Genomic DNA, 206,118 nt, shown 5'->3' with positions numbered 1-206,118 from the left:
CTCGCACACACATACCTAGCCGCCGACGGTTTACCGACGGCGCCGCCTCACCTTGGCGAGCGCGCGCCTCCGGGGGGGAGGGGAGTAGGGTATTCGTTATCGGTGTCGACGATGATTGAAAGTTCGGAAGAAAAGACAGACTACTCAGGGGCGGTTAAAATGCGTATGGAAAAAAAAAAAAAAGAACAAAAACCGTCACGACATGTGAATAACGCGTGCGGTCAGAGAGCGACCGCACGGCTGCGTCTCTTGTTAGTTTTATTCTCGAAATACGACAGTTCTGATCGAACGATTGGGCGTTGACGGGTAGATAGGGTAGATACCTGAGTGAAGTTTTTATTACCGTTATCCCGTACAGGGATGACGACAGTCGTGCGCTGTAGCATTGTGGGAGGTATACTTAATTCGACCGCGGCGTTTAAAAATACGTACAAAAAATGTATAAATTTTCATAACGGATTATCATAACATTACACAGACATGACATAAACGATTTGTTTGTTTATTATTACCAAACGCCGTACTAACGTAACGCGGCGTCGAACAGTGATATTTTATTTTCGTTTACATAAAACGTTGAACCAAACGTCTGTCTTTAAAATTATAAATGTTTTCGATAGTGTTTAAATAATTTTGTCACGAGTGATGGAAGGACGAAGCTGAATTTTTAACGAGCACTCTGGTTATTAAAAAAAATAATTAAAAAATATAAGATCAATTTAATAATTTAAAATATAAATTAAAAATATTGGGCAAAAAGATACCCGCTCTGCTATAGATGTCGGAGTTTAGCACGTCATCGAGGAAGTCACTGTAATGGATGTGTTGAATTTGAATTTAATGATAATTTATTATGTACGAAAAACCATTCGGTACATAGATATTAGATATTCTATCACTCCTTATAATTAAGTTTATCGTATCAAATATTTATATCGATTATAGTTATTTAATTTTCTAATAGCAATACGGTATGTATAGGAATTAGCATAAACATTATTCTAAGTGTTTTACGAATGTCATTGCGTAAAGAAAATAATAAAATATGTGTTAACATTTTAAGTCCCCATGAATGTTTTTGAACTAAAACAAAATATTTAAAATTGTTAAGTTTTAAATATTCCATTTTTCAAAAAATTAACATAGCATGTCTAAAAAAAGAAAATAATAGAAAAATTGTACTTTTATAATTTTAGATTTTTGAGTTTCAGTAAGAAATAAGATTTATTTATGAGAAACTTTGTGTTTTTCAACAAAAATAAATTACTTTATTTACATTTATAGAAAAAGATTTTAAAAAAGATTGAACATTTCAATAAATAGATCAAAAGAGTCAAGTATGTAGGTACGGTAATTTATTTTAGAATGACAACAAAATCGATTTTGTCAATGTTTCGCCTAAGAATTCTCATTTTTCTGTAATTTTCTTTCATATTATAGTCTCCCTTCCAAGTATCACCTAAATTCACTTTTCTAGCAGAAAATATAATAAAGCTGAACATATAAATATTTTACTGCTCCAAAAAGTAACAACCAACACAAAAATTAATTAATTAATTAAAAAAAAAACATATAATCAAAACATTTGCTTATAATATAAAAAGCAGTGCCGGATTAAAAGAATTGACGCCCTTAGGCTCGTATAAAGTAGCGCCTTTAAAAATAAATTTTTGCTTATTAACAAGTAACAAAGACATTTTTCCATAATATACTTATAAAAAACTTCATATATAACTTGTTCACACAATTTATTTTTTAAACATAATTTAGTTAAATTAAAAATGATATAAAATTCAGAAAAACAATTGTAATTAGATATTTAGTATTTTATTTAAAAAAAAAATTTCGTATTTTAGAACGATTTATATCTATTTATTTTATCTTTTCGCAAATAATTGAAGACAAAGAAAGCAAGAAAAAGTATGCAAATAAAAAAAAAACATTTTTAATATTCACACGTAAAGTTTGAAAATTAAGTATAGTTTTTTAAATAATTTTCTATTAAAAGTTATTAAAAATCTCATAACAATAATACATTTGTATAGAAAATGTTTTATTAAACCTATTGCTTAGTGACATTATTTAAGAATAAAATTAAAAATAACATTTTTTGTAAATCAGTTAATTCATTTCATTAACTTTTCTACATTTGAATATAACTAAAATATTAAATCAAAATATTTAAATGATTTATTAATAATATAATAATAATGTTAAAAAAGCATAAATATGTAAATAGTAAAATAACCACTTTGTGCAAATACCTAAAAGTATAAAATCTCTAACTAAGCTTAATTCAAACAAAATACTCAAAATTTTAAAGCAATAATTTTACAGCGTTTAACTTATTGATTGTTTAATCTTAATGCATTATTGTATTATACAATAATTGTTACGTAAATACTAAAAAATAGATATTTTTACTTTAAAAATGAAATATATATAAATATATATGTAAATAAATTTAGAAAACTGAAAACACATAGGTACACGTCAAATAGAATTCAAGCGCTAGAAAACGAAATTGCAGATTTGCTGAACAATAAACACCGTTTATTATCAACATAAATATAAATTAATAACAAAAATGTCTTCAATCAATTATTTCAGAACTATTGCAAGGGGAACATCAATTTCGTAATTTTACCACTTGTATAGGGTATCGTAGACAGCGCCTTTTATATTATGATTTAAAATTAAGGTGCCCCTAGGCCTGGGCCTACTTATATAATCCACCACTGTATAAAAGGTTACTTAGTATTAATAGCATTTATCATTAAATTATTAAATCTATTTTATTATCATGTGATAAAGCTAAAAAACAATATTTCAAAATAATTGAAAGTATATAGTTTTGTAAATCGCTTATATTAAAAATTGTGAATAATGTTATTAGTTAAATTATTATAAAAATAAAATTATCATTATTTAAATTATTTTTTACTTATAATAGGTTATATACATAAACATTATCATGAATATTAAAAATATAGTGTTATAAGAGGTTGTAAATTCTCTTCCTCGTTTGACTATTACTGACTAACGTTAATCATTGTTATTAATTATAATTAATAATCATTATCAATATACTTATAATATAAATATATAAATATAATTAATAATATAATTATAAAGTATATTGATAATGATTATGACTTTTTATTTACTATTAAAAATTGTAGAATAATTTAACGAGTTGCTATAAGAAGTATCAAAAATAATTTATTAGTGAATTTCATAAATTAATACCTAACTACTTTTTTTTGATATTAAGTAAAGACTATTAAATTTTTCAACAGTAGTTCAAACTTTTATTTTCGTTACATAATCTAATTTAAAAACCATTGGCTTCAAATAAAATAATTATTAAATAATTCAATAAGCAATATATATATTTTTTTTTTAATAATTGGTATGTCACGACAATAGATGTTGAAGGGCTAAGACTGAGCCTTGGGGGACTTCGGATTGTATATTTTAAGTTTGGGAGAAGTTGGTTTTTATTTTTGTCGAAGGCTTAATGAAATACAATATAAATAATATTAATAATAATATAAATTCGTATAAATCTATCATAATAAATTTATCGTTTTAGAAAATTGAAGTATTGAATTTATAGTTACAAGAACAATAAACACTATAAAACATATTTAAGAATAAAAATTCCTACAAAAAAAAAAAAATAAAAATAAATAAATAAATAAGAAAGAAAGTATAATCCAAATACATTTATGCCAATAAATTATTGTCTTAAAACCATATTGATGTATACGGTACCCGTTGTTTATAGATAGCTATCCACATGTTTTATTAAAGAACGAGTTCTATATTCAAACTCTTATAAAATAAAAAATTATAATGTATTTCCGATCATTATTAGTTGTTATAAGAAAAACTTGTGAGAAACATTATATTACATCTCCTATCGGAAAAAAGTACCTAGTTAATAATAAATTCTCATTTTTTTTTTTTAATATTTAAGATTCAATATTCAATATTTGATTTTACATTGATAAATGTTTTTTTTTTTGTGTATAATTACACGATATATAGTCGATAAAGATCTTAAATTTACAACTTTGAGGGTGGTTTTGGATAGAAAATTGGATTAAGTTTGTACTTAAAACTGGTTAGGTAGTTAGGTTATTTTCAATACCTTTTTTTTTTACTATTGGAAAAAATGAGAATTATACACAAATTTAATACTAGACAAAATCCATTTTGTGTTTTTAGTGTAACTCGAAAAAAAGATAAAATACTTGACATTTTCACCAGATTTTTATATTTACAAAAACATTTTAAAAACGTTTCAAATATTTTTGTTTTAAATTTTTATAAGAGTGATAAATTTTCGATTTCTTTTTTCTCGTAATTATTATCTATTAAAAATTTATCATCCAAATCACAAAAAATTGCAAACTGTTTTGTAGTTAGAAATTTTTAAAACAATTTTGTTTCATATCAACGTTTACGCTGTCGAGCTCTTTCTAACAGTTGACTCGACAACTCGCACTGTACAAAACAAGGTTTATATGTGACAAGAATCGATAAATATGGTAAAAATGTGGGATAAAGTAAATGTTTATCACAGAAATCGAAATTCACCATATATAAATATGTGGTGACTGACAAGACGTCTCTTAGACAGTACACACATGCATGTAATAATAACAAATAATAATATAATACAATAATAAAAATAACTTATCAGAAGTATCCGGTAGATTGATTATGTTGGCAACGGCAACTCGCACTATGACTTATCTGCTTTCAATGGCCGTTGATGATAATAAACCCGGCAGCTCAAACAAATGGGTAAGGACAAGTAAGGACAAACAAAAAAGGGTGACCTGTGTGCTCACTGGATATCATATAATATAATACGTGTGTATGTCGGCGGCGGCGGCGGTAACTTGATCGACGGCGGCATGATACTTGTTGTATAGTTATAGTATAGTTATATTGCGGTTGTAATGATGATTATATTATGGGATATAATAATTCCCAACATGACGTCGGCACTTCACAATATTTGAAGATAGATATAATTAAAGTCGGCAAGAGACAAGACCACGAAGCCTTGCCGCAGGTCGCATTAAAGCCAAAAGTTTATAAAAAACAACAAACACGACGCCCGATGATCACACGCTGACGGTGACAAACTAATGATTAGATGGTTGACGAACAAGCGTGGTATCGACAAAAGCCGTGATGATGGAAGCGGGGGTCGTCGAAAAGCTTATAACAGTTTAATATACTACGTGATTATGCGGACCGGTTTGAACCGTGAAAAGGCGGCGTACAGTAATCGAAATACAAAAAAAAGGTGGCCAAAATCGTTACTTTAAATATTTTAAAACTTCAATTTTCAAAATATTAAGTTATTGTACACATCTTATGGTATTTAAATTTATTTTTTTTTTTTGATAAAACACACATTTTAAGTACACCAACAGCTATGTATAATATAACTCTATTAAAGGTGAAACTTCGGTTTATAGTGAATAGTCGTACTATAATTTAGATAAGTTCACTGATAAATACGCTATTAAATTGAGTAATGATCGTCGCTTTTGGTACTTACGAAATGTGATTTATAAATACATCGATAAAGCCAATTAAATAAAGGTATATGTACACGAAATATTTTAGTTTAATTTCACAATATTATATTGGTAAAACTAAATTAAATTTAAACGTCTTAAAAAAAACGTAGATATTTTTTGTTTATTCATCATGTTACACTATAAAAATTATATCAGTTCGTTAAGCAAAGTCAAGTAAACAACACTAAATAAAAATTAGCTGGGCTTGTTTGCGCTATTTTTTTTTAACTGGTGATTGAATTTATGTTTACCATTGTTGGTATAATAGAGGTACAATGAGTTTTACAGTCGAAAGTCTTTCAGAATAAACATTAATTCTGACATTTTTTAAAGACTATTACTATCATCGGATCCTCATATAAACCGATGTTAAGAAGAACCAAAATTAATTTAAGAAAAACTAATAATTAATAAAATCAATTGTTAAATATTTATTATGAATAAAAATATATTTTAATGATAATTGTATATTTATAAATATCCTAGTTTCGACTATTTATTTTTGGCCACTTTTTTTTATTTTTCAAACACTGCGCGGTGGGTTGAACATCTATGTTTTAAAAATTTAATTAAAATATCCTTATAAGTAATTTGTATTAAAGCTATAAAATCAAAAAAATATATGGAAACAACTATTTGTTTAGTAGATATTTTTAATTCAAATTTTTACAAAATTACTTAAATAAATAAATACGATAATAATAATTAATAATAATAATAATAATAATTAATAATTACGATAAATAATGATGTTGATTATTTTGTTATAATTCAAAAACATTATTCGCGAAAACTTAAAACTTTACGTACTTATATTATAATGAATTTTGCTATTAGTAATGACATTTTTGATGCATTTTAAGATATTATCTATTTATACCATGAACCTATTTTTAGTATGTTTACAGAAAGATATTTTTAAATTTTGAGTTAAATAAGTTATATAATATTATTTATAATATATATATTTCCGGAAAAATGTATATAAACCAACTGTAATACTAAAAGTAAAATAAATAACTTTAAAAGCTATTTAAAAATATATATAAATATATTTATCATGAAATATACTTGGTAATATAGGTTGATGCACTGTTTCTAATCATAATCTTTTTTGTGTACAATAATGTATCATTTAATTCAAATTAGACACCTTCAAAATAATTATATACCTCTATACCTAATGCCCAGCAGATTGGTATTCACTTGTTTTCCTTTTTTTTCTTGGTTTTCTGATTATTTTTAAAAGTATTAGAAAGTTTTTTCTTTTAACCTTTCTAAACTGCTAACAAGATAAAATGTATTTCTAGAAACCAACCCTTAAGTTGAAAATTGAATTACTTTTTCTACTTTAAAAAGTGTACAGATACAATAAACACATATATTGTAAAACCAATGTATTCAGTGCTTTAATGCTCCACACAGAATCTTAACAAAAAATAATAGTAAGTAGATATTCTAAAATAAATCATTTTCAGGATTAACTTTTCTTTTATAGTGTTGTTATTCACGTGATAAATAATAACTATTATATTTAAAGAGAGAATTTAATTACATTGAAAACACACAAAAATTACGTATTAAAATTGTATAATTGCACCGAAAAATACGTAAAATTTGCATAATAAATTACAGTAAAAATAATATAAATATAATTAGAAATTAGATAAATATTACTTTTCTAAATTAAAATTGATAATGAAATACATTTCCAAATTATGTTTATTAAAATTAAATCTTCTATCACTTAAAATATGTTTGTACATAGAAAAACTACGTTCTATATATTATGTACTAATTATTGGTGCGAATTTAAAACAATTCAATAAGGTAGGCATTGTATCTAAATTAACATCTGCTTTACCTGACATGACTTCATAGAAAGATTTAATAGTTTTATACCTCTCATTTTTTTAATCATATACATAAATTTGTCTTTAATTTTTTTTCTGTTTGGACCAGGAATATTTGTTAAAATATCTTCAATTTTTCTAAACAATATGTTCATACTTTTAAGAAGTTTACAATTCGATTCGACCGGCGTTTAAAGCTGCGATAATCCAATTGCGGATTATACTAAAATTATTCATATCGGATAATATCGACGATAATATAATTTTATGTATATATTAAACAATAATGGATAAAAAGAAAATTCTTAATAATAGCTTTATGATACAATCACAGATTATCTGCTCATAAAGAAAACTGGATAAGTCATAGTCGCGTTTTTATAAAATAAAATTAGCTGAATTAAATATTTTGTTCATTTATAAACACAAACAATTGTAAAAATTGCAGTAACATGGAAAATCGCAAAAAAAAAAATCATTAGGTATTAAATTAAATAGGCAGAATACATAAAGTATACATCGATTATAATTTTGATCAAACTTGATTTATTTTAACAGCAAAAAAAGTTGCAATATCAATTAAATTTGGTCTTTAATTATAATAACACCTATAAAATTTGACAATAATTCTTGATATTTACCAATTTTATTATAAGCTCTTCTCCTACGAATCTATTCCAGCTATTATAATATGTCGGCATTGACTTGTAAATAATAATAACAATAATATATGATTCAATATTATAATAATAATTAAAGAAATTATGTGTTCGATAATTTTTGTGTTTTAGAATTAGATGTGCAGAATCACTGATTGAAAAATAAAAGTACTTCAAATAGCATTTGCCTAATTGTATCAATTGAAGATAGTCCAAACAATTTGTTAATTGGCTCCAAACTAGTGTTGACATTTTCAAAGTTAATTAAAAATAGTAGCAATTCGATTTCGTGATTTGGAAATTACTCATAAAACAAAATATTTACTGACGTAAATAAACTAAATAAATAAATAAAATTAATTAATTAACAAGTCCACATTATTTACAATTAACTATTATAAATTAAAATGTTTTTCACGAATTATTTTTAACTAAAATAATCATCCTTAATTTTACAAACAAAAATAAGTTTTCATCATAAATTTTATCTTATTAACTTCCTAGAATCTATCAATGCACCTGTATAAGAAATATAATGTCAAGAAACATATGCCACAGCTCCATATACGTAATTTTTTTTTCTAAATAATTCAATTCATTTTATTTTCACCAAGTCACAATTATTTTATAATAAAAAATAAATGAATCATATAATGGATTAATTATAAGAATAATTAAGATTTTGTGGATGATTACAGATGAAGTAATATTCAAGAAAATACACTGGCAGAACTTATTGATCCTAATATGTATTTATTTAGACCGTACGTGTCCAGAACGTATTAAGGACACGTATTGTCGAAACTCAATAGTTAAAAACTGTACTTTTTCTACATGGATATTTTCTAAATTCAAAACATCAAAAACAATATTTTCCAGGAATGTATTTATCTGCAAACTGTAATGTATTTAAATTGCCTATATTTAACTCCTTTAAAAATGCCAACGAAATAATTTAACTTTAACAACTTGACGTTATCTTTGTGCTTTAGTATTAAAATGTATAGTTTTAAAAATAAATTATACATTTTATTTATTGATTTATTGTTAATTTAGTATTGTGTCTATGAGTATAAAAATTGAAGATTGATAATATAAGTTATTGAATTATAAAAGTAAAAGAAAAGTGTTTATTTGCCAATAAATAAGTTCCTTTCTTAAACGATAGTTACGATGAAACTAGTAGAATAATAAATTTGTATAAGATTTATAAAAAAAAAAAATTGATAACTTTAAGCTTGGGTTATTATTATCAGATAGGTTATAAGAAAAAAATGTACTGGATTTGTAGCACCGTTGTATAAATAGACGTGCCTCTTGTAATCACATAAATAAGTTAAATATAAAATAGATTTAAGCCATTTTCTTAACTTATATATAACGATGTAAATGAAAAAATAAAATTAAAATATTGAATTGTGTGTACCTATTTAATCTTTATACCTTAAATAATAATATTGTTGTACCCATGCACGTAGAACTTTATATTTTTTAAATGCTTTGAATATACTTTTTAGAATTTATATATTTTCTACGTATATCTAATAAAAGGCTAAAAATATTTATAAAATATAATTATTATATCAATATGTCTCATTTAAAATGTACTATGAATATTCTAATAGAATCTATGAGCATATTCATTAGATATCTAAGGAAATATTTGGAAAATATTCATGGAATACGCCATTAGTATTTACAAAGATATTAATAAATTAAATATCTAAGGAGTTACCATTCGATTATCAAATTATATATGCAAGTATTCCATAAACTTTCATTGATCTAGTTTTATAAAAGTATAATAACTAACAATATATGTATTACATACATCAATAAATATTTTATATAGTGTAATATAAATAAGTTTCATAGGATGAAAATAAAATAACATAATCTTTATTAAATGACAATTAAAAAAAAAAACATACATCATTTATCGATAAAAAATGTAATTTTATATAATATTATAATTTATAAAAGGTTCAAATAATTATAAAAAAGTAATAATAACATGATTAATGTTGAGCCTTTAAGTAAATTAAATAACATTATTTTTATTAAGCAAAATGTTCCAGCAATAATTTATACGTCTATATCTGATTAATCTTTGTACTTTATTTTAACAGCGCCTTAAATTTAAATAATATTTATTCTACTTAATTTGAATGAAAGTATAAATCTGTGTATAGTGTATACATTTTGATGGAACGTATATGGTTTTTACAAAATGTGATTAAAAAAATACCAAATGTCCTAATCATAGAAATACCGAGTCATTTATAAAATTAAAAAATTAAATATAGTATATTTTCGATTTTTTAATTTAATTATTAATACATTTATAAAATGTCTAGAAAAATATGTTTTGCTTTTAAATCTCAATTGTTTTTCATCCAAATTTATAACAGTATTAATAAATTACTTTTTATCAAATCAACTGATCCAGAAGTTGCAAAACTAAATTTTTCAACAAAAAAATCGCTAAAAGCAACTAAATTCTTTTGGCATTTCATCAGTTATAATTTTCCTTTAGACGTTTCACACATAAGTGACATATTCTTCACGTAGAATAAGGCCGCTATTCGTCCTGGATTTTCCGGAACGTAATTGGTTTAGGAACTCATGTCCCGAGGTTCCTGAAAAGTTTTTTAGGACATTGATTTTTACCGGTTTTGGACTATTGCATAGTAACGACCGAAATTTAAAATTGTTTTATAATTATTATTCTTTTACTTAATCGGTTATCGGTTTTATTTTGAACAAAACCTAATCATAAAAATCAGTTATCAGTTATTATAACAATATTTGATAACGAACGCCGGAACGTATGGCACTCGACAGTAATAATCACTATTTAAATTTAGCTAACCTACTGCTTTTGGCTTCCGACTATATTTATTTACAATCGGGAAAACCATGTTATAATTTTTTTATAATTTCAAGAACTACGATTACAAAAGGAAATATTATTGAGTATTTAATATAATGTATAGTTTTCTGTGTATAGGTACTTAATACATCAGTAGACAGTACGTATTTATTTGCTGACAATACGAATCGTATGCGAGTGTAAAATCGACTGACAGTTTTACACGTATTTATACTTTATAGTATCGTAATTTTATTTATTTCATTTTCTTTTACGTAGTTACTATGCTGCCTAAAAGAGTGACGTTCTGATGAGAAGTTGCAAAATTATTTCCTGTTTATTAAAAAAACTTAAATCTACTGATAATTTTAACCTACTATGTAGGTACAGCTTGCCAATAACATTTTTATCATTAATTTATCTATAATAATAATTTATAATCATGGTGTCCCGAATTTCTTAAAATTGAATCTGATTACCTTAACGTAAAATAAACTGTATTATTTTTGTTTGATTTATAAATTTTAATTCATTATTTTTTTATTAAAACACTATTTATTCAGATATTAATAATTAGTAGCAATGCATTATTTAAATTATAAAATCAAATCGTACTTATTATTAAGTAGCTAAAAATACATAATATTGAATATTACTAGAAATTACTAAGCTATAAATAATTAATATTTATTTAATACCATAAAATGTGGCAAAAAAGAACTGTAACTCTAACAAGAAAAAATTCAGTAAAAATAATTATTAATAATAATTTAATAGTTTTTTTTTTTTTTTTTGCAGAAAAACCTTCAAAAGCGTTATTTATCCGAGATACGCTTCTCTAGTACCACCAAACAATTGCACACGTGTTGTTGCGACTGATCACATTGTCACGTAGTATGTACATAATATGTAATTAAATTTGAGTTTGAATTAAGATTTTTGGCCATTATGAAGATATTTAATAGAAATATTTCTGTCTGTGTCTGTAATTTGAAGAGTCTGTTATAGACAGGTCGAAATACGTATTAAAATATCTATCTTTTGCCGGGACTTCTAGTTTGTATAGGTAATTAGTTTATTTTATCAAGGTACATAAGATATACGTGTGAACTCAAAATAAATATGCCTATAATATATTATATATTTTATATATTAATTAGTAATTAGTTATTATTATGCGTTATTAAAAAAATTATTAGATTTTGAGCAAAGCGCTAAGCGATGAATGTATTGATTTTATAACCGTGTTTTTAAAATTTGTTTGCATACCTATCTATTGTCACTGTTTTGAGTATTGAAAATTCTTAAATTTTCGAATTTTCAACTTAGGCTTCTTAAATCTGGTTAGTACTTAAGCAATAAAAAAAAAAAAAATTAAGAAAAATTAATTTCTTTATTTTATTATTAGGTATAACTGAACCGAATATTTATAGACAATTTAAATTTTAATCCAGTGTTTATACTAGGTATTATTTTCTATACATGGTATTATTTTCAAAATATATTGATTGATTATAAACTATTGAAAATTTTAACTGTTTATTTTTAGTTTTTTTTTTTTAATGTTAATAAATAGCGTATGAATAGGTAAAATGTTTGAAAGTGTAATACAATATTCTTTTTAAGTTATTCATACTGAAATTAAAAAATTCTTTATTATATACAAATGCAATTATTATTTATAGACGTTTAAAGTTCAAATACTGACAAAATTACATAATAAACATTAAACAATGTTATGATTCAATAATTATATTTCATTAATTTGTGAAAATTAAAAGTTTTTACGTTTACTATGAAAATTTTTATATGCTATGATATTTTCAGGATTTTTAGATTAATTGTATAATATTATTTATTTTATATCTATATGCTATAAACCTATTCATCATAGGCATAATTAGACTAATAATTTTAAGACGCTCAAACAGTGAAGAGCTTACATACCGTGGGAGAACACCCACACTGTCTTAGTCTTTACATTAGACGTATACAAATAATAACGACTGATGTAGATATATATATATATATATACTTTGTTTTAATATTGATAATACAATTTAAAAGTTAAATAAATAATTTAAACTATCTATTTTAACATGATTTTTCTTGAATGCAAATTATATTTATTTAAAACTTATTCACTTTTCAAATTATTTGTTATATCTAGAGGTCGGATTTATATTCTCTTAAAATCCTTAAAATATGATGCTTTCATGTAGTTTTAAATAGGCAATATATTCTTTTAATATTAATAAAAAAAAGAAAAAAAGTTTTCAGCATTTTTGTATGTAATAATAAAAATAATAGTAATAATAATAATAATTAATATATTATAATAATAATTATAATATTATGATAGTAATGCAAGTGGAAACATAGCAATAATATATTATCACACTTAAATATCAACACACACCGTGACGAACGACTTAATACGTAGTCGAAATAGCTAACGAAATAATCAATGTATTATCACCATCGATAAAAAATATCAAGTGATAATTTTTATTAGAATCCAGAAGGATATAAAAATAATTCGTATAATGAATATTGTATTTATTGATCGATGTTATCAAAATTGAAAATACCGATATACGTGAAATATGTTTATTATGTCAATATTACGAAAATAAAAATATTCTCAAATATTCTCTAACATGTTAGAGTTAAGCTTTTTTATGCAAAATAAATTTTTCATATGAATTCTATGTTTTATTAACTGTAATGATATCTTACTCCAACTAAACTGTATACACTAGAAATAAATGTGTAAAATCATAAAAATCCAACCTCTAGTTATATCCCACCAAGTATTTAATATTGATAAATTGGTAAATCTTTGTTGTAGCATTCTTAGTAATTTTTTAATAATCTACATGTGACAAATTAATGACAAAATAAAAAATAAACATTTAATATTAGATTAAAAAAAAAAAAACAATAGTAATCATAATCATAATATTTATACACCACTCGCCACTATAATTTCTGTCAATTTAAATTATAATAAATATGTGTTAATGAGTAGATAATCTCTATAGCAAGAAATCATTTCAAATTTATATCATTAAATACACTACTAAGCATTTTATATTTTTCACAAAGAAAAAAAAACAGAGTGTCTGTTAAAAATAATAAAACGTTACAACTGAAATAAAGTATCTTATAGTGTTTACGACTAAATTTGTTATAAATAATTAAACGATTTATAGGTACTATAGCAATAAATTATGTTTATAGAAATAGATTCATTAATTTATTTTGTCATGTATGAAAGGTATTTTAACTTTGATTTTGTAGTATCTACATAATAAATGATATTAAAATTAAAACACATGAATGTATCAATGGTTTTTGTTTTTCTGTGTTCTATATTCGTTTTATTAATATCAATAACCGTCTGTCGTAAGTTTTAATATATGTTAAATTTAATTTATATAATTTGCATAAACGTTAAAATTACCAATATATAATTTCAGAGCAATCTGATCCAATCTCCGAACACTACAACAATCAATCCTTCAAAGAACATTGTGTTGAGTGTGTTGGTGATGCTCACACTGGAAATTATGATTGCGTTAATTTAGAGTTTCCTAAGAAACATGAACTACTTTATAAGGATCCCCAAAAAGTATTAGGTTTGTAAAATATAGTGTTTTTTTTTTTCGTTCAAATGATAAAATAGTGTTGTAGGGTTTAAATTGTTTAGAGTAAGTTCCATATAATTTAAGAGGATTTCTAGGCAAAGTAAAACTTATCAGCGCTTAACAGATAACGTTGCGTGCGTACTCAGTATCACTGAGACAGTGGCCGATCATTAACACGCTCATTGTCTTCGCGACATGGTTGTGCGCTGTAATCTTATGAAAGAGTGAGAGAGAGAGGTATTATTTTCATCGTGAAATCTTCTTGTCAGACGTCAATGCCGTTACGCATTAATGTCTTCAATATAATTTCGTAAATATTTATGCAATATAATATAATATACCCAATACTCATAGGTATATATATTTATATACATATGATGTATGTCTGAAAACCTACATTATTTACTTTAATATACTTATCGTATAATAGTAATTTCAGGCAGCGGTTAGAAGCTGTGCTCTAAGGGGGGGGGTCACATTATTACTCCAACAACCAATTATGATAAGATATGGTCACAACTTATAGTAGATCATAATATCGATGAAAATGATTAAAGTCTCAATGGTTGTTGATATTATATTATTATGCATATTAAAATGTAATGGCACGAATCTAAGACACTTTTATGTAGAGAAATCAGAAAATTTGAACTTATTTACTACCAAGTGAAGAACTACTCTTTATCTCGTGTATCGGGTATTTATTTTAATAATAAAAACATAAAATATGTTGAAACAATTAAATAAATCGATTTAATAAAGAGATTTATAACTAAAAAAAATCAACTAGTCAGACATTTTTTAAATTAAATAATCAGAATATTTTCAAACATTTTTATATCAAACAATTTAAGTGTAAATAAATAAATAATACTATATTATAATATATTAAAATCAAAATTAAGTATTTTTATATTAATTGTCCTTCTAATTTAAGTATTATAATATTCATGAGTAGACAAGAAATATTTAGTTTTAATTATATAATTATAATTTATAAGTTCGTCTTAAATGAATCTCTCATTGAATAATACTATTAACATTCAGCTGTAGTCTAATTTTGAGTCAAACTAAAAGATTAATATAAAGTAACGCATTTTATCGCCACTTAAATGTGTACTTAATGTAAATCAGACAGAAAATATTATCTTTTTCAATCAAATTTATCAGTTTCTTGATTTTCAAATAAAAAACACTTCGAATATTATAATTCAAATATATGAACACTATTTAATTTCTGATGAATAAGGATTGCAAATAATTTAATAAAAATATCTATTCGACATGCTTTAGCGATGTAATCAAGGTATTTCATTTACATTGTTACAAATATCGAGGACGCTAATGAAAGAGAATAGCAAAATCACCTTTTGACCTATGTTTGTTGGATTTGTTGAAATAGCTTTATGAAAATCGATATAATTTTCAGCCCCTAATATTTAATTTTCTCTGATTAAATTAAACTACTCAGTGATTAGATTTAGTTCTAATTTTTACCATATCTACTTAATTTTGATTCAGTTGTTGTTGTTGTTGTTTTGAAAATATTGTCTACCACTTTAAGTACGATGTATTTTTTTTAAATTTTTTCTTCCTTCAATTAGTTTAGCTACTTTATACGATTGTTGATAAAATGTTCGTATATTTTTTTCATAGTAGAATTATGCATAGAATTATATTTCCGTATATTACCGAGAAAAATTTCAGAATAATAATGAATGCCACCGTGAATACTTTTTAAGAATTCTGGTGGCTCAGCAACTTTTATCAACAAAACTTTTCCTTCTATATACCAAAAATTGAGTGCTTTATTAGACTTTATTTTCAGTAGAAATAAGAATTATTAACATAAATATCGTGCACAACTTGAATATTTCTTTAAAATGCATTACCAAAAATAGTGTGGACATTTTTGGGTTTCTCATCATACAATATTATTTTAATCGATAAATTATCTCCGTATGCTTCATTGTGAGATGGGCTTGACGTTTGCAAGTATTATGAGATTTTTTTTATATTTGAATAAATAATTTTTCGTATTTTACATGGATGAACTTATTTATTTAAATAACTTTGCTCTATGAAATAACATCAAATTGAACGTATAAAAGCACTAATCTAAATTATTAAAAATATTTAAGAACTGTGTGTCAAAATAAAAAATCTGGTCCATATTAATCAAATTAATATTAAAATCATAATCGAAAATTCATTTTTTGCTTGTTTGCCATTGATTACATTCAAATCTCATAAATAATTTGTAACTTTCAATTTTTTCGTGAAGCTAATGGTAACTAAAAATAAACTAATTTTCGATTGTTTTTAATATTATTTGTACCTAGATAATTTTATTCCAAGATAAAAGGAAGTCAAGAAATCTATTAATTATATTTTTATTTACATAATCGATTCCAACAGTACAAATATCTAGTTTTAAGACAATTTTTGATTCTATCATCTTCCAATTTTTACGTTTGTACGTGTTTGCACTCTGCAGATTACTCCTTAAGTTTTTTGATTAAAAATTATATTTTATTAAATATATTTTTAATAATTCTAATGGAATAATATTAATCATATGATTGAAATAAATTATATAATACTTTTTGATGTTTGTTTTTTATACAGTTATTCTAAATCCACGTTTATTGAAATGTCGTTTGAAATATTATTTATCTAAGTTATATATGTAATACTTACTATTTTTAAAATTTGGCCATTTGGTAATTGTAATCTGTGATAACACTGTAATATTGTTATTAATAGTATCTTGAAATTTTGGTACTAAATAAAATTTGGAAACTAAAATAATATAACTTACTATTTATTTATTACTTATTAATGGTTTAGATCATTTTAACATTGAATATAATTATTTAAGTAACAATGACGAAACAAATTAAGTGTCCGAAAAAAAAATTATTTTTTATTTATTGGTATATTATCTTTTGAATATTATTTTTTCCTTGGGTTTTTCACCGATTATCAGCTAGACCAGCGGTGCCTAATCTGCGAAGGTTTTTTATGTGACTGGTTAAAAATTTCTAAAATAAAATAAGAATATTTTACAATTTAATATCAACTCACTATTGCATTAAAAATGTATTGAATAATTTTAATAAGTATAAATTGTATAATTCTGTTAAAATATACCTAATTTATGATCATAAAGGTTTATAAAGTATTAGTAAAACACGTTCAATTTAATTTTTCGATGTACCTATAGGTAATTGTGATAGTTCGTATTTTTATAGTTGGTGACTTACTCGAAGATAATTATTAACTAAAGCTGAAGAAAAAATGTTGGAAACCACTGAGCTAGACGCTAAATGTGATACTTGACGGTGTAAATCACTTTTTTGTAAAAACCTTTTTCTACTACTTTTAATACAAAATAGCATACAATGATGCGTGTGTGTAACATCCTAAACTCTAAAGATTGAATTTGATATGGAGCTAGCGTTTTATAAATAAGTCAAACAAATACATAATATGATCCAATTTATAGTTGTTAGAATTTAAGATTTTTTAGATCTTTAAAATTTGTAAAAAATCGTTTAAACTAAAAGATCATTAAAAAACTAAAAAACATTTTTTAAAACCTTTTGAAGACGTTTTTATTGCATTTTAATATTTTAAACTAATATTATACTTATGTTATATTAATAGTAATTATACTACTATTACAGGTTACAGGTAATATTTAGTTAAAAGTTCTAAATTATAAAATTAGTATCTGAATAATGTAAATAAATAACAGAAAATAAATTTAATACAATTTAAAAAGTAGATAATGGCAGCATTAAATAAAAAATTATGAGATAAAACTGATTAAATTACTATATCTCACATAACATAATATCTTAATTAAAAGCAAATATTTCAAATACAAATTTATTCAAAAACAAAAATTATTTTGTAAGAAAGGTTATTGAAATAAAAATATTTTTGGCAACTTATTACATAAAAAAAAAAAAAAAATAGCTCAAAATATAATTATAAAATGTATAATATATTACTATAAAAGCTGAATTATTAAATTTGATTATAGTTATATAGTATAAAATATATAGTTAATATCAGACCAAAAGAATAAAAACAAACCTCCTACAAATCTAAACTCTATTTTATTGTGTATTTTTTTTTTTCAGGAAAATCGTTTAATAATACGATCACTAAGTCACTTTGTGCCAGTCATTTAACTGTGATGGGTTCAAGTCTTGTTTCAAACCATTTTACCAGACAAGGAATAGACATGTGTACAAAAGTATGCAAAACGCAACTTGAGAAGATCTTAAAAGTATATCCAACGACTGTTATTTTAAAAGATATGTATTGCTCCAGAAATGGAATTAGAATGGCGAGTTGTATATGCGAGTTTAAGATTTCATGTCAAGTTAATATTCATAATGTACTTATTCACTTCATTGTAAACCGTGATGGATATTTAGCTGTGTTTGATGAAGAAGTAGGAAAACCCTATTTATTTTGATTTTGTAAAATAGGTATTTATTGTATAAAATATATAAAATACTCTTATACCGTTACATCGTTGTTTATACTGATTATCATAATCACACAACTGAATTTCAAAAATAAATTAAACAGTATAGTCTGTTTAGATGAATAAGAAAAATGAAGATTATTGGAAATAATATTATTAAATCACTTTTGAATGCAAATTGGCTATGCAGTAGATATGGTTTTCAAAATTACATCATCATCATTATCGGAAAGCAACTTTTCCAAGTGTATAATATATTTAAGAGCTACGACTTTCTTTTCACTCGGCAACGGCAACAGGCATTATTAGGTCTACATGCATCATCAACGTTAATTTCTAATCGTGATATCAACTCAAATAATATAATCGGATAATGTTCAAATGCCCACCTCTCGAGATAATGGAAAAAAATACCATATTATACGATTTTTTAATTTTTTTTTGATTTAAAATAATTTAATTATCGTCAGCATTTACTTTCTTTTCTTACTTCACTGAAATGTTTAGATGTTGACTATATAGTACATAGTATTATTAGTTATTTAGTTATAAAGTTAATTAATTAGGTACCTATATATTTTATTATTAGTTGATAATAATAATTTATAATAGTAACGATTTGTACTTTTTGATAAATGTTTTCGAATATTGGAGTTCGAGTGTGTGCCAGTTGTAACTTGTAAACTCCTTTGTTCCTAAGATAGTTCACATAATTTACTTTTAACTCTGCCTCCAATAATAAATACATATAACTTTAAAATATTCGTTGTACAATGAAAATAGAAATAAAATAAAATTGTTCGTTTTAGATTCTAAACGGAGTGATTAATATATTGATTTTACAATGATGAGTGTTTTTTTTTTTTAACTTTGTGTTTATCATCACGTTTTGGATTGATAATAGTGCCTTGGTTTTATAATTCAATATCGTTTCTAAAAAGAAAGTGAATTTAGTTGGTATTTTGGAGAGTCAAAAGTAAAAAAATTTCAGTAGTTTTCAAAAGCGTCAAAAAAACCTTTGAAAATATATTGAAAGATTTCATAAAAGTTGATCTTATAGTTATTCAAAACTTATAAAAATATATAGGCACTGTTTTTTTTATTTATAATGTTTTGACAAAATTAATAAAAATCACAAATATTTGTTTATTATTTTGTAGTTAAAATGTATTAACAACTTTGTATACAAACTAAGAATTGAAAATGTAATACAAATTTGTCCATACATTTTTCCTACAGTTATTATTAAATAATTCGAGCATAATTAAAATTAAACATTTCTACAAGCGTCTAAAGTATTAATTTTCACGAAATCGAAAAGTCACGCGTAAAATAACAATATAGTATTTAAACGATTTTAAATTATTCTTGTTATTATTAAAAAATAACTACCTAGTCGTAAAAACTTGAAACTTCCGTCTTAAATTCTACTTGAAAAATAAATTACTTGTTTCAAAAAAAAAAAAAATATATATTACATTTTAAATGTAAGTAATATAATATATCCTAGACTGACAAATCATCTCCGTTAGAATCGTTTTTCGTATACAATGATAAGTATCATTGTATTTAAATTTAACACATACATTATAGTAACTTACTCTCTACTATCCAGCAGAGCGATACCCATTTTTCCACCCTTTTTAACGTTAAATCACATAACTCATGACTGAAATAACATTTAAAAATTGTTTTCGTAAAAAATTATAGGCTTTATTTAATTAATATTGACAATATTGTAAGACAACGGTTTCCAACCTAGGGTACATGAGATAATTTCAAGAAGTAGGTGAAAAAAAATTGGGTAATTGCGAAAAAATGTTGAATTTGTTTTATTTGATGTACAATGGTAGTTTTTTATTATATTATAGTATTGTTATTTATAATTTAAACATTTTAAAAGCAGTTATATGAAAACAATTTAAAAGTTATAATGAAAGGCACAATTTAGCAAAATATTAAACTTTAGGGGTATGTAGGAAAAAAATATCGGGAACCAATGTTGTAAAGTAACGGCAAATTTCTTTAACTCATTTGAAAATGCAAGTTTTTTCTCATTCAACTCGCTTTCAACAATTTGACAAAAACTTTCAGAACCCATAGACTAAAAACATCAGTATAATATAGTTGTATTAAGTAAGAAATATAACAAAAAAGTAATATAAATAAATACATCATATTTTACCAAAGACATTATATTAAGTAGTATTATTAGTATAAGTATAAAATATTTTTATTAGACATTAGTTCATTATACAGATAGTAAAGTAAGTAAGTATATTAGCGTTCATTTTGTATGTTAATGTAAATAGTCAGTTAATAAATTACTTAGTAAATAAAAATAATTATTATAATAGTATAATAAAAACATTAAATTATTCTACAAAAAAAAATAAATTAATTGAATATTTAATGTAATCATACTTGTAATAATATAGAAACATTTTCTGATATAAGATTTTTTTTTCTAAAACTTTTATCAAATTTTTTAATGTTTTCATTTTTTTAATAAGTAGTTTGTTTTTCTTTAGTAAATTTTGAATTTTCTTAAGTTTTTCGATATATTTTTTTTTAACAAATATTTTATTTCTTTCTGTTCTTCTAGATGTTAATAATTCATAACTAAAAAAAAAAAAAATCATTACAATTCCTTCGTTAACTTTATCTACGGGGAAATAAGCCAATCCATCTATTATTGCACAACATAAATTGAAGTTTTCGTCTTCTTTATATCATTTACATAAGCCTTGGTTATGTATTTTTCTGACAGTTTTTTGTGACAGATAGTGAAAAAGTAGTTACGAATATGTTCACCTAAAACGGTTTTGGCAGCTTTGTGAACTACGATTTCAAAGTCAATATTAAAGTACAATGGGTCTGGAAATTATTCCCAGTACCTACTCTTATTCAAAATTATGTTAAACATCTCTTTTTAAGTATTTAAGATTTTCGTTCAAATAAAAAAATACTGGCGTTATAAAAACACAAATACATTAATTTGAATGATTTTAATAAAAATCGCTCATTACCATAACGTGTTGAATCACCTAAAACTGCAGTAAAAATGATGCTAATATATTTTAAATAATTTTATATAACTATAAAAATAATTTATGTGGGTTTAAAACTTTTCACATATATTATTATTTATTAACACAATACAGTTTTTATAATATTTAATTTTGCTTAAAAAATGGTTAGGCAATATAATTGAGAACGTTAGATTTTTTTTCCGACAATGCCAAATTTAATAATTGTTATTGAACAATATTTATCAGGCTTTTATCGGATTTACCTAATATTATGAGTAAATTGAGTAGTTTGAATATTATTATCTAAGTGTCGAACTTAGAAAGAATAACGATTAAATAGTTGGGCGTTACATTCATATCAGATATATTTTTATTAGTTACATAATGGAAAATAACGAAATTAAAATTATATATTAAGCATGAGATGAAGACCTAATATTATTGAATTATAATAAATAGTGTTTAATTCAGAAACGCAGACACATAGATGAAATGAAAAGTGTTCAAATAAAAAATGTATTGCAAGCATTCAAATAGATTCGGATATAAAATCATTGATTAAAAGACTCTGTACACACAAACATGTCAATATCTCTACGTATACTATAAAATGTCAAGTTATATGTGAAAATTTAATCTAACTTAACGAAAAGCTGTGGATTTCAACTAGACCGAATAAAATAAAACGTAAAACTTTTAACAGACAATTAGTCGATGTTATGTCATAAAGACTTTAAAACGGTTAGAAAATTAAATAATGAACACTGAAAGAAGAAAATGTTATTCGCTGTTTCCTAAGTCACTTAATGAAGCAATTACTCAACTTACAGAAATTAAAAATTAAAATAATTTAATATGTGTGTAAATGTAATAAATGTATTTACGCACCCGAAATCGATTGTTTATAGTTTATATGTTTAACTACAATGTAAAATATTAAATTTATAATAATTTTTTTTAGTAACAGTAAATTTAAATATGCATTGAAATATTTTATTCAGATTTACAGAATTCATTGTTTTAAAAATGATCATTATGTATCCGTAAGCTACTTTTTTTTAATGACAAATTAAAACAAAGTTTATTAACATGAGGAAGCTTATAAGATACTGATTTATGTTTTAAAATTACAGATAGAGTACAAACCATTATTAATTTGCATTTGAATTTTAAACTTGGAACTCAAGAAACAGAGAAAGAAATGTTTCCCTGATATAGTGATATTAATATTATTAGTTGGAGGTTCCATCTAGATCAAATATGGTTGTGATGTAGCTTAAAAAATAAATTTTAATAGTAGCTTATAAATGTTGTACTTTTTTTTAATTTCAATGTAAGTTTAGATTTATTTATATTATTTATAAAAATATAAAACTTAAAAAATCATTAAAACATTTATTTTTTAGATAAACAATGAAAGTAAACTTTGAAATTCATACATGGTGTTTTATAATTACTCAGGCAAGTGGCTAAAGATATTTTTTGCTTTTCAATTTTTAAATCATGACAAAGTTGAAGATACATCATTCGTAGAGTTAATAACCATGTGTCCAGATTAAGAAATTGATCACATTTTAAAAAATTACATAACTTGGCTATCCGCGGTTTAATATGAATTTGTGAAGAATGAAACATACGAAAAATCTTAGGTAATTTCGCTAATAACTTAATAGGTAATAGGTTTTAATGCCTATAAAAATTAATTGTGTTGATATATTTTTTAAATATTTTAGTTCCAGCATGAAATAGTTGTATTGGAATATTATTACATTTTCAAACTTAGTTATAAAAATTAAATACTTTATAACTTTTTTACTTCAAAATATATGTAATTTGTAAATTTTGTAATTTTGAAACATTTTGTAATAATTTAAACTCCAATATACATTAATAAAATTGTGCATAAATATTTGCAGTAATCTTACACAAATATAAGAACAACAATGGGGTTGTGTATTAAAGTTTCAAGAATTCTGACATGTTAAATGCATGTTTTTGACATTTATAGAAAAAAAAATTAAAAAGTTCTTATCCTTATAAATAGCTCATAAGGTGCAATATATGTTTAAAATTATACAAGAAAATAATAAATATCTACATTTGACGAAACTTCTAAGTATCTATAATTATCCGTTATTGCGAATTATTGCTAAAAAAAAGAAAAATAATTTGAGGATAGACAGTTATTATACAGGTGAAAATTGAAAATTCTAACTTATAATAAAATATTGGGATAATACATTTTAGCAATTATTTTTGACTAATACACTTTTGATATATTTTGTACAGTTTAAGCAAAAATTTGTTTATTAAAAGTCTAAAGTTAACATTGTTGAATATTTTGTTTGATTTTCATACCTCTTTTGAACCCTCATTAGCAGCATGAAAATGTTTTTGTTCAATTCGTACAATTTTTCTATAATTTAAATTTTTAATTAATATTGTAGTGTGGATTTTTTTTGAACATTTCCATCAAATGATATCTTGACATTTTTTATGAATGCTTTAAGTTCAATTTCATTATTTCCTTTATTTTATTTTAGAATTTCTCTCGTTTAACACTTGTATACAACTCGAAACATCAACAGACATATAATGAGTAGGTATATATATATATATATATAAATGATTATTGTGTAATTAACTGTGAAATTCATATTGTGTGTCAATTTTCATCTATTATCTTTAGATAATATTTGTTAATCCAATTTATTTTATAGATAAAATAACAAAGAAAGTGGAAAATAACGATTTATTTAAAATGCAACTTTTTTTCCGGGGTATTTTTATTAAGAACTTTTGATATAGAGATTTTTTTACCGAAACTTCCTTTCTTAGTATCGGCAAAGTTAGTGTTAAATATTTGCAACATCGATCAAACCACTAGTGGTTGCCTATACAAAATTCCTTAAAATATAGCTTTTAGTCCGTAATATCATTGAAAACACTTTTTTTTTTATTTAATTAAGGCATTCCTAGCTAGAATAGCTATCTAAGCCTACTGATAGTATATACAATTTTTACAGTTTTATTTTTTTTTTCAATTTTTCTTTCTTACATAATTACGATATAATAATAATATTAAATATCAATAATTGGTTTAACTAGTAATTTTCTGGCATGATATATGCAATATGGCAATAATTAGTGGTAAATGTCATTTTCTGCAGTCGTGGGGTTTTCCTCTTTTGAGATGGTGAATTTTTGGAAGGCTTACGTTTAAGTTATAGTAAGCAGCACTATTTGAGTTTGTAAGTGAGTGAAAGAATCTGTTAGCTATGTGGTTTATGTGCTCATCGATAGTAGGGATTTTCATGTCATTATGCAGGGCTTTGTTGCGTACAACCAGGGAGCGTCTGTTATTATGCGGAGTATTTTATTTTGATAAATTTGAATTTTATTTAAGTGGCTTTTAGCACAACTGCCCCATATAGGACTAGCATATAAAATTAAAGGTCTCAGTACTTACTTATATATAATAAGTAAGCATTTTTTTTACTAATAGTTAATTTCCTATTTAATACTGGAAAGAGAACCCCTAGCCATTGGTATGCTTGCTGGAGTTTAGCAGATAGATGAGGTCACTAGTTAAGTTTCTTATTGGGGATAGTATTTAACCGACGATTTTCATCTTATTGGCTCGTTGTCGAACTTAACTGGTTGAGGTGTTTGTGTTCTACGCGGGGAAAAAATACTGCTTGGCTTTTTGACTGGTTTATGATTTTTCTCCATTTTTGACACCATAAAGAAATTTTATTGAGATGATTTTTGAGTGCGGTGGTAATTATTTGAGTATCCGAAGATTCGCTGTAAGATGGTGGCATCGTCAGCAAATAGGGCGATGATTGTGTCCGTAGTTTGTGAAATGTCTAAGATGTAAAAGTTAAACAGAATAGGTCCTAGTTTGGATCCCTGAAGAACTCCGGCTTGAATAGGTTTGCAAGATGACTGCGTTTCGTTTATTCTGACAACAAAACATCTGTCATTGAAAAAGGATTTTAGTATGTGCAGAATATATTTTGATATGTTTGCGCATTTTAGTTTATAGAAAAGGCCGTTGTGCCAGACACGATCAAACGCTTTTTCAATGTCCAAAAAAACTGCACCTATGTGTTTTTTTTTCTTCAAAACCGTTACTAATTGTTTCTGTGAGTCAAAGTAGTTGCTGAGTTGTAGTGTTGTGTGACTTAAACCCAAATTGGAATTTTGGTATCACTTCGATTGAATTAAGATATTCTAAAAGACAACTTTGCATAGATTTTTCGAAAAGTTTGGAGAATGCTGTCAATAAGCTTATCGGTCTATAGTTTTCTGGATTTAACTTGTCTTTACCCGGTTTGTTTAAAACAATTATTATTGCCTTTTTCCAGTATATCTGGAAGTATGTGTTTCGCTTGATTTCGATTTCGTATTCGTTGCTGAGACATACGATTTATTTGTATTAACATTACTTGTCGTAATATTATTAATGTTTACCTCGGTTTTTTCATTTATGTTGTAATTAATATTATTTACACGATTTGTGTAGCTTATTTTTGAATGGAGTTTTTTTCGATTTTTTGATATCATTGAAAAGACTAAATTATTTAAAGATAAATTCAGATACAAAATACTATAAATTTGATAGGTAATAAATAATTATTATAAATAACTTATTAACTAATAGTCTGAAATTTAATTTTTATGTGCCAAATACTCCAAAAAAATATTCCACAACAGAATTTGAAATAAAAAATGTTAGTTATAATTAAAAAATAACAGTAAATTATTTTAAAAATATAATTTTAATGACATTTAATTATAATAATACGAAAAAATATTTACAAAAAAGTAAATAGTTTAGTACTAAATTTGAATAGTGTTAATAAAAATATTAATTTTGTTGTATACAACTCGTATATAGGTATTATGCTAGAGCCCACGCAGGCGTTTAAATAAATAACACAATGTTATTTTCAAGACATTTAGATTAATATTGAGATATTGGCTAATACATATTTTACCATGAATCTATTTTCAATATTTTGCGATGAGACAGCGTTCAAAAATTAATAGCAATGATGAATTTTAAGAATAAATAAGTCCAATATTATTATGACCAGGGCTTATTCTAAGAACTTTTTCAACTACGTATTTTGTTTAAATACACCTATAATAATAGAACTATAATAATTTCGAAATATAATATTAAGTTATTGTTAAAATTTATATTTTTAGCTTTAAGGTGAAATCATTTAAAATTTAAGCTATTAAGAAGAAATAAATAAAATGTTTAAAATATTTTATTTTAATATTACGTCCTCTTTACTTTTTTATAGTATTAATATACATAATACAATATTAGAATGTTCTTTTTTTAAATTTTTTGTTTATTCAAAGTTTACTCTCCAGATTTTCTTTTCATTGTTTCCATAAATATTTCATTAAGCCATTCTTGTTTGACTCTAGGTGACGTATCTTAAATGCGGTGCTTATTTTATTTTAAGCATATTTATATTGCTGGTCTTGGCCTTTGGGCTCCAATTTTAAAATGTAGACATGTTAAAATGAATAAAAAGATATTCATTTTCCATTTCAACATGCAAACTTTGACGACTTATTAAATTGAGAATATTGCTTTTACTTATTAATCGTTCAATTTTAGTATTGTGAGGTGTTACAGCTATGACACAAGGAAATAAAATAGCAATATTTTTAAATTCGTTGGATTCAGATAAATATTGCACTAATTTAGGTAATAGCATTTATCGTATCTCTTCTAATCTTTTATGTACCATTAAATCTGTATACTCCATATTTAGGTAGGCTAAATCCTTACCCAAAACATCAAATACATTTCTAATGTTTAGTATTACAATTCATTCAATCTTCTTTACGATGTGTTTCTCATTTTAACCATTGATATTCTTGTTTTTCATTTATAAACAAGTCGAAAAAAAAAATTCAAAAATAAGCAAGTATACGTTTACATTTACTTGTGTTTTAAAATTTATATTAAAATTAATGTGGAACGTACTATTTAATATAATATAGTATTCTCTACGCGTTCTTATTATATTATTATTTAACAGTGAACTAATACTTGTCCGAGGACAACTTCGTCATAGGTACATAGGTGCTCATTTTAACCAACCATAAAAATTTTTAAGTGTGTTGTTATTAGTCGTGTAGCGAGCATATATACGTAAAATTATATACCTATATATAGACAATATACCACTCACACAACAGTGCAAGTACCTAAATACTCAGACACACACACACACACACACACACACGAACACACACTCATATGCGGAGACGAAACGGAACTGGTTTGGATCGAGATCGTCCCCTCCAGCTGTGTTTCGATCACTACTACCGAGCCACCACCTCCATCGACACCACTACCACCGTCATATCCACCTACCTATCTACCTACCGAAAACACTGAAACAGTGAAATGACTAGCGGACGAACCGTAATCGCTGTACGATCGCAGCACGAAACGGTCTTCCGAAGAAGTCGCACGTACGTTTAGCGGCGTCATTATACATCTATTCACAACGCGTGTCTCCCACCAACCGAAGTCTCGTCTGTTTTTCCCGCAGTTCATCATTGGATTTACACGGATATCTACTTACTACGTTCATCTCGTTCCGGACAGCTATGCACTATTGAGAAAGGCGATCGCAACAACTACTAACCGACCAGTCACGAGAAACTACCAGAGTAAGTCCTCTCATATACGTTTAGCTTGCTAGGTTTAGATAAGTAAGTAGGTGCGTGTATCAGTAATGCAAGCAGGGCATAAGGATGTTTTCTTAAAACAATTTAATAAAACGCCTCTTTTTCGAAATTATCTCTGTGTAACATGTATTCAGAAGGTACGCAGGGGTTTTACGACGAGCGGGCGGCAGCATCGAATCGGTGTCACAAGTCCACGAGAACGCCTGATCGTCACTTGTGGGAGAGGGGTTATAATATAAGATATATAAACGTCCGTTGACGTTAGTAGCAGTACCCCCCTCCCCCCCCTTATTCTCGGTCAACGCTTTCAGCCCCTCGGGAGATTCTGACAACTCGATTTTTCTTTCTTTCATTTTTTACGACTTTTAACGAGTGGGGAATCGCTAACTTTTCCCTCGACTGGCGAGCTTGGTAAAAATTTTTAACATTAAAATATATTTTTCTCTGAATTCATCGAAATTACGTAGTTTTATGACTCTAAGTATTAAAAATATTCACCACCAAAATTAGAATTAGATATGCATATAAAATAGTATGAATAAATGTGCCGTAATCTTAAAAAACTTACAAAACAACTCAACGAAAAATAAATCGAACTTGAGCATAAATCGTCAAGTTATTACTTATTGTTTAGTTTAATGAATCAAAAAATGTATTCAAACATTAGTTTTTTATGTACTGTGTCAACGACAAAATTATTATAATATAAAAACGTAACATTATAAGTCTTCTGTTAATCAGTAGATTTTATTTTTATAAAATATTTTTTATACAAATAGTAAAAATAAATTATTATTATTATTATTTAATAAAAAATATCAACTTATTTAATTTAATCGAAACATAAATTGATGAATTATATGTCCAACTTGAGTTCACCGTTATTATATACGATTCAAATAATATAATAATATTTTATATTGTTATCCGTATACATCGGATAAATATATATATATATATATATATATAATATATATTAATTATAATTTATAAATGATTTTTTTTAGAAGAAATTTAAACGCGATTGAAACTATGTATACAAAATATAAGTATCCTTATAATAATTATAACTATAGTTATTTGATTTTACTTAAGGTTCCGACGAAACTATATTGATAGCATTAGTATATAATAATAATTATAATTATATTTCTATCTTCTTCATAAATCACTGTAACATATTAACAAATGACAATAAATTATTATCTAGTTCAATAAAAATATTTTAATTTTGTAATTTATGAAAAAGGATGAGTTACAGTTTTTTGTAAAATAATAAGAATATTTTAATCTCTTTATTTTGAGTTGTCTAGTTTATGTGTAAACTGATTTATAAGTACATGGTTAACATTTAATTATTATTTTTGTATTACCAAGGCTATTGTTTAAATTCTGATTATTTTGATTTTTTAGATTCTAAACGAACTAGAGAATGTATTGATTTTACAGCTATGAGTTTTTATTTTTCGATGTCCCAAAATGTTTCTTTTATAAAAAATGAACTTTAAGTTTAATCTGTTTGTAGTAGAAATTTGATTTAGATTATGTTATAGACAGATATATTTAAGAATTCCTCACGTTTTCGTTGTACGTTATGAAAAATCACATATAAATTTAAATATATTTTCTAATAATAGATTAAGTATAAAATATTAAATTTTCATTTTTTTCTTTTAAAAATTGTTTTATTTTTAAATATATATTTTTAATTATTGTTTGTTTAAAAACAGTGACCTTTTTTTATCAATTACTATTGACTATCCAACTTTTCAACTTTCAATTTAAACTTTGAACTAGCTCACAATATTCCTGTTAATAGTCGTTTAGCCTAAGGCCAAATTAATGTCACTTGATTATTATCATTATATTATTGCGTATCATACTATCACGAGTATCGGAGTATTGAAGTATCATGCAATTATAAAACATGTCAAAATATCGAATCATAAAGTTCATCACACGAATATCGTATTTTATTATTAATAAATAATAAACGACAACAATAATATTTTCCTAGACGACACGCTCCTTTTCCGAAACAATGACTGACAATGACAAATTGATTTTGGAAAACTTCATGTTTGGAGACTTAGCACGTGAATATCTGTCGGGTCCTAGTGTGAATACGTCTATCTTCAGGCACCATTTTTAATTAATATTTTTGTTATTGTTTTTCTGATTGATGGATTCTTCAAATGTTTCAATTGGCCAATTAATCGATTTTATCTAGTCAGTATTTTGATGATAATTTTTAAATTTCATAAAATGTGACAAATAAATTACGGAAAAGCTATGAAATATTGATTAAATAAATGTTTTTACCTACTTTTTAGCCATGGAGAAGTATAATAAAGACTTGTTTTAATTTTCGTTAAATGCTGAATATTTATTATATCAAAAAGTTTGACCTGTTAAACATCATAACGAACTTTCTCGAAAATCATAATATAATGATTTAATTGATTAATACGTTTAGAAGTTTAAATAATTAACGATTTTTTTCACTGTTCATTATAATTGTTCGACATATTTTAAAAATATTTTTAAAAAATCGAGGCTGTAACTTTGTTGTGTAGTAGGTTTCGAATATAACTCGTCATTGAGTAAGTAATCGTAATAGATACGTTAAATTTGAATTCAATTATTACTCATTCCATAGGTATTACGAAAAAAATTTTATAGTTTATTTACATTTTATTTACATTACTATAAGTATTTTTTTTTATATATATATTAGTAGTTGAAAGTTGTATTATGTTTAGGAAAACTTGTATTAATATTCAGTAAAAAGTTCAATTTTTTATTATTTATTTTTGAATAACAATAAAATATAAACCCTATTTTATCGAATACTGAAGTTGCGTAATATTTTTTTATATATATATCATCAGTAACATAACAATAACTACAATAATATTTAGAAAAAAAAAATAAAGAAATATATTTAAGTATACAATATTTCTAAAATAGAGAGGAAAACAAAATAAAAATGAGTTATTCATTATGTATTTAGTTATATGTTATGTGTTTTTAAGATGTTTACTATAATAAAATTTAAAAATGTTCTAAAAAATCAATTTTTTTCACAGAATTACCTGTATATATTAAAATGTTAGCTGGTGAAATTTGTGTTAGAATGTTTTTTTAAACTAAATTAGAAGATCAGCAATTTATTACATTTACTTTAAACTTTATATTTTGCAATAATTGAAGACAATCAATCGTATTATTGAGTAACTTGTGTACAACTTTTAATTTTATTTGCGTGATTTCTACCGATTTTATATTATATTTTAATCAGAATGGATGTGTTCTATAAACTGTAATATCTTTTTCAAGCCTACTCATAATATGTTAGGCTATTGTAATTTTCTAAATATATTCATTTAATATCAGTAATTCATGTATCATTAAATTATATTAATGACATTATAAATAATAATGTTTACCAATGCATATTTACAAGCTTAATATGTCTTCGATGTATGATTGGAAATAAATATTTATTTCCAACAATAATTAAATGTAAATAGAACAGCTAGAGAAGGCATTTACCAAAGACTAAAATATTAAGGACCCTTAGGAATTATATTTATGAAAGAGGATTGTGAATGCTAGTCTTTCCTGGTTTTTAGTCAGATAATCCCCTCTCCCCTCCCCCAAGCTGTCATATTAATACCACCCTTGTTCTTACTGCTTGCTAACACCGATAAAAGGAATAATATGTAGTTATTTTATTGTAGTTTACAATAGTTACAAGAAATATATCCCGTTTGTAAAATGATTGTTTTTTTTTTTTTATCATTATATTACGTATTATAGTGATAAAGTCGAGTGGGAAACTATGTACCTACGTTATTTTAAACATAACGTAGGTATATGATATTAATATTGTTAAAAACCACTTATTATTATTATTGTGTACGTTACACTGTAGTATTTATACGGTTTGTTGTAAACTATTATTATCAAATATTTATTTTGAATTCAATTTACTTTAATATATGGTTATAAGAATATACACCTAATTCCAATATATTAGTAAATACAAAATATTATTAATTGAATCATCTTAATACTGATAAATTGTAATTGAAATAAATACACTTTTTACTTTTATATACTTGTTTGTTGAAAAAATATTGCTGGTAGTAGGTTACTGGAAATAACTAATTGCATTTTTTTTAGCAATAATTATGTTGATATTTTTCTGTTTACCTTGTTTTGTTGAACTATTAATATCATACGTCATCACTCATTGTTATTAGTATCATTAGGTAAATTTTTTATACTATTTATAGACATTATTATTATTTAGTTGACCATAAATAGTTTTATGGTATATAAAAAAAAAAAAAGTTGTTATTCATCCATCCCATGACTGTTGGTGAACATTAATACAAAATTATAAATTTGCACAAAAATTCAAATTGAAAAACAAACAAACGTTTTTATTAGTATAACATTTATTAGTGTTCTTGAATTTATTTGAGTTTTCTTTTAGTTTATACGCCTTACTACATATTCTTCATCTAAAATGTATGTAATTGGAATTTCGATAAAGTAAAAATATTGTAAAGTGCGCCTACTTATTTGTATTTGCTTATTATTTTAATTTCCTCACAAACGTGCAGTACGATAAGCAGGTACTACATACCGTCAACTTGTTATGGTTTGGCATAACATTATAATATTGTCGTTTAACCTTCAAGCTCAATTTATTTAGGCGTGTATTTAGGCGGCAAGGCTGGACAATTTTTTTCTTTACCAAATGGAGAAAAAATTATCAAGTTTCAACACTTTTAATATAAAAAATAATATGTTGACCAAATTTATACTTCTAAATAAAATTATTATAATTTCAGAAAATGTAAACTTACTCATTTCAAATGGTATCAACATTTTTTTTATAAACCAATAGCTAAATGGTGTTTGCTGTATAGCAATAATAAAGCAAATAAATTACTTTTAAATGATTAACAATTTTTTCATAACTATTCTTAGTCGATCATTATTATTTATTTTATACGGATCCAATTTAAATAACGATGTATAATTAAGTGTGTATGATTTGTATAATTTGGTTAATTTTACGAGTTTTTTTTGTATAGTCTGTTTTATTATTGGACATAGTTTGACAGAATAAATATATAACAATTAAATATCTTTTTTTTGTTTAATTTAATTATACTTTACGAAATGTGAATTTTAAACTAAAAATACAGACGTAGTAAGAATAAGTTACTTTATTTTTTAACTCTGCATTGTTTTTAATTTAATACCTATTATTTGAAATATATTAAAATTCATTACTAGTCATTCATAAGCACGTAGATTAATAAGGTAAATAATAAATAAATAAATTCAAATTTGGCATTTATTATTATTAAATAAGTGATAAAGTATTAAATATTTGAAATGAAGGAAATTTTTTTAATTTAAAACAATAGTAGTCTGTTGTATGCGGGTAGAGAGTTAAAGCGTCTATAATGTAGATTATTGTAATGTATATAATTAATTGTGTACAGACTTCTACAGACTACAAATAAAATAGATTATAAAATAGAAATGTTTGATGTTTGTGACTTACAAGAACCATGGATTTGTCTCACATAATTATGGTTATAATCGATAGGCGTGTACACGTTAAGTATATATAATTATATATATATATATTATAAACTTTAAAAGTTAGATAACTCTATTCAATGATATGGATGAGAAACAGTGTAATTCGATTCCTTTAAATGGAAATCGTGTGACTGTTTCACCGCCCTTTATATACACACACTATGCCCGTCGCCTCTGACATCCGCATCACCGCATAAAACATATATACATACACTAAATGGTAGCTCCTCAACAAAGTTTTATTTTTATAGCGTTTAAAAAAAAAAAAAAAAGAAGAAAAGTTTTATTTGGATAGATATTATTATTCTGTAAAACATTTTTTTTAGAAAAATAAGTGTAGTACCACAATACACTTTTTCTGACAAAAACACGCATCGTATCCTATACGTTCTATTCTGAAACCACAATACTTTTTAGCCTTCGGATATTCGTAATTCAACTATATTATTTAAATGATAACAATAATATAACAAAATTTCCAGCTTGATGAGAACAATTTGACGTTTTTCTGACTCGGTATTATTTAAAATTGCAGATACAGCATTTTACGTTATGGGCTGTTAATCATTTTATTTGTCGATGGTGCGAGCTAACGGTTTTATTCATGACCCAAATAATAATAATTAGGTACTATGAATTCTTAAATCGCCACCTACATCGATTCAAAAAATGGTTCATACCGTTTGCCATGTATTATATTGGTTTATACTGCTGCTAAGATAATATAGGTAGGTACTCATTATGTACCTATTTATTTTATCATATATTTTTCATGTTTTTTTCATCCCGATCGTAAAATTACTCGTATTATTATTATTAGGTATTTTTGTTTCGTTTCACCGTGACAATGACAATAAACGATTTTTCTTTTTTTATTCATACTCGTGTACTCCACTCGGCCTTGGCCCCAAAATGTCCGCTCGTATTCGTACGCAGCGCTCCGACCCCGCCGCCGCCCACGATGACTCACGCTGACGATGACGGTCGACTGCACCCGTTGTCGGACGCATGGGCCCGCACAGATTTTCACTCGCCTCTTCTTAACAACCGCGCCCAAAGCATTACGTCTGCAATAAGGATTTGCGTGTCAAGTGCGTAATTGCTTCGGCGTTTTCAGACACACTGACAGGTCGGAGACGCCGGAATTTTAAATCATCTAACGAAATTATGTACTTAATTTCAACGATCCATCCCTCTATATAAAAAAAAAATATATTTCTAAATAATGTTAAATATTTCTAAAACATGGATATTTATCTAGTTGGAGTTAGGAAACGGTGATAGTTCTTAGATTGTTCAAAACGTTTTGTCTGTGAAAGGTCCTGACTGACCTTTTCTACTTTTACAGAAGTTCGATACATGTTTCTCCACAGTCTACGTCTGTCACGTTTGTTACTTCTCTTTTTGCTTTCAAGAAAGATTGACATCACGTATAACAACGTATTTAATCAGTACAAAATAACGATGAAATGATCACAGGTGGAAAGTTATGTTTACTCGGTTATCACAGTGGAATACATATAGGTACCTATATTATCTCCATGTTTAGTGTCCATTGAGTATTAGAGCCTCACAATATGCTGGACACTAACACGTTTTTACAACACTAAACTTTTGTCATGATATAACGTAAAATTATTTTAAAATAATATGTTTTAAATAAATTTAATGCAATATCGGTTTTTGGAATATCACAATAACAAAATTTCACATATTTCCCTGTTTTCTTATTGGAAACTGTCGAAAAAATATTTATCGCTGTTATTCTCTGTGATTATTGGTTTACCCATATTATAATCTATACATTATATAGCTTATACATACAGTTCACACTATTATTATACCTATCAAATATAATTTATAATAATTAAAAGGTACATAAAACAGAATACAATTTATGTATTTTCTTTTAAACACAGCCCGTGCTATCTACCAACTTGTAATTCATTATAATAATATAAAACTCGAGTAGTCGAGTGTGACCTTTGTCAACAATACAACCTTGTCTTTGTTTAAATAAATGCGCTTGTAAATGGTCGTTTCTTTTTAATTTGAGTCGTTATGATAATTGATAGTATTAATATTGTTATTGATTACCGATAACCCAGCATATGGAGAGTAGGTACTTGTAAAAACGAATTATTAATGTACCTAAACCATTTTGACCATTAATTATTTTAAAATGTTAACATTTACAATACATTATACAGCAAAACCTAAAATAATGTCATATATTTTTGCGTGTTATGGTTTTAATAAAATGTACCTAATGAATAAGAAATTCACATCTACCATTTAGATACTTCTTAGAATTATTGTGTAATTTTCTTGTTGCGTTCAACTATAATAGTTATTAAAAGTTGTATTTATCATAATTTTATAATTTACAGTAAATTATTAATTTAGTTCCAGTCTACAGATTATAGTACACGTTTACTATAGATAGTTAATTATAGTAAATTACTTTTTAGTAAATTAAAATATTGTTTCATCAACAAATGGGTACAGCAAATTTTTTTAACTCGAAAAAGACGATTTTTCAATTTTTTTTCAAACATTACTATTAACTTAAATGATATTTTACTTCATCTCGCCAGCTATCATTTTTGTACTACAAATGAATTAATTCTACCTTGGTCATTATAGCATATATTTGAACGTAAATCACGAAAACTAAACTCCATGAATATACTACTCCATGGAGTAGTATAATAAATATGTATATTATAATACAATCTGGATATATTTTACATGGTTTAGATATACGACCGTAATTGCTTCGTTAGTACATACATTCAGCGTTTCCCAGCTTTTGTGTATATAGGTACTATCTATCCGACCCTCCTATTAACCTCGTATTAAAACATAGTTTAATATTATACAACGCACGTCCCCTCGTGTATTATAAAACAATTTTCGTTGAAAATACCATGTATACATTACATATTGACAAATTAAATACATAAATTAAATTAAAAATATACTAAAAAAATTACTTATTAGGTACGTGTTTGGACAGTATTTTTTTTATAATAATAATATTAGGGTCTTCGTAAAAATGAAAATATTGACTATAGTAAACGTTTATTAACTGTGTACAAGACGTATGTGTATACTTATATAATAATTAATTTAATTTTGAACATTTTTCTTCGATTGAAACAAAGAAAACATTAGTTTATTAAAGTAAATGAGCCTTTCTGTTTAGTTTTGCCATGTGGAAATGAATTAATATTTACGCTGCACTGTGGTAAAAAATAACACACAATAGTTTTGAAAAAATAAGTATTTGATTTTATTTTTTATTGCAGAATTTATAAATATCTAGTCTTGGCATTTTAAAAATAACTAAATACAATACTCGTACTATAATATTCATTAACTTAACATTATCAAAATTGGTTTGAAAAAAAACAATTCTAGAGATGTTACATGTATGCATTTTATGTTTATATCTTGGTAATAATTATTATAAACGTTTATATTACACGTCCTATTTTATTAAAAAAAAAATGATATTATTTTGTGCACTAAAATTATTACGTATCGATATGAATATAAAATAGTAATTTTAAATTTACAATATTTAGAAGGATAAAATTAACTTTAAAAATTGTCCACTAAAATCAAAAAGCAATTATGATTAGAAAAAAAAATGGACATACAACTTTTGGTTCTCGGTCATCTTACAACGACAAACACTATAATATATGCTGTACAGTGTAAGACACTGCGTTTATATGACCGTTTAACAGCGTAGCGCGTGTTGATCGTCAGAACAGGAATAAGTTGAATAACGGCAATCGACACAATTTATGATTTATTTACATTTAATAAGGTATACTTTTAAAATAAAAACATTCAAAAATCATGTTTAATAAACGTAAAGACGGAATAAGTAAATTAAACTTAAGAAGCATGTTACTATACCGGAAATTAGTTGTATTATTTTTTACAATACACGATTTACATATACATAACGATGCATTTAGGTTTACTAAACTCTTTTCGTGTATATATGTATATAAACTTAGGAAACATTGCAAAATCATCTCGCCAGTTTAACTGGATCATATACCATTTACAATACCTGGCTATACCTTTATGTTGTTAGTTCTATAATATAACTGGACTTATATATATACGTAATAAATATACACAATATGTATATACATATATACCTATATGTCTATATTATGCGGTGTGCATACAAAATGCTCTGTATTCAATTTTCTTTTTATTTGTTTTTTTCTTTATCATTTATAGAGATATACCTACACCGCGTCCGCGTAATGACTATCCTTTACCTACGCACGTACACTCGTATATTATATAAAGTTTATTTTGTTTTTAACGAGGATGTTTGGAATTTTAATTTCAAGACGATATCTACCTACATAGAAATCAGATATAATATCGTACATAGTGCATTCTATTATTACGTAGTACGTACCTATGTGACTATGTCCTATACCTACCCATTAAGTGCAGATAGGTACCCATGCAGTTGCTACGTTTTTATCGTCTTTATAATTAATTCATATTGTGCCCACTGTATGCATTTGCATAAAAGTAAAATAAGTAGTACTTTATTAGAGTTTAGGTAACAAAGGACAAACGCGTAAAAATACACTTGAATAGATAACAGACAAAAAGAAACCGTAAATATACATTTATATTATATTACATTGTAATGTATATTGTAATAAATTATTAATAGGTCGTTTTAATTCATATTTTCAGTAACGAAAATTCAAAATATTTATTTTTGGTATACAACAGCGTTTTTTATTTGTTCAGTTAAAAAATGTTCACCGTCCTATAAACGTCACCCAGCAACAAAGATATCTCGGTACGACCGAAAACCCGCGTATCACTGTAATATGTATATACATAAAATGATATTATTAATTATTATTTATTATATACGCAGACCTATATTCTCTACACGGATCGTCGTAAAGAATAAATTGTTGTGATTTAAAAACACAATATGAGGTAATATCTGAACGGGCGTAGACGTAAAACCGAGTAATTATCTTTAATTTTTACTCTTTTTTTTTTTTTTATCATCATTACCCTTAACGCGTTCTACATTTTAATGATATTGCCGTCCGTTAGCGTTTACCGCACTGCAGTGTACCTATAAATTTTAATATAATATCATGATATTGAACTACTATCGTTGTGTATAGCGCGCGGACAGATTATTTATTTCTATGATTCCGTTGTATACCGCGCGAAACGATATTGTGCGGAGAAAAAAAAATAACACACACACATGAACACATACACATATGCGTTGTGTTCGTGTATAAAATACGTGTTTTATGAAATGCAAATACCGTACGAAAGGTGAATAACACGCGCCAGTGACCAGTTGTCGTGCAGTACAGACTCGCGCACTCGCGGTCACGCGCTGTTTGCTTTTTGTGCTCTTCTCGCCGGCGAGGACCGTCGTCTCGGTCGGCTTACACACCGCAAAGCGCGTACCATAATAATTCGAACACGGACCCACGACAGAAAACCGGACCTCTCGGACAACGGCGGCCGATCGACGTATAGTTGTTCTGCTCCAACGTGTATCGAGATAGGTATTTATTTGGTTTGTCATTTTTTTTTTATCATCGTTATTAGGCTATAACTGCAGCGTGAGTGACGAGGGAAACCATTATCACTATGTGATTATTATTACACCTATACGCGTCACGTGTACGGTACCTATTGTCATTGATTATGATGTTCGGAAATGCTTAGGTATTAGCAGACAGTATTGACAACGCCGTAAAAAAAAATCTAATGTTTTGTCGATATATTTTACAACTATGAAATTGCCATATTGCAACTGGTAGAGAACGTCGATAATCGTGTTTAACAAAATATTTAAATCGGATTCGAAATTTAAAATAACGCTGCACAGTGCACAGAAAAACCGGGAGCTGTTATATGAATTTCGAACGTTTCGTCCCGGAGAGTTATTAGCCACAGGAAGTCTGGTCCCCGGTATACTTTGATAATCTAAATAATTATAATTAATGTTTAAATGGCAATACTACAAAATATACAAATACATAATCAATATTCATACATTATAATCAAATAGTCAAGATTTAAATAAATCACAATTATATTAAGTCAACACAAAATGTCGTGAAAATGAATAAATTAAAATTAAATACTATAGTATTAAAATAAATTACATATTTATTTTAGGTCAACTGACTTATGTTTTTTAAATAGTATGAAATAGATTTATTACTTACCTACCTATAGTCTATATTATACTATATGAGACATTACAGAATTGTTCATTAAAAATAAATGTATTAATTGTTAGTAAAATAATGAACTTTGAAGAAATTAATAAATAATAATGATTTAAAAAAAACCTAAGAACCGTATGTTATATTATCAAAGTATACCGAGACTAAACGTCATATGGCTAATAACTCTTCGAGTCGAAACATCCTACCTTTATAATTACTAGGGACGAAACGTCCATGGAAAGGGTTTTTTGACGGGGGCGAAATGTCCGTTTACCATATTATATAGGTAGGTACCTACTATATTAAGCAATGTGTTAGTATGCGTGCGTGCTTAAAAAGTACGAAAAAATATTAATAATCAATTATCGTGAGTTTATAGTACCTATAACCGATAAAAAATATCTGATTGCTACATTTTACTTAATACTATAAAATCCTTGACTTAATAGTATCGCAGATATCAAAAATATGTGATTGTTAGTACTGAATAGAAAAATCAATTTTAAACGTAGTACGCAAACTAGAATCATTAAATAAATATTTTTATTAAAATTATTGCTGAAAAAGGCAGGAATTATGGTCATTATCCGGGAAATATTGTTAAATGCATCGTTGCTTGAAAATAATATGCATTAACGCTATTTTATAGTCATTAACGTTAATCCCTTTATTTGATGGTAACATAATTTATATATATATATTTATGAATAAAATGTATAATTTATGCTATTATCCTATTGTACTATCTGTCAACCACAATTCCCCGCCACCCGTTGTTCCTATGCGTATAAAATAATATGTCATATCATATTATTATGAATACACCATATTATTATAAAATAATAAATATTATATAGATAGTACCACGAATACCCGGAAACTGCATCCGAGAATTTCTTATTAGGCGGTTAGAAGGCAACGAGATCATTTTCTCTGAAATCACTTTTCCCTAACAAAACTTGGTAATTTTCCCTTCTATTATAAGAAATGATACAAAATGTTCATTATAGTTATTACGTCAGTGTTGATGCGTAAAAGTAATATTACAATTTACCAAGCATATATTTTCGATTTGTTATCATATAATATTATTGATCAATGACTGTATATACTATATATTTATATATAATTAGATTTTAATGTCGTTCGAGTTTTCACGAATATTATTATTTTTCATTACATACATAAGGTCATATGGAAAATTACATTGCGTCGATTGAACTTAGTTTATAATATTTACTTGAGTATAACAAATTAAATTCTTGAGTACATTGTATTTAATATTTTTGTTTAGGTATAGTGACGTAATACTAAAACCAATAATTACTGAAAATAATATAGTAAATAAATAAATATTTTAGTTTATATTTCTGTACTCTTGTGTCACCCAAACGGTAATTTGTATACATTTTATTGATACACCTTATGATAATTGATCTGATCCCCTGGTTGTCATACAACGTGAAAAAAAAATCACGAATGGTAAATGTTCAAGATATTTATAATAATATACAACATATTATATGATTAAAATATATATGATATTATTGTGTAACATAGTTCGTATTTATATTTTTCCTGTATTACAGTAAATGTTTTCAAGTAGTCTCTAACGAGTTGCCTACTTGTGATACGTGCAATTATTATGATGTAAAAAATGCAATGAAAATACGTGTTTGGACTATTTGAAGGAACTATACAATAATAATTATTGCAACATGCAACAATATTACATCAATATGATTTGTTTTAATGGTACATTAAAAAGTTTTCATTATTTATGTAGTTAAAAAACAACCATATTAGAAGTATACAAAAATAATAAGCTTTTTCGACCGTGATAGTCTAGTTTATAATTTGCTTTCTGCTTTCATCTCTCGTGAAAGGAAGGTGCGTGAGTGTTTATGGATCACGTCTGTTTTCTATCTACAAAATATTTAATATACATTATACTTACTAATAGATGACCTATCGTATCTGATTTATTCAACTGATACACTCAACTATTGATTAACGATTAAAATTAGAGCAATGTAAAAAGTAAAATTATCTATAAAAGAAAAAAATGTATTCACGTATAACCATACAAAAATTACAATATTTATTTATTATATTGAATACTGTATTATTCGTTCGATTCAAATATAAATTAAATTAGAAAAATTTAATACATTATAAATACGATATAAGAATTTGGTACACGAACATTCATAAAAGTGCACGAACACTGAAAAATCTTAAAAATAAAAATTACACAATAGATAATGAAGAATAATACAAATAAACATAATAGAAATATCTAGAATAAAAAGATAGTTTCTCATTGGTTAATTTCATCATTTGAGAAAGAGGATGATTTGACATAAAACTGGTACAATATGTTTGTATTAAAACAAAATAAAAAGGTATAATAGTATTACATAAATTAGGTACCTAATTAAAAATAAAAATGTATGATATTATAACTTTAACTTACATAATATAGTAATTAGTTAATACATTAACGATAAGCGCATCAGCGATTACCGAGGTAAGGTTTAGCAAAATTATTATTATTTATAATTAATCAAGTAATGTGTGCATTATTAATAGAAAATCTAACTTACAGATTAAAGTTATATTTATTATTTAAACGGCTTCACCATGAATAAACTATAATGAAGCTAAATAAACTAAAAGCCTTTTATAGTATAATACTAAAAATCATACTTTTTATAATTTTGAAACATTAAATATTACATTTTTAGATTTTACGCGTGTTACAGAAAAACCAATTTATTTTGAATTAAATTTAATTTTCATGAAATTAAATATTTTTTTCAAAAAAAATATGAAATTGTTTATTATTTTTCGTAAGGTGGTATTTTAAATTTTTTTCTTGATATATTATATTATGAAGCAAAATTGAATTATGAAAATATGGATCATAGAAATGGACCGTGTAGGAGAATGTACATAACATTAGTAACACAAGATTTTACTACTTTAAAAAAATAAATAGCCCAATGGCAATGATACACAAAAACTGACCTGCAAGAAAATAGCACATGTTTTATGTTTAAAATAAAAAAAAAACAATCTCGGGTTATACCTATAGACTATAGTCATGCGTATATCATATAATATCATGTATAATTTTGGGCCTGTTAACAAACTATCTGGAAAATTGGTTGGGAAATCACGTAGTGAACAAAGGAAATAAAAACATTTGCATAGAACTCTGGTGGCCGATAGTAAGATATCTAGGAAATTCAATATTATAACCTTATCATGCATAGCAGGGTTGATTATCAGCACTTTTTGCTGTGCTCGTACGTGCCGCCAAAATTCTCCGTCCAGTGTGCAAAAGTCGTTTGACCGGAAATACCCATTGAAATCCTACTCGATAAACCGTACGAATTCGTGTCACTTTTTTGCAATGCGCAGCATATAAAGTAGACTGAACTATTAAGTTTTTTTTCAAACCGTCGGCCATGATTATTAAAATATATTTTCCGTAAATTACCTACAGTACCTACTAAATTATGGAAATTTAATGTACACTTTTTGCTACGTGGATTTGAAAATCTAAAACTCAAAATTTAGCTCATATTCATTAAGAATATTTTTGTATATTATTAACATTAAATGAGTATAAATTAGACAAAAATTATTTATAAGACTCCGATAGATGATATATCATGTATATCGTACATAGATCAATGTGGTATGTATATGTATGAAAATATAAAATAATAATGAAATATTTTCTACATCATATAGGTATATTGCCATTTTATAGTTTAGCACCGTTTATAATACTTCATATTATATTAGCAATAAAATTCAAATCAATCGTTGAACACGCATGCAAAATTATTGAAATTAAAGTGGATACATAATTATAGGATAGTTTTTTCAGTATCACAAAAAGAAATAAATGATAAATATAATAGAGATGTTTTTACTTATTATTTAATAAATAACGTAAATGTACAAATTTACAATTGTAAAGTCAAACATACCGCGTTTATAATGATATTTTTTCATTAAATTTAAAAAAAAGAAATTGTTATTTTACTGAATAGGCAATAGTAAAAGACTTAAGTAATTATAAACACAATAAACATAATTTATTTAAAGATATATATTTATATTAATACATACGCCTTGTACACAATAGGAAACAAATACAATGCACACAACTCTCAACTTTGTGAACTAGTTCAGCAACGCGTAAACACTTTTTAATTTGTAATAGCATTGGGGTCTTGTAGTTTAGTAGTTTGACATAAAGACAATACGTTTTGTGTTGTTTTTACCAGTTATAAAAATAATCAATCGGGTAACGAAATGTAATTTTTCATCCACTCATTACACATGTTTAAAAATAACATATTTTTAAAAAGTTTAAATTATTTAGATTTACGCCTGCCCAATATGAGCAGCAGCCTCTTAAACCAAAATTAATAAAATCTAAATTGTCCAAAACAAATTATTGTAAATATTCCTAAAAGTTCCATGGTTTACCAGGAATAGGTAAATTTACAATGACACAGAAATACTTTTTCTTTATAATTGGATAAAAAACCCAGTTCAAAAATTTCTATACCAATCTCAAAAGCTCTGACGGAGCATTATTCTGCAATCTGAGAACTAAAATAAAAAACCGACGTTTAAAACTACTTAACTGCGACTACCTTAAGATATTTTCCTATTAGATGTCAGCGCAGACGAAGATCAAATTTAAATTTCAACTATTAATAAAAATATTGAATAACTTAATATAACATGTAAGTATTATCTTTGTAATTAGACCTTAAGACTTGTAATAGTATATAATACACTGACATATTTTAAATTTAATAAACAAAAAAAAGAAGTTATTTAGTACGTTTATTTAGCGCTGTAATAATTTATTTTAATGTTAAAATATTACTTCTTTTTTTTTTATATATAACATGTATTATATTTTATATAAAGATAATATTATATTGACGAATACCTTGTTTGCATACTCATAATATCAAATAACCGAGATCAAAGCGACTAATCTGCTTCCGGACAACCAAAGTGAGCTTTATTAGGGCGTAGGTTTGAGTGTTGGGCACACGACACGTTTTAAATACAACAATTAATGAAATGGTTTTTATTTCATTATTCTTTTCTTCTAGCCCCACGGAACACGGTAAATAGTTATAAATGACTGGGAATGACTAAGGACGATTTTTTTCCACTGTTTCTGTTTACTTCTCGTACATTTTTGGTAATCGGTACGATATAATATAAACCGTATGTATATTATATATATACATAAAATTATTAACGTGTGTGTCGTGTGTGGGCAAAGACGGCCTACACAACACCGAAGTAGCCTGCGCGTTGCACAATAGATACAACGTGGGCAGACGGTCGCGTTGTTGACGCCGTGTCCGTCTCAGCGATGACTGGACGATCGGCGGTGCTCTCTCTAACTTATTATTTTATTATATTTTATTTATTTTTTTTTTTAAATTATTTTTATTTTCTATTCATTCCGGCGACTACTATTCCACAAACACACGGTCACGATCAAAATATTATTACGTTTCTAGCGCCTCGCACGAGACGAGTATAATGATATAAACGTTCGAGGTGGCGGAGTAGCCGGAAAGGTACTGTTTTAAGACAAAGAAAAAATATTTTTGATAAGTGTTGGTGAAGTATGCTCAATAAATTTCAATAAATAATAATACTAATGTTTTTAAGATCATTACTCAAATGCTTTTTTTACGCGGAGATGTGTTTGAGTGATGAGTAGATAATATACTTTGAAGCGTTTAAAAAAAAAATGACTGTCTTTTTTACTATAAATTTTTATAAGAAAAAAATGTAGCTGATTTTTATACACAAATATTTTAATATGAAATAAAAACACAATAAACTAAACAAACGAATGCCATGATATTATAGACTTAATCCCATCGGGCAACTAGTCTGGAGTCACGTCCGCAGTCCATGCAAAGGAATCCGCTCATGATTACCTATATTATAAATATGATGAATACGCGAGAATAGGCATATATGAAATATGAGGCACCCCTTACAATATTCTCATGGTATTTCCATTTACAGCAATTAAAATAAACGTTAACTAACTAGTAACTACTACAGCATTCAATCCGCTTATCGTATATGGTTTATAGTGGTTACACTATTGTATGCCAAAATATCTGCTTTTAAAACGTTTTTAATGTATAACAATACCTACAATGGACTATAATACTAACAACAACCGTCACGATGTTTACCTTTTACCTGACTCGAACTATTGAAACAGTCGCCCGATTAGACATACTATGTATACGGTTTCAACCTAAAACACTGGTATACTGCAGCTGGGCTCCCGAGCATGTTATGGCTACGACTTAATCAGACTTACAATTCAGTGATGATTAATACGACCGTCGGATTTGGAATAAGCTTTCCATTGTTCTCAGCGGCCAGCAGAGGCTGTCAAATGATGATAAATAATAATACAACTAATGAGGTGTAGCGATCGACGAGAGTGAAATATTTAAGTCCAAACGATATTAAAGACAAAGTGTGCGTGACTATTTCGTAATAAGTAGGATAACAACGGAAACCTATACTTAATTTTTATTTTATTAAGAATCAAAAAATAATCTTAGAAAATGTATAGAAAAATAACCATAAAAGTATATTTTTAAACGTCACGAAGCAAAAGAAAATGTAAATCCTTGTAATACTTGATATAAAATAATCACCCTCTAAATCTAGGTTAAATTATTAATGTGTATATTGGATTTATCATCGTTATTTTTTTCGGTTTGAGCATCAAATTGTCGTGCGATGGAGAGTAAGAAAGAGAGAGCGAGTGAGAGAGAGAGAGATAGAGAGAGAGACAATAAAGTGTATTATTATTGTTATGATATTTTTTTTTATTATTGTGTCGATTGGATTCAAAGATAGATATTCCACCTCCGTTAGATCTTTGAATACCTACGATTTTTGATGTTGCGCCATCATTGCTGTGTACAATAATAATAGCATATGTATGAGTATGCCCTGATGACATAGTCTACAGCCCCCTCCCCTCTGGTTTTGCTACTGCCCACGACCGAATTGTTAAACAAACATGTTTCATATACATATTAAAAATTATATAATATAATGATATAATCATGTATGATTAGGAAAATGATGTATACGAAATCTAAAACAGTCTATTAAATTCTTAATAATAATGTTTCAATATTAAATGCATTTAAAATGAGAAAATTCTGCTACAAATTGACTTTAGACGTCAAGACAATAGATAAAACTAAATTATTATATTTTATTCTCAACACATAATTTTATATTTGCAATTAAAATAAATTACATCTTATACGAACATTTATGAATAAATAAACATAAATGTAAAATAATTTATATATTTTAAACACTCATATTATAGATATGTCGTACATAATTTAAAATTAATAAAAAAGAAATTTAAATATATTTTAAATGACCTAAAACAATTTCTTTAATTCTTAAAAAATTACAAGAAACTGTGAAATAAAAAATATAGATTTCAAGTCTCTGATATATTGTGTATGTAATTTTTATTAAAAAAACAATATTCAGCTCAGAACTACTGAATAATATTATAGTAAGAAATCGTAAATGTTGAAGCGATTTCCTAGATCAAGTAATATTTTTTAAGTAACGCGTATTTTAATGAGGACGCGTGGAAATTAATCGTCACTCAATCGACCAACCGTGGTAATATAATATGATTGTTGCGAATTTTTGTACGCTATTGTGTTGTTAAAACTAAATACATATTACTCGTAATTAAATAAAAACAAAAACAATATTCGTACATTGACCCTTAAAAATTAATTTCCTATTTTAATAATTTCAACGAGAAATTTATGTGTAATTATTACGTTAGAAACAATGTATTTTCGATGTATGTTTATATTTTAGGTTTTGAATAGTTACTAAAAATGTGTTAGCATTACAAAAATTTGTTTTACAGTTTTTTTTTGTATCATCTTTTCGAGTTATAGATTTAGAGATTTGTTTCATTTTTCCACTTTGATGATGGTTTCTGGCAGCAAATTGGATCTTGTTCGAATTTTGGTATTAAATTAGAAATCACCTAGTATTTTTCTTCAAAACTGCAGAAAAAAAAATGTGAAACCAGGAATATTTACCAAAGTCAGTTTTCTACGTAATTGACTTTATTTTTATTTTTTAATTCTACAGAAAGGAATCCCGTATGTATTGATTGTTTTATTATAGAGACAAGAATTTTTTATTAAGTATTTATTATATTTAATATTTATATTAGCACTTTTATTGATAACTATAGTTAGAATATTATGACTTAATTTGAAATATTTTAGACATGAAAATTTTTCGATTTGTTTTAATTCTTTTTGATTACTTATTTTTATTTATTTTTTAAGAAAAAATAGGATCCATTACATAGTTCACACAATTAAACAATTTTGATACATTTTTCTTACATAAATAAAATATTAATATAAATAAATATATTATTTTTTTTAATCTATATTTATATACAATTTAATACTATCTATAAAATCATGTAGTTAAATAATATAATATGCAGATTTAAAACTTATATTATTAATAATTTCTAAAATCATCATCTAATCATTGTAATACTTAATACAATATTATCATTTCTATATTTAATATTTGCAGTAGTCAAAGAGTAATTATTAAGTATTAAAGTTGTCTTTATAAATGAACATACAAATAATTTAAAAATAACAATATTGCTAATATTGGTTGCAACAATTACCAAGCTACATAGATACAACATTACCAGAAGTGAATTACATAAGTAGGTATATGTAAACTGATCTCAGGGTTCAGGCGATTCCTAAAAACAACCTAAATACTTGCATATTCCATATTATAGCATACAATGTGTATTCCTTAACCCTCGTTAATTAAAAACACTAACCTTGACTTTTGGCATAAAGTGAGATCACCATTTTGCACGGCGATCATTTATATATTTTTCGATTAAGTGGCTAGTTGCTTGTGTAAAATGGAACAAATGAGGTACAATTAATTATGGTCGCGTCGAATTTTTAATGTCGTAATTTGTCTTGAACAGTTCCAAGAAAAATAACCAAAGAATTACGCCGTTAATTTCATATTAATTTAACGAGTCACTTCCGTTGTATCGTATTATAATATCAGTAATACACAAGTTAATTACTCGTAATAGCTATGAAGTTATCTTCTAGCCGAATGCATTTAACAATAATTTTCCAACATCCTAATGTCCGTTAAACGCTTACACGGTTATTTATCACTTTTAAATCACATATTGCATTACATGGTAAATGGGAACTTAAATTTTTTTATTTTCTCTTTCGATAGGTGGTTTTTATTGAATATTAAAATATATTAATGGACGCTGAACTTTATTAAACTACTCATGTAGCGCGAATAATTATTTTACGTGACGTGGTGATTGGTAATGTATTTTATTATGACTACTATGTTACGATTTATTTTTAATTTTTAAATGCTATTTAATTTTACAACTACTAAATCGTCTTTTTTTATAGATCCCTTTTAATATTAAAATAAAAAATATTTTGTTAGTATTTTTATAAATTAATAAATAAATAACTATTTAAACCATATTTTATTTTATTCGACTGTGAAATGGTACAATATACGTTTGAACTTTTATTTTAAATATACAATTCGTTAAAGTAAATATTACTACAGCATTTTACATGAATAAACTACAAGTAATATTTACAGTAAAGTCAATAGTCAATACAAATATTTAAGATCAGATATGGGATATATAGGTTATGTAAATATTTATTCATCTATCTTAAATTTAACCTTAATTTAAAAAAAAAATTAAGCTATTTTATTAAATATGGTCCTGTAAACTCCATTTTATGTCATGCGGTTATAAAGTAATGCAAGTGCTCACTTAAGTATAAATTTAAAACGTTTGTTGCATATACTTTTGCATATACCGATATTCAGGTATTATCATAAATACTTATATTTAATAGCAGACCACTTAGTTGGATAACGTTTTGAATTTCAAATTCAGTATATTCTATAGCTATAAGATGGTATTACTAGAGATGGCGTTTAATATTACCAAAATAAAAGTTACAGAGCCTATAAAATACAAAATCTATAAAAATGAATCAACAAAGATAATTAAATTATTAATTATAATACTTATTTACATACATATTATACATATATATTTATAAATTATTAAATTATAGCATTTAAAATATTAGGACTTCGAAGAATAAACGTATTCAATTCCCCTGTGTGATTAAGTTAAATTTATATATGGTATTTAATTAGTTATAGATAAAATATATTAATATCCATATAATAGACAGGTACTTTCATTAATTATATTTTTATAATATTATAAATCGATAGGTAACCATGTTGATCTTTTTATATAAAAATATAAAAATATAATATAGTAGTTGATAATCAATACCAAGCTATAATAAACGGCAACTAATTACGTTCAGCGCATGGAAATAAGCAGTATGTATTTTTAGTGAAATGAGATAGAGCCAACAGAAATCCTTATATAGATAAAGAGATATACTTCTGCTTACCATTTATCAGGTGCAACAAGATTCTTATAGTATAATATGTAGATAAATAAAGTTTTTTTTGTCGGCAGGTGCGTTTTACACCGCCGATTCGTTGTGCTCGAGTGGGAAATCCCAGAATGTATACTTGACGACATAGGCCGAACGAGACGTTTTTTTCTTACTTATTCGGATCGTTTATCGTTCACCAACGTCAGTTTAAGTTATTTGTTTAATAAGTTGTGAAACTCCGTTTAGGAATAAAGGCGTTTATGGATTGTTGGGAACTTGTCGAGTAAACAGTTTTAGACCCTCGTGTACTAGTATGACATAATTTCATAATCTATCACGTTCACTTGTTAAATTGATTTAAATTGTGATCTAGCCTTCTAAAATTCCGAAGTATAAATAAAAAAAATCATCACTGTGTTATTATTGTATGTCTTGTATTAACGTTATTATTTTAAAATTATTTATAAATTGAATTTATTTTAGAATGAATAGTTATTATTTTTAGCCTGAATTATTTTATAAGTATTTTTATTTTATTTTATTAACGGTATAATAATTTTATATTATTTATTGTATACTGTGCGAAATGCTATATTTATTATGATATAAAGAATAAAAATATTTAAAGCGTACTATTGATTGGGAACTGACTGGGGTTGTGTTGTTTGAATTTGTTTGAAATAAAATATGTCTCCTAAAAGTTTTATTAAATCTCCGTCTCAGGTACAACGCAGTAAGAAAATAATGTAGCGTTATTCTATTTTCTTTTTTGTTTCAAAGACTTTTTAGAATATAATATATTGGTATACAGGTGTGTTACACTGAAATTACATTTAAATATGTTAGGTTTTCGCATTGTCATTTTCGTATATAAATTGAATAGTCTTGTCCTTAAAAAAATCGATTTTTGAAACATTATTCGGTCATAAAATTTTTTATATTCTTGGCAAACGCGACTTACCATGATTTCGTCGTTATGTGATTAACACATTCACATACTATACTTTATATTTTTAAGAGTTAATATTTTTTTATGTTTAAATAATTAAAAATCACACAATTAAACTATTACGATAATGCATATTTTTTATGTCTATTGTCATCAAGCTTAACTTTATCACTATTAATTACGATTCGATTCATTAAAATACATTTGATAAGTATATTAATTATTTACGAATTTAAATCATGGCTAATTATATAGTACTAATGTAAAATTACTTAAATTAAACATTTTAACAGTGTCTGATTGTTTTTTTACCATTTTCAATGCGGTTGGTTGTGTCATTTTACCTACCGTGGTCTGAATATAATAAATTTGAAAATATAAACTTTGCTACCACATAGTTATGCTTTATAGTTGTTGTTATGTTGGAATAACTGATTTAAGACTATTTTTATTTTAAGATAATAAAAAAAAATCGATATAATGTAATGATAGTTCCATAAAACGATTGAAATATAAAACATAAAATGAATACGGTGGGTGTAAAAGTTAGATTATTTTTATAGATATTTTGTTGAAATATAAAGATACCAGAAATTTCCATTAAAACAAATTTATCGTTTAAATAAATGTTATTATTTATATAATTTTAAAGGAGAACCAAGTGTATTGAAAACAAACTAAGTTTTTCACCGACTTTTTGTAATTTTGACATTTACTGTCAAGTTTAATATTATTATTTATGATTAACAATCATTTGTGCTTGCAAAAACTGCTCGTTTGTCTACATTGTTTTTCATATCCTTACGATAAATCCGTCAGTACTATAATCTGTTACATTAGTATTCGTGTAAAAGATTTTATAGGTACCTACGTACATATTGTGTAAAATATTTATGTGCATATTTATATGGTAAATAAAACTAAATATTTTAAGTTACTTACGATTTAGTTGTCTGCAATGGTGACTAATTGGAAGAGATTCATTTTAAAATTAAAAAAAAAAAAAAAATATTGTGTATAAAAAATGAATCTGAGCGAAAACCTGTATAATATAATCTGCATGTATTACTAAGGATATTTTATTATGCACTATTCATATTGCTATTAGCAATTCTAGTTAGAACAACTCATTAAGGATATTGTATTACATTCTTAAGTTTTAGAAATTAAATTATAAATGTATGCAATTTTAATGTACATAATATGTAATTAGAAACATCACAATTTTAATGATTTTCGTTAAAACTCTAACACTTAATGAGTAATACAGGGAATATAATGTTGATTTATTCTTAACTTTTTTTTTTTTAGCTCCAGTTACAATTTATGGAGAATCTAGTATTAAATTTTCAAATATTTTCGCAAAGCATACATTTTTTATTAACACTCAGAGTAAATAAACTAAAAATAGTAGAACATTTTTAATTTTTACGAATAGCTTAACTTTTTTTTTTTTTTGAATTTTTATCTAAAATTTTTAAAAAATGCTAAAATCATTATTCGATGAAAATTTCAAGTATTTACAGTTTGTTTTTTTTCTAATTAAACCTTTTCTCTTTCATACAAGTAAAAGGTATCGATACTTGATTGGAGCATTATTATTACTATAAAATATATAAAATTTACTATTTTTAATATAAGGATAATATCATTCAATGTAAAATCGGAGAAAATGAACAATGTTAACTCATCGTAATGAGTATACCTATACATAACATAAAATGTAATAAAAAAATTACATTAAAAATTAAAAACGCAATTTAAAAAGAATATAATTATAATTAAAAATATATTAATAAGTTCGTTATTATGGATGAACCGTTAAATATTATTTTTTGCCTTTCTTTCAATCAATAAAAATACATTTAAAGTTCGCTTCAATGCACATTTCCGCATGGAAAAACTCGGAAAGAAACTATCATACTATAGGTATACTATCAGTGCTCTATCGATTTCCTGTGAAATATAGAGATTTAATAAATTTTAAGAATCCTGTACAATAGTAAAACAATTGGAAAATTAAAGTCCTTCAACTGTAAATAAACATTTGAGATTTAAAACAAATGCTTTAACGAATTAATTTCATTAATATATATTATTAATATCTGGTGACATGTTTTGTACACTTTAAAATCTCTTACCTACACACAGACCGTGTTTTTTTTTTTACTGTAGTGCATATATTATAAAAATTAATTATCACGTTTCTTGAATGAGAATACCAAAAACTCTATTCTCGGACAAATGATAAAAAACATGTAGGTATACATTTTTCATGATCTTAGTTTTAATAATGACATGGTTAGGTTAAGTCGCTGTATTCGCAATGAAAAATATAAATATATGATTTAATTACTATTGATTTTTAGAAGTTTATTTAGTTTATACTTTTAAATGTTACAATATAACAGTAATTTTAATTGTAGACATCAAATTGATGGTAGAAAAATTAGTCATCGCGGTTTTGTCTACGATCGTCCAACACACATCCCCTTACGATCATTACACGTTAGGTACATGTTGCATAATTATATTTATCAAAATATTATTTATGTTGAATATTGACTTTTATTTTATAATTTTTATATTATTTACATTTAATTAACACGTCATTTGGTATTTAAACAAAATTACAATATTGTGTTCAAGTACTCCATGAAATAATTCAAAATGATAATTTGCATGTACTGTATAATAACCCGGCTGGATAATTAGGTAGGTGCTGTCTATTAATTATCTAGCTACCTATCTATTGTCATTGATATTTGCAAAATTAATTTATTCTGCATAATAATATTAATGACTTCCGCCGAGCCAACATTGATTGTAAAACTGTAGCATGGCGTGTCTTTGTCGAGCATGACGTCAATGTCTATTGTTGGTTTATATCAATGATAATCATTAATTAATAATAATAATGGTGATAAAATTGTAAAATTTATTTTCTACAATATTATTATACTTTATAATACGTTAATGTGTATTATTCGTGATATTTATTTGTGTGCCTGGTTTTAAGTGGATAAAAACCAGGAAACTCTGAAAGAAATATCATATTATCTAAAAATGGGCTTTATTAAGTTAAGAGTTATTGAAAAACGATTCTATTTAGTTTTGATAATAATTATAGTTTTTTAATTACCATTTTTATTTTTATTTATTGATAAATATAACCGTAATGTGCAGTGCTTACAAATATTTATGTTTATTTGGTTATTACCTATAAAATCGATTAGCTTATAGTCGACCAAACGTTGGATTATCTATATTAAAAACATCATAACAGAATAGACATTTTTTTTTTATTTATTTTACGTCACAGTAAAAACAGTCGGTATGAGAGTATAGAAAACAGTTTAGGTACAGTAAACGAATATTGAACAGTTGATATTGTGGTGAGCTTAATAGTTAACTATGACACCTGCCTTGTTGGATTTTGTTTGATTACCTATTGCAGGTGATATATCTAACATGATGTCTACCGAGCTATTCAGTTCTTATTTATTTATTCAACTGGTACGTATGTTATCTGAGTTAGCGCTCATTATCGTAGATAGCACTGAATGCTGCGAAACCTGAGGGATTACGTATTTTTATTTTTGTTCATATCAAGACAAAAGACGGTATTTGGAACTGAGGATGATTATATTTTCAGAGTTGTTATTAAAGCTTCTAAAGTTTTAGTGCTGGGTTGGAAGGCTTCGTCGGTAGAACTAACATAACCCCAACCAAACTCTGGAGAGACTATGTGGCCGAAATAAAAGATTTTTTACAAATTTGAATCTTAACATCTACAGCCGATATAGTTTGAAAATAACTTTATCTTTACTAAAGTAATAGGGTTGTAAAGTCACCATCTTACTATTTTTATAGCTTCGTTAATTTGGTCTCTCATTTAAATAATACAATGAAAATACATATAGTATTTAGTCTTTAGTCTTTATAGTCTCTTTTGCGATTTTTGCAGAAATATAAAATATGATCAGGAGTTACATCGGTCAGTGAACGTTTTAATCGATTGACTACGCAAACTCTCGCATGAAAAATGTTACGCTAGTTCTAAAAAGCATAATTTTTAATTTTTAAAATATTACCATCACCAGACTTAGGCCTTAAGTATGAACTTTGTTTTTAGCTCAATAGATTAGCTCTATAATGAAGACTGTAGAAGTCTATGGTTAGGCTATAGGTAAACATGGTACTGGTTCATGAGGAGTTAAACAAATTTTTTCTTTGAAATAGAGTTGGCAGCGGGCAGCTGATATTTGAGTAACGGTAATAAAATAATGTATTAAATCTACCAAAAACAAATATAAACCACCGCGATTGGACATTGAGATAAAATTGTTGTTTTCTATGTTTGTTCGCGGGTTCTCGGGGTCAGGTCACGGGGAATTGATGTCGATTGACAATGAATATTCCGCACAACCACCAATGAACGTCGCAGTACAAACGACTCGCATAAGTAAACGCAGTATAGTGGAGTTCAATAATATTATTCCACTTTCGAGTACGTGTCCATCACAATATTAAAACTATCGATAGTAGTGGTAGAGAATGTTAATATTCGTTATTGATTTTTAACGTATAATAAACTATATACTTGCGATTGCATTTATAAATTTTATAGAAATTTAATAATAGGTACAAATTCTGTTACCCACCTTTTTGTTAAACATATATTATAATTGCATCTATTGAACCTCCTAAATGTGGTCCTAAATATACATGTTAAATTCGCCGATAAATGTCAGATTTCGAGGTTTCACGGTCTGTAGGAAATTTTACTTCTCACCCGGGTGGCGCAAAAATATACACCACGCTCGAAATCTGACACTCGTCCTACGGAGTGAAACCCGACAATTGTATTATATTTTTCTTTCTTTCCTTCGTTTTTTCACTTTTATTTCGTTTACTATTTCAATGAGAAAAAAAGTAATAATAAAATAACGCGAAAGCGATAAGACTATCGATATTTTTGTCAGTGGGTGAAAACAAACAGACATTATATCACCTAGTCATCTCATCATTCGCTCGAGGTTACAGCATATCCTTTTTCCGACTGTAAATTTTCTACTCAACTAGACCATGAATCCTGTGTAAGCCGGCTCGCACGGAATAAAAATAATAAAATGATTAATGCCCGAATACATCTATCCGTCGTATAGCATGTAGCTATAGTTGCAGTGTATAGAAATATACCGTTATTTTCGCCCGAGTGATCTCCAATATAATGTTACACAGTCTGGATTTTTATTTTTATTTTTTATATTTGTTGAGTGTATTATGTGTCCGATCGATAAACTCTTGAAGTAAGAACCTACAATATATAAATTACACGAGGTTAAATTAATAGTATATTATGAAATATTACTGATATACACAAAAGTTGAAGGCTATTGCTCAGGACAAAAATATATGGAGAGAAAAGTGTACTTATATTTTATGTCTATTTGTTGTAATTATTTATTTAAAAATAATTAATATACCAACACAAATATTTATTGATTTAAATAAAATATTTTTAGTATGATGTAGTTTTAAAATCCTTATTATAAATCTTGTTTTTCCGACTGCATACCAGGTAGCCTAATTGCCTAATTTGTAATTGATGACTATTTAAAACGACCGTCTTTTAGGTCGTGGAGCAGTAGAGTAACTAAAATTTGTATATAGTCTTTTAGTATAATCAAACTTATGCGAGGGAATAAATAGTTAATAATTACTGTGATATGAAAATAGAATAGTGTATTTAAAAAAAAAAAAAATGATTTTATTATATTTATTAATTTTCGGAAAAAAAATGGTCCGGAGTTTTAAAATTGCTGACTGGTCTGTCATCTACCCAATCTACCCCTGAGTTCAAAATTATTCAAATAAAACGTAATGTTTTTAAGTTATAAACATAAAATAATATACTCGACTGATGCGAAGGTTTTGAGAACTCGGTGATAAAATACATATCGCAAGTTATTTATATTCGTCATTTGCTTTATGGGTGGTTAGTCCACTAGATTGCATGGTAAATGATTATGAATATTAAATAAAATACAAATTATAAAAATCCCAGTAGCTTTATTTTTTTTCAAATAAAAGTTAGATTTTACAGTATCTTGCTATATACATATTTCAATATTTGTTTACAACAAAATATACTTCTTCTAATATGTATCGCATATTATTAATAGTATATTGGTAATATTTTTTTAATATAAAATATAAAAGTCTTGAAAATTGTATGCAACAGCTTTATGATGGGTGAATAATTATGGACAATCATTTTAACTTAAAAGTTAAAATATATACTTAAAAAATACGCTTCGCGTGTATAATCATTATTTTAAGATCTTAAGGCTCAAGTTATATTATAAGTATAATGTGTTTATACTTTATTATATTACTTGAAAATATCTTACCATTTATTGAAATTAATTATACTAATAAATATAATACATAAAATTATATATTAATTAGGACTAGTTTACATTTTTTTCGTGTTAAATTTATAATTAAAAACAAAAACAAGATTAAAATATATTCTTATAATATTATTAACAATATAATCAAAAAATATTTTTGTATTAACTTAAATCAGAAATATTTAGCACACTCTAATAAAAAGACCAACACACAATTCCCCCCAGTTAGTACTCAATATCCATACATCGGAGGTGAGCCGACATGCTTTCGAATTCAAATCGTTTGTTATTGTATTGTTCCCTACCTCACACATCAATGTACAATTATTAATACATATCATTCATACTTTGTTGCATTTGCGATAGGTAAGGTATTCTATTGATATTTATGAGTGTTCTGAATGTAAAAAGTGAGTATGTAAAACATATTGTTGTTTACATTAGGTATAATAAATATTTCGGAATTTTCACTTAACCGTGGTCAGCTTTGATTTTGTCAACAAACTTCTCACGAAAAATGAACAGTAATGAAATTAATTGGCGAGTTATGTGTAGGTTACCATACTATAGGTTAAAGGCATATCTCCTAGCCTTGGACACCGTTTACCTTGCGGAGTTTAATTGTACGATAAGTAATCTCTATGATATGCGGGACGCAATAATTACTCTAGTCGTTTCTATTGTCATGGTGTGTCCTGCGAGGGCAGATTGATCGACAATGTTGGTTAATAGTCGAGTTTTTTTTTATACAAACGAATTGTTGTTAACATAATGTTTTATTCAAAAACAATTATTTATTATTTATTTTACTTTACAGAATGAAACCGAACATGTGTGTAACATTACTGTGGTGTTTGGCATTCACCGCGTCGGCCTTCGGGCAAACAGACGTCAATGGGTAAGTAATTTAAATACGAATATAATTTCTATATAGTATAAATTATAAATATGTATAACATTATGAAAATATTTTTTATCGACGTTATACATAATATCCTCAATAAGAAAAAAAAGTTTTACAGTTATCGACAGTATAGGAGTTTGAGGGGGCTGTCACTCATAAAAGTATCAAACACTCCACTCGAGTAATGTGGATAAGATAAACAAACGTATAATTTTTGGAATAAATTAAATTGCCAATTTGATTTATAGCTTAATTTATATGTGTATATTATATTCTTAATGAGATTTTTGATATTGTTTTACTTTCTCTAATTGTTTTATATTTAGTATTATATGATTCTTTCTCGATAGGTTTTTTCAACGAGTTCACCTATTTATTTTTTTTGGTTTAAACGTTTTCAGACTAAAAAAAATGTATTGACAAATAAGTATACCTATTGTAGATGGAATGTTTGTGGGTAACGACTATCACAGCAATAAGGAACTCATCGTCTTTTAAGCTTGATTACATCAATTTGTACGCTTTTCTTTGTCCTATATTTGTTGAATACAAATTTGAAAGTTCAATTTTGTTGTACTTTACTGTCTTAACATTCTAACATTGTATGCAAGATATGCACTGTTTTACAGTAATATAAATGTACTCGTGTAGCCCTCGGGTTTTAAAGTGTCTTTAACTCATATAGCAATAACGGAATCGCAAACACTTAAATGAAATTTCCATAAATTATTGAAAATTATTAACAGAACTTTGTATATCGTAGTAATAAGTAATTTAAAAATAGAACATCCATGAAACATGATATATTTAAAAATGGGTATAACGAAATAGATGTATTAATTTAAATTCATCGATGATATATTATTCTAGACAATGCATATCTATTGTACAAATAAAATAGTGTAGATACACTAAAACGGAAAAAGATTGAAATATGAAATATGAAAACATATATCATATTATACTTAAAACTCTTGTAAAACAACTTCGATGGATTTTTATTATAAATCCTTAAAAAGTAAAAAGTTTAGGTTTTTGTTAACTTACACAATACGAAGAAAAAAAACACGCGTATGATTATTTGTATTCAGTTGAATCTTAAATTATTTTACACAATATTATTCAAAACATAGCTGAACTACTTTAAAAAAATTCAGATCGCCTTAGTTTTGCGTTGTTGGCTGTTATGATGATATCCGTTTCCTATAGATATCCGATTGTTTATATTATCAATTTAACTATAAAAATTAAACATAACTTAACAAAAAATTCGAAACCTAATCTAAGTTTTTAAAATTCATACTTCTAATTGTTTGAAAAAATGCTGAGAAAATATCACCATATCTCCTTTTCTATAAAAGTGTAGGTAACCTTACCCAATCAACCTATTATATCTACAATTTTATACCTACACTTTAATATAATATAATATTATTTTATTATAATGATGCCGTTTACTCGCTAAACGAGTTAGTGTATTTTTAATTAACCGAAAACATTTTGTTGATTGTAATTACCCTGGTGACGATAAATAAAACAATAACAGCTAACTATTCCTGACCAAACCCTACGACTCGTTATTTATTCACTAAATGACGAGTATAGCGTCAATTGTTTTACTTCATGGGGAGACAAATTCTATGTAATTTTGTAGCCAAAGTCAAAAATAATTAAAAAACGTGTTTAAGTATTTTTTGTTGTGATATGGAACGATATAATACAAACATTAACATCATTAGTCATTACTCCTTATTAGTAGGTATATTTACAATCGAGAATATTATAATATTATTTAATATTAATATAGTTTGTACACTGGCTGTTAATTTGTAATGTTATTATTATCCCGATACCACTAATCTTTGTTTAGAAAAACTAAGGTAGAATATGTTTGTGCTGAATTTATTTATAACAACAGTCATTTTTTATTTTTATTCGTTAACAATGTCTTTGTCATCAACCTATACCAAGTTATTAATTTCGGATATTGAATTCGTTATAAAATAAATGTCTTGTTATTGGTAAACAAATACGTCAACAACAATATCTCGTGTCTTATTTATTACCATCATAATATAGCTTGTTAACTAGTAAAATATTATTGTTTTTCTCTCATTTTATTCATAAAAAATTTCAATCCTTTCGGAATAAATTGGATTCTGACTTGAATTTAAATCGTGATAAAATATATGTGTATTATCAAAAATATTCATGTATAGGTTTCAAATTTAATATTGAATCATGGTGGTTTTACTGACAAAATGTCATTGTATTTTTTCTCAAAATATTTATTTTACTATAAAAGATCTTAGAATATATATATATATATACATAATATAAATGCTAAAAGTGTTTTGAAAACCATTATCGCTATTTAAAATAGTGTATGCAGGTTCTTTAAAAACTGTATTCATATAAACATGGTTTAAAATTCTGAGTGGAGCGATGAATGTATTGATTTTACTATGATGTGTTTTTTTTTTTTTGTAGAAGAGTACACAATAAGTTGTCGATAAAATACTACAACTTTAACTTTGAGGGTAGTTTTAGATATAAAATTGGATTTAGTTTGTACTTTAAAGTGGTCAAACTTAAAAATTCCAAGTAATTATTATTATAGACGAGAAAAAAATACAAAAAAATTAAGGAAAACTGAAATTTTCACCTATATCCTATTTTCCACAAAATCAATTTTGTTTTTTTGATGTAATTCAAAACGAATAACCATAGATACTTGAAATTTTCACTTAATGTTTATATTATTATTTTTTTATCTATGATGAAATTTTCAAAATAGTAAAACATTTTCAGTTTTTTTTTAGTTTTTTGTTTATAAATTTCAATAAAAAAATTTCTGATCAGAAATACTAAGACATTCAATACAAAGCTCCTTATAAGATGTTAATTTCTTAGTTAAAAATATCGAAAATCTATTGTTACAATATTTTTTATAAGCGGTTAAAGTTAGAATTTTGACAAAATTCATAAACACTGCAAAAATTAGTAAATTATTTTGTAGTCAGAAATTCATAGAATATTTTTGTTTTCATACCTATATTAAACAGGTATATGGTTTTTTATTAGTTTTTCAATCTGTTTATGAAAAAAAAAAATTCACTGGAAAGCCAAATTAATTTTTTTATGAGTATTTCAAGTTTAAATGTTTATGACATTGGTGAATTTTTGTGACAATTAGTTTTTTAATTATTACTGTAGTACACGCATTATCATATTTATTTGATAATTATTTTATTAAATTTGTGGATTTATCTTTATCATATTAAATTTTAATTTTAAAGTTAATTTAATTATTTAGATTAATTATACGTTTTATATTAAAATAATGTATATCATATATTAATATTGATGCAGTCCGCACATTGGCGATGTAAAATTTTTAAATTCCATGAAAAATTTAAAAAATAGACTGTATTATTAGGTACTAAATATTAATTCACACACTGCAATCATTTCAAAAACCTATTACTTTAACTGTAATACACCTTTACCCATCTACGGTTAAAATACTTAATTTTTAATATTAATTATTCGTAAAGATTACCGAGAAAAATGTTGAAATTTAAATTAGTATAGAGCAATATAATGACAATAGCACATTAAAAAAATAATGAAAAAACAATTTATATAAGATGATTATGATAGTGTCATCTTTTATTTGACTAATTGAATAGAAAAAAAAATCGATTGACCTACTTATTTAATGTATTTAGCCGGCTAAAACAAGTAAATATACTATTTTTATTTCTACAAATTAAATGCAAATATTTTTAATTGTTTAAATTTTAATTGAATTATTATTTTGCATAATTTATTGTTTAACGACAGAATAGCACTTTATAAAATACAATTTAGGAGATTACTTTTTGATTGAAATTAAAACTATGTTTTGTGCATGCGACAATTAATTTGAATAAAGCGTATAAAAATTGGAATAAAAAAGTATCAAAATATTAGGTTTGTTTTCTTTAAAAAACATATATTAAAGTGTAATATGTAATAGTGATTTTGCTTTAGTTATAAAAATAAATGTTACGATAAAATACTTCATTATATTAAATGTTGTAATAATTTATTTTGAATTAAATTGTACAAGTTTAATGCTTTTAAATACAATTAGACATCCTTTACCGAAAAATTCCGTTTTACAAGTTTTCCCATTTTTAAACAAACTCATGCGTGCATTAATGTACTGTGATAAGTATAAACTATTAAATCAAATATTACTTTATAAATATATATATATTTTTTAATTTTCATCAGGGAAATATAATAATTCTTTAATGTGTCTATACGAATTATTTTAAACGAAATATCGTAGTTCGCTGTCTTTGCGAAAATGTCAAAAAATTTCAACGACCCGAATCTGTGTAAACTGAAAAGATAAGAATTATTCGATCGACCTCTTTTCAGTACCTATATCATGTACAGGTTGATCGTAGCGCTCTGCGGGAGTCTATATTTTATATTACTTGTATCATAAATATAACAAGTTCCAATTTTCACGCTGTGTTGTTTCTACTGTATTGGATTAGGTCCGAATTATAACGTTTAGATTTTGAATAGAATGATGAATGTAGTGATTTTATAATAGGTGCGTATATTTATTATTGGCATGGTTTTTGTGTATCAAACCCTCTTGGAATATTGGAAAATTTTTCAATTTTCAACTTAAAAGGTGGTTTTTTTGATATTGAATTTAATCCAGTATAGTTTAATTTAAAAAATAAAAGTAAAAAAAATAGATAAAACTAGTTAACGACAAAATAAGTTTTGTTTATTATCATTATTTTAGCATGAATTACAGGAATAACTGAAGGGTGGATCGTGGGCGGGAACAACGTGCTGTATAACATTTTTTCGGATTTCATGTTTCGTCTTAAAATAGAATAAGATTGCTTCATAGCACGTTATTCTACAAAAACTTGAAATTTGAAAAAATGTTACATATAGCTCGTTATTCCCGCCCATCTTTTAATTGTAAAAAATTGCACCATTCATTTATACTAAAAATTTTTAGATAAATAATTTTAGAAATATTTTAACTTTTATATTGTTTATAGACATTTTAAATGATTTTTTTTTAATTTGCTTGAAAATTTAATACAATATTCTTGTACGTTGTACATTTTTTATACTTGAAGTTAAAGTTTTTTTTTTCTATAAGTAATTTGATAAAATTTTTCACACTCAATTAAATAGTTTAAAAATTAAAGCAATATACCTCATAAGATACTTATAGAAATTTAAAAATATCTAGAATACGGAAGCACAATTTTGTTCATAAGCGTTTAAAAGTTCAAATATTGATAAAATTAGTTCAGAAACTTAAATGAAAATCATTTTATCGTTAAAAATATGTAAAAATTTCAGTTTTAAAACTAATTTTTGAAAGTAACATAACACAATGCGTTTCATAAAATATTCTCGTAGAAACTTAAAAATAGCGATATTGTACGTGTAACATATTTTTTAAAGACGTTTTAAATTTTGTTGTCTGTTCATTATTAAACATTAAAATAAAAAATACATTTTTAGTTATTTTTTTTCATATTATTTGTTGAACCTAATAATTATATTTTTTAAGTATTTAGATTATTTGTAAGCTATTTTTATCTTGAACACTTTTCTATACTACATTATAATCGTCTTTAACTTTTCAGTAAGTTAAACAACAACTAGTGGTATGGAGCTAAATTAAATAATATTGTAATAACTAATAATTATTATAAATTACATGCAACTTGTTATTGACAAAAATTAATTCTACCTGCTGTTTTTATAATAGTAATATAAATTATTAATAGCAATATAAATTTATAATTAAATATCTATTCTCAGAAATATAGGCTGATTTTGATCGCTCGGAATTGTTTTTTAAATATAATGACTTATCATTAAATTCAAATTTAACAATTCATTAGTCATAATTGCGACCTACTCAATGGTTAGGAAGTAGGAACTCAATACCTGTTACATAAGAGAGTGACTACTCCGGTTATTTTTTTCTGATTCATATTTAATATTTTGGAAAGTTATGACCGTTGTACACAAATCCAACTTGTAAAATTAAACTAAATAAAACATATTAAAATAATTGTTTTGTTGGGTTACCCTTTAGTTAATATAGTTATTAATTTTATGTAAATATGTTTTATGTTAAATCACTAGTTTCCATTAATTAATAGTTTGGTAAATTTCGTAGTTTAGACAGTAAGTTAGTAGATAACTAAACATAGTACTTAGATGCGTTGCGAAATACGAGGATTAATAAGCCTATATTAGTTATTACGTCTAATTTACGAAATCACATCTGAAACTTTAATATATTATAACGCAGAATTGTTCATGAAGAGTTCAGCGTGATTTTAGGTCTACAAAAAATAAAGAAACCAAACAAAGCAAGAGATACATAGAAATACAATAAATAGTTACAATTACCGCAATCATAAAATTAAGTCTAAGAATATAGATTACATTATACTTTGAGCATAAGTATTAAAATTATTTAGTCGATAACGATTTGCTGTGATAACTATTTTAGAACTCGTGATGACATACTATTATATGTAGTTTTAGTTACACATCATTATGGTTGACTCAACTTAATATTTTGGTTTGGATTATTTACTCAATATGAACTTGGTATGAACTCTATTACATCGAGCTATAATACAAGATTAATCACGTCCTTAAGTTGTAATAACAATCGTTCATCATTCCAACAGAGTTGTTCAAACCGTGTATAATATAAATACTAAATAGGTAAATATACAAGTAGTACTTATATAGATATGATCATATTTAGAAAAGAAAATCTAAAGACAACTTCTCTTCTATAGAAAAAAAAAAGTATAAATTCATTTAAAAAGATAAAAATAATATAAAATAAATAAAAATAATAAAAAACAAATATTAAACTAAAAAATGTAGCAAGTAAAAACTTGAACCTCCGAAAATGAGTTTTCATCGATTAAATAATAAATATACTATTATGTGCAATATATTTAATATAAATACTAAAACTTGTTTCTGTATTCATTATTGTTTAGTGCCATTAATGTATTTATCGTTAAATACTTATACATAAACTAAATAAAAAGGGGAGAATTCGAACAAAGGCGTACTCAGAAATTTTCTGTAAATGGTTAAAATAATAAACTTTCAACACTAATATAACCGTAAAATTTATGCTCCCTTCACAATAAGCCTACCCATGGTCTTTAAATTCTCCCTTTCTCATTACTTGGATATAATCATCACAGCAGTAAAATATGGTAATTAAATACATGTTTTGACGCAGAATCAATATGTTTAATTTATTATTGACTTTGATCCGACAATAATTGTTGAACACGAATCCTAATTTGTACTTACCCGTAAGTGTATTATCACAACGAGTAGGTAATTAACATCAGTGTACGGCAGCTATAAGCAAATACATTTATTATTTTATCCCAAGCGTGGGCATTATTCTTTCATAAAATATTGTACATGACACCGCGCACGCTTATCAGAATACTTAATTTGATAGACGCCAACCGGTCGAAACGGATTACATAATACACATTATAATATAATATATCATATTTACGGACATTATAAATCGTAAATACTGGTAAATAATAGTAGACATAATGTAAACAGTTTGTAACAGAAATAAATATATAAGTATATAAGTGTGTATAAGTGTGCACACTGCTCAAGCTTCAATAAACATATGGATTGGTATGCAAAACAAAAATTAATTTATCAGTATAATTAATTTTGTTCTAATTAATAAGTAAACAATTCTCTGTAATACAACTTCTATAACTATTTAATTTAAAAATTTTGATCAGAACAAAAGTTGATTACTATGGGTAATACATACTCGTAGTTATAGTTAATTCGTTAGTTCTTTCAATATTTCCTGTAAGTAAAGATTTTGTTTGGATAAGATGTAAATCGAAAAAATAAAATAGTTATTTTATAATTTATCAATGCTCATTCGTCTTTTTTTGCACGAATGAAGTTTCATGAATAGTACAAACTTCTTGGAAAATAAATTTCATCAAACTTTATATTCCAAAGCTAAGTAATAAAACGTATCGATATTTTTCATTGAAATTTATTGTCAGTTTATTGTGTTTTCCGTTTTGATTGTTTTGTCGTAACTCAAAAAATAATAATCTTAATATCTTATATTGCTGAGAAAATTTTGGCTGATGTATGATTTGTCGTAAATTTCCAATGACCTCTCCTCTTCCTCTCACCGCACATATGACAAACAGTCTTATAGCGCGTGAGTCACGCTCGCGCAACGCTTACCTCCACAGGTTATATACTCATCCCGCGAGTTCCGGTTGCTCGTACATATATTAAATTTTTTTCAGACGTTTCGACCTACTTGCCGATGTCCCATTGTCGTCGACAATATTATTATTACTACTACAGGCGTACACGGTTCGAGGCCAACTTTCCAACGGGCACCGGAACACACACGCACACACATATAGATATATATTATTATATATACTCACGTGGCGTAACGGTGTGTTATGTTATGTGTTGCCAGCAATATGTACTATATAATATTTATAACTCTAAAATGCTACAAACTAAGTAGTTATTCGTTGTATTAATAACGAATCTAAAGAAGACATATCTATAGTTAAATGGAAAAACGTTCTAAACTCTAAACTCTATAATGAATTCATAACGTCTGATGAAATGCTCGATATTTGGATTGAAATAATATTTATATTAGTTGCTGTTCGTATTTGGTCATCATCAAATTCCCAGTTCGACCATACAGTGTTACTGCATACCGAAACATATATCACATAATTCATTTGAAAAAATTAAATAATCAATAAGATAATACAAAAATAATTTAAAATTGCAAGTATATAATATGTATACGTAGATACATATTATAATCTATACAATCGCATAATTATATAAAACTATAGTTGTTATAGTCTTATGACTTTTATACAATTCAATCTGAGATAGGCGACATACAATTTAAAATCGATCTAAGTTAAAAAAAAAAAAAATCAAATAAAAAAGATAACTATTTGAACGGTGTTTTAAAAACATATTCAAATGGCAATGGTTATTGAAAATTCAATCAAGTTTATCGTAAATACTCGAAAGGTGAAAATATATTCACACGTTGTATTATATGTACGAATATTATGGGATGCTTAAACGTTTAATCAATTAAATTCACGCAAAAATACATTTATCCTCGGTAGAAGAAATAAAAAAATAATAATAATATTAAAATTTTGTTGTGCTACGTGTTTTAAATAAAAAAAAAATATATATAGATATTTACAAAACGTACGATTATTATTCACTGAGACGAAGTGCTCATTGTGTTGGTGAAAAAACGTCTAAAGTGTGTACACATTGTGTTTTGGTGGTTCATTGATTGGTTTTCGTTTATTTTACGAGCAAATACATTAAAGTCAAAGTTACGAGCACAGAGAAAAACAGAGAAAAAGAAAATTACTTACGGGAAAATAAAAATCAATGTTTTATTTTTTGTAAACGTATATCTGACAATAATGTAACTTTTGATGTTTTCATTTTTCCGTGTAACACATTACACTTTAATAAATATGAAACAATTGGCGAAATGGATACACCATGTTAAAAAAATTAAAATGTTTTTTTTCGAGACGTTTTTATGGTTATGTCACATTCACATCCGATGTAGCGTAATTATAGAAATGTATGTTATTTTTCATATTTTTACCAAAACGAAAATTTTTTCAGAAACATCACGTGTGTAAAGTAAAGCCAACTTTAGACACTTTGTCATCCGTCGATCGACTCAAACTTTACTCTGCTGTAGGAAGCAAAAGTCTTTTTTCGTTGTTTTGTGGATAAAAAAATACATATGAATTTCCATTTTTCATGTTTTTCATTATCTGAAGCAGTAGACAAAGAGGAGTGAGGGAAATAGCCACAATTAATGCTATAGATGACTACCTACCTACGGTGTTGAATTAAAAAAACACATGTATAAATTATATTTGTTTATTTTGTTGTATATCTCATTTCTATTGTAAATCGTAAATTATGTACATAAATATTTATACTTTTCGGTGTATTTTGTGATGTTTGTCGGCCAAAACCAAACGATTAAAAAAACCAAATAAAAAAAAACACCACACTATGTCTTTTATTTCCGGTTTTATTGTTTTAATACAACGCTATCAGGACAATACCGTGGTGCATTGATAGAGGTTAACCGTGTACTGGAAAATATATTATTATTATATTTCTTATCTATTTTTTTTTTATCACCTGTAGACAGGCTGAATTAATTATTAATTAATACTTTGGTATAACTATCACGTACACTCAAACAGTTAACAATTTCGAAGAGATATTTTAACAATATTGTTGCGTTGACGGTTACACAACATAGATATTTTATTGTATCATCGTTGAATTAATTGATATGAGTATTATTATAATAATACAGTTTATGTTTTAGTAGTGTCGTATGTATAATCAATTAGCTCGTCGGAAGAATATAAAAGAATATTAATTCAATTCGTTTTATTTGTATTTATGACAGAAAAAAAAAATTGATTGTTTCTCCAACTGAATTGTAATATTTAATACAATTAATTCAGTGAATTGTCGTAACTACTGTAATCGGTGACATTCTACAGATAAAAACAAATTCCCGTGCGTAATGTGAACAGTATACCAAAACATTTTCATAAAATAAAAAAATATACCCTTTGCCGTCCCTCTACGTGACGTCGATGCATATGAGAATTATTACATATGTTTAACTAAACAATGAACCACCATTATTTCAATTTTCTTATTATATTATTACAATTGTTGATGCTTTCTTTGGCGGTACAGCTATATTTTTTTAAATTACCATCTCGATTCGTTTGAAAACAGTAAAAATCAATTCTTCAGTATAAGTGTTCAAGCGTCCTGGAAATTCACTTTATGTTTTATAAGTATGCTTGACCGATTTTTGAGTGTTGATTTTTTTTTTTTTTCTGAAACGTAACTTTCGATTAAACTATCTCAATTGATTTTTCATCAATATGTCTTAATAGTTTAACTACGTTTTACGGACACACATTTAGTGATGTGCTGCTACGCATTTCATTTGATAAAATATTTCGCACATAATAATACTATTATTTACTATCGCCACTTAATTTGAATTGATAAAATGCATATTATATATAATATACATAAACATATCTAATGGTTATGATAAAACATTTTATTCAATTTTTATTGTTATTCTCACCAACCGTTTTCATAAAAGCTTTCTCTGTGTTTAATTTACACAACGTCCCTCTAAGCTAAAGAAAACCGAACGCTAATGGCTTTTTTATTTGTTAAACTTAACATATTTCTAACAATAAAAATGTATTTCCACGCTCAGATTCACACAATTCAGCCTTCGTCTTACAGCGATTTTATGAACGAATATTTTTGCATAATAGATGATAATATACGATGAATGTCTGAACGACTATTCATACTATTTAATAAATATTATCATCATTGTAGATTTTCCCAATACTCCTCAGTAATGGAGTCCTTAAACTAAAATAATATTATTTAATTCGTCTTAGAACATGCTATGATAATAAATCAACGTTGAAAAGTTTGGTAGAATATAGGTCATAGCAATTAAGTATTGTGTACGAATACTATATGCAATGTGTGTAGTTGTTTTTGCGAGTTTAAACGGAGCTTACACTGATCTCAATTTTTCATGACAATTAAGTAGGTATTAACTGCAAAACATTTAAATATATAACTAACACGCAGTGTGGGTCATGACTACTATTTACAACTTAAAAGGAAAATTATATCTGACCACCAATCAGTTATAATACAGGGTGTTACTGAAATAAATAAGGTCACTAGTATAATCGTAGTCACTGTAATGGCCCAATGAAGTTTTTTTTGAAAATTATTTTCTTTCTTAAAAATCTAGGTTTATTCATATTATTTTTAGAATATTATCTTAAATGTAAAAATAAACACTCCAATTGCATTTTTTGTAAAATTCTCATATGAATTGAGACGTCACATCGTTTTCGAACTTGTCGCGCAAAACAATGCGTTAGTTAATCATATATATTAAATGATAAAAAAAAAAAAAAAAACTATCACCACTGTTAATCTTGTAATGTTCTCATACAAATCGATGTGTCACACCACTTTTAGTCGGCGATTCGAGCATGAAAACCAAGCTTAAAAACAATGTAATGCCTCGATTCGTATGAGAATTTTGCAAAAAATACAACTTAAGAACATTTTTACATTTAAGATAATATTCTGAGAATAATATGAAAAAACCCAGATTTTTGAAGATAGAAAAAAATTTCAAAAAAATCTTCATTGGGCTATTACAGTGAATACACGTATACTAGTGAACACATTCATTTCAGAAACACTCTGCATATTAAATTATTTTATATTATAATTGTGGTTGACATTAAAGGATTTTATTGTTTTGATTAAAAATCATTAAGTGCGAAAAATTTACAACTTGAAATTTTGAAATCGTTAAATAAAAAATGTTCAAACATTGCTGCTATATCAAATTAATGATATTATTATTGTGATTTATGATATAATGTTTATTTGACCATAACTATGGTATTCCGCTTCCACTGCAGAATATCAGCCATATTGTGATGAAAACAAAACAAGGGAATTTCGTTCCTAAATATCCGTTGTCGCCGTCTGTCTTATGTAATATGTTATATATAAGGGGCTATTTAATAAGACTGTAAAATGTGCTTTGAAACAAACACCGACAGTAATAAATTGTGTGTATACCGTTTGACTGTGTATGAACACTATATAGGTATATCACTAAGTATACAAACACATGTAACATATATATAAATACACGAAAACCAATGTATTTAATTTTGCCAACAATTTATGCTATACTATACGAGTGAAATAAAAGTAAAAAATAATTCGATTTTTATCACTACGTGGAAGTATTTTTAAACTACTTGTAATTAATAGATTTTGTAATCAAAAAAACCGTATATACCTATAGGTACTGTAAATGAACATATTGGATGAACTTATAATACATTTTAAACATCGACAATTTTCTTATGGAATGGTAATAAAAAAAATCCTAATTATATTGTAGGTGTTGGTTTTTATTTTCAACTGTACACATAACACCCATTTGTATTTTTTTTTTAATATTCACTGCGCACTTTAACTTTACGAGTAAGTAAATGAACTTTTTTTTTTATTAGGAACTAAATAATAATCAAAATGTTTAGTCATTAGTGTATAAATTTCAAAACTAAATATTCAATTTAAATTTTTTATATAATATCTAAAATCTAACATAGACAAATATTTACCACAATATATGTATGTTTATTAATTTAATATTAATAAGAATTTTAATTTGTTTTAAATTATTTTCTTTTTATGTCACATATATGAGCTTTCTGCATACTTCTGAGTTTTGGTATGAAGAGAATCACTGGTTTTATTCGGTTAATTTGGAGAATCTCTGACGTTTACTTTTAGTTCAAAATTTCAATTGTCGTATAATCCGGCTATACTTTGTAGTATATGAAATATACATATGTACAGTTAAAAATCAGTATAAGTTCGTAAATTTATACAATACAATATATATTTGTTTTTATATTTATTTTAAAATTGGATAGATCTGTTACATATTTTAAATTAATTATTAAAGCATTTTATTTAAATTGTAGCTTTCTACGTTAAGATTTTTCTGCAAATTCAAAATTACGTAATTTTCATCATGTTTTTTGAAATCAGGTTTCATAAATAAATTTTACGCTTATATAGTATTATATATTAGTGATTGATTATCTATTTAAGTTATCGAATAACGTCGCCGCATAACTTCATTACTACATCAATATTATTTTTACACATTTATAGTGCATTGGAAATTTCAAGGTAACTATTTTGTTTCTTAGGTATAAAAAGTATGCATTATCATGTTTCGAGTTAAAAATATTCCAACGTATAATTCTGATATTTAGGTATTTTTTATTTCCTAATTCACATATTATACCTCTCATAAATAATATCTTATAATTTTGGTTTTAAATGGTTTTTTATTAAATGTACCTTTTTTTTGGTAAATATTTATTACATAAATGCAATATTACTTCAAAATATCATGCCACGATGTATAATAAATAATTTAATTTAATCATTACATTTTTTCCCAAAACAGTTTAATAAGCGTATATATGAGTATTTTATAGTTAATCGATATGATAAATTCAATACTCATACGGTTAATCTCTCTATTTTTTCTTTCTTATAAAAACCAACTTCTCATCGTCCACACGAGTTTTTGAACGAATAAAAATTAAATTTTTTTTTTTCCCCAATTACTTAGTTATTGAACGATTGGTTATAAAAAAAAAAATATATCCCGTTTATATATATATATTATATAGCCACACATTAACATTTAACAGTGTATTCTAAAAAAATACCCTTCTGGTAGTATTTTTTAATAAACTGTCAACCTATAATACATATATGAAACATTAGGACCCACAAAAACGAGTTAAAAGGGGCGGTGGCACAGGCGTATTACGGTTATTTGTGTTGGCCTATATATATATACATCCAAAATTCGGACCAAAGTTAATTACATTAGCCGACCGACCAATAGCTTCGGAAAGGGACGCTTATATATAATTATTATGTGTATATTATGGCCAAGTTCTTTTCGTGGCTAACCGACGTAGACTTCTACAACTTTACTCTAACGCCCTTTATCACCGACGGAGACACGATATAATATTATATAGGTAGTAGGTACATCACGGCGCCATTGCGCAACATCTGCAATAATAATGCAATATCTAATACCGGAAAGCTGTTGTAAGCAGCCGCTTATGCATATTATATATTAATTCAATATAGAGATTGATTATTTTGCCAGTAAAGAACACTCGTTGTTTCAAAAAGCATTGACGTGTATAACCATTATTTTTCTCACCCAATATAATACTAAATCGTATATTAATGTTTCGATCTTAAAATAACAAAAAGTATATGTATTTTTAATCACGTAATCCATAACAGAATATTATACTTTCATGAAAACTTTGATTTATGAATTATGGTTGTTGTGGTGAATATAGAACAAATAGTTTATTATTATTATTATTATTATTATTATTAATGTGCATTGAAAAGTGACATGAAAATTGAACCAGCGTAGCGCTTTGTGATAAAATCACGGTATCTCACAAAATGCATATACTTAATAAAATATTTGCCTTTTAATTTTTACTGTCTATGATCGATAACAACACACTACACTCAAATAGTTAAAAATGTGATTTTTTGCTTTAAAAATTAAAAAATTAATATAAATTGTTATTTGGGTAGTCTTCATTTTCTTGACTATAATATAATACAATAAAATTTAGATAGTAAGTGTGAAAAATCCCTTTAAAAAAATAGTTTGTAAAACATCAAAAAAGCTGCTTAAATGGTTCGATTTTTGATGTTACATAGCTTACTTAAATAACCAATAGGCAGGTGTTAAAAATAAATTTCACTGTATCATAAGTCGCTTATTTCTCATTTTAATATTTTTCCACGGTTAATATTAAATACTTATTAATTTGGGTTAACAAATTAATGGAATGATTAAACTGATTTTTTAAAGTTCGCTTTGTACTCGTAAACTGGTGTTTCAATAATGTAACCTATAACAGTACCCTATATTTAAACAGTCGGTCGATAACTAACTATATTTCATTTTAAAAGGGAAATATGTATAAAAATACATAATATAAAAATAAAATACTATATAATACGTTATATAGACAGATAAAGGCTATAAGAATGTTTTCTTTTGTAATGAAATCGGTCTTATTGAAATATTAAATATATTATTTTAACGCGCACTCACGTACTCTTGTACAAATATTAATCGATAGTGTGCCCATGATATAATATTTAATGTTCTAACATGGTTGCCTTCAAAATGTGTAGCTATTGTTTTGGGGTTTTCACTGTGTGTCATTGTTACCAGTGAGTAATACTTGTATGTGTTATAATTATATACAATGCATTACGATTTACAACGGTTGTTGCGGTCATCATCGGTGACATCATTTTCTGAAAGCTATATCGGTTTCGTTGTCTGTCGCACAAGTCAAGAGATATTTTTTTAACTCGTCAAAACTTGGTTGATTGAAAAAATATTATATTTTTTAAATAAATATTTTATTTAACGTGCATAAGTTAGGCAGTACTATTTTACTTAGTTAAATTTGATACGAATCGAATAACTTGTAAGTAATCTATACTGGATCAAAGGAGTATCATGTAGTTGTAGTGATACAAACTTTCATATTTAAAATAAAAATCACCTTTACTACTATAAATGTTAATTAGATGACGTTTTGAAAATGTTTATGGATCTAAATCGAAATTCGAACGAGTTGTACGAAAATGTATACACTAAGAATACATAATTGTTTAAGATAATTTTACAAAAATCGAAAAACATAAAATAGATATAATATTGGATTTATTATTATTAGAAAGTTTTACCTATTATAAAATATTGATAGATTAATAAATTAATTTAACTTTAAAATCGTTTTAATCTATATATCTTCCAAATGTATACTATTATAGACATATTTTTAGTAGATACATGTAAAATGTTAAATAACTCAATCCTACTCATTCGAATTTCTGTTACCTACGAGTATATATCAATGTTTTCAAAAAACAAAATCATCTAGTTATAACAACTTATAGGAAAAAGTGTGATTTCTAAATTTCATTTGAAAAAAAATTCGGTAATGCTATAGGGCTTTTATTAAGTTACATAGAAATCAAAGTTTAAAAATATGACCTTAATGTCTTGAAATAAAATTTTTGAAATTTGAATTTAAAATAAACCTATTGTTTAAGGAATATATCGAAAAGTGCATGATCGTTGAATTATTCTGTATAAACGTTTTAAATATAGAAAATCTTTAATCAAATTTACAGAAATATATCACTTTCACGAGTCAAAAATAATTTTACGCTTGTACATAATACTAAAATTGCTAAATAAAAATATATTTATTTGAAAAATAAATTTTAAACTTAGTACTTTAGATTAAATCTGACCGACTAAAAAACGTTAAACGAGGAATAAATGAAATAGGTATATTGTATATACATATATTGCAGACGAAACGTGATCGTTTTGAAGTCAATGTTCAACATTAAAGTGTTACGTTTATTAAAAGTCAAAGTCCCGAAACTGAAACCTTAAAAAAAAAAAATATGTAACAAATATAATAAATTCAGAAAATAACTATCGTTATGTCACTGTCACTGTTTGAGATGTGTAGATATCAAACAATTCGTAGGTACTGTTTATGATTTTGTAAATTCTCATTTGTTTTTTTTTTTTTTTTTTGTATCTTATAACTTTTTAAATCAATTGTTTTGAATTTTAATTTCTCGTCCGATGGTCATTAATCACTAAACAGGGCTTAGTGAATATTAAATATCGCAGACAGTAATCGTTTACAGTGTAATGTAATCATAAATAATAATCAATATTTCGTGACGATAGTAGCAATACCCATGTTATTACAAAAAGATAAAAAAAATCGTACATAATAATAATAATAATCATTGTTGAGATTTTATTTAATACTCTGCTTGTTTTTTTACAATTATGTTGATTTTATAGTTAAGCACAACTCACATAGTCACATTATACATAATATAATTATATGTGTTTTGAACTGTTTACAGTAAAACCGATAAATTATCAGTTTAATTACACAATCTTATTTACAAAATCCAGAGGTATCGTTTACGCAATATCATATTACTCCACCGGGACAATAATAATAATAATTATTATTGTTTCTACGAAAACGGTTTCAATCTAATCTCCTTTATCGAAACGATCTTATACACGATAATCGCTGTTAATCGCGTTTTAATATCTTAGCCAATAGAGGTGTACCTAATATGTATTTACCACTGGCTTATTTTGTTGAAAACTTTTTAATAGAATTATGGATACACCATGTCATCACATGACAATTAAAATATTTGCTTAGAAATCAAGTCATTTTTCTTTTAAATGATCTTGATCTCATAAACATAATCAAATATAATAATATCGTTTTTAATCAAGAAAAATGTATACGTCCTATGTTCCAACATACTATTATAATATATAGGAGTCATAAAATAAATACCTTGGGTTTCATAGAACGATCAATTCTGTCCGACCATCAATCAAACATTTTAACGTCTCAATAAATTTAATAAAATATGGAATAATAATAAATATTTATCTTTGATATTTGTTATTCACTTTTGGTATAATGTATCCCATTTCGTTAACATATAACTAATAGTAAAGTTAAAGGACCCTGAATCTATAAAAGTATTTTAATTAATAAATATTAATTATTTTAAAAACAATATTATTCACAACATTTTAAGGATTTTTGTCACTCGTCTATTATTAATTTTTATGGAAAGCGTAAGCATTTAGCAGTTAACACCATAATTTATTTTACCAATTTTATTATTGGATTAATATTGTAATAATATAATATAATATTATTTTAATCTTATATTAAGTACATTAAGTATTAGTAAATACATTTTGATATTTGACGTTATATAACTACATAAGTATCTGCTTACTGAAAATCCCAAATAATCAAATTTGAGTTTTACATAATTGTAACTTGTAATACATGAGTAAATTACTATATAATATATATTAATTGTAGTAATGTTATAGTATAAACTTGAATTAATAATTCAGAAATTGAAGAATTTAAAAAAAAATAAATCAGTGATTAAAAACTATCAAACAAAAATGTTAAAAATTACTCTATGGAGTTATGTATAAAATAGAAACCGATGTTTAGTAAAATAACGTAACATTTTATTTCAAAACAATATTTTAAGCTTCTTTTCATTAAATTAGCATTATCTAGTGATGCTGCCGAATGCCGATAGCTCAATAGATGAAATTATACGCCTTTATTAAATTCTACGAAAGAAAATATTAATAATAACTTAGCAATCCTATCAATAATGTATCTATTCAACATTTTTTTGTAGTCGCGTGAAATCGCCTGCTAGTATCAATTGTCAAATGTCCTACTTTAAGAATGGCAAATGTCTATTTCCCATAATTTACATTGCTTATTTAAAGCTCATTAAAACGCAATCGTTTAAATAGTAATCTTATTTGGGTTACAAAAAATAGAAGAAACGTAGGTAACCATTATACTGTACATTTAGTATCGCAAAGTAAACCTCAGTCATTGGGGAGAAAGTCACTGAAATATATGTGTTAAATTTGAATTCAATGATAAATCATTACATATGAAAAACGATTCTAAGCAAAAACGGTCTATTAGCCTATATTATTAAATATGATATAGGTACTGCTATTAAAGTTTCTAATTTTACTATTGGTATTATTAAAAGTTGAATAAATAATTATTATAATATACTTTCATTTTAAACGTTTACTACTTACAAATAATGTTTTTTAAATTAAAAAAAATTCCTAAAATCGTTATTTTTCGTTTCAATATCTATAAATTCGTCTAAAATTTAAACTTAAAATCTCTATAAAATAAAATGTGAATACATTTTTTAGATGTTTTGATTACATTATCAACTATAGTTTAGAGTTATGAGAAACATTGTATTAAGTTCTTAACTTTCAAAATTAACATCTTATAAATTTTTAACTACAAAATGGTTTCATTCTTAAATACACTAAATATAGCTACAAGTGCTAATGGTTATACATCATACCCAGCGAAAACCATGTACACGCATTTTAAATGAGGTACGTATGGATATAATTTTATTTCGGTATTTATGTATTACACTGCGCGAAGAAGACCAACCGCCCAGGCAGACTATAATAGTATATTATATTTATTATTTATAGTAACTGCGGTAACGTCGCCATAATAACACAATCATCATAATAACAATAATGTAATACGATTTTTGAGGCACTGCAACGATTGTTGTGAAAGGAAAAAACGGAAATAAACGAAAGCAAGAAAATAATACTCTCGAGGGCATTTCTGCGCCCTGGTTATTTATTTATTTTTTATCGTTTCCCCAATTGTAAGACTTGTGCGTACACAAGATTGATATTTGGGGAGGAGGAAATAAATAAAAGACTCCGGGGTGTCCTGGAAAAACGTCGTCTCGTTCGTCGTCAAATGTATATATGTATATAACATTATGAAGGTGGTACATACTCGTTTCGGTTCAAAAATAAAACCGTTTTCCGGCAGCAACAACAGCGGACGACGACGACGACAACGACGACAACGACGACAACGTTGACGATCGATCCGCGAGAATGTGTTTTTAACGTGTCAGATGAAGAGACGGGTGTGTGCGCGGTTATAATATATAGCGCACGTCCCTCAATGCGCGCTCATTTGAACCCCGCTCTGTACCTTCTTCCGCCTTTACGGCAATTTCCGGTAGGTACTTGCTCAGCTTTTGCTGGAACGATCCGCGACGTATATAATGTATTTTCATAGTAATAAATTATCAGCAGACCTTAGTATATTATAATTATAACACGTAACCTCGCGTAAGTCAGTGTGCAGGGTAGATTAGTCGTGTTTGAATCAAAAAATAATTAATAGATGGGAGATACTGAAAAAAAAAAAACTAATGATAACCAAAAATTTGTCAATGTAAATCCTGTAAGTTTTATACGTAATTTAAGTAATATGCCACCGCATAATTAATATTGATATTCATGAGTATTTTCTTTTTTCTCTGTTGGTTTAGCATGTATAATATACTCGTAGTATATATACCATCTTGCAAATGGATCATTATTTATGATAAAATTAAATAATTTTTATAAATACAAAATCTAACAACGAGAGAATGGACTGAGAGTGAAATTATATATTTTTATACTGTGAACATCTTATTATTAGTTAATACTAGAAAATGGGAAAAAATCAGAAGAACAAGATTTCCAGAAAAAAATGAGTTAAAAAGGGCTAGAAAAAAAGTTTTGAAAAAATATTTTTAGTTGAGTGTAAACTCTAAAACATTTACAACTATAGGTAAATAATTAAAGAAATAAATTAGTATATATATCATGTTATAATTTATATCTAACTTATATAAAGTGTATAAAAAATCTTAAATCAAATACACGAAAAACATAGACGTAAAAATAATAATGAAAACTCGGAGATATCGTTTTACTATGTTGAAGCGATGTCGAGTGTTCATCGCCATTGAATAGGTCATTGTAACGGATATGTTTAATGTGATTTTAACAACAAATTATTGTTGGTTTAGTAGGCTTACCAAAAACGATTTTAACCGAAGGCTATCTCAGCTAATATTTCTAAGGACATTTTATTATATACTAATATTAGTTATTTATTTTTCTAATTATTATATCGTAGTATAAACTAAGTTTTGCTAAAAACAAATTTATGAAATATTTCGTACAATATTAACTGTTATTAACTTATAAGTTAAGAAACTTTATTAAGTCAATACTGACATTTCGCAGAACGTTGGGAATTTTTCTATAGTACATATAGGCTAAAATTAATCTTAATATTTTGAAAATTTAATTTTTTGTTAAAAATAATAATTTATGTAGTATAGAATAATATTAAAACAAATAAAATCGATTTTAGATTCTGTGTGGAGCGATGAATATGTATTGGTTTTATAATGAAATGTTTTTTTTAAGTATATAGTGAGTATATTTACACAATAAGAGGTAAAAATAAAATACTACGATTTTCACTTTGAGGGTAGTTTAGAATAGCAAATTATATCTAGATCTTAGGTATTTTAGAGAAGTAACAATTAAAAATGTCCAGTATTTTTTTTTTTATAATTGAAGAAATGGAATTTTTTTCACAAATCCAATATTATTACTAAAATAATTTTTTTAAAGCTACAGTTACAAAAATTTATAGTCTTCGTTTAAAATTTTTATTTTTTTGTTTAAAATAAACAAAAATTTATCGTGTTGTAATATGTTTGAGATTTTTTTATTTCCACGAAAACTTGAATCCCTAATAAACAATGTATTATAGTGTTAATTTTCAATAAAAAAAATTGATGGTGAATCTTGTATTATAATTTTAAGCCTCAATTATTAAAGTTTTAACATTAATAACTACAATATTAATTGCATGTTTTCATTATTTTGAAAAATGTTGTGAAAATTTGAACTTTAATAATACTTAAAAACAAATTCTGTGACTATAAAACTTTCAATACCTTTTAATTGCTGTAAGAGAAACTTACGTAGAACGTTTTATTACATTTTCTAGGTTTTGCTCTAGTATTTTTAAATGTCTGAATTTTAATTTATAAAAATATTTTCCACGATACTAAGTTATTTATTTCTAGATTTATCAAAAGTTTTCTGCTAGATTTTATTTTTTTCCCCCTTATTTATTTTGTCGTGTTTTTTTTATTTATTATTTAACTAATATTATTTTAGCAATTCTCTAGACCATTTGCGCTTTTGGCGTCTTGTAGGATTACCAGAAATTTCATTAGTTGATATAAACTTTGGATCAAGGGGTTAGACTTTTATAAAAGTTTTATACATGTAAGTAATATATAGCTATTTTTTAATCAAATACTAAAACAAAAATAATAAAAATCATATTATTATGATAAGGAGCCCTTCTTTTAAAAGTTAATACCTACTCACTAATTTAGTATTGAATATTGACAAATGTAATATCGGTGAAAGTTTAAGATTTTTTATCGATATGATATTTAGCATATATGGTATAATACACACAATAATTTTACAAGTATATTATAAATTCAACTTAAATTTGTTCAATTAATATTGCAAATACTATAAAATTTATAGTGCTTATTTGCCATATTATTTTATCAAAAACATTATTTATGTTTACGTAATAATATTATGCTATTGTGTACCTATATATATCATAAAATTAAGTTGATGTGAAAAATATTAAATTTTTTATCGATTTTCCTATATTATTATAAGTTATCGCATTTATTTATTACAACTATGTTTATACTCGTACACTACCTTCTGTTTTTAAAAAACTAATATGATCAACGATTATAAATGTTTAAAAAACCGATAACTATAATTTAAAATTAATACATTTCGATAAATATATTTTAATTGAATCTATCAATATTAAATAATTAAAATTATGTATTATTTATGTTAAAATATGTAGAAGGATAAGATTAATTATATATAACATATATAGTTAGAAATTCAATCATTGATCTTGATTAATTTTGCTTAGCTTTGTTTTTATTAACTACAGAAAAGGTTTTGAATTATTATTATAATATATTGATTAAATGGTATTGACAAATTTAATGAATACATAATTTATTAAAATTTTTAAATTTTGAATTATAAGTAAACTTTAACCATCGAATAATACCTATGATATAACATTATAAATATCGTCCTTATATAATTTTAAAAAACGAAACTGAATAAAGAACAAGCAATTTTAACTAACGGAATCGTGTCTTCTTTTACTTAAAATCTGATACTAATCAAAGTGCCTGTACTGAATAATAATGTATTATGTTAATCTCGTGTTGCGGCAACTATACACAACAATGTAAGAATTTAGTGGTCTTAAACCGGCGAGCTACTTTTGTCGATATTTTAACTTTTGTTTCCAATTTAAAACAGAACACAATATAATTTCGTTATAATCAACGCAAAAATATTTACATTCACTATTTGTAGTGTTTTTCCTGTACCCATAGAATATAGATAATGTGTAATATATTGTGTCACAAGTAACAAAAGTTACCTCATTGTCATCAATCAAGGTCAAGCAAGTAAATATTTTTTATTTTATTACCTTATATGTTAATATAAATATAACATATTTTAATTATCAGAATATTTAATATCGAAAATAATTATTATCGTCATCTTTACTCCTTTACCAAGCACGTATGATCATAGTTGCAGGCATTAGACTGGACCACGGAACAAAAATTTTAATTCATTTTTAATACTTTAACCGGTGGGCATAACTTCTGAAACATAAAAGTGGTAGATAGATATGCACAATAATATGTTCTTGTCTGTATTCCGTTTTTTACGTCGAGCAGGGCGGCATAATGACTATAATGACTGCATATATTTTATAGTACACCTCGATGACGGTTGTTCGGCTGCGTCTGCAGTGAATTATTTAATAATATAGACGATCATTGTGTACATACACACACACACACACACACACACACACACACACTCTCTTACACACTCGGATGAATCGTCTCGAATATTATTATCATACCTTACCTACTATGGCGCGCGTGCATACACTCACACAAATATAATATATTATAGATACCGCATTTAGAAACGGGGACCGCGCCGCAGTCTGTATTCCGTAATCCCACTCACATCAGTCTTTAAAAATAAAAAATAAAATATAATCGTGTACGTGGACGATCGTAACTATATATTATAATGTAGTCGTTAATGAAGACGACGGCGTCGACCGAGCACCGTTCATACACATTACACGCATAACGCAATAACTAAGGAACGGATTTCTGAAATAGAAGTAAACATAAATATGGAAGTATAATTAATGTGCACAAAAACATCAAAATATCTAGAAAAATTTTAATTTTACTGTTAGTATTATAGTACTTATAGCAAATATTTTATGAAAATACATTAAATTATATAATTATAAAAAGTATCGATAAAAAGTACAAAATAATATTATGATCGGAAAACATAAGTTTTAGATAATTTTTAATTCGATTCCTATGTCGCATTAAATTATGAGTTGTTTTAATAATTGAGTGTTAAATATCATTAATATGCTAAAAATTTTAGGTCATTAAATATTTTTGAAACGGCTAAACGATTTAAACGTTACAGTCTGTAAAATTCACTAAGATACAATTAAATAATTTTTTATTACAATTTGAATTTTTTCAATCGTCATAGACATTGACGTGATTCCATTTTATTTTAGCAGATGCAAGACTTTCAGTGATCTAATAAATATAAAGACAAATTAAGGCATATTCAAAGCCACCGCTCGTTTTTTCTATATATAAATATCAAAATTATTCTCAACATTTACAAATAAAATATTTATATACATAAAAAAAAAAAAAAATTATACTTTATTAAAATTTATTCTATAGAATATAACAACGATACGGCGATAATTGTTTAATAAGATAACGTAATTGTATTATTTGTTTAGTTGTCTTATGTTTTATCAAAAATAATAACAATAATAAATAAATAATAAAATAATTTTAACAATATAAAATTGTAATAATTCAACTTCACCTGAGTACAGTAGACGTTATGGCTTTTAAGAACCAAAACAACATGTTTCCTAAAATAATAGTTTTATGGATTATACTCAACTGATCTCATCCGACACGCCTCGTCCATATTTCAGGAACGCCGGCTGAATAAGAGTAAAATTTTATTTCCCTTCAAAACGTTAGATTAAAGCATCAGTCATCACGCCCATGAATAATTCGCATATAAAATATATACTGCCTGCATTTGGGTGTGTCGAACGCGCGCGTGTGAAGCAACGTCAGTCGGTAGGGCTGATGACGGTCGACCGGATGTCTTAACGGCCAAATCATAATATTCGGGTCGAAAAATAAATATATATATATATTTACATACGATGAGCAGGCATCTCCCTAAGTTCACGTTGTTTATAATGGATCGAACCCTGTCGCGTTTATGTTATAAATGTATATAATATTATAGACATCCAGTGCGTATATGCGATAACCTCCTCAAAAACCTTTGAACATGTGTATATGCCGTTCTAGCAACAGAGGACTAGTCATTGTTTTCATGTGTCGACATTTTGTCCGATCCATTACACATTCATCGTTTTTCCACTATATTGTAATATTATATGACTATCACGTTATTTCGAATTACATCATGATATTCATAATTTAATACGACAGCAGACGTTCTAGTAAAAATATATATTCTAATATGTATAGTGGGCGCGTCGAAAGTTATAAATTATTATTATTCGAACACTGCCCATCCAAACTGTGATGTAATAGGCCTGTTGGACTGTGAAGAATATATGTGCGTTTAATGTATAAATGTATAATTATGTATACTCATATATTTAAAACAAGAACTAAACTTTTTATTTTTTATTTTTTGCCCTTCGACAAGTTCGTTTTGTTCATACCTATATGCTTATAAAAAAATCTTAATTTGAAATTCATGTAACACAACGTCCGAAATGACTATGAAATGATCATATTATGATTTTGTTATTACATTTTTAATTAAATTACTAAATGTAAGTACTTACTATTAGTATAAATGTAGAAAAAAGGTCATAGTGGGCTATATCCCTTCGTCCCTTCACATCGTTTTACTCACCATAATCGTGTACGACAATACGGCATCACATACGAATTGATTTTTACAAAACAACTAAATACGTCGTTTGAATGTAGTAATTGAACCATTTTAAATTTAGCAAATGTACGTTTTTAACTTTTGTAAAAAAAAAATGAATTTACAAAAATTTATTTATATATATCGTGGTCAGTAGTGGGATTACGAACTTTAATTATCTTCTAAATATATGATTAAGAAAATGTCACGAGCGTAAAAACTGTTGGTTAAAAACACCAATTTACGATGACAAGAACTGTATAGACACATTTAGTGTAAAATGTAAATATTTTATATGACATCATTAATTTGACATAATAGGTACACACCTCAAGACTCAAACATTCATATGAGTACATACATAAATCCGATTAAACACAATTCATTAAGGTATATTATATTATATCATATATATATATGTATATGTATATGTATATATGTAAAATCGCAACAGGTGCGTACTTTTTTACTGAAATTTTATGTATACTTGATTACATCGTTACCCCTGTATGTCTGGGTTCTCACAGTATTTGCATAACCAAGAATTCAAACTAAACAACATATTTTAACAAAGTAGATATATGTATAAAACCCACCTGACCCAAGAGTTTGGTGCCGGATTTGCATACGTCCGAGATAATCCACGAATGATATTTTTATTTTTTTGTCCCTTGTGAACGCCATTTTTCGATTTTATTACGCATTGTTATATATTTATATACATAGGCGACAAAATGAAACAGAATAAAACGACTTTATCGAATATAAACGTTCCAATGTTCATGATCGTGATAAAAATGACGATTTCCGAGCTTTTGGTAAGTCCATGTAGGATTTCTAATATCTATAGTGATATATTAAAATTTAACATCACCAACTATAACACTTAACTATATATAAACTATATATTATAGTACTATAGTATTACTTTCAAGTAACTATGATAAATGTTATATAATAAGTATCATGTCATTTTTTATTATTAAAAAAATATTTTTAAAATGCGATGGTATAAATAAAAATTATATGATTGAGATTAAAAGGGCGATTTTTTTTTACTAAACCATGTCATATTTACAAGAAGTATACGATAAAACTTTTTTTAAGGACAACATGTTTTACAAATTAAATAATTATGTCCTTAAAATGTACGAAAAAATTGTTTAAAATTGTATGTAATGCCTGGACTGTTAAAAAAGATATTTGTTTATAAAATATGAGTATTATAAATATTTGAAAATACTTTATGAGGGGGAGGGGGATATATAATACGATAATTATGCATAGGTGTAAGTACTATGCACGTGACCACAGTGCTTGACTGACACGATAATGCTTGGACAAAAACGCCGCGTGTCTATAACGTCACACTCTCTTTGGCCCAGGCCATTGTATTGTGCCGTCGTTGGAAAGAAGAAAATAATGACGGAAACAAAAATATTTAGTCGAGTGGTTCAAAAATGATACGACTTCTGTTTTTATTGTTATGACGCATGAAACGGAGACGAAATAGACGAGTATAATCATAAATAGGTGTGTGTGTGTATGTGCACATATATATGTATATATAATAGACACAACTGGATAAACACACAGATGACACTTAATAGTATACCGGTATCTATATATCGTGTAATTTCAACCGTGACTGTTAGTCGGATGAAAAATTGTTGGGAATAAAAAATTGGAAAGACGTACGAAATACATAAAGCATGCATTACAACTATTTTTATACGTATAATATTTCGTTTATGTTTGTATATGCACATATCATATATATATATCATATATCTGTTATTAGTGCCAATAACTTTGACTAACTCTTAAAAATCGCAAAATATGATCGTGTTGAGTACCAACATTGAATGAAATCATAGAGGGTACTAAAAATTCGTTTTATATTGACGGTGTATTTTTTTTATTTTTTTTTATTTTTTTAATAATATCTAATAAAATCAACCTCGTTGTACTTTCCCCCACACACATAATTTAGTCTAAGCAGTATATAATAATTATATTTAACTAAAAACATTTTAGAGCGAAAATAATAATATAATTATTGTTATTGCCTAAACACCACACATTACTTTAAACTATTAAAAACGATTAACACCCACTCACATACACAATATAATATACCTACATTACTTAACGTTGCAAAAAATTATACTTTGTGTCTTGTGGCATACAAGATTATATTGTGCACATCGGTACTATGTATTCTATGGCGCGTATATGTCGTTTTTACGTCAAAGTGTCAAAGTTGTACCAAAGTTATTATAATTAATAATATTCTCAAGCTTACAGACCATTGTTTGCGGTATTCATTAATTATTGAATATAATGCCCTCATCCCCTCTACTCCTTAGTCACCACAGTTTGTGATTTTCTTCGTTATCTATATTATTTACGCGCAGTGTACCTACAGTTGCCGTTTAAATTTTATTATACATCACTTAAACATTATAACTTGTTCACATAATGATGATAACAACAATAATACTAATAATATAAACGAGAATACTGTGAATCCTTACGACACTTATATAAAATAAAACGTACCATACTTTTTTTTAAGTGATCTTACCTAAAACCTACCCTTTGCCACTAGTTCTCGAGCTCTTTACGCCCCGCAATGTTTGCTCGGGTCGGACGTATAATCGTGCATCACATCCGGAACAATGATATCGAAATTCACTATATATTCACCCTATATTATATGTAAACAATATTGAAAGTCTATAAAACTATCAGCGATGATGTGAACCGAATGCCGGAAATGCCGGCTAACAAAAACATACAGCTGACAGCGTTCCCTGGGGTTTTGAAATTACCAAATTGTTGTTTTTTTCTTTCTCCCCTACTTCCCAACCCGCCCCCTGATCAATTCAACCTCGTTTCCCGCACATGCTTGACCGCCGCTCCCTTACAATCTGCTTTCCACACCGTTGCCGCCCGTGAGAACTGCGTCCGATCGGGACACTGCGTGGCTCCAATGACTGCCGCACTCGGCAACAGCGTCATCTACTACAACCCGACATGGGTTATGTACCTATAATGACGTGACGACATAGCCCTTTGAAAGACCGGATACGCTCCTGAAAACATGACGAAACAATGCAGCTTAACCTTGAATCTCTGTGAAAGAGTATAGAGGGAAGAAAGAATAATAAATAAACAACGTGTTTATTGTGTATTGTTACTACCATCAAAAAGCGATGGCGGTATCAGTGTACAGGTGTATTACAAGTAATCTACTAGTAGATTGTATGTGCGGGTGTGTATTACCTCATGCAGCAGATATTATACTATATTATTATCATCATCATCATTATTAGATTATAACAATGCATCGAGCAGGGCAACCATTTAAATCCGTTTAAATCACTAAGTAGTTTCGTCTTGTCATGTGCAAATGAGTTAACCCCCTCACACATCTAACCATCATCTCGCCGCACTATATACACAGACGTGTAGTTACATAGGTTGTAGATTCAACCACAGACGTTGAACAACGGTTTGATTTTTTTTCTCGACCAAGAAAATAATATTAATCCGTGATATTATTTAATAACATGAATAATTATAAATGTACATAAAATATGGCTAGAACCGAATTGTGTCATATCTTTACAATGATATATGTACTAACATTTGATGACAACCGTTCATGCAGGTCGTCTTGCTATTATTAATTATTTAAAATGAGCAAATATAAACTAGGTCCAATAATTTGAGTTGAGTTTACATTTAATAATTTTCTACTGTAAAATATCGGCATGAAGTATTGAGTATATAATAGTTTTTTGATATATATATATTTTTTTTTTTAGGCCAAGTTTACTTAATTTGTAAAATTGTCCAACTAGAGTTTATAATCATAACTGTTAGAAGAATTTAGAATTTATTATTTTGATTAATTCAAAATAATTGTATCTTTATTCACGTTTGATCAAAACTGTGAGATTTTCTCCCTATAATATTTATATAATAATAAATGTATTTAATATACACATTTGTAATACAACATAGTTCATAATTAATTAAATGTACCTAGCTATATTAAAAATAGAAGTGTATAAACGTATATAGATATTGTGTATATGTATAATAGATATTATTACAATAATATGTATTGTGTGGTGGGGAATTTACGAGACGAGAAATATAACAATTTACAATGTTGCAATATTGTCGACTAAAATGACGCATCGTTTATTCTGGATGACAAATTTGTTGCGTCGAAACGGAAGTTGATCGTTTCTGTCACCAAACATTTCATGTGGTAGCCTCATAAATCAAAATCATTCTCAATAGACAATAGTGTTCGATAAAATTGCATAAAACTATAAAACTGCATGTAAATACAGTCTTAAACTATAATAGTTTAAGTTCTAACTTATTCCAACAGATAGATAATATAACAGCCATAATAGATATTTTTCTATAATATTTTGTAATCGTGTATCTAATAAGTAATAAAAGTAGTAATAGTTCCAATGGGAGACATTTTGCAAGTTCTATATTTTGAATATAATATATTTTTTTTATATATTTTGTCATTACAAATTTAAATTGCCTTTATTAAACCCCTAAATAAGCTTATGTTTAAATCTTAACCGTTTTCAATTTAATATCGAACGTAACGCTACCCGTCAACGCAGCTAAAGTAAACCTATGGACCTCTTCTATATCATCATCGGCGCTTTATTTACGCCATAGTGTAAATCTACCTGTTTTTGACTTAAAATCGTCTAAAAACTACAATATTTTGTATTATGCTCTCGTTTTAGTGTATTTAGACGCTTATTTGATCGGTAAATGATATCGTAAGGGCGTATCCCGGACACCGTTCGTAGACCACGGAAATAGGTATGGGTAGTAAACTATATAGTAAATAGTAACTCTATCCGATGTTTAAATTGCACTCGAATTTCAGGCACTACATGGTGTACATAGTTCGTAATCGAATGTTAAACGTGTGTGAAATCGAAGTGGTTTTATTGAAACAGTTTACGTCACAATATCAAAAAATAGTCGTTGGTGGCCGGGTCAGATATATCGTGTGTACTTACGATAAAATATTAATATAATATTATTACATGTATCCGCTGGAACTGGGCAAGGGAGATCAACGAGTACACAATGTATAATATAAATGACACGCAAAGACATGTGTTCAATAAAACACCGACCGAATGTCGAAATTTAACCATTTTTCGGTTAAGACGTAATTACTAATGTATTTAGCTTAATATACTTATAATATGTGCCCAAATGCATGTCCTAATTAAGACTTATGGAATAATATAATAATAACCATCTAAACGGATAGAGTGAGTGAGAAAAACAAAAATGAACGCCTCAGACAAAATCTTTCATGAATTAATTATGCTCAAGATATGTTTAAATTGTTTAATACATTTAATCGAATCGATAGACAATAAAAATCTCTAGTTAAACTAATCATGTAACATGAAACAGAAAAAACACGTAGTTGATTCGGACAATATTCCAAATTCCTCCAAATAGTTTAAAACGCACATTGTTCATGAATATTGATCGTTTTACTTAAAAAGTAGGAGTATCATTTGACAGTTCGAAATAAAACACGCATTACCTAAAAGTATATTTTCTTTGAAATATTATTTCGATTGTTTGATATGATTGTTTTTCAGTGACAGTCGATAAGTGTTGTATATATTTCGAATCAGAGATAATATTTCTTTATTGTACTCATACAAAGTATTTATGATTAAACGAAAGAGGGTGAACTTTATCGTGCGAACACGTAAAAATATATATTTATTTTCCAGTGATAGGTATACCTTTATAAATACATTTGAGATAATATTTTATATTTCTATATTATATTGTATACATTATGACAACACGAGATGATTATTAGGTGGAAAATTATGATGGGTGAACCTCATCGCTTCTTTATGGATGCCACTATTTGTGTAAGTTTAATGCAGCTTACAAGATAATATTATGTAGTATATGAAATATAAATCGTAATATATTTCGTTAATTTTTCGAACCATTGGTACTTTGCGCAACTCAGTTATGCTATAAAAACGCAACATAACTCAAAAATTCCTTAAAAGCCCGGTCCTATACTGATGCAGCTTTATATAATTTAAGACTAACGTGTACACACCTGTACCCACCATGGCTACAAATCATAACAATAATATAAAAGAAATATCCTCGCGCGAATCCTATTTTGATTACACGCAGTGTGTGTACCTATAGTAAGATCAACGTCCTCGCTATTTGTTTGTGAGATTCTCTCTTCAACACGTGAACTCGGACTACATCACAATTGTACCTATATAGATATATGTTTATGATATATAGTTGCTTTGTATTATGTATATTGTATATGTACGACAGCGATGATAATATTAATAATGTCGGTACTTGCGACTATGATGAAAAAAAAAAAAATCGTTTTAAGCTATTCATTTTGATTGCACTCAGCAAACAGCAACGCATTGTATAGCATATTCGACTTTTTTCGTTGTGTATATGAATATAACGACAAATTAATAAAACATTTCATTGTTAGCCTGCCTTGTAAATCCGCGTGCATCCGAAATAATTACAACAAGTAAAGGTGCTTATTTTTATAAATTTATTATTATTATCATTTAAGATAAAAAGTCTTACTGCGACATCAATTGTCATCTAATATACAATTAACGTGAAATTTTAAAATTAATAGTATTTTACATTTTACTTTAAAAATGTAAGTAATTACGATACAATTTACCAGAATAAAGGCTATGAATAAAACTAATTGAAGTTATTATGTTTACATTGTTTTGGACGACGAGTGGTTCAGATTGACTTTATTTTAATATCGTTCTTAGATCGTATTCCACAATATTTTGATATGACTTTTGATACAGTGAGTATTCGAAATTCGTTGAGTAATAATCATGTTTCATAAAATTATTAAGCACTTTTTGATACCAAAAGACTGGAATGTTCGCATCTAATTAAATGCGTATGAGTTTTTTTAGATGGCTCCGTTTGTAGACTAGTGACATGTAGGTCATTTATTATGTAGAATTGTATACCAACATTCCAAGTTTCGCTCGTCAAATATTCTCTCTACCTATAATCTGCGTAATAATCTGAATATGTTCATGTACATCTTTTGCTGGTTAGATTAAGAGAATATCAGTGTAACATTTATTTTCTCTCTAGGATTTATGAACAATATAGATAAAACGTGCATTCGTGGATAATTTTTTTTTTCATGATTTTTAAATAACTTAAAAGTATAAAAATGTACTACATAATTATAAAAAATAATATTTTTGAGGGTATGCCATATCGGTTTTATATTTTATTATTATCTGACTTAATATCTGAATTGAAATAAAAAAATATATGTATTCATATATACTTTTTTTTTTTTTAAATTGAAATCGATATAAACGGTTTCGAGAAAATATTTTAGCAAATTGATATGTCAAACTTCAATAATAATATTTTCCATAAATTATGTAACAGCGATTACTCAAAAACCAGTGAAAAACGTGAATGTGTTCTGTTTATGTAGTGCGTGTGCAAAGAGAAAACCAATAAGTGACATACTCTTAAGAAAAATTCTATTTTATATCGAAAATTAAATAATAAACAATAGATTATTATTGATAAATGTATAAAATTACAAATTATGTATGGGGCAGCTACAGCTGTATAAGCAGCGACGACGACATAGCGCAGCGATTGTTAATATCAATGAATATCTAGACCAATAAATTGTACGGCCAATGCATATAGCTTGTCAGTTGTCACATAAATGTGTTAAACTTTGACGGACCATGCTAAATGAGAGCTATTTGTTTTATATTGATGTGTGTTTTACATGTTATTTATTTAACACAGTTTTGAAAGAAAAAAAACTAATAATATTGTCACCTCAGTTGGAATCGTATCATAAATCCTCTACTTTAAACTTACGAAATATATTTTGTTTGTTTTTTGGTGTGATTCAAACAAATAATATTTCCAGAGACATGAAATGTTCACCGATTATTTGTTAAACTATTTTCATAAAAATAAAGAATATTTTAACATTTTTTTTCTTTTTTTAGTTATACTGCAATTTGCTATTGCTAAGACTTACAGTTTTCATTTTGACGCTATTATGATATGTATGTCATTTTAACCGTGATAAATCAAACAGATTTTTCATTATATTTGTATTATAATAATGTTTGAATATTTTACATAAATCGTTTTTATTTAATTTTCATAGCACAAAAGCTTGTAAATTATAATATTTATATAACACTATAGTGTTGCAGGCTCCAAAGAAATAAAAATATTCTGAAATACAATTAATTTACATAAAGTTATTACACTGACAAAGTGGTATATAGTACTCGCTGTGTTAAGATAATTAAAAATGTATTATAATTAGTTATCGATGTTGTTTAATACTAACAAAATTCAAACGGCTTATAGACTTGAACACCGCTCAAAAAATATATTATTGCATCGCATTGCCAAATTATAGGTATCCAGCCTATACAATAAATCTGCGAGTAGATATGTACAAAAACTTAATTAGTTAAATTACTAAACACTATTTACTTAAATAATTATCTCATGACGAAATATATTTATATTGGTTTCTACCTCATCCTGTTTCACGGAAGAAAAATAACTTATCTACACGTATTATAATACGACATGACCGAGCAGCACTTAATATGCACACGGAATATAATCCCGTGTTCCCCGTAATTTAAACAAGTAAGCATGTATTATATGTGCGATCATTTACTATGATTAAAAACGTTTCTAAGACGCAATCTTTACCGTATAGTCACGACGAAATCAGATACTTGGATCTATGTTGAAAATTAACGGTATAAAGATGGAAAGAACGATCAAAATTGTATACGTTTTATAGTTACTATGCAATACTATACTTCCATATCTAAAAAACTGAAATCTGTTCGAGACTATAGGTCGCCACGCGGGTTTACCATATGTATTTTAAAAAGTTAAAAGTCAGCATTTAAATTTGTTATTTGATATACTTATCATAAGCGTAACGAATTAATCTTTACCATAATATATATAGGTATAATGTAAATGCCAACTAAAATCTCATTACATGTTAGATATAAATTTCATACATACAGTCAGTAGTTATTCAAAGGACAAACAAAAAATGACAGTTATTTAAAAGTGACCTGTATCTTTCAGAGATTAACCAAAGTTGATATGGTTGCTATTGTAAAAAATAAAATATATTACGTATAATTTATAAATTGAACAAATTATATTATATATTATTTTTTTGTCTCTCTAATAAATTGTTTCAATTTCATACAGTTTTATTAAAACAGCCATTATTGTTGAAAAAATCTTTTAATTGATTAATCGGCTTATAATCTTTGTTTGTCGTTGGTATTATTACATAACTTTTAACTCTATCAGTATCAGGTTTGTTTCGACTAATAATCCCTATAGCCCAGTGCATTGTATAGGATTATAATGAACAACTGAATAATATAAACTTTATAACGATTTAATCGGCGTCTACAGGAAATCGGACATCGACGGTGAAGTTTTAATGGAGAGTTCGCTCGCAAATGAGTTTCACTATAGCTTCCACAAAAGCTCGACAGGGAAGGCCGTCGGTTTTTTTATGTCGCCTAACGTGCGTGGGTTAATCATGTGGTAGCGATAAATGTATATACCTACCATCTAAATAGCTTGACATTAGCAACGTTGTCCTTTTTTTATTTTAATCTCGTGACAGCAACGACCCCTAGGCCATAGGGTAGATTGTGGCTTTTGTATATTTTCGCTCTCACCGCACAATGTATTTCGGGTCATATCTCGTCTCCGCCTAAACAAGTCTGCATTGGTACTAGAACTATAAATCAATATTTAAATATTGTATAATGTTACGTTGTAGCTAAAAATACTTTGTGGCTATCCTACTACCTAATAGTGTTGCGGTTTCCATTAATTAGTTTTAAGTGTTTTAACAATATTGTCATAGCAGTTGAGCATTATCATTCGACCATTCGTTAAAAAATGTGTAGTCATGTAATAACCACAGAAAACCTACTCAATTTCCTATTAAAATACACCACGCGTCATCTGTGTTGTCCTTAATATTACATTATTTCATAACATATTATGTTCGATATTTATTAATATATTAAGCTATTTAAACTTTGAAATTTAATATACTTATAAACTGTTTATTGACCACACATAAAAAAGCATTTAAATAATTTTAACTTACTATGTCCAAATGTTAGGTCTATTAAGTTGGATTCGTAAAAATCGTTGTTACTCATATGGCATAGTTCGTTTTACGTTCAATTATAATCAAATAATCAAAATGATTTATTAATCCGTGATTCAAATTTAAAGTTATAAGGTGTAATTTCGAACTCAAAAAGTTACCCAGACAGTTTCTGCCATGAATCCATGATCTATAGTCTCTATAGAAAAAGTTTTCAAGTAAGCAGATTCAGAAGAGTCTAATAAGAGCTTAATATATTCCCTATATTTATTTTTATTTTCAGTCATATCTAAAGCTGTGCCTTAAAAATCTAAAAAGACTTTAAAGTAGGATGCCTTTTGATTCTAAATAAGCATGTATATACGTGTCATTGATACAACGATACTATAAATCCACCTATACAGTGTAATAACTGCAGGTATGGTCAAGTGTCAAATGTTATCGATTGGCATAGTATAATATTATAAAGGTGGTTAGTCTCTAAGTTTTTAAGTTATGAAGATTTTTGGAAAAAAAAATTCGACTCTATAGTTTTTAAAATGTTTGTACCTACATATTAAAGTTTTTAATTATTGTATATTATACACTTACAATATGTACATAAAATTAGAGTATGTATTATTATTATTATTATTATTTTAAAATTATTACTAAAAAAACGATAAAAAATGTAATTAAATAATTAATTATAAACATTAAGCGTTTTTAAATTACGATGCTTTTTTATATTCACTAGACCGTTCACGTGTAAGTAATTGATCGATCGTAAATTCGCAACTGACAATACCGAATGAAAAAAAATGATGATATAATATAAACACAATAAATGCAATGAGGTTAAATTATTGGAAGGCATAAGTCGATTAGGCAAATTAGGTAAAAATTATCCGTCATTATCCATTTATATTCAAAACACAGAATTTTTGAGTTATCTATAGTTTTTTTTTTTCGAGTAATCCGGGTTTTCGCAAGGGAACAGAATTTATTTAGACTTATCGAAGTTCGGCTTATCGAGGTTCCACTGTATTTTATTAAATGTACTATATAGGAAGAACCAGCTTAAATGTACAGTTTGTGGCTTAGAATGTACACAACAACCAATCAATGCTGCGAGTTGGGATTACCGCGTAAAAATGCACGTGCTAATTTAACACGTAAAAGTAAAGACAACCGTAAATCTAGTTATAAATAAGTATCGTTTTAAGTAAGGGCAATGTAAGTAAATATATTTATATCGTACGATATTTAACGAGCGTACGAATCTATTATAATTTTATAGATAGACTATATTATGTTTATTAAAAAAATAAACACTAAAAGAGCACCGTAACAAAGTATTTTATAATAATAAAACGAATATTAATTAATAACGTATCGTGGAAATTGTTGGTACATATGGAAATCGGTTATTGAACCAATTTTATTATAAAGATAAAAGTGCAATGCGTAAAAATACCTAATATATTAAAATCAAAAATTATAACATTTTGATATAATTTCGTATGCTTTACTATTATTCTTTTAACAATCGTATAGATGAAAAAAAAAGAACATATACGAATTTAGAAAATTATATAACTCCATATATACTTGATTCAGTGCCAATAATTTATAATTGACGAAAAATGTCTAATTTTTGTCCATTGCAGACTATTGTAAATTAATGATACTATAACACACCGGAAAACATATTTAAATTCTTTATAAAGTTTACTTGAGATCGATTATTCTTAAGTTTTTGAAATGTTGATTTATATTCCTCTTAAAACTTTTATTTTAATTTCATAGAAATTTACGTGTTTTTCATTGAAAACTATTGGTTAGTGTACGTGTATGTGTGCATGCACAAAAATGCTCCACCATCTCCCTTAAGCATCAGTCACATTACAGTCATTACACGCACCAGCGCTCGTGTAACACCTTATATTATACTCCTTAAACACATATATAAATTATATGATGCAGTTAAGTACATATTATATTTGCGAGATTGTTTATTTTTAAAACGCACATTTAATTGCTCCGAGTCTTTACCCACCTCACTAAGTCTACCGATTTACCTTTCAAACAGTTTTAAAACAGAACAGTCGTCTCATCGACGAGTTTATTATGTTCAAATTAAATTTTTCACTCCATGAGGAATTACTGTTTTATTATTTCCATTGACATCAGTTCACATTATATACACTGGTATATTTCATCACATTAAATCGAGTTAATTATTTTCATTTTTTTTAGGTAAATAATTTATGTTGATACCCTTGAAAAATGTATTACAAATTACAATCCTAAAGTCATCGTCATATCACTATTAAATATTGTTGAAATTGCGTGGGTGAAATTATTTTTTAACTCAGCAAACATTCATTTGCTAGTCATGATATTATTAGTATGTATAATGTACATAAACCCATCTATATATTATATATACATATATATATATTGTATTACGGGAAATGGCTGTTTTTTTTTTGTTTTTTGTTTTTTTGTTATCCAAACTTACAACGATTTATTACGCTATTATTTTACGCGTATCTATGTTTTGCATGCTATGTGTCACCTATTTTATTTATATTTTGTCATTGATCACACCTACGAGCCTAAAGCAGAGAGAAGTACCTGGTGAGTTAATAAAATTTAATCCACCATCTCCCCAGACACCAACAAATGTTGTATTATGATTCTAGGTATAAGTATGTTAAGTACCTACTTACAATGAATACTGCAATGTTGAACGTAAATTATTTGTTTCACTCCAAAATGATTTGTTGCTTAAATGTACTAAAACCCATTCCATATTCCACCATGGGTACTCGCGTGTATTATCCTTCTTTTGCACATCCTACACATGAAATAACATTACAAAACAGACAAATTTGTAGTTATTGGTTAAACCAGCTAAATCGTACCTTTAAGCATAAAATCTAATTTCGTGAAGTAAATGGAAATTCGTATATATTGCAGACTTTACAAATAGGTATTTTATTAGAATAACAATAGGTAGTTAATTTAAAAAAGAAAAATAATGTATTTAAGTATATTTTTATTGTCCATGGCGTAAATAATCTAACTAATCTAAGATAAAAATTCGTAACTTTTTCATCATTAAATTATTACATGAATTTCTATAATAAAAATAGGTCAAATGAAAATTGATTAATTGAATACACCTTTAAGTTTTATACGTATAATTTTAAATGCTAACAAAAGTTGCTAATCGGATAATCGGTACGAAAATGTTTAACGTCTCTTGTCGGCTTAATATGTTTGTACTGAATTATAATTATATTTAAGACATTTGTCGCGTTTTATCTTTTCTTGTGAGTTTGTTTGACTTTAATGCATTTACACTACTCGTCTTCTTCAACAAGTATATGTGAAAAATGAAAACACAGTATTTGTTTTTATGCTAATAATTGTCTGTATGAGTGTATTTGAATTCTTACGACTAAGTAAGTGAGTAAGTACAATAAAGCCCAAGTGGAGCACAATCCGAGACTTCCAGATTAAATCTTTTGCAGTTATGCTTTATAAAGGCTATACGAGTATATAGCACATATATATATACATTTATATATATTGAGTACTACTTACTAGTATCTATTATCTTCTGAATACATATTTAAAATTTTAATACCTTTTAAATATCTTATTTTTGTTAATACTAAAATTTTTAGCTGTTGTATTTAATTTTGAATTTAAATAGCAACAAATATTACAGAAAACATTCGCTATAATTTTAAACATAAACATATCGTATCACAATATTATATAGTGTTATTTGTTTTAATTTTGACGTAGGTACCTGCAGTTTTAACGACCATACAATATTAAACAGCTAGTTCTAAAAAATATTTTAGTATATTTTTTTGATAAAATAACATTTTTTTAGAATAAATATAAAAAATAAAATAATAACATAAAATATTTTCTCTATAATTTGAAAAATAATAAGTATCTTTATTTTGTCAACTGCTACGTTCTATTATTTAATTTTATGAAATAAGTTTTTATCGAAAATGCTTAACAGATGGTACAAGTATAAATAATAATAAAAAAAAAAAACCAGGGAAGTCGTCCGGCTATATAATAGATTTCAAATATAGTGGATTTTTGGATGTATTAAATTTTAATTTAATAATACATTGTTATTTACATGAACAACAATTCAGAACAATATGACACTTGTGTCAGTCACTATTTAAAAAAAATATATTTCAATTTATTTATATTTTAATAATGATTTATTTTTATTAAAAATACTAGAAAGCTAAACTAGTTTTTGGAAACATCGTATATATTTTGTTATTATGTATTTAATCTCATGATATCCTATTTTTAAAATTTCCATTAAGAAAAACGTATGAGCAGTATTGTTTTATGTTTTAAAGCGTTAACTATAATTAAAATCAAAACTTGTATGCATTTTTTAATCACTGAAATAAGAATTCACATTTTAGTAATTTTGCTAAATCTCATCAAAATGTTAACTTCAAACACTTATTAAAATAAGATGAATGATTATGTATTTCCAATATTTTTTTAATTATCATACGTATGAAAACCTTATTAGAAATATTATATTACTTTTTAAAGTTTTTTAACTGAAAAATAAACATTAAATCTAATAAAAATAGTTAACAATTTCAAAAATATGCAATTAGTTCTAAATGAGATACACTATTAAAAAATATAAATGTTTATTATGTTTAGAAAATAGTATTATAAATATTTGGTAAAATAAGTATTTACGGCCTTTTTTAAATTACAACTCACTATACAATTTTATAATGATTAAAATAAACTAATTAGTAATTACGATAAGTATATTTGGTCGTTTGAACATTTTCGTAGAACTGATCAAAAGTATTTTTTTTAAGAAATCGCTTCAATGAAATTTGTTCATCTACTACAAAATTAAATTTCTAAAAATTAGTTTTTAGTTAATTGAATTCGCAAGTCTGGCCTCTACCATGGTTTCTAGACATACATGTTTTCATTTCCAAATAAATTTATTTAAAAATAATTAAAAGTTTAATAGTACTTTATTTAAACAAAATTTGTCTTTTATGTACTTACTTATTATCATGAAAAAAATATGAATTTTCAGAACGCTACAAATATCATTCATTTTTATTGGCTTGACTTTTGTCGACGTGTTGTTTCGGATAACTCGTTCAGGATAATGAAATATATGAAAAACGAAGTACTTTTGTACACAAAATCGATAAACCAGTCGAAATGACGTGAAATATATTATGATTATGGTTTAATGTTATACAACGTTTATGACGGTTTAAATATTGTACATCATATTCATTGGGGAACGGTTTGAGTATGATCTATAACAATTATCTCTCAAAAGTGCCGCGTTTCAAGTCACACCAGCATTATGTACAGGCGTAATTTAAATTTTTGACTTTGAAGTATCTTGGGAAAACTTATGTCAAACATTTACACACGCGGTGATCTCGTAGCAGCTCTTAACTTTAATTTCGTATAAAATATTATATGATACATACATGCTATAATTTGATTTTTTCTTATCAAACTTTCAGTTAATGCTTCATTTACTATAATTCCGACAAAAAGCGATATATTACTTAATAAAAATTTAAAATAAATTTACTAATTAGTATTAAAATCTGTCAATCCCATCGACATGATTTATGTTTGTTGTTATTTATTTGTCAATAAATTCAACCTTTTCTTTCAAAATATTTTTTCAATCGCTTTAATGTGGAGAATAAAAATTCAGTTTAACATATAGGTAGATACTTAGTAACATTGCAAAAAGATATTCTGTATTAGATACAGAAATAGTACTAAAAGGATAAATTTTGAAATTATTTTCTTTTTTTAAACATAGACGTTTATTTTATTTTATGTACTTTTTAGTTTTGATATTTAATGGAACTTTAATGACTTTCAAGACGTTCAGTTTCAATTGTAAACTTTAATCAACTACAATTTCGATCGAGAAAAAAAATCTGGGAAAAGCATTTATTTATAAAAACTATAGGAACCTATACCTATATATACGGAGGGCTTCATCGCGCGTATTATACCCACCTCCTGGCCAATCTTTAAGTCTTACTATATTTGAATACTTAATATAAATTAACAATTCAACTTTAAAATTATTTATACCAGTTTATTAGTTTTAATTAAAAAAAAAAAAAAACATTAAAACAACAATATTAATATTTTTATTTAAGTTAAAATATGAAATGGAATAAATTATAATAATTGTAGTTCTATTATAAAATATCAACTATTTAAATGATTATTTTCCAAAATCATAAAAAATAAAAACAATTAAATAAGAAGACAACATTTTATGAATTTTTGTATATACAATATACTTATGTTATTTATGAAATAATTATTTAAGTATCTAAATATATATATAATGTAATATGTACTTAATAATATACAATATTTACTTAAACGATAATTAGTAAATTTCTTTAATAAATTTGCAGATTTGATACAGTTCTGCCAATATGTAATTTTAAATATTATAATAGTTAAAGCATTATTATTCAAATATTTATTAGTTAATAAAATGGTTTAGAATCATTCCATTACTTGTATGTGGTGCGTATGTAAACAATATCAATTTAAATAACGTATATTATTATAAATATGCTATAACTTGTCTATTGATATGAATGCTTGTTTGAGTTAATAATAAATGAGTAAGATTCAAATAAAATTTGTTCACACCACAATCTACCACTATCGATTATTTGCCAACATATGAATTTATCAATGATATCGTTGACACTTGGTCATCTCTAGTTATTACGTAAAATAAGTTCATTTTTGTCGTTAGGAACACACATATTAAATGCATTGTGTTTTATCTTATATACGTTGAGGTTTTGTGTTATTTTATTAATATAAAAAAAGGTAAATTATTAATGATGTATTATAACAACAACAATTGCTTATCATATGCTCGTATTATTCTTACCATAAAAATATGAAATAGATATGGAAAATAATTAGCTTATGTCTATTAAAATTTTATGAATTAATAGCTATACCTACATGTGTAGTTTATACTTTATATTATAATATAATCATTAACTGTCTATATTATGTGTTAAGTATACTTAATGTATATTTATCATTTTTTTTATTTTTTTAAAACAACTGTAATTTTTTGTCAAAATAATTTAAAAAATAAAATAAAAAATACTTCCTTAAATGTTTTTATTTATTGTTTTAATAAAATGGATGTTTAATTACTTTAAATCAGTTATTAGGTGTCCGTCAACTTGTTTATTTATCGAAAGCCATCGATGAGATGTAGATACTTAATATAAGCGAATTTCGTCGCATCAGACACACGTATTGAGGCGGGAACTACACAATAACTATAATAAGTATAAAAATCGCACGAACTTGCTACATTAAGCACTCTGTAAATTGTTATATGAAGCCATAGGTTAAAAAATTAAATAAAACCCAGCAAAAATATATCTCGCGTATTTCATACAGTAGAATAAAATACTAATTGAATTGCCTTCGGATAAACGAGCAAGCACTCCGCACGTATTTTTCGGTCAGGTAATAAGTATGTAGGTACTTAGTAACGATCCTTCTTGGCCGCGCGTGCTTGTAGCTAGATAGGTATATAGGTCCAACAGGATAGAGTTTTAAGTGTTTATTCGTCGTAAAAGTGTTCAAACACTCAATCGATACAATCACTGTTGATTCAAGTATCCAATTAAGATGAATCTTTTTTTAAACCACAATATAAAATATATTCTACCTATTTCATTATATAAATATTGAACGATTATTTTTTTTAATTGGATTTTTTTAACCTAATGAACTTTTCTTTTTTTTTAATAATATAAATAATAATGTTTTTATTTGAAAATTAAAGAATTAATTAAAATACATATAAAATATCAAACATTCTTTTTAAGTATTGTAACGAAAAAAAAAAATGCATTAATTTACGAATCTATGATTACTGATGTAAAATTATCATATAAAATTAGATATTGTAAAATTTAATTAGCAATAAACCGATTTCTTTAATTAACTTCAGAGCATGACCACAACACTTTTTAAATTATGAGTCAACTGTCGTACCTTGTGCTTTTAAAAAAATAAGCTGACCAAATATTATCATTTATTTGAGTATTTTTTAAAACTGTCGTAGCATAATTTAATTTAGTAATTATTGAAATATTTTAAAACAATATTATTTTTTTCTGTATTGACTCTATCACTATCAATTAATATCGTACGTACTCGTACATCATAAAAAAAATTTCATATGAATTACGCCTGGTCGATTATTATAACAACATCTAAATTAATATATAATACACAGTATCTAAGCTTCCTTAAACACAATTTTACATCGAGTTTAGGTTTTAATTTTAATTATATTGTTATTTATTCTTCGTTGATAAATTTTATCTTAACGTGGATGATAAGAATTTTAAAAATCTTCTCGTTACGAAATCTGCATTTTATCGTTTTTTTGTATACAACTATGAGATTATTTATTAACTAACTAACTAACTAACTTATATGCTCGTGTTGATGGTAAAAATGAAAACTAAATCTCTACCAGATAGTCTTATGAGTTTTATTTAAAGAAAAGGAACTGAATAATATTTTTAAGGATAATATTTCATTTTTTTTCTTTTACACCTGAGTTATTTTTAACCTGTATATAACTATTTACTACTTCGACATTTAACTAACGTTTTAACAATAACTAATTTGTTTAGATTTTATACCATTGTGGGCCCAAAGATTTTACGACCAAATTCAGAGTATCACGTAGCAGTGAGTACACAAGGAACGACATCACCAACCACAGTAGTCGTGGACGTTGGTGGTAAACAAGATAGTGGAGGGGTTTTGAAAGTCACACAATTCGTTAAAGTTGATCCATTTTCAACGAGAATAGTACGGCTTGAAGTAAGTTCAATATGCATTATTCGTCGAATTAAATTTGTTATTAATTACACTAACAACTAGCTTGCAAAACATAAAAGTAAAACAAACGTTTCTAACTCTGAATATTTTTTATTAATTTATTTTTAGATCGGTGATGTTGGACCGGGCAATTACAATCTTACTGCTCGAGGTTCGGGTGGTTTAGAATTTTTTAACTCCACGACACTTGAATACGTTCACAAGAGTTATTCGGTGTTCATTCAAACTGACAAAGCTATCTACAAACCAGGACATAAAGTGCAGTTTAGAGCGATCGTGTTGAATTACCATTTGAAGCCGACTGTTACTGGAGCTTTGGATATTTACATCACAGTACGTCACAATACAATTATAAGGTCCGCTTTAACAATAATAACCATCTGTCATTATCCATAGGACGGCCAAGGTAATCGTGTGAAACACTGGAGCAGAGCGCTCACTACCCGAGGAGTCTTTTCTTCAGAACTTCAACTATCCGAGTCACCGGTGCTCGGTGATTGGAACATTGTTGTCACTGTACTGGACCAAGTATTCCACAAATCATTCTTGGTGGCCGAATACGTTTTGCCTAAGTTTGAAGTAACCATCGATGTGCCTGAACACACCACGTTCAAGCAATCCGTCGTGTCTGCTACTATTCACGCTAAGTATGTATTAATTACCTATTAATGTCATGCCAATAAAAATAATTATAGTATTTCTAATTTTTACATCGTATTACGTTGTTGCGTTTCAGATACACGTATGGTAAGCCCGTCAAAGGAGAGGCCACTGTATCGGTGTACCCGGAATACTACAGTGATCTCATCCAGCCTATATATCAAAACCCGTTGAGAAAAGTTGTACCGATTGATGGTAAAACGGTTGTGCAATTTGATGTTGTTAAAGATCTCAAGTGCGTTTTAATTTAATTAGACACAATTTTTTAATGGGAAATTACAAAAACTGTAAATTAATTATTTTTTTAGTCTAAACGACGAATTCAAACGAATTATCACTTTCGATGTTACTGTCGAAGAAGCTCTCACGGGCAGATCTCAGAATACATCGGCTAATGTCATATTTCATAACCACAAGTACAAAATGGAACTCATCAGAACATCAGAATACTTTAAGCCTGGACTCAAATATACAGCTTTCGTGAGTTGTATTCTATACAGTTATCCGTTTAAAAATGTGTGGTATTGTTATACATATATATATTTTTTTTCATTTTAGATAAAAATGAGTCATCATGATGGCACTCCGGTATACGATGACAGAAATCCAGTTAAAGTTTGGCACGGATTCTCGCACGAAACCGAAAACTTAGAAGAAAACAAAATCATGTTGCCAAGAAATGGTTTGATTCCATTAGTCTACTATCCTGATATCAACGCATCAGCGATCGTCATTGAAGTAAGTTATTGTGCTGAAACTCGACCTTAACCTAAAGTATTGAAAACATTAAAATTCATAAAATTCATAAAAAAAATAATAATTATAAATAAAAACATACAGTATATTTTATTTTTCTTATTACAAGTTTATTTATATTTTATTTTGACGCCGACAAACACAAAATAAAATAAAAACAAAATTAAGATTTGTTAGTGATTTAAGATTTTTAGTCTACAAAACTTGGAAGGTAAATGTTATTAAAAAATTTTTTAATTAAATTACTTTTTTTCATACAAATTACAAATATTTAGGGGATGCATATTTAACTTCTATTTTTATGCAAAAACCTCTTATAATTTTGGGTTAAAAAAAATAAGTAAACTTTCAACTTGATAAAAATATTAATTTCTAATTTTTTAATATTTTTAGCAAAATTAAACCTGCAAATTGACTTTTTCGAGATTTTAAATTATTTATAAATACATTATTCTTATTAAAAATATTATGTATATCATGAATACTATTATAAACCCCATTGGTTTGGGAAAACTTAAACAAACCCTTCTCAGAAATAGAATACAAATATATCCCTAATATAATATGATTCTGTTAATTGAAATGAATTTTTTTAACAATAATACATTTATGATTTTAGGCAGAATATTTGAACCAGAGAGAATCGTTATCCACGATCTTACCAGCACACTCAACCAGTAATACATTTGTACAAGCTACCGTTCTGACAGAACGTCCTACGGTAAGACTGCTTAGCAATAGCCTCGCGCATTAGTCAGTTTCTAAACTTCAACGAAGTAAATGTAATTTACTATACTGAAATAACATCACTCGATGTTCATATTAATTTATAATTAATTTATCATGATATAATTTATTGCAATAAATTGGTTGCTAATTTAATAATAGATTGTGTGTATCTAGACCTAACTATAATAATAATTATACACCTATACAATTCCTTGAAGTTTCAGTAATCAAAATGAGCTATAATCAATAAAATGAACATGTATTAAAAAAAAATTATAAACATAAATATATTGACATATATTTGATGTATATATTTTATTAAAATATTTATGCTAGATATAATGTTTTTATAGAATACAAAATTTTTCTTTATGTCCAAAATGTACAAAAATAAAATATATAATAACTAGCAACTCTAGGGGCTAGAATTAATTAGTGAAAACTAATTAATTTTAATTATTTTTAGACCTTGATTGTACCTACTAATGAATTGTTGTACTTGTTATACGACTTTTACTGTTTTAATTTATTTAAAAGGTATACAAGTTTTTTTTTTTATTGTGTTAGGTGCTTTTATTAATTATTTTCAATTTCGTTGTAGAATTTTTAAAATTTATAGTAATAAAATTATAAAATGTTCAAACCATCTACTTGCACATTTTAATGTATTTTTTTTTAATTGAAACGTGAGTAGTTAAAGAAAAAACATAACTAAAAATCAATTTGTTCCATTATTCAATTTATTTCAGTCTAAGACGTATTTTAACATCTATAAAAATGTGTACAATATCTTTTTAATTTACATCTATGTATTCTTAATATTCAAAAATTGAAAATTTGATTGTTAAATTTTAAAATTCAAATTGGAACTTATAGTTTTCAAAAATGATTCACACATAATATAATTTTTAATGAACTTTGATGAGTAACTTACATTAATGTGGTAATAAAGTAAATTTTCAAAGCACTTTCAAAATGTTAAGAACCTACTCAATTGTTTTAAAGTTTTTTATATACATATTTTTAATTTACTTATTTTATAATATTAAAATATGTATATTTTAAACCGTTCTATTGGTAGTTATTAATAATATTACTTAGAAGAACGATCGAACTTTTGATGAATTCAATGAAACGATGGTTTTTGCGACAAATTAAAATCGACCTAGTACTGTTAAACCCATCACCCAACTCTATCTAACTGCGCATCGCTACTAAATAAACATTTTTTATTTAGGTCAACAAAGATGTTGAAATACAAGTTAACTCGACGCAGAGTCTACAGTACATAACTTACCAAGTTCTGGGTCGAGGTGATATAATCGTGGCTAGTACCGTGCAGATTCCTAATGCCGGCCAGCACACAGCCGTTATCCGGTTCTTGGCTACATACGCCATGGCACCCACCGCTCATGTTATAGTACAGTTTGTCAAGGATGATGGAGAGGTGGTTGCTGATGCCATAGACATAGAACTTGATGGAGTGTTACAGAACTATGTAAGTACCCCCCTCTCCCTACACCGAGTTAAATATTTTCCAATATTTCGTTATATTATTTTTATTATTGTTATCTACAACACGATCTATCTCCTCCTTTTGGTTTGTTTCTAATCACTTTTATTTCAGATTAATGTGGACGTGAGTCGCGATGAGGTAGAACCTGATACTTCAGTGGACATAAATTTTGAAGCCAAACCAAATTCGTACATAGGTGTAGCTGGAATTGACCAGAGCGTTCTATTACTGAAAACCGGTAACGACATATCACACGTGAGTCATTTTTCAATATTGACATTTAACGATTTGAAATTTTTTTTATAAAAATGTTTTCTTTTTTCATTTTTATCACCAGGACAACGTATTAGATGAACTTAGAACTTATGATAACGGCGAACATTCCAATTATATGCCATACCTTAAAGATTCGTTGGATAGACGTTCAATGTTTTGGTGGCCAGGTTCATATACTGCTAACCAAGCATTTGATGTAAGTATTACTACTTTTTTAATTTCTATCGATCACATTATCGTGATAGTTCCGATTTGAGAAAGTGTATTAATGTCGATTATATGTCTATTTGTCTAGAAATCTGGAGCTACTATATTAACCAACGCCTTCGTCAATGATTATAATCCTTGGAGTAAGTGGTTTTTTTGTTTAATATAAAGTATTTTTTTTAATAATATACAATATTATATAAGATGAAAAAAATATCGATGCAAAAGTCACGAAATAAAAGAAACTATTTATTCCTATAATACTAGTCGTCTTACAAATCCTACACGCATGGAACCCCACTGTAAATTCTCATAACATATCTTTAATTATAACTATAGTGATTTTTAAATCACGATTTATTGCATATGTCAAAATCAAAATTAATTAGTAGCTTTAATAATAATAATAATAATAATATTGAAATTGTTTTCTATATGTGAGACCACTGAAAAAAATGTATAAAATATTAACATAAACGTAATTACCATTCAATCATATATCGTTTGTGAATTTATGAACACTGGTGTTTAGCGTTAATTGTCTTGTATTCGTATTGCAAATTTAAGTTTTAAAATTTAAAATTTACTATATTTTTAACAGTTTTTAACCAATCAAAATTATATTTTTTAAAGTACCTTGAAGTAAATTACACTATTTTGTCAGTGGTCGACCGATGGGATTCGATATATTGCGACTGTTGTATTTAAAGTATACAGTATACCCATCTCTTTTGAAAAATACAATAAATCTAATATGCTTTTGATGTATCAACTAGTTTAACGTATTAATAACAAAACAATAATATAATGGCTTTTAAAATAAAATAACACGAGAGATAAAAATTAAGATATATTTGACAGAAATAATTGCAGATCATAATATTCTATATAGCATACGATATTTAAATGAATATTAAAATTTTTAAACCTATGAAAAGCGTGATGTCTTGATATGGTCCATACTTTTAGTACTATTTAGATGAAATACTTGTAACGGAATTCAATACACAGAAAAAACAAGTTTATAAACATTTGAGTTGATTTCAAAAAATAAAATTCGTGATCAAAACAACTGAGAGCGATATTGTGGCATGGGATTGCCCAAAGGTTTCTTAAATCAATATATATCGAGACGTCTTGAAATCATTAGAGTTTAGGATTTTTCATAATATATTGTCAAATCACATCCGAAAGTCGTAACTATACTTTCCTTGACGGCAATACCGTTTTAATATCGTTGTTAAAACGATACCAAATCAATAAGTGGTGTTGTGTATGATATGTTTATTATATACTATTAATAGTCAAATTATTTGAATAACAGTAAAATAATAATGTTATGTATTAATATTAACTCCTGGTGTTATGGGGAACGTGTACAGTTTACTATAGATCAAATGTGATGGATGACCAAGAAATGATGCCGATATCGTCCACTGTTTCCGAAACATCTTCCAGCATCAAAGTGCGGAAGAACTTCCCAGAAACGTGGCTATGGGAATCTACCGAATCCGGGTAAATAGAAATGTGACCAATTAGGGAAAAAGGGTGCATGTTTACTAACGCTTAGAATGCATCGAGAACATAATGATGGACTCACTCCTGCTGTCTGTAAATGCATTTAACCGGTGAAGGTACATATGTCTGTGCATCTATTTTGCACTAATAACTCTTAACAAATCATTTGAAAATTGATGTTTGGTTGTGGAAATCACAAGGCTAGAACGAATTACTTTTTTAATAACTAAATTGTTTAAAGTCGTTTTTTTTATTGTTTGAAAAATAGTCATTTAAAGTAAAATTTATAATATTACTGTTTTTTAATTAAGTAATTTTTTTTGAGTAACTCTGATTAAACTAATAATCAATACACATATATTTAGTTTAGTCTGTTAAAATAAAAGTGGACATCAAAATTTATTTTCACAAAACATATAATAAAATTATCGCAGTAAAATAACATTTTCAGTGTAAGCTATTCACGTTAAAAAGTAACTCGTTAAGTAACGGTTGTAAAAATATTTACTCACTGAATCAATAGTTGTTTCTATTGTAGATTTTAATTTACTTTATAAATTCATTCATAACCAGTTTAGACAAATTTGTAATTTGTTTAATTTTATTGTACAGGAGAGGTGCCTTTAACGCTAATACAATTCCTTTCATGTCTTTTCCAATTCCTATTTTATTTCGTAAAATATTCAACGTATAGGACGATTCATTGAAGAGAATACAATATTTTGTAAGTGTCATTTCTAGTCAAAAACTAATAACGTCCAATCAATCTGGCTTTTGTACTCTATATTATATACGATAAACGCAGGGGTGTCCATCTGTCCAAGATTATATTCCCTCGTCTTCCATTCCCTCCTCATATTTTATGCAATGTGTTTAAATTAAATTGGAATACATTTATGATGTCATTTATAAAATTACGAAACAGAATGTTTCTAAAGAAAATTTTTAATGACAATTCATAGTATAAGACCGATTAAATTATTTAAAAATCTAGTTTTTCCAAAATGTATGTTTTCTAGAAAGAAATATTTACTCATGATACTTTTAAAAGTATTAAAATAGTTAGTGGTTTTAGTGAAAAACTTATGAGTGATTTACAAAAAAATGAAACTATCTTATGAAAGATTTTACATTAATACACTTATTAAAGAATAAAACGAGATGAATTCGTCACTGGTTTTCTTTCAAATTCAATCTTTCTATATTTTTCCTAAACGGACGCCCTTTGCTATCTTTCTCTCTCTCATACACACACAAACACACCAATCCCCACGTCTGCTTGTCTTCCATGTAGTATTATGTACCGTCTTTGTGTGTTTTGTTGTATACAGTGGTGTCGACCAGCCAAAGTCCAAAGTTAGTGGTTCAGTTCCAGTCGCCTGCCCAACCGGTTGTGAAACCGTACATTGGGCCGGGTGCCGTTGTACAGCCAGTGACACGGCCGCCATTGGCCGGCCCATACGCTTTCTCACGCATACCGGCACCAGTGTGGAACAAGCCGCGCGTCTTCCTAACACACGCTCTTCAGAACACTTGGCTATTCACTAACTTATCCACATGGTACGAACTTGGGGGAAGAGGGCATTAGGTTAGGTTATTATCATTTATAATACAGGTTCATCAAACTCGTTGACTTTGGGAGTATATTGAATAAAGCGCCCCCCAGAACTATTATTTAAACTATGAATCCTAGATATTCCTCTGACTGTTTCGTACAAGACTTTCTGCCTAAAAAAAAATCTGCCTCCAAGATACCCTATATCGATATTCCATAAATTATATTTACATAAAACTCCTGAACTTCTAATGGAGAACGAATAAATCTTTACATTTTTTGGAGATGGTTTACGCGGTGTCGATTTAAGAACTATAAGTTATCGTACATACTGTTGCTGCTGTTGTTTAATAATTTTTTTAACTCTAAAACCATGGCATACAACTCGTGTTGTATATTTTTAGTTTTAATTACATAAGTTTTGTATTTGTCATGAGGATAACCGATACCTACAATATTATGAAGCAAAGAAATCACATTATTGATTGTACATATATAGTTATCATCTGATAATTAAGTTCACCATTAAGAGTCATCGGTATTAATGTAATTTACTATTATTATTATACCAACACGATTGACCTACATGGATTAGGTTAGGTCCTCATTTCCACTGGCAGAGGTTTCATGGTGCATATAAAATACGTGGCTTTTCAAAATAATGAATAGACAATTGTACTTCTCATTGGTTTATAAGCTTTTGCGCACGCTTTATTCTTCAAATTTCTCTAACTCGTTGATAAATTATACTCAGTGGTAAGTAAGTATTATAGTAAATACAGGGTGTGTGATATTGAAGATTTACGATATTATGTGTTTTGGAATAGATACAATGCTTAAACACCCTCAGAACGCTATGGCTTTCTTTGTATACATTTTATAAATATATATTTTTCTATTATGAATGTTGCTATTACCCTACATTCATTATCATTTGTAAGTACCTACCTCGAACGTAACTAAAAATTTAAATTTTAAATTTGCTCTGCTTTAAATGCTTGATATATTTTAATTGAATATAAATAATGAAAAAAAAAAAAATAAAATATTTATCGTAGCACGTCATTTCCGTAGCTTCGATAGTATGGTCCCATTAGTTTAAGTTAATTATATTATTTAATAAGTTCATTTAAATTAACGTTGGTTAATTGAAAAATTTAAATATATTATTATTGTCGATTATAACAAACTATATTAAAATCGTTTTGGTTTCTTTTGTCGTTCAATAATCAAAGAAATTATTGCTAAAAAGCCTAGATGAAACATACAAATATTCCATAATATAATATAACGCATATTCCTTAATTACTACTTAATAATTACGTTGACACATATTGACTAATTGCTGTTAAATATTATTTTTGTTAAAATATATTTTTAATCAGTACTACGAAGTGAAAAATTATCCAATTGAGCTTCTCACAATGTTCATTATTATAAAATCATTACTGGCCTATCGTATAATTATATAATTTAATGAGAACATTTTTCAAAATCTATTTATTTGATATTAAAGGCAAGATGGACGAGCTTCCCTGAAATCCACAGTGCCAGACACGATCACGTCGTGGGTGATCACTGCGTTCTCAGTCGATTCACTTTACGGACTCGGTCTTCTAGATGCGCCCAAAAAGGTAACACAACTTAATACGCTTAACGTCTAAACTATATAAATTCTATTCTAAAAAAAAACGCTATCGATTAGAATTTTTACAGTCGATAATATAATAATTAATAAATATTAAGACGTATTTTGTTTGTATTTATAGTATTATTAAATCTATTTTGTTTTCTGTTTCAATTACAAAGAAACAGGATGATCATTAAATAGAACTATATTTATAGTTTATTTTTTTATTCTATCATAGAAATAATTTTTGTTAAAATTATTCTTTTATAGCTAAAAGTATTTAGACCATTTTTCATTTCCGTCAATTTACCGTACTCGGTGAGAAGAGGTGAATTTGTCTCCATACAGGTTGTAGTGTTTAATTACCTTAGTAAAGATGTCACAGCTGACGTTACTCTAGAAAATATTGGCCAGTTTGACTTTGCCGACAACTCCAATGATGTCCGAGATTCAAGTAATTAATAATAATTAGATTGTATTAATAATATATTTAAAGACCACCTCTTATTAATACAAACCCATGTTGTTTTATTTTAAATAATAGAATTGGAATTGTACAAACGAAAATCCTTAACTATCAAATCCAATAGTGGAAGCCCAACATCGTTCCTAATACAAACCAAAGATTTAGGTTATATCAGCATTAAGCTGACAGCTACTAGTAAATTGGCAGGTGATGCTATAGAAAAGAAGCTATTGGTCAAGGTATGATTTCTTTCAATTATGTATGGTTCAATGATTTGTAAAATATGGTATTAAATAGTTTTTTTTCGTGTATTAACATTAACAATACCCAATTTGTTTAGCCGGAAGGAGAGACAGTTTATAAGAATAAAGCAATCTTTGTCGATCTCAGGAAAGAAACATCGTTTGAAAAAAATATCACTTTAGACATTCCCAGCAACATTGTACCAGATTCTGAATTCATTGAAATCGGAGCAGTTGGTATGTTTTTTGTACGAAACTTGTTTATTCATTTTGTTTTGAAATTGTTCATTTTTTTTTACAACAGGTGATATTTTGGGACCGAGTACAACGAACTTGGCATCTTTGATCCAAATGCCATTTGGATGTGGTGAACAAAACATGTTGAATTTCGTACCCAATATCGTCATTCTTGATTACTTGAAAGTAAGTGCCAATGTATAATACGATAAACTCGATAAATAGTGATCCAGTCACGATCTATAACACGAGTATTTGAATTTTTAAATATTCAACCCAATCTTTATAATTTTGCTTCACGCGTGTTTAGAATACAAAACAATTGACGACTGCAATCGAAACAAAATCATTGAAATACATGGAAACTGGTTACCAACAGGAGTTAACATACCGCAGATCAGATGGGTCCTTTAGTGCTTTCGGATCAGCAGATGCCAGTGGTAGTACGTGGTATGTGCACATTATTTATTATATATCGGATCTATGATCAATTATAGCCCCTCGATATCGTTAAAACGAATGGATGACGAATGGAGGTAAAATATGATTTACGTAATAAACCTATATTTATGTATTAATATTTTCCAGGTTGACCGCTTACGTTGTCAAGTCATTCAGACAAGCAATGCCATACATACCGATTGAAGAAAAAATCATAATTGAAGGCCTACAATGGTTGTCAAACAATCAGGCAAATAACGGTAGTTTCCCAGAAGTGGGCTATGTAAGTCATAGCGATATCCAAGGAGGATCCTCTAAAGGACTGGCACTTACCGCCTACACACTCATAGCATTTTTGGAAAATCAAAAGGCTACTCCAGTTTACCGCAATACAATTAATAGAGCCGTAGACTATTTAGTGAGAAACTTACCTGGAGTAGAAGATCCGTACGCGATGGCCATCTGTTCGTATGCATTGCACTTAGCTGATCACCCGGAGAAAAATGTTGCTTTTAACCTACTCGAATTGAAAGCTAATACTGTCGATAAGTTTTGTTGCTATTACTAATTACAAAACTTTTTATGTTTTATATATTTCAATTAAATACTGCCTACTATTATAACTATACTATCTGTTAAGTATATAATCTTAAATCCAATGAACTTTTTTTGATTTCCTGGCTACGCGTAAATATAATTCTTTTTTATTCTTTAATATAACAAAAATATGATATCGTTGTTATAGATGGAAAAAAAATGGTGGAAACGTATGGACCGCGCTAATGACAAAAAAAATCCTTGGGTTCAAGAGCCTAATTCGGTTGATGTAGAAATGACCGCATACGCCTTATTAACCTATTTGCAAAGAGGACTTGTAGAAGACGGTTTACCGATACTACAATGGCTGGTATCTCAACAAAACGAGCAAGGAGGGTTCGCTTCTAGCCAGGTATTTATATTAGGTTACGTAACTGAATCTGCAATTAGTTAAATTTGGAACGTTAGCCAAAACGCAATAAATATTTAATAGTTTTGAAGGTAGCAATATTTTTCCTTTCTATATAGTCTAATTAACCGTTTTATGTAAAAATAGAGTTCATACTTTTTCCTTAGGGCCTGAACTCTGTTATTCGTCTATGTCTTTAGGAATGTTGGTGTCATTTTTATTGCGAGATTTCTCTTCTATTTATTATTTTGTTGACATCACTTATTTAAATTGTTTCGTTTCAATAGCCGTTAATGGTTTTTAAAATCCTTATTCTTTTTCAAACTTAGAAGAGTGACCAAAAGGAAGTATTGTTTTATGTACAATTTACATATCTGTCCTAATATATGAGCGTATATAAACGACTTTCCACAAATTGTATAACAATATATTAACAAGTATATATTAAAGTACCTATTAACAATCGCTTAACTACAGAAATATTCTATTAGGAATTTAAACAACTTTGTATGTGTGCTATTTTTTTACTAGTATTAGCATTTAATTAATATTTTTAAATCTATTATTCTATTATTAATTATTATATATATTTGTCCACACATTCATTAGGACACGGTGATAACGTTGTACGCACTTTCTCAAATGGCCGAGCGAATTACTCCGAGTACTCTTAAGTTATCTGCTACATTTTCTTACATGAAAAATGGACAATCTGAATTAAAAGTAACCAAAGATAACGCAATGGTGATGCAATTAATCGAAGTGAGTAATTACTGGTTTAGAAATTTATGTTTATTAGTGTTACACGACAATTAATTTTTTACGAAATTTAGACGATAATGTGATTTATGTAACTGGAAATATTCATTGAATTAAATCAATTACCTTTATTTAAAAAAAAAAATAATTAACCAACAGTCATTTTGTTTTGTCATTCATTAAAGATGTATAAAATCTGTAAAAATACATTTTATGGATGATAGTTAAAAAAAAAATCATCTATGCATTTCGATTGTTATTTTAAACATTTAAAGTACCTAAACCTAAAAATCAATTATTAATTTTTTACTAATAGTTCATTTATTAACATTTATACAAAATTTAAACATAATTTTTTTAATTGCTTTGAAATGTTTTATAGATTAAAATTGTTCAGTATAGTATTCTGCTTAGGAAAAAAATTATTTGTTGACATTTAAAAAACTATAAAGCTATATAGAGCAAAATAATTTTATTATGTTAAAAAGATTACATCGTATTTCTTCCTATCAGTCTACTATTGATTACGTTGGTTTTGATTCGTTTCGTATTTTCATAGCTCCCAAAACGCACTCGCGTCTTGAACATAACAGCCACCGGTACTGGATTCGCCGTCATCAAAGTGTCCTATAGATACAACGTAAACGTTACTGGTGCATGGCCACTGTTTTCGCTGGATCCACAAGTAGATAAAAACTCAAACTCCAATCATCTGCAGCTTTCTGTGTGTTCAGGGTAAATGATTTTTTTTTTTAACTATTTTATGAATTTATATAGTTTCATGTGTATCTGTTTGATAAATGCCGTGTAAATGTTTTTTTCAATTATAAATGGATTAATTTCTCTGTAAAAAATTGACTCATTCGCCCCCAACGTATATCGGGTTTTTATTTTTGCAGTTTCCGAGGAGGCAATGACAGCAACATGGCCGTGATGGAAGTAACACTGCCATCAGGTTTCACGGTAGACAATGACGCGTTGCCCAGCCTCCGATTATCCAACAACATCAAACGCGTTGAGACCAAAGACGGAGATACCGTCGTCATGTTATACTTTGACAAGGTATACTAGTATAACAAAATAAATTATAAGAAAATTGTCGTAAATGAATAGTTTATTATAAAAGCTTTTAATAAATATAAAAAAATTAATTATTATTAATTAAAAAACGTAATATTTAATATATACGTATATATATTTTTTTTAAATATATTTGAAGAAAATTGATTTAACAAAATATTGTTAGATTCAATGTTATTGAATTACATTTTGAGAGTATTTTTACAAGAGAGTAAGATTACACCACCACTATAGATACCTATACGTAGACTATAGTGTGTTTATCTATTGGCCACTGAACTCAATATACAAATATATCGATCGAAATGAATCACTTCTATACAACTGGTAATTTCAGAACTAGTGCCTGTTTGTTTATACAAAGTAACTATAAAATTAAACTACTAGTTCTAAAATTACCAGTGGTCTAGTAGTAGCGTGATTAATTTTCGCTAATAACTTTATCAAGATTCGCGGGTGCAATAAAGATATAATCCAAATCTCTATTCAATTTTTTTTATAAAAATACTCATTATATAGTTCAAATTTCAAATTTATATGACTCGTTTTAAAATAAATTTATATAACAAAACTATAGGCTAGAACACAGTTTATATTCTCCTCTACTAATTTGATAATAAATCAATAATAAATTTGCTTTATTGTGAACTAAATAAAACTGTCATAAGAATTCTGAATGTAAATTTGTTGTATGATGTATGTGTGAAAAATATATAGCACATTACACTTGCAGATACTTCGTTCTTTTAATGTTCATAGTAACAGAGATCTATTCGATTTAATCAATTTGCCAAATTTTATTTTACTTTTTAGATGATGGCCCAAGAATACTGTCCAACTATATCAGCATTCCAAACCCACAAGGTAGCCAATCAAAAGCCAGTACCCGTTACCGTTTATGATTATTACGACCAATGTAAGTAAAAACAAATTTACCACAGTAGATATCTTGTTTCATAACAAATATATTATAAAAAATATACCTTTTTGAGCCTAAGACTTTTATTTTTATTGTTATTGCTAAATTTTTTTTATTTACTTATTTATTTTCCCTCCTATTAGCGAGACGCGCCAGAGTTTTCTACGAACCGAGAAAGGCGACTCCATGTGAGATATGCGAAGATTCCGATTGTACCAAAATGTGTTCGCAAGCCGAGAACCCCAAGTCCGGTACTCCGTCACATTTCCATAACGGTTCACAATTGATGTTCGTTATCGTTTCAATTTCAAGCATCTTGCTCGTTCAATATTTCAACTAATATGACGCGCATAAAATATTTTTCTATTTTTTTTTTTTCATAAACATTATATTCATATATAAGCAAATATAGTAAAGAAAAAATAAATCGGTAGATTTACACAATATTCCTATTTTGTCCAACATAATATTATTTTTTACTCTTAAAAACTCAACACTTTATTCTTGTATGTATGTATCACTTCAAGTGCAATTTACATAATAATATTACGATTTATTTTTATTACAATATTTTATTTTAATTTCTATTAACTTATTGCATTGTGTATTGTTTTTAACATTATTGTTATTATTATCATAAGCATATATTACATACAAACTTTTTCGAAACAAAAATAGGTACTTATGAACAAAATTAATAAGAATAATTCCATGTTTTACACTATAGAGTGGCCTACGTTTATAATATTATAGTGCATGCAACTCTAATCAAATACTCAAAACAAACAAAAAAAAAAACATTATCATAAGTATTTTAATTTATAGTATTATTATTATTATTATTATTGGTTTTTTTTTTTTTTAATGATATTTAATTTGTATTACTCTACAACATATACGTAGCTGACAAACCTAACTAATACCTATGAATATTATTATTATATAAAAGTAATAGACATTTACATTTGAATCGATTTATAACAATAAGTATTAATGAATCTTACATATTATAAACCATTATGTATATTATATCCCCTAATTCCAAATGAAAATCCAGTAAATTACATATTATAATGTATGATTTTTTTTTTTTCATCAATATAAAGACTGACTGACAGATATTATAATTATTATCAAAATAAACATTTTAAACAATCGTGTAGTTCTAATTACTAAATCACTAATTATTATAACAGTTTTATTGTTTGTAAATACTAAATTGAAATGGTACTTATAATAAATATATAAATATTTATAAATAATTATATTATTGTTTATACTTATATTTTATCGACATGTGAAGTTTTGACACTAGATTCAATGTATCCTGCGACCTGCACATTAATTATGAAGAAAATTAAGCTCCTTACATACTCACAAAAAAAAAACCCATCGAGCCACTTCTGGTTTTTCCGCACAGATTATTTGGATGTTTTTCGTTCTAATGGACGGTATAGAGTGTGTATAAATTTTTAATGAATGTCTGAATAGATCTCGCCATTAACAAAATAATACTAGTTTTATGTTTATTACCTATTATTCGCTCATTTCTTTTCTATTCTTAAGTTTTTATAATTCTTATTAGAAGCCTATTTAGTTCTAAGTAAACTATACTTCAGTTCTAACTAGTTAAAAGTTTATTTTTATAATTCCTATTTATATGCAACTATAATTTCAATAACTCTTTAATCCATTACACTAATTTATAGGTTTATATTATTTGACTTAACTTTGGCGGTTCTAAGATTATCTTAACCATTTTAATTCAAAACAGACACCTTTAACAGTCAAAATTTATTTTACCCTGGTACCTTTTGGGAATGCTATTTCCATTACAACAAGGATAAACTTATTACTATACCTAAGCTAACTTGATATATACAAATTATATCTCATGGCAAACAAAAGATAAAGTTATAATTACTCCACTGAATATTTTAAAGCAGAATATTAATTTCCAAGTTTGTGTCTCCGATGACATCGCCTATTTACAATTTCGACTTTAAATACAGTACTTTCATTTATTCTTAACCCCTTTTAGAGTTATTCAAAATTAACCCAGGGTGTTGTTAGAGAAGTGCTAAATATAAATATTGAATATCGAATTCCACTAAATCCTATCGTTTTTGCTATTTTATGATGCAAATCCCTTCTTTTTTACTCGACCCTTTTTCCAAATTTATCTACAAAAGGAGCATAAATGAATGGCTTTAATTCGAATACAATATTCGATGTATGAATTTAGTACGTATATTCTCAGGCTTTGGGGATTAACTGTGAATAACTCTGGAAAAGATTGAGTATAAATGAAGGGATTTGCATTCCAAACGTTTGGCTTTGGAAATTAAGCATATGGTAAGTTTAGGTAGGGTAAGTAACTTATGTAAAAATGACTTGCACGTTGGTTAATACGACTGTCGGCCTGTTAATTTACACTACGACAGAAAATCAAACACATATTTATAATAGTACTCACAATGAACAATCAATTAATTTCCAGGTGGCAATGACTATTCGCGATATAAACCTGGAATCAGCGATGTTTTCGTTGTTATTTGAAACGTTAAAAAAACTTCTAAATTTACATAATGTACAAAATGAAAGTAAAGAAAATATATCTTATTCAGATTCATAAAAACTTGTATTAATCTTCTGGCATAGATATGTAGATAAGTTCACACACTTAAAAAAAAAAACTACAAGTATGCGAGATATGAAATCAGAATCAAATTATACTTATAGTTAGACTTTATTGCAAGACTTTTTCAACATTTCGTCTTTAGCTGAAATTAGAATAAAAATTAAGTCATTAGTCAATGATCATGCAAGGTTAAAATATCGATATTAATGACGTTCGTCGTTTTCAATGACTTACACAACCTCACCATTATAGTAAACCCGATTTCAATATATTAATTATTATTACTCTTCAAAATTTACTATAATATTTTAATATGGTTAACGTATTTAATGATAAGATCAAAAGACATATATATTTTTAGCGCTAAACGTCTTTTAACATTAGCAATCAGAGATAAAATAACTAAAATATGAATCAAGGAAAGAAAATTGTTTTTTATAAAATAACACTAAACTTATAGAAAACAACGAGTTTATAAAACTAGTTTTATCTAGTAAAAATAAATAATTACTTACTACCTACAAGGAAAAATTATAAATTATTAATGAAAAAAAAAGGATTTTATACCTATCTTAATCACCACTATAGATGGTTACAGATTTTTCTAATAATAAATAAAATATGTAGTATTTTTGTTTCAATAAGTATGTCATTTTTAAAAACTTATTTGCAGATAGGTCAATTTAATTTCTATTTATTTGTTTATCAAACATGATTTCCTGATGAATTTTCAACTAAACAGATAATACTTATTTCAAAATATGGCTAATATCAATTAGTATAAAAAGCAGTGTAACATTTTCAATTTGTTTATTAATTTAACATAATTCTTACCTACTTGAATACAATCAAAATAAATAAGGTTTTCCAACTTCTTCGTGAAACATAGCTAAATATCCATCACGGTTTACAATAAAGTGAATAAGTACACTATGAATATTAACTTGACATAAAACCTTAAACTCACACACACAACTTGCCATTTTAATTCCACTTCTCGTGCAGTATGTATCTTTTAATACAATGATCGTCGGATAAACTTTTAAGATTCTCTCAAGTTGTCTTTTGCATACCTTTGTGCACATTTCTATTCCTTGTTTGGTAAAATGATTCGAAACCAGACTTGAGCCCATTATAGTTAAATGACTGGCACATAATGACTTAGTGATCGTATTATTAAATGGTTTCCCTAATAAAAAAAAACAAAAATTACTTACTGCAAACTTAATATAGATTATAAGGAAATGTAATTGTATATATCTATTACCTATAAATGAAGTGCTCGAAATTTTTCAAGTAGAACGATGCATGTATTGATTTACAAAAATGTTTTTGTGTTTATTTAATTTTTTTTTTTTGTCTAAATATTCTTTTACAATTAAAAAAAATACTCAAACTATAATTCAAGGAAGCTTTTTTAAGTAACAAAATAGATTTAATTTGAAGGAATTAAAATAAAAATTTCTGAGTAATTTTCATAATATTCAGGAAAAAAATTAAATATGATTATGAAAAATAAGAATATTGGCCATTTTAATTTCATAGTAATTAAAAAAACGAATAATTATTATAGAAACTCAAAATTGTTAACAAATGTTTTTAATTACATTTTATAAATTTATTTCTTTTAAAATAATTTGAAACAAAAAGTTCTTGAAAATTAAATACAAGATCCTCACAAGTTTGTCTTACAATTCAATAAATTTCAAAAATATATTACAGTTGTTCTATTTTATAGTCGTAGTTGTGAGGCTTAGTCCCCACCATGAATAATAACCTACCTCAGAGTTTTAAAATATCATGCTTTTTATAGACAATTATGCATTAAAATAATTTAATTTATTTTGAATCTTCCCAAAAAAAAATATCCAAGTAATATCGAAGTCTAACAAATAATTCATTCATCAACAACCCTCTGGCAATCCTCTCGTGGAACGAGAACGGTCTAAAAAAAACAATTAAGACGAATTCCTAATTATACTCCAAGAAAAAAGAATTGATATTGCTTTAATATCTGAGACCCATATTACAAATAATTAATCCTTTAATCTACAAAGCTACCGCTCCTACTAAGTCTACCATCCAGATGGCATTGGGTATAGATGCACCGTTATATATGTCATTCACATCGTAATCACTTACTACTTTTCAAATCGACACATTCAATCCTGCGTGGTATAAAAAATAATGCACTTCTGTCACCACCACTAATCTTACCACCTCAAGACTACCTGATTCTTTAATTATAACTGGGAGACCTTTTTTCCGGTATGGTACGACTCATCCACATTCTCATCAAAATCAATAAATGAAGGGACCTCAAACTGCAATCACAATTTCCCTTTTGTTTAATATTTTCATATTCAATTAACCCACTCTATATAACACACTTACTGGTGACTGTCGACTATAAAGCAATAATATCTAATAGCGCCAACGTCGATACTGCTTCCTCACTTATTCAAGAAAACCTAGGTTCTCCTCAAAAAATGGTACAGGAAATGGGATGTGAAAATAAATGAATCAATACATTACTCCTTCACACTTTGACAGAAAAAATGTTGTTCCCTTACTCTCAATGAGTCTGAATTAATTCTACTAATAGCACAATGCATCCGTTACCTAGGTATTATCCTAGACCAACGTCTTATTTGATCGTCTCATTTATCCTGTAAAACTTTCAACTCTGAATGAACGCTTCCGTCTTCTCAATGGTGTGATAATATCTTATCACACCACTTTTCATTAGATTAATCTGGACTTATGGTATTCAAACCAGGGAGCCTTTCAAAAATTTCGAACATAAATCAAATCCAACGATTTCAATTTAAAACCCTCTAGATTATAACCAAAGCACTCTTATATGTATCAAACTATTCCATACTTAATAACTTTGCTAAGTTTACAGTCCATGATATAGCTAAAGCGTTATTACATATGACTTAAACTTAATGTAAAAAAATCACAGAAATCCCCTTATTAAAGGACTCTCATCAACAAATGTATCTGGCAACTCGTAACAAAAAGCTAAAAAGATGATGTGCCGTTGACCTCCTAATATTGTAGTACCCATAACTATTCCTATTATTTTCCACATTTTTTTTTACCTCTCTAAATTAATAACTACTAAATCCATGTAGAAGTTCCTTAAATGAGAAGATTCTTCATTGGGACGTTCTTAATATTTTATTTTTTATTCTCCTACACCTACCCATCCCATATACCATCAAATTCACTTATTGTTCGAATTATTTGTAATATTATTTAATGTAAAAAAAAATCAATTCAATGGATCAACCATGGGCCACCAAATCATGATTAAAATACTATTTATTTAATGTTTAAATGGTTATCTGTGCAAAATAACTATTATACAAGGAAAAAAAAAACTAAAAAAAAAACCGTAATCTACGTAAATGAAAATAAAAACTTGTAAAAAGTTTTTGATAGATAGAAATTTAAGATATAAACCAGAATATAAAAATAATTGTTTTCATGTCCGTGTATTTTTAATGGAATGAACCCTGATAAAAATTTGTATTGAATCGAAGGCCTTATTAATTTTTAACGTCATATTATTTGTACCTACCTCATATTAGTCATATGGACAATTTACTAGCTACCAATTATAAATAAAATTACAATATTCTAACTTACTATTTACATTTTTTTCTTAAAATATATGAGTTTATTTACTTTGATAAATTTTTTATATATTTTATAAAACTATACTTTAGTACAAGTCTTATACATAATTTAGTAGAATGAGTGGCAGTTTCCTTTCTCTTGTGGTTTTATCACTGAACGCTAACATAGAATAGAACTATATAAGATAAAACAACACTACTAAAGTTCCCCTGCAACCCTGAATTTGCACATTAAAAATGTATAGTGTGCCCCTTATAAACGTTAAATTTCAAATTATATCAAATTTCATCAATTATTAAAGAATAATTGTGTAGACATATAAATTATTAGCTGACAAATCTTCTTAGTCAAGAATCATTTTCATCATATCAAACAATTTATCACTTAATTCAAATTTAACGCATCCATTACAATGAACTACTCAAAGAAAATGTACACTTGACACCTCTATACTGAAAAGCGAATTTGGAAATTGGCTTTTTTAAATAATCTCTTAAGCGGATTTTGAAATTTATTTAGAGTTTAAAATGATACAGCTTATTCTTAAAATAATTAAAACCCCACTCAAAATATTAATATTCTTTTGTTATTATACCAAAAAATCTGATTTTACTAACCTAATACTTTTATGGGATCCTTATAATGTAAAACCTTTTTCTTAGTAATCTCTAAAGTAACGCCGTTATCATTTCCAGCGTTGTCGTACCTGGCACAGCCAATGCAATGTTCTTTGAAAATCAATTTGTCATTTGTAGTTTGATTGGCGTTATATTCGTTGACCGTATTTGATTGCTCTTGAATTATAATAATTTAATTATTTATTTTATATGAAATTTTAAAATATTAATACTTACGACAAATGACTTTAGATATCAATGAAATGAATAAAAGACACAAAAATAAAATTATTGTTGATAAATTCATGTAATTTAACTTAAATAACGTAACATTATTATAAACTACCAAATCAAACATGAAATACATAATAATATGTATGGATAAATTAATAAATGAAATTATTTTTATAAACATAACTTATTACTATAGAACCTATTAATTGTTAATTTATAAACACTACATTTAACATATATTATTTCTAACCAACAAGTTCTCTTTGACACCATAATATCCTAATCAAACATTTTTTTTGTACAATGATAACTAAATATTTATATATATGAAGATTAAAGATAATTTAATACGATTTATTTAGGTACATATAAAATATCAAAAAAAAATCAATAAATATAATACCAGATAGCATGGCCTTAAGTTAATTCTATTACTTATTATGGCAGCGATTGAGTCATTATCTTCATTATTTTTTTCTTAAAACTAAAGGTCTTTTAAAAATTGATGTTCTAAAATTCATTCTGTTCTATCTTATAGATATTAAATGGTTTTTTTTTTTTTTTTTAGTACAGCTTTTTAAGATTGCACAATCTCTTGAATAAGCGACAGTTTATGCTTTTTTGAATATGTTTTTTTGTTTTCATGGCCGATTTATCTAATCTGCAAAGTGTTCGTATCCGTCAATTCATAGGCACACTCTACGATATGCAATGCTCGATATATGAGCTTTGCGATCTGTCATCAAAGTGGTTGCGGCTATTCCAGGCGCTGACCAGGTCGTCTTAGTTGTTAGGTAACAGAAATCGTAACAAGACCCGCGGTAAAAGTGGTTAAACTTCCCACTAATCCATAAAAAAAACTCCAGCCCTCTCTGTATCTTGATGGCTGTTCCGTTTTCTATTATTTTTTATTTGTCTCCCTCCATATAGCATACATTTTTCTCTTTGTTCTTTGCATACTCATACTTATATTCTATAATTTTTTTGGACACCGCATTCATGGGTCACGGAGGAGGAGGCACCTCCTATACCTGCCGAAAAATTAAGGGGCACATTGTAAATTTTAAATATTACGGCGGTGCCATTGGCATGTCATTCGTCATATATATTTACGTGTTTTAATTACATATTTAATTTATATATTAGTAGAAACCTCCCCTCCTGATACGTGTTTGCGGTTGCCTTGCGTGATTTTTGTGGTTGGTAGGCTGATTTCTAATTTTTATTTTGTTGTTAGTGTAGTCAAATCAGTCGAATTTTTTACCTCTGGATCAACGTTGAAGATTTGTGCTACATGTAAATATGATACTTTAAAACAGGGGCCGGCAATAGATGACTCGTGGGCCAAGTCCGACCTGTGGGAAGGAATTAACTGGACCACCAAAAATAATTAAATAATTCTAGTTTTATCTATTTTTATAATGTATTTGGAGGTTACGATAGCGTTCATCGTTTATCGCTGTTTATAAAAATAATCACGATAACAGAAAACGGTACAATATACTTAATATCTACTGCTTGTAACATTTCAGTTCGTATTAACTCGGAAGAATTAAAGGAGTATCATAAATTCTTAGTAAACGAGAGCAATATACGTGCTGTGGCTTTTTTTAAAAACATTCTTACATATTTAAATGTACTTAATATTGAGTTACAAGGAATTTAAAAATTTAATTTGCAATCTCATATTCAGTGTATCTGCTTTTCGATGAAAATTTAAAAAATTTGAAGAAGATATTAAAAATCAAGATTTTATTCATTTTTCAACAATCCTTGAATATAAAAATAATTCTGACATAGACTGCGGCATGTGTTTAAGTATTCTGTCGGAATTTAGTGAAGAATTTGTTAAGCGATTCAAAGACTTTGCAGGAACTGGAAAACTGTCACAATTTTTAAAAAATCCTTTAAAATTTCTCTAACTAGAGAATAGATGGACGTAGCTAAGAAATTATTCAGACTTCCAAAATTTTCACTTCAAATGGAAATTAATGATTTGCAAGAAGATATTTCATTGAAAATATATAAAACATGTGTACTGAAGATTATTAGGCAAACCATGTTTTGGATAAGTACATGAACTATAAAACAATGGCTGAAAAAATTAGTAACCATATTTGTCTCCACATACATACGTGAAACTTCATTCTTCAAAATGAATTTCAAAAATTTAAAAAATAAATATCGTTTAAGATTAACCGATCTTCATTTTGAAAACACTCTGCGCATTAGTTGTTCTACAAGAGTACTAGATTTTAAAAAACTGACTCAAGATAAGGAATGTCATTATTCTCATTAATATTTTAAGATTAAAATTATTATTATTAGTATGAATACATAATTACATCATAAATAATTAAATATTAAATAATTTGTCTTTCAACTACGATTCTAATACAAAAATAAATACATTAATTATAATAAAAAAAATAGTGATTGAAATACATTTATAAAATTAAAAGAAGTAATGTGTTATAAATAAAATAAAATGTATTTATTATTAGTTATTACAATCAATTATTATTGAAATGCTTTGTATAAGTATATATTTTTGTAAGTTTTAAAAATGAAAAAAATCTTTGGTAATATAATTAATAAAAGGGAGTATCCTGGATAAATTTCAATCTTCAGACCTGAATTTGGTTTCCACTTTGCCTTTGAGTGGTATAATAAAAACTAATACAATTCAGAAACACACTCTTTCATTATCTGATGATAACTTAATTGATGATGATTTAACCAAAGACACATCATACTGTCAAAACTCTGAGACAAATAGTGAAACAAATTCAGAGTCTATAAATAATAAAGTAATAACAATTGAAACAGAGAATAGTGCTGAAAAACAGTATGATAATTAACATGCACAAAGTGAGACAGATAATTTTAGTAATAAAAGTGGTCTAAAGCAATTGGAAAAAAAAACACTAAATTTACAATGTGGGCTACATGATATCAATTTAAATGGTAAATAAATGACTAAATATTATTATAATATTGACAATATATGGATTATGGATCCTATTGAAAACGTGTTCAATATATTGAAACAATGAGTATAATATTGATTAATAAATTGTTCATTTTCTTACCGAAGTCTTATTTTTTTTTTTTCAATTTTGTGTACCCATTTTTTTCTTTGCTTGTCTTTCTTTAGTATGAGGATAATTGTTTTACATAATGTCATCTTTCAAATATGCAATTTTTGTCACAGTATAAAATTGTTTTTTAGTTAATGAAATTACCTGAAATTTGTATAAAAATATAAGTAATGTTGTTTTTACATTACAAGCATCAAAAACTATGACACAACAGTAGTTAATTCAAATACATTGAATTCAACCATTTTATGACAATTCAAAAACAATTGTCATGTGTTGAAATAATTTTATAATTTCGATTATAAAGTGTATATCTAAAACAAATTGCTAAATAAAAACTAAGTCTTTTAGTCCCTTATCTTTAAAAATGAGTAAATACATTATTATATTATGAAATCATAACACAATAGTAAATTCTGGTCTACCTATACAGAATAAAAATTTCCTAAAGAGGATTTTAATTTTTTGTCAGCTCCTCATGTATTATTTTTATCGTTTTGACCTGTAAATATGTATTTTAATATTATTTCTTATTCTCTACCACTAATACGCCCATAGCTATAACTATAGTAACTTGCACAAAAGACTTAATACTGTTTATTCATAAAAATGATTTATTCACAAATTAAAAATAGTGACAATAGTTAAACTTTTATTTTTTGCTCCTACGTTTGATTATTAAAATAAAGATGAACTGTAAAAATGATAACAAAGTGAAAAAAAGTGATTACCATACCCCAGCAGAATGGTGGTATAGTAGTGAACTGGAAATTATGGCGTCCGAAAAACAACAAGAACTATCTCAAAGGTTGGCAATCGAAGCTGATCAGTTAGTTGACCAAGCAAAAGATGCCGTGGGGAAAAATAAACTAGAAATCGACCATCAATCGAAAGTCAAAGTCAAAGATATAGAGTACAAATGCAGGGAACTAGAAACATACAAAAACGGTTTAAATGAAGAGATTCGACTGCTGTTAGGCTATCAGAATCGCATCGAAAACGCCAAAAAACGGCTTGTTGGAGATGCTCTTGACGCCATTGCCGAATGTCTTAGGCTTAGGTGACATGGCTTAAATTAAGTTTTTTATAGTTGCATCGATATTATTAAATATAATTTTAATAATTCCTCTCTAGAAATTGTCGGCAGGGTATTGATTTGGTATTTGATGACGTAGAAAAAGAACTATTGCGAGAACGTGAAGTAATCAAAGTTGTTAACAGCCAACTCGAAGATTTGGTAGAAAAAGTCAAAGTACAGATAAGGAAACTGAGAGAATTTGTTTACAACTTAGCTGAGGATTTGAAATGTAAAGAAAATACATTGAAAATTGAAGAGTACAATGAAAAACTAAATGAAAAGAGTGTCGAGTTGTCTATTTTGAACGACAAAAACATAATTAAACCAGCGTGAGTTTTAAATAGCTTTTTTGTTAATACTGATAGTGTAGTGAGTGCTGTGCAGAATTCTACGATCGGTCACCACAATAATTATTTAAATGACATAGATATTCAATGCAGGCTTGTTTCATTATTAAGAAATACTTGTACTTTTGAATAATTACAATTAAAACAATTGATTGACCATACTTATATAACAAATACAATTATATACTTAAACTCTAGTAAGCTAGAAACTTTTCTTTTATCTATTTATATGGTTCCTAGCTATGACGTACAAGAATGCATTGTTAAATTAAGTATGGTCTATTATAGTATAAAAATACTCCAATATCAAATTTCTACTAATTGATTTAGTTTCTTCCTCTTGATGGAAATAACATGTAATAGTTACCTTAAATGGCTAAAATCACTTTCATTGTTTTGAAGCCCTAAATTTTGTATAAAAACTAAAGTAGTTGGAATGTTATATTTTTGTTAAAACATTTATAATTATTAATATGTATTAAATTAATTTCATTGATAAATTAATTTTGAGAAAATGACTGGCTTAAATAATGAATTAAATAAATTAGTGAAGGACTATATCTTATTTATACATTTTATAAGTGTCATACTGAAAATTGAAAAACATCACTATACTCTTATTTAGTTTAATACTGCAAACATTAGTTTAAAGAGCTAAAAACTGTTTCCAACTTAATAACATTCTAGGCATACAATTTATACTTAATAAATAAGCTACTAAATATCAAATTTTGTAAGGATTGAAATATTACAAAAAACTGAAGAATTATATTTTAGCATATTTTAGCATTTGAGGTTTAAAATAAAAAACTTTTTAAGTTAAATTTACTGTTATTTAAGTATTTTAGCTTAAAGTGATACAAACTATCATTTGACATTAGTTAAATCTTAAATTGCATAAATCAATTAATGCGTGGTCAAATAAAAAGCGGACAGACTACAATCCGTAGCGGTAGCCTACGCTATTTTTAACAATAGGATTTAAAGAAACAATTTAAAGTCAAGATTAAATTGTACCAAATAAATTTAATTTCTACAGTCACCTTTATCCAGCCCGTTTTTAATGAAATAAAAATACTGGTAGTCATTAAACACATAATTCTATAATAACTTGCATCAATTATCTATATTTAGAGAAATTTCATTTTCTAAATGGGATAAATTCACTTCGGACATAATATTAGCAGCCAGTAAAATTCTAATAGATGGTAGACCTATTCGTGCATATTTTGACAAGTGTTTAAATAAAATGATCAATGACTTAGTGAGTCAATCAAACGAAGTTGAAGAAGCATTCAAATCACGGGTACAAGAATATTTAGCAGTAATCGAAAAATTGAGTAAACAGAGAGACGAAGTATGTATGAAATATTAATAAAATTGTTATAAACAGGACTCCTAAATTCATACAGTAAAAAAAAAAAAGCAAATAAACAAGTATTAATACGGTCCAATAAATGTGTAAATGTGGTCCAATTTGCAGACGATCAAGAACGCAGAAGAAGTACAAGGAACAATTAATAAACTAAAAGACGCCATCGACGATAAAGAGGCATATATAGCGCTAGTCCATACTCGGCTGTTAAACCGTACACACAGAGAGGGTATAGAACTGTGCAGGGACGAGTTGGAAGTGAAGCTAAATGAAGAGATGGTTGAGTTAGAACATAATGTGCGAAGTCTTCAAAAAATGCTAGTTGACACGATCGTGTGCCAGCGACGACTCAAACAATCGTCAGCCCGTATCAATGTGCAGCTGATCTACAAACGAAATACGTTACGTATCGATGATGAGCTGTGCGGCGAGCAACGAAAACGCATCAATTATCGCGCCTTTTAATATAATATAATTATGTTCATAGCCGAAATAGATATTCAAAATTAAAATTGTTGTAAAAGTTAAATTATTCTTTTAATTATTATTACGGTTATGTATGATTTGTTCTGAATTGCCCCTTTAGCTGCTTTAGCACTAATCGCTTAGTATTGGAGGTCGATTGAATCGCCCAGATAGTTGAACTGCTTTAACAATGGCCATATTCTACGTAAATCTGGCGAATCTAGTGAATAAATTGTGGTGCTTGTGTTTTTGCAACCAAAATAAACAAACCTGTGATAACATGTATGCGTTTCCAATGCATGCATTGAATTTGTTCGCGTGCAATTTGAAAAAAACAAATACCTAGTTTTGTTTGTGTCACGTGGTGAAATTCAAACCACGCGATTATGGAGTTTCATATTCATATTTTTGGTTTTTCATCATTTATTTCATATTTGTTATTTTTCAGCGATTTTTACTTTAGTTTTAATCGATTTCAAAATAATTCTAAATTTTGATGAAAGAATACCCTAAATGCAAACTTAACTGTCATTCTTGATCAACAAAGTCTACAGTTGTAGTACGAAAATTACATTATCTTGTGCTTGTTTACGCGGAAATGGTCTCATCCAATAATTTCAAAGAGGGATGGCTTTATCCCCAATGAAAACAAGTGGAATTAACACATTTAAATTAAGCATTTGGTTTCGTTTGGTAGTTTCAGAGAACAGTTATCAAAATGTTGATAAAATGTTAAACTGAACATAACACTAGCATTATTATCCTTAACCTTAATTGCTACTAGAAAAAAAAAAATTTTAAAGGATTGTTTATAATAATTGTGGTACACGATTTCAGACTTTACATACTTCGATATTACAATTTTGTAAAACTTCGTATTCGGACTAAAAACTATGAACTTCGCCAAAAAATTAATACTGTGCAAATACATCTCTTCATCAGTTCAGATATAGAGTCAAATAGAGATTTTATGCACTAGAATTATCTAACAGAAAAGGAAAGAAAAATAAATAAGTGCCGTGATACGTGTTTATGCGAAAAATGTTTCATACTTTGTTAAAAAGAGCACATCAGATACAAGTCAAGCAGATATGCAACATAGAAGAAAAAAATAGCAAGAGATGAAAATTTTAAACTACAGAGCTCAAAAAAGTTTATAAATCATGAAATTAGAATGAAAGACAAACAATCTGGGCCATCTTAAACCATTAATATGATTACAGTTTTTTTAAAAAAAAAGAAAGATCAGAAGATAGATAAAATAAAAGAAATGTCAAAAAATTAATAAAAAATTTTAAAAAAAAAAAGAGGAAGAGAATTGTTATCACAGCAATGAATCCTAAACCATATATGCGTGGGAGATGTCATATTCTAATATCCCAATTAAAATACAACTTTAACGCCAACTATAAAAATAAATAAAAATAAAAAATAGTTTAGACCAATTTGATATAAATTTTGTCAACAATTTCTTAGAAGCTTTATTTTCAAAGTTGAAGAATTTCACGTATAAACGTTTATATACATCATAAATACTGTAATTTTGCATTGGTTAATCCTCAAACTGATGAGCTTTGATGAATTGTGATTTAAACTCATTATCCACATTATCAGCCAGACAACTAGGTGGACAACAGTTTTCTAAAAAAAAAAATGTGAGGTGTTATACATGATAATATATGATAAGTAGGTTGGTATTTCTGTTATTTTTTTACCTAAGTTACTCTCTGCTGTAATATCGAGCGTGTTTCCGCACCCATCGTCCAACATATACACACCCGGTTCCTTGTAGCTATGTGTTCACAAAAAATAAAAATAATTTCAAAATTTTATTTGAAAAGTATAAAAAATTAATATGAAATCTTAAACCATGTAGAGAGTGGTAAATTAACACAATTATTATTAAAATTTACTACTTTTGAATTTTTGAAAAAAAGATACCTATAGTTGTAAACCGTACAACATTCTATTGCATCCTCCGGCTTACAATATTCCACCTTTTCTGCCCACGGAGTTGGGAGTTTTTCCTTCGGTTCGACTAGTTTGTAGCTGCATCTTTGCACGGTGTTCATATCCATTCCTTCCACAGGAACAGTATAGCTATGTATTCAGTGTTGTGCACATGACATTATTATCAAAAATAATAACGAATCTTATTCTGAGTTATAGGCAATATTATGTTCAATAGTTAATAAAAAAGTAAATGTATACAGTAAAAATCTCTAAAACGAAATAAGTTATAACAATTTATCGGCTTAAACGAATAAAATACATTGAATTATAAAACAAATGTTCGGTTGATACGAGCTGGTAATCATAATTATTCCTAATATGTATGTGTTTATTTGGTATATTTAGGTCAACCGATCGTTATATTTGTTGATATATAAATTTATTTTTAAATCATTAATTGAATATTTATAATTTAAATTTAATTTGAATTATTTTTTTTTAATTATATTAATATGTATTACTTACATACTATGCTTTATACATTTGTGTTGTATATAAACATAACATCTACGAATTTTTACATTTTCAAGTTTAAAATAATCACGAGTTATAAAATAAAAACTTCTGTTATTTTTTGTATTTTACGTTTACAATTTACAATAAGTACTCGTTTTAACCGGTACTAACCTAACAAGAAAATCTGCTAACCCTTTAAATTCGTTATAATCAATTTCTACTATATAAACATATATATATATAGCTATACTCATAAGTAGCTAATTTTGAAATGATTTCTAAAATTTTCACTGTAGAAATTTAGATAAAAAATACAATGGAGTTTTTTTTGAAATTTGGGCGAAAAGGGAAATTTTTAGATGTAAATGATCTTCTTTCCTATCACACTAAACCTAACACTATCGAGTGCCACTGTGGTGCATACCAAGTGTGAGGTTTGTAATTCTCCATCGGTCCAGCGCACACCGGTTGGTATGAACAGTTGGTAGTGGTCAAACCTGCCATCGGACATTCAGACCGAATAAGGTTACCTGACGGAATAATATTCTTTCGGCGCCCGCTATCACACGGCCCATAGTAATCATGTTGTTGAGTAGTTATCAGCCGCATTGGTCCTGTGCCAGTCAAACAGTGGTCCTTGGGTGTGATTTTTCGCACTACCGGCGAACATTGTACTGGGTAACTTAACTGCGATAGTTAAACAACACAAATAACAATAACTAATCAAACTAATTAAGCTTATAAATATATTGTTTTTCTAAAAGTATAGCTTGTATAATATTCACTCACAGAGATCCGCTTATTGTGAATAATAGGTATTACAAATACTATAAACGCAAGCTGCGTCATAGATAGTTAATAAAACAATAATATTTATAATTTTCGTGAAAGAGGTTTTTTTATCTGTTTTAAAAATAAAAACTCTAAACAAACCTTGTGCACCGTATCATCTTGAAATTCACCGGCCATTACTAAGTGGTCAGGGTGTATGACAGGCTTGACACGACAAACATCGTGTTGGTAGAACGAACGACTGTAAATGGAGTCGTCAGTGAACCGCGCATCGCTTAAGTGTGTTTGCTATAAATAGTAAATAATTACTGTCAATTAGAAAACTACCGTAATAGAGTTAGAAAAATATTTTAAATACATCACAGTGGCATCAGACAGTTTTTTTTTTATTTTACATAACTTATTTTTAACTGTGCTATACATTTATAACATATATATTAAATGTTATGTTATGTATGAACATAAGACAAAAATGTTCAGGTATTTTATTTCTATATATATTTTAACTACCATTATAGTATATTATAAAAGTATTATTTTTAGCTTAAAAAAAAGTAAAAATAAAATAATGGCCAATATTAAGTCAAAATAAAATGAGTCAAATTCGAAAAATTCTTGGTTTAAGAAAAAAAATTATCATTTAGCTAATTTTCTAATTTTTTATTTCATAGGTGCATTTACCTATTCAAATGCATGTAATAAATATGATTTAAATATAATATTGCATGATTAATATTACCAGTGTTCTTACAGAAAATGTATATGTGAATGTGGAGTGTAAGTACTTACCGTGGCAGGTATACACAGATCCGGACGACATGGTTGGACGTATTTATATTCATTCTGGAAATAAATACCAAAAACACCTATATTTAATACCATGTAACATAATTATGATATTAAATGATATACTAATACATTTTAATATAATTTTAAAAAAAAGTTGTAGATTACCAATAACTGGTTAAATGGTAATAGTTTAAATTCACAATTAATAAAAAAAAAAATAAACTGTTATAAATATTTTTATTTTATAAATATATTTAGTTTATAAAGGACATCGCATTACACATAGAATACTGCGAGTGCCATTTTAACAGATATTGAAAATTTGTAGTGAAGATATTATAAAAATATTTAGGTATGATATTATTAAAAATCCAATGACATAAATAAGGTATGGTTATTGAGGTATTTTGTATAGGATTTATAGGTTTCGTATAACGTATGTTAATTTCACCTTATGTCCCATATGAAAGTTTTTTATAATATCCTTGTCCATCATTCCTTTAGTGGAATAAAGATCTAATAGTTTAAGAACATCCAATACTTTTAACTTGGTAGATTCCAGATTAATTTATAAGCCACACATCCTCTCTCTTTAATATTATTTTTATCCGATTTATGAATAATATGTTAACTATCATGTAAACAGTTCACTCTTTATATGTAGCTTGTCGAAGGTGATTATCAATTTGAGAAAATATAACTTTATTTTATCTCTTATTGAGAAATGTGGACCTACATACCTACTCTTACTTAAACATTTTAAAATATTTTCTATTAACAAATCTATTTCAGCTCTATTATTCCACCATTGCAAAGTATAAACAATTAGGTATACATTTCTCAGAAGCATTAAATAAAAAAAAAAAAAACAATTTTTGAAGTTTTAATTTAAAGTATTAAAAATTGTATATAGAAATTTTCATTTTAATGTTTACAGAATCATAATCAGAATATAATATCAAAATAGAATAGAATATTTAATACCGAATAAATTAAAGAAAATATGACAAATTTGGATTGTTCTTTAAAAATGTGATATACCTTTAATGATTTGCAAACTGCGACACTTTTACATCTGCAATTATTATGTTTGGATGGTTTGGGTAAACAGCTTTTTGGAACAACAGTTTCACGTACTTTTGAACACTGTAAAGTATATTGAATTCTTGATAAAATATCAAATATATAATAATAAATTTATATTGTAACTCGGAATGAGTTAAAATCAAATTGTTTTTGTACTTCGTATGCTTTTTGTATACATTCTTTAACTTGAGCCATTTTACGTGATCAATAATATTGATGACGGTAATAAAATTAAATTGATTTCTAAGGTAAAGTATTTAGTTATTAAATGATTTAAATATAAAGCTCAAAAAAAAAAATTATTTATAAAATTTCAAATAAACAAACTTGAGGTTACTAGGTACACTAATTTTAGATAATATCATTACGAGTAAAATATATTTATTTTATTTTTTTTTTATTTCCTTAAGCCATATCAAAATAAATTCAAAAAAAAAAAAATACAAATTTATTTAGTGTTTCCAAAAATTTAAAAGAGGCTACTAATTTTATTACAAGATTAAGCTGTGGCTATGAAAATGTATTATTAACAACCAAAAATCAATGTAAAGGTTGAGACATACCAAAAAATTATTAAATAGTATGAATATGTTTAATAAGAACGATAGAGATCGCCGGACTAAGTATAACAAAAGAAAATTTAAAAATTAAAGTATTTTGGCTAATTATAGATACAGTATTATTTTAAATTAATTCAAGATCTTAAGTATTGAACAGCTATTATCTGTTAACTGGGATTTAAGTAAAGATGATTTAGAAGATTGTGATTTGGAAAATGATATGGAAAGTGATGATGAAATTGTATGATTTAAATAATGATGAACACCTAAAAGGAACTAATATATTTACAACCTACATTAAGTATTTTTAATTATTTTTGAACACTTCATTAACATCTTATGTTTAATCACGAGTAATAAATAGTTGACAATATTACAATAGATTTAGATATTGAACAATTACCTAAAGAAATAGTACAAAAGGACATTTTTCCATGTGTTGCGGAGTCTGACAAGTTCTTCCGGATTTTACCCCAGACACTTTGCCACTTTATATAGTTGCGAAGTTACCTCCTCCGGGCGAAAGACCAGGGTGAGCTCCTGGGAGCCAGGCACTCCGAAAGCCAGCCCGGGACGCTACCTCACATTAGGCGTCAAAATGAACTGCTCCGCGACCAAGGTCTGACGGATGTCGTTCAAATCAAACCCCTTCTACTAAGATGGTGTTTCCACAACCATCACGAGTCCTTCCTCAAGTGCGGCGGTCCCGCCACAGACGAGTGCGGGTATTCGGTGAACACCCGTAGTCGCCTGTCGCTTGAGCGTAGTCACCCTAAACGTCAGGGTGCTAGGTTAGGTTTAGGCAAGAAATAAGTCATGAGGAGAGGACTCCTAATTCACCCCGCGAGGTAGTCTGTCCCTCTCCTATCTACCATTGTCACTGGCGACCCATCTTTCTTGCCAGAGGAGTATGGTGGTATCGTATTACTGTTTCGCCTTTTCAACAGCGTCTGATGCCGACGTGTTGCCTCTCCTTGTCCCTTTTGACTTTAGCCAGCCGAACTAGTTCTAAATTTAAGGAAGGTACTCCAGCAATGATTTGGAGCGCCATCGTCGATGTGATCTTATACGCGCCCGTTACTGCCAATAACGAGCGTCTCTGAGCGGTGTTTGCTCGTGTTCTGTGTCAGTACTGTGCCATGCAGCGTTCGGCCCATACCGAGACCGCACAACTATACGCGGTAGAAACACTGATTTGTAGAGGATTCTTGTCCTCTCTTTAAGGCCCCAGCTTGACTTAGCCACAGATGTTAATCGACTGAATAGCACTACCAAGGACGCGTCCTTTTCCGCCAGATGGGTACTAAATTTCCTTTGCGGATCAATCGTGACCCCGAGGTATTTCTCCTCGGATTTCATTTTGATCTCAGCCCCAACAAGCTGCAAATCAAGGGGCTTACTAAACTGACCCTTCATCCATAGGGTCTGCGACTTGGCCGCTGAGAAGATTAGTTTCCTGTTAAAGGCCCATCTTGACGTTATTTTAAGCAGCGCGTTCGCGCGTTCCGTGAGTTTCGTACGGTGTTTCCTGGAGATGAGCAGCGCTAGATCGTCAACGTCTGCGATGATCTCTATCCTAGGGTAACATTAGATACACCTTTAGAATTTTTCAATTATTTTTTCAACGAAGCAAAATATTGTAAATAAAACAGAACTATGTTCATTTCAAAGAAATGTTAATAAACCGACTAATTTATCAGTGATTGAGTTCAACAAATACCTTAAAGTTTTCATATATGCTTTTTTTTTTCATGTATCTAAATGAGAGACTACTAGAGTATTGAACTTAATTGTTCTCAAATTTCTGATGCTAGGTCTATAAGGCGCTATTAAAATATTTGTTTTATATATTTTGAAGTCATTTGAGCACAATATACCAATATTTAAAATCTGTATTTTTCATACTAAATATGGCTTTTATAAAAAATTTTCCGATTCTTCGCCTTAAAATTAGTTTGTAAGAATAGAATTAAGAAAAATAAAGTTGTGCATTTAATGATTAATTTGAAGGTAAAGATATAGTCAAAGTTTTTTATGATCTTTTAAAGTTACATCACGATGACATGATTTCAGACTTTACATGTCGATCACTCTCCATAAAAGAGCTGTTTGTAAACTTTTCAAGAAGGAAAGATATAAAAGATCTTACCATATTTATTTTTGAAAATAATTTTAGTACTAAATGCAGTGATGTATTAAATTCATGTTTTTTATTTAATCTTACCCATAACAGTTGTTTCAGCAGAGAGATTTATCTCAAAATTAAAATTAATAAAGAATTAATTGCGAAACTCAATTGGTCAAGATCGCTTTCCCTACATTAGTATATTACACAATGAAAATGGAAGACAGCTGAATTGGTTACAAACAAAATAATTAAAAATTTTACTGCTGTAAAAACAAGAGTTAATTTTTTATGTTTGATTTTATAAAAAAAATTAATTTAACTAATAATTATTAATTATGACTTATGAGAAAACAATATTTTATGTACTTATAATAAAGTAAAACAAAATTTCTTATTCACTTGAAAAGAAACTAATCTGCACAGACGCCTTACTAGACGTAGCACAAGCATTTGACAAGGTATGGCACGATGGCCTCCTTTTCAAATTAAAGTCAATATTTCCCCCCAGCTTCTATTTAATCTAAAAGTCCTATCTTGAAAACCGACATTTCTCCATACGATATTGCTCAGCCTTATCTGATATATCATCAATTAGAGCTGGAGTACCACAAGGAGCTGTAGCGGCGCCTCTCCTGTTCAACCTGTATACATTAAACTAACCTTACCATCACTGGTGACTTCGCTGATGATAAAACCATCCTAGCCCTCCACCACGAACCTCTTGAGGTATCTTACAAAATCCAAACCCACTTCGACATGCTCTCGGCGTGGTACAAAGAATGGGGACTCAAACTAAATGAATCTAAATCAATTCACTGCACTTTCACACTCAGACCCATAAACTGCCCTTCTATCACACTTAACAACCAACCTCTCCCAACTGCCCAAAATGTGCGTTACCTAGGTCTACATCTAGACCACCGACTAACATGAGCTGCCCACATATATAACAAACGACTAGTACTTAATAATCGTCTAAGATAGCTTCGTCTCCTCCTTTCATCCAAACATGTCACACTACATAATACAATTCTTATTTATAAGGTACTCCTCAAACCTATTTAGTCCTATGAAATTCAATTTTGGAGGTCAGCCAAAGACACTAACATAAACAGAATTCAAACATTTCAATCCAAATGCCTCTGAAAGATAATCAAAGCTCCTTTTTACGTATCGAATGATACTCTCCACAGGGACTTTCTTATTCCGACAGTCAAAAACGTAGTTAAAACCTTATACAAACGTTTCCACCTTAAACTTGCAAATCATCGTAACCCCCTCATCCAAAACCTCTCTCACTAACACTTCTGGGCGACCCTGGTCGACGTTTAAAACGCAACTGGTGCCGTGACTTATGCTAGCCTATGCCGGCTAGTCGACTAACCACCACCAACCACGCCATGAAGTGCTATTACTGAATAGCTTCTTCACTCAAGCTAACCATGACCTATTATAATAAATCATTCCATCTATTGTGCTTATTGTAAATATATTTTATACAGATTGTATAAATAAAAATAAATATGTGAAAAAAGAATAATAATAAGGTATATGACTGTTTTTTTTATTTTTATTAGCAGGTAAGGATCCTAGTCCAAAAATTTTACATGGGCCTTTTATTATTAAATTGCACCACTACGAGTTCCGATAGCTTAGTGTTGAAAATATAAAATCTGACAGAACGGATATGCATGACTTTATTTACAAGATTTGGTTTAGAATCTTATGACAGGAAGAAAAAATACCAGATATATGGAACGAAAAAATATCTATACCACTCCATAAGAAGGGTAATAAAATAAAATGTAGCGATTACATTTAGAGAATTCAGTATACTAAGTATTCTTTAGAGTACAATAAATCGTCAATGCAAAAGAATACTTAGGAGAATACCACAGTGGATTTCGCAAAGGAAATATACCGTAGAGCAATTATCAATATTAGCACGGATAATAAACAAGAAGTATGAGTATTACCAGAAAATATGGCAAATGTTTGTTGACTTCGAGAAAACGTACGACAGCTTCGTCAGTAACCAATAAAAATGGTTTTTACAACATAATGAAAGAATTTATACTCCCGAATAAATAATAAATTTAACAAAACTGTCCATGGAAAAAGTCAAAGTATATAGTATTATATCGAAGGCGTTCAACGTTGTGACAGGACTAAAACAGAAAGAAATATTGTCCCCATTATTATTTAACACAGCAAAGACTGAAAACGTTCGAAAACAAAATCTGAAGAATTATATACCAGGGGCAGCCAAACAGTCGATCGCAACGATTTTAAAGTCGATCGTGCTAGAATTTATTTTTAGACTGCGCTCACGAAAATTAATTATGGTGGTATAGTAACTTAATAATAATAAAAACATTTTTATCGAACTCGATCCTCAAAGGTAAAGTATATTTTTAGTAGATCGCGGCCGAAAAAAGTTTGACCGTCCCTATTATATACGGTCCAGTCAAAGACATGAAGAGAAGCCAGTGGCGTAAGAAGTTCAACTAAGAATTTAAAGAGTTAAAAATGATAACAATTTATGGATTCATAAAAGCCAAAGATACGATGACAAGGACATGTAATAATACAGATGCCGTAATTAATATAATAAATTTATTGGAAACCAGAAGGAAAAATACCACGGGATTGTCCTCGAAAATGATAGATAAATGTCGTAGAAAAAAATTTAGAAGATCTTAGAGCACAGAATTGGAGGGAGATAGTACAAGATTAAGACAAGAGAAGTGATTTAGTGATAACGACGAAAGCTCTCGGAAAGTAATGAAACCCGGAGAAGAAGAAGAAAATATTAATTGTTGACCTATCGCAGTACAAATAATAAATAAAAGAAAAAAATCCATTAAAATATGAAATATTATCCCAGCATGGTTGTACATACTAGTAGAAAATAATAATTCAGCGATGAAAGAGAAAAGAACATCAAAAATAAAAATAATGATTTTTACCTTTTCTATAGAGTAACCAAAACCTTTCATAATTTTTGTTTATATAAAATGTTAAATCATTATTTTATAGAGTTAAAATATATAAATTATGATTTAAAATATTACAGATATATTTTTATAAGTCTTACATAAGTAGGTGTATTGAAATTTAATATCGTATATATCCAGCAAATTTTACAAGTTGAAATTTAATTATCCATTAGTTAGTAAAAAGTGATAAACAATGTTATAATGTTGTGCATATAATTAAACCTAATTCTGTTTTACTCCATCACTAATATTAATAAGAATTTTTCACAAAGTCATTCGACTGGTTTTCATAAACTTTTAAATGACTGTTCTTGTTCTTTTTCTTTTTCTTTTTCTTCTTCTTCTTTAACTTTAATATTTTCGACCAATACCGATCGACAGGTTTTCTTTTCAATAATACTCTGTAATTCTTTGCACTTGGACTCATTCGTCTTTACTTCTTTTCTCAACTTATTAACTAAAAGGAGAAGAAATTGATTTTTTTCAACAATATCGAATTGCAAAGGATTCTGTCGTTCATCAGCTACAGTTTTGCGGCGTTCTAAGTTGGTCACGGCCCTTTCTAAAAATTGTCTCTGTCTTAACAAGTCATTTGATTTTTTTCCATCTAACCAATTACTATTTGTAAATTTAAGATGTAAACTCTGAAAAACAAATTAACAAATCTTAAACTTTATTACATTCTTAGAAATACCCAAATAGCGAAAATAATAAATAAACTTTAGTTTTTAATTTACACTAATGGAATCTCTTAATTTAACTTCATTATCTATGCCTTTGTAGATGTAGTATACTTCGAGCTGCAAATTTTTAATAAACGCTTCCCGTATTCTAATTCCTCCTACAATTTGTTTTAACTCTTTTTTTTTTGATTTTATCTTTTGTCTTACCATACCACATTCCAAGTTCATTTGTTCCATCGAATTTCCAATTTCATATTTAAAAAACAACATCTATTTTTAACATAACGAAATGAATCATGTCAGTACAATTCAAAATAATACCTTAAGATTTATTTATTCTGCATACTAACCGAATCTTTGAATGCTTTTAAATTATTAAGTTTCATTTTCAATGGATCGATAACTTTTATTTGTTCTTCCTTATTGAACCTTAATACTAATATTTGTATTTCAACGTCTTTCATATTCAATTTCTCATTTTCCATCCAATTATCTTTACCTTGTATAGTCGCATTACATTCTTGCATCGTCTTTTCCATCACTTCAATTTTTTCATCTAATATTTCTTCATCTGCTATCATTTTCTTAATGTCGTCATCAAATTTATCAACCATATACTTTATGTCTTCTTCTTCTTTTTTGGCCCTAAAATACACGTGAGTTTTATCAGCTGTTATACTAAACATTCAAAAAGCATTTACATTCTAATCTTAACTTTTAATGCATTGACTTCTTTTTGTGCTTTTTTATTTTTCCATGACAACTTTTGATATTCGGGCACAATTTCATTAAACAGCCCATACACTTCCCAATCACCTTGGTAGTCAAATTCGTCTATCTCAATTTCATATTGATTCATTTCCTTGCTCAATTCGTCCTTGAACTATTAATAACATTATTAAATAATATTATATATTTTTTTTTGTTAAAGTGTTTAACTTTGACAATACATACTTTTTGAAAAATGTCCTCTTCTTTCTTTAAATCTTCTTCGAATTTTTTGGCTAATTCCTGCATACTCGTTTCATGAGTGGTTAAAATTATTTCTGTTTGTCTAAATTATGATTTACAGCAATTAATAGCTGTGTAATATTTTAATGTATCAATCATTTCACCTCTTTAAACCATTATTTATATCAAATATATCTTTTTCTGTCTTAACGTATTTTTCATCTTCATATCTAAGTTGTTCCTCGTAACTATCTTTCAACATTTGAATATCGGATTCTTGGTTTTGCTTTAGATTAGTGATTTCATTTTCTAAACGAATTTTATCGCCAACATGTAATGCATACATTTCCTAAAACATTTTTAAATTGTATATCTTTGGTACATTCGAAAAGAAGAAAATATTGAAATATATTAAACCATATTAGTTTTACTTTGTAATATTTTAATTGGTTTTCATAGTTTAACTTAAACATAGAAATCAGATTTATAACTTAAACACTGAAAACAATGTATTTTGTTACACGTCTATAAGACAAACACAATAAAATTTTTTTTCGACGATAATTTTTTATGCTTTGAAGTGATTTAATTCTTATTAAATATCGCTAACAGTGAGTGAAGTAAAAAAGAAATATTCAGATAATAGTATTTGTTTAATATGGATAAATATCCGTTCATTGTATTATAATGGGTAAGTTATTTTGTGAATACTCAAGTATGTATATCGAAATGTTATTTCAGGGAATATTTCATCAGTGCCATTTGATTTCTTTTATAAAAAATTAATAATTAAGTAAATAAAAAAAAAAAAATTGAAGCTTTTGAAACATTGATGAAGTACCTTTTCTGTTTTTTCCACCTTATTTATTATTATTATATATTTTTGAGTTTTTTTGTTTTTAGAATTGCGAGGTACATTTTTGAATTCATACGCAAAAGCAGAATATTTTTCTTGTTATTTTGACACATACAAATGAAATTCGGAAAAGTAGTTAATAAGTTATAAGTGAATAACAAAGGATACCCCGAATAATATTATTCTACTATTCCGCTAACCAAAACTTTAAATAATTATAACTCAATAACTACTCGTTAGAATTTCGAGTTTACCGTATCAAAATACTCCGAAAAATATACTGCTCCTGAACATGAAATTGTTGTTCTTCAAAAAAGTAAAATTATAAAAAATATATAACGATAAAAAAGCATAATATTTTAAATAATGTTATTTTATTTCTACAATAAATTATGTAAAAAAAATGTTTCAAAAATATAAATTAATAAGTGTTGTTTAATTAAATAATTAACCTGTATAAACATTAGACTAAGATTAAGTTTTGGGCTCTAATTATGATAACTTTTTCTGGGAAATAAATTTAATCCTTATAACATTTTTTTAACTCTGTTTTTAGCATTTATACAAATTTAAAACACATAACTTTTGAAATGTATCCATTAATAATGAGTGACATTGATAAAAACAAGAATATTGAACATGGAATAAAATATTTAAATTTTTGTCAATCTTACATTTTCTTTTTGTTTTACTAGTTCCATCTTCAAAGAAAATTGATTTTTTATTTTTCGTAACTGTCTTTCGTGAGATTTTTCTAGTTGAACTATATCATTTTCACTGTTTTTTTCCAATTCTATTAACCTCAAATTTAAAATTGAAACCGTTTCAACTTTATTCTTCAAATAATTAGATGAAACGAGAATATCATCTGAAAATTTTGTAGTAGCATGTGTAATCTTCCCTTTGGAGTTTTTCACATACCATATACAAATGCTACCATCCACAGAGCACGTTATCAATGTTGAATCGTTTATTGACAACCGCATCTGTAGAACACATTATAATTTTTAAATTTTATATGCATAAAAAGAAACTACACACCTTTGATATAGTTTTATTGTGAATGCAAAATTCTTTGTATTTGATTTGAGACTTGATTGGCAATTCCAGAGATAATATGACGCCGTTTTGACACGCTATGAATAAAATTAAATCTGACCTGGATAGAATTATAGTATTTAACGGACCATGGTCTAAATCTTTATCACGAATCACCTAAACACAAAAATTGATTTAAAATTAACTCTAAAAAAGCTTTGATCAAATTATTAAGAATAATTAATCATTATAAATATCATTAACTATAATATAAGTTTCACCGAGATAAAAAATATATATATTTCAAATTGAAACGAATTCCATTTTAATATATAGATATATTAGATTTCCACTTATTATTAATAACTATAAAAGATATTTAAAACATAATCAATTTTCTTGGATTATATATTTTATCTCTTAATTATAAAGAAAAGAGAATTGTAAAATAAACTTAAATATTTGCTTTATTAACATTTTTAATTAAATTTTAGTTTGAAAAGATTCTTATCCGTAATAAAATTAATTTAAATAATTGGGGTCATATTAAGAGCTTACACGTTTCGTCTCCTGCATGGTGATATTTGAGTCCGTACCAGAATAAATACTACAAAATAAAGACCATAAACTCGAAAAAGCTCTTTTCGGGGCCATTCCTACCAGTAATTAAAGAGATAACACAAAATATTGAAAATTATTTTCGTGACAAAAAGTAGGTTTCTAGCCTCCATTAATGAATCATTTAAATGCGACTTATTATAAGTCATTGAAGTACCACACTCACAATACACTAAATTCGGGCCGATAATCGAAAGTGTAGTCTTAGCTATAATAGCTAAATTAAAATACTAACCCTGAAAATACGCAACTGTACAATTACTTCGATATATAAACCATCAAACATTACTTTAACCTTTAAAAAACTAACTAATTTCAGCAACTGCAATACAGATATAGTCTTGGGTGCTTTTAATAAGAAGAGCATCCCATGAGGTTATCAAGAGGCGGAGCAAAATGAAAAAAGGGTCGAATCTTATGTTGAAATTGAAGGCATACCTCTAGTCTTCGATCCAAAACTTTTTCACCCTTTAACAACGGCCCATGGAAAAAAGCAATAGTCCAGACCTAATCTTTGTGAGTGATAAAATAAACGTAGAAACTACAAAAAAAACATATGTAAAACTACAATGAATATTCATTACTGAGCCATAGTAGCACAGAAGTCATGAGATTCCAAATTATATAAGCATAGCGGAAAGATTTTAGAAAAACTTAAAATAAGAAAACATGTAACTTAGACCCAAAACCAAAAAACTATGTAAAATTAGTAGAAAAACTAAAGAAACCTCCTAACAACTCATTCTACGAGGATGTGGAGAAAAATATATAATTAGAATGACGGGAAAAATTTTCAAAATAAAAATAGATATGAAAAATCATTTGTCACAGACACGTTTAAAAAAAAAAAACTTCAAATTTTGGAAAAATTATGATAAACCGTCTTTGTAAATATCAAAATAATAGATAGCATGAACTTATAAAAAAATAAAACTTGATAATAACATAAAAAATCTTAATGACTCATTAAGAATCTCAATTGGGATACGGTCATACATTTAAACGACAAAATGTAACAGTCAAACAAGTAGCCACACAACTACTCTTAAATTGTGAACTAGGAACAAAATAAAATAGAAAAACTTATAAGAAACCGAGACAAAAAGTTCAATAACCTCTAACATGACTTAACTCTTTCTGAACTAGCCTGAAAGAAATGAAAAATGGTAAAGCATCCGGAGTTGACGAAATAATGAAGAAATAAATAAAGGAGTCAAGTGAAAAAACTAAATAATGGCTACTTAATTTCTTAAATTCATGCCACGATGAATCGTGCTATAACCTATGCTTGCACCCATGCTATGAACAACTCATCAGTGAAGAAACAAACCGCTTCCTATAAGTAGGATTTAGCCATGGAAGCACAACACATAACCTTCCAAGCAATCAAACAAATGCTTATAAAATCACTACAAAAATTAACAGAATATTATACAGATAACCAATTAGGACATATAAAAAACATAGTTTCAATCATTTTAAATCAAGAATTAAAAAAGTAACTAAGGGTTAAGTTATTCAGAAAAAACTTAAAAATATCCGGTTAACAAAGGAATTCCACTAAACAGAATCCTCACGTTTAAAGAACAGTACAACAAATGAAAAAATGAAAATTGAAGCACAAAATAACTGTATAAAGAAACTAATAGGTACAATGTAATATGAACCGTACTTAGACTACGGTATTAGCACTTAGTTTTTCCGATGGCGAGTATACTTGCTCTGTATGGAACGTATCAAAACATACCAAACACGTCGATACGGCACTTAATGAGAATAACAGGAAGCCTTATACTAGTGGTTCTTAACGAGGATGGTACCTCCCTCCCTAGTGTTATCTTAAATCCTCGAGGAGCGATGAGCTTTCAAAATTAAATAATGGCAAAAAATAAAAAAAGTATCAGTCAGTATCCAACGACACGTGAAATCAGAATAGTTTAAATTGCGTACGCCGTACAACGTCGCGTTCAAACACTACGTTATTTAACCGGATTTTAAGTGCAAGAAAAACTTCATAACATACTTATTAAAATATTTATTTTTATACTCATATCGTTTATGATATAATGTTATGCATCTCGCAGTGCGTGATTTATATCTAACTATAAACGTCGCGTGTTTTAATAAATTAATGCGTATTTATGTTTTCTCTGTTTCAAATAATTTTCAAATATATTCAACTCCTTTTAACAATGAGAAAAAAAAAGAAGTGTCGTAAATATAAATATATATTTAAATGTATATCTTAATAAATATTGTATTAATTATTTATAGGTACTGTTAAAAAAAAATGTGTTTATCAGATTAAATTTTAATAATATTTGTATTTGAATGATTATACAACATTTTTGACATAAATAATATAGGAGATCACGTTTCCCTGATAAAGCAGTTTCTCACGATCGTAACAAGTGGCTTTGTGGCACGTTAAAATGTGCTTAACCGTATAAAATTTAAATTTAGTGTCCCGACAAAATATATCATATGTGATGTTGAATAAAACAATATGATTGATCAAGTCATCAATGATAGTTCTTAGCACATCACTGAATATACTCTTCCAATCCCCCCCCCCCAGATTAATAGGTTAATCTATTTCGTATCTTTTTTTATAAGGACCTAAGCGTACAAAATAAGTAATGAATTATAAAAAAAAATAAGTTATTTTGTTTTTTTATACTTTGGAATACGAAAATTATCAGACAGTTGGAATAAAATGAAGACATGAATTAATAAACATCGGATCGTAAGAACTAGAATTATCTATACATGAATAAGTATTATAATGTATCTAAGTACAAACCGTTCGGTTATATAACTCTCTGACTCTGCCATCAGGTGAAGCCGTGTAGATTTGTTTCATATTGTTCGATACAGCAAGACTAACGAATGTCTTATTCAAAAATTTGATGTCGATCACGTGTTCATTCGTATACAAATTAAAGATACACATTCGAGCATCGACGTCGCACGACACCAACTTCCAGTCACTGTTGGCCCAAACTAGATCTGTGATCTGATATAAAGATTCCATTAAATATACACTTATAATTACTTATATGTCAAACTGTTGTTGATATAAAAATCTTTTGTATAATGGTCAAGGTCATCAGAATAAAGTAAAATCAAAACTCAAAAGAGGTTTTTGAAAATTATTTTTTATAGTTACTTGTCACAGTTGTCAGTCGTCAATAATACTTATTTAGGCACTTACAGATTAAATTTTAGATTAATTTAAATTCATAATATATAAAGTAACTTCTCGTAATCAAATACATGATAAAATAAAGGTTGATTTACCAAATTATTTTTAAAAAAAGACAAATATTATATACCGTTGCTGTAGGTAATGAAAGAGAGGTATTATTTAAAATTTAAACAAAATTACGAACTACGAACTTAATCTACAAACGAAATTATTTAACTTAGCTTGCAAAATTAACAAACTTACTTAAATTATAAAAATGTATTTAACAATATGAATTAGTAATACGTGAAAAAATATCAAGTTATTAATTATTTAACATTAAAAGATTTTTTACTTAAATTAATTACAGATGGAGGAAGATAAGAGGCTTGGTTGTGAGACAGGATGGTCCTAAAGGGCAATAAACCCACAAAGAAGAAGATACCTGGTTATGTATTCTGTATAAAAACTACATTTGTCAGACTCAGATTTAATACAAATAAATTTACTACAAAAACTAAAATCACTGCAAAAACTACACAAATTAATGACTTGTATTGTTTTACAACCACTCACAGATCGCACTATTAACCATGGTCCATGACTATTTTATATCATATATTTTTAATATCAACAACATCATAATAAAATAATAATATAGTAGATATTAACTATAATATTATCACGTTAATAATAATAAATAATCAATAATATTAATAGCGCGAAATTTGAAGTTTTGATATTGTTAAATTGTATTAAGTAAAACATGTCTTCAAACGATGTAAGCTATATATTATTGGATCATATAAGTAATAATATTAATTCAGATATAAAAAAATTATACTTATTCTATGATGATTGTTCATACAAAAAACAAACATAAAACCGCTATACAATTTTTGTTAGTGTTGAGTAGTTTGTGATAGTCAAAGATTTGAAAGAACTTACCACTTTTTCCCTATAATATGTCATACATTTTTACTCAACAACAATCGGAATTTTGGAATTATATAAAAAAAAAAATAAGTCAACATGATCGTATATATGTACTAGATGAATATATTATTAATGAATAGTATATGTAATGAAAAGTTCAAAGTTATTAAGTTTTAGATGAATCAAATTTATTACTTTAAAGAATGGTGGCATCCTATTGCAAAAAGACATGTTTATCTGTTGAGGCATTTGGAAAAAGTTCAAAAGAACCAAAAACAATCCTTTACCCCATCTACATACATGAGTTTTGAGTATAATACAGAATATAAAGGTATTTTAGTTACACATAAGTTATGTCATACATAATTACATAATTATATCGATGGATTATTAAAAAACCCATTTAAACCATTAAAATTAGCAACTTAATAATAAAACATAACCAACCACTAAGGTTAATACTAATAAAGTGCCAATAAGCCGCAACAATTAAACTTAAATAAGTTATATAAATAAATAAATAAATAAATAAATAAATGGCCAACTGCTGGTGAACAAAATAAAGAAGCAGAAAATTGAAAAAGAGTACGATTGCGTACCATAGCATTTTTCAAAATACAATGTATTAATGTATTTTTTATTTTTTGTTAAGTTTCGATCAAAATTGTTTTTAAGTTTTGTTACTCTTAGTTCAAGTTAAGACAAGTCAATTTATTTTATTTTTAACAGCTATTTCAGTTTGTGTAATAACATTATCAACATTTCTATATTTATCTATTTTATTGTATATCTTGACTTGGATTTTATATTATAAATTACTATTCCCTGCAAAAACGACACAAGTCAAATAAATTTTATCTCAATTTAATAAATTATGATCAAACATAGACTATTTTAAAATTGTGGATAATGAATATCAGAAAATTTGTAAATAAACTAATAAATAGATATAAAAGTAAAAAAAGTTGAATTTCAGGAGTAATTAAGTTTTTGTGGTTCCTGTGAAATTTAAATTTAATGACTTATGTCGCTTTTGAAATGACTAATTATTTTTTTACTTAAATGTGTAATTTTTTACCTTTAATTAGGATAAAATGTAAATGTATGATCAACTCTTTCATGCCTTAAACGCTACACATTAAATTACTTTATTCTTGTGGCCAGAAAGCGTGAATCGTTTGTCGAATGTAATCGAGCAATAGACGTCGATAACCAGGTTGTTGATGACAGCAAACATGTGACCGGATAAACTAAACCGAACCAAATGACAATTATCCGCGGGAAACTCTCGGCGTGGTTTCAGCGCTACGGAGTCGTATATAACGTTAAACACGACACGATCTTGAAACGCTACTACCGCGTATGACCCCGTTGGGTGTAGCGACACATCGTGCACGTCCTCATCGTAGCACTGAGACAGCAGCAACGTGCGTCTCATATAGTCCCACAGTTTCACAGTCCGATCAACTTTTCCACAAGTCATGAAGATGGGTTTCCAATCACTAACAGACAGACCAAACACGCCACCACGGTGCAGCGTCTCGCCAAACGGTTCAAGCTCTACCTGTCATTAGAGAAATGACTTATTATTTGCTATATGTATATAACGCCTCAAAGCGACAGATATCAATAGCTTGTTTTAGGAATTAAATAAGTCGTAATCTGTTTTCAAATTTAAGCGCCTTAAATGTGATTTAGTCTTAATAGGTGTCATAGTTGTGGGTTGTATATCCAGAAGTATGTTTAGCCCTCAAAATGTAAATTAACGTTAAATGATTTATTAAATTTACGAAAATGTAAGAAAGTTTCCTGGTAATCATAAGTATGACAATATTGATCACTTTGGTCGTCAAGCCATACACTCCACCTAGTTATTATGAAAATGAATACGGTGTAAAAAAAAGATAACATGGTCTTGGGATACTCCACCTCCTAAAGTCTTAACTCAGAAATTCAGTATATCAACTATATCTATTTCATTCACCCGATCTATAAAAGTATAATTCTTTGCCCCATATTAACTATAACGCTCACATCCATCATTCCGGATTTTCCTTCTGTCGATGACCAATACAATCGAGATGTGCCAGTGACGCAAACTAGTTTCTTGTTTTTTGGGCTAACACTCAACGTATTTATAGCATCTGATACTTTACAATCACCACCGACACTGTCATCGGTATTTCCATCACCGTCACCGTTGCTGTTACTGCCACTATCGCCACTACCTTCACTGATATTCACTTGACGTTCGCCGTCTCTAGGCACTTGAAACACGATGCTTTTTCTATACCTATACACATAATCGAACGCATAAGAACAGTACCAAAAGCTTTCTAATTGTATTTGGTGCACAGACTACCGATTCCCTTTAATTTTGTAGTAGTAAACTTGGTAACCATCCACCACAAACATTAGTCCATTTCTAACTGGTGTAAAGTATTGAATTTTCATATCCCGACTATCTAATAGTGGCCGTACTTGCAATGGATTTGGATCTATCACATTTGGGTCGAACTCCGAGAGAGTCTGAATGTTGTAAACAGACTTTAATTCACCATTTTCGATCAAAAATATACGACCATCAACAGTACCAGCTAAAACTCTATTTAAACATAAAAACACGTATGTAGAGCTTACAAATCAGAAATAAAAAAACTTACAAATAATTATCATGATAATATATTATGAATTTGATAAGAAAAATACTTAATTGTCTTAGAAAAAAAAAAGAACAATGAAAATATGTGATTGTTTAAAAATGTTGCTTAGAATTACTAATTATTATTTAAATTGCAAGTTGATATACTAATAATTTAGTCCCCATTAAATTATATTGTTAAATTCTTAGTAAAAGTATAATAAGTAAAGATGGCAAAAAACAATAATATTACAGAAAAAAATGTAAAACATAATCATGAAATTAATCTTTAAAATTTACAACTATAAATTATATCCGCTAATGTAAAGAGAAAAGCAACCCAGGATATCTGTGAAAGATCAGCAAAAATACTCCATAGGATAACAAACGTTTAAGATACAACTTTAATCAAGGTTAGTGATGTCAAATATATCAAAATAAATATTTATAATGCGAAAATAAATTTACTATCTCCATTACCAAATACAACTCAGTCTATTCAGAAAGCTTTAAACTTCATGCAACATAAAAGCTCGAAAAAAGAAGATATGCATCTATAATGTTTTAAACAGTAAAATCATAATCATATGTTGTAGATTAATTTAGAAGTATTATTTAAGGAAGAAATGCTATTTGTAGATGGATATTTTAATTGATACTATATACCTTGGTGCTTGGTTTATTAAAAAATAAATCTACTAACACATATATACATTTTTCGAACTTTGACAGAAAAAATGTACTGAAAATGGATACATATTGAACCCAAATCTATGGTTATTGACTTCGAAAAGCTATTAATTTTGCCAGCATAAACATCTGGCCTGAAGTCATAAATATAGAATATGTCAATTTTACTGATACAGGCCTGGTAAAGACAAATTCAAAAAGTTAGTTCAAGTTCAGAATATAAATCAAAGGGATCTATTATTAGAGAATGGTTATTACATATGTTTGGAATGATATTTTCAGAGCCAGAAAATGTTAGCGATTGTTTTAATCATGAATTAATGCCTACGATGCTTGAAGATGATCGACTAAAGACAATTTTCTTGCTATATTTCAAACAAGAATATTTTATTTGTTGACTTTCCTCTGAATATTTGGGCATCAACTTCCGTAACTTTAACTCGAACAACTAATACCTGTGAATCATTTCACGGTCATTTTGATAAAAGCTTTAATACTCCTCATCCTCAAATTTATAATTTAATGAACAAAATATTAGAGTTACAATCTGAAATTTACATAAAAATTAATAGTATAAATGAACCTTATTAATTTCAAAACACCAAATCAAAAAAAAATTTCAAAAATTGGAACAAATTATTTAAAAATATAATGTAAACACTATTACGAGGGTTGAATGTATGAATATGATGTCTCATTACTTTAACTGCTTATTGTTTATTAATTTACAATGGTATTGTAGAATATGTATATTTTACTAGTAAAGTAAAAAGACTTTTGACAATAATTTAGAATTCATTTATGATATTAAATATAAAACGTGTAATAACAAGTTTAAAATAAAAAATATTAGTACAATTTTTTATTGAATTAATCTATATTCCTTTATTACTTGAAATAATTATTTGTTTAATAATTTTAAAAGTAAGTTAATGTGAGGATGAAATTTATAGTTAAAGATTTCTGTAAATATATATGGCCTTTGATCAATAATAAAATCACTAAAATTTTATTTTTCACGGAAAAATAAATGGATTTGAGAGACTTAATCCCAGTTAAACTTTAAAAATCTACCTTGTAAAAAGTGCAATGAACATACAAATACATACTACTACCTACCTATTTTACTTGTAATATTCAAACAGATTTTCGTCAAAAAAATTATTATTAGCAGAGAACGATCAGTAACATTTATACTTACCTCTCGCTATTTAACCAACACACAGTACTAAAATTAAATTTGTTGGCTTTGTGAAATCCGTATTGTTTCCAAACCAATTCGCCCATGACCATCGAACGGAACAATCCCTTGCCAACAAAACAGCATAAACCGCTATTGACTGGATTTAACGCCATCTAAACAGTGTTATTACTTATTATTATTATATTTTTAATCTAACAAATTCTATATTTTAAGTGAATTGTTTTTCCCATGTGCACGAAAATCTTTGTAAATTTCTAGATTGTAAATTATTTTTTAAATACAATTTTTAATATTTTCAATTGATTTCAGAAAAACAAACCACTAATTTCTTGTTACCCATTAGTTGACAATTTAACCAACTATATTAGTAAGCTTTATAATAGTCGATATTATTAGTTAATATGTTATGCTCATCATCGGACTATATTAACTTGTTTACTATTTCAATAGCCGATTGATATTTTATAGATTACATCTGATACAGGTCCAGCGGCGTTCGCTGAGGTTACAACTTGCAAGTGACTCTCGACTTTCGACTGTCTCCAATTGTAATAGTACATTATATAATCAGGATCGCCAGAAAGCGCAGCCACATATACGTCGTCATAAGAAAACTTAATATTTATGAAACTGTTGGCTTTAGATTCATATGGTATGGTCAGCTGCCTTATGTGTTTGAATTTATCCAAATCGTATAAGCTGATTGACGGTTTCTTACCCTTTTCGGCCACAGCCAAAATATTTCTATATTATAAGCATAATTATAAAATCAATTCACCTCCAATAGGTGCATTATGTATGCATCTTTATTTGTGAACCTACTAACCCTAGAATTAATAAACAAATATTTGTTTGATAGATTTTTTTTTTAATTTCCTAACCGTTCTATTTGATATGTGGTTCGGTAATTCATGTAATTTGCTAAATATTTAATCATTATATACCTACGTTTTAACTAAACAAAAGTGTGATAATTCAAATATTTTCAAAGTTTATGTTCACTTGTTTCGACAAAATTTTCAACACAAATTTTTAAATCTTGTATTAATCATGACAACCGACTACAATAATGAATTACCCGTCATGTTTAAAGCTTGAATTAAAATATCGTTTGTTGTACGCAGGTAAAAAAACAATATATACTGATATTTGAAAAATTTATAATCAAATTACATGAATCATAATTTTAAGCAAATAATTCATGCTATATGATTTTAGCAAGTAAAGATTGTCATAATAAGCGCAAAGTTCACAGCACTATGGAGCACTAAAATAAATACATTATGCGCTGGTGTACAGTAGATCATATTATAATTATGAGCAATAGTATATAGATACTTGTTATTGTTTATGTCCATTGTCGTGATAACTTTTTGTGGTTCGTTCAAGTACACAAACTTCTGGGAATTATTCGAGTAATCGTGTATAACAATAACACCAGATGCATGATATACGAGTTTTTCATCATTTAAAAATAAACAATTATTGGACAGGCCAGTGGTTAACCCAAAGAAGTACTTCGGTTCTATAGAATGTATTTCTGACGAATCCTCTTTCATGACGGATGATAATTATATTTCTATACCTATAAATAGACCAAACACTATTACAATTACGTAGACTGTAAAATTAATCACAATATTGTTTACTAACAACTTAAAAATACTAATGCATTACATTTTATCGGTTGCTATACACAACTACAATTATGTGTGAAAAAAAAAACTAAATTATAATAATAATTAACAGATTTGGAAAATATCAATTGAAGTATCAATTTTTAATGTACATCAATACTACTGAGAGAATGAAACAATACTTTGTTACCATACCAAATACCATACACTAAGTCACTAAGATATAATGGTTTGGTAATTAATAATTATGTATATTGTAAGCGAGTGACGTCGTACCCTCTGGCTTCTACCATTCTCTCCATGATACCACTTCAATTTCGGTAAGGTGATGAGAGCACAGAAAGAGAGTATTTTAGTGATGCTAAACTTTTATACAAATTGAAAACTGTTATCAATTGTTATTATTATAAAAAAAATAACTGTTAAGGTGCGATTCCTATACAAGTGTCTATAACCACGACGCAACTGTATTTTTCAGCAGCGCAGGTGAGAATAAATTTCTATGAGCGACGAACGCGACACGACTGTGTACCCATTGTAATTCTAATGAAAGTCTATTCGTTTTTTTCATAGCTGACAATCATAATATAAATTGTTACTAGAAAATGTAATTAAAGATTTAGAAAATTATACTGTTCAATACTAAAAAAAATTGAAACTCGATTATTGCACATTGAATTAAATTGAAATTATTTGGAGAGTTACTGTTAAATATAGGTTAAATTATATTAAAAGGAGTCAAAGTACTACTCAGGCATTAAAATATTGGATAAGTTACAAACTCCCAGCTGGTTACAAATAAGTATATACGTATTAACATTATTAAAAACTAAATTGAAATATGATTTATCCATCTGCATCAAACTAGTAGACAATTTATCCAGATTTATTATTTAAACTATTAAATTTGTTAAAATTAAAAATCAAAGATTCTCAAAGTTGCTTGGTGAAGTTCTGGAATAGAACCCTCTAGAAAGTAAAGATTCTCTTTAAGCATTAAATATTACATATTACAAATTATTTATTATTTTTCAGATGGTCACGATGCTTATATTTTTTATATTTTCTTACATGCGGTATTTATTTCAACTACGAAAAAATCAATGCGTAATTATAAAGGAAAACATCCACCGCAAAGTATTCAATTCAAGATTTACAGCATACATTTATGATTAATGTTGATACAGTTCCACAGTTAGAAGACTTCATAACTAAAAAAAAAAATCTATTTTGGTGTTAGTTACAGCAAACAGATTAGATGTTTATTACAAATCAAAGAAAAGCACATCTAAAGAATTTATATGTATTCGTTGATCCTATTTAGTCTAAGAAAATTTTGTAAAAAAGTTGTGTGGTCAGCAATATTGTAGGTATAGGTCAAAATTTTGAGTAGTATTAATTATAGCAAGTGTCCCACAAGGTAACGACATCGTCCCCTTTCTTTATTCTATGTTCAACCACGACATACTAAAAACACCCTACACTTTCCTTGATACATATCCTGACGACACTCTTAATTTCAGCGTCACACCAGGATTCCTTGACTGCTTGTCGGATGACCCAAAGTCACCTAAATATAAAGCAGTGGAAATAAAAATTAATGAAAACAAGTCTACTCGTATAACTTTTACAATGCGCAAATCTGATTGCCCACCTGTCACGTTTAACAACAAAGTAATTCGTCAAAGTATTTGACACAAGCAGCAATGACTTAGTTGTGAAAAAATATATACAAATAGATATAATAATATTGTAAAAGATACAATTTATTGCTTTTAAGCAAAATTTATTTTAATTTTTTTATTTGTATCAAAAGTAAAACAATTTTAATGATTTAAAGGAAAATTGTATTTAATTCATTCAAAAAATTTAATTTTATTATCAATGATATTTAATTAAAAGAAAAATGTATAATTATTTTAGCACAAAATGTATTTAATAATTAATTTCAACACTAGTTTTAAATGCAACTAAACAACTTATTGAGAATTAATTTTTATTTGCTGCAGAGATTAAAAAGTAGATTATATAAAACAGTAATGATGTCATATTGTATAAATCGGAAAGTTAAGCTATATCAGAAATTGGAAACATCTTTTTACGGTGGACCATACCTAAAACATTCTTAAACGTAGAGAGCCAAAATGTTTTAGTAAAAAATTAATAAATAAAAACAATGAAAATTAATAAACTATTTTTAAAACATTAATTAACTTGGTCCAGAACCAGTCCAAGGGAAAAAAATTGGAGACTTCAGCAGTAGATAATAAAACAAAAAATAAAGTGAGATTGCTAAGGTGGATGTGTATTGTGACTAGGAAAGGGATAGAATAGAAATTAATTCATTAAGGGTAGTGTAAGGGTAATACCAATCATAGACAAAATGAAAATGAATGGATGAATAAGTTAAGATACTAGAGTGACTTAGAGGTATTAAATAAATATTAAATTAATTGTTTTATGATGATTTAGACTTAAGAGCAACAAAATATAAGTGTTAGTTAGGTATTAAATGAAAAGTATAGTTAAATATATTTTTTAATGTATAATTTTAAGAAAAGAAAAAGAAGAATACTAATTTATTATCATAAAAGTATTTGTAAGACTAGATAAAAGAAATTTATCAGAACAATTACAACTATTGAAAAAAAAAAAAATAACAGATCAACATCAAGTTTTCACCAAGTCAAAAACACTACAAATACAGGAATTATAAAAATTTAAATCATATCAAATTAAATAGGCATGTCTCTCAATAAAAAGTAAATAGTGTCTACAGATAAAAAAAGTCCTTAAAAAAAAATAAACATTACTTTTAAGTTTATAATTTCATTTCAGAATCTAAAAATATAATTTTCTTCTTCTTTTGGCGTTCTTTAATAAAGGATAAAAGAAAAGTGAGTGGTAATTGATGCCATTTAATAATCTTACAATTGTATATAGTTACCCATAATATTTTATTATTTAAGCAAAATAGAAAATGATCATCAAAAAAATCATATGAATTATTTTATATCTTTATAACCAAAAACACATTAAGCTTACTATAGAATGATTTTTAATAAGAAAATACACAAAATAGACAAAAAAAATAATATATGGTTTAAATATATAAAAATAGGTTAAAGGAAATACAAATTATAATAAAAATTTTAAGGTTTATTCACACTGGTTTGTATAAAAATTATTTCAGGTCAAAATATCAATGTTCATTAATATTAACTAACTTATACTGACTTTTATTTAACAATATCCCTTGGGTTATGCAGTCTAAAATCCATTTCTCATGATTTACTATCCATTTGCAGTATATTACCTACCACAATATTTGCAATAGATTTAGTACTTGTACAATGGCCACCACAAGCATGCACCAATTGTCTTAAGAGTTTAGGTGATTTACAGGTATCTGATATGTATATTCTACCAATGTTATTAAATACCTATATGAAATTTCAACACTGGCCCAAATGTTGTGCAACGTTTTTTTTAAAATTCCTTAAAAATAAAAATAATTATGTATATAAAAAAAATAAAATATGTGTGAGTTAAGATATTTACTTTAACAGGTTCAGACAAATCTGAAATCAAATAATGTTGATGAGATAACCATTTTCCAATCTTGTGTGATTTGTATACCTTTATAATAAAATAACATAAAGTTTTTTCAATTATTAAATTGTTTACAAAATATAAAAATTAATCTTTGTAAAGTATCTTACCCAGTCTTCTGAAACAATGAAACAGCCATAAGCCATTACAAATAGAATATCTAATGATTTATTACATTGTGATTTGGTAATTAAATAAGTAGTCAAAGGTTTCAACTTAGTATGAAAAGTAAATTTTCCTAAGTTTTTTATAGATGACTTTAATATTTTCATTTCACTGTTTCAACAAAAATATTATTTTTAAAAATAAATATGAATAATAATAATTTTTTTTTTTTGGTTTACCTTTTTATCATTCCAGTACAAGCAATTGACTGTGATACTATATTATTATCTACTAAAGAGTCTTTAGGTGCCTGGAGAATCGTAGAATTATAGGCATTTTTTTAAATTACTGTCTTTAGTTTTAGTTGGAAAATTATTGATTTCATAAACGTTATTTAAATCCATATCAGAAGGAAATAATAGCTTACAAAATCATTTTCTAGCTTGAAAATTTAAATTTAGTTGATCTTCAATTTTAACTATTTGACTATCAAGTTCTTTAGATGTTCTATCCTTCTTTCCATCAGATGTGAGGTGTTTTCTTAACATTTTAATTAACATTGATGTATTTAACTCATCTATTTGTTCATCTAGTACAAAACTATCAATTTTGTTTAATATTTTACATAGTTGATCTGATAATATATTAACAATATCATTTAATTTGTAAAGATCATCCTAAAAATAAAAATGAGTATTAATACAACTATAAGAGTAAAGCAATATTTTTTTAGAACGATAAATACTATTTAATCAAGTAGCGCTATTCTAATATTTTAGAAATGTCAATGCAAGTTATAACTAGGGTCCATATTCATACTCTCTAAATATGCCTTAAATATGATGTTTATATTCTCTAAAAAATCTGCAAATATTCTGTTTATATTCACTTAAAAATATTCAAAAACATCCAAGTTTAAAAATAGTTTTATCCCTAAGTAATGATCAGTATTAAAAATCACAGCTTTAAACCATATGCTCCATCTATTAACAACTGGTTTAGGTGGTAAAGGAATACTCATGAGTTCTTCCCTATAAAAATATTTCATATCGTGTTTTTTATATCAAAATGATACAAAAAAAATTATACTAATTATCCATTTTTTTAAGCAATTTTTTCCAGGTACTTATTAATTGAAATTATGATAAATTGACATTTTTTTTTTCTCAAAATGAACCAAATCTTCCAAAATATGCTAAATATGCTAAATATTCTATAACCGATGAAATATTCTCAAATATACAAAAAAAAATTTTTTCTGTGAACAAGTGTTTAATGCAGAAATTCCCAACCAGGGTGCCGTGAAATTATTTGAAATATTTTTTTAGAAAAAACAATTTCATTAAAAATATAGCATTGTGATTAATAAAGCGGACTATAATAATATAAAACCTATCATGTTTCATATATTTTGTAGAAATATTACGATGTTCGATCTATTTTAATGTTCATATACCAGTTTCATTGCTATCGCTTCAATGTCTTGTGCTTTTATCTTATCTTAATTTTTATAAAACATGTATCGACAATAGTAATTTAATAATATAGGTATACTAACAATTTCAGTACAATCAGTCTGGTTTTGGTCATCATTGCGAAACATATATACGTATTTCAGTCGTGTCTAGATATTTTATAATTTTATATAATTCAATTTTAGTTAAAATAATGGATAAATTTATTGTTAAAAAACGAAAATTAAATGAAGACGAAATGTTAACTAACCATAATATTGAATCAACATCTTATCAGACATAGAAAAAAAATGTGGGAGAAAAAATTAAAGCTTCAAATGGTTTTTGTCTTCAAATTGACGAATCCACTGACACAAGTGGTAAATGTTATTTAATTAGATTTATTCGTTTTATTAATAATGATGATATTATAGAACAATTTTTTTGTTGCAAAGAAATGAAAGAAACGACAACTGGTCTTGATGCGTTTAATATTATTGATTCTTATCTTAAAATATTAAATTTATCTTGGGATTATTGTTATGGTATTTGCACTGATCACGCTCCTAGTATGATTGGTTCTATAAAAGGTTTTGATACATTGGCAAAAAAAGTGTAATAAAACTATACTTGCAACTCACTGTTTCCTTCATAGAGAAGCTTTAGTAGCAAAAACTATCGGTCCTCAGTTAAAAAATGTGTGAAGTGATAAAATGAAGTGATAAAAATGGTAAATTTTATTAAAATGAGACCATTAAAAAACACGACTTTTTTCTTTATTATGTGAAGCAATGGAATCACAATTTACTAAACTTATTTTACATACAGAAGTACGATGGCTATCGCGTGGTAAAGTTTTGTCCAGAGTACATGAGTTAAAAAATAAACTTATCGTGTTTTTTACTCTTGAAAATGTACCAGAATTTTGTGAATTATTAACGAACGAAAAAACGGTTGGAAAAACTATCATACTTGACAGACATATTTTCACACTTAAATCAAATAAATTCAAGTATGCAAGGACCAAATGAAAGTATATTAACATCGTGTAGTAAGTTATTTACTCTTAAAGATAAATTAAAAATCTGGAAAAAACGTGTGCGAAAAAATCAATTTGGTATGTTACCTTCATTGTCTGTAACAGAAGAAAGTTCCAAAGTTATGACATTTATAATGGAGCATTTGACTGCCTTAGAAGAAAGTATAGACAAGTATTTTCCTAATTTAGATATTTCCGAGTATGATTGGATAAATGATCCATTTGATAAAAATATATGTTTAACTGAATTTAGCCTTGAAGAAGAAGAAGAGCTCGCTGAAATACGAAACAATCGAACTCTTTTATTAAAATACAAAAATGTTTCATTAAATGAATTTTGGATTCAGGTTGAAAAAATTCACGCTGAAATTGGCAAAAAAGCTCTAAAAATATTACTGCAGTTTTCGACATAATATTTATGTGAACAAGGATTTTCCACTCTTGTTAACATAAAATCAAATAAACGAATGAAAATGGAGTTCATTGAAGAAGAAATGAGAGTATATCTTTCAACTATTCGGCCACAAATAAAAGATTTGTGTAAAAAAAAAACAAACCCAAGTGTCACATTAGTTCCAATAATAAATAAATAAATAAGTTCCCTAATTTTAAATTAATATTGTAAATTAAATAATAAATAAAAATAAATAATAATTAAAAATAAAAATAATTACAATGTAATAATTTGTTTATAAAATGTAATATGTATATAGTATGCACCTACACCTTACTACTTTTGATTATAATTATGTACTAATAAATAGAACCGAAGTACTCTATAGCATAGACTATAGAGCATAGGGTGCCTCCAGATTTTTAGAAAATGTCCAAGGGTGCCGCAAGTCAAAAAAGGTTGGGAACCTCTGATTTAATGAATCGTCCACAATTTTTACTTATACAACTGCATATACAGTAACAATATGTAAAAACCTATAAAACCTATGAGGTTATAAAAAGTATATACAACAATTAGCTGCTAGTAAAACATTATAGCTGTTTATAACTTTTTAATCATAGGGAGTTAAAATAAATTTAATGTTTACCTAACTAAAAACAATCTCTGAAATAATAATTTAGCAATTTTTACACTTTTTAAGTGATTTTTAATGATAAAATAGAAAAATATATTGACAAAACTCTTTAAAAAATTGTATGAATTTAAAACAGGTTTAGGTTTTAAAAGGAGAATTAACTTGATTCTTACAAGATATTTATTATTATTTCATGAAATACTAAAAAAGAACAGTAAAAATATACTAGTTTTAAATTTAAGTTTGGGGGTTTAACAATTATGAATGAATGCTGGGTGATCTCACCAATGGTTTAAACTTTCAATTATATTTATATTAGAACAATAGATAAATAAATATAAATTGTATCAAAAGATTATATTAAATATTATAATATAATATAATATAATTAGCACATGTATACATTTTACCGTAATATTATAATCTTTAATATTTACAAAAAAAAAAAAAACAATTAAATCTAATGCTATTTAGTTATAATTAACAATTAATCTGCTAACATTAGAAACTTACTTAGTTATTTAGTATTTACAATAGTTTTTTGAGAAGTTTCAATATTACAACAATTATTTTTGTTTTCATTACAATGGTTTATGCTGAGATTAAATTGTTTCATAAGATTATCACATGTCGACTTAAATAGTTGGTCACGTTCAATGTTACTTGGTTCTAGAAATTTTTGATATGTCTTGCATTTCTGAAAAAATAAATTTTTATTTATTTATTTTTCAATAAAAAAATTAAAAACACTAAAACTTTATGTAAATATCCAAAAATTCACAATAAACAACAAAATATATACATAATATGTAATAATACCTCTAAATTTTATATAGTTGAAAATCCAACAATGTCATTAGGGTTTTCATTCATCAATAAAAATGTCTCTTATTTATTGGTTTTTTTTTTCTTTTTATACATATTGAGTCATTTAATTCAAAAATACTATTAATTAATTTTGGGTAAACAAATGTACATGCATGATGCATAACAAACATTTTTTTTTTATTGAAATATTTGCTGTTTATTTTACAATAAATAAATCTACAAATTAAAGATTCTAAATTAATATCTATTTTAAATACATATACAGTATCTTTAGTATTATCTATTTTTTTATCTTTTTCTTCTGTAGGTGTAAAACTCAAATCAGGCATTAACATTGACATACAACCTATTTTGTTTTAAAAATAATGATTTGAATATATTCCATCTAAGGTTAATGGAATATAAGAATTTTTTTCTTTTTCAAATACACACACATATAATTATGTATGTATACATTATATACAAGGTCTGTTCAAAAAGTACCAAGATTTTATTTTTAATAATTACAAAAATGAAGTTACATATTATTTAAAGATATCGCCTTCAAAATACTCTTCTCCAGACGATATGCAGTGGTTCCAGCGATCTTGCCTAACCCTAACCCTAATGACATTGTTGGATTTTCAACTATATAAAATTTAGAGGTATTATTACGTATTATGTATATATTTTGTTGTTTATTGTTTATGGTCACAGGATAGTGTTCTAGGTCCCATTTAATTCATTCTATACATTAACAAAATTTGTGATTCAAATATTAATGGCATGATCGTGACCTACAAAAATAATATTTGTCTGTAATTTTTGGATAAATATCGGGAAGGGATATACCTCAAAGCAATACATGATCTAAACTTAATGTACAAATACATACAAGAACTAAACTTAAATATGAATTCTGATAAAATTGTTTATATCAATAAATAAGAATACTAATGACAACATTCCTTTAAAAATTATTACAAAAATTAATTGATAAACAAAATGCAAAATTGTAAACTAATTAATCAAATACCAAAAATGTGTTATTTAAGTATTATTATCGATAATAATCTGAAGTGGAATTCCCATACCAATAACTTAGTAGGGAAACTTTGATTTTCATTACACAAATTCTTTGAACTTAAAAAACTTAAAGATATTTTACCAGTACAAACTCTATGTACCATTTATTTTACCTTCTATCAGTCTATGTATCAATATGACCTTTTGGTATGAGAAGATATCAAAGAAAATTTTTTTTTAATTTCTTAAACCAATTAACTAAATAGCAAATCTTTAGTAGGTTCTACAAAAATGATTTACAAGAATTTATGTGTTTTTCCAATAAGATACTTATACAAAAAATTTGCAATTTTATTTAAAATAAAAAAAAATTAATTGATTTCAATAACGACAGGCACTTGAGTCATAGGAACATAGAGCCTATAATTTGCCTGTAAAATATACAAAAAAAGATTTTGGGCAATCTTTTATTGACTATTTAGGTACTACTTATTTTAACCAGATGCCAAAAATTTACAAAAAAAATATTCACGAAAGTCTAGTTAATGAGAAAAAAATAGTCTATAAAAGACTATTCACAGAATTAATTATTACTTAACTAATAGTCTGCATTTCGGTGGCTATGATTTTTATTTTAATCAAATTGTTTATTTAATATTAACTACGAATAATGATATTTTAAATTTGCTATATTTCTCTTATACTCGTATATATATTATATTGTATTGTATATTAACTGTATTATAATTTATGTTACACTTTTTATTTATTGTGTAAAATCGTTAATGGGTCAGTATCATGTACCTGATTTTTGTATTTTATTTTATATCTAATTTATAGAGATAGTTTGTTTTCTTTTTGATGTGAAAAGATTCATCTTATCTATTTTTGTTTTATTCTAATTTTACGCAATTTTATTACTATTGTAAACTCTCTACTCCATCACAAGCTTAGGCTTAAAAGAGTAGATATATTTCTTTATTTATATGATTTGTTGTATATCTTAGAAACTACGGGACCTATTTCAATAAATGTTATATTAAGATTTTTTTTTTTAAATCAGAGGGTATTTTTAACACTTTTTTCAACCTAAGCTAATTTTGAAAGAGAAGTTTATATTTCAAAATTGTTGATTGATTGTAATTTAAATGTGCAAAAAAAAGACCATGATATTATTTGTAGCTTATTAATTCAAAAACTATTCAACTAATTTAGATGACTGTTTCAGAGATTATTATTAAAGACATAAGAAAAATTTAGAGATTATTTGAATCAAGTTCAAAAATATACTAAGTGCTATATTTATCCATCATAAGTAGATTGCCTATTTTGATTGAATTAATTTTAAAAAAAGAGATACATCAACACCGATTGACTCATGAACTGAGAATATTATACAATTAATATTACACTATATTTTGTTTGTTAATTTTTCTCTATATGAAGTTTAATCATACCTCTAGTATAGCTATACAAATTTTTTTTTAATTAAAAAACAAACTAATTAATCAAATAATAATGGAATTAACCATTTTTTAATAAATTGTACATAAACATAATTGATTGCAAAAAAATAAAATAGTAATCAACAATGTTTATCTGAAGCACAATCATTTTTTAAGATTCATTTTACGTAAGTAATTTTAGCAAAGACCATTGAAATATAATTTAAAATTAAATATTGATATTTGCTTACCGGAATATTGATAACTTTTGATGGTGTTTTGGTGTATTTTTCCATGCCTACAGGTGGATAGTCGGCTGGATCTTGCAACTTATTAGCTAATTTGCTATATTTCATCCATCTTGCTGATACTAATGGAACGTTACGTTCAATTGCTTTATTATATGTACTACGGTAACCATCACAGAACATCACATGTGTAACCTATAAACAAAATTAAGAAAAATTAAGAAAAAATGTTGAAGGATTAATAACTAATCATAATATTTACTTTTTTATTGAATGTTTTTACGACTTTAGCACCCAAATTAATAAGATTTTGAGTAATACTTGAATCACAGCGTTCATTGTCAATTTTGTAATCAACAAATGCAACAACTCCTAAATAATAAATTATTAAACATTTAATTTTATTTTAGGCTAAAAAAATAAAAATAAAAAGTAAATAGTATGTTAAAAAAATTAACAATTATGAATATTAAAAACAAATATGTACACTACTTTAAAAAAAAAAACCTCACTAAGCTATAAATCCTTCTATATAGTATTTTTTATGTAATATACAGATTAATTCTTTTATCAAACAACACTTATTTTTTCAAAATATATTAACATTTTTTTGAAAATATTATTTTACTTAATTTCCTTTTGAGATTAAAATATATGAAATAGTATTTAAATATATATCATAATCATAATAATTTTATAAGTTTTTAATTTTATATTCTAAAGAAGAATATGTATTGGAGTATTACGATACATAAAAATTGAAATTTGGATGAGTAATTTATGAGTTATAAGTAGAGCAAGAACTTCTATGCATATGCATATTTTTTCTGGTTAACTTTATCGTATGCTTAGAGAGTATACATTTCCTAATACTTATTATCAAATACTCAAAAAATTTTAGTAAACATTTTGATGGGTTATTAAAAAAACTGCTTGTACTTTGGTAAATATTTTTCATAAATTAAGGTCAACAATTATATTAAACTGTGAATTTGTCATAGAGAGACTAATTTTTATCTCAATGTTTAGTAGATATAATAGATTATATTAGATATGTTATTTTTTTATATATATATATAAAATTAAATGAATTAAAATAAATAAAATATTTAAAGAAAAACAATGTAATGTTTTAATGTAATATGAACATATAATTTTCTTCTTTTTTTTTAGAGCATAAACAACTTTTAATAATTTAACCTAATTAATGGTATATTATTGATTTATAACACTAATTGAAATATATTCAAATTTTGTTACGACGCCAAATACTTGTTTTTCTATTGAATACTTAATATTTATTTTTTTTTATGAGTTAAACCATTATGATAAAAAAAAATAAATAAATAACCAACATAACAGAACAATAACTTTGAAAATATTATGTTTCTGAAGAGCAATAAGCAACTATATAATAAATAAATATAAACTAATAGTATATCAACTATGTTACGTTAATGACAAACCTATAAAATAATAATTAAAAGTATTTTAAAGACTTTTTCAAAGTATTTGAAATATTTTAACTTATAAGGAAAAAATATTTGAGTAGTATTTTAAGTACGAGTGAATACTTGAAAAAAAAATATTATTCATAACACTGCACATAGTATAATATAAGTAAATAAAGTTTATATTAATTATATTAATACAATTTATCAAAATTATCGACCATTATAAGAAACTAATATTGTATAGTGTAAAATAATATAATACTAGGGTGACATTTTAGTAATTCTGAGATTATTGCTACACTATACATTTTAACATTTACTAGTATATACAATGTAATTAAATAATGATTCAACATATACCAATTATTTTGATAAATGTCAATATTTATTAGACTACATTCAACAACATAACTACAATTATACCCATGTAAAATATTACTACTTTAAAATGTTTATAACTTGCTTTAAAATTATAATATTAATAATAAGATATCATAAAAAGTATTCATGTCTTTAAATTTTTAAAACACGTAAATAACACTAAAGGTAATAACATAAATTGGATTACCTATATTAAACACAAATTTGTAAACATTTTATATTAATAACACATAGACAACAGATACAAATGAGATGTCCTTTTTAAGTTTATTCAACAAGGATTTATTTTATAATAAATACTAATATCAATGTAATATTTTAATTTACCTTTAAAAACTTGTTGAAATTTCTTATCATTTTCATTATTCTCTGAATTTCTCTCATTTCTTACACTTGTTACGGGACTATCTGGTAAACGTTGTACTCCGCTGACATTAAGGCTATCATTTGATACAATTGAAACATCATTCAAACTATTGTTGACACCCATAAAGGAGTAAAATTCTTTTTGCGCCTCCATCATTGTTTTAATCATCTTTGGAGTAGAAATAAAGACTCTTTTAGGTTTTATTACTGGAGTATCTATAAAAATATCTTCATATGGAAGTTTTCTTTTCTTTGATACAGGTGTCTTCTTAACCGATTTGCTTTTAACCTCTACATTACTAATGCACTCATCAGGCGGTATAAGTTCACCAAACAAGTCTCTGTAACCTTCCATTGATGTTTGGGAATCTTTGTTTAGTTCAGAGTTTATACACAAATCTAGATTACAATCGAAAGATATTTCATCCGAATTGTCATGTAGTTTTCTTTTTTTATTGACACTTGCCCGTTTATTTTTCAAAGACATATTTTGTACACGACTATATTTTAGCTAAATTATAATATTAATTAAATCAAGTCACGTTTGGTACTGTAGCACAGATAAATTTTACTCAGAATTAAGAAAAGAAAATTTATATTTTTTAATCGTAATGTTTATAAACGTATGTTACGAATCAATGTCTTTGATCTGTGAAGAATGAATTAACGAACAATAATAATGATAAATTATGATAGTTCCCGCCACAACATCAACGTATATTTCCCATTCATAATTTCTTGATAAGGAAGTAATCGCAATACTAAGCAAATTATTATTCTATTAATTTTAGGCGTGTTGTAAGTTGTTACGTCTTGTAGTTGTGTTGTAAACGCGTCGTTTCATAATCAGCTTATAGACATCTTCAAACATACGTTATCAGTTATCGCCAAAACATATTATCATAAACACAAACGTCTCTGCCGAAAAAATGTTTTCGTCTGATTTGTATTACTATAGCAACGCCAGTAGTAGTTACTGGTTATACTTGTTTTATATTTTTTATCTATATAATTTACTCAATGGATCTATTTGTGTAATGTACTGAAGTCTTTGTTTTCTATACAGTCTTTGTAAAACTATTCTGTATTAGCAGCACTCTAATAATATTAATAATAATGTGATTTAACAATATTAAAAATGAATTAATTATCAAAATGTTTACATGCGAAATTGATGATTCTGACTATAATTTTGTGTAACAGTATAATACTGAACTCATAATACTTTTGGTTATTCTTGAATAAATATTGACAACAATTATGTGTATTTGTTCACCTTTATATACCGATGACATTAAATTAAATGTAGTTTCAAAAACATACACACATGCTAATATCAGTTATAAATTTATCAGAATTCATAAACCGCATTCACTTGCTTAAAATCTATAAATATTTCATGTATAAAGTAATATTTAAATAGTTGTGAAACATAAAGAATTTAGGTTATACAAATTAAAGCTTATTTATTTTAATTGTATAGATAATAAATATTTGAAATTTTTGAAATTGTCAAAAAAATGTGAAAGTATAATTTTAAATTGTTTAAAAGTAGGGATTGTCAAACAATGATATAATACTAATATTTAAGAACTCAGTTGAATTTTTAATGACTCCCTAATTTGTGTATTTTTAATTGAAGATAATGTTAAATGAATGTTGACCAGGTACTTTTTATTTCTAATAAAATCTTGCTTATGGTTAAATTTTTTTTCTTCGCAAATTGTAAGTCAGGTTTTTTTTAAATCTATTTCTTTTTCTAATTTTACTAATATATTATCATTTATCACAATGTTTAATCATATACATTTAATCTACATCATTTATATTAGCTCGACTATGCATAACAAATATCATTTCTAATTTATGTTTAGTTTCTTTATTGTTTTCCTTTACATTATTATTTTGCAGTCTTTTAGGTTTTCATAAAAATCCATTATCAACATTTAATTCACAATGAGTAATGGAAAAAACAGGCTTTCATTTTGTATTGTTTCTGTTAGAATCTATTATTTAGCACATACCTATGTGGATATTTTTACAAATGATAAAATAAATAATTGTATTCATCTAAGTACATTTATAAATATGTTTAATCCTAAGGTTCTTTTATTGAAACCGAATACAGAATTATACTTTAATCCACAAACTTTGCATCTAAACATATATTTTTTTTTTTTTATACTGCCTATGGAATTTTTATTTAAACGACCAAAGGTATTTATAAATACAATACATTGGGGGTGAGTACAATGATTATTTATAAGTAACATTTAAAATATTATCTAAACATATGAATAACTAATTAATTTTTATTAAAATAAAAATCTATGAAATTCACTTGTGTATACTCTTAGATTTTAACTTGATAATAGGTAAATTCACTGTAATATATCAGAGTTGAATGAATAATTCAGATCAAACAATTTGCTATGCTATGCATTTGAAAGACTGTGACACTGCATACAAGTGTACTGTGAAGTATACTTACTACTTACTACCTACTCTTAAAACAAAATGTTAAACGGCAAAATCGTATTATATTATATCATATTGTTTTTAATATTATTATAGTGCTGAAACATAGAATAGTATAACAGAAGAATGTATAAATAACATCTAGTGTCTTGTAAGAATCTAATATCTACACATTATGAACATATTTTAGCCTATAAATACATAGTATGGGTATTTTATAAACGTTAAATTAACTGGCAATACCAAATACTCGATAAATATCGCAGATAATAAAACCCATTTAAAATAATTCACAAACAACAATGCACTTTCTTCTAAAAATTTTATCGATTTTTACTATTAAGAAGCGTGTTGTGTATAAAACTACCAAACCCATTGAAATTAAACACAAAAAATACGTCCATAATCTTAAATATTAAATGGCACACATTTTTCTATTATTATTATTATTGAAAAAAAGGTTTTTGCCTTCATATCCAAACCCTAATTTTGATATATCAAAGAATTCAAACTTAAGACATCCAGAATAATGATCCATTTAACATCTAATGTACAACAAAATGGTACCCAATTTCCTACATTTTTTTGTTTATTACTAAATTAGCCTATTATATTATCCAAGAAATATGATTAAAATGAGTGATTTTTAGTTATAATGTATGGTCTTAAATATTAATTGAACATCTTCAACCACCTAGCTATATGTATCGTACCTATCATAAATGTTTTAATTTATGATTTAAGATTTTGTTTACTCGCATGGTTAAGTATAAAATAATATTAATGCAAAAGTTTAGTATGTTTATTTTTTTTTAAATACAAAAAATTAAAATCTGGAGACGTTACTTCATGGCTACCCTGGAGGTATCCATTACAAATTTTGAGCAATGCAACAGCTAACAATTCACCATAAGTTTGTAGAACGCTAAAATACTTATAATTTATTATTATTTCTTATTACGCCATTACGCGGCATTTACATCGCTTCATCATATTATTTACACTATTACTATCACTTTGTCCGGTCCGTCGTATCAGTCGCTACGGGAAAACGTATGACCACCACGGATGTAGATATGATATCGTCTCTATAGCCATGATGACCACTAACCGAAACGAGATAACGACCACCTACACGGCTGCACGGAGAGCACGATAATCACGGCAATCGTGAATCGTTACTCGTTAGTCGTCATTCGTTAGGTACTTTTGCGTTGTGCTGTAATAATTTTTTTCATCTCCAATAAAACACAAATTACGCATCAACCAGATAGGTGATAGCTCTGTAAATAAATCGTCCATATTGTCTTTTCGCTCCTTTCATCGTTATACCTACCTATTATGGACATGGAAAACGTCAAACAGATATTTAGAGATGCTGGCACCGCGATCAGCAGAGCCGTACAAGTAAATAATAATAGTAATAATAATAGTTATAACAATATTATTGATCTTTCGGACATCGTGCATAATACACATACATGTTTGTAATTTGTTATACATACGAAAAATATTTTATGATTTAATTTGTATGTTTGGCAGTTAACAGCTGCTGTACCATCACTCAATGATTAAACTAGTTGTTAAAATATAGTTTTAGAATCTAAAATCTAAATTAATAATTTAGGAAATGTTTTGTTAACATATGGTACTATAATTTACTTAAGGATTTATAATTTTTTTTTCGAAATTTCCATTCTCATATTTTTAAACTAAGTATTACGAATCTTCAACAAAATTAAAATTATTTTAACATGTTAACAAATTAAACAATATATAGTAATAGGAAGTAGCAGTATATAGTAATTTTCTAACATTAAATATTTAAAATATTTGGAATTTAGAATCACAATATTTTTGTTTATAAGTAAATCAATAGTTTTGCGTTTTTTTTTCATTTTTATACAAGTATGTAATCAGACATATTTAATTTATAAGTTTCAATTCATTCAAGATTATTAAATAAAACATAAGCTGTATAATTTTAATAAGTATATCAGACTATGATGTTGTATGCAATCTACTAAATTAGTTTTTAAGCAATTTCTATAAACCTAATTAATTTTATCTTAAAAGTAGAACAATTATAAAAGTATCATACATGTTTAGCAATTGAATTTAAAAATATATAGGTATAATTGTATGTTTATTAATTTTGAGATTACTAAAAGATCAGAACGACATCATAACCATAAATTATTGCTCTATGATAACCTAGATACTTAATACATGTTTAAGTACTTTAAAAAAAACTTGTAATACAGTATTTTTATTAATATCTCAGTAGTCGTTGGATACATTTAAATAATAATTGTGTTTTTTTACTTAGAATATATTATTATATCTGATTTAAGTATACCTATTTAATTACGATTTTAAGTTGGTATTTTCAAACTATTAAAGTTATGACAAAATTATGATTAGTAATTAATAATAATGATATAAGATAATTAAAACATAATCTCTAGGTTCTGTAACTACTCATTCAATTTTCAATTTTATTTTATAATATATTAGATATTTTATAAATTTGTCTTCTCAATAATTAAAATTCTATGATAATATTTAGGCTTTATAAAAATTGTTTGTTTTAAATAATGATTTATGTTAATGTTATTATATATGTTAAAATTATTTGTACTTCAATGAAGGGCTACTATAAAACATAAGGTTACTAGCATCTGTTTACTTTACTTCTGTTTCAATATAGTTCAAACAATTATTTATTTTTATAACAATTATAATTTATTAATTTATATTTTATATTTTGAAGAATAAGAGACAATTATTCAATTTAAATTGTTTTATTTTAAATCATAACATTAAAGTTACTTACTATTTATTTTAATTCTATATAAGTCTAAAAGAAAAGCTTAATATTTTTACAAATAAGTTTAAAAATAATGTTACTTTCTAATTTAATAAGTAATTAATGTATAAAATAATCCAATTAATTGTTGAACTTCAAAATTCACTATAATAATAAGTATTATTTAAATGTTATCTTAAGTTTTTTATTGTTGTATTTTATTTACATAATAATATTCTCAAAACATAAATTAATTTTAAGTTATTGGCCATTTATATTACAAACATATTCAAACCATTCTACAGTTAGGAAGATTGACTAAAAAAGTAATAGCAGTAATATAATATAATATCAATATATACTATTATAATAATTAAATATTAATAATTTATTAATAAATGGGATATTTTTGACAAAAAAGTAAATCAATCTACCATAATATAAATAGTAAAATTAATTAATTTAATAGCAATATCAAAAAACATTTGAAATATATTTATTGAAATAAACTAACAGACTGTTTCCACTCAGAATAAATTATCTTATGTAATGATTTATCAGTGAATTAAAATTTAACAAATCCATTGTATTGACTTACTTAATGACAAGTTACACTTAAATACTTTAACACTTTAATACTTGTCGTACAATCGTATAGTTACTTGTTTACTTATTTAATTTTAAATTTTTTTAAATTAACATCTTTTAATTTTATTACGTTGATCCCTCAATAGTTTAATTATTTTATTTTTTAAAATACCTAACATAATTTTTTTGGGAATAGGACATTTTTTACTACTTTTCAATGGGAAAACCTCTGAATAATGGGCACCTATTTTAGCTTAATTTTAAAATAATGAAAAAAACAAAAACAGTAAAATGTGCTCAAACTAGTATAATAACTCTCACAAAAACCAATCTTTACATCAAATTGAATTATATTTATTTATATATATATATATATATATATATTATATTTATTTAAATATGCATTGTTAAAATATTAAAATTATCATAACATTAAATAATAGTATTATAATTTTATTTAACGTAACACATATGTTTTTTTCTTTTACACATTTATCTTTTATACATTTTTAAAATGTACCATTACTGAATAGAGAAAGGAATTGTTGGTAACCAAGAGTGTCCGTTATTCAGAAGGTTCGTGGTACATAGCAAATAGATGATATGGTTTAATTCATTTTTATGTATTATGTTTCAATTAAGTATATTAAATATAATTTTGTTTATATTATTTTTGTTATTATTTGCTTTTTTTTTTGACGTAAAACAAATAAACTGGTACTTAAAGATAATACATTTTATAAATATATATTGAAGTTAGAACTTAGGTTTTATATTAAACTTCGTTTGAAATCTAATTTTATAACATACAATAAATATCCAGATTATTGTTTATAATTATTAATACTTTAAAAAAATGTGTTTTGTAGTTTACAGAAGAAAAATTGGGTAAAGCAGAGAAAACAGAACAAGATCCAAATTTTGAACAACTCGTTACTTTTTGTGATAACACTAAACAGAACACTGAAACTATATTGAAGAATATGGAATTTATTTTGAATTCTAATCCTGGTAGGTTTTTCTTTAATTTTGAATTATAATTAATTATACTTTTGGTACTACAAATTTTATATTTTTTTTTAGGTATGAGAGTGGAAAATCTTTTTTTCTTAGACAAGAAAAAATCTGGACTCAGCAGCTCTGAATATTTGGGAATTGCCATGACAGAAGCTGGGAATGACTTTGGTCCAGATACTGCTTATGGTAAAGTATTTTTTTTTAATTAAAAAAATGTGTTCTCTACATTTAATTTACTTTAGGCAGTGCACTTATAAAAGTTGGAAATATACAGCAAACATTGGGACTCAACCAAAGAGAATTTATCAAATCAGCCAACGATTGTTTTGTGAATCCTATGAATAAATATTTAGAGACTGACATGAAGACTGTTGTCAAGGAACGTTCACTTTTGGAAAAAAGAAGGCAAATTCACATAATTAATAATTGTTACGTTTGAATGCCTGTTAAGTTGACTAATTATTATATAATATATAGACTTGACTTAGATGCTTGCAAAACTCGAGTGCGCAAGACCAGAATGCTTGCAACAACTAAAGTTAAGGTATATAATATTATCAATTTATATTTTTATTAAATATGGTTAAATGGATATTTATATATTTTTATGCAGCAGGATGACTCTGGTCCTACTATGGAAGAGTTAATAGATAAGGTAAAACTAGGAAATAACTTACTGGAATGTGTTAATTAATAAAGTTATTATGTTTGCTATGTAGTTATGTTGATGTTATTCACTCACAATAATTTTAGTTTTTTTCTGATTTATAATGTTATCATTTTCTTAGGCTGAACATGATCTCAAGGTAGCTCAAGAAGAGTATGATCGTCAGGCAGAAATTACCAAGCTATTGATGGAAGGTGTTCCCAGTGCTCACCCTCAACATTTACAGCACTTATTAGACTTTGTCGATACACAGGCAGCTTTTTATTTAAAATGTCATGAGTCTTTGATGAGTCTTCAATCAGATCTTTCTGGGCAAGTTAAAAAAATAATTTAAATGATACACAATTTATTCAGCTTAAATAATAAACTCTATCTACTCTAAGCAAGTTATAGATAATTTTTAAAGTATTTAAAAAAAAAAAAAAAAAATAGATAAGTTCTTAAATAATTTTAACTAGTTATACTATATTAAATATTAAAACTGAAATATGTTTTTAACATACTAATCCTTATAAATTTTAGTGTTTGATTATTACTAAATATAAATAAATATGTAATATATTATGTTTCATGATTATAAAAGCCTTTTTTAATTTTTAGATTTCCATCTGACCAAGACAATATTGCAACATTATCGCCAGATACTCCAGCTTTAGGGCGTATACAGCAAGCAAAAGTTATTACTAGTCAAGAACCACGAGATGCCCATGATTTAAGATTAAGTGCAGGAGAAGTAAGTTACCTGAGCCTGTAAATACTAAACATTGGTATTCTTTATTTAGCCGTGTAGTGTCAATAGTAATAGTTAATAGTTTAGTTGATTTACAATAACACAAAAATGTTATCAACTTCATTACTTAATTATATATTTACTCTTACAATTGAAAGTATATATGTATAATTGTTTTTTTTTCTTTAACAGATCATTAGTATTGATGTAAATTCCGACATCGGTTCAAACTATTTTATTGGTAAAAAAATTCAAAAAGGCAAGGTTTATAAAAGCAATGTTAGACTTTTAAACCAAGGTTAAATTGCTTCTGTATCACTTCATTTACATTCCCTATAGAATAATTTTTTATTATGTTTAATTTTCTTTCTATATCTTTCCAAATGTTTCATCTACGTACTCTTTCTTATTAATTAAACTTTAATTGTTTTACTTAAAACAGCACGATCTGATTCTAGCATGTTAGGAACATTATTTTATTATTAAATTAGTATTTTACTAATATAGGCTTTTGATTTGTTCAATTTTATTATTTGTGTGTTAATGAACATATGTGAATTAAATCAATTGATCTGATGTTTGTTATAAATTATTGTAAGTGTATTTGTTTATATTATACCATTTTATTTGAAAAAAAAACTACTATCTATTTTTATTTTAGCAATTAATATTCCATTATATATTAACTGTAATTATCACATAACTGTTAACTCAACACTTAAATTTATAATGTACAATAATAATATTCTTATCATTACTATTTTTTCAGAATACCAAAAATTACAAAATGTAACAAAATATTACCTATAATAAAAAAATGAATAACAGAGAGTTATAATTTACTATTATAGGTAACTTATATTTCTATAAAATTGCTTAAAATTTAAGTTTTAAAGAGTTATAAGTTATAACAGTATCTCATATCATGTTTAATCTAAAATTAAAATTTTATGATAATTTTTTCAATTAAATATCAAAATTACTTACAGATTTATGTATTAACTAATAGTTACATTTTTTTGTTTTGCTATATTATATATATATATATATAAATCCATGCCAAATTGTAGGTTTGATGAATCTTCAATATGTTTAAATTTATTAATTATTTACATTTATATCCACAAACTAAATAATATATTATATTAAACGAGTGCGTGTATTTAATGAAAATTTAAATGATTTATTTGGACAAAAGTGTTAGTATAAAATTACTAGTTAATTATTGGCCTTAAATTTATGATATTATAAATGTCACCAAAGAACTAATTTTAAGTGTTTAATTGAACAAAATTGTGTGAGTGTATACAGTTGCAATGAACAAATGTAGTTTTTATTATTATTCGTAAGTTAACAAAACTTTTTCAACTTTACAATCTTGTTATTTTAATTATATTTCTATGAGAAATTAATTGTTTTTAATTATTACAATTTAGCCAAATTAAATGTATGTAAAATTCAATTTGGAAAATTAGTATTATTTATTTTGTTGCTATGTATCCTTCCAAATTCTTTTAAACTCATATTTTACTTATGTCAAACTTGAAAAGTTTTTTCAGTTACCTTGTGAAAATGAAGCAATTATCTCATGATAAAATTAAATCATGTGTATGAATTTAAACGAGTATCCATTATAGCATAATGGAACATAACAAGGTTAATATTTCTTTTTTATATGATATAAAATTAAAATTGATAAAATAACATTTAAAAGTTTTTTTTTTTTTTTTGAACTTAAGCCCGGCAACTAGGGCCATTAGCTGTTTGTAAGGGTTACGTTGTAGGTTGGTACGGTAGGTTGTATTTTTTATGATTGTTACGGTTGATAGCAAACACGTGTATGTGTGGCAAGGTTTTTAACCACTATGATCCCGAGTGGTCACCCATCCGGGAGCTAGTAGCTGTGGCCGTTACTTACTCTCAGTCGCATTCCGCGACTGGTAGCAGCCAACGCGCCACGCCAAGCCACAACATTTAAAAGTGTTCATTACACATACCATCATAAGTTTTTTATACTATATACTAACCAAACAGTATTTTTTCATAGATAGTACATATTTGTATGATATTGATGAACATTGATTTTATATTGCTTATTTTTTTTTCCTTTAAAACTTTTAATTAATTAAATTTTAATTTTTTAATTTTTAATCATGATGAATTACTAAATAAATAAATAATATTATAGTTTTTAAATATCTAAAAACTTTTATTTTCCTAAAATAAACAATTTTTTTTTTAAGTTTGACATGTAAAAACTGAAATTAGAACAAATAACTACAATTACTTAATTTTTTGTGTATTTGGGAATAATAGTCACAAATAATAAGTCTATAAGATTTGAAAGTTATTATAATTTGGACATTTTTGAATTTATGTAAATTTATTTAAAGTTCTATAATTTGAGAAAAAAAATGTTTGGAAATGTTAAGAGACAAAATATTATATCTATTTCATATTTTATTTAAAATTATAAACTATTATCCTCGGTACTTAAATTGTAATAATTCAGAAACTACTAGAATTTCAATTTCAACATTAAAAAAAAAAAATCTCTAACTAAAAAGTTGCAGTAAAATATTAATAGTTCTTTTTAAATATAGGAATTTGTATTGTCTCAGAATACTACTTAAATTATATTTTAAAAATATCTGAATATCTGTAAATAGTAAGGTATTTAATATACCCAAAAATGTCATAAATAAATAATAATTTTATTAATTTTATTATTAAAGGTTAGAAAGAAGAATGCATGCTTGGCATCTCTTATGTAGGCTAGATTTGATTGTTAATTAATATATTTCATGAAAAGTCACAAGCATAAATAATATAAATGATACAATGATATTAAACTATTTGACTTTCAGACTATTCTTTTAAACAAAAATGTATTAAATAAATTAAAATAATATTCTATTTCAAATAAGTGTCTGATGAAACTTGTGTAGCTGAATGGTGGAATGCTATAATTGGCCACAGTGGTCGACATGTATCATGATATTTGCAAAACTTATTTAAAGAGAGTATAAATATTTTCTTAGTTTCATACAAGATATATCATAAACACCATAATAATTTGTAGTATTTTATAAATTCTATACATTTTATTATCAATTTCTTATTATTATGAAAAATTTTACCAACAGATTTTTATCAACAATTGTTCTTTAATATGATAAATCATTTGATTTAATACTAATATATGGAAGCTATATTCAATGGTTTGTCCTTCTTTAACCAATATATAACATAACAATTATCATTCAGCAGAATCCATTTTATATTGTTAAATTTGATATTAGAATCAATTGCCCATAATAAAATTCAAAGATAAGGATTTAAAGCATCTAATAGATTTTAATGGGATTTTCACTTTAAAATAAATTACACCCATACAAGATATTAAAACTTTAAAATTATAACATAAATAAAATCCCATAAAAAGCCTTAGATAATGTTCTTAACTTTTAACTTTTTAATAACAGATATGTAGGTTGATTCAAATACTAAAATTTATAGCATAAGATAGATTCTACAGAATTAATTTGCCTTACAATACACATATAGTTAAAGACAACACACATTGTATCCTTTTAATTATTATACATTCTTTAAGCCAATTTATAAATACTAATATTTTATCACAAAACAATTAATATTTTTTATTAATCATTCTTAATGAATTATATATGAACAGTTATAAAATGTAAGGAATCACATTTAATAAGATAAACAAAATTGATTTAAAAATAAACTTAATTTCTAACATTTTAAACAATAACATTGTGGTCAATAAACTCCTTCAATTTATACATTGCCTTCATCCTATGAGATATTAAATTTTTTTGTTCCTTGAGCATTTCTGCATAAGTTATCTCATATCCATCAGGCTTAAAACATGAGTCCCATCCAAAAGTCTCGATTGCAGTTGGTTCTACAATTGTACCATTAGTTTCACCACTAAAAATGTTCACTTCACCCTGTTCATTAACATAAGCAACTGTACATACAGCCATAGCGGATTTATCTTCAAATCCTTTGAGCATACGATATAAACCTAAAGGACCCGTTGCTTTAAGAAACCACTTGACATATGGACCTAGAAAAATAATATGATAAATATCACATGTACAAAATCTAATTAATTATCAGAAAAATTGTCTTGACCTAAAGATTATTTAAAAATTATTTTTTTAATACGTTTTTTTATAATATCTAAGTATGGTTTTGTACACAAAAATAAATCAAATGTTAACTATCTCATAGCTACTTTTCAAATTATACATAACATTATATAATACTTTGTAAATAAAAATTACAATTAAGTTGTAAATAAGAGTACATTTATTTTTATTACACAATAGTAATTAAAAAAATGTAACCAAAATTCTTATCATTTTTTAGGAATAACTAATAATTTAAAAGGAATTAATATTTTTTTCAGACTGTTTTAATATCTTAATCAATTAAAAACAATTAGAAAATTAATACTAAATATTTTAAAAATGTTAAATTAACAATGATCTATTACGTAAATACAATCATACTGCTCCTTAAATATTTAAAAGTTTATATTATGAAAATAATATTCAAATTTCAAAGTTGAAATTTAATAAAATATTTACTAAATTGTTGTTGGAGGCATACTTCGATACAATGAAATTAATTAATTTATCATCAAGACAAGCTTGTTAATGCAAGTAATCAATTTACCTGGTAGTCCGCCAATAGCATTAAAGCACAGACTAGTATCTTCTACAATACATGGACCTTTTATAATATCAAATGCAGCCAGCGCTTTCATTTTACATATTTCATCCCGTTCTCCTTGATGTTCAGGTAAGTCAATGTTCCTGTTGGACAACTATAATAAAATACATAATCAGTAACAAATGAAGGAACAAATGTGTTATAACTCACGTCAAAAGGAACTGAATCTTTGTAAAATTTCTTAAACATTTGCATCACTTCTTCCAGCTTTTTCACATTGCCAGTCACAAATACAATGTTCTTTTTCGACATTTCGAACGATGATGATGAAATCTAATAGATTTCTGTCGCTAAAACGATTAATGGGAATGTATACTAATTTCGTAAACTCGACGACTTCAAAACAACGTGAATAATTAAAAAGCGATTTCTAGTGTCTCAAGTGTCTGCCGTCTAGCGACTTCTCAAAATTAGTAACCGTTATCAATTTATCATTAAAGTTGAGCGGTTTCGTGATAGTAAGCTACCGCTGTAAATTCTTTACTAAAACAAAACGTTTCACAATCGTAAATTGAATGGGTGAAAACGTTTCGTCAATGATGAATTTAATAAATAATTTCGTTGTACTGTAGTTGTAGTGTTAACGAAAGAATCAATAATTTAATCAATCACAATAATTACATAATCATTCGTCTTTGTCATACATTAGTCCGTGAAATTCATTATATAGTTTTAATTAGGTACCTACTTAGATGTTCGAGATGTATATTCCATATCTATTTAATATCAATTATTATTTATCAATGTTTGAATGTTCACAGTTTACTGTAATTACAGTAAACTAATTACAGTAATTACAAAACTATTCGACCGATTTAGAAGTCAGTTATTTAATTACAAGTTGTACCTAGGAAACTTAAAAAATGGACCTAGAACAATATTACTATATGTACGGCTCAAATAGTTATCAAATGATACAATTAAACAGTGAGAAGTAGTCAAAAAAATGACATAATTTCTTTTAGCTTGCTGTATACCGTTGTTACCTACTACCTATGCTCCAGAAACATATTGTATACTATTGATTAATTTTCACATAGTTATGTAGTACTTGCATAAACCTTGACTGTATTGTATTTTCATGTAAAAATTGATTATACTTAGATGTCATAGAGTTGGCTATTTGGTATCAAAGTCTGAGCATTGTCACTTTGATTATGAAAATAGTTTTTAAAATTTTTACAGATAAAACAACTTGAAAAAAAATCTTGAATTAATTTTTTAAGAATTTTTACCTAGCCTTAGTGGTAACGTGATTTTGATAATATATTAAATAAGTGTCTTCCTTTGATTAAACTGTTTAATATAGGTATCTAATTAACTAACAAATAATCTATTTATGTATTTAACATATTATAAGTAGTAAATTAATAGCATTAATGATACCATAACGTTTTTATTATAAAAAAAAATTATTCAATTTATAATTATGATACATTATTGCTAGCATAATTTAAAGCCAATATCCTTTACTTATCTTTTACTAGGTAGTTAATGAAAAGTTTATAATGTTAACAGAAAAAGCTATCAATGTATCTATGGCCTCATATAAATAAAGTTTAATTAATATGGAGTATAGAAAATGCTCAAGAAATATAAAAATTTTTTTGATACATTTTTAAAATATTGTTTTATGTTAATATAATAGTTTCTAATAATACCAATTTGTATTAATTTGGCTGACAGGGTTCTGACCTTTTAATTAATTTCTTTAATTAAAAATAAACAAATTATACATTAATTTACAAACAAATAAAAGTTATTCTAATGAAGACAGTTAAGTAATTAATTATTTAATAATTAGATTATAACTTAAATTGTTGTAAATAAAAATACTACACCCATAGCTATGCCCAGATTTGGTCAACGAGCTACGAAATAAGATTTCGATGGGCTGGTTATGAATATTTGGTCATAATTTATTTTTTTGTAATAATGATAAATTATTAAAAACATTAGTATCGAATCAAATTAATAACCGTACTTCTAATTGCTGTAACTGTAATTAAACACTAGAAATCTATATGACTCAATAGGCCGATACTTTGCCTATCTTATCTAATGATGATTACACAGATGTTTAGTGAGATCATAAACACAATTCTTTTTTTTTAATTATCTTAAAATTGCATATGCTATTATACGTCTATATCACGTATTATCTATGTGAAATGGTCATCGCGATCGTTTACAAAAGTCTGAAAATTTGAATTATGATTTTGATGATAATAATTGTAATAATAACACTTATTCCATTGTTAACAATTTTATCTCTTTTTGAGTTATTTTTTTAAATTTGAAATTGTTAATGTTAATATTTTATTTTTTTTTTTTTAAATATTGATAAAAAATTATTAGTGGGTTGAAATTCTTGAAAACTTAATACAAGATTCAATGTAAATTTTTAAAGCAGTATAATATTATTAAAAATTCATATAAACAATTTATTTTTATATATACACATTTGAAATTTTGAAATTAGAATTTTGACAAAAAATTGCTAATTATTTTGTAGTTAGAAATTTATAAAAAAATGTTATTTTTATACCTAAGTTTTGAAAATTTCTCACAAATAGTTCATAATGGAACTAAAAATCTAAAAAAATAAATAAATTTAAACAAAATTACGTATTTTAACGTTGAATAACGGATGTTAATTATTTTTTATAATACAAAAATATTATTCGAGGGGACTTAAAATTTGTACGTATATTTTATTACTATAAATTTTACTATACAAATTATGTTGTTTGGAAAAAAATGCATACATATAATCCAATAATATAATAAAATGTTATTATAGGACTATAGGAGTTTTACAATTTTCCACAATTTATACCTATATTCAGGGGCGGAGTGGGAAAAAAGTCAGGCTAGGAAAATTAATTTCCTTCAGAATCCAGGCCATTCAACATTTTCATCTTTTGAATAAAAACTTTATTTTATTCATGTATGTAATGAATTTTATATTTAAATGTAAATAGGTAAATAACAGATATAAAAATTCATTGCATAAGTATATATTTTATTGATTAAACTATAAAATTTTTAATCTATAATCTAAAATAGGTAACCAAAATTTAATAATCTTAAAATATTCTTACATAATATTATCGGTTTTAAATGATAAATCATTATGACCAAAGATATTTTCAGTATCCGTTAAGAGTTTAGGTAAATTTCGTTTGCAAAAATATGAAACTAATTTCATACATTGTTTTCCACTTAGCATCAATAACTTTTTACTTTTTTCTCTCTCTCTCTCTTTCAGCACCGTCCTTCTTTTTCTTATTATCACTCATTTTGAGGAAAACTGGAAAATATTTAATATTGAAATGAATAATATAATATTTAAAAACAAAACTTTTTAAAATGTATGAAAAATAGATGTAGTATAAAGGTACTGAACTAATCCATAATCCTGTAGGTATTCTATTAAATAGAATAAATAGATGGTCTAGTTTCTGATGACAAAACAATAGGAAAATGTATATTTGACTCGATAGTCACGAGACAATAAGGTATTATTGTGTTGTAGAGCTTCGCCGAAAGTTATAAAAATAAATAGTGTATACTCTACTAACGTGGGTATATCATATATATTTGCGTATAAATTAGGTGTACTATGTAGGTACGGGTTACGCAAATTCATAACGAATAGCCATCGCTTATCAGAATTCAAAATTTTAAAAATTGTTAGTAAGATTTCGTTTTCGTGTATAATTAAATATACTTCTCACATTACTCTACACTATTTTCATGCTTTTTTTCTATCTATACTCTTCAGATCAACAGGCCATAAGCTTCCAAGCCACCGGGATTTTTCCAGATATCCCAGTGGGTCACTCCCCACCTCTGCCTATATTTCTATTAATGTAAAATTACGTACCTATTTAGAGGTGAAATATACAAAGTTTTAGTTAAGTTAACTTAAATATCTTAAATTCTCTACTTGATATAGTAATACGTAACAGTTATTGTTTAATACATTCTTTACTTTTTAGTTTGAAAAAACAAGTTACATGTAAACAATAATACATATTTTAAACGTTGTAATTTTGGGAAAAAAATTAGTTAGTAGGTAAAAATAGTAAATAATTATTTTAGTTGTACTAAAAATAGTCGTAACAAAAATGCAATTGAATTCACCAGATCATACTGTATAACCGCATATACAAATTGAAATAATGTGTCAAAACTCTAAATATAGGTAAATATATTAAAATGCTAAAAAATTTGTACAAAAAATATTAATTTTAAATTTAATAGGTACATTTATTTTTAGTTGTTGTATTAAAAACAATAAATGCAAAATATGTTGAATTATTGAATATAAGTAAACTAAACAAATTAAATCGTACTATAATAAAGTAAGATATTTATTACCCATAATGTAGATAGTAATTCGTAAGCCGGAGTTTAAAGCAGTAGCGAATGTAACTTGTACGACAATGACAGATAAAAATAAATAAATAATATAATATTAATATATTATCAATACACGCTCTATTATAGTGTTACGACTATAAATGTATCAAAATTCAACATAATCTATTTTAGTCATCATTAAATTATCTTGATATAATCACAAAACACGGTATTTGACCTTTAATAACTTTAAACATCAATTAAAAATTTAAAAATTACACAACACAGTCGTTATTCTATGATGACATTGTATATTGTACTATTTGTACTTACGATTCGGCTCGAATGTGTGAATAATGTTTTCTTTTTTAAATTAAAATGATTATTCAGCAAAAATACGGTATAAAAATTATGAAATTCGAGATTCTATAGTTACGTCTAAGTATTTTACAGTCCAGAATCCTACAATAATTCGATTATTTTCCGGGTTTCTGCATGTGTTCAATTTCTCTTTAGTGGAATCTTCTGCAAGTGTATTGGTTAAATTTTTTTTCCACAAAAATATTTGTATTTCACATTTTCACGTTGTTTTATTTTGATCGTTGAAATAATTTAATTAAAAAGTTGTAGCCATATTAATATAAGTACCTACCTAATACCTACAAACGAAAATTGCCTACCCTTTATACATCTTTAATCAAGTATATTTTCATTTAACCTTATGATGGTAATTTGTGAAGATTATAAAAAACGTTTACAAGCACAGACTAGTTTACGTAAGATAACTAGATACCCAAGTAAAATTTCTATCCAAGATAATTATTAGATACTTTAATATTCCAACATTAGTCAAGACAGAACATACAATTACATCATGTTCACGATCTAGATGAACTACCTAGTAGTCTAGTACCATAGATTAAAAAAATATAGTACGCAGTATATTTAATCTATGCTAGTACCTAGTAGGTACTACCTAAACGGAATGTTATACACTTATACGTAATATACTAATATGTTATAGTATTATACATGATAATATAGGTATTATTATTTATTATTTATTATTACATTTATTAAATAGCACGAGCGCGAGGGTGCCAACCACGGACACCGGATTGTCGAGTTGGTCACATTGGTCAGGCCATAGCCGTCGCTCGGCGGCTCGGCAAAGGGCCACCTGCCCGCCGCGTTCTTTGTTATCGTTACCGTGCGCGACTGCTATTATTTACGGTTTTGCGCGTGCGCGTGCGCGAGTCTATCGTATTCTTTATGGCAGGCTGCTGCTGTTGTGATTACTACAATACGAAAAAAAAAAAATATATATATATACAATTATACATACAATGTATAATATTGTGTATCCATATAATATATATTTTTAAGCTTACCTGTGCGCGGCCCCTCCGACCTTCGTCGCCCGCACAGAGAGTTACCCCTCCTCCTCCGACCGGTCGTGGACCGGCTCCCGAAGACACGGCGTGCCTCCACCACTACCACTACCGCCACAAAACTATGTTCTCTCCAGCCACCTACGAACCGCCGTGCGCTTCGAGCCGCGAGGCCGTTTCGTGATTATAATATCACATCGCACGCACGCACGCACGCACGCACGCACGCGCCCGCGCACTTCTCAGTTTTCACGTTGTTAATATTATTATTCGTCTCGCAGCGTTGTCGTTGTCGCCCGGCGCCGCTGAGGTATACTCGTCCCGCACAGCATCCGTTTGCTCGACGCCGCAACTGTCACAACCGCCGAAGTACCAGCCGAGTAATACGCGTCTCTGTTCGTCGCAACACACGACGATACTACAGCTGTTTGCCGCCGCAGTCCCTTGCCCGACTTTGCCGTGTCCCGTCAGCGATTATGCTTCGATTCACCGCCGCAGAACGAATGTCGACCGACCGTCGCCAAAAGTCGTCTTGAGACTCTCAGGTAACAGTCACCAACAATTGCAGCTGCTAGACATCGGCGCGTCCTGTTTAAAAGTAGTTTGTTGGCTGGACGCTGTCGCTATGTAATAGTTATCGCAGTCGTCCAAGAGTTTATCTGGACGCTATACCAAAATCAAATATATGCCTGTACTAGGTACTCCATTTTATAATTGTATAACAAGACTGTTATGACTTCGATGAGTTAGCGTTTGTCACTTTTTTCAATTCGATTCCTTTACTCAACACTGTTAATTTGGTTGTGATTACGATCTGAAATAATTATTTATTTTGTCATCATTTTGTAGTGATAAATATAATTTGTGTGTATAGTATACCTGCATTTAGTATTATAATTATTACTAATAACACTCACTTAAAATGGTTTGGTACCTAACTGGTTTATTATTATTGAGTAAACAAAACAAGTTATTCTTTTAACTTATACTAGCTATTATATGTTAAATAATTTGTTTATTATTTAAAATTATGTTTTTGTTTTTAAGTTTGTGATTAAATCTTGGATATTAGTTGTTGACATTGCTAGGCTAAAAGTTCTTTATTGATTTAAATATTTTTTTTTTATTTTTCTTTGAATATTGAAACCTATATTTATAGAAAACAAGTTAAATTCCTTATTACTTATCAATTTTTATGTTATGTGTGATTAATTTTAAATTTTGCCATACTATAAACATGTGACAAATGCAGTAAACAGAAAACTTTTTTTTAGAAAATTGAAAAGATGATTAATTAAGTTTTGTCAAATAAACCAACTTGAAGGTGCATATATTTCAAAACTAATTCGTGTATTTTACAAAAACATATCAAATAATGTACATCATAATCATTCTATCGAAACAAATATAGAATTAATAACAATAAAAATAATAGTACTTTATTGATTAAAAATTTTCGAACATACAAATTTGTTTAAATCATCTTAATTACACATTATTACCATAATTTTTATCTTCTATTCACTTTTTGATTTTGACATTTTAAGTTAATAGTTTTTAAAACAAAACTGTTGATACCGATTCACATTTTACAACAAAAACTTAGATAGTAATAATTATTGACAGTGTCCACTGATTGGAATTTTGTATTTCATTTAATAGTATAAATAAAATATTGTAAAAGTGTTTTGTATATTATAAATTAAATTTTGTATTTTCTAAATATACGGATAAACTAGAAAAACCTGTGTAATTATATTTACACATTGATATATGTGTATCTGTGTATATGTTAAGAAAACACATAAGTAAATATTCGGTTTTAAATTTATGGCTTCATAATTTCAAATGCACAATTAATAGAATTCATGTACACATGTAGTTTAAATACACGTAGGAAATCAGAAACCCTATTATTTATTATTATCTTTTTAGATTTGTTATTTTTATATTAAATATAATTTTGAGTATAATTATTAACTATGATTAGTTAACTTTGGTTGAAGACCAAATAAAAATATTCATTCCAATTGTCCTAAAAAAAATTCAAAAATATCAGTTAGTCTTTCATTTATATTCATGTAAATTATACAAACCATCAACACTTAATTAGACTATATTAGTTCTTTCATAATAATAGGTACATACTATTTTTTAATTTTTGAAAATCAGTTTATGTTATGAGTATGCCTTATTCATGTAATTGTATAATACAAGAATATAATATTGCAGTATAATACCATAGCAGTTAATATCATGCATTGGGTATAATACAACCTAATCTTTCTGTTAATATTTCATTAAATAAGAAAATAATGTAAAATATAAATAACATAGCATTGATTTTTATTTATTAATTTTAAATACCAAGAATAATTATGTCATTAAATAGTACTATGTATATTGTTATTATTATCATATAATATATACATTTTTTTTTATCTTAAAATGAGTCATTATTTTTAAATTGGTATTATATATAGTAATTACCAGAGTAATTACTTAAAATATTTGTTCAAAACATAGGCATACAGACGGGTAGGGCCAATTGGCCATTTTTTTTTATAAGTGGGTGAGTAGTTGATACCTAAAAAAATAATAAGGCGTTATAGTCATAGAAAATTGATAAAATAAATCAAAATCATAGATTTTTTACAAGATAAGAGATATACTTATTGCTCATGGGCATAATTATTTCCCCTGGGACTGTGGCGGTGGGAGGGTGAATGGTCTAATTGAGTTTAGCCATACCTGACTCAGAAGTCTGCGTACGCCTATGGTCTAAAATAATGTTATTTAAATTTATATAATTATCACCAATGTTTATTTTATTAAATATCTTCTTAATGTGGCTATTATGATAACATATTTCATTGATCAGAATAATATTAGTTTTTACTGAGTATCGATAATTATTTAGCAAACTATAGATAATAATTTATTATTTTTGGGAGAACACAAAAATATTTGATTTTAAAGGCATTAGATGTAATATTATTGTCTATAATTGTATAACCATGTTTGGTAAGTTAATAGTGGGACATGCCTTTGTATGTATAGTTTACATTAACAATATAGTATTTGATTCTGATAGAATCAATAAAAAATCATTTTTTTTTAGATACACATTACTCACAAAATTATGAAAGATGTTACTGTGCAATATATGAAGTATAAAACTAATGAATATACCTGTTGAGCAATGGGATGCTATTTAATGTGTCATGTGAAAATGATTAGTATTCCATGTAAAATTTTTCCAGTTCTACTATTAACATTGTCAATAATTGACAACTAATTCTCTAAAAATAAAATATTTTTTATTAGTTTTTTATTAAATATTATATTTAAAGGATAAAAATGTTAATAAATAATAACTAATTGCGTTCTAAAAAAAAATTTAGGAATTTTGAAAAAATTGTTTGCATTTTTAATATTTTTATACCTGTCTTGTCTATTTTAGTATCATATTTTAAAATTGAATATACTTTTTTTTTTATAAACATACATTTCAATAATTATATATTTTTTAAATTTTTAATATTAAATTACTACATAATATTAATTAAAGGTAGTACCACAAAAATAATTCTAGTTCAATGATTATCTACAATTTGTTAACATTTAAGTGAGTTTCTAAATTTTTTTAGTTTTTGGACTTTGATATAAATAAAATTAAATATAATAGCTAGGTGAGCCAAAAAATTATTGCTTGAGGCATTTATTCTGAGAGAATACTAACCTGCATTTATGAATTTTAATCTCTATACAATTTTAATTTTAATAAAAGCTTTTGAGATAATATTTTAACAATTAAAATAAATAGTCAAATTAATTTAACATTAAAGATTTTGATTCAAAATGTGTTCACTAAACACATATAGGTTACATGTTCACATTTGTAACATTTGCGTTACATAACCTAGACGCACTTTTCGTAATCCTACCAAGCAACAATCTTTTGATGTGACTTGTTGAATTTTCTTACAACTTGTGGAATGCGATGTAACTTTGTCACATATCAGCTTTTGTTATGTAACAGTATTACATATTTATGTCCATATGTCTTCATCACGTTATATGCAAACATTATAAGTGTGTACATAGCTTAAGATGCAAAAAATACATACAAGTTCAGAGTCTTCTTAATCATAATTATTTATCAATCTTTTTTTTAATTATTTCTTTATGTTATTAACCTGGTATTCATATCTAAGCTATTAAGTGTAGGAATTATTCTCTTAAACTGCTTTTCCAATGCAATTTTTAATACCTTTTTCTAAATGGCCATTACTTATATTATAAAAAATGAGCAATATATTTTATAGGTTAATAATAATTGTAAACATCAGGACTATCATTTTTATACATCTTTTACTTATATTTGTATTTTAAGCTATGGTTTATATTAAATCACCAATTATAATGTTGAATTTTTTTTTTAGTGAAATTATTATGGAAAAACGTCAAAAAAACAATTATTCACCAAGTACACACAATAACACAAGTCCAGAAAAAAAGAATGAAAAATTACTATCAAACATTGGTTATGGAAAAATTTTAGTTAAAACAGAATCAAACATGAACAATAGAGTTTCAGATTCAATTAACTCGATTAAACCAGCTGTATTGACTGATCAAGATATTAATAATTACATATTAAATTGTGTATCAAATTTAAAAGTTAGTGATCCAAAATCTCCAACACATTCCAAGTTATTTCCATTCAAATCAATGGATTTTTCTAACTCAACAGATAGATTACAAAGTAATAATTCTATAGATAGTACAAACAGTACTAATAATCTGTATTTACATTCCAATATCGATCAAGGTAAATATCCTAAAAGCAATATGACATTAAAACCATCATTATCAAGTCCGCCACCTTACTGCACATCAATAGGAAATCGAGATTCACCAAGTCCTCGTGCTAGTATTGGCTCTATTAGTCATGAATTTAAATCATCACCTTTATATGAGAATGTTGATTTTTATAATGGTGGTCGCTCTACAACCCAAACTCCTACATATTACCATCAAAGACCTAGACCAGGTTCACATTCCAGTGGCGGATCTCAGGACTCAAGACATTCCAGCCCTAGAACTAGCATAGTTTCTTGTGAAGGTTCTTCAGCACTATATGAATCTAATTATCGTAAAGCCCAACCTCAAGTTCCAGTCAGCTACCCTAAATACATTCCACCTATGGGAAAAGAAGTTCCACCTTATGAAGCACCGCCAGTTTATGAAACTTTATCTGATACTAATAAAAATTCAAATTGTTATGAACCTGCTAAACCTGGTCCACAAGTACCGACCCAATCTATTGATCATATAAGCCGATATCCTGCTCAACATGCCACTCCATATATAAAACCAATACCAACCATTGTTCCACAAGCAATAAAAGCCTTGTCAGAGTATGCGTCACAAACAAGTCCTCAAAGTATGAGATCATATAATTCTGCTAATAACATAAGCTATTCTCAAGATCCAGTATCACCAAAGTCGACGTCAGTAGCATCACAAATGTGTGTAGTAGGGCAACCAGCACTTGCTGAATCTAGATCTCAAAAACAACATAATTCAATGCCTAAAATTTTTCAAACAGCATCAGCGTATCAACAGGAATCACCAGTACACCATAATAAATTAACACGGACTTCGCCAACACCACCTTTACCTATTAAAATTAAACAACCAGCTAAGAATCTTCTTCCCTATAATGTTACACCACCTCGACCAATGGTAATTTTATTAAAATTATATGTAGTTGTGTGAATATAGTTTTGACTGTTTTCATTACACGAAAGGCAAAACTTCTTAATTTTTTTATTTAATTATTGAATTTATAATAATTATAATTTTGTTTTAAACTTCTTACTTAATTAAAATTTTATTTTCATTTTAGGGACCAACAGAAGCAGAAAAGAAAATTGAAGAATTAACTAGACAGTTAGAAGAACAAATGGAAACTCAAGAAGTTGCTGTTGGTGGAGAATATTTTGGTTTGTCTCATATTATAATTTAAGAAATTAAAAGTTTCATTGATTTTACATTATTTAATTTATTTTATTTAGGAATATGCCATACTTGTGGTAATAAAGTGACTGGTGCTGGCCAGGCTTGTCAAGCAATGGGAAACTTGTATCATACTAATTGTTTCATATGTTGTGCTTGTGGTCGTGCACTTCGTGGTAAAGCTTTTTATAATGTTTATGGAAGAGTATACTGTGAAGAAGATTATATGGTAATAATTTTAAATAATAAATATGTGCTTATTTATGTGTGTATTTTGCTAAGATAGAAGTTATTGTATAGAATTAAAAACTTAGTATACATTATATATTTGTTTAAAATATTTTCTTGAAAGTAATTAATGTAATTTGGTATTTTTATTTTTTATTTAGTATATAGGTTTTCAACAAACTGCTGAGAAATGTTCAATATGCGGACATTTAATAATGGAAATGATTTTACAAGCCATGGGAAAATCTTTTCATCCTGGTTGTTTTCGGTGCTGCGTTTGCAATGGTTGTTTGGATGGAATACCATTTACAGTGGATATTGACAATAAAATTTATTGTGTTGCTGATTACCATAGGTTAGCACAATATCTTAGTCATTGCCTACACTTAAACTGAACTTATTTTTTTAAGTGGTATCATATTTTAGTTTAATTAATTCTATATACAATTATGGATTACTAACATAATGTTAATATAATTTATTAAGTAATTGTGTGTACTTTTAATATATAGTGTAAGTTGTTAGGTATAATCTCAACAAGAAAACCTTAGACAGGCAGTAAAAGGTGAATTAAATTGGGTTTAAAGTATTATTATATCATATTATCTTTATAATATGTTTAAAAACTGACAAATTATTTAAAATATAAATTATAACAATTTAAAAGTAATTGTAACAACATAATTGTTCAATAGATTATAAAATGAATATATATTTTTTAATTATTAAAAATATTATCAATTAAAAAAATTACTAATATTCATATTTAGTAAATAATTTAACTTATCTGACATTGATAAAATTGCTAATATATTGGTACACATAATATGTTGAATAATTTCTTTGAAATTGCACTTAAACATTAGTATATATGGTGTGGCAGTGGGTTCTGATTATTTAAAGAGTACTGCAGTCATGCACTGATAAAGTGGATTGTTTCTAGATTTAAGTATATTATGTTTAGTTTTACATGTGTTCCATAGTTAATGCGTTTTAACTGTTTTATCGTATATTTTATCTAAATCCTTTGTAACCATAATATAATGAACAATACAAAATCAATATTTCTATTAAAGAAAGATATATTAAAATTTAATTCCGTTAAGGAATATGACTTTTAATAGAAATATTGAATTTGTATCAATAATTACATTGTGTAATCACAATAGATATAGATTAAATATTCGCTGTAATGGCAAAAACATATTTATTTCCAAGTCATACTGTGTCCATGATAACTGGTGTATACTATTATCTTTAGTAAATGACTATAACACTTTTTAAATCATCAGAACCCACAACCACAACCTGCATAGTATCAAGTTAAATAATTAAATTTGCCAATCTATTGTAACTCCATTTCAAAAAAAAAAAATGTTTATGTTAGAAATTATGCACTGGTATTGTAAAAATCTTTTAAATTCATTTTCATAGTTTAATGTGGTTCGTTGTGTATTAAAACATAAAAAATTGGTATTTTTATTAGAAATCAATTGATTATTAACTACTATTTTGTTCATTGAAATCTTATTAAATTTAATCAATAGAAATTGACTTCTATATCCAGCCAAAAACTGGAAATATGTTTAGTTTATAAAAATTTATTTAATGCATTAGTTACTCGCTTATTTTCATTATTTTGCCATGTAAATTTTGGTTAAAAGTCTGTGACAAGATTTATCATTAATATAATTTTCTTTAATAAATACAATTTTTTAAATTTATTTTAATTACAGGAAGTATGCTCCTAAATGTGCATCTTGTGGAAAAGGAATTACACCAGTTGAAGTAATTACTATGAGATTTAATTTTGCCTGTGGGCTGTGGGTAGTATATTTTATTATCTTTTTTTTTTTTTAGGGTACTGAGGAAACTGTAAGAGTTGTATCAATGGATAAAGATTTTCATGTTGACTGTTTTATTTGCGAGGTCAATATTTTACAAATTAATTAGTTTAAAATAATTTGAAAACTTATAAAGTTTATTACTTTTAGGAATGCGGGATGCAATTAACGGATGAGCCTGATAAAAGGTGTTATCCATTAGATTCTCATTTATTATGCAGATCGTGTCATATATCACATTTAAATGAAAATACACCTGAATTAGAGGTAAAATATCATTAAGGATTGTAAGGTATAAAATGTATTATATTTTGTATGTTTTATTTTTTAGAGTGTTTCTGCTACATATGAATATTTAGATTGAAGATTTAAATAATCAACTTAACACAAAATGTCGATTATTTATGGCTGGTTATCAACTTAAGACAAATTTAAATTAAATATTCATAATTTTATTTAATAATAACTGTTATAATTTAAAGACATTTAAAATAAATAAAACTTTTAGTAAATACTAACTAAATTAACATTATAATAGGAAAACTGATAAAATTATAATATTTTTAATGTATAATGTAACATTTTATGTTTATTGTAAATCCACTAAATTAATTTTGAAATATTTAATAGAATACATTTTTTATAAAAAAAAAATTTACCACATCCTATATAGTCTAGTGTTTCTAAGTTTTATTTAAAGGCTTCATAAGGTTCATTTGTTGAAAAAATGAATAGTGTATATTATTCAGATTTTATTTATTTAAATTTAAATTGTTCATTATACTTAATATACTCTTTTTTAAGGTTAATTTAAAATGAACTAATGATTTTTATTAATTTGGATTGGATTTTACCATAGATTTTTGCATTTTCATAAGCATAAATAATGTATATGTATATATATATAATATATATATATATTATAACTAATATATAAGATTTATTGAAAATTATTGTAATTTTTTTATTCTATTATCATTGTGATTTATCTATGTTTCTGTTATTTCTTGTTAAAATTTATTTTAAAATAAATTTTTTTTATCTCAAGTATTATTTACATTGTATACATTTTTCACTAATAATAAATAACTTAATTTTATTTTTATTAATTCAGTCAATACACATAAATTCAATTAAGTAAATTTTAATTTTAATAACTTTTTAAATACTTACAAATAATACAATGGTCTTTGTTTATACTTTTTATAATGAATTTCATTGCTTTGTTTAATTTTGTTTATGTTAACAATCGAGTTCTTGTATACTATTGTTTTTCCTATTTTTATTGACATAGTATATTTAACCATTTATTGGTACTGGTCTTGTATAGTATGTATAACAATTTTATAATTAATTAAATTTACTTTAGATAATTTTGTATTTAATAAACAAAAGATAAAAGTTAAATATGTATACTGTTATCTAAATTAGTGTTTTGTAGCTTTTAATTTCATAATCAACTTGCAACAAAGTTTTATTCTAATAGAAAAATATAAACATATTAATTATATTATTATTTTCTATTTCATTTATTATTTAGTCGCTTAAAATCATGACTGGTATTATTTAATAATGTGTCATTTTGTAACTAAACATTTTAACTACTTTCTTAATTTTAAAGTAATTTCGTTATCTTGAATTGTTCATTGATATAATTTATAAGTAAAAATCATCTATACAATTAAGATAACGAATAGATAATAAATTAAATCAACTTAATAGTTTAAATGTTTTAACTATGTTCTGTAATTACAATTATTATTTTGTTGATTATTAATGTTTGTAATCTGTGTCTAATTCTAATTTATACTCAGTGTTTTAAACACAAACTACGCTTATTTTTTCAATTTTAGATTTGTTTCATTTTCTGTTTTTAAATGTACTGTCATTATCATGGTATTTTTTTACATTATTAACTTTGTTGTTTGTTATTTATCATTGTTTTTTACGCAACTGTAAATATCGTGTAAATTATAATATTATTGTAATATTTTCAGGTTGTGATAGTTTTAATTTAAGTATACATAATTATAGTAGTTATATTAATTTGTATTATTCTATAGTTGACATTAATATTGATTACCAAATTATAACTTTTTTTTTTTAATTTAGATTTTAATTTTTAACATATTAGTTAAAATATTTAATATTATTGTACATGCTTAATTGTTAAATTGTAATAATATATGGTTGATTAAGTTAAACATCGGGTTTATTTATAGAATCATAATGTAATTTAAAGTATTTGGAAGTTGGTTCACTATAATATTTTAGTTAGAACTAATAATGCTAGTCTTACTGCAGAAACGTTGTTTTTAGTTTTCTTCATCCTTAGCCTATCTAGTTTTCAATTGGCATTTAATATATCTGTGACGTTTTTAACTTTCAATTCTTTTAATTGATTCTAAATATATAAATTAAATATATTCATACAAATTTAATTGTGTTAAAATTAATTTATATCATTACCAACAATTTTTATTAAGTTTAAGTAATGCCATTTTTTCTTCCTTTAAAATATATATAATTAAAATTAATTTTCATCAGTTAAAAGTGTTTGCATTAGTTTCCTAATGGTTTCTATTGAAATCTTCCCACGTAATCATAGTAGTTAAATAATTAAATGCAGTTATTAAACCTTTAGCTAAAAAATGTGTGTTTAAATATAATTTAAAATTGTACATACTACATGATGTGCATAAACACTAAAAGTATTATAACTTATACAACAACTAATACAAAACGTATTGGCATTTATTTTAGATTATCCAAATTTCTTAACGTTACGTTAATAGTCTTCTATTATTAATTTTTGTAAGTGAAACCATATTAACCACAATCAATTTTATTTTTAAATAGAAGCCTGTACAAACATAAAACTATTTTTAAGGAATTAAATAAAAAATACACTAGTAAACATCATTTTTTTAGATATTTATCTGTACATTTAAGCATTTAGCTTTAACTCATACATATATATATATTTTACATTTATTATACTATAAATTCTACAATTGGTTGCAAATTTTTACCCATAGTTTAATATGTTGCTATTGCTATGTAACATTCCATTATTGGTATTAAATATTCAACTTATTCTTATTAACTACTCAATAAACATAGAACATTAAAACCGACAATAAAATATTTATTTTTAACATTTTATAAAAAATATTATCATTTTTTTAATATTTAACATTTAAATACAACAAGTATTATTTTCATTAATTTTGTTATTTTATTTTTCGCTTTACATAAATTTCCAATTATAAACGTTATGTTATAGTATTATCCATTATTGATTCTTAAATTAAAACAAGATGAACATTGTACACACCATGTTATCAATGATGAATAAAATGAAAAATGTTTTACTTAAACACTGACCAAAAATTTCATGTTTAAAACAATACAGTTTTTACATGGTTCATTCAAATAATTAGTAAATAAAATATTCTTCTAAAGAATGAAGAATTTACATTTTATGTACATTATACATCTTAATCAAAATAAAATAATAAAATATTTTTTCATCAATTTCACTTTATTAGTGTGATACAATGAATTACATTTAAATTAAGAAATTATAAGTGAAAAATTAATAAAATCAAAACTATTATATTTTATAAATATCAGTCAGCTTGATGGGCCTTAGGTTGTAGACTCCTGGACTAAATGAACTAATGAGTAATGTGACTGAGGTTAGGATTTATATGCAATAAATAATGTGAAGTATGCATTTGGTTTATTAAAAATATATAATTAATATTATATACGCCAAAAATATGTTTTAAAGTTAATAAAATAATATTCTTAGCTATTCATGCAATTCAAATGTATTAAACAAAACAATTACATGGTGTTTTAAATTTTTAAAACTGAATGAGCTTCTGTTAAACCTTAATATGTTTTTACGAGTATACAAAAAAATTGAACAATGTCAATTTATTATACTCTGTCACACGATAAAAACGTCTAGTTAGAAAATATATCATAAAACTCATTTTTCGCGTTTTATAGTCACATATGCAATAATATTAATTTAATTTAAAATATACAATAATATGCATTTTGTACAAAATATGTAAAATAAAAACGCCTCAGTTTATCTCATCATGAGGTGATTCATAGACATTAAATTGCAAAAAAAAAAAAAAAACGAACTATTACATATAAATCATAACCCTAGTAATAATTAATGGCTAATGGTCCATTAGTTATAGACAATTTTAAAATAATGAAAAAAAAGTAAATAAAGTTACTAGTGATTTACTTGATTATTAGAAAGATAAGCCAGTGATTGAACAGTTAAGAATTATTATTATGTTAAAATGTATTCATAAATTGGTTTTTAGTATTAACACAGATTAAATAGAGTTTTATTTAATCTGTGATATTAGGTACATTTTTAAAATCCAGAATTGATGATCGGTTCCTACATCAATTTATTTTTAAATCAATAATAAGAAAATTATGTTGGAAACAATTATAATTAAACATAATATACGTTATTAATATATAATATTAAACATATTGATTAGTTAAAAAAAAATGTAAAATCCTAATAGTTGAAACATAACGTGCTAGTTTTTGAAAGTTTAATACCCAGTGTATGAACGCTTAAAAATATTTGTTAAGAAAATTCATATTTAATATAGTTCATGAATAATATGTAGGTAATAACTTACTACTAACAGTACTAACTAATTCAAAAAATATCACAAATTTCAAATAAACACCTAAGTACCCAATTACTGCAAATTTAGTTACAGGATTGGGTATCATAAGCATTAAGTACTATAAATTGATTTAACAAATTTGGTGGTAATCATTAAAATATGTATCTGTGTACAGAAATTTTATTTTCGATATTCAAAAATAATCAAAAAAATAATCACAGGAATCCAGAGCTAGCGCTAAGAAAATTTTAGAACTGCCCAACATTTTAATATTTTTGTACATGCAGATTAACTAAATTTGCCGTTCGCTAAATTCGTTTAACAACCACTATTTACTATAAAATGACTACACATGTAAATTCTTTATTCAAAACTTTATTCATTACATTATTACAATTAATAATAATAACAAATTAAAACATTTTTTTTTTTTTTTAACAATATTTAAACATTGTGACAGTTATGTATTTAATATTTATCACAGATATCTTATACTATATAGAAATCAGCTGTGGTATTTATTACCCGTTATAAACTTTTAGTTTTTTACCAAGTATGTAATTCATATACTATATTATACTATATTGTTCTGTGTTATTGGTAATTATGGTCGGAGTTTAAATATTGAATGGTCACATTATTATCAGTACTGTATTGCTCGAATTGCTTCGTGTTATCATATAAATTATACAATCTTCTACATGTATATGATAATAAATGTTATGGAATGGATTCATGATTGATAACATTTGTGATGATAAAACCAAACAAAAAATATTAAATAAAATACATATTATAATTAAATTAAACAATATTACATAATATGCCAATAATACAGAAAATTCACGATTTTTGGTAATGACCAAATTGGCTTTTAGAATTGCCCATTTTAATTTAGAACTACCCATATTGGTTAGAACTACCCATTAGCGCAAGCTCTGCAGGAATCACAAATGTTTGTAATAGTGTTCTAAGAATTCACACAAAGCTCATGGGCCGATTCAGCACAGTTGTAAGTTGTAACACTTGCGCATGTCCTGCATGAATGGGACGAACACGAAATTCACGTCGCGACGACTAAAATAATTAAATCTTATAAAATGGACGGAAATGTCTAATGTATAGCGGAAATCCAGATCTCGCAACTGAATAAATTCGTTCGCTTCGGTCGTTCGTGTTTGACAATAAAATTGTTTTATTTTTAATCATTTGTGATACTGCGAACATAGTGTCATACACGTGTCCTATATCTAAATATTGTATTTTAGATATTTAATGACGGAATACAACATAAAATATTGAATGAAACTTCTTTTATCTGAAGTTCAAATAAAAAAGTGTTCTGTCGAACAAGTTTAATAGTAGGTAAGTATAGAGACAAGATTGTTGTTGAAAAAGAGTAGAATATTGTCGCAAAAGAAAGAAATATGGATATAAATAGATACCTAGTAGGTAAGTACCTACATTAGTTTTATAAAATAGTCGTGTTCAAACGTTGAAACATAATATGATTATAATATGATTTTGTAGGTACCTACAGAATAAATTATGATAATGGTATTGGTTATACTATAGAATGATAATTATAATATTTATTACCTACTTGGTATATAAACTAAATGCACATACATAACCATATGCACTAAATCATATTTTTCGAAAAAAAAAAAAAAAATTTTTAAATTTTTTTCAAAATTTGACAAAATTGTTTCATATAGGTACCGTAATTGTGGGTGAATAGAAACAGGTTTACACCTTTCAGGTGTTATATATCTGGATCTAAAATATGTACAATGCTGTGAATTACATCAAAATTTGGGTCTCGCCGTGTACTACATGATAGAATTTTCAACGGTTATCCAACTATAAAATTTGATTTTATAAATTTTTTTAAGTACGCTGTTTCTCACTCGCAGGTGTGGGTGAAAAAAACAGCTGCTTAGTTTTCATAGAATTTGTTATTCAACTGTATTGAGGTTGAATAGAAACATAATTTTGAATTTTTTAAAAAAAAAAGCGTTCAAATAACTTACTTATAGCCTTTATTTTATGAAAAACAACATTTTAAACATATTTTCTGTTTGTATTGTTTGCATGTCTCTATTCACCCGGAAAACAAAATGTTTTGATTAAAAAAATTATAAAAAATCAGCAATTCATTAAACAGGATTGATATTTACGTTAATTTATTCTACACAACCAGGCCGAAAAGTGAAAAAAAAATTTTTGGAGTTATTACAATTCGTTCATGAGAACCATGATAACAAAGTTGATACACATTTTTTGGAGGTAAAATAACTTTTACTCTCATCAATTTTCTTATCGACAATTATTATGGAGGTAAAAATGTATCAATTGAATTCGATTCTTCATAACATAACCAATGTAATACATCAACAACTTATAAAAATAGTTATACTTAGACCGTAGTCATTGGTCAATGAAACTTATTTCGAAATTTTGTTTCTATTCACCCACAATTATTATGGTACTAATTAGCGTATTGCTCTACCTCCATATGATTACCTATCGCAATAATCGTATGCAAATAATTATTAGTATCATTAGATTCTGATATTTACGTTTTGTATTGATGGGTTTTTTTTTAGTCAACTATATAAATTAATAATTAAATGCAATTATAGTGTTATGTAACATACGAATGGCCTTTACAATATGGTTTGCATTTTCTCTATAGTTTTAATAGACATTAAAAAATACGAAATTTTGGAGACATAATAATACCAAATGCACATTTTATAGTCATTTTAGCTCTGGGAAGTCTATAATAATAATATGCCTTTTCATTTTCTTAAAACTGTTTTTTTTAAAGGGGCGCATTATATAATTTCTCAATCGAGAATCTTGAACAAATAAATCCAAACGACTTTTTAATTGACTATTTTCAGTTTTTAACTTTGAGAACTTAATTTCAATATTGATAGGTATATTGTGTAAGTATTGTTTGTTGATTTCCTTATTTAATGATTTTAACATTTTACCTTGATCATTAACTACATTTATTAATTTAGTTAGGGTATACGTAGACTTAATTTCATTTATAGAGTTTAAAATATCGTTTAATTTGGATATCATCGTGAGAAGAATATAAAAATGTTATAATAATATGATTAGTCGGTTAGGTATCAACAAATGAGCATTAAGCCGAAATCCAGAAAAAGAGCGATTACACAGCACTAGCATATTATTCGTCTGAAATAGACTATACAACTGTAATTTACATAATATTATGTAAGCAGTTTCATCAACAAGTAGGTACAATAAAACATAGTGTTTTATTTTGTTGGCTACTATTTTATCAAATATTAAAATGTTACATTTTAAGTTATAGTA

At 26.4% G+C, this 206,118-nt stretch overlaps 8 protein-coding genes and 1 pseudogene across 11 annotated transcripts in view; 5 read left to right on the top strand and 4 right to left on the bottom strand.

Annotated features, from left to right (window-relative positions):
* The first annotated feature begins 28,633 nt into the window (after window positions 1-28,633).
* LOC112600013 (CD109 antigen-like) lies at window positions 28,634-119,984 on the top strand. 2 transcript variants are annotated; one of them, XM_025347141.1, is made up of 27 exons: window positions 28,634-28,887; window positions 59,607-59,687; window positions 105,286-105,478; window positions 105,605-105,829; window positions 105,893-106,143; window positions 106,233-106,391; window positions 106,465-106,636; window positions 106,715-106,894; window positions 107,532-107,633; window positions 108,879-109,139; window positions 109,269-109,412; window positions 109,495-109,629; window positions 109,729-109,783; window positions 112,490-112,718; window positions 114,230-114,347; window positions 114,614-114,797; window positions 114,888-115,048; window positions 115,150-115,288; window positions 115,356-115,474; window positions 115,599-115,738; window positions 115,877-116,276; window positions 116,478-116,678; window positions 117,285-117,437; window positions 117,994-118,169; window positions 118,334-118,496; window positions 119,328-119,430; window positions 119,577-119,984. In XM_025347141.1, the coding sequence occupies exons 2-27, from the start codon at window positions 59,608-59,610 to the stop codon at window positions 119,771-119,773; spliced, it is 4,440 nt and encodes a 1,479-aa protein (XP_025202926.1). In that variant the 5' UTR covers window positions 28,634-28,887; window position 59,607; the 3' UTR covers window positions 119,774-119,984. The 2 variants fall into 2 exon arrangements, with proteins under 2 accessions (XP_025202926.1, XP_025202928.1); XM_025347143.1 differs by lacking the exon at window positions 112,490-112,718 and adding an exon at window positions 111,023-111,155.
* Window positions 119,985-122,981: 2,997 nt separating this feature from the next.
* Window positions 122,982-138,270, bottom strand: LOC112600036. The gene is made up of 10 exons (XM_025347170.1): window positions 138,232-138,270; window positions 138,031-138,135; window positions 136,990-137,043; window positions 136,342-136,488; window positions 135,833-136,095; window positions 134,881-135,039; window positions 134,655-134,731; window positions 134,465-134,580; window positions 129,666-129,818; window positions 122,982-123,263 (listed from the first exon to the last, which is right to left on the bottom strand). Exons 1-8 carry the CDS (start codon window positions 138,268-138,270, stop codon window positions 134,492-134,494), a joined length of 933 nt encoding a protein of 310 aa, XP_025202955.1. The 3' UTR covers window positions 122,982-123,263; window positions 129,666-129,818; window positions 134,465-134,491.
* LOC112600056 (tektin-1-like) lies at window positions 130,351-132,939 on the top strand. The gene is made up of 4 exons (XM_025347202.1): window positions 130,351-130,734; window positions 130,809-131,081; window positions 132,234-132,456; window positions 132,583-132,939. The coding sequence occupies exons 1-4, from the start codon at window positions 130,364-130,366 to the stop codon at window positions 132,937-132,939; spliced, it is 1,224 nt and encodes a 407-aa protein (XP_025202987.1). The 5' UTR covers window positions 130,351-130,363.
* A 5,702-nt stretch (window positions 138,271-143,972) lies between the features above and the next one.
* LOC112600051 (cilia- and flagella-associated protein 57-like) lies at window positions 143,973-157,372 on the bottom strand. Its single transcript, XM_025347197.1, has 14 exons — window positions 157,040-157,372; window positions 156,564-156,718; window positions 154,394-154,636; window positions 154,066-154,324; window positions 153,179-153,595; window positions 150,712-150,924; window positions 147,294-147,467; window positions 146,927-147,238; window positions 145,561-145,745; window positions 145,400-145,499; window positions 145,147-145,328; window positions 144,796-145,090; window positions 144,500-144,715; window positions 143,973-144,406 (listed from the first exon to the last, which is right to left on the bottom strand). The coding sequence occupies exons 1-14, from the start codon at window positions 157,124-157,126 to the stop codon at window positions 144,050-144,052; spliced, it is 3,195 nt and encodes a 1,064-aa protein (XP_025202982.1). The 5' UTR covers window positions 157,127-157,372; the 3' UTR covers window positions 143,973-144,049.
* A 2,309-nt stretch (window positions 157,373-159,681) lies between these two features.
* On the bottom strand, window positions 159,682-172,021 carry LOC112600035 (annotated as a pseudogene).
* A 2,744-nt stretch (window positions 172,022-174,765) lies between these two features.
* Window positions 174,766-179,986, top strand: LOC112600023 (endophilin-B1). 3 transcript variants are annotated; one of them, XM_025347158.1, is made up of 9 exons: window positions 174,766-175,056; window positions 177,916-178,057; window positions 178,130-178,249; window positions 178,306-178,468; window positions 178,541-178,607; window positions 178,680-178,718; window positions 178,852-179,042; window positions 179,331-179,463; window positions 179,653-179,986. In XM_025347158.1, the coding sequence occupies exons 1-9, from the start codon at window positions 174,991-174,993 to the stop codon at window positions 179,761-179,763; spliced, it is 1,032 nt and encodes a 343-aa protein (XP_025202943.1). In that variant the 5' UTR covers window positions 174,766-174,990; the 3' UTR covers window positions 179,764-179,986. The 3 variants fall into 3 exon arrangements, with proteins under 3 accessions (XP_025202943.1, XP_025202942.1, XP_025202944.1); XM_025347157.1 differs by having other exon boundaries at window positions 178,677-178,718; window positions 179,653-179,985; XM_025347159.1 differs by lacking the exon at window positions 178,680-178,718 and having other exon boundaries at window positions 174,767-175,056; window positions 179,653-179,984.
* Window positions 179,987-183,172: 3,186 nt separating this feature from the next.
* Window positions 183,173-184,718, bottom strand: LOC112600017 (inosine triphosphate pyrophosphatase). The gene is made up of 3 exons (XM_025347149.1): window positions 184,381-184,718; window positions 184,174-184,324; window positions 183,173-183,559 (listed from the first exon to the last, which is right to left on the bottom strand). Exons 1-3 carry the CDS (start codon window positions 184,480-184,482, stop codon window positions 183,231-183,233), a joined length of 582 nt encoding a protein of 193 aa, XP_025202934.1. The 5' UTR covers window positions 184,483-184,718; the 3' UTR covers window positions 183,173-183,230.
* A 5,540-nt stretch (window positions 184,719-190,258) lies between these two features.
* LOC112600016 (Wilms tumor protein 1-interacting protein) lies at window positions 190,259-198,560 on the top strand. The gene is made up of 9 exons (XM_025347148.1): window positions 190,259-190,534; window positions 194,435-195,740; window positions 195,904-196,000; window positions 196,073-196,242; window positions 196,403-196,596; window positions 197,978-198,029; window positions 198,102-198,170; window positions 198,236-198,352; window positions 198,417-198,560. The coding sequence occupies exons 2-9, from the start codon at window positions 194,445-194,447 to the stop codon at window positions 198,447-198,449; spliced, it is 2,028 nt and encodes a 675-aa protein (XP_025202933.1). The 5' UTR covers window positions 190,259-190,534; window positions 194,435-194,444; the 3' UTR covers window positions 198,450-198,560.
* A 6,538-nt stretch (window positions 198,561-205,098) lies between these two features.
* LOC112600034 (interaptin-like) overlaps window positions 205,099-206,118 on the top strand; it is a 13,090-nt gene continuing 12,070 nt past the window's right edge. The window contains 1 exon segment of the mRNA XM_025347168.1: window positions 205,099-205,104. Coding sequence (XP_025202953.1) covers window positions 205,099-205,104 — 6 coding nt within the window.

This window comes from Melanaphis sacchari, unplaced genomic scaffold (assembly GCF_002803265.2).
Source record: "Melanaphis sacchari strain LSU unplaced genomic scaffold, SCAv2.0 Contig59_pilon_pilon, whole genome shotgun sequence".
In the NCBI taxonomy this organism is placed as follows: domain Eukaryota; kingdom Metazoa; phylum Arthropoda; class Insecta; order Hemiptera; family Aphididae; genus Melanaphis; species Melanaphis sacchari.
This window is presented reverse-complemented; position numbering and strand designations above follow the sequence as displayed.

Coding starts and splice junctions, on each gene's coding strand:
- LOC112600013 (XM_025347141.1), top strand. CDS start 59,608: ATGAAACCGAACATGTGTGTAACATTACTGTGGTGTTTGGCATTCACC. Junction 109,413..109,494: donor CCGGTAACGACATATCACAC/GTGAGTCATTTT, acceptor TTTTATCACCAG/GACAACGTATTAGATGAACT. Junction 116,679..117,284: donor GAGGGTTCGCTTCTAGCCAG/GTATTTATATTA, acceptor CACATTCATTAG/GACACGGTGATAACGTTGTA.
- LOC112600056 (XM_025347202.1), top strand. CDS start 130,364: ATGAACTGTAAAAATGATAACAAAGTGAAAAAAAGTGATTACCATACC. Junction 131,082..132,233: donor AAAAACATAATTAAACCAGC/GTGAGTTTTAAA, acceptor ATCTATATTTAG/AGAAATTTCATTTTCTAAAT. Junction 132,457..132,582: donor TGAGTAAACAGAGAGACGAA/GTATGTATGAAA, acceptor TCCAATTTGCAG/ACGATCAAGAACGCAGAAGA.
- LOC112600036 (XM_025347170.1), bottom strand. CDS start 138,270: ATGGCTCAAGTTAAAGAATGTATACAAAAAGCATACGAA. Junction 138,136..138,231: donor GTATACAAAAAGCATACGAA/GTACAAAAACAA, acceptor TATACTTTACAG/TGTTCAAAAGTACGTGAAAC. Junction 134,732..134,880: donor TGTACGGTTTACAACTATAG/GTATCTTTTTTT, acceptor GTGAACACATAG/CTACAAGGAACCGGGTGTGT.
- LOC112600051 (XM_025347197.1), bottom strand. CDS start 157,126: ATGTACTATTACAATTGGAGACAGTCGAAAGTCGAGAGTCACTTGCAA. Junction 156,719..157,039: donor CCGCTGGACCTGTATCAGAT/GTAATCTATAAA, acceptor AACACTGTTTAG/ATGGCGTTAAATCCAGTCAA. Junction 145,329..145,399: donor AAGAGGACATTTTTCAAAAA/GTATGTATTGTC, acceptor TGTTATTAATAG/TTCAAGGACGAATTGAGCAA.
- LOC112600023 (XM_025347157.1), top strand. CDS start 174,991: ATGGACATGGAAAACGTCAAACAGATATTTAGAGATGCTGGCACCGCG. Junction 178,250..178,305: donor TGGTCCAGATACTGCTTATG/GTAAAGTATTTT, acceptor AATTTACTTTAG/GCAGTGCACTTATAAAAGTT. Junction 178,719..178,851: donor TGGAAGAGTTAATAGATAAG/GTAAAACTAGGA, acceptor TCATTTTCTTAG/GCTGAACATGATCTCAAGGT.
- LOC112600017 (XM_025347149.1), bottom strand. CDS start 184,482: ATGTCGAAAAAGAACATTGTATTTGTGACTGGCAATGTGAAAAAGCTG. Junction 184,325..184,380: donor AAGATTCAGTTCCTTTTGAC/GTGAGTTATAAC, acceptor ATTTTATTATAG/TTGTCCAACAGGAACATTGA. Junction 183,560..184,173: donor TGCTATTGGCGGACTACCAG/GTAAATTGATTA, acceptor TTATTTTTCTAG/GTCCATATGTCAAGTGGTTT.
- LOC112600016 (XM_025347148.1), top strand. CDS start 194,445: ATGGAAAAACGTCAAAAAAACAATTATTCACCAAGTACACACAATAAC. Junction 195,741..195,903: donor TTACACCACCTCGACCAATG/GTAATTTTATTA, acceptor TTTTCATTTTAG/GGACCAACAGAAGCAGAAAA. Junction 198,171..198,235: donor TTGACTGTTTTATTTGCGAG/GTCAATATTTTA, acceptor TATTACTTTTAG/GAATGCGGGATGCAATTAAC.